We start from the raw sequence: 261,233 nt of genomic DNA on the forward strand, positions 1-261,233 counted from the left end.
CCTTTCGGTTAGTCCTGACGAAGGGTCTCGGCCCGAAACGTCAACTGTGCTTCTCCTTATAGATGCTGCCTGGCCTGCTGTGTTCCACCAGCATTTTGTGTGTTGTTATTAAGGACAGCCTCTGATTAGTGCTGCCATTTGGGCAGCAGTTGCCTATTGATGTTATCCTGAGAGCTTTGCTTGACTGCCAGTCTAGTTGGATCTTCCTGAACCATCCACATCCAAAAAGTGCTGGCCCTCCACTTCTCAATACGTAAAACTAACTGTTGTGTTTGGCCTCCAAATGTCACATAAACACACTCTCGCTGTTTCATCCCGTAACTGTTGGTGCAGTTCGTGATATTTTCTGACATTCAGGTTTGTACTTGCTGCCAACTTGTGTCTTGCGCAACTACATATCAATTAAACAAAAGCTCACACTTGGGGTGTGGCTTTAACTTGTGTATTCACATTGCAGCAAGAAAGAGAGAGAGAACAATGTGCATGCATAGGCAACAACACAAACACAGACACCATACCTAGTGCTGGGGGGGCGGGGGTGGGTCATTGCTTTAAAAGAAATAGATTTGTACTTTATACCTCTGGTCTAAGTGACTTATCTACCTTCAGATATTTCAGCTTGCCAAGCACCTTTTCCTTAGTAATATCAGCTACACTCACTTTTGCCCCCTGACACTCTTGACTTTCTAACATACTGCTGATGTCTTACTTAATGAAGACTGACACAAAATACTTATATAACCATATAACAATCACAGCACAGAAAAAGGCCATCTTGTTCCTCCTAGTCCATGCCGAACTCTTAATCTCACCTGGTCCCACCTACCCGCACTCAGCCCATAACCCTCCACTCCTTTCCTGTCCATATACCTATCCAATTTTACCTTAAATTGTAGCGGTGTGCTACACGCAGCGCTAAAATTACGACACGGAGTCGGTAACTGCAGTCGAAGGAAAAAACTTTATTCAAAATCTTCAGCCTCACTTTTAAGCCTCCCTCAACCTGCCCCCCATGGCGCAGAGGCTCCAAAGCTCTGTGCTCGCAAACCCCCGTAGGCTATCTAATTGTGAGTCAGTTCGGATGTGCCAGGAAATGGGTCGCCACAAAATGACACAACTGAACTGGCCTCTACTACTTCTACAGAAAGCTCATTCCACACAGCTATCACTCTCTGAGTAAAGAAATACCCCCTCGTGTTTCCCTTAAACTTCTGCCCCCTAACTCTCAAATCATGTCCTCTCGTTTGAATCTCCCCTACTCTCAATGGAAACAGCCTATCCACGTCAACTCTATCTATCCCTCTCAAAATTTTAAATACCTCGATCAAATCCCCCCTTAACCTTCTACGCTCCAATGAATAGAGACCTAACTTGTTCAACCTTTATTAAGTTTACTTATTAAGTTTGTCTGCCATTTTGGCCCCCCATTACTCTTTTACTCTTTATATATCTGAAAAAAAACTTTTGGGATCCTCCTTGATATTTTTGACTAGCTTACCTTCATATTTCATCTTTTCTCTCAATTTTTTTTAGTTGCTTTCTGTTGGTTTTTAAAACTTCCCGATCCTCTTACTTCCCACTATCTTTTGCTTTATTCTATGCCCTCCCTGTTGCTTTTATGTTATCTTTGTTGCCCACAATTGCCTCATCCTCTAGGATAGTTCTTCATCATTGGGATGTATCAAACCTGAGCCTTCTGAATTTCCCCCAGCAACTCCAACCTTTGTTATTCTGCTATTACCCATTTTCCTTTCAACTTTAGCTAGCTCTTCTCTCATGCCTCTGTAATTCCCTTTACTTCACTGTAATACTGATACACTTGATTTTATGTTCTCCCTCTGAAACTGCAGGGTAATTCAACCAAATTATGATCACCGCTCCCAAAACTTCCTTTACCTTAAGCTTCCTAATCAAAAATGGTTCAGTACACAATTCCTAATTTTGATTTTGCCCTCATGTTACACTTCACCTCATCCCACTGATGCAATTTTTGCCCTCTTGTCTACCTGTCTACCCTCGTTGTTTCACTGAACATGGCATCGACTTGTACAACAACAGCCCCATCCTCTGCCCTATCAGTCCAGTTCCCATGCCCCTGCCAACATAGTTTAAACCCTTCCAACAGTTCTAGCAGGCCTGTCCACAAAGGATTTAGTCCCTCTCGGGTTCAGATGTAACCCATCCTTTTTGTACAGATCATACCTTCACCAGAAGAGATTCCAATGACCCAGAAATCTAAAACCTTGCCCCCCCCCCCATACCACTTCCACAGCCACTCATTCATCTGTGCAATCATCCTATTCCTGTCCTGTCTAGCACTGGGAGTAATCCATAAATTATTACCTGGAGGTCCTGTTCTTCAGCCTTTTACCTAACACTCTCTACTCACTACCCAGGACCTCTTCTTCCTTCCTACCTATGTGCACCATGACTACTGGCCACTCACCTTCCTTTTTCAGAATCTTCTGCAGACACTCTGAGATACCCTGGAGCCCGGCACCTGGGGAGCAACAAACCATTCTGGCTTATCTTTCATGGCCACAGAATCTCCTGTCCGTTCCCTATCGAGTTTCTTATCTGCCTGTCTTTACCCTTACCTTCTGAGACTCAGAGCCTGGCTGTTGCTGCTGTGCCCTGACAGGTTACCACCCCTCCACCTCCCCCTCAGCAGTATCCAAAGAGGTATACTTGCTGTTGAGGGGAATGGACATAGGGGTACCCTGCACTGACTATTTCTAACCCTTACTTCTTCTGGTGGTAAGCTGTCTACTATCAGTAGTTGGCACTCTGAGTATGACGACATCAGTAGAAGACTCATTCATAATGTTTTCAGCCTCCTGGATAGTTCTGAGTGCATCCAGTTCCTTGAACTTGCCAGTCAGAAGCTGAAGTTCGGTGCACTTCCTGCAGATATAGTCATCAAGGAGACTGTTAGGTACCCTGATAATCTCACATCTCACAGAAGGAGCACTCCACTGCCTGAAATTAAAATCCTCCCTATACTTGTTATGCCTCTAACTTCTAAAACCTAAGTACTAGCCTGTACTTTAAGTAAAAGCTTATAATTTTCTCTGATAAGCATAGTATCAACTTATTGAATGAAAAATTAAGTCTAAAAAAGATTGAAAAGTGAATGGTATTGGTAAATAAGCCACACTTCATCTATTCCTTCATTGCTGAAAAAAACAATTAAGATGAAAATGCTACATTGAAAATGAGGGATTTCCTGCAAAAAAACAAAAATTCAAGTCTCTTGGATTTTCAGAGAGGTTTTGCAATAGTCAATATTTTTCACTTCTTTTAGTTATGTTTTTATAGTCTCTTTTCTCCAAATTCTTCTCTGTTCAAGTTAAATATTCTACATTGCATTAAACCTGTAACAAAATTTAATTGTTGTAATTAATTTATTATCACTTTTTGCTCTCTCTTAACAGCTTCTAGAATGGATGTCCTGAACACTTTTATGATTCATTGACAGCTAATTAATTTCCAGAATTACTGATGTTAATAAATGTTTTAAATGGATTGGATTTCATTCCAACAGCCTCTTTGTGTAAAAAATGAAGACAGTGAATCAATTTTTATTTATAACAGTTCCTTGTACTGGAAATGCTGGGCTTTTGCTTTAGTCTTTCAAGCTTTTATTTAAAAACATAATAAATAGCATAATGGTTTAAATATGCTTGTTTATATAAATGAAAACTCATCTACACAGGTCATTAGAATTCAATAATCAGTGCTAGGAACTGTAGCTATTTGTCAGTCTAAATCTTCACATTCTCACACAAAAGATCATTTCCCCTTGCTGCAGCATGCGATTTATAAAATAGAAATGTTATTTTTTATTTTATAATCATATACAGTATGTCACATTTTATTCTTTGGCAATAAATTTATTCCAATAACTTGGAGACAAAAAGATAAAATTGCTGTCTGCCTTTGACAATAAATATTAATTTAGAAGTTATGTTGAGAATCTTTGGATGGATCTGTGGTATTAAACTGTGCATTGTGACATAGGATTACTGACTTCAAACTAATCTTAAAATTGTACTGGAATTTTTCTTCTCAAAATTTACCATTCTTCTCTGGAGAATTTTGATATTAATGTCTATTCCTTGTAGCCCAGTAAAGGGACATATTCTCGGAGATCAGGTGTCATTTCAAACCAAGTGATTAAGTCACAAAGTATTAGTTAAGTGTGTTAACTGATACTCAGGAAATTGTCAGTGACCTTAGGACATCTTGACGCCGCAGAAATCTCACAGATGATTCTGTCTCCAAGATTGTTCAAGGTCTTACTTCAGTTTATTTTAGATGTGCCATTGAAAATTCACTTGGTACTTCATAGCTTCAATCACGTGCAGAAAAACTATTCATAAAATTTTCTTCATGACCAGATTTCTTATCGTTCAGTGGAAGGATGATCATTTCTCATGTTCACTAATGCTTGGTGTTTCAACTGATGAAAACCTTCTGACTTTCTACCTCCTAAGAGATGGTGCTTGAGTAGATAAAGACAAAAAGATAAGGCAGCCGTTAGTTTCTAGTATGGAAGAAGTCTTGATCTTCTTTCCTCCAGGGAATCCATACAAAGTAAAAATCAGAAGAGTCTGTTACTAGTGCATACACAATGATTGCCCTTGAAGAAATATCAGCTGAAAGTACTTTAAGAATGGAAGGCTACACTACTTATGCAGTAATTTCCTATATTAACCAATTCACTTTCCGATTTTCTCATAACCACGTACCTTCTCATTTGAAATACTCCGAATCTGACTAGTGATGACCTTGGTCATCTCTCTACATACAGAACTTGAGTATTGGAAGCATGACACTTCTTCCCTTATAGAATTTATACATTCCGTAGTTATCTTACTTGAAGATGTATGAGCATTTAAACCAATTGTTTGTCAGAATTGATAAGGGCAAATTGAACCAAAAGAATGCTCGTGAATTAGGCCTGTGCTTGAATTTTGCTGTAGTTTCCTGATGTTTAGGTGATTACATAAAAAAGACTCAAAGCGAAGGAGTTGATAGACACCTTTATCATTAGTAGAGAAGGTGAATTAGGAGTAATAGAGCACTTGAGTTGTACACCATAGAAACAATCCCTTTGCCCCACTGCATCTACAACAACCATCATGCCTATCTATGAATCCCATTTACCTGGATTAATTCCATGTCTGTCTATGCTTTGTTCATTCAAATGCTTTTCTAAATGACTATTACATTTTGTTCCTGCACCTGCCTCCACCAGATATGAACTACTTTTTATGTGAAAACTTTGCACCTCAAACCCACTTTAAACCTCGTCCTCTGTTACATCTTAAACCTACAGTACACCCTCTAATTCTCTCCATTTGACCTGATTTTTTTATAGTATCATTTTCTCACCATCCCAAACATTTACACTCTATCAATTTAGCCAGATATTATCTAACTACATATTGGGAAGACATAGCGATAGTTTACACTCTCAATCTTCCCCTCCATCTCCTTCCATGAGAAGTAGGAGCCTGAGACTTACCACAACTTTTGCTTCAATTTCCTAACATTATTTAACTCTATTCTTGCCATTTCTCATCTGCTGCTGAAACCCTCGGCTATACTTTTGTCACCTCCACATATGATAATTCCACGCACTCATACCAAGCATTTCTCTTACTGTTCTCCATAAACTTAAAGTCATTACAACTCTACTACATAAATGTTAACTCACAGCCATTATTCCTGGTTTCTCTGTCTTGTGATGGCTTGTAATGAAACAGTGTCAAAACTTTAACACTTTCATCTTCATTTTAAAATCTCTCCATTGCCTCCCTTCTCAGTCCTATATGCCTGAGATTCTGAAATCCTTTCTGTTATTTTGGGTCTTCTACCCTATTACCACTTTATACAGTCACAAATTTGATTTTGTGAAGTGCCACAAGATGGTTCATGTTGAAGAAAGTGGGGTAGAAATTCATCCACAGTCACTTGTGCTATGTTGGTAAAAACTGCAGTAGCTGCGCATGAAATTCACTCTTGCAGTTAAATCCAATTTAAGTTGGAGACAAGTTTTAGAAACTGTAAAATTTGTCATTGCTATTAAGTCATACACCATATTTAGAGTATGTTACTAAGAATTATTTTCTACTTTGTACATGTTGTGTTGTTATTTTCAGACCCAACTTCAGCCCTGTAAAACTTCCGAGATTTAAATAGGAAGCTTTACTGTTTTTTCAACATTTCATTATCTCAGTTATTGAGGGTCCACTTCTCCCCAAAAACATATAATTGGTTACATTATCAATATCATTTTAAATGCCATCACCCACTACATTGTTCCTTACTGTAAACCAACATGAAGCAGTGTTTGTGACTCTTCAGATAGTGAAGCACTTCATATCCAAATGCAGCTAGACCTGGATAATATCCAGGCTTGGGCTGACAAGTGGCAAGTAACATATGAGCCACACAAGTGCCAGGCAATGACCAACTCCAACAAGAGAGGCTCTAACCATCAGAGGCATCACAATCACTGAGTCCCCTACTATCGACATCCTGGGGGTTATCATTGACAGGAATCTGAACTGGTCTGGCCATATAAACACTGCAGGTACCAGAACAGGTTGAAGGCTAGGAATCCTGTGACATTTAACTCACCTCCTGACTCCCCAAAGCCTGTCCACCATCTACAAAGCTCAGGTCAGGAATGTAATGGAATATTCACCACTTGCCTGGATGAGTACAGCTCCATTAACACTCAAGAAGCTTGATGCCATCCAGTCCAAGGCAGCCCACTTGATTGGTAGCCTTTCCACAAGCATCCATTCCCTCCACCAATGAACAGTTGCAGCAGTGTGTACTATCTACAAGACGAACTGCAACAACACACAGAAGTTTTTAAGGAAGCCCCTTCCAAACCCACAACCACTATGTTCTAGAAGGATGAGAACAGCAGATATCTGGGAACACCACCACTTGGAAATCCCCCTCCACATCACCTTCTTGACTTGGAAACATATTGCCATTCCTTCATTGTCACTGGGTCAAAATCTTAGAATTCCTTTCCTAACAGCACTGTGGGTGTACCTATACCTCAGGGACTGCAGCGGTTCAAAGAGGCAGCTCAACACCACCTTCTCAAGGGCAACTAGGGATGAGCAATAAATGCTGGCTTAACTGGCAACACCCACATCCTGTAAATAAATTAAAAAATTATTATTAGACCTCATCTGCCAACAATCTTAAATATAAATATTTGAATCCTATTGATGGGCAAAGGATTCACTCATGAATCCAAGAAAAAACATGATTTTTTTCCTTTAAAAGGCACACCAGTCTAGATTATTACTTGAGCATTAAGCAGTATTCTTCATTTCTCTCTTGAATTGGTTCGTCATTCATATACTGCAGGCAGGCTCATTTTGACCTTGATCGTATTGATATAAGGCCAATTAATCAATGGTAATATTAAAACATTTCATGACAAATACTGGCTCTCAGAGTTCAAATGAATCATTTTTCTTTATCATAGTATCATTTATGTTCATTCAGGAGGGTAGACAGTACTTAGTCTAATGTTTTATCTGAATAACTGCAGCATTCAGTAATGCATAAGACTTTAGATGGGACAAAACAACAACGTTCTCTCTCATGAGTGCTTTCAACTGAGCTATGTATGACATCTAAGACAAATCTTTCCCACCCAATTTGGTTACCAAATACCACATCCATAAGACCATATGACATAGGAGCAAAATTAGGCCATTCAACCCATTGAGTGTGCCCCACCATTTGATCATGGCTCTTTATTTCCCCTTTCAACCTCATTCTCCTGCCTTTTCCCATAACCTTTGACACCCTTATTAATCAGGAACCCATCAACCTTTGCTTTAATGACAGCCACCACAGCCATGTATGGCAATGAATTTCACAGATTCACCATGCGCTGGCTAAAGAAATTCCTCCTCATCTCTGTTCCAGTGGGATGGTCCTTCTGTTCTGAGGTTGTGCCTTCTGGCTCTGGACTCTCCCCTATTGGAAGCATTCTATTCACGTTTACTCAATCTAGGTCTTTTAATATTCAGTGAGGCTCCCTCATCCCTCTACAGTCCAATACAAACAGGCCCAAAGCCATCAAGTGCCTCACACACATTAACCCTTTCATTCCCAGAATAATTCTCTTAAACCTCTTCTGCATTCTCTCCAACACCTGCACATCATTGCTTAAACATTGGGACAAAATTATTCACAATATTCCAAACGCAGTCTGAACACTGCCTTATAAAGCACCATCATTATATCCTTGCTTTTATAGTCTAGTATTCTAGAAATGAATGCTAACATTGCATTTGCCTTCCATCCTACCAACTCAACCTGCAAGTTAACTTTTAGGGAATCCTACACTTGAACGCCCAAGTCTCTCTCCACCTGTCATTTCAGAATTTGCTCCCCACTTAGAAAATAGTCTATGCCTTTATTCCTTCTAAGTGCATAATCATATACTTCCCTAAACTATATTCTATCTGCTATTTTTGTCCATTCTGCAAGTTCCTCTGCAGATTCCCCACATCCTCAACACTATTGTCCCTCCACCTATCTTTGCATTATCCACAAACTTAGTCACAAAGTCATTGATTCCATTGTCCAGATCATTAACATGCAACATGAAAAAGAGTGGTTCCAAAACTGACACGTGCAGAACTTAACTAGTCACTGGCAGCCAATCAGGAAAGGCCCTCTTTATTCCTACTGTACTCTCTACCAGTCTTCTCTCCATGCTAGTATCTTTCCTGTAAAACCATTGGTTCTTATCTTGTTTAGCAGCCTCATGTGCAGTACCTTGTCACCTTGTACAGCACCCAAGAGAAGAGTTGCTCACCAGATTATCAGGAAGGAAACCTGTGTCTTGAATTGATCCTGCATCATTGACAATAAATACCACTGATTTTTTTTTTAGAATTCTGTTCTGAAGTGATTCTTTACAACTGAATTATTGCCTAGGAACAGACACATTTTACAGAACTACTGTTTTATATAAACTGGATAGATTAGGGATGTTAGATTCTCTTCCCTGAAGGTAGTAATGAGCTAGCAGTATTTTAATCACAGTTTGGTAGCTTCAATGATTAATTTACCAGACATATTGAATTCAAATTCAGAACATGACATGGAGAAATTTAGAGCCAAGTTTTCTGTTACTGCCCTTTTAGTCCCATAAACATGATACTATGACATCCAAATTGTTGCAGGTGTAGGAGAACAAAACAATATGATAACTGAAAGCAAATCTGTATTGTCACTGCCTTGTGCCTTCACACTGATTTCAGCTGTCTTGTGATTTATTCATAGTCCAAATCATTGTGAATAGTTGCTATTTTTATTTATTTTTTTCTTCTATTAAGTAGTGATCATTGCTTCAAATTTCAAAGTAAGTTTATTATCAAAGTACAGATATGTCACCATATACAACTTTGAGATTCATTTTCTTGCAGACATTCAATGAGTCCAGTAGTAGAATAATAACCATACTATAATCAATGGAATGCCACACTAACTGGGCATTCAACCAGTGTGCAAAAGATAAACTGTGCATATACAAAAAATAATAAATGAATAATAAATATTGAGAACATGACATATGGGTCCTTGAAAGTGAGTCTATAGTTGTGGGAACATTTCAGTGATGGGTCAGTGGAAGTTGAGTGAAGTTATCCCCTTTAATTCAAAAGCCTGATGGTTGAGGGGCAATAACTGTTCCTGAACATAGTAGTGTGAGTCATGAGGCTCTTGTACCTTCCTCCCAAGGACAGCAGTGAGAAAAGAGCATCATCTTATCCAGGTGATACCATACTCACTACTATTTATTTCAAATAGTAAGCTTTCATTCTGTTCCTCTCCACAAACACTTACCATACTAAGTTTACATTCAAAATATACAAAATCCATCATATAGTATAATGTACATATTGTTAGAAGGCAGGATATCCTTGAGAACAATTTAAAGCAACATAAAAACACAAACAGGAAAGATTGAGAGTGGTTTATGTATAAAAAAAGTATGGTAATTGATGACTTAAAGTACAAATTTTAAGCAATAGTGAAATCCAAATTCTATGTAATAGAACACTAAACAAGAACTCAGATGCAAATTATGTAATAACACAACAGGCAACTAATTTTTTTCCAGAATAAATATTCTTTAATCCATCTTGATTTACTTTTCTTATAAAGTGACCTATTGGTTCATGTCCATATTTTTCCTGTAATATATTCAGAATTAAAATGTTCATTCCATAGTTAAGAAAAGTTTAACATCAGTTCAGATATGTGATGTGAATTTCTGCTTTTGAACAATCATCCTGCAAGTCCTTGGCTTTAACTGCCTTTCATGTGAGACTCAAGGACAGTAAGCAGCCAGTCAGGCCACCAATACTGAAGTGATCAAGTTACAAATCATGGACTGCAGCACATCATGCTGACCTCAGGATTTTAAATAGCATTATGTTCATTTCAGCTGAATGCTGATAACCACATTAACTTACAAAGGCATTTGTAGGTCAGGATTTCTAAAAACTGGTCCACAACCATATATTAGAATTTAAAAAATTCTATTTAATTTATTTCTTTTGAATGAATACAATAAATTGGTATAATTAATGGAAATAGATATTGTAAAATAAAATGTGAACTGCAGCTATTATAAAATATTGAAAAAAGCAGAATTCATTAAAGTGATCAGATAGTTTTGCCTCACTTACAGTCCTACTTTGAAATGTATTGAGGAGAAAGCAAAAGGCCAACTTACCCTTGGCTGCAATTCTTGAACATACCTTGATTTAGATAGCTGTTGCTCCTACCTAATATATACGTTTCACTACGAGTCAAGCAATGTTTTAGTAATGCCCAACATTCTTTTCGTTTCTAATTATGTTATTACCTGATCTTTATCCCCCCAGAAAAAATATGTAGAAAGCAGCTGTAACCTTGGATTTTCAAATCACTTTCATGATAGAATATGAAAGTAGGCAGCCAAGAAACTAGTTTCTTATGGAGACATTGAAAAGTAATGACTAGCAAAGTCAAATGTAAGTACCTTGCAGACAAAGAAAGGATAATTTATAATGGGTAATAATAGAATGGTGGAGGAATTAAACAGTTACTCCATGTCATGAAAGAAAACATACAAAACCTACCAGGGAACTGATTGAAAACGAGGAACTGAGGAGCTAAGCACTGGTCAAAAAGAAAATAGTACAAGTGAGTATAGTGAGCCTGAAAGCTAATCACTGCCAAAAACTTAATGATCTTGCACTCCAGAGTTTTGAAAGAACTGGTTTTAGTCAGTGGATTCCATAGAATTGTTCCTGATGGTGACAAATGTTATCCACTACATAAGAATGAGTGTAGGATAGTGATTGTTATGGGGGGGAGGTACTGGGAGCAGACCCAAATGCAAAGCACAGACACCAAAGTACCAGGAACTGGACTGGACTAGAGTTAGACACAGGACAGGACACTAACTAGGAGCTGGGATAGGAACATAGACTTGGGCTAGGAAAGAGGGACCAGAACAAGGAACTGGGAACTAGGAGCTTGGGCTTGGACTTACCATACTAAGTTTACATTCAAAATACATTATACAAAATCTATGGAAATCTATTAATTTCCATAGATGCTCTGACCTGAGTTCCTCCCGCATTTTGTGTCTGTAGCTTTGAATTTCCAGCATCTGCAGACTTCCATATGTTTTTGACTACAAGAGGATGGAAGTTGTATTGCAATTGTATAGAGCTTTGTTAAGACCATTTTTTCTTATTGAATTTTGGTCTCCTTAGTTAAGAAATGGTATATTTGCCTTGAAGGGCGTGCAACAAAGATTCAATTGAAATTATTCCAATTGATGGTGGCTTTGCTATGTAACAAGAGATCAAGTAGACCAGAATTATTATACCATAACTAGGAATGCCTACTGTTCCATCCCTGGATTGTATTTCGGGAAATCTGATCATCTGACTCCTCCTTCCTGCATGCAGGCAGAGGCTAAAGAATAAGGCTGAAGAGGCAAGGATAACAAAGAGGTGGTCATAGAAAACAGAACAGTGACTATGGGATTGCTTTGAGTCTGTGAACCGGGCCATGTTCAAGGACGCCTCAGAGGACTTGAATGAATATGCCATGTCTATCACAAACTTTATAAAGATAGTTGTGGATGAGCGTGTCTCCTAACATTTATTCAGAGTCTATCCCAACCAAAAGCCCTGGATGAAACAAGAGATCCTTAATCTGCTGAGGGCCAGATCAGTTATGTTCAGGTTTAGCAATCAAATAGAATACAAGAGATCCAGAAACAACTTCTGGAAAGCCATCTTACATGCGAAGAGGTAATTCTGAACCAATCCGGAATCACAGAAAGATGTTCAACGGCTTTGACATGGCTTGAATGCTATCACCTCCTACACAATAAAACAAATGGCATATGTGACAAAGTTCCGCTTCCAAATTAGTCTTTTATGTTCACTTTGACCACCAAAAATGGAGACACCTTCACAAATTCCCACAGCCCCTGTTGACCCTGGGATTTCAGTCTCTGATGTCGACAGAAGAGCATTCTCCATGAGGGTGAATCCACAGAAAGCATCTGGCCAAGATGGAGTACCTGGATGAATACTGAAGGCCTATGCTACCAACTAGTAGGAATGTTCACTGATATCTTTAACCTCTTTCTTTGGCAGTTTTCAAGCAGGCTTCAATTATACTGGTGCCCACGAAGAAAATGGTAACCTGCCACAATGACTATCATCCAGTAACACTTATATCCACTGTGATAAGTGCTTTGAGAGGTTGGTGATGAAGTATCTCAACTCCTGCCTGAGGAGCAGCTTGGATCTGCTCCAATTTGCCTAACTTCTCAACAGGTCGATGGGAGATGCCATTTTATTGGCAGTTAATTCATCCCTGGAACATCTGGTCAGTGAAGATGCCTACATCAGGATGCCCTTCATTGACTACAACTCTGCATTCAGTACTGCCATCCCCTCAAAACAAATTAATAATCTCCAAGACCTAGTCCTCAATACCTCTTTTTGCAACTGGACCCTTATTTTACTCACTTGCAGACCCAGTCATTTCAGATTGGCAACGACATCTCCTCCACAATCTCCATCAGCACAGGTGAACCAAAAGGCTGTGTGTTTAGCTCCCTACTCTACTCGCTTTATACTGTGAGGCTAGGCTCAGTTCAAATGCCAATTTTAAGTTTGCTGATGAAACCACTTTCGTTGCCCAAACCAAAGGTGGTGACGAATCAGCATATAGGAGGGAGACTGAAAATCTGGCTGAGTGGTGCCACAGCAACAACCTTTCATTCCATGTCAGAAAGACCAAGGAGCTGATTGTTGACTACAGGAAGGGTTGACCAGAAGCCCATGGGCCAGTTCTCATCAGGGGATGAAGTGAAAATGGTCAGCAACTTTAAATTTCTCAGCATTATCATTTCTGAGGATCTGTCTGGGTCCAGCATATAGTGTAAGTGCCATGGCAAAAAAAGGCACAGCACCATCTCTACTTTCTTGTAAATTTGTGCAGATTCAGCATGCCATCTAAAACTAGCATGCTGGAAGGTGTACTGACTGGTTGCATCATGATGTAGGAGAGTCTACAAAAAGTAGTCACAATCAAGGGAGAATCTGCAGATGTTGTAAATGCAAGCAATGCACACAAAATGCTGGAGGGACTCAGCAAGCATCTATGGAAAAGAGTACAGTTGACATTTTGGGCCAAGGTCTTCATCAAGACTGGAAGAAAAAGATGAGGACTCAGAGTAAGAAGGTGAGGGGAGGAGAGGAAGAACCAAAAGGTGATAGGTAAAACTGGGAGGGGGGAGTGATGAAGTGAAGAACTGGGAAGTTGATCAGTGAAAGAGATACAGGACTGAAGAAGGGGGAATCAAATAGAAGAGGACAGAAGCCCATGGAAGAAAGAAAAGTGGAAGGAACACCAGAGGAAGGAGATAAGGAGATGAGAGAAGGAAAGGGGGGTAAGGAATGGAGCGGGGAAGGGGGCATTACTGAAGGTTTAAGAAATTGACATTCATGCCATCTGGTTGGAGGCTACCCAGATGGTATTTGAGGTGTTGCTCCTCCAACCTGAGCGTGGCCTCGTCACAACAGTAGAGGAGGCCACAGACTGACATGTCAGAATGGGAATGGAAAGTAGAATTAAAATGGATAGCCACTGCCACTTTTTGTGGCAGATGGAGTATAGGTGCTCCCAATCCCACCGATATACAGGAGGCCACACTGGGAGCACTGGACACAGAATGGGACCCCAACAGACTCTCAGGTGAAGTGTCACCTCACCCAGAAAGATAGTTTGGGGCCCTGAATGGTGTTGAGGAAGAAGGTGTTGGCTCAGGTGTAGCACTTTCTCCACTTGCAAGGATAAATGCCAGTTGAGAGGTCAGTGGGGAAGGATGAATGGGCAAGGGAGTCACATAGTGAGCAATCCCTGTGGAAAACAGAAAGTGGGGGTGGAGGGAAAGATGTGTTTGGTGTTGAGATCCTGCTGGAGATGGCGGAAGTTATGGAGAATTATGTGCTGGATGCAGAGGCTGGTGAAGTGGTAGGTGAGAATAAGAAGTGTCCTCACCCCTATCACTGGTGAGGTGGTGAGAGGATGTGGTGAGGGCAGACATGCGTAGGATGGAAGGGAGGCAGTTGAGGGCAGCATTGATAGTGGAGGTAGGGAAGCTCCTTTCTTTGAAGAAGGCGGACATCTCCTTTGTTCTGGAATGAAAAGCCTCATCCTGAGAGCAGATGTGGCAGAGACTGAGGAAGTGAGAGAAGGTGATGGCGGTTTTACAAGTAACAAGGCAGAAGAGGTATAGTCCAGGTAGCTGTGAGAGTCTATGGGTTTATAATAGACATCAGTAGGTAGGCTGTCTCCAGGGATAGAGACAGAGAGATTGAGAAAGGGGAGGGAGCCTTCGGAAATGGACCAGGTAATTTTGAGGGCAAGGTAGTGTGGTGAATTATGTGCCTGTCTGGAAACGCCCCCTTCTGACTGCTCCTGTGGCTCCTCCCACAGGCCCCTGTATAAAGGCAATCGAGGTCTGATTCTCTGCCTCAGTCTCCAGGACATAGTATGATGGTCACTCACTGCTGGTTCCTTCTTCAGTCAATAAAAGCCGATATCTCGCCTTACGTCTCAGAGTGAGTTATTGATGGTGCATCAATTTTATTGACTGAAAGTTTTAAAACATGGAAACCGTTTTATGTCCGGAAAGGTTGGATTTGGACCCTCAAGACCCTGAAGCAGCTCTTGCTTTTGAACACTGGCTTGCATGCTTCCAATCATACTTGGCGGAGCTTCGTGCGACTGACCCTGCCGTTATGCACAGAATTCTCCTCTCGAGGGTCACCCCAAAAGTTTATTCCATTATCCGGGACCTGCCGACCTACGAAGGGGCACTGGACGCCCTCAAAAGACAGTACCTGCGGCCGGTGAACACCGTCTACGCAAGACATCGTTTAGCTACCCGGTGACAGCGGCCTGGGGAATCGAGCACCGAGTTTCTCCGAGCACTACAGACACTTGTCCGAACTTGTGACTGCAAGACGCTCACGGCAGAACAGCATGCAGAGCTGCTAGTACGAGACGCCTTTGTGATGGGACTGAGGTCAGTGTACGTGCGCCAGCGACTGCTGGAACACTCCGATCTTACCTTATGCTCAGCGATCGAGACGGCCAACGCTCTGGAAGCTGCTCTGCACTACGCCGACGCTGTCCAGTCGCACGATTCCCCGCTGGTTCCGTGGACGCCTCAGACCCCACCACCGCCGGCTCCCGCGAGCGAAATCGCCACTGCCAGTCGCGATTCCACGAGCTCCCCGAACCCGACCACGGCGGTGGCCCGTCAGAAGCCTGTGCTTTGTTATTTCTGCGGCCTTAAAAAGCACCCCCGAAAACGCTGTCCAGCGCGAGAAGCGACCTGCTCCAGCTGCGGAAAGCGGGGCCATTTCGCCAAGGTCTGTAAGTCTAAACTGCGAGTGGAGTGCAGCGCTGCGGGTGAGACGTGGGGGCCGCCATCTTGCATGCCCGGATGTGGGCAGCCATCTTTGTCGGCATCAGCATGCCCTGCCCCCGACCCTCCGATGCTTACCGGGTACCCTGACCGCTCATCTCTGGCCACTGTGACCCTCGACCAAGGCGCCCCACACTAGCTTGCAAGGTCCATGATGGACATCTGGGTGGAGGGGCACAGGACTAGATGCCTGTTTGACACGGGCAGCACTGAGAGTTTTATTCACCCGGACACAGTGCAACACTGCGGACTCGCAACACGGCCAGTAAGTCAGAAGATCCATTTGGTTTCTGGGTCACATTCCACAGACATCCGGGGGGGTTGTGTAGCGACATCGGTGGTGCAAGGCACAGAATATCGGAACTTTGCGCTACTGGTCATGCCTAATCTGTGCGCACCTGTGCTATTGGGGCTGGACTTCCAGAGCCATCTCGAAAGTGTGACTATGGTATATGACGGGCCCCTCCCTCCACTCACTGTCCGGAATCCTCAGTTCTGTGGGACGTCATCACTACTGACCACACACACACAGCGACACACACATCCCATCCAGCACGACAGCTGCGCTACCGACACCACTTGCAGTCTCTCCGCTCTCAAGGTCCCTCCCCCGCTGCGGTTCGCCAACCTGACTCCGACTGTAAACCTGTGGCGACTAAAAGCAGGCGGTACAGTGCGGGGGACAGGGCCTTCATTCAGTCAGAGGTGCAGCGGCTGCTCAGGGAGGGGATCACTGAGCCAGGCACAAGCCCTTGCAGGGCCCAGGTGGTCGGATGGCGGCCCCACCCCCCTCACGAACTCCTATTCTCTTTTCCCAGGAAGTCTGTCACTGGGACCACTCTACCAGTTTGGCTGACGTCCTCGGGGCCACTGCTGCTCCGGAAACATGTGAGGAGTAATAAATACTCCCCGCTGGTCGAGAGGGTTCACCTTCTGCATGCGAACCCCCAGTATGCCTACGTGGTCTTACCTGATGGGTGGGAGGACACGGTCTCCATCCACAACCTGGCGCCCGCAGGAGCAGCAGACCACTACCCTGAACACTCTCCAGTAACTATGAACCCTGTACCCGAGGTGACACCGCGCTCACCAGGCCCTACATGGACTCCTCATGACACATATATACCAGGTGCCTCGCACATGCATGAGCTGGAACCAGCACAACCTCCGTCTCCTGTGCAATCACCAATGTCGCCGGCATCGGTGCAATCACAGCCGGTGCTACATAGATCGCAGCGACAGATTCAACCACCTGATAGACTTGACCTGTAAGAAACTTCGCCACATGGGGACTCTTTTAAACAAAGGGGGGGGGGGGGTGAATGTAGTGAACTATGTGCCTGTCTGGACATGCCCCCTTCTGACTGCTCCTGTGGCTCCTCCCACAGGCCCCTGTATAAAGGCAATCAAGGCCTGAGCCCGGCCTCTCAGACTCCAGGATGTAGTATGATGGTCACTCACTACTGGTTCCTTCTTCAGTCAATAAAAGCCGATATCTCGCCTTACATCTCAGAGTGAGTTATTGATGGTGCATCAGGTAGAAGTTGGAGGTAAAGTTAAAGAAGTTGACAAGCTCTGCGTGGGTGCAGGAAGCAGCATTAATGCAGTTGATGATGTAGCATGGGAAAAGTTGGGGAGTGATGCCAGTGTAGGCTTGGAACATAGATTGCTCCATGTAGCTGCCAAGCAGATAGGCATAGCTGGGACCCATGCGTGTCCATGGCTACACTTTTTGTTTGAAGGAAGTGGGAAGAGCCAAAGGAGAAATTATTAAGAATGAGGGCATGTTCCACTGAACAGAGGAGAGAGGTGGTGTAGGGAAGGAAACTGGTTGGATCTGGTGTCCAGAAAGAAACGGAGATCTTTGTGGCCTTCCTGATGGGGGATGGAGGAACAGAGTGATTGGACATCCATAGTGCGCTCTCCCCACCACTGAGCACGTTTACAAGGAGTGCGGTCACAGGAAGACAGCATTCATCATTAAGAACATCCAGGCCATCCTCTCCTCTCACTGCTGCCATCAAGAAGGAGGCACAGGAACCCCAAGTCCCACACCACCAGATTCAGGAACAAGTACTAACCCTCAACTAACAGGCTATTGAACTAGAGAGGATAACGTCTCTCAGCCCAAAACTTAACAGATTCCACAACTTATGGATTCACCTTGGACTTGTAGAACTCTACAACTCATGTTCTCAATTTTTATTGCTTATTATTTGTATTTATTTTTTTGCAGCTCAAGCTGATAAAACCTGAGCTGTGGGCATAACCAAGCACACTCATGTCTTAATTGCTAGGAAATTTCGGACTATTCTAGTGGTGTTTAGAATTGTAGCTTTCTGAAGATTTACAGAGATATTACTGTGCAGCCCAAATTATTTAATGCTATTGTGCAGTGCCTTTGGGATGACACCAGTTGTGGATGTTACTATCTGAACAATGTATACCCTGTTCATGTTCCAAAGTCTTTCAATTTCCTATTTTAATTCAGCATATTTCGTGTGTTTTTCACTTACCGATTTCTGTAAGTTATGTATGTCTGGAATGGCTATATCTATTAAGTAAGTTGTTCTTGTTTGTTTATCCTGTATTATTATTATGGTTATTATTGATTGTCCTATCTGTAATAACAGATTATTATTATTATTACTCTTTTCTCTTTTTTTGTATTTGTACAGTTTGTTGTCTTTTACACATTGATTAGTTGCTTGTACATGTTTCTCGAAGCTATGGTGTTTCTTTGTATTTACTATGATCGCTTGCAACAAAATGGATCTCAGAAATGTACAACTTTTAGAGGGCTTTATTGGAGGATGCAAAGAGAATGTTTCCTCCGGCTGAGAATTCTTGAACACCCAGACAAATGTCAGAATAAGGTGAACACTGTTTAGTGCTGAGAGGAGGAGAAATGACTGAGTTATAGAGTTGTAGGAAAGCACAACACAGAAACAAGCCCTTTGGTCTATCAAGTCTGTGCCGAACCAATTAATTGACCTGCACTGGGACTGTAGGGTAAAGTAACTGGGAGAAATGTACATAATTCACAACCGTCAACATTGAGCAGGGTTTCAGTTTAAGAGGCTGGTCTGACATGATGACGTTATTACAAAATACTTTTAGCACGTTTTTGTGCATATGTTGTGCCAGGGTTGTCTACTGTTCATTATGGACATTCTTTCAAGTGACACTTCTTCTGTGACACAGGTGCTCAAACAAGTGCGCTGCTGGCATCACCTCTATTGAGCCTTCTTTACCTGCTGCCCCACCCCCACCCCAACCGTTCATTACCTAGCTCCACACTTGCAAGAATTTTCAATACTTTTAGCTGAAAAGTGAATTTTTTCCGAAGTCAGTCAAGTTAAGGACTACATACAGCTGCCTGTGTGCTCAGAGGACATTCCCAGACAATTATAATAACCCCATTTGGCCTTTTTGAGCTTCTGTGCATCCCATTTGGACTGAAAATTGCAGCACCAACTTTCAAACAGCCAATGGACTCTGTATTAAAAGACTTAGATTTTCTTTTTGTTTACCTGGATGACATACTTGTTGCCAGTGCATCCAAATCCAAACAAGTTTCTCATCTCCACACACTTTTCGAGTGCTTAACCTGACACGGGTTCATTATAAATGCCAGTTTGGGTTGTCAACCATTGACTTTCTCAGCCATTGCATATTCACAGAGGTGCAGAGCCCCTCCCATTAAAAATAGCCACCATTATGAATTTTCCACTGCCCAGCAGTACAAAAAAGCTATAGGAGTTTTTAGGCATGGTAAAATACTGCAAGCTGCTGAACTTTTGCTCCCTATGTATAGTGCGCTTAAAGGCAATGTCCCTAATCACGTGATTCATTGGTCAGTGGATATAACCAGGGCAGTTGATGATACAAAACAAGCTCTTTCTAATGTGACCCTACTGACACACATGCTCCCCAGTCTGACAATGGGTGCTGTGCATGAGCAGTTGATCAGAGGAGTGTGGCAGCCACTCTCCTTTCTCAGCCAGCAGCTCTATCCCTTTGAAAGGAAATACAGCACATTTGACAATGAGCTTCTCAGTCTCTGTCTGGCTGTCCACCATTTTGTTTTCTTCTAGCCATTCCTCACATCATTTCACAGCATTCATTGACCTCAAATCCCTTGTGAACGCATTGGCCAAAATTTCAGACCTTTGGTCTGCACGGCGGCAACACCACCTGGTCTACATATCTGAGTTATCAAAAGGAAAAAAATAATGCTGTGGCTGATGGCCTCTCATGGCCAGCCATCGAGGCCGTATATATAGGGATTGATTATGCACAAGCCAGCCGACCAACTTACTGACCCCAAGGTCCAGGCTTGCTGAACAGCAGCCATGGGCCTGTGGTTGGCTGACATTAAGTTCAGGGTTTCTCTCCTGTGCTATGTCTCAACCGGTTGCCCTTGCCCCATCGTGGCAACCAAGCTGCAGGTAGACTGTTTTTGACTCCATGAGTGATTCTCATGAGTGATTGAACTGCAGCCTGTGTGGAGTGCCAGTGGGCAAAAATTAATGATCACATTCAGGTGCCATTGTCACCTTTTGATGTTCCTGAGCGACAGTTTGACCATGTCTATGTGGACCTTGTTGGTCCTCCTCTCCCTTCGACAGTTCCACGCACCTTCTTACCGTGGTGGACTGTACCACCAGGTCCTCACCTCCTGGGCTGCTTAGTTTGTCACCCGAATTGATATTTCCTCTGAGCGCAGTCCGCAATTTATTTCAGACCTCTGGGCTACAACAGCCCAGAACCTCCCTCAGTGTTAGGCTACATCACACATCAAGGTGTATCACCCGCAGGCCAATGGCCTGTACGAACGGTTTCACTGCTCCTTAAAGGCTGCTCTGAGGGCTTCCTTGACAGACAAATGTTGACATGCTTGTCTCCCATGGGTCTGATGTGATGATGTTATTACAAAAAGTCTTTAGCACACTTTTGTGTGTAGGTTTTGGAGTTCAATAAAATGTGTTGCAGTTTTCATAAAATGTCTCTCTTCATTTTATTTGCGAAAACCTACAGAAACATAGCCCTCCATACCACTATCATCTATGTACCTATCCAAATTTCTCTTCAATGTAGAAATCGAACTTACTTGCACCACATGTGCTGGCAGCTTGTTCAACACTCTCACGACCTCTGAGTGAAAAAGTTTCCACTCATGTTCCCGTTAAACTTTTTACCTTAATTCTTAACATCCACATCCACTCTAATGAAGCCTTTGAAATGAATGTTGAAAGGCCTCGATAGAGTGGATGTTTCCTATAGCAGGGGAGTCTAAGACTAGCCTCTGAAGACTAGCAGGGTGTCCTTTTAGAATGGGGATGAGGGGGGGAAATTCTTCAGCCAGAGAGTGGTGAATATGTTTTATTTCTTGCCACAAGCAGCCAAGAAGGCTAAGTTGTTGGGTATGTTTAAGGCAGAGGTTGATAGATTCTTGATGAGTCAGGGCATGAAGGGATACGGGAGAAGGCTGGATATTGGGAGAAAATGGTAGAACAGACTCGATGAGCCAAATAACCTAATTCTGCTCCTAAATGTTGTGGTCTAACTGACCTCTGGTTGTAGTCAGTGGAAAAAGTCTTTTTGCATTTAGCTTCATAATGCATAATTTTGTATTCCTCTAGCAACTCTCAATCTTCTACATTCTGAGGAATAAAGTCCTAACCTGTTCAATCTTTTCCTTATAACTCAGGTCATCCAGAAGTTGGGGAACTTTTGGAATTCCCAAAGGGCTGTGATTTACTCATCATGTTAATCAAAATCAGAATTTGATGGATTTCTGGCATGAAAAAATCATGCTGTATGGGAAATTGCACAGCAATTAAGTAATCAGCCATGATCTTTAGGCTGAACTTCAGAAGCACTTTGAAAGAAGTCCAGTTTTTCTGGTATGGAAGTTCATGCAGAAACTTCTTCAGAGTACTCGCAGGCCAAGTCATGAGGCAGGATATGATGGTTTTGATTGCAGTGCACTGCAGTGCAAGCTCAGCTTGCTGATATGCTAATCTGGAGGGCACGTTGTGGTTGCCTGTTTGCAAAAGGGCATGCTGGATCTTGCAACAGCCCCAGATATCACATCCACTGTCTTATTTCAGAAATGCAGCATTTGTGATCCTCTGCAAGAGACGTTGCTGTTGCATGCAAGCCAGTCAACCCAATTGCTGCCATTTATGCTCGGAAGCCTCTGTGTGAAGCTTTAAGTCAGTTAGGGAAATGTAGTCAAGCAGACAGATTCTGTACGATAACAGGAGTGAAGGAGCAGACAATTTTAATTTTCACTTCATACATCAGTGTGTAAAATACTGTGCATCAAAGAATCCAATCCAGTCCAAGTGTTCCCCCATTGGAAGTCATGAAACCATGGATGCAGCAAGAGATCCAGAGCTGACTGAAGTTTAGGTCAAGTGACCTAAATCTACATAGACAAGAACTCTAGGTACAACCCTCGCAAAGCTATCAGGGATGCTAAGAGACACTGCCGGTCCAAGGTGGAGTTCCAGACAATCCATTGATTGTGGCAAGGTTTGATACTAATGTCCACAAACCAAAGTCTGGCAGCATCTCTGGCAACAAAGCATCCTTCTCCGATTAACTCAATTCATTCTGTGCATGTTTGGAACAGAAGGTCAGTGAAATGATGCCACCTGCCCCAACAACCTTTGATACACCTGTACCCACAGTCAGCATCATAGATGTCAGGTCTGCCATCTTGAGGGTGAACTTGTAGAAAGGAACTGGCCTGGATGGAGTGCCCATTTGTGTTGTCAGATCCTGTGCCAACAAGCTGGCAGGAGTATTCACTCACTCATATCTTTAGCCTCCCTCTACTCCAATCTAATATTTCCATCTACTCTAAGAAGACCAATATTATCCTGATGCCAGTGAAAAATAAGGTCCTATTCCTTAATTATGCCTATATCTGGACAACAAGATATTTGACTCCTACTTGTTGACTAGTTCTGTCTTCAACACCATAATAATCGCAAACAAACTAAACTCCTAGACCTATAACTCTGCATCAGCCCACTCTATGCAACTGGATCCTTCCTCACCAATAAACCCCAGTCAGTTTAGATAGATAACAACACCTCCTCCACAATGACCCTTAAACTGTTGTGCAAGGCTGTGTTCTCAACCCTTTACTGTATTCCTTATAAGGATCTCAAAGAATAACAAGGCGGAGTATAGGAAAGAGATAGTGTATAGTGACATGGTGTCAGGACAACAATATTTCCTTCAATGTCAGCAAAACAAAAGAGCTTGTAATTGATTTGGAAGATACAGTGGAACCAGTCCTTTAGCTTCTGATGTTGTGCCAATTTAATTAAGCTAATGAAACCTTATCCCTTCCACCTGCACAAGGCCCATATCTTTCTGTTCTCTGCATATTCATGTACCTATCTTAAAAGCTCTTAAATGTTTCTATATGTGCCTCCACCATTACAACTGATAGCACATTCCAGTTACCCACCACATACTCCTCTGAAATGTAATAAATTTGCCCCACATATCTCCTTTGAACTTTTGGCTTCTCACCATAAATGCACGTCCTGTAGTATTAGACATTTTGACCCTGGGAAAAAGATACAGGCTGTCTACTCTGTCTATGGCTCTGATAACTTTGTAAACTTCTATCAGGTCTCCTCTCAGTCTCTGCTACTCTGGAGAAAACACCCCTAGTTTGTCCAGCCTCTCTTTTTTTGCACTTACTCTCCAATCTAGGCAGCATCCTGATAAACCTGTTCTGCACCCTCTCTGTAACATTCACGCCCTTCCTATAATAGGACGACCAGAAGTGAATGTAATACTCCAGATGCAGTCTAACCAGAGTATTATAAGTACATTAAATCCCAAAGTTAAGACCATAGACCATAAGATATAGGAGCAGAATTAGGCCATTCAGTCCATCGAGTCTGCTCCTCCATTTCAGCATGGTTGATCCAAAATTTCCTCTCAGCCCCCAATCTCCTGCCTTCTCCCCATAGCTCTTCCTACACAGACCAATCAAGAATCTATCAATCACTGCCTTAAATATATGTAAAGAATTGGCCTCCACAGATGCCTGTGGCAAAGAATTCCACAATTCACAACTCTCTGGCTAAAGAAATTTCTCCTCATCTCTGTTCTAAAAGGATGCCCCTCTATTCTGAGGCTGTGTCCTCTGGTCTTAGACTCTCCCACCATAGGAAACATCCTTTCCACATCCATTCAATCAAGCCCTTTCATATTCAATAAGTTTCAATGAGGCTACCCCTTATTTTTCTGAATTCCAGTGAATACAGGCCCAGAGCCATCAAACACTCTTCATATGACAAGCTATTCAATCCTGGAATCATTTTCGTGAACCTCCTTTGAACCCTCAACAGGTTCAGTACATTCTTTCTAAAATAAGGGGCCCAAACTTGCTCACAATATTCCAAGTGAGGCCTCAAAAGTGCTTTCTAAAGTCTCAATATTACATCCTTGCTTTTATATTCTAGTTCACTTGTAATGAATGCTAAGTAACGTTTAGGGAATCCTACACAAGGATGCCCAAGTCCCTTTGCACCTCAGCTTTTTGTATTTTCTCTCCATTTAGAAAACAGTCAATCCTTTTCTTTCTTCTACCAAAGTGCATGATCATACACTTTCCAACTCTTTATTCCATCTGCCATTTCTTTGCCCACTTTCCTAATCTGTCTAAGTCCTTCTGTATCCTTTTAACTTCCTCAAAACTACCTGCCCCTCCACCTATCTTCATATCGTCTGCAAACTTGGCAACAAAGCCATCAATTCCATCATCCAAATCATTAATATTTAACATTAGAATATAGCATCCTGACTTGTGAACTCAGTGCCTCACCTAACAAAAGCAAGCATGCCATATGCTATCTTCACCACTCTAGTGACTTGTACATCCACTTTAAGGGAGCTATGGATTTTGTCCCCAAGATCATCTACATATCAGTTATATAATGGATGCTGTCATTAACTGTGTACTTTCCCTTCACAGTTGGTCTCCCAAAGCTCAGCACTTTGTGTTACAGAACGAAGAAATCATAGCTGATCCCAAGGCATTGATTTGCATGCTGCAAAATCACTGGACATTGACAGTACAGAAATATTTCTGGTCAGGATGCATATATATTAAATGGGATGGCTACAAGTGGAATAAAATCAAACAGTGGGAAAACTCCACCATGGGGATGCCCACAATCTGTACAAAAACTGGGTTCTTGCTTTGTCTACTGCCTTCTGACAAGGGCAAATAATATGTTTTCACCTCAATTAGATTATATATGGTGCCTGTAACTTCCTTCATGAAACAGTGAACGATAGACAGTGACAATTTTGGATATCTCCAGTTCCATCCAAAAATCAGCCCAATGAACAGATGTTGATAGCCACTGATAAACATTATATCCCCTCCTCTTTTGTTTAATTATTTATTTCACTCTGCTGTGCTGTGCTATGAGGAATGGCTGCTGAAAACCCTGTACCTGGAACGAATGATGATCATAAAACCCTTAGCAATTTATGCAATCCTTTAAAATCACACAGGTGGAGGTATTTCCTGCATGTTGTTAGCTGCATCACTGAATATCCAACAAGACAAAGTTGGCATTATGACAACATTGCACACTGTTGCCATGTTTTTATTATTCTGCACATCTCTAGTGGGCAATTTTTCCCAATATGGTAGCTGGCATATCTCCTGCCATAAGTGTGTACACACCAGATGCCTGATTGCAATTAGATAACCATAAAATGCTTACCTAATAGGTGCTAGGCTTTCAAATATTATAGCCTTGAAATGCAAGCATTTCCTGACTCAGCTTCTGCCAAAATGACAGCAATAATTATTTTTGATAAAATCTATGTATAGTTTTTCGGTAACATGTAGGGTCCACATAATGTCTGACCTCAATTGATGTTCAATTTGAATACTTGGATGAAGCATGAAAGTAAAATTACTTCATGACACCTTTGTAGTGTCCCAAGGTAGGTGAGGCCTAATTTGGACTATTCTCTGCAGTTTTGATCACCTACCTACAGGAAAGATGTCAATGAGATAGAGAGAGTGCAGAGAAAATTTACAAATATATTGCCAGGACTTGAGGATCTGAGTTTCCAATAGGGAAAAGTTGAAAAGGTTAGAACTTTAGCATAGGAGAATGAGAGGGAATTTGATAGAGGGACACAAAATCATGAGGGGTACAGACAGGATAAAATCAAGCAAGCTTTTTCCATTGAGGTTGGGTGAGGCTAGAACTAAAGGTCATGGGTTAGAAAGGGTGAAATGTTTAAGGAGAACATGAGGGAAATATCTGCACTCAGAGAGTTGTGAGACTGTAGAATGAACTGCCACCAGATGTGGGTTCGATTTGACATTTAAGAGAAATTTGGATAGGTTTATAAGTAGCTGGGAGGCTTATGGAGGGCTGGGTGCAAGTCAATGGGTCTAGACAGATTAATAGTTTGGCATGGACTAAATGGGCCAAAGGGCCCAATTCTGTGCTGTAGTGTCTACGACTCTATGACTCTAAGGTGAATAGACTGATAACATATTTTGTGTTACTCAAATTAAATACATTCTGGTTTGACTGCCACTTCCAAATCATATTTAATCCAGGAACATCATCAGGACCACTTCAAAAGGTCTAAATACCAACAATGATTATGTAAGGAAGTTCCATTTATAACTGATTATTACTGTGCTGGTTCTAGTCTAATCAAATGGTTGCAATAATGCTGAGTTTAATTCCTATTGTGTGGTACAACAGAAAAGCAGGAACCAGAGCAGGGTAACTTGTAGGACAGGTTTTGGGGTTTTACGAAGAATAAGTAACTCCACCTGGGGCCTTTTTGCAAACAGAAGATCCATATTTGCAACCCAAGCAGTTCCAAGTAACATGTAGCAACACATAAGTGCTGGAGGAACTCAGCAGATCAGGCAGCTTCTATAAAGTTGGTTTTAGGCCAAGAATTTTCATCGGGATGTGAAAGAAAAAGCCTGAATAAAGATATACTATGAGGAGTTGTTCCTCTAATCATCATCTGGCCTCAACTGAGCAATGGAGAAGCCATGGACAGACATGGCAGTGAGGGAATGGGAAGTGGAATTAACATTGCTGGTTACTGGGAGACCCTTGCAAAGTGAAAACGCTCGATGATGCAACCCCCCAATCTGTGCCTTGCCTCACCGATGTGGAGGAAACTGCACCAGGAGCAGTGGATTCACATATGAAGTGCTGCCTCACCCGGAAGGAGTTACTAGATCCCTGAATGGTGATGAGGAGGAGGTATAAAAACAGGTGTAACAGAGGTTAGTCACTGGAGTGGGGATTGACTGCAGAGGGATGGGCAGACGAAGAGAGTAATCCCTAGCAAATGTGAAGAGGGGAGAGGAGGGGAAGATGTGCCTGGTTTTAGGATCCATTGTAAAGTGTGGAGAATAATATGTTAATATGTTGGCTGCAGAGGCTTATGCATGGTAGGTGAGGGGAACCTGTTATTATGGGAGGTAAAGGGATGAGGACAGATGTGTGATAAATGAAGGAGATAAGGGTGACAGCTGCATTGGCAACAGAGGACCATAAGACACAGGAGCAGAATTAGGCTTTTCAGTCCATCGAGTCTGCTCCAGAATTCCAACATGACTGACAACAACAGTCCTATCAAAGGGTCTCAGTCCAAAATGTTAACTGTACTTTTTCCACAGATGCTGCTTGGTCTGCTGAGTTCCTCCAACATTTTGTGGTGTTGCTTGGATTTTCAGCATCTGCAGACTTTCTCTTGGTTGTGATTTATTATCCCTCTTATTCCTATTCTCCTGCCTCCTCGCCATAATGTTTGACACTCCAATTAATCAAGAACTTAGCAACCTTGACTTTATATATCCCTGATGACTTGGGCCTCCATAGGCAACCGTGGCAATGAATTCCACAGATTTTCTACTATCTGTTTAAAAAATTTCTCCTCATCTCTGTTCCAACTGGACATCCCTCTATTCTGAGGCTGTTCCCCTGCTCCTAAATTCCCCCACTATAGAAAATATCCTCTCTGCAGCCACTTTTACTGGCCTTTCAATATTTGATTGGTTCCAATGAAATCCCTCCTCATTCTTCTAAACACCAGTGAGTACAGCCCCAGAACCATCAAATGCTCCTCACACATCAGCCCTCTCTTTCCTGGAATCACTCTCGGGAACCTCCCCTGGATTCTCTCTAATGCCAGCTCATCTTTTCTAAGATAAGGGGCCCAAAACTCCTCACAATACTCTAAATGCAATTTGACAAATTTCTTATAAAGCATTAGCAGTGGCGGGAAAACCTGTTTTCTGTTAAACATCTTGGAATGGAAAGTCACATCATGAGAACAAAAGTGGTGGAGACAGAGGAACTGAAGGAGGAAATTGTATCTTTGCAAGTGACAGAATGGGAAAATGTGTGGTTAAAGTAATGGTGGGCATCAGTGTGTTTGTAAAAGATGCTGGTAGATAATCTGTCTCTGGTGTTATGTTTGGTCTTTGTAAAGACAAATACCATGGGTAAAAACACTAGAACTTTTTTATATACAGGTTTACTGTAATGACTTTTGCTCCAGCCCAAGCACATGTGATGAGCTCACCCCCACGTAGCTTCTGGTTCCTGGTGAAGCACCTGCATTGCCCACTAGGAACTGAAGTTCTTTGTTATGTACACACAAAATAACATATCTTTCCTCTTTAAAGAAAAACAAACACAATATTATGTCCCTATAAACATGCAAGAAACAATACTTTCCAACAAAGATATTTAAGTTTGCTTCAATTGTAATAAGCAAATCCAGTCCCTTATTCCTTTAACTCCTTTCAATCCATCTCTGTGGTTTAATGATCCCATTTAGTCTGCTATTTGTTTCAACGGATGACTTGATGTCATTTGCTGCATTAATATTAGTGTCTTTTTGAGAATTCTGAACAACGTTCCTTTCTTTCGCATCCGTCTGCCAATATCCTATCTGTTTTTTTCTGTTCTTGTACCTGCTGTGTGACCACAATTCACTCTGTATGCCCCATAATGGGACCCTAAAATACATCCATGAGACCAATGAGTTCCTTCCACAAGTTCCAAATGATTCTGTCTCAGTTCACAGAACTCCTTCTACTGGCTGCATATCATAGATAAAAACTCCTCCTGTTGGTTTGTGTTGAACTTTTGCTGTTCTGAACTTTGGGTCTGTGTGGTCTCACCATCTTCCTTTTTATTTTTCATCTTCAACTTCAGAGAGGATCTAGTCTTCTTTGATTTCTAGTCTTCAACTGGAAGTCAATAAGAGACGGATTTTGAACCAAAGCTGCAAGAATGGTGACTTGCTCATCCTGATCACTCTGTTTAGCACTGACATCCTGACTGTCATGTGTAGTTCCTACAGATGTGTATTGAAGGTGGATCTCTAGTGCTTCTCTTGCACAACTTCCCTGGAGGTATCATGGAAGCTGTTATGGATTTCTTGACTTAGCTCATGTAAACATCTGAGACCCTCAAAGGTATCTACATACTCTTTCATGAATGTTGTATGGTCATCTTTGATTTGTGAATCCACTACAGAAACTCTTTCCACTAGGATAAGCTTTTCACATGCACTCTGATCTAATATTGGCTATAGTCTCTTTTCTACAATCAGTAGCCGTGCCTTTAGGTGCTGTCCATTGTGCTTGGAGGTCACTCATACAGCCTTATTTTTACTTGAACATTCTCTCCAGTATAGCCAGTATAACTTCACTGGGTATATCTTACTCTTTACTTTGAGAGTCTTGTAGCCATCCATGGATAACAGATTTACCTGGGCTCCAGTGTCAAGCTTGAATGGAATTACTGTCTCATTCAGAGTCACTGGAAGGATCCATTTTGTTTTACCAGCACCAGCAGTCTGCAGAGAATCTACAAAGACTTCCTCCATTTCCTCAGCAACCCTGTGCATCTTTCTCTTGGTAGCCCCAGATTTGCATCACTTTGCAAAATGATTCTTCTTCCCACAATGATTGCAGAACTTCCCATAAGCAGAACATGGCTTTGAGATGTGCCTAACACCAGGTTTGCTGCATTTGCTCTTTGAGCCTACCTCTTTGCTGAGCTGTTGCTTTGGGAAATGCCTTGTGCTCTGCCCCTCTGTTTTCACAGCCTACACTGTTGTTTCTGCTCTGTACAGTTCCTTAGCTTGTGCTCGTGTGGTCTGCTGCCCTATACATATTCAAAGCCTTTTCTAGTGTCAAATCTTTTTCAGAGAGCAGCTTTCTCTGAGCCTATTATCTGGGATTCCACAAACTATTTTGTCTCTGACTAGTGAGTCTCTGAAATCTCAAACTCACAGGAATTTATCAGTGTGAGAAGTTCAGCTAAGTTTTGGTCAAAGCTATCACCTTGTCATAGGCAAAGAAATTGTATCTCTCCAATGTGACATTTTTACCTGGAACAACATATTCCTCAAATTTTGTCATCAGAGTGTCCAATGTAAAGGCTGTCTCATAAATTTGAAAGCTGTTGGAGATGTCCAAAGCTTCTTCGGCAATTACACGTAGGAAGATAGATGCTTTCAATGTTTCCTCCACCCCTCAGCTCTGCTCGGGTGCTAAATGTAGATTAAATTGCTGTTTGATGTGTTTTCAGTTACCTGTTAAATTGCCAGTGAACTGCATTGGTGCAATAGGACTTAGGTTATCCATTATGGGGATTTTCGGCATCCCTCGCCTTAATCTGTTGGTGATCTTCTGGTGCAATGTACTGTGTCACCATGCTGGCCTCTGACCTCCCTTGCTTCTAGCGCAGTCTTTCTTTTCCCTATCAGAACTAGTGTTTTTTTTCCCAGATGCTTACAGTATTCAGTTACGCTCCATGCTTAGACCTCAGGATGACTTCTGACAACATGTATGGTTATTCTTTATAAAGACAAACAGCGTGGGTAAAAATGCTAGAACTAGTTTATTTGCAAATTTACAGCAACAGCTTTTGCTCCAGCCTGAACATGTACAATGAGCTCACCCCCATGTCACTTTAAGTTCCAGATGAACCACCCACATTGCCCACTGGGAACTTAATTTCTTCATTATGTACACACATAATAACATATCTGGAGATGGATGCAAAGATCAAGTAAGTGTAAAGATGTGTCAGAGATGGACCAAGTGAAAATTGGTGGCAACATTCTTGAAATTGATGAGCCTCATATGGGTTCAGGAACCAGCGTTTATGCAGCCACCAATGTAACAGAGAAAGTTGAGCAATGTATCCAGCGTAAATAAGTCTGCCCGTTTATTTCTTCCACCAAAGTGTATGACCATACATTTTCAACATTGTATTTCATTTGCCACTACTTTGTTCATTCCCCTAAACTATCCAAGTCTCTCTGCAGGCTCTTTGTCTCCTCAACATTTACCTGATCCTCCACCTATCTTTGTATCATTGGCAAATTTAGCCACAAATCTATTAACTTCATAGTCCAAGTCATTGACATACCTCGTAAAAAGCTACTGTTCCTCAGCCATCTCTACGTCTCTCATTCCAATATCTCCAGCATCATTTTCTATCAGTCCTATATCTACCCTCAACTCTCTTTTACCCTTTAAAAAGCTTTTAGTATCTTCTTTGATAATAGTCACTAGCTTCCTTTCATAGTTCATCTTTTCCTTGCTAATGCCCTTCTTGGTTTCCTTCTGCACGTTTTTAAAAGCTTCACAATCTTCCCACTAGCTTTGGCTTCCTTGTGTGTCCTCTCTTTAGCTTTTTCTTTGGCTCTTGACTTCACTAACCAGCTATGGTAGTGTCCTTCTTCCATTCAAACATTTCTTCTTATTTGGAATATATCTGTCTTGCATTTCCCTCATTTTTTGCAGAAACTCCAGCCATTGCTGCTCTGCTGTCCTTCCACTTTCCAGTCAACTTTGGCCAGTTCCCCTCTCATGCCATTGTAATTTCCTTTATTCCACTGAAATATCAACACATTGAAAATTAGTTTCTCCTTCTCAAATTTCAAAGTGAACTTGATCATATTGTGATCACTGTTCCCTAAGGGCTCCTTAACCTTAAGCTCTCTTATCATCTCCAGATCATTGTACAACACCCAGTCCAGCACAGCCAATCCCCTAGTGGGTTCAACAAAAAGCTGTTCTAAAAAGCTGTCCCTTAGATATTCTACAAATTCTCTCCCTTGAGGTCCAGTACTGGCCTGGTTTTCCAAATCCACTTTCATGTTAAAATCCCTAATGATTATCATGATATTGCCCTTCAAACATGCATGTTCTATCTCCTGCTGTAATTTGTAATCCACATCCCAGCTGCTGTTTGGAGGCACTGTGTACAACTGCCATCAGGGTCCTTTTACTCTTGCCATTTCTTAACTCAACCCATAGAGACTCCAACTCCGATCCTGTGTCATCCCTTTCTGATGACCTAATATTATTTCTTATAAGCAGGGCCACACCACCCCCTCTGCCTACTAACCTATCTTTCCGATACACTGTGTATTCTTGGATGTTCAGCTCCCAATGGCAGCCATCCTTTAGCCAAGTTTCAGAGATGGCCATAACATCATACTTGCCAAACTGTAGCCGAATTTCAAGATCATCCATTTTATTTCTTATGCTGTGTGCATTCAAGTGTAACGTCTTCAGTCCAGTATTTGTTGTTTTCTGTTGTAAATCATCCGACATCTCCTGCCTGTCCTTCCCATCATCTCTGTTGCATGCTACCTTTGATTTATTTCTGTTATTAGTAGCATTTTTCTGGCATCTTCTGAATATATGTACAATAACCTCTTACTCAATGTCATCAAGACAAGAGAGATGATTATTGACTGCAGGAGAAGGAAACCAAAGTCCATGAGCCATCTTCATCAGAGGTAGAAAGGGTTAGCAACTTTAAATTCATTTTGGAGGATCTGCCCTGGGCCCAGCATGTAAGTAAGTGCAATTACAAAGAAAGCACGGCAGCACCTCTACTTCCTTCGGATTTTGTGGAGTTTCAGTCTAGCATCTAAAACTTTGATAAACTTCTATAGATGTTGCCTGGCTGCATCACAGCATGGTATGGAAGCACCAATGCTCCTGAATGAAAAATCCTACAACAGGTAGTGGATTCAGCCTAGTACATCATAGGCAAAGCCCTCCCAACCACTGAGCACAATGAAGTTGATGGGCATCTGCTTTGTCTTGTTGACACTGAGGAAGAGGCTATTTGCCTGGCACCAGATCTCAAGTGTACAGCACTAAGGTCAGCATACAGCCCTGGAGTTGTTAGTTAGGAAGTCCAAAACCCTGTTGACAGTGGTGTATTTAGACCAATGAGGAGAAGGTTGTTCACCAAAGTCTGTGGAACAATGCCAAACTGTAACCCAGAAAGAGCATTCTGACATAAAAATCCTTGTCTCCTAGGTGTGTCAGGGCCAGGTGCATGATATGAAGCATTTGAGACAGTAGCCTGGATGAGTGCAGTTAATAAATTAAAGCCAAACCAATTCAGTCTCTCTTCATAGGCAAGTTCTGTTATCCCAATATCAGATTGGTTGAGCTTTAGCTGAACTCCCTCCAAAGCAGAAAAGGATACCAAACTTGCCACAGATCACAGATCTGCAGCAAGACTTCCTTGCTCCTGCACCTAAATCCTCTCAAAATACCATTTGCCTTCCTTATTACTTATTTCACATGCATGCTTCATCCATCAGCTGGAGAACAAGAATACCTGGCTTATGTTGCCTTTTTATTGCTTAGATAATAATCTGTTTTTTTTTCAAGATAAGTAACCTCATGTGTATGCACGTTATAGTATGCATGCCATGTATTGCCAATCAATTAGCTAGCCCAAATCACACTGGAGCTTTCCTGCATCCTCCTCATCAGGAAAACTTCAATCGAGCTTTGTGTCACCTGCAAACTTGGAGATACTACATTTAGTTCCCTCATCTAAATTGTTACTTTATATTATGAGTAGCTGGAGTCCACTAAAAATGATTGTGATGCCCTACTAATCACTGTCTGCCACAAGGACAAAAGGCAATTTTTTCAATTCCTTTTTTCCTGCTAGCCAACCAGAATCCATTCATGTCAATACCTTACCTCCAATTTTTTCATTTTACTCAATGTCATCAAGACAAGAGAGATGATTATTGACTGCAGGAGAAGGAAACCAAAGTCCATGAGCCATCTTCATCAGAGGTAGAAAGGGTTAGCAACTTTAAATTCATTTTTTCATTTACTTTACTTCATTTTTCATTTTACTTTAATTTTTCATGTGGTTCTTTTACATGATCAAAAGCTTTCTGGAAGTCCAAGTATACCACCACATCTACCAGTATTCCCTTATCTGTTCTGTTTGTTACATCCTCCAAAATTGTATGTCAAATTCTATAACCTAAGTTATACACAATCATACTATATTTTTATTAATTATGGTATTTTCTTTTACTTTGATGGTCTTTACGAGGTTCTAAATGATCAATAACTTAAAGAAAAAGGTGGTTCAACCTCATTAAAAATTCTCCACAACATTCTTCTAATTATTTTGTTATGCCTGCAGCCCCCTCCTTTTTGAGAATCGCAGGATCGCTATTGATTTGGGTCAGGGGACCCAGGAAATGAGAGAGAGAGACGTTCGGAATGTCTTGACCCTCCCCCCCCCACCCCCCCGGCGATATAAAGCTACAGGAAACGGCCATTGTCTCTTGGAGACAGAATTGTGTATTAAAATGCTGTGCTTTGTGGAAGCCCTCAGGCAAACTGGGCTGGTTGGTGGAGAGATTGCATCATCCCCAACCTGATTGACATCTGCGACCCTGTGAGTCAGGATGAAAGAGGGTCTGTGGGAACAGCCCCTCAGACGCACCAGAAGAAACGTTAGCGATCCCGTAATAGCGGAAGCCAATGGGGAGGCCATGTGTGTTCGGTTCCATTTGCCCCGGAACCAGTGTCCTTTACCACGGAAGAACGGCTTTTAGCTAACAACGGGGAAACCAACTCCCAACGACTCTCGAAGGACTGACATCATAAAAGGACTGGGCAAGTTTTAAACCGTCTTTCTCTCAAACCAAAACGCTGCAGCTTGAATGAACTAACAGTGACTTTAATATTTCCAACGGACAATACATTATCCCCTAGACAACGATAGAGCTATTTCTTACATTATTATTATACCCGCGCTTTTAGATTTAGTATTGACGACGTATATTATCTGTATGTCTGCATTGATATTATTTTGTGTATTTTTATCAATAAGTATTGTTAAAATAGTACCATCAGACTTCAACGGACCTCTCTATCTTTGTTGGTAAGTGACCCAGTTACGGGGTTCGTAACAACTTGCAATAGTGTTGGGTTCACCTCAGTCCATCCAGCCTAGTCAGCAAAGTGTCAGCTCAAAAAAGGCACTACAATGGACTATTTATTTGTTGTCCTTCTTGCAAAACTTGTGTGTAATATATGTTTAATGTATGATTTTCATGTGAATGCTAATTGTACAATGCTATGTGTTTGTGATACCTGTGTAAGTTTTTCATTTATCTGTGCAAAAAGGTACCTGTATATTTTACAATAAACTGACTTTGACTTTGATTTTGAGTAGGGACAATACTTAGACTGATTTGGTGGCTCCTAGAATTACTGAAATGATATGACAATTAGTCAAAGTCTCTGCTTATTTTAAGCTGATTGACACCATTAATGCAAAACTCAAAATCTTAACATGAGCACAGAATTCCGATTGAAAATTTCAGCCTGTACTTGGCTGAGTATGCACCTTAAATCAATACTCAACCAATCTGTACAAGATTTAGAGGCACAAGAAACTGCAGATGCTGGAAACGGGATCAACAAACAATCTACTGGAGGAACTCAGTGAGTTAAGCAAATGTGATATTCATTGAAATTGGCTTAGTCGTTATGAATGCATTGTTGCACATCTTTTGGGAATAGCACAAGTATGATTCTGTCATTCCTGCTTTTTGAGAGATTCGTCTGCATCCTTGCTGTTGAATTGTTTCTGATGACAAACCCAGTGTCCACCTTCACAGTGTTTCACCTTGGCACTGCAGAATAAGGTGTACCTGGTTCTTTTATTTGCATGTAGAATCTTGGTATTCTTTACCAGCTAGATCTATCCTTCTCTTTACTCTATTGACAATTGTGCAGTCAACAAATGTTCACATATTTCTGGTATCGATTGCAAGTGGAGATGCCTTTAGGTATTTTTTGTCCTTTAGAGAGTTTTAACTGCTCTTTCGGGATCTTCATTAGCGGCAGTGCACTTATCATGAGGACACTATATTTAGCAATAGCCCCTTTCTCATACTGCAGAGGTGGGCAGGGTGATGCTAAGTGTGTGTAGGATCTAGTAGAACTTGTGGTCCACAAATTACAAAGGGAGGTAGAAAATGCATGCTAAAAGGGCAATGTTACAGTAGTCATGGGGGATTTCAGTATGGAGGTAGATTTGGGAAAACCAACTAGGTGCTGAATTCCAGGAGGGAGAATTTCTAGAGTGCCTCAAGGTGACTTTTTTAGAGCAGAACGTGGTTGAGCCCATTAGGGGATCAGATATTCTTGATTGGGTATGGTGCAATGAATTGCAAGTGATTAGAGAGCTGAAGGTAAAAGAACCCTTCTCAAGTAGTTGAGAAGATGTTGATGTCAATTATTAAAGGTGAGGTCTCAGGATACTTGGAGGCACACGATAAAATAGACAATAGTCAGCATCATTTCCTCAAGGGAAAATCATACGTGACAAATCTGTTGGAATACTTTGAAGAAATAACAAGCAGGATAGACAAAGGAGAATCAGTTGATGTTGTGTACTTGGATTTTCAGAAGGTCTTTGACAAGGTCCAAAAACACATCATCAAAATGTAACTCACAGGTTCCAATTGCATGAAGCTTAATAGTAGAGTCATATTTGAAAGCAGGAGATGTAGAAATAGTCATATTGTGAACAGTCTGTAAGACATCACCATTGGTGGCATTGTTCACTGACACCATCTTGTTCTCCACATCCTTACCACTCCTGAGTTAAGAATATTTCCTCCAAAGCATCTATAAATTCCTTCCCCTTTACCTACGTCTATGTTTTCCAGTTGTATCTACCTCTGAAATAGGGAATATACGATCTAAGCTTTCTGCATCCTTCAAAACTTTATATATTTCAGTCATGTCCCATCTTGACTTAGCCATTGGAGGGAGAAAGGACCCAGCTTTTCTAGTCTCACCTTGTTACTGCTCCATCTTGCTGAATTTGGATATTTGCATATCTGTGCACTTGTAATACTACTGTGACACTGTAATTTCCTTTGGGATCAATAAAGTGTCTATCTTTATTCAGATACATGACTTTCCAGTGTGACTTAACCAAAATCTTTTACAGCTGCAACATGACTTGTGTAAGCAGAAAGAAGATCCAATAAAGGCAAGAGTTGGACCTCGTTAATTTTCCTTCTGCCCGCATAATCACAACCTAAGCCTAACTCTAATGCCCGCACACCTCCAACATCTCCAAATGAGGAGGCATGTCTTTGTGTGCAATTCTGGCTGCCACATTACAGGTCAGCCTGGAGCCTTTAGAGAGGGTGCAAATGATGTTGCCCGGATTAGAGAGCATTAGCTATAAAAAGAGGTCAGACACAACAGGATTGTTTTCTCTGGAGTGTTGAAAGCTGAGGAATGGCCTAATAGAAATATCTAAATTTATGAGAAGCCTATCTACGGTACCTAAGGTCCTTTTTTTCCAAAGCAGAAATGCCAAATACTATAGAGCTCAGCTTTAGGGTGAGAAAGAACAATTTAAAAAGATGTGTGGAGCAATTTTATTTTACACAATGATGGTAGGTGTCTGAAACAGAGTTTTAAGGGTAGTGATGGAAGCAGACATAATTGTGCTGCTAAAGGGACTTTCAGAACAGCACGTGAACAGGCAGGGAATGGAGGGATTTGGATCATGTACAGACAGATGGGATTAGATTAATTTGACATCATGATTGGCATGGATACCATCAGCTGAAGGGCCTGTTCTCATGCTGCACTATTCTATGTTATCCGCATGGGGATGCTCCCAATCTTCTTTGCCAAGCCTTCTCTTATGCTAATGTAATTTGGTCTACCTACATACTTCATCAAGAGTAGGCAGAGGAAAGTGAGAAAGATCAGAATGAGGAACAGAGTTAGTAGAGAAAGTGTATGTCCACAGCCACCAAAGATTGTTCATCTCTGGACACTTTGTCAGGGCAGTCCTCTTGGGATTCTCCAGAAGACCCCATTGCATCCAGGCAGAGCGGTAAAAGTGGGAAAATGGCAAGCTACCTTCTCAGTTCCTGGCTATGTGTTCACCAGCCAACAACTCATGGCAAAAGGTTGCTGTTGTTTGGACTCTTCATTTATTTTTTGTAGATTTCATTACAGTTATTTCTGCAGCTGAAGCAGCAGTATTAGAGGTGTGCAAATTCTACCAAAGGACAGAATATTCCTTGGAATGCCACAGCCACGATTAGCTATGGAACATTGACCAAGCTACAGAGAAGCCATCACTTTCTTGCCTTGCAAAGGATTCATTGCCTTAAGCAGTAAACATTCTCCATGGTTGACTTCATCAAAGGCAGCAAAGATAGCTTTATCATCAGCAGCTTTATTTTTATTAAGCAGCCGCTGTGCTCATGAGGACTACTCTGCATTCAGAGGAATTATTCAGTGGCTTACCAATATAATGCTGAAATACAATGTGGGAAAGTGCGTAGTCATGCACTTTGGTAGAAGAAATAAATGTGCGGACTATTTTCTAAGCGTGGAGGTTGAGTCAGTGGTGAGGAAGGCAAATGCCATGTTAGCATTCATTTCAAGAGGTCTAGAATATAAGAGCAGGAATATGATGCTGAGGCTTTATAAGGCACCGGTGAGGCCTCACTTTGAGTACCGTGAACAATTTTTTGGCTCCTTATCTAAGAAAAGATGTGCTGGCATAGGAGTGGGTTCAGAGGAGATTCAGGGATGATTCTGGGAATGAAAGGGTTATCATACAAGGACCATTTGGTGGCTCTGTGTCTGTAGTTGCTGGAATTCAGAAGGATGAGGGGATATCTTATTGAAACCTTTTGAACGTTGAAAGGCCTAGATAGAGTAGGTGAGCAAGACTAGGACAAGAAGGCACAATCTCAGAATAGAGGGGCATCCATTTAAAAAAGAGATGCAGATCAATTCCTTTCGCCAGTGAGTGGTGAATTTGTGGAATTTGCTATCGCAGGCAGCTGTGGAGGGTAGGTCGTTAGGTGTATTTAAGGCAGAGGTTGCTGGGTTCTTGATTGACCAAGGCATCAAAGGTTATGGGGTGAAGGCCAGGGGGTGGGGCTGAGTAGGGAAAAAAGATCAGCAATGATTGAATGGCGGAGCAGATTTGATGGGCCAATTGGCCTAATTCTGCTCCTACGTCTTATGGTCTAAAAGACTATAATCTTGATACTCAGCTACCATTAATAAATATTTATCTTCATACTGGTCAGGCTAGGAAGGCTTTATGAATATAATTCACAGCCACATTCTTAGCAGTTGTGTCACTATGCTGTCTCCCCAGTTATACACGTAGAGCATGGTGTTCAAAGAAACTCTCTGTTTGAAAGATCAGTGAAGTATCATACATACCAAACTCTAATCAGTTTTCCACACTGCACAAATCCTTGACCTTTACAAGCACAAAGGGTAAATATATCGTTAAGTATAAGCTGGTGGGACTTGAAACCTACATAACATGTAATGCAGTTATAGAACTTGTCCGTGTCTACATCTTCATACATTATAGATTCAAGGACAGAGCCAACAAGAGAAGTTGACTGCACGATTAAAGAACTCTGGCTCTTAACTAAGGAATTAGTAACAGTGAAATCACAAAAATGATGAAAACGAACAGCTACTTTTTGTGAGAAGAGCCTGAAGAATATTATCCTTAACACCTAGTGGCTTCAACTCTCTGCTCTAGGTATGGCTGTTTTTCAAGCCATCACTTATCTTCACATCAAGAAACCCATTCCATTGTTGACTAGTTCTTTGCATGAAAGCTTCACTAATGGTTGAAATCTAAGAGAAGGTTCATAGCATAAGGGGAGATTATGGATTCTGCTAATAAAATATTAAAGGAGCATCTTTATAACTATATAAAGCAGAAGAGGGTGGCTAATGAATATGGGTCTGGTGGACAAGAAGGTGGAATTGATATTGGGTAATAAGAAAATGGCAGAAGCTTTGAATGACTATTTTGTGTCGGTCTTCAGGGTGGAGGACACATCTAACATGCCAAAGAGAGATGTCATGGGTGTGATTGGAGGTGAGAACCTTGATACAAAAGCCAACCACTAACGAGGTAGTGTTGAGCAAATTTGTGGGTCTGAAGTGGATAACTCTTGGGTCCTGATGGAATGCATCCCAGGGTACTAAAAGGAATGACAGGCGTTATGGTAGAGGCTTTGGTGATAATTTACTAAAATTCTATGGATTCTGGGCAGGTCCTGGTGGATTGGAAGACAGTGAATGTCATGCTACTGTTCAAAAAAGCATGAAGGCAAAAGGCAGGTAACCAATTAGTTTAACATCTGTAGTTGGGAAAATGATTGAAGTTATTATTAAAGAAGAAATAGCGACACAACTGGAAAGAAATGGATCCATCAGGCTGACACAGCATGGATTTAGCAAAAGCAGATCCTGTTTGACACACTTACTGCAGTTATTTGATATAACTAGCGCAGTGGATAGAGGGGAACAGATGGACGTTATTTACTTGGATTTCCAGCAGGCATTCGATAAAGTGCCGCATAAAAGACTTATCCATTAAAGACTAGTGACTTAATATGGGGGTGATAACCCCGGCCCGTCCAAACTCGTTTGGGTGGATGCTGCGCAATGTGTCCCCGTTACAAATCAGTACCCCAAAATAACAAACAGTACACAATATGCAATTAAACAATTAAGCTTTATAATTCTTACTTTGACTATATGGCTAGTAGAGAAATGAAATAAGAGACAACAAGGGCCCAATCTTATTAAACAGTCTGTTGTGCAAATTGCAGCTCACTGATAAGCCGATCGCTCACCATCGACCTCCTCTGATCGTCACTGTCCTTCGGACTCTCTCTCCGAGTCCACCCTATCCAGCGGTCTACCAAATCTCTCCATTTGCATCTTCTCTCCTCATATCTCTCTTCCTGGCAAGAGTCCACAAAAAAAACTCCTTCCAGATTCACAAGACAGGGCAACAAAATCCTGATTGGCTAACGTTCATCCACAGTTCTGTTATCTCCAGCCATAACCCAAACATTGCTGCTACAGAGAAACTGTTGCCTCAGCAGTGAAACATTACAGAGAAGCCATTTCATTAGCCTTAGCAGTGAAACATTACAGAGAAGCTATTACAGCACATTACATAAGGATGCATAGAGTTGGGGGTGATGTATTAACATGGATAAAGGATTGGTTAACTAACAGAAAGCAGAGAATTGGGATACATGGGTGTTACTCTGGTTGGCAATCAGTGGAGAGCGGTGTGCCACAGGGGTCGGTGCTGGGCCCGCAACTATTCACGATATACATTAACAATCTGGAAGAGGGGACCGAGTGCAGTGTATCTGCTATCTTCTCATTAGTACCTCATTTTGGTCACATTAATTTTTAATTGGTTCACATGGGTGCCATTGGGTGGTGCAGGCTCAATGGGCCAGAAGGGCCTTTTACTTTACTGTATCTCTAAATAAACTAAATAAAATACTAAATTAAAAAGTACCATCAAGTAGGAGGTACTGGAGCCTGAAAAACCAAATTCAAGTTTGAGGAACAGCTTCTTCCCCTCTACCATCAGACGGCCGAACGGTCCTTAAACCCTGAAACTATTCCTCTTTTGCATTATTTATTTTTCATTTTTATTCTAGCTTATGGTAATGTGTTATCTTGCACAGTACTACTGCCACAAAACAACAAATTTTATGACATGACAGTGACAATAAAACTAATTCTGATTCTGATTCTGAATTGGATTTTGATTTTGATTGCTTAAAGCTCATTGGTCAAGGAACAGGGCTCTTGATTGCACTATTCATGAATTCACATTAACAGGAAGTTTTAACAATTTGTTTTCCAGTTTCCAGTAGTAAAACCAATTTCAATAACTATTGTAAAATCTTGTGATACATAAAAAGATTATTTGGCTCATCATGATTGTGCCACTTTAGCAGACTCACCCTGCATTACTTCCATTGATATCAATATTGTTGGGTCAATCTTCGGAATTTAGTGTTTCTTTATCATCACTAAATTTTCTACCAGATTTCCTCATTAATAATGACATGCGTTACAAATACAATCTCTTGGCAGAATGTTTTCATGATAGTTATAATCAGTTTACAGTTCCTTTAGTAAGCCACTAGGTGGCAGCCAAGGTATTTGTCTAACTTTAAAGTAACGATTAGACCGTTGTCTTTGCACTCAAATTGATTGATGCTTTTACCATGCTTTTCCAGGCAACTGCAGGCCCCAAAACGCTTCTTCTTTGACTTCTCTTCCAGGTGAACGAGTGGTTCACTTGCACTTCTTCCAAGCACTACACCTTATTCAGTGCTCAAAACGTGATCTCTCCGATAAGGGAGAAAACAAAGAGACGGTGACCACAGCTGCATCGAACGCAACACCTGCATTCAGTCTGCAGGGGGCAGCCCTTAGCTTCCCATTGCTTGCCACTTCAATTTTTCGTCCCATTCTCATTCTGACCTATGGTTTTGTGGCCTCCTGCAATGTTACAATGAGCCCATGCAAGTTTGAGGAAAAGAACTCAGGGCAATTTGCAGCCTTCTGGACCTGGTGTTAAAGTCTAAACTACAGGCAGCTTAAATTCTTTTAGTATATTAATTGTCCATCTGTGAGATTAGTTCAGTTTGTTTGTATTCTCCCCCTTTTTTCTGCTTTGTTCTGGGAGTGGAGCAGATGCCCTGCCTGAGCTGCTGAGTATATCTTCCTGCTCTGCATTTTGCACAAGTGTTTTGTTTATAAGCACAAGAAGTTTTGCAGAGGCAGGAAATCCAGAGCAACAAGCACAAAATACTGGAGGAACTCAGCAGATCAGGCAATACCTATAGAGAGGAACAAGCAAATGACGTTTCTGGCTGAGACCCTTCAGAAGGATCCTTCATCAGGGTCCCTTGCAGTGAAATAATTTGGAGTTGGTAGAAACTGCAGATATGATCTGCTGAGTACAATGGCTGATGGTGCAGAAGGTGAAGACCAGGAGATGGAAGAGCACTTGCAGGACAGCTTTAAAAGGGAGAATTGTACCATATTTGGGGGTACAACTTTGGATGAATGTGTGCCTTCAAAAACATAGAGTATTCCCAAACCAGGAGCAGAGGTTGACCCAGGAAGTTTACACTCTGCTGAAGTCCATCTCTGAGGTGTTCAAGAATGGCAATCCAAAATCTGACAAGACATCCAGAAATGGCATACAGAAGGTCATTGTGAGAGACTCTGTGTTTAAAGACAGCTCAAATGTCCTCTATAAATTTACAGATGAAACCACTGGTGTTGGTAAACTCTTAAAAATGGTGATAAGGAGGCATATAGAGCTGAAATAGATCATCTTGTTGGGTGGTGTTGCAACAGCAACCTTGCACTCAACATCAGCAAGACCAAGGAATTGATTGTGGAGTTTAAGGGGAAGTTGGAGAAAGCACACCAGCACTCACTCAGTGGCCAACAATGGAAAGAGTAAGCGGCTTCATGTACTTTAGTATCAATATCTTGGAGGTTCTATCCTTGGCCCAACACATTGATGCAATGCTGAAGAAGGCACACCAGGAAAAATCTGAAGAGAGTTAGTATGTCATCAAAGACTCTTTCAGATTTCTATGGATGTATGGTAGAGAGCATCACAGCCTGGTCTGGAGGCTCCTGTGCAAAGGATCTGAAGAGGCTGAAAAGGATTGTAGACTCAACCATTTCCATCATGAGCACCCCTCTCCACTGTCGAATACATCTTCAAGAGGCAATACCTCAAGAAGGCCACATCCATCATGAAAGATCCTTACTATCTGGACATTCCCTCCTGTAGTCACTGGAGGTACAAGACCCTGAAGACCCATTCTCAATGATTAAGAAACAGCTTCTTCCTCTCCACTATCAGAGTTTGAAATGGTGCATGAAACCATGAACATTACCTCATATTCTTTTGTCATAGTACTGTTTATTTATTTTGTAATTTATAGTAATTTTATATTTTTGCACTGTATCGCTGACAAAAACAACAAATTTTGCATCAATATATGTAAAGCTAATTCTGATGACCTGGAAAAATCAGAGTCCTTGGTTGGGTGGCTTTGGAAAACTGGAAAGGTTGCTTCTGGGATAACTTGTTCTCTCCACTACACCAGAGGAATGGTATCAGCATGTGCATGGCGATTGCAGAATTTATTTCAATAGCACACAGGTAATCCTGGAGCAATGGAGATGATCCGGATTTGGCCTTTACTAGTATTCATTTTTGGAAAGGTCCCGTGTCAAATATGTAATGTTTAAAAAAGTGTAGCTGAATGTACAGTATAGGTAAGTAAATGTATGCAGTAATAAAAAACCAGAATAAATGCTTTCTACTTAAACTCAAAAACCAAAGAGTGAGCATAAGTCTCCATGCCTCCTTTCTACTGACCCAATATGTCTAATTGCTGCTCACTGACTGAAGTGCATGGGGACATGAAATTGGCCTTGGGCAGTAAAAATTACGTTGTGACATTGTAGAATGGAACTGGTAGATTAGACAAAGTGTATAATTCCCACTTTGTACAACTGCTTAAAACTAATTTCAGCCATCACTTGTCTCATGCCCAACTCTGTTTCAAAACGCTGCAGGGACTGAAGAGGTCAGCAGCATCCATGGAGGGAAAGGGACAGTCAATGTTGCAGGCCGAGATGCTTCATCTGCATGTAGTGTTTTGTATGTTGCTTTGATTAAGAATGGTTTAATGCAGCCAAATCCTCAGTTTCTGCTGTTAATTATATTCATTACTTAGCTGAACAAGTTTGGGAATTCACTCCTTTCCCAATACCATCATGGACAGGATACAGAGAAGATTGGCTATAATAATTCTGATGAGGACAGCAAAAAGCAAGATTCAGGACAGTGGAATGGTGAACATTATTAAATTGAGGAAACAGCGTGGCACAAAACCAGTGGTCTTATTGGAATCTCTCACCTACAGCCATTCCTCAAAGTCCAATTGGAAATGATTCCTGGCTCTAACAAACGTCCACCACAACCTTAGAAACAGAATATATTGGAAATACTCTGCAGCATCTGTAGGAAAAGAAACAGAAATGGTATTTCAGATCCTCGATCTTTCATCAGAACTGAAGACCAAGTGTCTACACCTCTGTTTCTTTTCCCACACATACAGTCTGAAATGCTGAATATTTCCAGCATTCTCTCTTTTTATTTTAAATTTCCAGCACTTGAAGATTTTTGACTTTTGCAGCCTTAGAATTTTGGCCCAGAACTGTGGAGAGGAGAGGCTCCTGCGAACGTTTCAGCAGGGAGCATCTGCTTTGAATGTAAGTATGGGGAGGCAGATTGCAGGCTTTACAGTTACAAAATGAAATGTGCCATTTTAAAGAAATATTTAATCTCATTACATTTAGTGAGTTGGAATGGAGTGAGTACTGCAAGCTGCCCACATCCTGGGGTGGGCAAAACTGACAAATATTTTAGAGATAGGATATACAGATATACAGCACATACATACTGTGAGTTTAACATTTACTCCACAAAAAATAAATTCCTACAGCGTGATTTTTTTCATACCTCTATTTTTTCAAGGCATGGACTTAAATGATCTAAAAATTGGAAGGATATCAATAATAAATAAACAATATACAAAAAATATGTGGAGCAGTGCAGTAAATTATTTATGTTAGTGTGTAGATGTTTGGATCATTAAAAATAACAAGGATCACACAGTCAACATATTGGAGGATGAAAAGTTGACAATGCAACCATTATTTCAAAATGTAGAATACCTCATATAAGAGGCCAATCCTAGAAACACGAGTGAAATAAAACTTGGTTCAAGAGTCAACCCGACGCCAAAATGTCTTAGAATAAGCACACCATCTTGAATCTGAAGGGGAAACGCATTCTCATACCTGATGTGGTGGTGCAGGTCCCAAGTGAGTTGGACATTCAGGAGAGTAGAAGCATCTCCTGATGACACTGAACAGTGAGCATCTTTGGTAATAGTTGCAATCTGTGACTCATTAGATCTTTGTGCGATTCTCCACTTGATAGCATTGCAGCTCTCTGGCACAGTGCTGATAGCTGCCAGGGGTATGGGGAAACAGTCTGCTGTAGTAAGTGGTGCATCTGTGCACAGCTGATGAGTTAACGCTACTAGCCTAGAAATCGTAATCGCAGAATAGTTGCGGCACAAAAGATGACTGTGTGGTCTGATTGCCTAAGAAGGGGAAATGAATGCTGCTCCATCAACCTGAATGCACCCCAAGAGGGTGAGGCAGCTTTCATTTTCTTCTTCCTTGGCACTTCCCTTAGAACTGAGGGTAATTTGTTTCTACTCTGGTTTTGTGGTCTGAAATGGCTGATGAGGAACTACCGACTCTTCCATAGAGGGCAGGAGATGGATGGGGTGATTCGGCAGCCTGTGAGGTAATGATTTCCTTTTGCCACACACCAATTCTCTGTATGCCACTGATGCTTAATCTAAAGCTTCTTGATATCATCCTGAGTGATACTTCGCCACTTTGAATAGTCGCTGACTCCTATCCAGGAGTTATTTGGGATGTTGCACTTCTTAAAGGTACCTTCGAGCACAGCCTTGAATCCTTTTCACTATCCACTTGGTAATTTTGTCCTATGACAGAGTTTGGAATAGAGGAAGCAGTGATTCAGTTGAACCTCTGCTGATTTAGAGTACCTGCCTTTGATGTTCACAATGTGGTGTCTCGTGCACTGGAGAAGCCAGAGTAGATTGGGTGAGTACTTTGCGGAACACCAACCCTGTCTTCAGAGACCACCTTGTGCTTCCTTTGCTTTAATTCTCCATCCACTTCCATTCTGACTGATCTGTCAATGTCTGCATGCCTTAGCTACACATTTCTGCTTTCATCTGGGTACTTCACAGCTCTCCAGAGTTCCCCCAACTTTCAAAAAACTTGCTTTCTCTCTCTCTGCAAGATGGTCCATCAGAATGAGCCATTTTTGTTGTGAGTCAATTGTCTGTCAAATTGGTCAGGTAGCTGCTTCTTCCTACTTCTTTTTCCCCCTCTTCTCTGTTTATACACTCTGACTGGCTAATTCTATTATAGCACACTATTTTGTTCATGTGTTGGGTTGAGACCCTGCAACAGAACTGAAATGGAAAAGGGAAGATTGCCAGTATCTAGAAGTATGAAGTGGATGGAGGTGAGGTGGGACAGAGGTGAGTAGCTAGTAGGTGGAACCAGACAGGGAGTGTGGAGAGGTGGACCAGCTGGGGGAAAAGGATGGGTAAAGTGAATAAGGGGAGAAGAAAATTACATGACTGGGAGAACATATGTAGGAGGAGAATGATAGGGGTGTGGATTATCTGAAACTGGTAAATTTAATGTTGATATCAAACTACCCAGGTGAAACATAAGCATTTGTAGACTGACGTTTCTGTAGAGATGAGAATGGTCAGTAAATCAGACTTACAGGGTTATTTGGAGGTTAAATGGATTCATCCATCCTTGCCACCTTGGTGTGAACTGAAGAGAACTGCAGATGGATTAGAAGTTTGTTCAACAAATTATGGAGCCAACTGAGAATGATGTCCTCAAAATAAACATCATCTTAACACAACAGATGTGTGCAAGGGGTATGCTAGGCAAATTAATCAGCGCTAGAGAAAGTGTAACACCTCATTTCAGAGGGCGATAATGTATCTCATTGAAAGATGAGCTGATTTTTCTGCTTAAGGTCTGTTGAAACAGTGTAGGAGGCCAAAGGCAAGCCGAGTGGGAGTAGGATCCAGAATTGAAGTGATCGGATTGTCATGCTCACCACAATTTCTCCTATTTTTTTCTTCCCAATGTACCAGCGTTTCTCTCTTGATCCTCTCTTCTTCATTATTCATATGCCTCCCTTTGGCACAGCATCCTAAAATATAGTGCAAGTACCATCTGGATGGCTTTGGCAACCAGCCTTTCCTTTTTGCCCTCTCTATGATTTCATATTTGTTACTCAACTTTCAAAGGCCAATTTTAGAAAAGTCAATAATTTCTTCAGCTTTCCAAGGCCCTTTTTAGTTTCTTTGATTTCCAAACCTTCCTGAGACCGGGCCAAATTTCATTCCCTTTAGTATCATCCACAACTGCACTCTTCAGCCACTAGGTCACTGGATTATATTATTTCTTCCTAAAATACTTGCTCCGTACCTCTTCTCTTCTTTAAACTGTAGTCCAAAATATTCTTAGCAGATCACTATTTTATATTTTAATTAATTCTCCACACGCACTACCTCCCCGACCCCATGACCCTTAGCTTATGTGACACTCATGTGACTGTACAGTCTGGGGGACACTCATTGACTTGTTTACGAAGCTGGTGAATTTTCAGTGTATTTTTTATTACATTGTCATTCAAATTGTTTTTTTCAGTTGTAAATATTGAAGTAAATTGCTTACTATGAGGAGCTGATAAACCTAATATTATAATAGCTTTATTTACCAGTAAACCCTGCTTCTCATAATGTATTCTGCAAAAAAAACCTATATCGAATTGTCAATTGATAGTCACTTGATCTTAAATGGCATTTAAACAATAATTGAGTAATAATCATAAATCACTTGCCAGACAAATTGTATATTGGTTCAGGACTGTGCATAGAACAGATCTTTACATATTGCTTATGTGAGAATGTCTTTCTAGTCATATTTGTATAATCATTTATTTAATCACTCACATCGGAACTGATACAAATTAATACAATTTATTATCCAAATGAAGTCTTTTACAAGAAGTTGATTGTGTGTGAAGGATGAGTTACATCTGCTAAAATGGCAGTATTCAGTAATTAGAGAAGTCTAAATGTACTCAGATGCTGATACCATTGAATTTCATTCACAATGATGCCCAAAGTTGAAGCAGTGAGACCCTGCTGATGGAATGAGCTTAACTTTTGTCCACTCCTCCATTTTCTAATGAAGGCTGGTGTGCAAGGTGAGTCGAGTTATCCTTTATATTCTCATTGTAATACTAGCAACCCATGTAAGTACTGCCTGCAGGAACTTCTGAAAGAACCATTGAAAGGGAGAGTTGAAAAGGATTAGGCCAGCACTTATCACTGATCCTGACTTACCCTAAACTGGATAGCTTGTTAACATACTTAAACAGGTAGCTAGGAATCAACCACATTTCTTTCAGTCTGAGCTCAATAAAAGGCCAGATCAGGTAAGGATAGTAGATTTCCTTCCTGAATATCATGTGGATCTTGCAAGTTTTACAAAACTCCAATAGTTGTAAAGAATACTAACATTTTATTTTAGATTTCTTAAATGAAGTTCCACTGATTCAATTATGCGATTTAAACTTGTATAGTATTCTATTATTTTGGATTAGCTCATTTGCAATATTCAGCAGAACACCATCACATTTCTGTTGTATGTGTCATAAAATTACAAATCCATTTTTGACTATAACAAGTAGCGGACTATTCTCTGCCATGTTGATAGAAGAAGGAAGAATATGTGACCTTTAATGGTGGACTGTTTTAAACACTTCAAAGCAAAACTACTATACTAGCATCGATGGTTATTTTCCCCTCTTGCTTCTACTAATGTGGTAAATATTGCAATGGATCTAATAATTGTCCATACATTCTTCAAAGCGGTTGTGCTCCTTATAACTGTGGCCAGTCCTCCTAGAACGCTGAGATTTCTTCACTGGCCCTTTGTTGTAAACTCTCTTTGCAAGGTTAAGTATTGGTTTAAGACAGGCCTACTGCTGCACTAAAGCCACCAAGAGTAAAATCCAATCACATATGTCTGACAATATTAGTCCATCACTACCAAGAGGGTTACATAAAGGACAGTACATGAAAGTTAGACGCTAGTAGCAATATTTCACTGGACTAAACACAAATGAATCACGCCTCATTACACCAAAATTCAGGCATCTGTTTGAATGAACATACACAGATTTCTGTATTTCTTCACTCCACAGCAATGGGGCCTGTAACATAATCAGTTCTTTGTTAAAATGTTAATGGTCTTGGAGATAGGATGAGAAACCATACCATTCTTAAGGCCAGTGAGAAGATGCAGAGGAAATCCAACAGAATGTTGCTTTCAATTTGAGAAAAGCTAATTTTAGAACACAATGAGAAATAAACCTTAAATGAAGCACTAGGACGACAGGCAAAGTTCATGCAGTTCATCTTCTCAAACATGCAGTCACGGTAACAATAATAACAGCTTTACATATTGTGAGAAAGGGAATTATTATATTTCATTTTTAAATCTCACTATTCAAAAAAATGGAGTAACAGCTGACTAATGTGATTTTTCTAAAAGACATTGCCTTGTTAAATCTCTAAATAAATAAAGATGGATCCACAAATCATAGGAACAGAAACAAATATTGATAGTCTTTACTACATCACGTTTCACAGGATGCACCAATACAATGATGCGTTGAATTCCCAGTTGTTAATTACGTAAGCTCTGTAGAAATGCAGGACTACATACTTGGCAGGCACTCCATTAACACTCAATGCCTTGTAGTTGTTGGTAGACTGATCAACAAGTTTTAAATTGGCCTTTCCTCTGTCCATACTCGACAGTGAGCAAATGATCAATAATATATCGCATTCCCTCCCTTGGTTGCAGAATGCAAAAGTAAAATATGTTCCTACTATATGTGAGAATTAATTTGTCACATCTAAATTGAAACATTGAATATTTCTACAATTTGCAGAGCATATATTTTGTTGGCAGTCATGCTAATGGTCTTGGGACAAGAGAATTGTAGAATACCACAGCATAGAAAGATGCTGCATGTGGAAGTTATCTCCATTTCTCAATGTCTTTCCAGCATTTTCTATTTTTAATTCAGATTTACAACAGCTGCAGTTTTGTTTAGATTTTCACTGAAAGAAACCATTAGGGCAATGCCAGCAGTATTATACAACTATCTAATGATTCCACTCCCCTTTTTTTCTTAAAAAGGCCCTCTCAAAATGTATTTAATAAGCTCTTTTCTCGATGTGTTTTCGCCATCTTTTTAGATAGTGCATTCTTGATTATGTTTCCTCATTTTAATCTTAAATTCAGCTTTAGCTACTGTACAGGGACATAGCTTGTAATATCAGCATTTCTAATCATCTCTGATTACTCCTGAGACATAGTAGTAAGCTCCTTTCTTTAACCATTGCAATTTTTCTACTACAGATACGTTTAGTGATCTTATGTGAGGAATTCTAAAGTATGGGTGTAGAATCTAGCAAGACTTTTCCTAATCAAGATGGTTGCATGGCTCTGAAGTGAAACTGTCAGGGTGCTGATGTTCCTATGTGCCTGCTGCCCCTTCTCTTTCTTGGTGGAAGAGGGTGGGGTTTTGGGATATGCCATCAGAGAAGTCCTGGCAAATAACTTTAGTATATTTTGTAGGCAGCGCACACTACAACCATTGTGCACAAGTGATAGATGCAATGAATACATTGATGTGTTCCAACTTTCTTCTCAATGACATGGAATTTCTTAAGTGTTGATGGAGTTGTACTCAGTTGGAGAAGTCTCATCATTCTCCTGCCCCTGGGCTGAGAATTGGTGAATGACACACTGTGGGATACTCAGGCTTTAAATAGCTCTTACAGCTGTTGTATATACTTGGCCTGTTCAGTTGAGTTTCTTGTCAATTGCAACCCCAGGATGTTGATGATGGGATAGTCAGCAATGGTAACGTCATTGAAAGGCATATATTGGTAATTGAACAATAGAGATGGCTATTGCCTGATATTTTCGTGTCACAAATGTTACTTGCACTAGTCAGCCCTTGCCTGAATATTGTTTATATCCTTCTGCATGCAGGTATGGATTGCTTCATTTGCTGAGGAGCTGCAAGTGAAATATCTCTGCTTCTGACCTTACAATGGAAGAAAGGCGTTGGTGCAGCAGATGAAGATAGCTGGAACAAGCACAATGCTCTGAGAACTTGCACCAATGTCCTACAGCTGAAACTGATGGATTCCCAACAATGAAGATTCTTTTATTTTAGGCATGATTCCAGTCATTGGAGTATTTTTTCCCCTTTGATAACCTTTGACCTCAGTTCAATTAGGATTTTTAATGCCACACTCAGTCAAATGGTGCATTGATGCCGAAGACAGATACTCCTTATTAGTGGAATTTAGCTCTCTGCTTTATGCTTGCTCATGGCGATGATAAGGTGTGGTTCTGAGTTGTCTTATTGAAAACAAATTGGGAATCAATAAGGAAAGCATAATGGATACATGATTGAACTGAAAAGCAGTGACAACTGATGTCCAAAATAAACCTGTGCAGAGGCCTCACTATACTTACTAATGATCCTCTGTCTGTGTCCTTCTGCATCCTGTTCCAATGACCGTCATGCAGGTCAAAGTCCAAGTGCATTTATTATCAAAGTATGTGTACTCTGTGCAACCTGGAGATTTGTTTCTTTATAGACAACCACAAAAGATAGAAACCAAGTAGAACCCACTGAAACAAGAGATGGCCATCAAACAGCCAGTGTGCAGAGAAAAAAAGAGAAAGACAAAAAAAGGGCAAAAAGTAAACAAATAACATTCAGAACTGAAGTTCACAAAAGTGAGTTCACACTGTGATTGTTGCAGGTCACAGCCACAATTCAGTGCAGAGATGAGTAAACCGCGTGGAGCAGTGATTTGAACTGGCCCGTGCCTCACCTCTGGCCCTGACACCCGGTTTTTTTCAATCCGGCCCAGCGCTGAAATTGTTCAGACTTTGCTCTCAGACCCAGACCCTGCCACTTCAATACACTTCTGAGACATGCTCCGTCATCCCAACGTGGTCTGCACCCAACTTTTCCAATTTGGCTCAGCGCTTAAATCAATGAAACCTTGAGTCTTTCCTCACTCTCAGGCCCGGGTCCAGGCCACGACGACTCAAATCTACTTTGCCTCTGCTTGCCACACCCTGCCTTGCTGAATCGATGTTGCCTCCAAGTTTGCCCCAGGAATTGCCAAACACTGGCTCATTTCCTGCTTTCCTGCCCGACTCCACCACCTTGATTCAACATGCACACACCATGCGGCAGCCATCCTCCCCCTTTGAGATTTCAGTTCCCAATGCAAAAATGCCAGGTTGTATAGGCAGTTCTGAAGTTCTACTCTGACAGGGAAGTTACAGTCTATTGCAGTGATCAGTTAGTAGAAAAAATGTAACTAATGAAGTATTTAGCTGTTTTCTTTGTTTTTTATTTACCACCAGTGAGCAGTTGCTGAGCGTCACCAATGCCATCTTAAATCATGCCAGTAATACAACAACACTGGAAAGGTTTACAGAGGGCTTACCAGACTCACATTTAGTTTAAAGTTTATAATTTACCATGAACTTAGGAATAAGATGGTTTTGTTTGCTCCGGAAAAGTGGTTACTTTAGACTGAGGTCTTTAAAATAAATAAAGGAAATATTATTATACTCGTTACATTGGTTAGAGAGCACCAAGAATATAAATAAAAGTTATGGAAGCATGTATCAAGGATAAATATCAGGTGATGGAGTTATGACTCATGAAGAAAATTGCCATCTTCCATTTTAAGTATGGAAGATTGAGAATATTTACAAGAAAGGTGGATGAAATCCTGAATTTGGTAAATATAATGCCGATTGTTCATCTTTTAGTTCAGCTGATAAACTTTTAATCTTTTTTTACTTTGACTAAGTCTAGCCCATTGCTTTACTAAGTAAGACCAGAAGAAGGAAAAGGAATGAAAAAAGAGAAAAATATTCAGAAAAATGATTGCAATGAGCCTTCAGCTATAACTGCCTTTCCAGTAATCCTGGATCTGGACCCTGGACAAATATCACTGATGAAAAACTATAATTTGGAATTCATCTTTTAAATGACCTTGTCCCCTGAATCAATTTTTAGCCACTCAGCTTTGTTAGTGGCTTGAACTATTTTAAGGACTGGCCTCATTAAAATATGCATGACCACCCTGCTTGTTTGCAGCACATATAAATGACCCTGATGAATGGTTCTGCACCTGAAATAGTAACTGTTTCTCCTTCCATAGATGATGCCTGTCCTAAGAAGCACTCCCACCTTTTTTTCTGTTTTATCTCAGTATTTATAGTTTATTTTTGTGTCTCTGATCACCTGGAGAACTCCAAGGGTTCATTCATGGAGGTAATCCAGTACATTCTTCTTACTATGAAAGGCCCACTCTAGAGTTCCTGCGGAAAGGAAACATCTCTTGCTCCAGGAAAAGCAGTAACAAGAACAAATGTTTTTTGTTTCAATATTTATTTTCACTTGGTGGAGCCATCACACTGTACACAATTCCCATTGCAGCATTTTAAAGTGTATCAGGATCTAAGGAGCATATTGATTGATTGGGTAGTGACAGGAATGATACCTTGCACAATATACTCTGGTCATATCTCCATATCTAACCATTTTGGGTAGCAGTATTGCAGATCGTAATGGAGAAGATTGACTTTGATTTTGCTAAACTATGCAAAAACCAATCCTTACAAAGAAGAAAATCTCCAATTTGGAGTCCAGTGTAAGTGCTGCTAACTGCATACAGTTAAAGCCCCTGCCTTCCCAGAACACACCACTGGCTTAAATGCATAACACATATGGAGAATCTAATGAAGACTTAGTCCAGATGAAGAAAGGAATCAATAGCTAACTTATTTCATTCTTACAAATAGCGTGTAATCCAGTAGATGTAAATATGCTAATCTATACACAGTGGACATTAGTTCATAAAATACACTGGTTGTTTCATAACACCATTAAAAAGTAAGTTCACAAAATAAACACATGACAGAAGATAAATTCAAACGGTGATTATTTCCAGCCATGCAATGAGGAGAAAACACTTAGCATTTTAAAGTTTTTATTTAAGTATGTTTTCCAACAAACAAGCTTCATTTACACTTTCTCATCCTGTACAAAATTTACATTTTGTTATATTCTACTACATCAGTTATTTTATTCGGTCATGCCTTTCTTCTGAAAGATACAAAGATTTACATAACATTATTTTCATAGTCATAAATTACCATAGTAAAAAAGCACATTTCAAACATTAAATGTGTTTGGGAGTAAGAATTCAGTACTTTGCACTTGATATCATTTAAATAAATTGTCTGAGTGTTTATATTAATGTTGTGAATTGACAGAATGTTTTATTTATTGTACGGCACACAGGCTGGCAATGTAACAGTTACACAGGCTGGGCCAGCGAGTGGCTCAGCAACTTCTCCTTCCAGTTCTGTCCAAGTTGCTTGTTCAGGGCTGTAGCAAATTGTGGAAGATTTGTAGGCCCCCTGCAATATCAAACACAGCATTGAAAACATTGCATTGGCTTTGAACCTTGCACAAAAAAAGCCATTTACTAGACTTTCCCCTACATTTACTCGCTATGATTTTGTTCATACGTGGCAAAATCGGGAGACTACAGGAATCAAATATGGACTTCCATACTCCATGAATGGTGCATTCAGTTTATGACAGGCAATGTCCATGTCAAGTGAATAGGATTAGGTACAAAACCTGCAGACAAAGGACACAATCCCTGCTCCACAGCTGCTGAAGTAGAGATCTTGCAGAAAGAGCTTGTGGGGCAGCTTATTAAGTGTCACTCCATCGTGTCAGTTACCCTTTCACAGTATCACTCCATTGAACATCAATTGTAGCATTACTATACACTTCTCTGTGCTGTTAGCTTCCCCATTTACCACTCCATTTACAGGCCCACACAACACTCTGAGGTATCAGTCAGCTCAGTATCAATAACTCAGTCCATAGTTCAAATAGCCCAAGTGATCTCCATACCATAAATTATACCATAGACCCTTCCATATCATTAATTACTCCCTGTTCTCACATCTATCCATGCATAATTCCATGTTATCAGATTATCCCATATGTACCGTACCTTGTTTTTGTTCATTATCCAGGCACCTCTTAATGGTATCAATTACTCCACAAATTCCTCCATGGCATTAATTACCCCAGGCATCCTCCTTGGTATCAGTCACCCCATGTATACCTCAGTAATATCAATGATCCCACACAATTCCATGCCATCAACTATTCGGTTCTTGAATCAGCCGGTGAAACCTTAATCACTACAGTTTAGCACAATGATACCACTTTGACCTCCTTGCCCTAAAGCAGGGGTTCCAAATCTTTTTATGCCAAGGACCTCCACCGTTAACTGAGGGGCACATGGACACCAGGTTGGGAACCACTGCTCTAAAGTGAACTTCCTTTGTGTTCTAATTACGGTTTCTTACAAAGATTGTGTAAAATTTCTGTCTAATTTATGCTTTTTTTCCCTCTTGTGAATGCTGTTTGCGTGATACAATGTGCCTGTGATGTTGTTGCAAGTAAGTTTTTCATTGCACCTGTACATACATGCACTAGTACCTATAACGATAAATCAGCTTTGAATCTAATTACTCTGGGCACCACTCCATGGTATCAATGTCCCCATGCACCTTAACGCTCCCACTTTCCCCAGGCACACTTCCCTGGCATCCAATTACGTGCAGCGTGGGTGCATGTTATCAATAACCCTTCGCACCTCTCCATGTTGTTAATTAGAAGCATATGCAGTAGGTCAGATAGAAAGTTGATAGATGGAATTCAATCCCAAAACATGTGAGGTGATGCATATTGGGAAATCAAATACGGGTAGAGCATATGCTGTAAATGGAAGGGCCCTAAAGAATGTAGATGAACATAATAGAGGCATATAAAACAGGTTTAAGGTGAATGGAAGAAGGTTAAGTTTGTTTTTACACGGAGTGGATAATTTCGCTACCAGAGAATGTGCTGGAATTAAATACAATTGCTACATTGAAGAAGCACATTGCCTGTATCTATGTGTGTGTGTGATGCTGCTGTAAGCAGGTTGTTTCATTGTACATGGACCTCACTGTAGTTCTGCACATGACAGAAGTCTGACTTGACTTACACAGGCAAGTCGATGAAGGATGCATGCAAATAGGATTCGAGGAGGTGGCAAACACAAGAGATCCTGCAGATGCTGGAAATCCAGAGGAGCACACACAAAATGCTGGAGGAACTCTGCAGGCCAAGCGGCATCTATGGAAGTGAATAGACACTCGATGTTTCGGGCTGAGAGCCTGCACCAGGGGTTGAGTAGATGGTACAGAGGTGGTGGTTTGCAGGGTCATATCCATGTGTACAACTTGCTTCTATGACCCCACCTTGAGACTTTTTCACAATATAAACTATCTAATGCACCACATATTGGCAACCGTTAATCTATGCACAACTCAGTGGTATCAATTAATATAAGCTTTGTTTCATGACAGTAATTCCCAATGCTCTCATTCATGATGTTTTAACTCCATGCACTTTTCCATAATATTAATCATTCTGTGTGCCTCAGTATGCTATCAGATACTCCATGTGTCATGCTATGCTGACTGAGATGGGTTTACAGTCATGAAGAACAGTGAGATTTCAGGTAATCTTCTGTACTGCATAAAGTCTATGCTGCAAGCTAAAGCAGGCTTCTGTCGATTATAAGAAGACAGAATTGTGTATAATTCCCAAGTAAAGGCAAGAGACTTACTGTAAGTATAAACAATGAAGTCTAGGTGAGTGTATCAGTCAGACAATGCTGCGTCTCAATCATTTGACTGTGCTTTACTTCTCGGAAATGTTACCCAAATCGTAATACATTATGATTGCCATCTTTTTGAAAAATGATGAAGCAACTGGAATGCTATACTTCTGGCTTTTCTGTCAGGTTAGTCCGAGTTTTGTTGTCAATTGTTTCTAAAAGAGCAACTACGGGGATCCTTTTCACAGCTGACGTGATACAGCTTTTTGAACAATTATTATGCCATAAAAATTCAAAAGTAATGCTGGGCATTTGTTCAGAGCATTTCTGATACACCTTTGTAGGAACACGTCAGATCACGATGCTATGCAAAATACAATGAAGTATTGTTAGGCATCATAATAGAATCTTGAAAAGAATTTTTAAAGAAAATGTAAAATAATATGAAAAAAATCATTGTAAAGATATTTGTCAAAATGGTGTGTAAGTAAAAGCTTTAGATGTACACTCACATATTAACTAAGATGCTTTACATTGCTTTTCTTGTCATAAAATTGTTGTTTATTGTTTATCTGCTTATAAGTGACATCAGTATTTCAGCCCAGACAGTATCCTTTGGTGTATTAGTTACATTCCGAGTTATTTGACAATACCTATTAAATGACACTAGGTGGCACATCATCTACAGTTTAAAAACAATTTTAAAAGGGTTTCTTATTATAATTACATGTAATTGTATATCCAAAATCATTTTAAGCCTTTTATTTTTGTTTGACAACATTAAAATGGGAAACAACAAACTACCCTCTGAGCCTGTTCAATGCCGGTAAATTGTCTCTTTTTCTCGTGGGGGTGGGATTGACTACCTTCATTTCCACTATAATCACAAATCAAAACAAAGGTCCAGGTTACCAATCTAATCCTGTATTTGACATTGTAAAGTAATATCTCATGTAGAATCAACATGTTCAATTAGACTTCTTATACTTCTATTAACCTCAAAGAATATAAATCCATTGGACTCCATCCTTCCTCCAAGGAAAGTTTTCATCCCTTGGATCACTCTGTAAACAACTGTTTCACCCAATTTAAGGTAAGGATATTCTTCATTTAATAAAAATCCAGAAAATGTTATTTTTAAGCAATAATGCTTTTTAAACTATTTGCAGATTAAATATATATTTAAACTAGTCATTGCCTACATATGATCCATCTGTTTCAATCATATGCTGTATTCCTTGCTGTATTTTCATCAAAACCTGATTTAATTGCAATAAAACTCTATTTGTTGTGCAGTATAGGCTAGTGATCATGTCACTAACTTTCAAAGTAGTGATAGTAAAGGACAATGGCAGTCCACAAATTCTGCCCGTTTAATAAGAGGAGACTGATTTCAACTGGACAGGATTGAGTAAACGTAGGCTGGGAGCAGCTACATGTAGGTAAATCTGAATTTACGAAATTGAAACCTTAAAACTGAAGGAGTTCAAGGGGCAACTGATTCTAGTAAGAGTGAGAGGTGAGGATTGAAAATCTAGAGAACTTTGCATGTCATAGATAGGATAAATAGTAAGAAACTTTTAGCATAGCTGAAGTATTTAAGAGTAGAGGGCATAGATTTAAGGTGAGGAGTAGAGTTTTGGAGTTTTGGAAACAAAATCAGCCAGAGCATCACCAAAATCTGGTAGACGATGCCTGAGAAGGTACTGGAGGCAGAAAATGCTCAGCATTTCAAGGGAACATTCTGATAAAGGATCTCAGAATTGAAACACTAATTGACTCTCTTTCCACAGATGCTGCCTGACCATGAGAGTATTTCCAGCATTTTCTGATATGATGCAATTCTATTTGCTTGGAACATCTGTATGTTCTCCTTCTGTGATTCATGAGCAAGGATGCTGTAATTCTAGAGAACAACATTCAATGGTCTCTCTCATAAGAAAAATAATTCTACTTTTCAATTTTTCTTTCCAAAGTAGATACTTTCAAAACTATTTACATTAGAGTCCACACATGCTTCTCTTTGTCTAATCACTTGACTGATCTACTGTATATTCATCTGCAGCAACTTAATGTTCTGCTCAGGCATTTACTTTTCCAGTTTGCTTTGTATCATCCAGTAATGTTATGTTTTCCACTTTCATCTAGGAATCATCTAGATATGATTGCAAATTGCTGAAGCTCAAGAACTGATCCTTGAAGCACTCCACTAGATTCATCTGCTAATCTGAAAATTAATTAGTTATATACGAGTTTATTCCACACTTCACTAATTTATGGAAAACCATCTTCTAATCTTAAATCATACTTGTTAATTATATATTCTTACTTCACTATTTTTTGTTATCAGTTCAATACAATATTCCTTCCTTGTCACGTTGTAACAATATTTTTTGTTATTTATCAATATTTTCTAATGAGAACAAATTGACTTCTGCACAGCCCTTTTTCCATAATTTATCATCTATTAATATTCTCCTCCCATTTTCAATGCAACACATTTCAAAAATATTCCTTTGATAGCTGCTTTCAATTCACAAGCAAATCAATTTAAAGAGAAATCTGGTTTAAACTACTTTAATTGTGCCCAAGTTAAAACATCCTCACCAGAAGATTCATGCATCAGAAGCTCATAACATCAACATGATGCTTGGTCCAGTATTACTACACCTAGTAATAACTGTTCATTATCTGGTGTGTGTCATTGAATGGTGAAATAACTTTTCCTATGTTTGCTAATGGCAACTTTTCAATACCTATTCCAAAAGTTATTATATTTATTCCTATATACAAACCCTTTGGCCATCCTTTACCCAAGTCATATAAGTATATTGATCTTGTATCATTCTGAAAATGTTTTAAGGTTTTGAATCACATCTAACTTTTTATCTTAAAATTAATATTAATCATTCAAATTCTTTGGTAATTTAAGTATGTGATTTTTAGACTTTAATAGTAGCTTAGCATGCAGAAAAATTCCACAATTCATTTATTGTAATTAGACTAATAAAAACTACAAATCTTCTTAACTAATTAAGGAACAGTCATTCTGGATTAAGACCATTCGATTACGGTTATTGGATTCATTGAGTATGCCTGCAAGAAAGTTAATCTCAAGGTTGTATATGGTGACATGCATTTACGTGGATAATAAACTTATTTTGAACTTTATTCAAAGAATATTTCAGTTGTGTATTCAAAGGGAACTTTTTCAGACTTTCAACTTCAGACCTCCATAGGTAACAACTCAATGTCCAGGAAACATAGATTCCTTGATGGAAGAGACTTAAATCCGGTTATTATCAAACTCGCTTTATTTTCTATTCTCTGTGGTATTTTGTATTCCTGCAGCAATAAATTAACAAAACCATATGAAAAACTAATAACTAAACCACATATGTAAAGCAATATGAAACTCTATGGTAGAGATAATCTGATTTTAGTGAGATACTGGCTCAGTACTGTTGAATTTTTTAATGTCCTCCCTCTACCTTTCTTTGCGGAGTTTAACCACAGCAACAAGAAAGCATTTCTTCAATAATCATAAACTATATATAGCTGTAGTTAATTGATTTCTCCTGGCTGTTATTGTGGGTCTGATGTTTTATAGATGGGGTTCATATGGAAAAGGGTTAAAGGGAGAGTATGGAAGGATGATCTCTAGCTTCAAGCTTCTTGCAAACCAATTGCACAAGTTTGCAATCCACTGGAATAAGCACAATGAGAAGAGGGCACATAGAAAGCATTAAGATGCTGGAAGAGGAAGAAGGAGAAGGAAGCACAAGTGGAAACTTAGCAGAGGCTATATCTGCATAGGGTGTTCAGGGAGAGAAGCCTTTGCTACTATATGGATGTCTGATCAAAATATGTTACCTTGCAGGAACCAAAATCTGGAACCTCAGAGAAGAACAATTATGGGGCTTCCAGCTTCCCTCTTCTCACTACCATCTCCACTTCCAGAGCTACCAGCGCAGCATCAGGAAACTTCCCTGCTCCTTTCTCCATGTTAAACCATTCTCCACAGTGTCTGCCAGCACCTTCCCCTTGCGAGGCTTTTAGTAGTGCAATTCCCTACTCAAGTTTCCAATCAACAACCATGTGGCTAATGGTTGTGGGATGACACAATCATTGAAATGCTGCCTAAATTCCCTTTTGGCAGGTATGACACTGTGGGCATCTCTGTGTTGTGGTTGAAAGAAGGTCATAATTGAGAGCTTAACATCCAAGGATACATATTGTATCACAAGGTCAGGCAGAGGAGATGGGGTGGCTCTATTGACAAAAAAATTAAATCAAATCCTTAGAAAGAGCTGACATAGTATTGGAAGATGTAGAATCCTTATGGGTAGAGTTGAGAAACTGCAAGAATAAAAAAAAATCCTAATGGAAGTTATATACAGGCCTCCGAACAGTAGCCAGGATGTGAGCTATAAATTACAGAGGGAGATAGAAAAGGCATGTAAAACAGACAATGTTGTGATAATCACAGGAAATTCAATATGCAGGTAGATTGGGAAAATCAGGTTGGAGCTGAATCCCAAGAGAAGAATTTGTAGAATACCCACAAGATAACTTATTAGAACAGGTTGTGATTGAGGCAACTAAGGGAATAACAATTCTGGATTGGGTGTTACATAATGACCCAGATTTGATTAGGAGGCTTAAGATAAAGGAACCCTTAGGAGGGAATGATGATAATATGATAGAATTCACACTGCATGCAGGATTGGCTAAAAGTTAACTTGCAGGATGAGTTGGTAGGAAGACATTGGTTAGACTGCACTTGGAGTATTGTGAGCAATTTGAGGAGAGTTTGATGGCTCTGAGCCCACATTAGGAGAATGAAACCTATTGAATATTGAAAGGTCTAGATAGAGTGGATGTGGAGAGGTCTTTTTTACTGTAGAGGCAGACCAGAAGACATAGCCTGAGAATTGAGGCACCTTAATTTTGAACCAAGATAAGGAAAAATTCCTTTAGCTGGGGAATCTGTGGAATTCTTTTCCACAAGTGGCTGTGCAGCCAAGTCATTGGGTGTACTTAAGGTGGAGGTCAACAGGTTCTTGTTTAATCAGGGCATCCAGGGTTACAGGGAGAAGGCAGGAAATGGGGTTGAGAGGATAATAAATTAGCTGTGATGGAATGGCAGTACAGGTTCAATGGGCTTAATTCTGCTCCTAGTTCTTAAGGTGTTTTTGTGGCCTATCAAAGTTACTCTCCCTTTGGTGCAGAAACACTGTTTGATCTGAAGCAGTCCATTGAAGCCCAAATCAAAGGTAGTGGTTAAAATTATGATTATTAACCAAAAACTGTCTCCTCAGTCAAAGAAAATATCAGCAAACATTCAATTTCAACTTAAAGAGACATTTCATTGGGTTCCAGTCAGTGCATTGACTGTGTGTTCTCATAATGTGTGAGTTAATACATCCACATACCACAATGCTCAGATAACGATCTACCCATATTGATTTTTCCATTAAAAAAACTGAAAACATCATAGGGTGACAGGTGTTAGCCAGAAATCCAATTGAATCTAGGTGAATTGCCATCTAATAACGGAAAAAAATAAAGGGTATTGTATTCTGTCATGAAACACTATTTTGACTTAGAAGTGTGAAATGGTAGGCATTGGCAACAGAATAATGAGAAAAGACTTGCTATTGTTCATTCAGCTATAGTTGTATATACAATTTTATATTTACCATCAAAATAATCATTGAAATATTACAAAAATATTGTATCAAATCCACCTCACCATGCTCCAGCTGTATCCACCAACAAGATAAATATTATCATCTAGCACTGCGCATCCTGGACCACTGCGACCCTCTAAGATAGGAGTTTGGAGAATGTTCCACTGATCACCTTTGGGGTCATAACATTCAACGAGCATAACATCAAGATGTGAGAAACCTAGACCAAAAAGAAGCATTTTCAATCAAATTATTGAGTTGAGAACAGTTGTTCTTGAGTCAACTATTGACATCTCTGCTTATTTCAGTGCAGCTCTTGACAGTAAATAAAGCTGGCTTACAGCTGTCTGCCTAATTTAGATACTTAGCCACATAGCAATTAAAACAGATAATGAAAGTAGTTCCAGTTTTAAAAGAGAAATTAAACTTACTGATGTTCTGTATCACTGTAACTCCTAACTATTTTATTAATCAACAATTTCATTTTATATGACACAAAGTAACTTTATCTATCTCTTTGTTTTTTATGGTGATATTTTCAAATTGATGGTTAGACTGCAGAAATAAACCACATCAATTTGCAAGAGCAGTTCAATCATTCAGTAAATAAAACAAGCAAGCAAGATGGTATTAACCTTATGGAAGGAAGCAATGATTTTCAAATAAGTTAATAGCCATTGCTATTATGTGCCACATTGATTCCAAACCATAATGGAGACTGACTATGGACATTAAAATGCTTACTAATCACAATATCATTCAAAATATCTATTGAATTTAGTTTCATGAGATCATTTTTGTCATTCTTCTTAAAATATAATTACAGAGAATTTCTGTAAGATTTTTCAAAGCAGTTATAGCACATGGGCCTCACTAGCAAGGCTCGTGCTTATTATCTATCTCTAGTAGCTCTTGAGAAGACTAATGTGTTAAGTTCATTTGTACTGTTGAATTCACCACATCCATAAAAGGTTAGGGATTATTTTTCAATAAAGCTCTCCTGCAATCTTCTTTGTTCCAAAACAAACATGCCAATCTCCTTTACAAAAGGGAGATGGCGCCCATGAGTGGCGGGTCTTTGGGTGCAGCACCGATAGGAATTATCATTTCCCATTTAGGACTACAACAGTTCAAATCGACAGTCACAGCCATGGGTACTTCAATAAGCAACATTGATTTAAGATGTCTATCGATATTCAAAATCAGCATGTCTTGGACTGCAGATTTGGGTCATGAGTGCAGTTCCACTTTAAGAAAACAGAATTGGGGTCAGCGTGCTGGTTTCCAGCTACAATTGAAGTTCAGAGGCCTTAGAGCCCAACTCCTGACGACCTGACGATGCTGCTGGTGAATGTACAGTCTCTGGAGAGTAAAAGTGAAGACTTCAGAGCAAGATTGCAGCAGCAGAGGGGCTCAGGGACTGCAGTGTACTTTGTTTCACAGAACCGTACATGGCTAACATTCGTCATTTTGGATGTAGCACCTCAGGCTGATGGATTCACCATTCCACAAAGGCAGGACAGCTCAAATGGACATGTTGTCATCTTAACTTCTTTCCCCCATCATTCTGGTAGTGGTGTACATTCCACCTCAGTTCATTGTCAGGCTGCGCATCATGATTAGTTTTCACGAAACAGCGTACCAGGTTGCTTTCCCTATCATTGCAGGGGATTTCAACCAGGCCAGTTTGAAGAAGTCTCTGAATAACTACCACCAACATATCACCTGTGGAACCAGAGGAGCCAACACACTGGACCACTGTTACACCACCATCAAGAACGCTAACCATGCCATCTCACGGCCACACTTTGTAAAGTCCAATCACCTTGCTATACTTCCACTCCTGATATATAGGAAGAGACTAAAGGCCGCAGCACCAGTGGTGCTGGTGGTGGAGGAACATTTACAGGACTGCTTTAAGTTGGTGGAATGGACAATATTCAGGAATTCATCTTTGAATCTGAATGAATATGCCACCATTCATCAAGACCTGTGTGGATGGGTGTGTCCCTTTGAGAACATACCATTCATACCGAAACCAAAAGCAGTAGTTGAACTTGGAGATGTGCAGTCTGCTGAGAGCCAGGTCTGCTGCTTTGAAGGACAGTGATTGTGGTGAACTACATATACGTGTCTGGACACGCCCCTCTGCTGACTGCTCCTGTGGCTCCTCCCACAGACCCCTGTATAAAGGCGATTGGAGGCACTGCTCCTCCCTCAGTCTCCAGGATGTTGTGTGGTGGCTACTTGCAGCTAATAAAAGCCTTTCGTTTGCCTCCCATCTCCGAGAGTTATTGATGGTGCATCAGTGATCCAGAACTCTACAAGAAGTCCAGGTATGAGCTACAGAAGCCTATTATAAAAGCAAAATAACCCAATTCCAATCAAAGGCAGAAAGGGAATCAGATTTCTGTCAGATCTGGGAGCATTTGCGGGCCATTACTTCCTGCGAAGTGAAACCAAACATCATGAATGGCTGTGATGCTTCACTCCCAGATGAGCTCAACACCTTTTTTTGCACACTTTGAAAGGGAGAATAAAACTACCACTGTGCAAATCTCTTCAGTATCTTGGAATCTTGTCAGAACATCTATCAAGAGGATGAACCCTGGCAAGGCATCACTCCCTGATGGTGTACCTGGTAAGGCACTGAAAACCTGTGCAAACCAACTAGTGTGACTGTTCACGGATATCTTCAATCTCTCACTGCTGCATTTGGAGGTTCCCACCTACTTCGAAAGCAAAACTATTGTTCCAGTGGCCAAGAAGAGCAAGGTGAGCTGCCTTGATGACTACCACTCATGTTGTCTATGATGAAGTGCTTTGAGAGGTTGGTCATGGCCAGAATCAACTCATGCCTAAGGAAGGACCTGGACCCACTGAAATTTGCCTTTCACTACGATAGGTTTATAGCAGATGCAATCTCACTGGTTCTCCACTCAGCCTTGGATCACCTAGACAATAGCAATACTTCAGTAAGGCTGCTGTTTAGTGATTGCAGCTCAGTGTTCAAGACAATAATACCCTCAATTCTAATCAAAAAGTTTAAAAACCTGGGCCTCTGTACCTCCCTCTGGAACTGGATTCTTGATTTCTTTATCAGGAGACCACAGTCAGTGCAAATTGGAAATAACATCTACGCCTCACTGACAATCAACAATTGGTGCGCCTCAAGGATGCATGCTTAACCCACTGCTCTACTCTCTCGGATCCCATGACTGTGTGGCCAGGCACAGCTCAAGCACCATCTATAGATGTGACACTGACACAAGTATTGTTGGCACAATTTCAGAAGATGACTAGGAGGCGTTTAGGAGTGAGACAGATCAGCTGTTTGAGTGGTCTCGCAACAACAACCTTGCACTAGGGTGAGCAGTTTCAAGTTCCTGGGTGTCAATATTTCTGAAGATCTGGGCCCAACATATTGATGCAATTACAAAGAAGCCATGGCAGTGGCTATATTTCATTAGGATTTTGAGGAGAATTGGTATATCACCAAAGACTCTCACAAATTTTAACTGGTTGCATCACCATCTGGTATGGAGGGGCCACTGCACAGGATTGGAAAAGTTGCAGGAAGTGGTAAACTCAGCCAGTGCCATCATGGGCATTGACTTTCCCAGCATCCAGGATACCTTCAAAAGGTAATGCTTCAAAAAGGAAGCATGTATCATCAAGGACTCCCATTACCTAGGACATGTCCACTTCTCATTGCTACCATCGAGCAGGAGCCACAGGTGCTTGAAGACGCACACTCAACTTTTCAGGAAGAGCTACTTCCCTTCTGGCATCTGATTTCTGAATGGACAATAAATCCATGAACACTACCTCACTATTTTTTATTTTTCTTTTTGCATGACTTATTTAATTTTATTTTTAATATAAATTTCTTATTGTAATTTATATTTTTATTATGTATTGGGAAGTACCGCTGCCTGAAAACAAAAAATACACCACCTACTTGTATGCCAGTGATATTAAACTTTATTCAGATTTCTACATTTTCAATCCTGGCAAGATCATTGTAAATTTCTTGTAATATTTACTATTTCTTTAAGACGTACTGACCAGAAATATGAAAATGCCGCGTCCTTTCCAGTGTGGTATATAGTTCTAGCATGCTTTCTCTGCTCTTAGAATCTAAGCATTAGCTTATAAAGGGAAGCATCCCTTTTGCCTTTTTAATCACCCTATCAACCTTCCTGCTATCTTTATGTATCTACGGACCTACACACCGAAGTCTCTTTGTTCCTCTGCACTTTTCAGTATTCAACCATTCCCTTACTTTGTTACAGCTTCCCAGATCGATTATTTCCTATTTATCTAGGCTGAGTTCCATTAGCCATTTTACTTCTTAAGTAACAAAATAGTCTCCATCCACCTGTAGTTTGAAGCTTTCTTCTTCCCTATCAATTATACAGTATGACCAATATTTCTACCGTTGCTTTTTTTTAAGTCTGTGATATATAGTATTTCATCCTGGCCTTTAGATTCGTCCACTTTCAAAGATGTAAAACCCCATTAGAATTCCTCCTCTATTTTCTTCTCTGCCTGTATTTGTCCTTTCAAATATTTCACATTCTTCCTCTTTAACTATGATGTTCCCTTCTTCTGTGTAAAAAGCCACAATGAATTCATTGAGATCCTTAATCACCACTTCTGCCTCCACACATGGTGTCCTTTAATTCCTTGATTAGCTCTCTTCTTTCCTCAAAATATTGCGTTGTTCATTATATAATTATAAAACATGTTTAGATTCTCTACAACTTTTTCATAATATTTAAAAATTTTCCTTCTACTATATTAATGTTATTACTATATTAATTACTATATTAATGTTCCAGATGTTGAGAGAGTCCAGTACCAGAGGGCATGGATTGAGAATAAGAGGTCAGTATTTAAAACAGAGTTGAGGAAAAACTTCTTCTCCCAGAGAGTTGTGGAGGTGTGGAATGCACTGCCTCGGAAGACGATGGAGGCCAATTCTCTGGATGCTTTCAAGAAGGAGCTAGAAAGATATCCGATGGATAGGGGAATCAAGGGATATGGGGACAAGGCAGGGACTGGGTATTGATAGTGAATGATCAACCATGATCTCAGAATAGTGGTGCAGACTCGAGGGGCCGAATGGTCTACTTCTGCACCTATTGTCTATTGTCTATTAAGCTCATAGTAATGCCATCTGTATCCAATCCTTTGACCTATTTGGCCAGGCTGCCAAGGACTCTTATTCAAAGAACAACACTAGGGATCCTCAGAAGGTCCAAATTGAAGCTCTGCAGATTTCCTCGTGTTTACTCTTATTCAAAGGTTTGCTTTTCCTACAATGGAAAAATTACCCTTATTGACCAGAATTTTCCCACGTTTGCTATTCTCTCTCCATCTAAATATTTGGATGTCTGTTGTGTTCTTCTGCAGTGTGATTGCTCAATTGATACAGCTAAATTGGTGTCCTTTTCAACATGTCATCACTTCTCACTCCTATAATTGTTCCTTCAACCAGTACCATCATACAATATACATTTTCCATCTCATTTTGTAATCAGAATCATTCCTTTCTTATATGTTATTATTTAATAAAATAAAATATATTACTCCTCTGGTTCACATACCTCCGCCATGCGGTTCCAGCTGCTCCTCATTCCCTCCCCACTGGATTCCACCTATCTCACCCCCACTCATACTACTGCCAAACTTTCCTTTTCCCTCTCAGTCCCAATGTAGGGTCTTGACCTGAAATGTTGACTTGCACCTTTTGCTCTTCAGATGATGCTTGATCCATTTGAGGTCTTCCAGTGTAATATTCTTTTTCTAGATCCGAGCAACTACACTTTTTTTGTCTCCAGATGCCCACCTGTGCCTTCAGCTCATATTCATTGCATTTAAACATTGCATTAAGCCAGATCAGACTCCTTTTTGTTTAATTTCCAATTGCTCTTTGCTCTGACTTCCAAACACTCTCATTAGTTTCTGCCTTCTATTTCGAGCATTGCTTCTCTCCTTTCTGAATCTTGTCTCACCTTTGCTGTGGGTCTGGAGTCATATTAATTAACCGATCCCTTCCACCAGCTCAAATTACCAATCTGCTGTCCCAATTTTACATGAACAATATACAAATTTATCATGAGTGTGCTTTTGCAATATACTGGTTAGAAGATGGCAAATCAGCTGAGCTATAAACAAGAACATTTATTATACAAATTAAATACCATTTACTGCAGTGGTCTTCCCTACAAATTTATAAATTAAATGAAAATCTGACTATTTAATATAAACGGCAGTTGCAAGATTTATTGATTACATAAAAGCAGCTGCTCTTTTAATAACAGGGCCAATATTTAATCAAGTGGTTTTTGAAATTTAGAAATAACACAAGCAATCAGAACAGAACAATATATCAAAGACATTAAATAATACGAGGAGAATGACCTCAAAAACTATAATTTAATAGAAATAAAACGTAAAAAAATGAAAAATACGTGACAAATGAATGTTCTTAAATAATGTCAGTAAATTAAATAGGGCTGGCATAATGAAGTGATTTAAAGCAGAGAGTGAATAAACTCTAAACTATGCAGATTAACTTCACTATAAAATAATTAATCTGAAATACAGCAGCAGAGTAGGTGGGTATAGCTGTTTGACTGAAGCCCAGTGCTTGGCAAAAAATAGCAGAGATGACTTCAGACCAGTCCTTCCCATTCTTTAGCCATTTTGAGCATCAAGTGGACATCCATGTTTCATGCTCAATTTTGTGGTGTGCACCATGTCCATTTGCAATGTGCTAGGTAGGCAGGTCAGGACATCAGTCATTGTGAACATTGATCTAACCTCAGGATTGCTGTTTTGCAACTCATCGCTACACTACACTCCTTCGTCTGAGAATGGTGCAACAGGGTGAGCGCCATCCCTCATAAAAAGAATCATTCATTACTTCTACATTAGTTGTTGAATGATTCTTGCTGCTACTGTGTTTTCTGCTGTTTTAAGCATTATGCGTTGCACTTAAGTCCATCAGGAGTTATACAGAAGGCTCTGAAGAACTTTTTATTGCATTCAGGCTTCTATGCAGACTACTTACACCCAGAAATGCATACAAAAAGAAGGATTTTATGACAGTGGAACCTGAAAAAGTAGTGTGTTTATATTTTCAGAAGGCATGTGATATATAAAATTTTGGTGAACGGGAATAGTATTATGGGAAATGTGTTTGCAATGAGTAAGTGGGTCTTTCTCAAGCTGGAAGGATATGACCAGTGGAGTGCCCTAAGGTTTAGTTCTTGGCCATCATTTATTTATCATTAATAGTAATGATCTGCAGAATTTAAGATAACCAAATAAGAAGCATGAATGAGGCATTCAGCTTAAACATACAGTACGTCTCAGAGGTGGAACACCTGTGGCATTTCAGAATCAGGTTTTCAAGGGCTATCAAATTTGGACACTTAATCTTTTTAATCTGCAGTTAATGGAGACTCTGGGGTTGGCGGGTGAGATATTTTAACAGCTGAGAGTACTCAGCTTTGCATACAATAGTGGTTTAAATTCACAAAAGTACTTGGCAAAGAAAAACAATATGCAAACTCCTTGGTTCCCAAGTTCAAGCCGAGCATGGCAGGCAGGGATTGAGGAGGTCACATGAGACACAGATTGGTCATTAGGATATATTTTAGCAGCAGCATCATGGTTTAACCTAGGGTGTGTGGGCTTCCTGAGCTTGCAGAAACTAAAGCTTACTGAAAGCAGAGGAGCAGTGGATGAAAGCTGAACAGCTTAAAATGTAATCTCCCCACAAGCTCTGCAAGCTCCCAGCTGTTCTCCCAAGTGACAGTATTGATTCATTTCTTGACAAGCTTGGAGAAGTTTTTAAGAGAACGAGTGTTAACCTTATTCTCTATCTTCCTGCTTTTAGATATTTTCACTTGCCTACTGCAGCTCGTAGGTTCTTCACTGACAGTTAAAAAAAAATGCAGGTGACGCAACAACACGGTGGGACCAGAGGAACAGCTGACCAGGTGTACCACAGGACCAACTAACACGACAGAAGAGAGATCTGCATAATCTGCTCACAGCAGGCTCAGTTTGCTCACCTTGTCAGATCAGGTCTGGGCTCAGGAGGCTCAAACTATCACACTCAGTGGCGACTGAACTTGATCCAGACTTACTACTGGAACTTGGTGAGCATGTTTTGTCGGTGGCTGTCAAACTGATGTAGCGCTCAACCTCTACAAATAAGGATTATTTCAAAGTTCTTCATGAGAAACACCTTAGTCTGCACATATTGTTGTGTTTGCATTATTTTAGAGACAGGCCCTTCTTGCCCAGTGAGCCCGAGCTGCACAGTTACACCCATGTGACCGACTAACCTCTGAACCCGCATGTCTTTGAATTGTAGAAGGAAACCCATGTGGTCATGAGGAGTACATGCAAACTCCAAACTGAACCCAGATTCAAACAACTTCTCTGTCAATGTTGCAAAAACAAAGGAGCTGGTTGTGGACTACAGGAGGAATGGAGATAGGCTAACCCATATTGACATCAATGGATCTGGGGTTGAGAGGGTGAACAGCTTTAAGTTCCTTGGCATAAACATCACTGAGGACCTCACGTGGCCTGTACATACCAGCTGTGTGGTGATAAAAGCACAACAGCGCCTCTTTCACCTCAGACAGTCGAAGAGTTTGCTGAGGGCCCCCAAATCCTAAGAACTTTCTATAGGGGCACAATTGAGAGCATCCTGACTGGCTGCATCACTCTCTGGTATGGGAACTGTATTTCCCTCAATCGCAGGACTCTGCAGAGAGTGGTGTGGACAACCCAGCACATCTGTAGTTGTTAATTTCCCACTATACAGGACAGTTACAAAGACAGGTGATTAAAAAGGGCCCAAAGGATCAATGGGGACCCAAGTAGCCCCAACCACAAAGTGTTCCAGCTGCTACCATCTGGGAAATGATACCGCAGCATAAAAGCCAGAACCAACAGGCTCCGGGACAGCTTCTTCCACCAGGCCATCAGACTGATTAATTCAAGCTGATACAATTGTATTTCTATGTTATGTTGACTATCCTCTTGTACATAATATTTATTATAAATTACTATAAATTGCACATTGCACATTTAGACAGATATAACGTAAAGGTTTTTACTCCTCATGTATATGAAGGATGTAAATAATAAAGTCAATTCAACTCAACTCTGATACTGTAATAGCATTACTCCATCCACAAGGCTACTGGGTTGCCTGGGTTACACTGTATTAGGTAGATAACTAATATCTCGTTTGTGAACTCTGCTGCATGCACTAAATTTACCATGGATGATGCAAGCCCGAATGAGAGGAGGTTTGGCCTTGCTCTCTGGAGGGATAGTGCAGGGACATTATTTCAACACGTTCATCTCTTCACTACCACAGAGCTTGCATCCAAACATTCCTTCAGGCAGCACCTGAGATTCCAGTTGATTAATTGCCGCAGAGATAGGGCAGAACTGAAAATTTCCAGTGATGCTTCTGCTTCTGTACACATGATATCTAAGGCACGGTGTATAAACCCACGGATTTATCGAGCGTGTACCGGATGTGGGTGGAAAGCCTTTATTTTCTGATATCACATTCACAGAGCAACCTCTTCTGCTCCTGTTTACCTCATGCTGCCGCCTCGAGAGATGAGTGAAGGCCTTTTGGGAGAGTGACAGTATGAATTGCAATCTTGAAGCTAGGAATTTTTATGACTTTGGTTACACACATGATCAGTTTTCATCCTTACTAATATCCATTTCAGATGAATGCACATACTTACACCTCAAGATAGGCAGCATTTCAAGAAGGCAGCTCACTACTACTTTCTTAAGGGCAATTGGGATGAGCGATTCAATGCTGGCTCAGCCTGTGAGCCCACGATTATTATAATATTATAAAGTATAATAATCTCTGATGGCTCAATGACATAAGATTCTATCACAAAATAGGTAAGATCCCCATCTCTCCTTCAGAGGGTGTGTATTCTAATTTCCCAGCTATCTCTATAGCTTCCTTTTAAGTCAGTATTAATGGCTGATGGCTGGAGGACCACCTCAACCCCTCTGCTCCTCTCCAGTTTTCTGGAAGAAAGGAAAGGAAAGACTGGAGAATGAGAAGAATGCTGTAAGAGACAGGTGGATGGAAGAAGTGTGTATGTTCAAGCCAAGTATTAACGAAAGTCATGATCTTGAAAAAAGATGAGACTGCTGTCATAAAAGTTGCCCAGTCCTGATGAAGGGTCTCGGTCTGAAATATTGACCTTTTATTCTTTTCCACAGATACTGCCTGACCTGTTGAGTTAGTCAAGAATTTCATGTGTTACTCTGGATTTCCACCATCTGCAGGATCTCTTGTGTTTACACTCCACTGATGAAGATGTGATTAAGCTCCTATACAGAGACGGATATGTCCACATGCAAGATAATGTGGTGTGAGATCTGATGTGTTATAATAGAATTAAAAGGGCAGAGTAAGGAAATTAGATTTGCCTACATACGTGGGTACTTGTGCTGTTGCGCCCAGCTTCACTGATCTGGAGCACGGAATTGCGTTCTTGTTGCTGACTTTACAAGTACCTCTAGGCAAGCCTTCGCCATGTCAGATACAGGATTCTTTCTCCTATCGGTAGGGAATATGAGACCCCTGTATCCCATTGCTGCCTTCAATACAACATCTGGCAAAGCTTCAGTGAACCTAGGCGGGGGGCGGGGCAACTCACTTGTCCACTGTCCGTATATCCAGAACTCATCAAACGTAATGCTTGAACTGTACTTTTAAAAAACCAAAGTTGAAATTGATGCATGCCTGTTGTCATCGTGTCTGTTCTGCCTAATTGGTCAGAAAACCAGAACTAATGTAAATGGAGCAGCTGAGAAATGCTGCCTAGGATTAAAAAAAACAGGTGTCCTACCCACAAGAAAGACTCCTCAAACTATTCTCAATGCATTGCGAGATTAAAATCCACTCTCACAGCAATGCAGTTTCAAAACCAAAACATTCATTGAGCATGTAGTGTCCCCAGTACCACGGTCATGGACCTGGAATCATTGGAAAGCAGGTGAAAAAAATTGTTTCAGCAGCAAGTTCAATTAGGAAGTTATGTTGCAGCTTTATAAAAGTCTGCTTAGACTACAAGACCATAAGATATAGGAGCAGAATTAGGCCATGTAGCCCAATGAGTCGGTTCCGCTGTTTCATCATGATTATTCCATTTTCCCTCTCAGCCTCAATCTCCTGCCTGGTCCCTGACCAATCAAGAATCTATCAACCTCTGCCTCAATGTGGTTAGGCTACATCTGGAGTATTGCATTCAGTTCTGGTCACTCCATTATGGGAAGGGTATGGAGGCTCAGAATCTCTCTGGATTAGCCACATGCCATAAGGATCAGAAAACCAGAGTTGTTTTATCTGGAGTGAGTGAGGCCAAGAGGCGGTGATAGAGTACTTAGCTGGTTTCTATTTCCAGGGGTCAAAGTGTCTAATATGCATTTAAGGCGAGAACAGAGTGATCTAGGAATAATGGTGCATGGTTCCCTGAAGGTGGAATCTCATGTGGATAGGGTGGTGAAGAAAGCTTTTGGTATGCTGGCCATTATAAATCAGACCATTGAGTATAGGAGTTGGGATGTAATGTTAAAATTGTACAAGGCATTGGTAAGGCCGAATTTGGAGTATTGTGTACAGTTCTGGTCACCAAATTATAGGAAAGATATCAACAAAATAGAGAGAGTACAGAGAAGATTTACTAGAATGTTACCTGGGTTTCAGCACCTAAGTTACAGAGAAAGGTTGAACAAGTTAGGTCTTTATTCTTTGGAGCGTAGAAGGTTGAGGGGGGACTTGATAGAGGTATTTAAAATAATGAGGAGGATAGATCAAGTTGATGTGGATAGGCTTTTTCCATTGAGAGTAGGGGAGATTCAAACAAGAGGACATGACTTGAGAGTTAGGGGTCAAAAGTTTAAGGGTAACACAAGGGGGAATTTCTGTACTTAGAGAGTGGTAGCGGTGTGGAATGAGCTTCCAGTAGAAGTGGTAGAGGCAGGTTCGGTACTGTCATTTAAATTAAAATTGGATAGGTATATGGACAGGCAAGGAATAGAGGGTTATGGGCTGAGTGCGGGCCAGTGGGACTAGGTGAGTGTAAGCGTAGGCACGGACTAGAAGGGCCAAGATGGCTTGTTTCCGTGCTGTAATTGTTTAATGGTTATATGGAGAGGTGGAAAGTTCAAAGAAGATGTGTGGGACAAGATTTTTTTTATATACAGAGAGTGATGAGTGCCTGGAATGAGTTCCCAGGGCTGCGGGCAGAGGCAGGTACAACCAAAGCATTTGAGGGGCTCTTAGATAGACACATGTGTATACAGAGAATAGATGCATAGGGGCCATGTACAGGCAGAAGGAACAAGTTTAATTAGGCATCCTTAGTTGAGCACAACATGGGCTGAAGTGCCTGTTCCTGTGCTGTACTGTTCTATGCTCAATGTTTTAATGCATAAGTTGACAGGGAAATCATTACCTGGTAAAATCATGTTATTAAGCAGATGTTGATAATTGGCAAGTTATCCATGCAGTTTTTATATTTTAATGATCTAGTCAGAGCGAAACCCGATGAACGTATCCTGGCTTCATCCAATGGACAAGGGCAAATCTACAGCAAATCCATTGTAATGTAAATGCACTGATAGCAGCTTCAGGCTTAACACCTCCCTGTTTTTCTCCTAAACACAATATATAGTTGGGCTTCCAATAATGTGGCCCATCTCATATATAAAATCTTTATAATCCAGTACCTTCATCATCAGTAAAGCACACCTTTTAAATGGTTTCCCCCAATAGCGTACAGACGATCATTCACCACTGCCAGAACATGAATGGCCCGTTTGGTGTTCATGTCTTGTTTCCTGGCCCATACGTCCATGATTGGATCATAGCAGTACAGCCATGACACATATTCACCATTGTGAACGCCTCCTGCAAGCAATAATCAATCATCAATATTGGACAATATTTCACTTTACATATGATGTTTCCATTTTATTAAGAGACTGTACTTTGTCATTGAATACTAGAAATATGGAACATAGGTGTACAGTGATAGATAACCTGGAAATTATTGCAACTGATATTATATGAATGGCAAATGCTCACATCAAATTTCTTCCTCTGCTAATTTACCACAAGTGTTTTGTCAATTAAGAATGACAAGTTAATGTCTTGGTTAAGATAGTGGAGACAGTAATTTAATACAAGCTTTATGTGAGAGCACTGGGATTGATACTCTGACAAGAATATTCATTAAGGACAAAAGATAAATCTTTAACCACTTCATCATAATCTTTCATCAAGGAATTGCATAGGGTTTACCATCTAGTCTATGCTTTGGAGTTAATAATGTCTAAATTTGGCTCACCAAACAGTTCTGTACAAACCAGTTTAATTATTTCTGCAACCTCCTTTCAGCAAATGAAATAGTCATTGAGTGAGTGAATTATCTTATTTTTTCTAACATTCAAATGTCAGTTAACAAAAAATTAATTATTAACAAAAATGTTTATGATCATTATAATTCTAGTTAACAGCTTTTAAATTTGTGTAAGAAAATAATTAAAATAAGTACATGAATGTGTATGAACTTAATAGATTGAATTGACTGACTAAATAAATAATGAACGTAGAAGGACAGTTCTGTATTTTAGCTTTTGATTATAAATTTGCTGATTATAAATTTACAACTCGGATCAGTGCCTGAGATTGTTATGAATTAGATAGGTTGAAGATTATACCTCCTTGATTGCTTACAAGAAAATACCATAGCATAATTGGTTCACTGAATTGATTAAATATTAAATGTATATGCTTCTCATTTCCAATGTATTCAGATCTGATATAAGTTCAGTTTATGACCTGGCACTTTGGTGTTGGGTAGCACAATGACCTGACTCAAACAAGGTGAAGAATATTCAGAAATCAAATAGAAAATAAAAGATAGATGGCAGTATTAAATAAAAATATTTCATGGCTTTGCATAGAAAGGCATGTTTGAGGATTCAAAACAGAATCTTTTTGATTGTTGTGTGGAAATTAAATTACTAGAGTAGTAATTCAGGAACTGAGTTCAAATCATAGTAGCCATGGAATCTAAATCCAGGTTAATAATCTTTAAGTTAAAAAAAATCAATAGTAATGATGATCTCAGAACTACAAGACTGTTGCAAACTCCATTCAGTTCATTAATGTCCCTCAGAGAAGGAAATATGCCATCTTTACCTAATCTAGCCTAAGTATGAATCTAGACTAATACAAATATGATTAAATACCCTCTGAGTTGATCCAGTAATCTATATATTTCAAGTATAATTAAAAAACAGAATAAGTACTGGCCTTGGCAGTGACACCCAGACTCTGGAAAAGTGGATAAATAGAAAATAATGAAGAAACAGTAGAGGAGTTTGAGGTGCTCATTATACAACATTAGGCATCAAATGGAAAGCATGCCTATGCCACCAAATGAACCATCAAGTTTACAGACAACACCACAGTGATTGGATTAATTACAAAAGCAATGAAAGAGCAGACAGAGGTACAGAAACATCTTCTGCTAGATGGTAGGAGATTGAACATGATGAGTCCATTACGATTTTGTGAGCCCGCCATAGATATCGTGTAGATGGTTTCCATATCTGGTAGTTGTTGTCCCAATGATGTTTTGTGCTGTCACAATTACTCACTGAAGCGCTTTTTGGTCAATGTTGTTGCAGCTAGTGTACCATACTGTCATGTAGTAGACCACCTGTTCAATCTTGGACTATCCGGCAGGACATACAAAAACATCTCTGCATGGTTATCCAGACTGAAAAACAGAATTTTCCCCAGGGCTGTTGTGTAACTGAACATGGCCCCATTTTAGAGCTGTTTGTTTTTAATTCAGTTGTAACTTAGTTGTAAATCAGACATTATTTTTAAATTTAGTCATTATGTTTTTAGTAATTGAATCGCCAGAGTGCTGGTTTGCCCTGAATGGAGAAGCACTGTAATCTTGTTGTCCTCAGCAATGACGATAAACCTCTAATGAAGTAACTAGTTCTAGGCAAACAGGAGAAAAATGCATGAACTCATATCAGAGACTTGGGAACTCCTGTTATAAGTTGGGAAAATTGTCCTGTGGGTACTTTGGGTTCATAGTTCAGAGAAAAACCAAATTCCAAACACAAAAGTACTGAGGAGAAATTATGGGCAAGGAGAGTGTTCAGACACAAATTAAAGGGCAGTATAAAAGTAGATCCCAAATTAATGCATCTAAAGTAAAATCATGGAAGTCAAAGGCATAGCTGAAATGTTGTGTTTCTGTGATGCTTCAGCAATGCTTTTCATTACACTTGTGCTCAGATGTACTTGTGCAGATTCTCGAGCAATAAAACGATAATGTTCTTGTGAGAGTAAGTGTAGGAGATAAAGTATAAATGATAAAAATAGATGAAAAAAACACCATTAAAATGATTTTCCTTTTTCTCTTTGCCCTTAATGCTAATACTTATAGGATTTTCTTTTCAGCTATTTCATTCTGTAAAACATTTAATCACATGTTGTTTTCACACTGTCTCCACTATTCCTTCATTCCTTAAAAAGCACTAAGTTATATATTGATTCTATATTGCCTTAAGTAAAGTGGGGTAGTATTTTACCTCCACACAAAATTGGTCAGGTAAAACAATTATCACGTCACAGAACAAATTGCTGGAAAACTCAGTGGGTCAAACAGCATTTGTGGAGGCAGAGGGATGGTTAATATTTCAGGTTGAGACCCTGCTGCGGGATCTCCTACAAGATCTCTTCCCAAACTATTAATTATCCCTTCTCCTCCACTCATGTTGCTTAAGTTGCAAGGTTTCATCAGTTTGTTTTCGTCTCCATATCCCCCCACCTGCAGCCTCCCTTGTGTCTCCAATTCTCATATTACATGGCCAAAACTATTTTTGGGAGGGCAAAACTAACTATGTTTGGTGTGTGTTTCATTTCGATGCCACTGGGAAGTTTTGTGTTTCATATTAACAACAGTGGCATAGCAACCCTATTGCAGGTCGAAGGTCAGAGTTCAACTCCGATGCCCTCTGTAAGAAGTTGTACGTCCTTCCCGTGAGCATTGAGTTTCCTCCGGGTGCTCCAGTTTCCTCCCTTGTTCCAAAGACATACTGGTTAGTAGGTTAAATAATCAGTGTAAATTGTCCTCTGATTAGGCAAGGGTTAATGAGGTGGTTTGCTGGGTGGAGCAGTTCACACAGTTCCATAGTGCATCTCTAAATAAATCAAACAATCAAAAACAGCTGCAGCCTATTGGCAGAATATTCAAGTCCCCTGCCAAGCACAATAGCCAAGTGCGCCTGTGAGTGACAAATGATCTCAATGGGGTGAAGTTCTGTCTTACTATGGCTATTAATGCTTTGCTTGGTTATTATTGACCACTGAACAATAGATGGTATAAATGGATAACTTTTAGTTGCAGAACATCTATTTTTAGCTGAGAAAATAGTGGTCTGGCCGACAGTTGATTATTTCATTCAGAATCATATCCTCCTGCTGAGCACATTACAGTCCTAATTACACTATATAGTAGTATGTAATATGGGAGGGTTGTATCAATGTCAAGAAGCAGAAGGTCATTAGTATCTGGTTTAGAATCCTTGATCAGAGTAGATAGCTAGCAGGGTTGTGAGCCCATTTTGTGAACCCGGTTCTTCTTTGGCACGTTCATGAAGCTTTGATTGCATTTTATGTTTTAATTGAACATGCATAGTGATTTTTTAAAAAGTCAGTCAAAAACTGTCTTTCTTTTAATGGATGTTCCTTGAGCTGCTCTGTAATTTCAGAATTTTGGTTTGATTTCCTATTCTAACAATTTCTGTTAATCCCTTTTTTTCAACTAAATACTGGAAACAAAATCAATTGCGAAAGAGCAAGAGAATGATTCCAACTGGGTTGCCCTTGTAACGTGCCAGCATGGCTGAAGGCCTCCTGCTGCACTCTAACAAATGTACGATTGCATGATTTTTTGTGATTGATGGGTTTCTTTTTGCAGTGCCAAGTCTGAATTGCTCATTTACTGTTGCCCAGGCAAAAGGGAATGCAATTTACTATAACATTCAAAACATTGGTCTGTCCAGTATATGAGAACTCTGATTTTCATCCCTGCTGACAGTGAGGTATTCTGCCCCTTTCCAATAGCTTTCTCCCACAAAATGCAGTAGGGAACATTTGAGTAGCTGCAACATTAATCTATATCTTATCTTCTAGAAATCAACCGTTCTCAGATTTAAACTGCTCCACCAACAGTTATTACACCTTCAGCTGTTAATGCTCAAAGCTCAAAATTTCCTTCCTAAACCATGTAGCTTTTGGTTCCATTTCCTTCAAGATGACAACATCAAATAAGATAATGAAAGGGAAACTTCATTTGATTAACTTATTGGAGTTTATTGAAGAGGTAATATATGTTGTAGATGAAGGGAAACATTAGCCACAGGGTGGCTGATGTGTGGAATTTGTTGCAGGCAGTCATTTAAGGCAGAGACTGGCAGATTCTTGATTTGTAAGGGAGTTAAGGTTTACAGGGAGTTGTGAGAATGGCAGTCAGAAGGAAAATCAGCTACAATGGAATGCAAGTTCAGGTTTGATGGGCTGAATGGCCTAATTCTGCAGCTATGTCTTATGGGCTTATGGTAAGGAGAGAAGTTTAGCTGATGAACAGGAAACTAATGGCTGTCATGAATGGGTATTTTTCTAGTTGGCAAGAGAAATGAGCAGATGCTGAAAAGCGAAACAGCAAATGACTGAAGAGCCGAGTGAATGGTTGTGAAATATGCTGTTGACTAAAGAGCAAGTAGGAAAGTAAGTTTTCAAGAAGCTATAGGGAAGCAGCAAAGGGTTAAGGGAGCACACGAGGATATGGGAAATGGAGTCTAAAGCAGGAAAATGTGAAACTGTTCATTTGGCAGGAAAAATAAGAAAAGGCACATTATCTAAATGATAAGAGATTGCAGAGATCTGAGCTGCAGAGGATGTTCCAGTTTATGATTCACAAAAAATCTGCCGAGCTCTTCTGGCAAATAAGGAGGAAAGATAATAGAATGTTATTGTTTACTGACTGGAGAATTGAGTTCAAAAATAGGGAGATTATGCTTTAGATATAATGGGTGTTGGTGAGACCTGGTGAGATCTGGGGTGCTTTGGATAGCACTGGTCTCCTTTGTTGAAAGCAGTTCAGCAAGTGTTTATTAGGCTACCAAATGGCATACGTGAGTTGTCTGTGAAGGAGATGTTTGAGATGATTCCTTCTATCTGTTGGAGTTTAAAATACTGAGTGGTGATTTAACCGAAACATGTAAGATCCTGAGGAGTCTTAACAAACTAGATGTGGAGATCCACAGAGGTTTCTCGCATCGACACCCCAACTTTTCTTCCCCAATAATATGATGGTGAAGTCTTCAGCAGCTTTTTGATGACCCTTTCATATCCTCTATGTTAATTAATCCCATCAATTGCTTCAGAACCCACTTTCCTTAATTTTTAAGTTCTTCTTCTACCTTGCTCTAATCACCTCCCACCACTACCAACTCCTTCCCAGTTCAAACTACTCCCCTCCCAATCTCAACTCCAGCCCTTTTCAACCCTTGAATTCTGTCCCTGCACCATGCCATCTGAGTTTGCCTTACCTGGAGGAGAAGTGGTCAAGGGAGAGGGTGGACGAAAGAGAGGTAAATAAAACAATGAAGGGTGTGGGTAAGGTAGACTGCAGGAAACCCTTTCCCTTAGCAGGAGTAGAAAAAAAAAACTGGAGGACATAGAATCAGGGTAAGGGTTTAGAGGTTTAGAAGGTGTCTTGGAGGGACCTTGTTGACACAGATTGAGGTAAGTACCTGAAATATTCTGCCTGAGAGAGTTATGTAAGTAGGCACCATTTAAAAAGAGTCTAGATAAGCACTTGAATCACACAGGCATAGAAGACTATGAGCCAAATGTTAGAAGGTAGGGATAACTCAAATGAGTGTTCACTGGTTGGTGTGGACACGGTGGGCCAGGTGTCCTTTTCAATGCTGCATGGCCCATTTCCATGCTATATGATGCTATGATTCAGCTCCTGCCTATGTTTCTTCCCGACTCCCAGTGCTTTTTTTCTACAGCTCTGCCTCACCCAACACATCTCCTACTGCACGGCTTCCAAAGTTGCTGATTCTAATGCAAATAATTTATAACATGTTGAGCATTTTAGAACATCATACAACCTCACACTAAACTGTCCTGTACCCCCTCATGCAATAGATTTAAAGATTTGAAGTGTTAACTATATTTGTCTTTCCAGAGCCTGATTTGCTGTGTATTTTCATCACCTTGTGTTTTATTTCAGATTTCCAACTTCCGTAGTGTTTACCTTTTATATTCTTCCCCATTTTATTTTTCCCTTTGTGTTTTATGTTTTACTGTTTGATTGAACTTCTCGTTACTTGGTGTGTTATTAATTGATTTTAAATAAATTTATTTTACTGGATGAATGAGCTATACTAGTTCAGCCCATACCAAAAATATTTCTTGCAATTCAGCTTGATTGTACTGTAATCTTGCTTATGGAATTTGCTTATGGAATAGTGAAATTCACTATCAGTTGTACTCTCTTGATTACTCCAAATTCCTTTGAACTGGAATGGTAGAAGTATTTAAGGCATCACAATCAAAGTTCAGAAGTTCAAAGTAAATGTATTATCAATGTACATGTATGTCACCATATATAAGCCTGAGATTTATTTTATTGTGGTGATCATAGTAAGAACAGGAAACACAATAGAATCAGTGAAAGACCACACCTATCAGGGTGGACAACCAACAAAACAAAAACTATCTGTGCAAACGCAAAGAGAAAGAGAAAAAAGAAATAATAATACTAACAATAAATAAATAAGCAATAAATTTAGAGAAGTTGAGATGAATAGTGCTTAAATCTGAGCTCAGTTCTGTGGGAATAGTTCAGTGATGGAATGAGTGAAGTTGAGTGAAATTATCTCTCTGATTCAAGGCCCTGATTGTTGTGGGGTAATACTGGAACTGTTCCTGAACCTGGCGGTGTGGGTCCTGAGGCTACTGTATCTTCTTTCTGATAGCTGCAGTGAGAAGAGAGCCTGGCCTGGATGGTGGAGTCCTTGATGATGCATGCTACTGTCCTACAACAGTGCTCCTTATAGATATGCTTAATGGTGAGGTGGGCTTATACCCATATCCACTATTTTTTGTAGGCTTTTCTGTACAAGGGCGTTGGTGTTTCTATACCAAGCTGTGATGCAGCCAGTCAGTACACTCTCCACCACACATCTATAGAAGATTGTCAAAAGTTTTAGATGACATGTTGAATCTTCATAAACTTCTAGGAAGGTAGAAACATTGCAGTACTTTCTTTGTAATGGCATTCACATGCTGGACCCAGCACAGATCCTCTGAAATTATAAAACTGAGAAATTTAAAGTTCCACCACTGATCCCCCGATGAGGACTGGCTCATGGACCACTGGTTTCATCCTCCTGAAGTCAATAATCAGCTCCTGGGTCTTGCTGACACTGAGTGAGAGGTTCTTGTTGTGGCACCACTCAACCAGATTTTCAACCTCCTTCCTAAATCCACATTTGTCACCACTCTTGGCAATAGTGTCATCAGTGAACTTGAATATGGCATTGGAGCAGTGTTCAGCCTCCCTCACAGTCTTAAGTATTAAGTGAGTAGAACAGGGGGCTGAGCACTGAGGAGATATTGCTGCCAATCTGAAGTGACTGGGGAAGGAACGGACAAACTTGCTTTCAGAGATCGTCAGAATTGAACTCTGTACTCTGATGCCCAAACTGTAATAGCATCGCGCTAAATGCTAAGCTACTACATGTTACACACTGTAAGGTTTCACTGCTAACATAATGGCCTCTCTGTAATGTTTCACTGCTAATGTAATGGTTTCTCTGTAGCAGCAGTGTTTGGGTTATGACTAGAGATAACTGAGCATGTTAGCAATGAGTGGGATGTTGCCCTTTCTTGTGTGTCTGGGAGCACGGATTTTGCGGTCTTTTGTCAGGGAAAGATGAAGAGAGAGGACGCAAATAGAGAGAGTTGGTAGACCACTGGATGGAGTGGTCTGAGGAGTGAGGGTAAAAGGGTCCGAGGGTCGGCTACACTCAGAGAAGGACAATGGAAACAAACAGCCGACACTGTGAGCTCCAATGTTTGCACATTTAGATTGTTCCATGAGAATGGTCACTTTTCTTCTTTTTGTTTCTTTACTAACCATATAGTCAAACAAAGAATTATAAAGCTCAATCATTCAATCGCATATTGTGTACTGTTTGTTATTTCATGGTATTGATTTGTAATGGGGAAAACATCGCACAGCATCCACACAAACGAGATTTCTTAAGTTCGGCCGGACTGGGGTGGGCTATCATCCCCTAGGTTAAGCCACTAGCCAAACCGAAGGTTACATACAGATGGATGTTCAGTAGAGATGACCGCACCTAAAGATATGACTTAGTGGTACTTCTGAAAGGCAGAGCCAAAATGTCTAATAGTACTTCACCCTGCTAACATACCTCACCATCATAATAATACTGCTATTGACTGATTCACCAACAAATGATAAATTTGCAGAAGCTGTCCAGGATTCTGGATTAAATTGTTAGTGGTAACTGTTATGTACATATAGTAACAGTAACAGGCTTAGTGATGGAAATGTTCTTTTAAGTTGATTTTTCTTTAGAATATGACCATAAGACCATAAAACATAGAAGCAAAATTATGCCATTTGGCCCATCAAGTCTTTTCCAGCATTTCATCATGGCTGATCCATTTTCCCTCTCAACCCCATTCTCCTGTCTTCTCCCTGTAACCTTTCATGCCCTGACTAATCAATAACATATCACCTTAAATGACCTGGCCTCCACAGCCTATGGCAACAAATTCCACAGATTCACTACTCTCTGACTAAAGAAATTCCTCCTCATCTCCTTTCTAAGTGGACGTCCCTCTATTCTCAGGCTGTGCTCTCTGGTCCTCACTCTTCTATGTCCAAATTATGTGTTCAGTTCAATGCCAGATGATCCATTCACAAGCAAAACAAAACCTGCAGATGCTGGAAATCCAAGTAACACACACAGAATGCTGGAGGAATACCGAAGGCCAGGCAGCATTGTAGAAAAGAGTATAGTTGATATTTCAAGCTGAGACCTTTCATCAGGACTAGAGAAAGAAGGATGACAAGTCAGAGAGGAAATAGAAACACAAGGTGAAAGGTGAAGCTGGGAGAGGGAGGGGTGAAGTAAAGAGCTGGGAAATTGATTGGTGAAAGAGATACAGGGATGAAGAAGGGAAAATCTAATAGGAGAGGACAGAAAGAAAAGGAGGAGGAGCTCCAGAGGGAGGTGATGGGCCAATAAGGAGATAAGATGAGAGAAAGAAAAAGGAATAAGGAATGGTGAAGGGGGGGGGGTTATTACTGAAAGTTCAAGAAATTGATTTTCATACCATCAGGTTGGAGGCTACCCAGATGGAGTATAAGGTATTGCTCCTCCAACCTGAGTGTGTCGTCATCATGACAGTAGATCCATTCTAGTCTGATTCTTCCACGATTTCAGTATCACATTTATATTCAATTATATTGATACGCCTGGAGTCAGATATAAACCTGTGTTGATAAGGATGGCAGATTTCTTTCCTTAAAGGGCATAATGGATAGGTATTTACAGGAGCCCAATTATTCTGTTGTTATCATCACTATTGTGGGCATCATCACTAATATGTGCCTTCTTTTAATCTCGGGTTATTAATTGTATTTAAATTGCACAAATGCCATGATGGAATTTGAATTTGGTGCTGTAAATCCAGTCACGGTGTAACCAATGTCTTACTATCGTTTGTTGTAGTGCTTACCAGAAATCGGGCAGACAAGCTTTCTCATTGTTTATGAGGAACAATGATGAGCACAGTGACTATCACAGCACAACAGCAGAAGAGATTCTTGTGAAAGAATGTCACATCAAATCAGTATACTTAGTGCAAAAATAAACAGAAAATATGAAGAATATTCAAGTGTCTATATAGAGAAAATGAGGGCTAACATCTCGGGCCCATTGCATTCCAACAGTTCTGCTGAGCATTACCAGCTCTTTCTGCTTTCATTTCAGCTTTTTGGCCATTGCAGCTTTTTTTGTTTTTCACTTCAAATCTTATCTTTATTGGCGGATGAAGGAACTACTTCATTTTTACTGATTCTTGAAGTTTGCTTTCCTGATCAGGTATTTCATAGTTAGGATTGAAGGTCATAGGGTGTGTAGCTTGGGGGAAAATGTTTTTCCAGGCATTTATGACTCACTAATGATCCCTAACATATGTGTCTGATAGGAGATTCTCTCAAGATAAAGCATGGATTTACACTATGGAGCCAAGCTATCTGGAACCGGCTCTAGGAAAAAGTTCCTTTTAATAACTTTCTCAACTTTTGTAGTGGGTAAGTGTAATTGCAATTGTCTTTTTTAGGCACAAAGTAAAGTTAAATTATTTATAGGATGGATTTGAAGAAAAAAAGAACTTAAATATAACATAAGCAATCTTTGAAAATGCAAAGCCACACTGGTGAAACTAAATGAAGCAGTCTTTTTAACAGATTATGTTAGATTGCACCAATTTTGTTCTCAGAAAAAGTAAAATAAAATGAAGCAAATCAATATTGTAATACAATTCTTTTCATTTAAACACCAATCAGAAGGAAGCACATTACTTTATTGATAATTGCAGTGATATATTATGAAGGTACCTGAAATGTAAATCTTCCCATTGTGCACTGCACCAGCGTGAGCTGCCAGAGGCTGGGGCAGGGAGGACAGGTAGCACCATTCATTGGTTTCCAGATTGTAACATTCAACACTTGACAAATAACCAGTCTCATTCCTTCCACCAATTACATACAGATGTTTATCCAGAAGGCAGGCGTAGAAGCTGGCTCGCCTGCAATAGAATTAGACGTTAGATTACAAGAAGAGTTTATACGAATAGACGTTACAAAGACCACTTTTTGACAGCACATCACAAATTTGCACATTTTGCTGCCAAATTCACGTACTGCTCATTTGCAATGGTACGCATAGATAATGTATTTGAAAAACCTGACGAGTGGGCCAGTTACATGCCAATTACAGGATCGTTACCGACTGAAGACCTGAATGGCATTTAAGAGTATTCATTAATTGTCCACAAGAATTTAGATCAACGCAATATTGGATAGGAAACCAAGAATTCAATGTTTTATATTAACATTGTGCAGTAAAAGAGTAATTTATTTACCTTCTAGCTGAACAAAAATAACTTGACATTTACTATTTTGACAATTCTGTATTGCCGGTAATCTGCTTAGGGGATGTACAATGCATGATGCAACTAGAATTCTAAATATTCCAATACATTAGTGGGGATTTGATGGATTGGGGATCATCTCTCAAGATAGCCAGTCACTCCTTGTAGTGTTCACCAAAATCTTTATTCTCTCACTTTGGCAATCTGAGATCACTGCCTGTTTCAAGCAGGCTTCAATTATACCAGTGCCTAAGAAGAAGGTGGTAACCTGTCTCAGTGACTATCGTCCAGTAGCACTAACATCCACAATGATAAAGTGCTTTGAAAGTTTGGTGATGAAACATATCAACTGCCTGGGAAGTGACTTGGATCCGCTCCAATCTGCCTACCAGCACAACACGTCCATAGCAGATGCCAGTTCATTGGCTCTTCACTCATCCCTGAAACATCTGGACAGTGAAGATGCATACATTAGGATGCATTTTATCAACCACAGCTTGGCATTCTATACTATCATCCCCTCAAAACTAATCAATAAGCTTCAAGACCTTGGCCTCAATACCTCCTTGTGCAACTGGATCCTCGATTTCCTCACTTACAGACCCCAGTCAGTTCAAATTGGCAAAAATGTTTCCTCCATATCTGCATTAGCACAGGTACACTACAAGGCCATGTACTTAGCCCCGTTTACACTTGTAACTGTGAGGTAAAGCACAGCTCCAATGCCATATTTAGGTTTGCTGTTTTGGGCTGAATCAAATGTGGGATGAATCAGCATATAGGATGGAGATTGAAAACCTGGGTAAGGGGTGCCACAATAACCTCTTACTCAATGTCAGATGGAGGAAACCAGAGGTCCATGAGCCCTTTCTCATCAGAGGATCAGAGGTGGAGAGGGCCAACAACTTCAAGTTTTTTGGTGTTATAATTTCAGAGGACCTGTCCTGGGCCTGGCAAGTAAGTACAATTATGAAGAAAGAACAACAGTCTCTTTACTTCCTGAGGGGTTTGCAATGATACGGCATGAAGCTTTGACAAACTTCTATAGATGTGTGGTGGAAAGAATATTGACTGATTGCATCATGGCCTGGTTTGGCAACACCAACGCCCTTAAACGAAAAATGAAGCAAAAAGTAGTGGTAGGGGATATGACCCAGTTCATCACAGGAAATCCCTCCCCACCACTGAGCACATCTAAATGGAGCATTGCCGGGGGAAAGCAGCATCCATCATTAGGGTCCCCCACCAACCAGCCGTACTCTCTTCTTGCTGCTGCCATCAGGAACAAGATACAGGAGCCTCATGACTTACACTACCAGGTTTAGAAACAGTTCTTACCCTCAACCATCAGGCTCTGAACTAGTAAAGTAACTTCACACAACTTCACTTGCCCCATCACTTAAATATCTCCGCAACCTGTGGACTCACTTTCAAGGACTCTTCATCTCATGTTCTTGATACTTATATTTATATTTAGATTATATTTATACATCTTATTATTATTATTTCTTTTTTCTTTCTTTTTATATGTGCACAGCTGGTTGCCTTTGAACCCTGGTTGTCTGCCTGTTGATGTGGTCTTTCATTGATTCTATTATAGTTATTGGATTTAACGAGTATGCCTGCAAGAAAATAAATCCCAGGGTTGTATGTAGTGACAAATATGTACTTAGATAACAACTTTATTTTGAATTTTGACCTTTGAGCTTTATGATTGTGACAGTTGGACTGGCAGAATTACTGTACGGTAGATTTTATTGATTTATTTATTTACGGATAAAACATGCACCCTTCCAGCCCTTCTCGTTGTACTGCCAAGTACCCATTGATTTAACCTTAGCCTATTCATGTGACAATTTACAATGACTTATTAACCTACTAACCGGTACATCTTAGGACCATGGGAAGAAACCGGAATACCTGGAGGAAATCTATTCATTCCTCGAGGTGGATGCACAAACTCCTTAGAGAGTATGCTGGGATTGAACGCCATAAGTTGATGCCTCGAGGTGTAATGGTGTCACACCTAATGCTATGCTATCATGGCACCCAGCTGCCCCACTTTATTTTTGGTCACCCGTGTTAAAAGTTTATCCTGCTATACCACAGAGATATACAATAATCATGTGAGAAGCTTAACAAGATGTAACTCAGTTCTTCAGAGAAAAAAATCCTGAAGGATGACCATTTTAAGGTTTTTAAGATAATGAAAGGGACTGAAAGGGTAACTCTATGGTAAATGTTTCCATTAATGTGATAGGCCAAAACAAGAGGACTTAAATATGGATTAGCTACTAATTCCATTTAGGAATTTCCACCCACTGGTTTAATTAGGCAATTATGTTACAGGGAGAAGGCAGGAGAATGAGATTGAGGTGGATAATAAATCAGCCATATTGGAATGGCAGAGCAGATTCAATGAACCAAATGGCCAAATTCTGCTCCTGCCGAAGGGTTTCAGCCCGAAACACCGACTGTACTTTTGTCCATAGATACTGCTTGGCCTGCTCAGTTTCTCCAGCATTTTGTGTGTGTTGCTCGGATTTCTGGCAGCTGCAGATTTTCTCTTGTTTGTCAATGAGCTAAATGGCCTAATTCTCTCCCTATACCTTATGGTCTTATGTTTTACCTAGCAAGTAACAAAGGGAGTAACAAAGTAAAAAAGGGAGCATGCTAATGTAAGTATCTTAGGTACATTGGATATGCTGAAGGAAAAACTAGATATGCATGCCTACAGGATTAAATGAAGGAAGGAAGCTTGTGTAGCTGTTAAATGCTGGCACTGACCATTAGGGATGAATGGCCTGTTATGCTGCAGATTAATGAAGTATTGTCGTTGCTATCGTCCATCAAATGGGTACTCCTTTAAGTAGATTTCAGGTCTTTTAAAACATTAACTTCTCCATGCTGAGATTTGTTGGGATAAAATATATATTCCCTGGTAACAGAGTTGTGATGTGTGATTAAAACTTGGCCATTATAGTGGTGATAGGATTTGAATTTTTTAATATGATTTTTGTATATAGCCCACATTATTTAATTGCATTGATCTGCAGAGAGCACGATAGCAGCAGCAACCTATGGCATCTAAATGACCTGCAACTCTTAACTCAGGAGGTAAAAAAAATACTATGACCTGTCAGAGTGAAAACGTGCTGATCATGAAGGAGAACAGGCCTCTAGATTTAGAAAGCTGTACTGAGGGTCTCAGAGGAACTGATGTAAAGAGCAGAGCTGGTCTCTCCTCATACAAATCTACTGGAGTTCCTCGAAGAAGTATCAAGCAGGGCAGACAAAGGAGAGGTGGTGAATGTCATTTACTTGAATTTTCAGAAGGCATTTGATAAGGTGCCACACATGCGGCTGCTTAACAAGATAAAATCCCACAGTGTTACAGGAAAGCTGCTGGTATGGATAGAGGAATGGCTGACAGGCAGACGGCAGAAAGTGGGAATGAAAAGGGCCTTTTCTAGTTGGCTGCCAGTGACTAGTGGTTTTCCTCAGGGTTCAGTATTAAGACCACTACTTTTTACATAGTTTGTCAGTGATTTGGATAATGGACTTAATGGCTTTCTGGCAAAGTTTGCAGATGATACGATGTTAGGTGGAGGGGTAGGTAATGCTGAGGAAGCAATGCGATTGCAGCAGGACTTAGACAAATTGGAAGAATAGGCAGAAAATGGCAGATGGAATACAGTGTTGGGAAATGTATGAGAATGCATTTTGGTAAAAGGAACAATAGTGCGGACTATTATTTAAGTGGGGAGAAGGCTCAAGCAGCAGAGTTGCAGAGGGACTTAGGAGTCCTCATGCAAGACTCTCGGGTTAATTTACAGGTTGAGCCTGTGGTAGAGAAGGCAAATGCAATGTTGGCATTTATTTCAAGGGAAAAGCAAGGAGATAATGTTGAGCCTTTATAAGACACTAGTCAGGCCACACCTGGAGTATTTTCAACCATTTGGGCCCCAAGTCACAGAAATGATGTGTTGTCAATGCAGAGTCCATTGGAGTTTCATGAGGATCATTCTGGGAATGAAAGGGTTAACATATGAAGAGTATTTGGCAGCTTTGAGCCTGAACTCACAGAATTTAGAAGGATCTGTGGGGATCTCATTGAAACCTATCAGATGTTGAAAGGACTAGATGGGGTGGATGTGGAGAGGATGTTTCCTCTGATATCCAGAACTAGAGGGCACAGCCTCAAAATTGAGGGGCAACCTTTTAGAACAGAGATAAGGAAGAACTTTTTTAGCCATAGGGTAGTGAAACTGTGGAATGCTCTGCCAGACTGCAGTGGAGGCCAACTCCATGGGTATATTTATGGCAGAAGTTGATAGTTTCCTGATTGGTCAGGACAGTAAAATATATGGTGAGAAGGGAGGTGTATGGGGGTTGAGTGGGATCCAGGATCAGCCATGACAGAATGACAGAGTACACTTGATGGGCTGAATGGCCTAATTCTACTTTTATGTCTTATGGTCTTATGATAAGAAGTTTTTTGTGGCAGAAGAGCTCTCATTTTGTGAATACATGCACATTCTGCAATCAAAAGTCATAAACTATGTTATCAACAGTAGCTGCTATCATCTGATAGCCATCCATGACTGTCTATGATTGTGTAACTTCATACAGCCACAAATGAAGGTGTAATGTCTGCTGTTTGGCCACCAGGTATTGACCCACATGCTGTACTAAGACCACAGTCTGCCTGCAAAGCGAGAGAATCATTTCTTTTCCAGTTCACTTATATAGCAATTTTTATTTAGCCTTTATAACAACTGCAGACATCCTCATGGACTTGGACCTTATATTAGAGAATGTGATATGATTAGGTCATGTTAATTTGATAAGTGTTGGAATAGGCTGGTAATTTTTCTATGATTATATAATTCTATATACATTTCAGTGGCCATCTACTGATAAACTAATGATTCACTCCATTGAATGACTGTGGAGATAGCATGGTCTTCTCTAAGGGATGAATTACTTCCAATATCATGTACCTGCCATTGGAACTAAGTAACCAATGTACTCAAGCTAGGTATTCTTCAATCACTGGTGAGAATATTCTACCTCTTAAATGGAACCCGAATAGACAATTCAATATTAATGTCTGAGATTCCTTCAACTCCATTTTACACAACCATGCAGGAAAAGAATTTGGTCAAAAATAAGGTGGTTGCCAAGATAAGTGTTCTTAGAAAGAAGGGCTTGCATTCCTGGAAAATATTTCATTGAGCAAAAATTTCATGAATTGGAAAGGCAGAGTGAAATACCATATGTTAGAGTGAAAACAAAGTGGGGGGATACAATAATTCTGTGCTTATGACCTTCAGGTGAAAAATATGCACCTTAACAGTCAACAATGTGATAGGATTTCATATACTTAAGATTTTTTTTTAATAATGAACAATGTGCAGATATTAAAACTCTAAAATTAAAAAAACAGAAGATGTTGGAAATGAGGCAATTGCTATGGAAAACACAGTACTTACCTGTAACAAAACTGGCCATTTCTAATATTGACTCATATTTTCTCCTTTTATTCTTTCCTGGCCTATTAAGCAATGTCTTGCAGGCCTGTTATCAGCGACACATAATGCAAGCAAAGCATAATCTGCCCTTATCTGCCACTGACTGCCACATTAATTCATTTGTTCTTCACAACCATACACCTACACCTGGTTCCAGCATTGTCTGCTGTTTTATATGAATTTTTATTTATTTTAAAGATTCAGAATATGGGAGTAGAACCTTCCATGCAGCCTTATAAGTCACTGTGGAGGCTGCTCAGAGAGTTCTGTGAACAGTTTTGGTCTCTGAATGTAAGGAAGGATACAGCTGCACTAAAGGCAATTCTGATTAGCCTCAGTAGGTTGATTCCTGACATGAAGGGTTTGATAAATACAGAGACTGAGTAGGGTGGGCCTACATTCTTTGGAGTTTAGAAGAATGGTAAGGGGGCTTGATAGGATGAGTGCTGAGTGGATGTTTTTCTTTCCCCTATAGGGAGTATCTAAAACCATTGAGCAAAGGCTTGAAATTAAGATTGAAGATGAAGATGAAGATGCATTTCTTCTATAGCCTATGATGTCAATGAGGAAGAAATTGGGCATTCTGTGACTTGGGACAATGTTAGGAATAATGTCAGGCTTGCAAAATAACCAGAGCTTGAAGTGTCCATTCCAGCTTCATGATGGGCATAATTTTACTGGAAATAATCACTAGTAGGATTGGCTATGGTTTACATTTATTTAGAGTTAAAGTTGTAGAAAAATACACTATTATAGACCCTTTGCTCTTCAGTGCCCTACCGTTCACTGTGTAACACCTACCCTGGATAGTCCCACCGAAATGCAACAACTCTCATTGACTGCATTAAATTCCATCTGCTATTTTCCAGCTGGTCCAGATCCCAGTGCTAGCTTTGATAGTCTTCCTCACTGTTCACTACACCCCCAGTCTTGGTGTCATCCACAAATTTGCTCATCGAGTTAACCACATTATCATCCAGATCATTGATATAGATGACAAACAACAATGGACCCAGCACTGATCCCTGTGGCACTCCACTAGTCAGTGGAGTGACTCCAGTCAGAGAGACCACTCTCTGGCTTCTCCTGCAAAACCAATGTCTAATCTAATTTACTAACTCATCTTCATTGCCAAGGGACCGGGCGTTCTTGACCAATCTCCCATTCAGGTCCTTACTGAAGTCCGTGTAGACACCATCTATTGCCTTTACATGTAATTTGTTCATAGAAAAATACTGATACAAATGAATCTAATTTCTAGCCTCTAGCACTATGTTAAAGAATTAAATGTAAAATTTTACCTTTCTTGCATAGGGGGAAGTTGTATCCAGCTGTTAAATCTAGGATCATATCGGCTGACGAAATTAGTACTATGTTTCCCTGTTTTAAAGAAAGAAATCAGTGATTTAAATATGTTCCAAAACTAAATACTGTTTTCCTAAAGTTCTCACAGAAATGTAAATGGAATAAAGTTTATTTTTTGTAATATGCATATCAAAGGCTCATTGGTTTCCCGGAAATTAGTAAAAAGGTCAAAAATGCTCTAAGTGTTCCAGATATGACAGAATGATTTGGAGCCATAGAGTCATAAAGCAATACAGCAAGGATACAGGCCCTTCAGCCCACTATGTCCATGCTGACCACCTAGTTAGTACCTATTTTGTATGTTCGACCTATATTCCTCTAGGCCCCTCCACTCCATGCACCTATCCAAGTGCTTCTTAAATTACCCTATCCTGCCTGCTTCAACCATTTCATCTGACAGCTCATTCCATATACTCACCACTGTGAACAAGTTGACTCTCAGGTCCCTTTTAAGTCTTTCACTTCTCATATTAAATCTATGCCCCCGATTTGGACTTCCCTAGACTATGGAAAAGACTGTTACTATCCATCTTACCTATGCTGCATAATTTCAAACATTTCCACACGATACCCCTCATTCTCCTACGGACCTAGCTTGGTCAACCTTGCCCTGTAACTGAGGCCCACTAGACTTACGTCCTTATAAATCTGTTCTGCACTCTTCTCATTTTAACCACATCTTTCCGATCTATGATAGGGTGAAATCCAGAAGTACTCCGTGCCAAAACTGTACAGCGTACTTCTTGATTTTAAAAGCAATTTTGTGCAATACGTTACATTAACATTAATGTCCATTCTTAAGAAAAATCTAAATTGCGAGCAACAATAATGACTCAGATTTATAAATCCATAATTAATTCATAGACACATGCTTTTACTTACTGAACAAACAGCAGTCCAAAGCTGATTGTTTCCATTCTATGTCACAATTGATTAAAGATGTAGTTTGTTGTCAGATGAATGCAAGGTCAGTGTAACCATTTCACCTTTGAGTCCTTATGATTGACAACCAATCTTCTTTGCCTCTGCTGGGTAGTTCTCTATCCAAGTACTGCAAGTTTAAAAATCCTTTGACTTTTAAACCAGCAAGCACTCAGGACATGATTTATTCTAACCTGAATAGCCTGAAGATTTCAACCTGTGAAGTAAAGTTTCTGGAATGTTCATATCTACATTTATATTGTACACCTGGAGGCTTTAAGAAGCAGTGCTGTCTTCCCTCCTGCAACATGCCCAATAAGGAATGTTGCAGGAGGGAGGAAAGCACAGCTTTTAATTGTAAAGACTGCTCTTATATAAACATTGAACTAGAGACTTCAAAGTGAACACAGATCGGCGAGAGAATGAGACTGGAGAAATAATTCTGTTAAACCAGAAATGACATGGGAGTTAATTTCTTTTTACATTAATCTTTATGATGGAAGATACCATGAACACATTAATAGTAAAAAATACAGGTGATGAAGCAAATCCCATCAGGGTCACTGGAGCATTACTATTATGCAAACTAACAGGGATTCAGGTTGGTTGGTGTCTTGGACTTGAAGGTTTGCATCAAAAGTTCCTGAAAGCAATGGTTACCAAGGTAATCGATGCATTGGATGCTATTTGGGTTTTCCATATTTCTTTTGGCTCTAGAGAGGATTCAAAAATTCACAAGAGTGGAAGGCAGAATGTGGGTAACTGTAAACTGGAAAACCTCACATCTATTATTGGAAAAATGTTAGAATCAGCTCTTGGGAGATAAAACCAGAATGCATGATAAAGCATCATCAGCATAATTTCATGAAGGGGAGATCATGTCTGACACATTTGACGAAATATTAGCCAGAGTGGTTAGGGGTAAACCATGCAGTGGTTAAGTACTTATTTACCAAGAGCTCATGATACTGGAAATAACATACTTGCAAAGATATGGGATTATCTAATTAACAGGGTGTAACAAGTAGGGACAGTAACTGTCACTTTCAGCTTCATAACTAGTGAGATGCTGCAGGGATCAGTGCTGAGACTGTTCTCCTGTTAAAATTATATATATTAGTTATTTAGAGGAAGGAAACAAATATGCTGTGGGCATATTTGCCTGATGCTGAGGGTGTGGAAGAGCAGAGAGATTATAATCTATAAGGAATCTACAATGAATACAGAGGCTGTGAAAGGTTGAGTGAATAAGCAAGAAGTTGAGAAATGGAAATCAATGGCAGAAAATATCAATTTATTCACTTTGGAGGAAAGAATGTTATTTACCTGAAAGCATTCAGCAGAAAGCTATAGTAGGAAGGGAATGTAGGTCCTCATCCATGAAACCCAGAGAGTTAGCAAGCTGGCTTTTTATATTAGGAAGGGAAATGGTGATTGGAGAGTAAAAGTAGGGAAGGTTTTCACAACCTTAAAAGGCTTTGGTGAAACCCAATCTATAACCAACAGTTGGGTCTCCTTACTTAAGGAAGTGGTCGGACAGTCAGAGTTGTATCGGTGATGCACCATCAATAACTCACTCTGAGACGTGAAGGCGAGATATCAGCTTTTATTGACTGGTAGAAGGAACAAGCAGTGAGTGACCACCATACTGCATCCTGGAGACTGATAGGCCGGGCTCTGGCCTTGATCGCCTTTATACAGGGGTCTGTGGGAGGAGCCACAGGAGCAGTCAGCTTTGGGTGTGTCCAGACAGGTCTATGTAGTTCACCACAATTGGCCGATATGAGCCCTTTGGTCCACCACATCAATGTCTGCCTTTTGTCCATATGCCTTGCTACACCACTGCTATGCTTCCCACCTCCTGCTACATTAGTTTAAACTCTAAATTAGCAAAAGCAAACCTCCCTGAATGAACATTCGCCTTCAGTTTAAGTGAAACCTACTTTTCTTGTCCCACCTGCTCCAGATGTGATCCAGACGATCCAGGTTTCTAAAGTTGTCTATCCTGCAACAGTTCTCTAGCCACGAGTCCTACTCTTCTATTTCTACCCTTACTAGCATGTGGCACAGGGAATAATCCAGAGATTATGACCCAAGTTGTAATTCCTGCATGACTCTCTAAACACACTCTTTTTCCTCCTTCTTTTATGTCATTGGTACCAATACCTACAATAACCTTGGCTATTCTCCCTTCCCCTTCCAAATATCTTGAACTGAGACATTAATGACCTTGACATTAAGGAGGTAACATACCATTTTCAAGTCTTGATCTCACCGACAGTAGTGCTGCTTTATTTCCCTCCTTAACAAATCGCTGACCACCACAGCTTAGCAAGACATTTCCCTCTCCTGCTGTGTGTCAGAGTCAACTATGGCACTGCAAACTTGGCTGCTGCTGTTGCTTTCTTCTGAGGGGCAATGCCCCCCCATAACAAATGGTACGAGAGAGGAATGGCCAGAGAGTCTCCTGAACTTACCATCCTTCTCAGTAGCCCCTTATCTCCTTACTTCTGTACCTGCAGTGTGACCAACTCACTAAATTTTCTGTCTATGACACTGTACACTGTACAGAGACACCACATGTATTTCGGAGAGGGAATTCAAACATAATCTTGACTATGGAGGAATTGTCTTATGAGGAGAGACTGAATAGACCAGGTCTATAATCACTGGATTTAAAATAATGGGATGTGATCTTATTGAAACATGCAGGATATTTAATGAGCCTGACAGGACAGAATCTAAGAGGTTGTTTCTTTTTTGAGGGGCAAAGAACCAGAAATGTCATTATAAAGAATTTCTTTGGAATTCCTAGTCCCAGTAACAGTGGAGTCTAAATCCTTGAATGTATTCAAATATGAGGCAGATATTTAGTCAACACGGTAATGGATGGAGAGTTTTGTGGTTGGGGAAACTTATTGAATGGCAGAGCAGGCTGAAGGCATTGAATATCCTACTCCTGAATCTATGTCTTATAGTCTTATATAATCCTTTACCCAATTCCTGCTACATTAGTTTAATCTCTCTAAATTAGCAAAAGCAAACCTCCCTAAATGAACATTAGTCCTCAGTTGAAATGATAGCGAAACAGTACTGGTGAAGTTACCGAAAAAAGGAATTAATGACCATTTGCAACAACTGGGAACTTGCTTCTTGTTAAGTCAAGTGGAGAGAAACAGGATTGTAGTGCTTTCAATTCTGTTATAATGATAAAGTTATGATGAGAAGGGAAATTAACTTGGAGTTTAAGTAACACCATAAATACCTGAATTTTAACAAGTTTTCCCCTACTTGCCCCACAGTTGTTACACTTACTGGGTTTATTGACGTTTAACAGATAAATGAATGCAACTTTCATTATTTCTGTTCCCAAAAAATATTGATGCATCCTTTTGACGTGAAGTATGAAGAACCATGCAGTTTGTTATTACCATTTGGGTTCCATTGGTCTTCTCCTCCTAGTACAAACAGGAAGTTTTCTACTTCCACAACACAGTGATGGGCACTGTTATAAGGCATTACTGAAATAGAAAAAAACAAAAAGCAACTTTACTAAATGGTCATGTTACAGGATCAGAATGGCTTCTTATCCTTTTCAGTGATCAGTTAGCTAAAGTTACTGGAGGCATTTCATTATCACATTGATTTTCAAAGCATAATGGAAAATACATCAAATGTCTGGTTAACTCTTGGAAATTTACTACCCCAGTTTCACCATAAGAGGATGTTTGAATGGTTGAGAATCCTTTGTACTAAAAAAAAGAAATGAAAAATAATTTGCAAAGGCTATAAAAGTATAGATCTCCCCGTCTGCAGAGGGATTAATTCAAAATTCAAGATTGTTTAATATTATTTCCAATACACAAGTGTAAAGGAGAATGGAATAATTGTTACTTTGGATCCAATGCAGCACTAAAAGAACAATAAGATAAAGGACACAATAATTTTAAACACCCAATAAATAATAATAAATACATACAATAGCTTATATACATAGATCAGTTGTTCTTCTATAAAGTGATGCTAGGCACAGGAGTGTCTGTACATAAGGTGAATCAGAGGAAATGATGAAGTAAAGGTGGTGGGGGTGTGGAGGGGCGGATTTGTGGGTAGTGATGTTCATCAGCCTTACTACTTGGGGAAAGTAACTGGTTTTGAGTCTGATGGTCCAAGCATGGATGCTACCTAGCCTCCTCCCTGAGGGGATTGGGATGAACAGTCCATGAGCAGGATGGGTGGGATCCTTCATGATATTACTGGCCCTTTTCAGCACCTTTCTGTATCCATTTAGTAGTGTTTCCATACCATGCAAAGGTGCAGCTTGTTAGGATGTTCTCTGCTGCACACTGTAAAACTACATGAGTTTAGATGTGCATAATGCAGTTTTCTTCAGCCTCCTCAGAAAACAGAGAAACGTTGAGCTTTCCTAATTCTGTAGGATGTGTTCTGAGACCATGAAAGGTTACGTGAGACGTGCAGTCCTAGAGGTATGAAACTGCCCTGCCGTCAATGAAAAGCTGGGTGTGAAGTCAATTATCATATCCATTGTCTTGCTGACATTATTCAAGAGGTTATTTGCCTGGCACCAGGCCTCAAACTCTTCCATCTCCTCTCTGTAGGCCGTCTCATCATTGTTGATGATGAGCCCCACCATTGTGATGTCATCGGTGAAAATGACGATATGATTACTCGAGTGTTTGGCATGCAGTCATATGTGACCAGAGTGTACAGGAATGGGCCTAGGGGTCTGCGTTGGGAGCTTTGTAGTTCATAATTTATACACATGATTTGGATGCAAATGCACAAGGCCTGAACCATATGTTTGCAGATGACATGAATTTAGGTGGCGATAGTGAAGAAAGTTATTGGAGATTACTGGGGTGCTTGATCAATTAGGATGTGGGCCAAGGAATGGAAAGTAGATTTCAATACAGATAGGAGTCCAGTGATGCATAGGTAAGTGTCTAGTGATCCCATACAACTTTACTGTGAATGTTAGGGCACTAGGGAGTGTAATGGTGCAGAAGTGCAAATGCATAGTTCATTAAAAGCAGCATCACAGATAAGCAAGCTGGTGGCAAAGGCATTTAGTACACTGGCCTTCATCAATCAGGGCAATAATTATAACAATTGGGCACTATGTTGCAGTTATATGAGCCATTGTTGAGGTGGCACTTAGAACCCTGTGCACAGTTTTGGTTTCCCTATTGTAGGAAAGATGTGGTTAAACTGAAACGAGTGCAGCAAAGATCTACAAGGATGGTACTAGTATTGGAAGAGTATACACAGTTGGAAAGGGAGAACAGACTGGATTTATGTTCTGTTGAGAAAAAGAAATGGCCAAAGGCTAACTTAATCGAGGTCATTAAAATGATATGAGGTTTTGGTGGCATCGATACAGAGTAAATGATTCTTTTTATGAGGAGAACAAAACTATGATTATTAAAATAAAAATGTAACAAAGAAATCTATTAGAAATTCAAAACAAATTTCTTTGCCAAAAGAGCAGTGAGAATGTGAAACTCTCTACCTTAAAACAAATGCCACGAATGCATTTAAGGGAAGCATATTGGGGGACAGTTTAATCAATAAATTAAAATGAAGACTATAGTGAAGAAGTTTGAATGGATCATGGATGGAGCAGATTGGTTGAATGACTTGTTGCAGTCCCATATGTGTTATATAATCTTATGGGTTTTCTCCTCCAGGAGAGAGATTTACTATCCAATGAAGCAATGTTGCAAGAAATGCCATGAGTTAGCAAGGCATGTCAAGTTGAGCTGTAGACTGGAAAAAATGTTATTTTGTCATAAAGACATACAAAACAAATGGTTCAAATCCATATTCCCCTTAAATTTCACTTTTTTTCAACACCAAGCCTTATACTCTCACCTCACTTTTGATATTCAGTGTCTTCCATTCCACACACAGAGGCTGTGAGGCCACCAAGTGTAGGAAAACAAATGAGTTGTTTGACATTTATCTTGATTTAGGACAAGATACCAAGTGACAGGGTGAAAGGGCCATCCACTAGAACAGAAATGTCCTTCACCAGGCAATGGGCAGAGAGAACAAAAAGGAACAACCCTCCTACTGAGCAAACAAATCTTATTGGTTATTGGTTGTGATTACTGCATCCCCTTTGCTTTAATCAAAGATATACAGCTTCAATGCCATCAGTTTCAGATGTAGCTTATATGTGACAAGAGTTCAGTGATGGCCCAAGTGCAGAAGGAGAGACACGGATACAGTGTTCACTGTGTTTTAACAAAAACTGTTCAGAACAAAGGAAAATAAGAAATGCTGGGCAATAGGGCTGCAAACTAAAACCCCTCAAACTAACTAAAACTAATGTCACTGATGCTCAAAAGCAGTAGCCTAACCCTAAATAATACCACACCCTTAACAGTGTCTATCTAAATCCCTAATCTTTAAAATATGCTGCAGAAAATTGCAAATTCAGTCAACTCCATCATGGGCACTAGCCTTCCCAGCATTAATGTCATCTTCAAGGAGTGATGTCTCAAAAGGGTGGCATTAAGGACACCCACCACCCAGGAATAAGGGGTAGGCCATTTAGCACAGAGTTGAGGAAAAACTTTTTCACCCAGAGAGTTGTGGATCTATGGAATGCTCTGCCTCAGAAGGCAGTGGAGGCCAGTTCTCTGGATGCTTTCAAGAAAGAGTTAGATAGATAGTGTAGTCAAGGGATATGGGGAGAAGGCAGGAATGGGGTTCTGATTGTGGATGATCAGCCATGATCACATTGAATGGCGGTGCTGGCTCGAAGGGCCAAACGGCCTACTCCTGCACCTATTGTCTATTGTCTATTGACATGCCCGCTTCTTATTGCTAGAGAGGAGAAAATGCAGCAGAATGAAGGCATACACTCAATGATTCAAGAACAGCTTCTTCCCCTCTGCCATCAGATTTCTGAATGGACATTGAACCCATGAACACTGCTTCACTACTTTATCTTTTTTTTCACTTTTTGCATTACTTATTTAATTTAACATTTTAATATAGATATACTTCTTACAGAAATTTATATTTTTTTATTTTTATGCATTGCAATGTACTGCTGCAGCATAACAACAAATTCACAGCATATGCCAGTAATATTAAACCTGATTCTGAAAGTGGACTGCAGTAAGCAAGGAGCATTGTCATCACTGTGCTTTTATCAAGACTTTACAAGATTGAAACAGTTAGGGTTTCACTGTAATTGTATTTCACACAGAAAGAGAGAGAAACCCTAATTGCCTGGAATTCTCACATGTGTGATTGCCATCTCCTTTCAGCTGCCTGCCTGCGAGAGCACCCCGACTCTGTGGCAGTGTATATAAGCAGTTCTGTTCTGCTTTGCCCTGTAGGTTGTGAGGAAAGTTCTTCTGTTTACTACTCACCAAAACCAGCAGTGGGAGGGCGATGCAACCGATGGAGGAGCAGGAATGAAGAGGGATTGGAGGAGGAGGAGGTTGATATTGACAATTAAGATCACAATGGCTCCTAACTCTAATGACAAAATTAATGCAAGAACATAACCTCAAGTCGAGCTCTGAAGGCACAGTTATACCACTTGAAAACAGCTTAGTGGAGAGGTGCCAATCATCAGCCCAAGGACCTGGGGATGTCACCCACAGACAACTCACTGTACTGTAAGACCACTCACATTTCCCCATGAGCTAGTCAGCAAGTTTCTCTCTGTATGAGCACAGGTAATGCTGCAAGAGAACAGACCTAAACAGAAATATGCCACACCAAACTCCTCATTCTTGAGCAGAGATAAGCTCCCTAATGCACACTCCCCTCCTTCGCGATCAGTGTCCTGCTCAGCTTAAACCAAAAACTAACTTCAATTAGAGAAGAAATGCACTAGGGCCAAGACTGCTATGACTGAAGGACAGTTTCTGTCTTAATTCAGCTCTGGAGATTGATTTGACTGTGATGTGTTCTGGGGGCCAGGATATCAATGTACCTTTGTCATTGATATCCAGTCTCCGGGGGTGTGTGTCGGCTTGAGACATTGTTGGTCTTCTTCTCAGAGTCACCAAATCACTTCCTACTATGGCCTCCTAGGATGCTTTCTTACATATTGTCTACAAGCAGCCACCTGTGATTGGTCTTAAGTATCAGTCAGAGCTATAGAACCACTGTAAACAAAATCAAGAGCCAAACACTTTGCCCTTTGAACTATTTCCACCATTCAGCACAATCATGGCTGATCATCCACTTCAGTGCCTGTCTACAGCTTCTCCCCCTTTCTCCTCAAATCACTTAATCCCTTCAGATTTAAGAAATATATCTACTTCATTCTTCAATATACTTAATGATTTAACGACCAGTGTCTTCTGTGGTAGAGAATTCTGCAGGGTCAGTACCTTCTAGGTGAAGAAATATCTCCTGATCTATGTGGCATACCCCATATCCTGTTGGGACATCTGGCTTTAGACTCTTTATTGGGACCATCCTCCCTTAATCGACCAATGAACACCCTCACCCACTTCTATCCTTCAGTGCACTTCAGTGCACCTCAACAATCTCTCCTCACGCATCAATCTAGCTATCCCAAGAATAAATCCAGTAACTGTTTATTACATCCCCTCTATGGGAAGAACATCCTTTCTCAGAGAAGGAGACAAAACTGTGCACAAAATTCTACATGGGATCTCAGCAAGGCATCCTTGCTCCTGTATACTCAACTCACGCTCTTTGCCCTGAACTGGTTGATGCACCTGAGTGCTTGCTTATGGTAATTTATGTATCCATGTAAAAAGAAATCAACTCTCACTGTTCCCGTGTAAACAGCAAATAGTAAACCTGCCTTCCCTGTGTCTTTTCTTCACTTTCGTACTTAGAAAAAAATCAATAAATTATTTCTAATCTAAACTCACAATCAGAGACCAGGTTGATTTTGTATTTTAAAATTCTCGATCTGGCAGCTTCTTTGAATGCCAGTGGGAAGTTACTTTGAAAATGTCACATCATTGGAGTTATTCCAGACTTACTGATCTCACACAGCAGCTATTATTATAATACTCATATTGTCATGTGATATGTGAAAATCAACTTAACGTATCGCAATTCAGACTTTATGAATTCACCCTTTCTACCATTAACTAGGCTGCAGTCATGAGACTTACTCCTGATAATATAAGGCAGGTGGTAATAATGAGGCTTTGCGGTTACACATATCTGTTTTTCACCACCCCTCCTGAGCAAAGAAATCACAATATTTTGGAACCTCTAAAATAACCAAAGGCATCTTTATAACGAGTTGGATCTTCAGAAAGGCAAACTGCAAATAACTTGCAGTAAAATCAGAGCTAAGAAAGGCTATTGAATATATGTTGTCTCACTTCCTTGCCTTTTAGTATGATGATTTTCTGCAGCATTGGGCAATGAACTATTCACAGATGCCTAGAACAAATGCCTGGCACAGCAGTCAGCATTTCATTTCCTGCACTATTGACAAGTGTTAGAAGCATTACTTGGTTGTGCAATTTCCCCATTCTGTGGCAGGAGGGTGACTGGTTAGAAGGACAAAATGGTGCTGGTGGCATTTTGCGGGCAGCTCACAAAACAGCTAGATACTCTTCTAAATATACTTCCTCTGAACTACAATCATTGTAATCTGCCACCTGTAATTTCCTTTTAAGGAATGTACTTTTATATTTATTTATTAGCACACAGCATGGAGTCCTCCCTTCTGGCCCTTTGAGCCACACTGCCCAGCAATCCCCCAATTTAACCCTCGCCTAATCACAGGGCAATTTACAAAGACCGATTAACCTACCAACTGGTACGTCTTTGGAATGTGGGAGGAAACTGGAGCACCTAGAGGAAACCCATACGGTCACGGGGAAAACATACAAACTTCTTAGAGGCAATGTCGCGAATTGAACCTGGATTACTGGCACTGTAAAGCGTTGTGCTAACCTCTACACCACTGTGCCACTTTTGAAGCATCTAAACAAGCCACCAATTTTATGATCCCCTGAAGGATTTGGAGAATTTGACTCTTGAACATGGAAATACGACTATCTCCGGGGTGGCCATCGCTGGTGGTAGATGCTACATCCAGGCCCAAGAGTGGAAAATGAACCTGTGCTCAACTCAGTTGCTGTGTACCAATTAAAGTGATGAGCCAGGTTAAAGCAGAGGCCTGAGAGTGGAAAATGAACCAATGTTTGGTGACATTTGCTTCAGTTTCACTGTCTCCCTCTCTTCTCGCAACTACTATCAGGCGGGAGATGCAGGAGTCTTGGGTCCCACTTCGCTAGGTTGAGGAGCAGTTGTTGCCCAGCAGCCATCGAGCTACACTCAACTCAGAGCTGACTTGGCAGCTGTGGCTGCAATTTTGGGGTCTTTGCAGCTAATGTGCTCTGTATTATTTGTTTATTTTTTACTATTTGCAAGATTTGTCCTCTTTAGTACATTTGATGTTTGTCAGTCTTTGTTGTGTGTGGTTTTGTAGATTCTATTGTGTTTCTTTGCTTTGTGCGCGTCTGTAAGAAGATAAATTTCAAGGTTATATATGGTATACATGCTTCGATAATGAATTTGAACTTTGGGCTGCATTTCAACACTTTATTAATCTTCTGCTTTATCTCTCTTCTCCAGGATAGAAAAAGGTCGGAGTTCTCCACCTCCCCCTTACCAACTGTCACATACCACATTTCCTGTAATCTTCAACAAGATCACATCTTTTTTCCCCTCCCCATTCAGCATTTTGAAGGGACTGTTCACTTTGAGATATCCCAGTCTTTTCTTCTGCCTTCAGCAATCACTCACTTTCTTATGTCCTTGTCCTTTCCCATCATCAAAGGACCCAAATAGTTCTTCGAAGGGAAATAGCAATTCATTGGGTGAACAGCTTCATCCAATGTAGTGTATTATATGTGATGTTCACAGAGCAGTCTCCTGTACATTGGAGAAAGCAGCTAAGACTGGGTGTTGACTTTGAGAAACACCTGACCTCAAGCCACAAGGATGTCCTCGACTTCCCGTTGCTGATTACTTTAACTCCAACTTTATCTATACAATGTTCTCATGAGGCCCAGTGCTAGCTTGAAGTGCACCATCTGCCCAAGCACATTGCAATCATTAAGAGCAAATTGTGGCGACCCATTTCCTGGCACATCCGAACCGGCTCACAATTAGCCAGCTTTCCGGCTAAGGGAGATAGCCTACGGGGGGTTTGCGAGCACAGAGCTTTGGAGCCTCTGCGCCACGGGGGGGGGGGGGGGGCAGGTTGAGGGAGGCTTAAAAGTGAGGCTGAGGATTTCGAATAAAGTTTTTCCTTCGACTGCAGCTACCGACTCTGTGTCGTAATTTTAGCGCTGCATGTAGCACACCGCTACAATTGGTGACCCCGACAGTCCAAAAGATTTTTGGACCAGAAATGACTGACGCCGCCTCTGTTCATGCAGTTTCGTTGAAACTGCCGGGTTTCTGGACACAGCGACCGAACCTATGGTTCCAGCAAGCCGAAGCACAATTCCACGTTCACCAGATCACCTCAGAAGACACCCGCTACTACTACGTGGTGAGCTCCCTCGACCAGGACACAGCGGCCCAGGTCGCGGAGTTTGTACAGTCGCCCCCGGCAGACAGCAAGTACACGGAATTCAAAGCCCTGCTCCTCAGGACTTTCGGACTCTCACGGCGTGAGCGGGCTGCCTGTTTACTGCACCTGGATGGCTTGGGCGACAGACCTCCTTCGGCTTTAATGAATGAGATGTTGTCTCTGGCCGACGGACACACACCCTGCCTCATGTTTGAGCAGGCATTCCTGGAGCAGCTGCCTGAGGACATACGCCTGCTGCTGTCCGACGCGGATTTCAGTGACCCCCGGAAGGTGGCAGCCCGGGCGGACTTGCTGTGGAACGCCAAAAAGGTGAGCGGGGCGTCCATCGCACAGATCTCCCAGCCACGCTCCCGGCAGCAAACCAGTCCAGGCCTGGCCACAGAGCCCGCCAACCCCCGGCCCAATGAACACTGGTGCTTCTACCACCAGCAGTGGGGTGCAGAAGCCCGCAGTTGTCGCCCGCCCTGCAAGTTCCCGGGAAACGCCAGGGCCAGCCGCCGCTGATGGCTACAGCGGCTGGCCATCGGGATAGCCTCCTGTATGTGTGGGACAGAAGGTCGGGACGCCGGTTTTTGGTCGACACTGGTGCCGAGATCAGCGTTTTACCTCCGACGAGTTACGACACCCGCAGCAGGGCACCGGGGCCCCCCCTGAGGGCCGTGAACGGCAGCACAGTAAGGACCTATGGCACCCGTCAGGTGCAGCTACAGTTCGGCTCCAGCCAGTTCACGTGGGACTTTACACTGGCCGCTGTAGCCCAACCGCTTTTGGGTGCGGATTTTTTGCGGGCTCACAGCCTACTGGTCGACCTGCCCAGGAAGAGACTGGTACACGCCGAGACCTTTCAGACGTTCTCCCTGGGTGCAGCCCAGTTGCCAGCCCCTCACCTCGGCTCCATCACGCTGTCCGACAACGACTTCACCAGGGTCCTGGCGGATTTCCCATCAGTTCTGGCACCACAGCGGCCATGCCTCGACACGGCGTACAGCACCACATCCCGACCCAGGGACCACCCCTCCATGCCCGCGCTCGGCGGCTTCCCCCGGACAAGCTCTGACTGGCAAAGGAGGAGTTCCAGAGGATGGAGGAATTGGGGATCATCCGGCGGTCCGACAGCCCATGGGCCTCCCCCCTGCACATGGTGCCCAAAGCGACGGGAGGCTGGAGACCATGCGGCGACTACCGCAGGCTGAACGAGGCTACCACACTGGACCGCTACCCTGTGCTGCACATTCAGGACTTTGCAGCAAACCTGCACGGCGCACGGATCTTCTCCAAGGCAGACCTCGTCCGAGGGTACCATGAAATCCCGATGCATCCAGACGATGTCCCCAAAACGGCTCTCATCACCCCGTTTGGCCTTTTCGAGTTCCTCCGCATGCCGTTCGGTCTGAAGAATGCCGCACAGACGTTCCAGCGGTTAATGGACGCGGTGGGACGGGACCTGGACTTTGCGTTCATCTATTTGGACGAAATCCTCATAGCCAGCAGCAGTCGTCAGGAGCATCTGTCCCACCTCCATCAGCTCTGCGCCCGACTGAGTCTTACAATCAACCCCGCCAAATGCCAGTTCGGACTCGATACCATTGACTTCCTAGGCCACAGGATTACTAAAGATGGGGTAATCCCTCTGCCTGCTAAGGTAGATGCGGTCTGCCACTTCCCCCGACCCACCACGATCAAAGGCCTTCAGGAATTCATAGGTATGGTCAATTTCTACCACCGCTTCCTCCCTTCAGCTGCCCGGATCATGCGCCCCCTGTTCGCCCTGATGTCGGGTCCGAGCAAGGACATTACCTGGGACGAGCAGTCCGCCGCCGCTTTCGTTCAAACGAAGGAAGCTTTGGCGAACGCCGCAATGCTAGTACATCCCAGAATGGACGCCCCTACCGCCCTCACAGTGGACGCATCTAACACGGCAGTCGGTGGGGTGCTGGAGCAACTCATCGCAGGTCGCTGGCAACCCCTGGTGTTTTTCAGCAAACACCTGCGGCCACCCGAGCTCAAGTACAGTGCTTTCGACCGGGAACTTTTGGCGCTCTACCTGGCAATCCGGCATATCAGGTACTTCCTAGAAGGTCGGCCCTTCACCACATTCATGGACCACAAACCGCTTACCTTTGCGTTTACGAAAGCGTCCGACCCCTGGTCGTCCCGCCAGCAACGCCACCTGTCCTACATCTCTGAATACACGACGGATGTCCGGCATGTCTCGGGTAAGGACAATGTCGTGGCGGATGCGCTCTCTCGCCCTACCGTTCATGCCCTTTCCCAAGGGGTAGACTTTGAGGCACTGGCAGAGGCGCAGCAGGCGGATGAGGAGATTCCGAGTTACAGAACCGCAGTCTCCGGTTTGCAGCTCCAGGACCTCCCCATAGTCCCGGGTGAGAGGACCCTACTCTGTGACGTCGCCACCGGCCAGCCCCGTCCCGTCGTCCCGACAGCCAGGCGGCGCCGTGTTTTCAACTCCATTCATAATTTGGCGCATCCCTCCATCCGGACGACTGTGTGGATGGTTTCCAGCAGGTTCGTTTGGCACGGACTCCACAAACAGGTCAGTGAATGGGCCAAAACGTGCATGCACTGCCAGACGGCCAAGGTGCAGCGGCACACCAAAGCCCCACCGCAGCAGTTCCATCCCACCCACTGGCGTTTCGACCACATTCATGTGGATATCGAGGGCCCCCTGCCAGTGACCTCCTGACTATCGTGGACCGGTTCACAAGATGGCCAGAGGCGGTCCCGCTCACCGACACCACCTCCAAATCTTGTGCCCGAATCCTGATCACCACCTGGATATCTCGCTTTGGTGTACCGGCCCACATTACCTCTGACAGAGGCGCCCAGTTCACCTCCAGCCTGTGGTCAGCTATGGCCAGCCTTTTGGGGACTCAGCTGCACCACACAACTGCCTGCCACCCACAGTCGAACGGGCTAGTGGAGCGTTTCCACCGTCACCTGAAGTCGGCCCTCATGGCCCGCCTGCGAGGAGCCAACTGGGCGGACGAGCTTCCCTGGGTCCTACTTGGCATCCGCACGGCGCCTAAAGATGACCTGCACGCCTCGTCGGCCAAGTTGGTATACGGCGCGCCCCTGGTCATCCCCAGGGAGTTCCTACCAGCCTCACGGGGGCAAGAGGAAGATCCCGCAGCAGTCCTGGGCAGACTACACGAGAAGCTCGGTAACCTGGCCCCCAAACCGGCCCATGTGGACCTGGCACAACTGGTCGAGTTTCCGGCACCTCGGCGCAGAGGCCGACCTCCCAAGCAGGTTTTGGCCCAGACTGTGGACATTGGGGGGGTGTATCGCCGGTTCTGGCGGGGGGGGGGGTTATGTGGCGACCCATTTCCTGGCACATCCGAACCGGCTCACAATTAGCCAGCTTTCCGGATAAGGGAGATAGCCTATGGGGGTTTGCGAGCACAGAGCTTTGGAGCCTCTGCGCCACGTGGGGTAGGTTGAGGGAGGCTTAAAAGTGAGGCTGAGGATTTCGAATAAAGTTTTTCCTTCGACTGCAGTTACCGACTCCGTGTCGTAATTTTAGCACTGCATGTAGCACACCGCTACAAAATATCAAATTCTACAAATTCAGATAATTTAATTTAATTGCCTGCACCAGAACTGGTGATATTGACTCACTTTTTATCTCTCCGTTGGTACAGCTTGACCCATCAACCATGTCCCAAAGCGTGTATTTGACACATTTTACATTTTTTTTCTGCATTCTTCCTCTTAATATCTGACCTAATTTCATGGGTCTTATGTTCCTTTGTTCAGATTCTGTCTAAATGCCACATTAATCCATTGACTGGACGACATTGTTTTGTGACTTACTACCTCAGCAATTATGGCTTCACCTTCTCAGAGTGATATCCTTCATCTTGTCCATCCCTGCCTCACCGTCTCTTCCACTAAAAACCACTTGTTTTTTCCTTTTCCCCAATTCTTTGACTGAATGTCTTTTTAATCACATATTCTGTCTGGCTTGCTGAACGTTTCCAGCATTTTCTGTTTTTATTTTTGAGTTCTCATATTTGCAGATATTTCTTTTTGATTAGCATATAATTAACCTTTATTGTACCTTTGTAATTAGGTTGCAAGAGTATCAAACAGAGCAGTCATCACCATCCATTTGATATGGTACAATATCTACCAAGGCAACTATTAAGTACTACAATGTTTAAAGGTAGACTCAGTTTTATAAAATATTTTCCACACAGTTTGTTTTGACAAGGTTTTACAACAGCCAGTCTTTTTCATTTGTTGCAGACTATGGAAACACCTGAAAAAAAATCTGTTCATTATAAAGATATGATGTTAATGATGTTAATTTTCTGTTTCTATCTTTACTGAGAAAACTGAATCTGAATCAGAATCAGCTTTAATATCAAAGCAAATGTCATGAAATTTGTTGTTTTATAGCAGCAGTACATTACAATACATAATAAAATACAAAAATTACAAAAGTAAATATATATATAAAATTAAATTAATGAACTAGGGCAAAAAGACAGCAAAAAATAGTAAGGTAGGGTATATGGATTCTTTGTCCATTCGGAAATCTGTTTGCAGAGGGGAAGAAGCTGTTCCTGAAATGTTGGGTGTGTGCCTCCAGGCTTATATACCCCCTCCTTGATGGTAGCAATGAGAAGAGGACATATTTTGTATGATGGGGTCCTTAATAATGGACGCCATCTTGTTGAGGCATCCACTTTTGATGCTGGGGAGGCTAGTGCCCATGATGGAGCTGGCTGAGTACACAAATTTCTGCAGCTTTTTTCCAATCTTGTGCAGAGGCCCCTCTAGATGGTGATGCAGCCAGTCAAAACCCTCTCTGTGGTACATCTGTAGAAATTTGCGAGAGTCTTTGATGACATCTAAGATCTCCTCAAACTCCTGATGAGGTATAGCCGCTATAGCGCCTTCTTTGTAATTGCATCAATATGTTGGGCCCAGGATAGATCTTCAGAGATGTTGAAAACCAGGAACTTGAACCTGCTCACCCTTTCCACTCCTAATCTGTCAAAGAGGACTGGTTTGTGTTGCTACAGCTTCCCCTTCCTGAAGGCCGCAATCAATTCCCTGATGTTGCTGATGTTGAGAGCAAGGCTATTGTTGTGGTCTTTCATTTATTCTGTTGATTCTTTTTTGGATTTACTGCGAATGCCTGCAAGAAAATTAATCTCAGGGTTGTATATGGAAACATATATGTACTTCCATTGTATCCTGAGTAATGGACTACCTGACTGGCAGACCACAATTTGTGTGGCTGCAGTTGTGTGTCAGACATGGCTATAAGCAGCACTGGGGCCACACAGGGGACTTTACTGGCCCAGTTCCTGTATACCTCAGACCTTAGATACAACAATGAGTCATGTCATTTACAATCTGATATCTCAGCAATAGATGGGTGTAAAAGGGTGAATGGGAGGATGAATACAGGGCCCTGGTGGAGAGCTTTGTCAAATGGTGCAAGCTGAATCATCTGCCGCTCAACATCAGTAAGACAAAGGATGGTGATGGAGTTTAGGAAGACCAATCCTGCACTGTTTCCTCTTAGTATTGATGGTGAGGACATGGATGTGATGAGGACCTACAGGTACCTGGGGGTGCACCTGGATGACAGATTTGAGTGCAACAGTACCACAGAGGCTGTGTACAAGAAAGGCTGGAGTTGCCTCTACTTCCTGAGGAGACACAGGTCCTTTGGAGTATGTTGGCCTCTTCTTTACCTATGTAACCCCCTAGGAAAGGTTTCACTGCTAATGTTATGGTTTTTCTGTAGCAGCAGTGTTTGGGTTATGACTAGAGATAATGGGGGCTTTCGAATGTGCACCATCCAATGAAGTGGGTGTTTTTTTTTTGTTGTGTGCTTCAGAACAAGGTAATCTGAATCTTTTGTTTGGTGGAAGATGAGTTGCCGGAAAGGAGAGGTTGTAGACAGCAGGACGGAGTGGACTTGCAGTGGGGCCAGGAGTCGACGAAGCCCAGGGGAAATCAGTGGAGGACCAGTGAAGCTGAAACCCTGAACTCCAACGTGTATATTAGACTGTTTCATTAAAATTGGCCGTCTATTTTTGTTTTTCTTCTACTAACCCTTTAGTCAAATTAAGAATTATAAAGCAAAATCGTTTAACTGCGTATGGTGTACTGCCTGTTATTTCGTGGTACTGATTTGTAGCAGGGTAATGCATCATGCAGCAACTACACAAACAAGAAGTTTTGTGCCTCAGATTTCACACGTTTGGGGGGGCCAGAGACTGTCTTCCCCAGACTAAGGCCACTGGCCAAACCTGGAGGTTACACATGTTCTACCAGTCTGTTGTTACCAGTATAATCTTCTATGCAGTGGTGTGCTGGGGCAATGGCATCAACATGGGTGATGCCAATAGGCTCAATAAAATATTAGAAAGGCTGGCTCTGTTATAAGAGTCAAACTGGACACAATAGAGGCCATGGTTGAACAAAGGACTCTCAGGGAAATCTCAACAATTCTAGGCAATGTTTCTCACCCTCTGCATGCCACCTTGGCTGAACAGAGGAGCACTTTTAGTAATAGACTAAGACAACTGCGCTGCTCCAACGAGCACTAAATGAGGTCATTCTTATCCTCAGCCATTAGGTTCTGTAATGAATTGACCTACAGATGGGGAAGTGATGACCACTCCCCTCCTGTGAGACTATTTGAGATTACTTAATTTTTATTCTTTCTTACTTCTGTTCTAATATCTTGATATCTGGGCACTTGTAATGCTGCTGTGACACTAGAAGTTCCTTTGGGATCACTGAAGTATCTATCTATCTTTGATAATAAATGTACTTTTAACTTTGAAATTTGAACTCAACCAGCTGATCTAAACCACTCCTGTATGTCTCCTTGTCACCATCTGAAATTCTGCTAACGCTAGATGTTAAATTGGCACAGTTGTGTGCATGGAGAGGGTAGAGCAGTGGTCGAAGCATGCATCTTTGAGGTGTACCAGTGTTGACTGTCAATCAGGAGGAGATATTATTTCCTCTGGTCTCCCAGTGAGGAAGTCAAGTATCCAGTTGCAGAGGGAGGTACAGCAGCCCAGGTTTTGTAGCTTGTTGATAGAAATAAGGGCATGGCTGTGTTGAATGCTGAGCTGCAATCAATAAACAGCAGCCTGACTTTGTTATTGTTATTGTCCAACTGATCCAAGGCCGAGTGGAGAGCCAGTGAAATTGCATCTGCTGTAGACCTATTGCGATGATAGACATATTGCATCGGGTCCAGGTCCCTGCTTAGGCAGGAGTTAATTCTGGCCATGACCAACCTCTCAAAGCATTTCATCACTGTAGTTGTGAATGTGATTGGGTGATAATCATGAAGGCAGCTCACCCTGCTCTTCTTGGACACTGGTATGATTGTTGCCCTTTTGAAGCAGGTGGGAACCTCCGACTGCAACAGTAAGAGATTGAAGTTGTCCTTGAATACTCCCGCCAGTTGGTTAGCACAGGTTTCAGTGCCCTATCAGGTACACCATCAGCCCTGATGCCTTGTGAAAGCTCACCCTCTGGAAGGATGTTCTGGCATCGGCTTCTGAGACACAGGACCATCAGATGATGCAGTGTAGTTTTATTCTCCCTTCAAAGCATTGCGCTCATTTGGGAGTGAAGCATCACAGCCATTCATGATCTTACGTTTCACCTTTTAGGAAGCAATAGCCTGCAAACCCTGCCAGAGGTGACATGCACCCGATTCCGTCTCAATCTGAATTGTTCCTTCACTATTAAAATAGCCTTCTGTAGATCATAGATGTTAACATTTCACTTGAATTAAGTGGTTGCATTGGAGTCTGTACAAAAATACAAAAATCACTGGTATTATAGAGAGAAAAATAGAAAAGATCATTGATCTGAAACATTTACTCTTGTTTCCATCTCCAGCAGTTTCTGCTCTTGTTTCAGAGTTTCAGCATCTGCAGTTTTTTTCTTTCTTGCTTTTTCTCCATTGATATTTAATTCAGGATGCAAAATAAAATTCTTATGATTTTGTATGTTTCTGTGAGCGTTGCCTCATTTTCACATTCTCCTTTCAATTTGCACAAATTTGTGCTCCACAGTAATGTAGTGGTTAGCGTGATGCTGTTACAGTTTGGTTATCGGAAATCAGAGTTGATTTCTGGCATCCTCTGGAGCCATTTGGTACTTTTCTTCCCGTGTGCATGTCGTTTTCCTTTCCTGCAGTCCAAAGATTGAGGTAATAGGTTAGACCATAAGATATATATGATATAGGAGCAGAACCAGGTCATTCAGCCCATCAAGTCTGCTCCACCATTCAATCATGTGTTAATTGATCATTGTAAATCCTGTGATTTGGCTGAAGTTAAATTGATGGGTTGCTGGGCAACGTGGTTCAGTGGGCCAAGAGGGCCTGTTCCACACTATATGTCTAAATAATTACATAAATTTAGTTCAGTTCTTGAGGTTATGCAACACGAGGCATTCACTGAACACCGACCGGTGATAGCCACTAGGAGGTGCAGGAAATGGCATCGAAAAAATTAGTTTATTATTCTCACATACATTAAGATGCAGAGAAAAGCTTGTCTTGCTTACTGTTCGTACCGATCAAATCATTACACAGTGCATTGTGGGAGAATGATATAAGACAATCCCAATACAGAATAAACTGTAACTGTTACAGAGAAAGTGCAGTGCAGAGAGGTAGTAAGGTGCTAGATCATAATGAGGTAATTCTGAAGTCAACAGTCCATCTTATTGTATTAGGAAACCATTCAATAGTCTTATAACAGCAGGGTAGAGCTGTCCTTAACCTTGTTGGTACATAATTTCTGGCTTTCGTACCTTCTGCCCAATGGGAAGGGAAAGAGGAGAGATGTCCAGAGTGGGTGGTTCTTTGATTATACTGGCTCTTTTACTAAGATACTGCAAAGTATAGACAGAGTCCAGGGAGGGGAGGCTGGTTTCTGTGACGTGCTGATCTGTGTCCATAACTCTCTGCTGCTTCTTGGGGTAACAGCTGGAGCAGCTGCCATATGAAGCTGTCATGTATCCAAGTAGGATGGAACTTGGGGCAAACTTTCACCTTCTGAGAAAGACTGTATTTTGCCCAACACTGTTAATGTTGGACAGTCAGACCTTGAGGAAATAAATACCATCTTGTTTTTTCTCCATTGCATTGCACACCAAGACCATATAATTCCTTGTTTTAGATTGATTATATTTATGCAATAAATATGCCAATGTGTTTTAGATAATATCGCAGAAAGGTTGTAAGATGTGTAAAGCTTTATTGCATTTTATAGTTTGCTGAAAATGTAAGTTTATTATTTAGCTGAAAGACATTCAAGTAACAAAGGAATGAGTACTCAAATAATTAGAGGCTTAGGCTCCCAAAGCATCTATTGTACATGTGCAAGGTAGCCATAATCATTAAGAATTTTGTTCATTAACTTAAAAATAATGCTATTGTACTCCATTCTTAATCTATTTTGGTCTTTTGAGAAGACCCTCCATTTTTTGCTGTAACTGGGTCAGTTATCATTAAGGCTTTGGCTCTATTTATCACACAAAATGAGGTAAATGTTGGCACCTTGTCCAGCTTTTAAAATATTTCACAGTCACTTTTCAAAAATTACAGTCTGCTCAGAAAACAGCAGGGAACTCGCACCAGTTCATTAGTAACAAAGCATGGTAATGTGCCACGGACCACTGCTCCAACAGAAACGTCACCGCTTTCTAATGCTAAACCCTAGGGTACTGTGTCTTGCTATTCAGTACATAAGCTGAGGGCAAATAAATCCTAAATCTCAGTGACATGCAGTTTTCCACTGCTGTTATGATATCAGATTCTTTATCATCTATCTTTCCTTTTTGATCAAATGCTCTCCTCATAAATTATAAATAAATGCTGAATTATTTTTCTTCTCTTCCCAATGTTTTTTATTCCCATTTGAGATTTTTTTTCCAAAAATTACCATGTTATAGAATTTGGCTCTTCAATAATTTAAAATACTCAGTGAGATCCATTGTCTAACTACTCTGTTCATAGATAATCAACTTTGCAAATGCTGTCAGACACTGCTCGGTTAAGTCTTTTGCCTGTTTGCACACTCCCTTTCTCTCTTCCAGACCTTCCTGGCTTCAATAAAGGGGTTAACTGAATTTTAAACTCCAAGATGTTAAACAAGATAATGTTCCTTTATTGAGGCCATTATACCACAGAACATAGGAGCAGAATTATGCCATTTCTCCCATTGAATCAGCTTTGCCATTTAGCTGGTTGATTAGGCATCTCAACCCTATTCTCCTGCCTTCTCCCTGAAACCTTTATTAATCAAGAACCTATCATTTTCTGCCTTCAATATACCCGATGACTTGGACTGCCGGCCATCTGTGGCAATGAATTCCACAGAATCACCACCCCTGGCTGAAGAAATTTTTCCTAAATGGGTCTTCCTTTATTCTGAGGCTTTGCCCTCTGGTCCTAGACTCCCCCATTGTAAGAAACATCCTCTCCACATCCAACAACTCAAGGCCTTTCATTATTCAATGTGTTTCCATGCAAACACCCCTCATTCTTCTAAACTCCAGTACAGGCCGAAAGCTATCAAAGGCTCCTCATAAGTTGATCCTTTCATTGGTGGGATCATCCTTATGAATGTTGTTTGGACCCTCTCCAATGCCAGCACATCTTTTCTTTGATAAGGGGCCCAGAACTGCTCACAATACTCCAAGTGCCGTCTAAACTTCCAGAAGGAGGTGGTAACCAAGGGCCACATCTCTTGAGTCACAGTTCATGGTTCACAAAACTACTCACTTCACTTCTTTTACACCTTTGTTTTGGCACAATTGTGGTTCTGCAACTGTCAGTGGCATGAGCTACATTTTGGTGGTGTGCTTGTAGTCTGAACGAGCGGTCTGGCGCTTTGTTGTCTCCGAAGGTGATCAGTGAGGCCAAGGTGCTTGGAGACAGGGTGCGAGCCCAAGATTGATTCCATTCCTTTTGCCCGCTGCTGCCGGAGAAAGGTGCTGCGTGTAATGGTATCTCTCTCCCCCTTGCATGCTGTTCCTGGAGGAAGGTCCTTGCATTCAAACAATCTCCCTCTCCCTCAGATGAATTGACGTGGTTTGTGGGCTGGACTCTGTAGTTCACATTGTGATATGTTTCTGATTTCAGCTTGCTCCTTTTTGTTGTTGCTATTTGGTGTGATTTTGAGAGGGGTGGCCTGCAGGTAATGGGTGGCACAGAGCGAGGTTGAACCAAATTGAGCTAAACTGAATATGCCTGGGCTCTTTCGATTGCTTTGTGGTCTGGTGTTTTGTACTCTGCGTCTTATGCTCATTTCTTGCCATTTGCATGATTCGTGTTTTTTTTTTGTGCATGAGGGGGAGTGTTTCATGGTTTTCTTTGAACAGGTCCGTGGTTTTCTTTGTTTCACGGCTGTGTGTAGGAAGGTGAATCTCCTTGTTGTGTATTGCAAACATACATCGATCATAAATGTACTTTGACTTTGAATCTTGAGCAATGCCTTACAAAGTCTCAGCATTATATCCTTGCTTTTATAACCATATAACCATACAACAATCACAGCACGAAAACAGGCCATCTCGGCCCTCCTAGTCCGTGCCGAACTCTTAATCTCACCTAGTCCCACCTACCCGCACTCAGCCCATAACCCTCCACTCCTTTCCTGTCCATATACCTATCCAATTTTATCTTAAATGACACAACTGAACTGGCCTCTACTACTTCTACAGGAAGCTCATTCCACACAGCTATCTCTCTTTGAGTAAAGAAATACCCCCTCGTGTTTCCCTTAAACTTCTGCCCCCTAACTCTCAAATCATGTCCTCTAGTTTGAATCTCCCCTACTCTCAATGGAAACAGCCTGTTCACGTCAACTCTATCTATCCCTCTCAAAATTTTAAATACCTCGATCAAATCCCCCCTCAACCTTCTACGCTCCTTTATATATTCTAGTCCTCTTGAAATAAAAGCGGAAATTGCATTTGCCTTCCTTGCCAATGACTCAACCTGCATGTTAACCCTTAGAGAATTCTGAATGAGGACTCACAAGTCCCTTTGCACCTTTGATTTTTTAAACATTCTCTCCATTTAGAAAATAATCTATGCCTTTATTGCTTCTGCCAAAGTGCATGACAATGTGCTTCCTGACATTATATTCCAACAGCCACTTCTTTGCCCATTCTCCCTTCTGCAGACACCCAGCTTCCTCAACACTACCTGTCCCTCCACCTACCTTTGTATCTTTCAAAAACTTGGTCACAAAACTATTAATTCCATCATCCAAATCATTGACATATAACGTGAAAAAAAGAAATCCCGCAAAACACCTGACTGCCAAACAAAAAGGCAACAAAAAAAAATACTGCAGGCATGAGAAAATTTTCTCATGATTGAACCAAAAAGTCACCCTTTATTCCCACTCTTTACTCTTCCCACTCTTCCCAGTCAGTCAATCTTGTATTCATCCAGTAATGTCATGGGCTCTTATCTTGTTAAACAGCCTCATGTGTGGCACCTTGTCAAAGGCCTTGTGAAAATTCAGATAAACAACATCTACTGACTCTCCTTGTTACTTCTGCAAAGAATTCCAAGACAAGATTTCTCCTTAAGGAAAACATGCTGACTTTTGCCTTGAAGTACCCTGAAACCTCATCCTTAATAATAGACTCCAAAATCTTACAAACCACTGAAATCAGGCTATCTACCCTATAAGTTCTTATGCTTTCCTCCCTTCTTAAAGAGTGTAGTGTTACACGGACATGGCAGGAGAAACGAACCCAAGTGCAGTACTCTGACACGGAGGCAGGACCAGGAGGCAGAACCTCCGTAGCGAGCGCAGAATTGAGACCAGGCTGAGTCAGGACTAGGGAGGCTTGATTCACAAAGAGATACAGGGTTGAAGACTTGAAGCAAGGTTACTCTCTTTCTGAGAGTCGACCAACAAGCTGGCAAGGGCTGATCGGAGCTGTCGGGGTCTTATCCTCCGGTGGCTAATGGAAACCAGGTACTGGTGATTGAGAGGAATTGGGAAAGATTGGGAATCAAGTGTGGGGATTAAGGAATAATTAAGGAGGAAAGGGAAAAGGTGGGAAATGCCAGCCAGGACCATGATATTTGCAATTTTCCACTCCTCCAGTGCCATTTCAGAATCTAGTGATTGTCAAATGTTCATCACTAATGCCCCCCCAATCTCTTTAGCTACCTTGTTTGGAACCCTGGGGCATTATCCATCTGATTCAGATGATGTATCTACCTTCTGAACTTTCAGCTTCCCAAGGACCTTCTCCTTTGTTACAGCAATTACACTCACTTCTGCCCCCGACCCTCTCGCTTTTCCAGAATACCGCTAGCGTCTTCCGAAGTGAAGACTGACACAAAATACTTATTGTTCACCCTCCATATCTTTGTTCAACATTACTACCTCTCCAACATCATTTTCCAGTGGTTTGATATCCTATCTCATTTCTCTTTTTCCTCTTTATATATCTGAAAAAATATCTTAGAAAAAACTTAGGAAAAAAAAACATAGAAAACCTAGAGCACAATACAGGCTCTTTGGCCCACAAAGTTATGCCGAACATGTCCCTACCTTAGAAACTACTAGGCTTACCTATAGCTCTCTATTTTACTAAGCTCCATGTACCTATCTAAAAGTCTCTTAAAAGACCCTATCGTATCCACCTCCACCACTGTTGCTGGCAGCCCATTTTATGCACTCACCACTCCCTGAGTAAAAAACTCACCCCTGACATCTCCTCTGTACCTACTCCCCAGCACCTTAAACCTGTGTCCTCTTGTGGCAACCATTTCAGCCCTGGGAAAAAGCCTCTGACTCTCCACACAATCAATGCCGCTCATCATCTTATGCACCTCTATCAGGTCACCTCTCATCTTCTGTCGCTCCAAGGAGAAAAGACCGAGTTCACTCAACCTGTTCTTATAAGGTATGCTCCCCAATCCAGGCAACATCCTTGTAAATCTCCTCTGCACCCTTTCTATGGCTTCAACAACCTTCCTGTAGTGAGGCGACCCGAACTGAGCACAGTATTCCAAGTGGGGTCTGACCAGGGTCCTATACAGCTGCAACATTACCTCCCAGCTCCTAAATTCAATTTGACAATTGATGAAGGCCAATACACCATACACCTTCTTAACCACAGAGTCAACCTATGCAGCTGCTTTGAGTGTCCTATGGACTCGGACCTCAAGATCCCTCTGATCCTCCACACTGCCAAGAGTCTTACCATTAATACTATATTCTGTCATTATATTGGACCTACCAAAATTAACCACCTCACACTTATCTAGGTTGAACTCCATCTGCCACTTCTCAGCTCAGTTTTGCATCCTATCAATGTCCCACTGTAACCTCTGGCAGCCCTCCACACTATCTACAACACCTCCAACCTTGGTGTCATCAGTAAACTTACTAACCCATCCCTCCACTTCCTCATCCAGGTCATTTATCAAATCACAAAGTGTAAGGGTCCCAGAACAGATCCCTGAGGCACTCCATTGGTGACCGACCTTCATGAAGAATATAACCCGTCTACAACTACTCTTTGCCTTCTGTGGGCAAGCCAGTTCTGGATCCACAAAGCAATGCCCCCTTGGATCCCATGCCTCCTTACTTTCTCAATAAGCCTTGCATGGGATACCTTGTCAAATGCCTTGCTGAAATCCATATACACTACATCTACTGCTCGTCCTTCATCAATGTGTTCAGTCACATCCTCAAAAAATTCAATCAGGCTCGTAAGGAATGACCTGCCCTTTACAAAGCCATGCTGACTGCTCCTAATCATATTAGACCTCTCCAAATGTTCAGAAATCCTGCCTCTCGGGATCTTCTCCATCAAATTACCAACCACTGAGGAAGGACTCACTGGTCTATAATTTCCTGGGCTAGCTCTATTCCCTTTCTTGAATAAAGGAACAGCATCCGTAACCCTTCAATCCTCTGGAACCGCTCCCGTCCCCATTGATGTTGCAAAATCATTGCCAGAGGCTCAGCAATCTCCTACAATCATCACTACAATCACCAAGATCCTTTTCCATAGTGAATACTGAATTACAGTATTCATTAAGTACCTCTGCTATTTCCTCCAGTTCCATACACACTTTCCCACTGTCACACTTGATAGGTAATATTCTTTCATGTCTTATCTGCTTGCTCGTCACATACTTGTAGAATGTCTTGAGGTTTTCCTTAATTTTACCTGCCAAGGCCTTCTCATGGCCCCTTCTGGCTCTCCTAATTTCCTTCTTAAGCTCCTTCCTAGTAGCCTTATAATTTTCTAGATCTCTAACATTACCTAGCCCTCTGAACCTTTTGTAAGCTTTTCTTTTTTTCTTGACTAGATTTATTACAGCCTTTGTACACCATGGTTCTTGTACTCTATCATAACTTCCCTGTCTCATTGGAACATACCTATACAGAACTCTACATAAATATCCCCTGAATATTTGCCACATTTCTTCCGTACTTTTCCCTGAGAATATCTGTTTCCAATTTAAGCCTCCAATTTCCTGCCTCATAATTCCCCTTACTCCAATTAAACACTTTTTTTGCACAATCTTTTACATTATTGGCTAGCTTACATTCATATTTCATCTTTTCTCTCTTTTGTAGCATTTTTAATTGCCTCCTTTTGGTTTTTAAAAGCTTCCTATTCTTTCAGCTTCCCACTAATTATGCTCTATAATATGCCCTCTCCTTTGCATTTATGCTGCCTTTGAATTCCCTTGTCAGCCACAGTTGCCTCATCCTCCCTTTAGAATACTTATTCAACCTAGGAATTATCTATCCTGCACCTCTGAATTGTTCCCCAGAAACTTTAGCCATGGCTGTTCTGCCGTCATCCCTGCTCATGTCTCCTTCCAATCAACTTTAGCCAGCTCCTCTGTCATGGCTCTGTAATGTTTTTTACTCCACTGTAATACAGATACATCCAATTTTAGCTTCTTCTTCTCAAATTGCAGGGTGAATTCTATCGTATTATGATCACTATCTGCTAAGGGTTCCTCAGCTCCCTTAAGCTCCCTAGTCAAATCTGGGTCATATCATAACACCCACTCCAGAATTGTCATTCCCCTAGTGGACTCAATCACTGTAAAAAGCTAATGAAGTCCCCCCATAACTATCGCAACATTACTCTTTTTTACATGGCTTTTCTATCTCCTGTTGTAATTTGTAGCCCACATCCTCTCTACTGTTCAGGGGCTTATATATAACTCCCATCAGGGTCCTTCTACTCTTGCAGTTTCTTAATCCTACCTACAAGGATCCTACATCTTCCAACCCCATGTAACCTCTTTCTAAAGATTTGATTGCACATTTTACCAACAGAGCCTCCCCACCCCCTCTCTCTACCTGCCTGTCCTTTTGATACAATGGGTATCCTTGGATGTTAAGCTCCCAACTATGATCTTCCTTCAGCTACAACTCTGAGAAGCCCACAAAATCATGCCTACCAATCTCCAACTGCGCCACAAGATCTTATTCCTTACATTCATGCATTCAAATATAACACCTTCAGTCCTGTATTTATCACCCTTTTGGATTCCGTCCCAGGGTAATACTTTAACTGCAATTTTGTCCTATCATCCCTGTCCTCCCTCACAGTCTCACTACGCACTGCATCTAGTTGTATACCAATTGCCCCATCCTCAGCCCTGTCACTCTGGTTCCTATCTCCCTGCAAATCTGTTTAAACCCTCCCCAACAGCTCCAGCAAACCTTCCCACGAGGTTATTGATCCCCCTCAGGTTCAGTTGTAACCTGTGCTTTTGGTAGAGGTCATATTTTCCCCAGAAATGATCCCAATGATCCAGCATTCTGAGTCCCTGGCCCCTGCAACAGCTCTTCATTTATCTTTCAAATCGTCCAATTCTTACCCTCACCGGTACAGGCAGCAATCCAGAGAGTACTACCCTGGACTTCTTGTTTTCAGCTTCCTACCTGACTCTCTCTTTAGTATCTCCTCTTTTCCTACCTATGTCATTGGTACCAATATGTACCATGACTTCCAGCTGCTCACCCTGAGATTGTTAATGAAATTTTGAGGGAAGGTAATAAGTTGCAAGCCATTTCAAAATAAACATCATAACTTATCATTGGCTCTAATGCTTTAATATTCTTGTGTTTAACTTAGAGGGCCTCTATCAGTACAAGGTAAGTTGAAAAATTAACTGAATACTTAAAAACTGAACGGTGCACCAGTGGATACAAATTTAGCAATCCATACATGTAATGACATATTAAAACAAAAACAGTATCAGGAGTAAGTCAATCAGCTGCTAGTGGGTACTTTGCCATTCAACATAACCTTTCACCTGAATATCATTTTACTCTATGAAATCAGTAACCCTTGAATTCACTAATATCTGAAAATTATCACCTTGCAAATAATCAGTGAAGTCTTTTGAGAAGAGAATTCCAAAGACCATTACCTTCCTGCTGAAGAAATTTCTTCCAATTTCAGTCCAGAATCACCAACCCCATATTCTGCTATGTCTAAATCTACATTATAAAACAATCACGGCTGGGTGTAAATTCAAGGAAGTAATAGTCAGGAGTTTCCAACAACTGTTTTAAACCAGCCAAGCTTTCTTTTACATTAATAGAATATCATGTGAAACCTTTGAGTCAAATTTTCATTGGGCGTTACATTGCTGCCATGTTTAATGATAAGATTGCTTGGTTTCTGTCCTCGAGGTCAGTTTACAGTGAGCTGTCAAAATGGACTGTAGTGCCTTGTGCAGTGGAATGCTATGAACCATCTGTGTTATATAAATTATTGCACTCATTTCTAGGACCATCTATTAGCTAATCATGTTTTAAAGAGAAAACATGGGACATGCTGTTTGCTTTTTGATGTGGTTATGAGTGGATATGGTACTCCAAGGTACTCCCACAGCGAAAACTGTGGCATTTGACAAGCCATGATTCAGCTAAGGTGATGCTCTTCAACAACAGAATAAATGTCAGCATGCACTGGGATGGCATAGAAGGAGTGGAATATCAATTGTTAATCCAAGTGCATTTTGTCAGGGAAAATGACCCTCTTCTTTTTTTAAATGAACTATCGACACTTTCTTTGCAAACAAACTCATGCCATTTTTGCGAAGAACTTACAAGATCATGCAAACTTTGAGGAAACCATACATCTCTTTCTAATGTGAACCCTTTATCTGAGGGAAAACAAGATGGTTAGAAATGCACCTAATGACCCCTACTGGCATTTTAAGAAAATTTTCTAAATGAGGAAGAATCTCTGTGGAATTTTGTCTTATTCCATTTTCCATGTTCACTGAACTCTTTCCAACCTTGGAATTTTATGACCCCCGTTTATAATTTGTCATCATCATCATCATGTCCTTCAAGGAAGAACAAATCAGAATACTGGAACTCCAAATCAGTAATTCTGATAGCAAACAAAAGCCTTAGCCAACTGCATCAACACTTGAGTATTATATCCCATGTTCTGTTTAACATTGTACCCTCCATGCCCAAAAATTGTTGTGACATGGAAAGTTAAATGTAGAGTGCAAAGATCTGTATGTCATGGGATGGCATTTTTTGAAAGCCAATTGATTTTGAGCTCTCATACTGCATCCTGCTCAGGTTGAAATTGAATTGAGGCAGCCAGGTACACACAGTTTTGTCGATGCATTCATTGTCTACATTGGCAAGGCTAGCATTTATTGCCTATTCCCTATTGCCCTTGAAAAGATGGTAGACAGGTGCCTTCTTGAACTACTGCAGTGCTTCTGGTAAAAATCCTCCCAGCTGGTGTTCGATGATAATGAACATACAGTGATATATTTCCAAATGAGCGTGATGTGAGACTGGAGGGCAACACATGCACTGGGAGTGAATGCCTACACATTCTACACTTATTCTGAAGAGGTCGCAGGCTTGGGAGGTGCTGTCAGAATAAGTTTTGAAAGTGGCATTCACTGTAGCCACTGTGCATCTGTGGTGGAGTAAATTAACATTTCCGCTGACTGACAGGACACCAGTCAAATAGGTTGCTTTCAATTAGACAGCATTCAACTTTTTGAGAGAGATTAGAGTTATAGGGCATCCCTGGGTAACAAATGGGTTCCATTTTCACAGATGTCCATAAATCCATTTTGTCCATAAATCAAAAAATACACAAAGGTTACTTGATATGGTAACTAAACCTTCATGGTATTATAATGAATAATTGCAAAAGCATATATAACTGATAAGAAAAAATAATTACTAAATGTGGAGAGAGAGAAAACTAGTTCTGCCATTTGTAGAAAAAATGTTATGTACATATTGCAGGTCACATTTTTGAATTTCATTTGTATCTTTGTCCATAAAATTGTAACTCACGGATGGCCTGAACTCATATCCAGGCAACTAGAGAGATCTCATAATTTGTACTTTGTGCATGATGGACAACTTGATTCTTCGGGAGGTGAGCCACTTGCCATGGAATTCCTAGTCTTGGTCATACTCTTATAGTCATGGTATTTGTGTTTCCAGTCATGCTGTCAGAGTTGTACTGCATGGAAACAGGCAAATTGGCTGACCGTGACTATGCCAACTGTTGAGTAGCCTTCTGTATTTATCCCATCTGCCAGCACTTAGCCTATAGCCCTCAAACAATTCAAGTGTTTGTCCAGTTCCACCACAATTTTTTGTCTATGTTGATAGAGAGGAATTTCATGGTGGTAATGCCATTGAATGCGGAGAAGTAATTGAATTCTCTATTATAGTAGATAGTCATCAGTTGGCACTTTTTTTGCTATGGGTGCCAATTGCTGCTGACTAACCCATGGTTGAAGTTGTCTAGGCCTGTTGCATGCATGAATTGGGTTGTTCATTTGCATGGAGCTGCAAATGAAATTGAACCCTGTATAATTATCAATGAACAATCCCACCTTTGACCTTATGAAGAAAAGAAAATTATTGATGAGGCAGTTGAAGATGATTGGGCCAAGGAACTCCTATGTTGATGTCCTGGGGTGCAGATGACAAAACTCCAACAACCACAACCCTTTTTTCCCTATGAAGTTTGACTCTAACCATTCCTTTTGACGTTCATTGATTGTAATTTTATGAAGGTGCCTTTATGCTACACATGATCAGTCATATGATAACATGAAGAGTCATTCTCACCTCATCTTTATAATTCATCACTTTGCTCTGTGTTTGGACCAAAGCTATGTTGAAGATTGGAGCTGAATTTTCTCAGCAAAACCCAAAATGGACATTAAGAAGCAGGTTATTATAAAGTAAGTGTTACTTGATAACACTTATGATTGAGAACAATTGTGCAGTAATTAAGCCAGATTTGATTTGCCTTGCATTTTTATGAACAGGGCATTTCTGGGCAATTTCTCACATTAAAGGGTAAATGTCAGTGTTGTAACTTTACTGGAATAGCTTGCCTGGAGGCATTGTTAATTCTGGAGTGCAGCTCTTCAGTACTATAGCAGTCATGTTTGTCTGGTCCCATGGCCTTTGCTGTATCCAGTGCTTCCAGCCACTTCTTGATATCACAGAGAGTTAATCGAATTGGCTGGAGGCTGGCTTCTGTGATGGTTGAGATCTCCAGAGGAAGCCAAACTGGATCATTTATTCTGCACTCCTGGTTTAACATGGTTGTGAATGCTTCAGCCTTGTTGATAGCACTCACACGCTGGGCCTGCCATCAAAGAGGATGGGGATGTTTTTGGATCCTCCTCCTCCTGTTGGCAGTTTAATTGTGCTCCACTTTCACATATAACTATGATATGACTCCAGAGCTTTGCTTGTAAGATGGTTTAGCAACATATTGCTTGCTATTTTCCTGCTTAGCCCAAACATACTCCTGAGTCGTAGTTACACTTGATTGATACCTTAACAATTTTAGGCATGCTTGTGCTACTCTCATTGGTAATGTCAAATTGTAGGTAGCATATGTTTTGGTATAATTTGTACAAAGTTATCTAGTACATCTGAAAATAGCACTGGTAAACTAGAGAGCTGGAGCCTACTTCAGCATTGGTTAAAGGAGGTCTAGTCCATTACCAGGAGTTTGAGGCACTAATCTATTTTTTGGTTGTGTTTTCCTTTAATTTGTATTGCTGCTGTTAGCTCCCAATCCCCTCCTACTGTTGCTTTGATTGAAGACAATATCCAAAGGCATTTCAATCACCCCTCCATCACTTCCCTGCTTTTCTCCTCAATCGCATCATTCTGTTTTTGTCATCCTGTCTTCCACTCCCCCACTCCTCATTCTATCTCTGTCACTGCTTGTGCTTCAAATGTTGACTCTATTCCTTTCCAACTCTCCTACCACTTTATTACAGCACAACTCAATTTCTGCGATAGTTCATTAATGACAGCACCTCAAAATAACTTTCTGTGCACTATAAGATCAATGTTTGTTTAATTTTGCACAATCCTTAGACCTGTGCTAATACAATTTGCTGCTTATGAGAATATTACCTGATACAAATAAAAATGCTAGTATTAGAGAGAGGGTGCAGAAGAAATGTGTGAAATGTTGTCCAGGCTGAAAAATTCAAGTAGTGAGGAGAGTGTGACTAGGTTTTAGATTTTGTCACTGGAACAAGGTAAACGAAGGAGGGATTTATAAAATTACAAGAGTCTTAGCCAAGGGTGAACAGAGAGAAATATAGTCAGAAAGTGTTGAAAATACTCATTAGGTCAAGCAACATCTGTGGAGGCAGAAACGGAACTGATATTTCAAATAAGTGATCTTTCATCAGAACCAGTCAAAGTTATAAACGTGCTTAAATTGCAGAGAACGGGAGCAGGTGGAGAAAACCAACAGGATATTAATGTCAGGGTGGAGGCTAACAGAGATTTAATGATATGAAAAGTGGTAATGCCAGCTGAAGAAGAATAGTGAAGACCTGTTAATCGCAGATGATCTGCCTGGAGGAGGTGTAAGTAGAAGGAGGGAAATTAGGACAGATGAGAGAGAAAATAAGCAGCACTGGAACGGTAAACTATCCAATACTACAGTTGAAGGAAATGTCACAAGTTAATAGTTCTTTTTTTTTTCAGAACAGTTCAGTTCTGTCACAAACTGCTCCTTTGAAATTGTTGATTTCAATGTTGATTCCCAACGGCTGTGATGTACCTCATCAGAAGATGGGACATAGAGTTTACATTTGGCTTCATTGGAACAATGTAAGAGGTCAAAGGCAGAAAGGTCAAAGTGGGACTGCGACAGTTAATTAAAGTGACGGGGTCATTCTTGCAGACTGAATTAAGGTAATCTGAACAGTAGTCACTCAGTCTATGTTTGTTTTCTGCAGTGTACTGAAACACACTGAATTGGTAGGAATTCAAGTGCTTCTTGCTTCACCTGGAAGGAGTCCATGGGTTCCTGGATAATGAGACAGAAAGAAGGTGTTGCAGCTTCCATGGTGGTGCTGCATGGAGAATGAATGGTGTTAGAGTGAGCCAGAGGTTGCAGAGGAAATAGTCCCTTCAGAATGCAGAAAGGGTGGGGAGGGGAAGATGTGTCCAATGGTGGAGGCTGAAATTCCAAAAGATGATCTAATAAATATGGAGACTGGTGAAATGCAAGGAAGCTATATCCTTGCTCTGCATAAAATAGGTTTGGTTGATAGAAATGCAGGAAAAGAAACAGACACAGAAGGAATCCCATTTAAACATGAGGGAAAACAAGTCATGACCAAAAATAAAAGCTGGCAACTTAGAAGAACAAGTCACACAAACCTCTATATTCATTGGCAATTCTCTGTAACTTCCATTTCCAGCAGATCCATCCTTCCTTCAAATGCCCCACGACCGTTCCCTCAGCGATTCCTTCATTCACCCTTCCACCACCAACAAATCCATTCCCATTTCTATACCATTACAGAAGAAGCAACATATTCGATCTGAGGTGTTGCACTTTGAGAGGTCAAATGGGATAGTATCCAATTGATGGCAGGATCCTTAATGCAAGTAGATAGAGTGGTAAAGCAGATATATGGCATGTTCCCATCATCACAATGGGCATGGAGGAAAATAGATAGGAAGTCATGATTCAGTTGTGCAGTGCACTTTAGAAGAGGGATGTGGGGACTTTGGAGCAGCCGCAGAAGAGATTTACCAAGATGCTGCCTGGGCTGGAGGGTATTAGCTATAAAGGAAGCGTAGAAAAACTTGGAATGACTTCACAGGAACACCAGAGGCTGAAGATAACCTGATGGAAGTTTATAAAATCCTGAGAGGCAGAGACATGGTAGAAAGCAGGTAATGTGAATACTGGAGAGTTTAGCTGTGAGGTGAGAGGGGAAAGTGCAAAGGGGATGCTCGCGGCTGAGAGTGGTAGGTTCCTGGAATGCGATAGTAGTGTCAGCAGGGAGGATAGTATCATTCAAGAGACTTTTAGACAGGCACATGAATTTGCAGGAATGGAGGGATATGGATTATGTGCACTCTGAAGTGTTTAATTTAGCATCATGCTTGGCATGGACATTGTGGGCTGAAGGGCCTTCTGCTGTGCTGTACTATTGTACGTTCAATGTTCTTTTTTATTTTCTATGTACCTCTTCCTTTAATGTTCTTTTTCTTTAAGTATCGTGGTTTCCCTTCTGCCATCATCAATGATGCCCTCACCTGCATCTCCTCCATTTCCCACACTTCAGCCCTCACCCCATCCTCCCGTCACCACAACGGGGATTGAGTTCCCCTTGTCCTCACCTACCACCGCATCAGCCTCAGGATCCAGCATATCATCCTCCACAACTTCCGCCAGCTTCAACAGGACCCTACCACTAAGCTTATCTTTCCCTCTCTAACCCTCTCTGCTTTTCGCAGAGATCGTTCCCTCCGCGACTGCCTGGTCCACACGTTCCTCCCCACAGATCTCCCACCTGGTACTTATCTCTGCAAGTTTAAGTGCTACATCTCTCCCTACACCTCCTCTCTTACCACCATTTAGGGCCTCAAACAGTCCTTCCAGGTGAGGCAACAATTCACTTGTGAGTCTGTTGGGGTCATCTATTGCATCTGGTGCTCCCGGTGTGGCCTCCTCTACATCGGCAAGACCCGATGCAGATTGGGGGACCGCTTCATCGAGCACCTCTGCTCCGTCCGCCACAACAGACAGGATCTCCTGGTTGCCACCCATTTCAACTCTCCTTCACATTCCCATTCGGATATGTCCATACATGGCCTCCTCTACTGCCATGATGAGGCCAAACTCAGGTTGGAGGAGCAACACCTCATATACCGTCTGGGTAGTCTCCAGCACCTTGGTATGAACATCGAATTCTCCAACTTCCAGTAATTCCCTCCCTCTCCCTTCCACCATCCCACTTTCACTCTGCCTCCTCTTCTAGCTGCCTATCACCTCTCTCATGATTCTGCCTTCTTCTACTACCCACAGTGCTTTCCCCTTACATTCCTTCACCTTTCCTGCCTATCCCCTCCCTGCTTCCCGTCCCCCACTCCACGATTTTTCCTCTGATTGGTTTTTCACTTGCACCTTCCCCCTCCCCCCACCTTCTTAATAGGGCTCCTCCTGACGAAGGGTCTTGGCCCAAAACATTGACAGCTCCTTTCAGCGGATGCTGCCCAAACTGCTGAGTTCATCCAGCTGTTTTGTACATGGTGATTTGACCACAGCATCTGCAGTGTACCTTGTGTTTACTAAGGATAATAGTAGGATTCTTGGCAGTATGGAGGAACAGAGGGATCTTTGGATATAATTCCATAGATCCCACAAAGTTGCTGTGCAAGTTGATAGGACTGTTAAGAAGGAGTATGGTTTGTTGGACTTCATTATTCAGGGAACCACATTTAAGAACGCAAGATAATCTTGCCGTTCTTTAAAACCCTGGTTAGATCACACTTGGAGTATTGTGTTCGTTTCTGTTTGTTAGTTTATATAAAGGATGTGGAAGCTATAGGGAGGGTGCAGATGAGATTTACCAGGGCGCTGCCTGTTCAGACAGCATGTCATGTGAGAAAGGGGTGAGTGAGACTGGACTTTTCTCTTTGGAGAGCAGGAGGATGAGAGATGATTTGATAGGGGTGTAAAAGATTATAAGAGGAATAAGATATAGCGGACAGCTGGAACCAGGGCAACAATGGCTAATACCAGAGGATATCCTTTTAAGGTGAGTGGAGGAAAGTTTAGAGGAGATGTCAGAGGTAGGTACTTTACACAGAGAGTGGTAAATGCCTGGACTACACAGCTTGTGCTGGTGGTAGTAGAGGTTAATGCATTAAGAACATTTAAAAGACACAAGAACACAGATGAAAGAAAAATGTAAAGTTATGAGCTATGTAGAAGGGAAGAGTTAGATTGACCTTGGAGTAGGTTAATAGGTTGGCATAACACTGTAGTCCAAAGAGCCTGTACTGTTCTATGCTCAGAATCAGGTTTATTATCATCCACAAGGGTAGTGAAATTTGTTAACTTAGCAGCAACAGTTCAATGCACTATATAACAATTAAGCAGAAGAAAAAAATAATAAAATCAATTACAGTATAAGTATACTGAATAGATTAAGAATCATGCACAAAACAGAAATAATATGTACCTAAAAAGTGAGGTAGTGTTCACGGGTTCAAAGTCCATTTAGGAATCGGACGGCAGAGGGGAAGAAGCTGTTCCTGAATCACTGAATGTGTGCCTTCAGGCTTCTGTACCTCCTACCCAATGGTAACAATGAGAAAAGGACATTCCCTGGGGTGCTGGGGGTCATTAATAATGGACGCTGCCTTTTGGAGACACCACTCCTTGAAGATGTCCTGGATACCTTGTAGACTAATACCCAAGATGGTGCCGACTAAATTTACAACCCTCTGCAGCTTCTTTTGGTCCTGTGCAGTAGCCCCTCCATACCAGACAGTGATGCAGCCTGTCAGAATGCTCTCCATGGTACATCTTTATTCTATATTTGAATAAGAACATTTCCAGTTGCATATCCCTTTCATTTGCTACCCCACTCCCATTCTGACATCTCTGTTTTTTGCTCTGTTCCAATAAGTTCAATGTAAGCTTAAGGAACAGTGCCTCCTTTTCTGATGAGGCATGACACAGCACACAGTTTCCAATGACCAGCCTTCTCAATTCTGAAGAAAGGTCACCAATTCGTAATGTTAATTGCAATGTCTTTTCTTCACAGATGCTGCCTGTCCTGGGAGGGCCTATTACCCTTGGCACAGATGAAAATAACCAGTGAGATTTAAGATAACTAAGAGGAGATTAGAAAGACGAGTTGAGGAAAAACATTTCAGGCAAAGAGCAATGGGTATCTGCCTGAAAAACTGGTGAAGGCAGAGACAGTCACATTTTAAAATTACCTGGATGAGCATGATTAGCCAGAACCCAGAAAGCTGCAGAGCAAGAACGACAATGGGAACAAATAATGGTTACTTTTGAACAGCACAGACACAGTGCAGTGAATGGCCTCCTTCAGTGCCATAAATTTCTGCTTCTTTTGTTCTGTGATAAGCTGGTAGGAAGCATCTACTTTACAAACCCAGGCATATACTGTGTAATACTTTAAAATGGATTCCAAATCAGTAACTCTGTTTGTTACCCTTTGCAATACTACATCAAATTTTATAACATGGGAAGAGCAACCTATGCAGGGATGTTGCTATCTATTTTTGTAGAGAAAATTTTTTGCTAAGTGTCAACTGTTTTGCTTATAAACAAGGTTCTCTTTGCGCTCCAGTGTACCCCGATGACCCTAGGTAACATTGCACTCTCTTCTCTTGTAATCCACCCCATTAATCACTAAGTAATAAGACATACAAGTGGAGCGTTGCTCTGTGTTAATAGTCTTTTAATATCCAATCCGCTGCATGTTTCCCATATTCCGTGGTGATAACAGGTGACACTGGGCACAGCAAACAGAGGTTTTTAGTAGTTAAGTTATTATCATCATTATTTGTCTGCCTGTTACATCACACACTCCTACCTGCACTTTTGTTACAGAATATCGGTGGAACTTAGACAAAATAAGACTAGTCATTTAAAATAAAAGCCCAATGGAGTGGACCATTTATTATATAAAAATAGACATCACATGTCTGCCATTGAACTGAAAACAATAATTCACTCAGATAACCGTTGATCAGACCCAGTTTTGCTCTGGGGTCAGCCGACAAGTGTCGTCATGCTGCCGGTGCCAACATAGCGTGACCACAGCTCACCAGCCCTAACCCCAAGAGTACATCTTCGGAATGTGGGAGGAAACCTGTGCACCCAGAGGAAACACACACACAGAGCATACAAACTCTCACAGGCAGCTGTGGACATTGAACCCCGATTGATGATTACTAGTGCTGTAAACCACTGCAGTAACTGCTGCACCACTGTGGTCACCCTGCATTTCACTGGCCAATAAATTTTACTCTGTGAGAATATACCTATCTAACAGTCAATCAATATATGAACCTCTTCCACACATTTCAGCGTGATACGATACCATATAATTGAGGCTTTGTACTTGAATGGTATATTTTGTTGCACTCGTCTGCTCTCAAATAACCTGCTTTATATCTCAATCCACAACTTTGCACCATGCTTTTTTGGTTTGTCTTAATAAAGCAATAATCTACATGGAGCTCCCAACCCCCAACTGTAAAGTTAGAGGGTTAACAATAAAATTCCTGAGGAAAAGGTGTGAAAATCTTTTTTTAATCAATATCTATTACTGTTTACCTGGCTTTTCCTTAAATCAGTGCGCAGGTTTTCCCTGTAAATTCTATGTGATAGTGACTTGTATTCTCCTGTGTTAAAGAATCCAGGAAAAATGAATGGTATAGTAATAAGATTGTATCATTTTATTTTCACCTGGGAATAAAACGATACGATATTTTTCTTATTCTGTGTGCAACAGTTCCTGAGGAGACATTGGATTGCATAGTGAGAGAAAGAGTTCAAAGGAAGCAAGCTGGGTCAGTTGGAACATTTTGCACACCACAGTTCCTGAGGAGACATTGGATTGTGCATAATTAGGCACTTGGCAAGGGGTAATAAAAATATTTTGGTTTAAGAAGAGTGGCCATTTTAGGAGCAACCGTTGTGTGAGGCTTTGACGTGGAGCGATGAAAGTTATAGGCATATTTTTTCATGTAAATTTTCTTTCTTTCTTTCTTATTGCACAGTTAGAGCATTGGGGATGCCAGGCAGGAGACCGGAATGCTACTCTCGCCAAATGTGGGAAGGCAGGGAGACCTCCACTGCCCCAAACAACTACAACTGCAAGAATTGCATCCAGGTGCAGCTCCTTTCAGACACTGTTAAGGAATTGGAGCTGGAGCGGAATGAATTTTGAATCATTTGAAAGGCTGATAGACAGGATTTACAGGAATGGTAGTTATGACCAATGTGCAGGTAGCTGGTTGACTGTTAGAAAGAGGAAAGGGGATAGGCAGCCAGTGCAGAGTACCACAGTGGTTGCTCCCCTCAACAAAAGGTACATCACTGTTGGGAGGATGACCTAGCACAGGAAAGCCACAGCGATCAAGTCTCTGGTTCTGTGGCTCAGTAGGGGAGGAGGGGAAGTGGACTGTGGTAGTAATAGTGGATTCCAAGTTTAGAGAAACAGAAAGGAGGTTCTGTGGATGTGAAAGAGAATCCCACAGGGTATGTTGCCTCCCAAGTGCGAGGGTCAGGGACGTCTTGGATCAAGTCCTCAGCATTCTAAAGGGGGAGAGTGAGCAGCAGATGTTTTGGTACATGTTGGTCCCAAAGACATGGATAGGGAAAGGGAGGGGGACCTGAGAGAATGTAGGGAGTTAGGTAGAAAGCTGAAAAGAAGAACCTCCTTGCATTGCTGCCTTTACCATGCACCAGTGAGGGGAAAAGTAATTTGGAAGATAAATGTGTGGCTGAGGAATTGGTGTAGGGGGCAGGGTTTCAGATTTATGAAACATTGGACTCTCTTCTGCCAATATCTTCATGGCAGGCTTGCTAGAGCCTGCCTGTTGGGGAGGTTTTAACTAATTTGGCGGGGGGCGGGGGCGGGAACCATAGTGATAGGGCTGAGGATAGGGCAGGTGGAACACAAGTAACTGCAGTGTGTGGTGAGACTGCGAGGAAAGACAAGCAGACGATAGGGCAAAATGTAGTCAGTAGGATGTTGAAGTGTAACATGGGGAAAAATAGAAAAAAGTGATGACTACAGGACTGAAGGAGACATATTTAAATGCACGTAGTATACAGAATAAGGGAAATGATCTTGTGCAATTAAAGATTGGCAGGTATGATGCTGTTGCATCTCTGAGTCTTGGCTGAAAGAAGATGACTTGGGAGCTTAAAATGTATCAGAAGGACAAGCAAATAGTGTGGCCATGATGGCAAAGAATAAAATCAAATCCTTAGAAAGCGGATAAGAAGATGTAAAATCATCGTGGGCATGAGAAAGGAACTGGCCAAAGTTGTTTGGAAGGAGACACTAGCAGGAGTGAAGGCAGTTGAGCAATGGCTGGATTTTCTGCGAGCAATTCAGAAAGCACAGGATAGATACATCCCAAAGATGAAGTATTCCAAAGGAGAAATTATGCAACCGAGGCTGAAAAGGGAAGTCAAAGACAGCATAAATGTTTACCAGGTTCGGATATGGCCCAAGTGCAGAGTGAGAGAACCTGAAGCAGGTCAATAGTTCACAGACTTTAATGTGAACAGTGTTAAAGGGAAAATAAAACAATAAACACTAGGCCAAATAGGGCTGTTAACTAAAACTCTCAAAAGGAAAACAAAGCCTACACTGCGGCTGAAAAGAACATCCAAACATTAAACGAATACTGCTAGTCTTCAGAGTCAGTTGATTGGAAAGTCCAATATCTCAGGGAAGGCTAAAAGTAAACCAGCAGCGAAGTGTTGCTGTCCAAGTCTGTCCAAGTCTCGACAAACACTGTGACGACAAGTATGGAGTTAAATACTATCACTATGAAATAATAATTAGCTGACATGTGCAAATTCACAAGTGCAATTGCTGTATCTACTGTGCTGCCGAATCTGTGGTTGTGACAATAAAAGCAAAACCAGCAGAAGGCACTAAAAAAGCCATAAAGAGAGAAAAGATTAAATGTGAAGGTAACCTAGCTAATAATATAAACAGGATATCGAAAGGTTTTTCAGATATATAAAGAGTAAATGAAAGGTGAGAGTAGCTATCGGACCACTGGAAAGTGATGCTGGAGAAGTAGTAATAGTAGACAAAGAAATTTCAGGCAAACTTGATAGTATTTTTCATCAGTCTTCACTGAGGAAGACACTAGCAGTATGCCATATATTCGAGAGTGTTGAGGGCAGATGTAAGTGTTGTTGGTATTACTAAGGAAAAGGTGCTTGGGAAGCTGAAAGCTCTGGAAGTAGATATATCACATGGACAAGATGGTGTACACCCCAGTGTTCGGGAAGAGGTAGCTAAGAGATTAAAGGGGCAATAATAATAATCTTTCAAGTATCACTGGATTCTGGAATGGTTCCAGAGGACTGGAAAATTGTAAATATCATTCCTCGGTTTAAGAAATGGGTGGTGGTGGGGAGCGGGTGGTGCAGAAGAATGGAAATTATAGGCCACCTAGTCTGACCTCAGAGGTTGAGAAGATGAGGGAGTCCATTATTAAGGATAAGGTTTGGAGTACTTGGAAGCAGATGATAAAAGAGGTTATAGTCAGAATGGTTTCCTTAAGGGGAAACCTTGCCTGATAAATCTGTTGAAATTCTTTGAGGAAATAGCAAGCAGGATAGACAAATTAGAGTCAGTGGATGTAATATTCCTGGATTTTCAGAAGGCCTTTGACAATGTTCCATATACGAGATTGCTTATCAACATAAGAGCCCATTCTATTACTGGAAAAATACTAACATATATCAAAGTTTGGCTGACTGGCGGGAGGCAAAGAATGGAAATAAATGGGACCTCTCCTGGTTGGCTGCTGGTGACTAGTGGTGTTTCACAGAGGTCAATGTTGGGATCACTTCTTTTTATGGTTTATGTCAATATACAATTTATATTATTTGGTTGATGAAATTGATGGCTGTATGGCCAAGTATGTGGGCGATATGAAGGAAAGTTGAGAGGTAGTGTTGAGGAAGGAGGGAGTCTGCAGAAGGAGTTAGGCATATCGGGAGAATGGACAAAGAAGTGGTAGATGGAATATAACATAGGACAGTGTGTAGTCATGCATTTTAGGAGAAGAAATAAAGGCGAGGACTATTTTCCAGACAGGGAGAAAATTGAAAAATCAGTGATGCAAAGGGACTTGGAAGCTATTGTGCAGGATTCCATAAAGGTTAACTAGCAGGTTACGTCTGTGGTGAGGAAAGCAAATGTAATGTTGGCATTCATTTCAAGAGGACATGAATATTAAAGTAATGATGCAATGCTGAACTTGTATAAGTCACTGGTCAGACTACATTTGGATTATTGTGAGTAGTTTTGGGCCCCTTATCTCAGAAAAGATATGCTGGCCTTGGAGAGGGTCCACTGAGAATGAAAGAGTTAATGTATGATAGACATTTGATGGCTCTGGGCCTGGACTCACAGTTGTTTAGAAGAATGAGTGACCTATCACATATTGAAAGGCTGGATAGAATGGATGTGGGGTGTCTAGCACCAGAGGCACAGCCTCAGGATAGAGGGATGTCCATTTGTAACAGAGAATCTGTAGAATCTGTGGAATGGCTCTGGGTGCCAAGTCATTGGGTACATTTAAAGTGGAAATTGAAAGGTTCTTTATTAAGTTGAAAGGGTGTCAAAGAAATTGGGGAGAAGACAGGAGAATGGGGTTGTCAGGGTTAATAAATCAACCTTGATGGAATGGCAGAGTAGACTTGATAGGCTGAATGGCCTAATTCAGCTCCTATACCTTCTGGTGTTTAAAGATGAAGAGTGGCCATGGGTCGACCAACTTAATTTTCCTTCCCAGTGACTTCACGGCATAAAATGCAAAGATGAATGCAAGTGCCCATTTTCTTTTATTTTCACACCATACCTATTTTACATCATGCCTGATTTTCTTTTTCATGGAAGCCAACATCAGTTTGATATGTCACTCCTATCACTCCTTTCTCAGTGTTAGTCTAGGTCAGGAAAAAACATGACAATCACGTTTAAGTAAGTTGCATGGCAGTTTACACAATTGAAGCCCTGGCAGCTCTTGACCGGAACATTCACACCAAGCTGCGTTCCTTGTTTCCAAAACTGAGGTAATCACAAATTTCCCTTTTCCTGCAATAACATTCGTTCAGAGGAAGTTCACAGTCCACATCTGCGATAAATCAAACAAATTGAGAACGTGAAGTTTGGCTAGTAGAAATTTTAGTGAAGAATATATTTTCTTCATGGAACTAACAGCAAACATCCATATTAGCAAGCCTTACTCAGAAATGGCTATTAAAAATGATGTTGGCTTTTAACTGTTCAATTGATTGAATCCTCCAACTTCCAGGTTGACTGACAAAAGCTGAGTATTTATCCTGGACAAGGCTCTGTGTCTGAATTTAATATATTTACCCTAATAAGATGTGTACTGTGCTTTGGCAATGTTTTAATGTTCTGCTTTTAAAGGACAATTTCACTCTTGTAGTTCGAAGATGCTGAATGGAGACATACAACAGATAAATTTAATCAAATAAATAAGGGAAAAGAAAGCTGTTGCGAAATATCAGGCCATTATTTAGACCAATCATAAACAAAGTATAAAGTACGATTTATTATCAAAGTAAATATACGTCACCATATACAACCCTGAGATGCATTTTCTTGTAGGCATACTCAATAAATCTATAGAATAATAACCATAACAGGATCAATGGAAGACTGCACCAGCTTGGGCGTTCAACAATTGTGCAAAAGAGAACAAATTGTGGAAATACAAAAATAAATAAATTATCATAAATAAATAAGCAATAAATAACGAGAACATGACAGCCCTTGAAAGTGAATCCTTCGGTTCCAGGAACAGTCCAACGATGGGGTGAGTGAAGTTATCCCCTTTCGTTCAAGAGCCTGATGGTTGAGGGAAAATAATTATCCCCGAAGCTGCTGGCATGAGTCCTGAGGCTTTTGTATCTTCTCCTGATAGCAGCAGCCAGAAGGGAGCATGTCCTGGGCGCTGGGGGGCCCTGATGACGGTTACTGCTTTCCTGCAGCAATATTTCAAGTAGATGTGCTTGGTGGAGGAGATGTCTTTTCCCGTGACGGACTGGGCTGTGTCTACAATGTTTTGTAGACTTTTCTATTCTTGGACATCAGTGTCTTCATACCAGACTCTGATGCAGCCAGTCAATATGCTCTCCACTATAGAAGTTTGTCACAGTTTTAGACGTCATGCCAAATCTTTGCAAACTCCTAAGGAGGTAGAGGTGCTCCTGTGGTGAGTAAAATGAACTTGAATTTTAACCATGACCTTACCGATTGGCAGAGGCGCCCTGGGCGACTGAACAGCCCACTTATCATCCTGTTGTCCAAGACCAATTGAATTTTCAAAGGTGGCATTGGATGTAGTACAATACTCTGCAGCTCATGCAATTTGCCAAGTGCTAAATAGTTTAGTGTAAATACAGGAGCAATGACTGGCATAAGTGAATGGAGGGCAGGGGAGAAACAGTCTATGATTTACTGAGTACCCTTGTTTCTGTAGCCCATGCCTGTCCTTTCTCTAACAAGAAAAGATTGTGCCAGTATCTTGTCTGATAGCAGACAGCAGGCTGATTGTGTCTGAGATTCTCAGTTCAGACAGCTTATGATTGCTGCCAGCTTGTCAAGATGAGCTGCTAAACGAAGACAAGGATAAAAATGACATCAGGTGTGTGACCTGAGCATAAGGTGGAAGGTTGCATCTCACTCATAGGTGCTATCCCATGATTGGTTTAACTGAAGCCTTGTCACTTCCCAAAGGTGGGTACTGTAACTAAAGTTCACAGCCTTCTTCTGGAGGTCAGGGGAGTTCTCACCAGAGCTCTAAGCACCATTTATTCTTCAAAAATTAATTATCAGGTTATTTACGGGACCGTGTCGAACACAAATCAGCCAGTGTGTTCTTTATATTACAAAAGTAAGTGTATTTTGTTGGTAGCACAGTGCTCTGCAAAGTTCTGGGCTGAATGATTCTCTATAATGCATCTTCCTTTTGTTGGTGAATGCTGGTCCCAAAACAACAGCCATACAGCACTACAGCCCAGAAATAGGCCCTTCAGCCCATCTAGTTCATGCTGAACTATTGTTCTGCTTAGTCCAATGGACTGGCACCCAGACCAAAGCCCTCCATCCAGGTACTTATTAAAACTTCTCTTAAATCTTAACCTCAAACCTGGATTCACCACTTACACAGTGGAACAAACAGAGGCTCATTCTCTATACAACTCTAAAGCTCTGAAGTGAATGAATTACAAACTAAACAAGTAAACTGAATTGGAGGTGGACAATAGCCTGGCACTCCATCTATTTTTTTTCTTTTAAAAATGAAATAATATTTTGAGACCTTGAATTATTTTGGTGTCTGGAAAGCTACGTTAAATTAACTGAGTACAGGGAGATAACAAAAATTATTTTCAAGGATCTGCTGCATCACAATTCTTCTGCATATGATTCTTGTGAATATACTACATTAGGCCTAATTCACCTAATTTACTCACAGGCAATGACCAAGCACATAGAGCGAGCAGAGAGAAGAGTTGGGAAGAGACTGGGACTGGGGGTGAGGGACAGTGGTGGTGGGCAATGTAGGGAGGAAGAGAGAGTTGAATCAGGTGTTTTAATGTGTTGGAGAACTGAACTTGCGACATGTGCTCTTGGGTCATGGAGGATTAGTTATTCCCATGGTTATCGACATGGAAATCAGCACCTTGGCTCTTTGACGCCTCCAACCTCACATTAGCTGTAACGGCCTGCTTCTGCATGAACACCCTGTGCTGTCCATAGCCACACGTCACAACAAGGTTCCGCACTACTGAATGCTACTGCACTTGTTCAAGCACATCCTGTACCCAATGCAGGAAGACAGGGAAGGAATGACAGATTTCATTATTGACGGGCAAGTCCCTGATTTTCTTTACCATTTTGTTACAGGAATTCAAATTCAACTGAGTGGCACATTTATATTTTGTGCTACACACTCAAATTTCCAAGCCTGTAGACAATAGCCTGTGACTCTATTTTTTTTTTCTTTTAACAATGAAATAATATTTTGATACCTTGAATGCTTTTGGTGTCTGGAAAGCTAAGTTAAATTAACTGAGTGCAGGTAGATAACAAGATAAACTACATCTTGTAAAAATAATCCATAAAAAAGTTGTTTTAAAAAACTAACATGGGGCTTGATAATTGCTGGTTATTTAAAATCCAGTGGACAAAACATTAAACAATAAATTTTATAGTATCATTAAATTTAAATGGGCCTTATTATCTATTTAAGAAACTTTCGTGTAAACCTGGAACCCTTTCCAAATAAAGCGCTCCTGCAGATACCATGTTAGGTGCTGAGTTGCATCAAACACAATGTTAGAAAATCCCTAGAATATGGAGTTAGCTGATAGTTTATTTTAATTTTATTTGCAAACATGACAACAATGCATTGATAGTATCATAATAGAAATTGCATCATTACACTTATGTTGTTCATGAGAAAAAAGTTAGTGTCCCTTTAAGTAACAATAATTTAATGTAGGTTTTAGTACTATTGTTGTTTCACATGGCTCAAATGTTGATTATCTATCATCACAAAACAGTAATAGCAAATGTTTCTACATTTTCTTTATGATAGCATTATTATCTGATTGGAGATGATTTCTGAATATGTGTTATAAAGACATAAGCTCTTTTTTATATTATTAGTTCTTTAAGACTCGGAAGTGAATAAAACCAACCAATAATTTCAAGAAAAAGTCACAATGAGTAAGGAAGTTTCTGCAAGGAATCAGAATTTTCTGCAATCTGATCTGTCACTGAGTCTTTTCTCACTGATTATTTAATGGTACAATTCTAAACCTTGCGGCAATCCTTGTTCACATAAAGCATACTGAGTCCTCGGCGTGTCAGTCAGTGAGTTAGAGGTAAAGGGTAGAGAAAGGCTAATCAGGATGAAATGAGATTAAAGGCTGTCTAATTTTACAGCAACTGTGATCCATCAGGCACTACGAATTTGACAGTGGAAATGAATGATGGAGAAAGACAGGTGGGGCTGTACATTTCACTGATTTATCCTGAAACGTGCTGGGCTTTATTTTATTGAGTGAACATGACCATGTTCATCATAACTGTCATCTAAAACCACTTCGGCAGATTCAAAAAAAAGGGTCGCATCAGCACAAAAGTGAGCTCGGGATAACAGCAGCTATCAGAAGGAACTGACATGCACTGCAGTTTCCATGCATGATTAAAAAATGTATTTTGTGTTTTGCCATGTACTTAACACTGCAATAAGTGATGGAGTAAACAGCAGCACAAACACTTGTGCCTGGAGCTGCCACAAGGCAACTCGTGTATTTTCCTCATCACACAACCCTCACGCACTGGCCAGGACTGTGTGGCAGAGGGACATCATGATGAGGGTCTCAAGCAGGCATAAAAAGTTGGAAAATTCAGAATTAGATTAAAGTACGCACTTTGTTGAAGCTATGAATGTCACTGATGAGTATATCTGAACTGGATGTCGTGTGGGTGTCACAGAGGGATTTGTGGAAAGGAAAGATCTCCAGTATCATCTCAATCTCAATAACTTAAAATGAAATCGAAACTCAAAATCAAAAATCCATTGGCCAACAAGAGATATGAGATACAGATTGAATGAAAATGGCTGACTATCACAAGGTACTAGAAGACGTTATGATAATTTTATAAACTTCCGGTGCATTAAAATTCAACTTAATGCTTCTGAATTAATTAACAGTGCCTTTTGAAAGTTTGAGACTTAATAAGTGGGGTTCCTTTCTCCAGAAAAGTGACTGGACAAAAGATTACCATTTAGTAGACACAGATGCTATTTTTGCATTATATTACCTAATTGCTGGGTCCTGCAATGCACAGTTTATCAATCTTAGGTATGGTTTATTTGTCCAAAGACATCCTTAAGAAAATGAGGCATCGCAATAAGAAACCAAGAAAATGAGCTCTTATTGAAGCTGAAATGGCTAACATAAATTATTTGGCATTAATAATATTAAGAATTTTTTGTCAGTCTTTAATCACCCCATCAAAATTATGGATGAAATAGTATCAACTGTTTCTCCGGCCAGCTCATTTGGAGTTTCACATGTCCAATGCATACAGTATATCGTGTCTTGATTTCCTCTGTTACCCTGTAAATGTTTGGCTCAGAAGCTCACAGTAGCTGTAATTGGGAATTCATTTCATAACAAGTAATCTTGCATCTCACAGCAGTGCATATATTGTGTAGCATGACACTAAGCTCATTCACTACCCCTCTGGACCACAGTAAACAAGCATTTTTGATATGTTAAATAAATAGTTGATTTTCAGACTTCTGAAGGTATTTTAGACAGTCAACATGAAAATACGAAATAATAACTTTTCAATGTAAATGCCAGCTGTGTATTTCTGACTCAGTCGTACACATTCATCTCAGCAAGAACACGGTTATGAGAATGTTCGATTTGTAACAGAGTATTAGAAAACGCTCACCATTACATTCACGCATTATTTCAGCTAAAAGTGAACCGCAAAAAGGCTTTGTGAATCTGAGAACAACTAATTGAAAACGGTGCTGTCAAAAGCACCGGTGTTTGTGACAAAATCTCCGCTCTTGCCTGCATTTATGCTGCTGTGCATGGAATCCTACCAGTGCTGTTGCTGCACTGGTCACCAAAGTACCAGTGCCATCTTTATCTCATTAAGCAATACTACAGATGGCATAAGGACAGCATTCACACAGCAATCCAACAAACTCCAGTTAATATGTGCTGTAATGGAAATAGTCAAAGAAACATCTGTTCACATATAATATGTTTGTTATATGGTGCAATAAAAAAAACAGTTCAGCTGATGGTCACAGTGCTGAAGACAAGACCTGCACTTTGGAATACATGGGATAACACAGGCTTCATTTGCATGTGCTACATGCTCAGATTTGTTGCTGTGTTCTCTAAGTTTTAATGTGCCCATCACACTCTGAACTCTACCTCACATATTACACCATAATAATACTCTATGGAGTGGTCATGACAAGCAACTTACGAATAAGCTGGTTCAATATCCAAAGGTATCCATGTTAGAAATTCATGCTAAATTATGTTATATCATAATTCAAGCATGCTGATCCAATTCAGTAGCCTTCACTTCATTCTTAATTAAGTGCAGTATATATGCAGTCAATAAACTAATTGCTTATTTCTGAATCAGAATATTTGAATACATGGCAGGTTGGTTACAATTTCATCAGAATCAGGTTTATTATCATCGGCATGGTCATGAAATTTGTTAAACTTAGCAGCAGCAGTTCAATGCAATACATAATAGAGAAAAAGAAAAAAAGGAAAAACAAATAAATAAATTACAGTATATGTATAATGAATAGATTAAAATCATGCAAAAATAATATATTTTGAAAAAATGTGAGGTAGTGTTCAGGGGTTCAATGTCCATTTAGGAATTGGGTGGCAGAGGAGAAGAAGCTGTTCCTGAATCACTGAGTGCTTGCCTTCAGGCTTCTATACCTCCTACCTGATGGTAACAGTGAGAAAAGGGCATGGCCTGGGTGCTGGAGGTCCTTAATAATGGATGCTGTCTTTCTGAGCCGCCATTCCTTGAAGAACTCTCAATATAATAACCAACCTTGCACTCAACACAGCAAGACCAAAGAACTGCCTGAGGACTTAAGGAAGGGAAAGTCAGGAGAACACACACCAGTCCTCTTTGGAAATAGTGAGTAGCTTCAAATTCCTGGGTGTTAACATCTTACACACTGTGTATGTCACCATATACAACCCTGAGATTCATTTTCTTGCGGGCATACACAGTAAATCCAAGAAACACAATAGAATCAATGAAAGCCTGCTCCCAAAATGATGGACAAACAACCAAAATGCAAAAGACAACAAAGTGCGCAAATATTAAAGAGAAAAGTAAGTAAATAAGTAAATGAGCACACAAGCAAGCAATAAATATCAAGTACATGAGACAAGGGGCCCTTGAAAGTGAGTCTGCAGAGTAATGTAATGGGTGACAGATGACACATATTCTTCATTATAGAAACTGTTCTACATAATTCATAAATATCATCCTTGAGTTGGGTTCAATTTAAGATACAGTTTCTGACATAACGATGTCAGTCTGAGGCGAATGTCTTTGGTTTGTTCGTAACGGAAGCAAATGTTGCGGCTTTCTTAAGCACATAAAACAACTCTTGCATGCTATATTCACCAATCTTATGTTTGTGAATTTGACGTTCTTGGACGATTCCAGAGTTATTCAACAACAAGTTGCTTTGGAGCTGCTGGGGTTTTGGGAGCAGCACACTATTGCGTGGTTTGCACAGACGGAAGCCCAATTGTACAGCAAGAAATCACTGTGGACAATACTAAATTTTACAATGGCGTAGCATCACTAAGTAGTTCCACTACTTCCAGAGTGATGAGTCTACTAGAAGACCTGCCTGCATGTGATAAATATGTTACTCTGAAAACTCACCTGTTATGGACTTCCGGACTGTCTGAGTCTGGGTGCACCAAACGGTTGCTCTCTTTGCCAGCCTGGGTGATGCTAGACCTCCAGAATTAATGGACCACATGCTATCGCCCCTGGACAATCACTTTCTTGTTTTATTTTTAAAGAACTTTTTATGCAACAATGGTCAAGTTCACACAGCCCTCGCTAAAAACACCTGTGAAGGACTATAGGAAGCTTGTTAAAATGGCTGACAGTCTACGCTCATCCAGGCGGAAGTGTATCATTCCTCCTCTGTTCCCTGTCTCAATAAACTCTGTCAGCAGAGCCTCGAGCAGACTGACACCCGTGGATCTGATCCAGACAATGCCAGATCCATGTTTTAACCATGCGCACTTCAACACAAATGCCAAGGAGTGCCAATCGCCATGCAACTTGCACAGTGCCAGGACATCAGGACATTGGAGGTCTGTGAACACCATGGGTTCCAGCTGCCAGGGCCACCTATTGTTCATTATGGTCACCCTTTCAGGGCAATGCATGCTGTGTGATATGGGGAGTCAAGTGAGTGTGCTGCCAGCATCACCTATTGATTATAAGGCAGAGAACAGCGGAATGGAGGAGGCCACTATGGCTGAAAGGTCTGGGCTTATGGCACATGGCGCATGATGCTCTGCTTCAGTGAACAACACAACACATGGGACTTTGTCTGGCTAAAGTTGCTAGACCTCTGCTTGACGCAGATTCCATGTGCACCAAAGAACTAGTAGCAGATCTTAACAACTGCTAGTTTGTGGATGCAAAGGACTTTAGGTCGTTACCCTGTACCCCCAGTAAGTTCCCCACGATGACTCTGTCTTGCGCACCTCTACATGTGAATTCACCTGCCCGCTAACCTCACCTGCCCACATTTTCCACTACAGTCACAAAGCATATGGTCAAATACTCCATTTCCACAACTAGTTCACCTGTCCACACCTTTGCCTATCAACTGGACTCAGAAAAGTTGGCCAGCGTGAAGGCTGACTTTGTTAACATAGAAATGCTTGGCATTGTATGCAGGTCAAATAGCCCTTGGGCTTCACCCCACCTCCACAGGGTCGCTGAGCCACCTTAATGATGCCAGCTCCTCCAATCATTACCCAGCCCATATACTCAGCACATCGAGCTGGAAAGATGATCTTTTTCTGAAGTGGAATTAGGCAGAGGCTACAATCAGGTACCTGTGTGCACTGGTGGCATTCCCAAAACCATTTGGCCTGTTGGAGGTTGGGCTGAAAAATGCAGCCCAGACTTTCTAGTGACTAACTGACTTTGTGTTAAAGAATTTAGATTTTCTTTTTTGTTTACCTGGACGACATACTTGGACAGCATCCAAAACCCAGCACATGTAAAACTTTGCACACTTTTCAAGTGCTTCAACCAACGGGGGCTCATTATTAATGCCATTAAATGCCACTTCGGGTTGTCTGCTATTGACTTCCTTGGCCACCACATCTCTGCAGAAGGTGTGAAACCCCCACCATCAAAAGGCACCACTATTATGGGCCTTTCACTATCCTGCTCTACCGAAGTATTACAAATTTTTAAGTACAGTGAATTACCCTTTCATTATGCGAGCTGCTGAACTTGTGCTCCCCTTGTATAGTGCCCTTAAAGTCAATGCCAATAATTGCATTTTGAGTGGTCAGTAGACATGACCAGAGGATTTGATGACATGACGTGAGCTCTTCTGATTGGAAATCTACTGGCATACCCGTTCCCCAGTGTACCTATAGCCATCACTACAGACACTTCACATTAGGCTGTGAGTGCTGAGCATTAATGTTGGTTGAAGGCATGTGGCGCCCGCTCGTCTTCTTCAGCAACACACCACGGCATATCACCTGCAGTCCAATGGCCTGAGCGAGCGTTTCCACTATTCTTTAAACACAGCTCTGTGAACCTTGCTGATGGGTGAGTGTTGGCATGATCGTTTCCCAGGGTCATACTTGGGCTAAGAACATCTCCAAAAAGAGAACCTGTTGTTCTCCTCAGCTGAATTGGTGTAAGGGTAGCTGCCACTGGTGCCAGGTGCCATGACCACCTGATCGGCCCTTCTCTTGAAACTCAAGACTTTTACACCTATTCCCACCTCCCATCAAGGCATACAGCACACTTGGGATCCAGTTGACCTACATTCTACCCCATTCATTTTGTCTACTATGAAGCACATCAACACCCCCTTAAGCTCCCTTACAGCGGTCAGTTTCATGTTTTGGAACAGGGAGAAAAATCTTTTATTGTAGATGGAAAGGGTAAACCTTGAATATATTATTGTAAATCAGCTTAAACCAGCCCACCACGACCTGGGTCGTTCCACTATCATACACCCTGCGTCACAATATGATTATGTGCATGTCAGCACTGCTGGACAAAGCAGAGGCACCTACAGTTACTCCAACTAAGGAACATAGGTCCTGAGTTGGGCAATTCGTAAGAGCTCCACACGGACCGATAGTGCCGGTTTTGGTGAATTCTTTGGGGTAATGTAATGGGTGACAGATGACACATATTATTCATAATAGAAACTGTTCTACATAATTCACAAGTTAAGTTGTTCTGTTCACTTTAAGAGATAGTGTCTGATGTAATGATATCAGAGTAAGGCGAGTGTTTTTGGTTTGTTCATAATGGAAGTAAAGGGCCTCAGCTTTTGTTAAGCACATAAAATGATTGCATGTTTTATTCACAAATCCTGCAAGTCCATATTGTGGGAAAAGTTCAATGATGGGGCGAGTAAAGTTGAGTGAAGTTACCCTTCTAATACAAGAGCCTGATGATTGAGGGGTAATAACTGCTTCTGAACGTCGTGGTGTGGGTCCTGAAGCTTCTGTACCTTCTCCTTGACAGCAGCAGCAAGGAGAGGATGGGCCGGGAGGTGGGGATCTTTGATGATGGATGCTGCTTTGCTGTGACAGTGCTCTGTGTAGATGTGTTCAGTGGGGTGAGGACTGGGCCATATCCACTACTTTTTGTAAGGGTTTCCATTCAAGGGCATTGGTGTTTCAATACCAGGCAGTGTTGCAACAAGTCACTATACTCTTCACCAATCATTTATATAAGCTTGTCAAAGTTTGAAATGTCATTCCGAATCTTCACCAACTTCTAAGGAAGGAGAGGTTCTGCTATGCTTTCTTCATAGTTACACTTAGATGCTAGGCCCAGGGCAGATCCTCTGAAATGATAACACTGAGGAATTTAAAGTTGCTAACCCTCACCACCTCTGATCACATCTCATTGACTCATTGACCTCCGGTTTTCTCCTTCTGAAGTCAATAATCAGTTCCATGGTCTTGATGACATTGAGTGAGAGGTGGTTGTTGCGGCAGATTTTTAAATGCCCTCCTATATGCTGATTTGGCACCACCTTTGTTTCGGCCAACAACAGTGGTGTCATCAGCAAATCTGAGTATGGCATTGGAGCTGTGCATAGCCTCACAGACTTAAGTATAAAGTGAGTCAAATAGGGGATAAGCACACATGCTAGTGGAGCACCTGTGCCAATTGATTAGTTTTAAGGGGATGATAGTAGGGAATACTGAGCTATAGTCGATAAACAGCATCCTGAAGTATGCATCTTCGCTGTTCAGATGTTTCAGAGTTGAGTGAAGAGCCAAAGATATGACATATGCTGTCGACCTTTTGTGACAGTACGTAAATTAGAGCAGATCTTCTCAGGCAGATGTTTCATCACAGGCTGCAGATTGCAGTGGGAGTAATTCAGGAGCATATTGAGAAGTTTTACAACCAGACAGCAACACATTGTTGTGGTTCAGCAGCATCATCTTGGTCCCTTGATGGTACATCTTGGTGAGTTGTATTCTGACTGGAAGTTCCAATGCACAGGATCGAAAGAGGCTGCAGATGGTTGTAGCCGCAGACTTCTCCATCATGGGCACAAAGCTCCCCATCAGTGAGGACATCTTAAAAGGGGGCATCCATCATTAAGGACCCTCACCATACAGGACATGCACCCTTCTCATTACTACCCTCAGAGACAAGGTACAAAAGCCTGAACTTACAGTCTCTGCATTTTAGAAATAGCTACTTTCCCTCTGAATGGTCCATAAACCCATGAATACTTCCTTACTATTCCACTTTTGCACAATGTATTTATTTTTATTGTAACTTCTAGTAATTTTTTATATCTTGCACTGTACTGCTTCCAGAAAACAACAAACTCCATGACATATGTCAATATTAAACATGATTCTGATTTCGATATCAAACAGATATTTATATCATCCAGGTTCAAAGTATATTTGTGCACTTTTTATATATTGCTTAAGCTAAACTATCAGCACCAAATAAGAGACTCTCACGCAATCACCTAGGAAAATGGGGTCTAGCTCGGTGGGCAATATTGTCGGTGTGGAATTGTTGAGCCAAAGGGTCTGTATCCATACTGTATTGCTCTATGATTCTGTGACTCTATAATGGTTAAAATTGCATTAAGAATAAACAAAACCAACCAGTCTTGTGTTGTACCATCTGCCCACTTACCTCCTCTCTCTCCTCCATTCAAAGTTCTAAACAATTCTTCCAGGTGAGGCAACACTTCACATGAGTATCTGTTGGAGTCACCTATTATACATGGTGCTCCCGATGTGGCCTCCTCGATGTTGATGGGACCTGAGAGAGATTGGGGGACCGTTTTGTTGATCACCTTCACTCCATCTGCAAAAAGCAGGATTTCCAGGTGCCAAACCATTTTTATCCCAATCCTCATTCCCATTCTGACATGTTGGTCTATGACCTCCTCTACTGTTATGATGAGTCCACTCTCAGGTTAGAGGAGTAATACCTCATATTCCATCTGAGTAACCTCCAACCTGATGGCATGAACATTGATTTCTCTAATTTCTGGTAATTTCCCCTTCCCTCTTCTACCATTCTCCATACCAGCTCTCCTCTTTTCTCTTTTCTTCTCCTCATCAGTCTATCACCTCCTTATGATTCATCACCTCCTTCCCTTTCTCCCATGGTCCAATGTCCTCTCTTATCAGAACAATTCTTCCCCCGCCCCTTTTCCATCTATCAAGTCCCAATTTCTTACTTCATACCCCTTCCCACCACCTGGCCTCAACTTTCACCTTCTAGCTTGTACTTCTTCCCCACCCCACCCCCACCTTCTTATTCTGGCTGCCTGCCCCTCCCAATACAGTCCTGATGATGAGTCTCAGCTTGAAACATCAACTGTTAATTCCTTCCATATGTGCTGCCCGACCTGCTCAGTTCCTTCAGCATTTTGTATGTCTTACTCTTGTGTTGTACTAAGATACTTATGGCTAACTGGTCAAGTGATGAAGTCAACCTGTGCAAAATCTTCAAATATCTTCCTCTCCTAATGCCTGCTATAATATGGAACTCACAAGCAGTCATTTAAAATGTGACCTAAAACATATGCTCATTCACACATTCCTCTGAGTCAGATCTAAACCCTGTTCCAGATATCCAAACTGAATTTGTGCAGCACCAGGGTGCTGACTTTTGGAGAAAATATTCAGAAACAGAATCAAAATCAAAATCCTTTAAATGTTAAGCAGGAATCGTTTTCATTGCAAGTGGGTATACAAGGTCCTTTGTCTCTATTTTAAAAAAGGGAATTTCTTCTGGTATCCAGGTTTTATTTATTTCTCAAATGCAATGTAAAAGATCAATGCTGAGCAGAGGTTTTTGCTGTCACAAATTCACCATTGTGGAGCAAATCTTGCAAGGGGATATGTTTGAATTTATGAAGAATAGCCCTCCGCTCAGCTCGGTGCCATCATGACACACCTACACCTATGCTGCACCTGTGGAGTCCAATGAGCTGTGCCAAACTGTAGATTTCACAGCTCTCATTGAAATAAGCTGAAGAAAACACCAGGTACGTGCAACAGGGTACGTGAATAAAGGGTCTTCAACCCGAAGCATTCGTCAATTGCTGCATGAGCAGCCAAGTGTTTTCAGCATTTAGGTATAAATTGAATCTTTTTAAAATGTTTAATTAAAACATTTTGATACTTCACATTGTATTTAAGCACGTATATGCATTTTAAAACTTAATTTTTAAAAATCATTCTAATAATCTTGTCAAGAAATGTAAATGTAAGGATTGACACAAACACAAAACAGCAAAGACAATTTAGTGGTGAGTCATCACTTTAATAATAAAATGCAAAATAACAAGCCACCAGGAGCCACAAAACAAGAGAGAACGGACACTTAAGGCACTTAGATTCCCCTCAGCAATGAGGGCTGTACAGTATTGAAGGCACTTGAGAAATCAAAACCCATGATTTTGGTGAATGCAGCTGCTAAAACACAAATGAAGATCCAAACAATCCAAGACAAAGCAGCCTGATTAATTGGCACCCTTTCCACCAACTCATTCCCTCCATACCCGTTGCATCTTAACAGCAATATGGGACAAAATGCATTGCAGTTCCTCATTTGGGCAACTTTCCCAGTATGTTCCAAATCTGCAACTTCCATAATCAAGAAAGAATAGGACAGCAGCTGCATCTGAAGCCAAACACCTTCAGGTTTTGCTCCATGTTGCACATCATCGTGACTTGGAAATAAACTACCATTACTTCCTCACTGCTGAAGTTAAATGGTGGAACATTCTCCCTGGAAGCCTTGTGGAAGCACCTTCACCACGTGGAAATTGCTGAAGGTCAGGATTAAGTCTCGGTCACTGGAACTGAGGAGGTGACCCTACTAGTGGCATCATTGTGTCAATCAACAATGAGCATTGGGTTTAAATATTTCCTTAGGTTCAACAGTTACGCCTTGTCTTAGATGTGTAAAATTTTCTCATTTTTTGGACAAGGGAAAATGCAAGTTTGCAATTAAATTATTTTATGAAAGCATATTCATCTGGCTGCATAGGAGAAGAAATTATGGTTTATAATCGTAAAGAGGGAAATTTCTTTTTACAGTAATCTAAACCATGCCGACATAATTTATTAACACATTATCACTAGTGGCATCAGAATTATATCTTAAAAGAAATCTCGTTATAAAGTTAGATCAAGCCCAAGAATGCACTGATCTGACTTGTACAGGCAATCTTAAATGAGTACCATTCATTAATTGTCTTCCATTCAATAATATTCTTCAGGTTTCCTAAAGATAGATCTTATGGTTTTTGAGTTCATGGAGAAAGCCAATTTCCTAATGAACCTATTGGGCGTATGCATATTAGGTCTGATTACCATAATAACTAAGATGCTGTCTCTATTAGCATAATGATTCCCCTCTATTTCACAGTTTTGGTACTCGGGGTTTGGAGTTAATGGAAAATGTGAAAACGTTTACACTGACTGTCTTTCTTGCCCCATTTATTCTTTGCCCCATTACACCAGCAAGTAATAGAGAAAAATCAATGCTTATGAAAGATATGTTCTGATCATTACCTAAACACACGACACTTAAATAATAAAAATAAAAATAATTCAGAAAAGATGATTGCAACAGATTATCTTGTAATGCAACAACAGCATTTTTAGAAAATTACTATTAAGCACGTCTGGCACCTTGCTGCCATATTTTTTTGTACTGTCAAAGTTGTCTTGTTTTTAACCACAAACTTTTTTTCAGGAATTAGCATGATGAAAAACATTTTTCTGATTCTCTTCTTTAATGGACACTTAACTCTGAAACTTTTGCCAATGCTTTTGCAATATGTTTTACTTTCAGCAGACTATGAAAACTCAAATGTTTTCATGTAATATTTTCAATCATTATCCTTGTCTTCTCATTTAGGGCCCCAAGCAGTGCTTCCAGGTGAGACAACACTTCATCTCTGAGTCTGTAGGGGTCATCTACTGTATATGGTGCTCCTGTTGTGGCCTCCTGTATATCAGTGAGTTCCACCGCAGATTGGGAGATCGCTTCGCCAAGTTCCTACGCTCCGTCCTCCAGGAAAAGCAGGATCTCCCACTGGCCACCCATTTTAATTCCACTTCCTAGTCCCATTCCAATATATCAGTCCATGGCCTGCTCTACTGTCATGATGAGGTAACACTCAGGTTGGAGGAGCAACACTTCATATTCCGCCTGGGTAGCCTCCAAACTGATGGCAAGAACAACGATTTCTTGAACTCCAGTACTGCCCCCCCCCCCTTTACCATTCACCATTCCCACTTCCCTCTCTCACCTTATCTCCTTACGTGCCTAGCAACTCTCCCTGGTGCTCCTCCCCCTTTTCATTCTTCCATGACCTTCTGTCCTCTCCTATCAGATTCTTCCTTCTCCAGCCCTTTATCTCTTTCACTAATCAACCTCCCAGCTCTTTACTTAACCCCCTCCCCCTCCCCCTCCTGGTTTCACCTGTCATCTTTGGTTCTTCCCTCCCTCCCACCACTTTCTTACTCTGACTCCTCATCTTTTTTTTCAGCTCTGATGAATGGTCTCAGCACTCCCATAGATGCTGCCTGGCCTGCTGAGTTCCTCCAGCACTTTGTGCGTGTAGCTTGAATTTCCAGCATCTGCAGATTTTCTCTTTTTTGTGATTGAAGCATATATTCTGCTATTTTTGTAATAATTTATTAGAGAACCTCCTCACTTTTCTTGTTTAGCCTTATACACATAGAACAAAATAATCTTGAACTCTATCAAACTATCTTTAAATGTAGCATTGGATAGTGTCCTTTGGTGCTTGCCCTTTCATTGCACTAGCGTCAAGGGTGTATGTTTCTCGAATAATCACATACAACCATAGAGAAAGGATTTGGAGGCAGTCCTTTCTCAGGTGGGGCAGAACTGCACTGCTGATTGCTTCTGATCTAGAACCCTTCAAGCACTTATAACAGGAAAATATGTTCCCCAATTGAAGGCAGCTTCTTGCATAATTAGTTGTTGCACTCAGATACAAAAAAACAGTTCATTTTGGTATGTGTGGCACAAATGTTGGAAATAAGTAAATTAGGCATTTTCCTAAAGTCTATGTGAGACCGATGGAAAGTAAACTGACTTTGGTTAGAAGTATAACTATTTCTCACGATAAGGTTTTGTAAGTGAGAAATATTATGAAGATAAGATTCACAGTTCTTTCAGTTACTTAGAACATCGAACTGTACAGTGCAGGAACAGGCCCTCTGGCCCACAAAGTTGTGCTGAATCAATTAAATTAATAATCAAACAGCCTACTAAAGTAATCCCTTCTGCCCACACAATGTCCATAGCTGTCCATTTCCCTCACATTCATGTGCCTATCTAAACATCCCTTTAAAGTTCCTAATGTATCTGCCTGTACCACCTTCCCCGGCAGCGCATTCCATGCACCCCCACTCTCTGTGTAAAAAACTCGCTCCTCATATCTCCTTTGAAGGTACTACCTCTCACCTTAAAAGCACGTATGAAACATTTCAACCCTGGGAAAAAGATATTGTCTGTCTACTCTATGCCTCTCCTAGACCAATAAACCTCTATCAGATCTCACCTCAGCCTCCACCGCCCCAGAGAAAACTACTCAAGTTTGTCCATCCTCTCCTTACAGCACATGCCCTCTAATCCAGGCAGCATCCTGGTAAATCTTTTCTGTACTCCCTCCAAAGCCTCGACCAGAACTGCATGCAATACTCCAGATGCCACCTAACTATAGTTTTATAAAGCTGCAAATTAGCTTCCTGACTTTTGAACTTAATGCCTTGACTAATAAAGGGAAGCAAGCATTATGCCTTCTTAACCACCCTATCAACCTGTATGCCCACTTTCAGGAAGCTATGAGTTTGGACCCTCATGATCCCTCTGCTTATCAGCACTAAAAGATTTTGCCTTTAAATGCCTTTTTACATTGGACCTATCAAGATGCTACACTTCACATTTGTCCGGGTTAAACTCCATCTATCATTTCTCAGTCCATATCCACAACTGATCTATATCCTGCTGTATTCTTCGTCAGTCTTCTATGCTATCCCCAACGCCAACAATCTTCACATTATCTGCAAACTTACTAACTGACCCATCTATGTTTTCATCCAGGCCACTTATAAACATCACAGACAGCAGAGCACCCAGTACAGATTCCTGCAGAACACCACTAATTACAGATTTCAGGCTAGAACAAAACCACTACCTTCTGTCTTCTATGGGCAAACCAGTTCTGAATTCAAATAGCCAATTCATCATAGATCCTATGCATTTTAATCTATCGGACAGCCTCCCATGAGGGGCCTTGTCAAATGCCTTACTAAAATCTATGTGGACAATATCCACAGTTACCTTCATCAATCACCATTGTCACCCCATCAAAAAATTCAGATAAATTAGTAAAACACAAACTGCCCAGCACAAAGCCATGCTGGCACTCACTAAGTAGGCCATTGAGTTCTAAATGCTCATAATCCCTATTCCTAAGAATTATCTCTGCTAATTCCCCTACAACTGACGTGATACTCACCAGCCTATAGATTTCAGGATTATCCCTGGATCCCATCTTGAATAATAGAAGATAAGCTAACTTGCCAAATCTCTGGGATCTTGCCTGTGTCTAGAGAGGACTCAAAGATATTGGTCAAGACCCCAGCAATCTCAACTCTTGCCTCTCTCAATAAGCTGCAGTACATCCCAACAGGTCCTGGGGACTAATGCACCTTCATGGCCTTTAAGAGACCCAATATTACCTCCTCCTTTACCTGAAATGCCAAAACATATTGAAATATTCGGCATTGATCTCCCTATCCTCCACGTCCTATTCCTTGGTAAATACTGATGTTAAGGACCTTATCCATATCCTCCACATTCAAGGAAATGTCCACCCTTTATCCTTCAATGGTCCTACCCTCCCCCTAGTTATCCTTTTGCTCTTGATGTACAATATGTACAGGATGTCTTAAATTCTCTTTAATCCTACTTGCCAAAGATTTTTCATGGCCCCTCCTGACTTTCCTAATTCCCTTCTTGATTTCTTTTCTGACTTCTTTATAATCTTCAAATGCACTGTTTGATTCTAGCTTCCAATGCTTTACATATTTTTTGATTTTCCTTTTGACTAACTTCATCACCTCTCTCGACATCCAAGGTTTCCTTACCATGACTTCCTTGTCTTTCCTTCTGACTGGAACGTATCTGTCAAGTACTCAGTGCAATTTGTATTTAAATAGCCTCTACATGTCAGATGTGGGTTTGCCCACAAATAGCTGTTCCCAGTTAATTCCCTAGTTCCTTCCTAATGCTTGCATAATTTGTCCTGCTCCAGTATAATACTCTCCCGCGAGGTCCATACTTACACTTTCCTACAGCTTTCTTAAAACTTATGGAGTTGTGGTCACTGTTCCCTAACTGTTCACCCACTGAACGGTCGGTCACCTGGCCAGGCTCATTACCCAACATCAGGTCTGTAGTCAAAGAATCTGAATGCCATCGGATATCACCAGCTGCACCAACAGTTAAAAGATTAAAGTGCTTGCAGGAAGAGAGAGAAACAAGGAGAGGAAAGAATGAACCAGTACAGAGGAGGCAGTCCCAGATGCTAGCACAGGAATACCTGAATGACAGTGCACAGTACACAGTGAGGGATGCACTAACAGCAAAGCTAAAGTGAAAATATAGTTATGTTGTGTTTAGTCATGGAAGTCAATGAATTTGATTGAGCTAAGGAAGACTGGGAATCGTGTATTGAGAGCATTGAACTGTATTGTACTACTAACAACATGGATGAGGAAAAGAAAGTCTCCACACATCTTAGCTTAATTGGTGCTAAAATGTACCAATTGTAATACAGGGTCTTACAAAACTTAGTGACTCCTGAAAAGCCAGCAAGACATTCATGAAATTGTTGAAATTTTACAAGTCACTGATCCCAGAACTGCTAGTAATAGCTGAGTGATTTAGACTTCACAAAAGGAACCAATCAAAGGATGAAAGCATTTCTGAATACATTGCAGAAATGCACAAACTTTCTCAATACTGTGACATTGGAGATGAACTTTCTTCTGCATTAAGGAACAGGCTTGTATGTAGCATGCATAATCAAAGCACTCAGAAGAGGCTAGTGTCAGAAAGAGACCCAACCTTAGAACAGGCATTGACTATTATGATATCAAAGGACACAGTGGCAAAGGATGCATCAGAGCTACAGAAAAGGAGTTTAGCATGTGAAATTCACAAAATGTCCCTGAATGATGCAAAAAAACAAAAATGTTCTTGATGTGGCAAATCCTCCCATGATGCTGCAAATCATTGTTGGTTCAAAGAAAAAGTTTGCAGCAAGTGTCACAGCCAAGGCCACATAGAGGGTGTACAAGTCAGACAAAAAGCACAACCAAAGAGAAAAACCACAGAGTGAAACATTTCAAACACAAAACTAAACAAATGCATAAAGTGACTGAACGTGAAACGGAATCAGACAACATAGAGTCTGACAAAGCTGAGCTGTTATGCCTAGAACTGCCTAGCATTACTGAAGCAGATCGCAAAATCATATGAATCACAACAAATGTGCCTGGTGTAAAACTGAAAATGGAATTGCAAACAGGGTCAGCTTTATCTATAATTTCAAAGGCCGACTCCAACAGAGCATTTTCTAAACTACCATTTGAAAATATCTTAATGATGCTAAAGGCCTACACACTCAAAATAGTGTCTCCCAAGGGCAAACTGAAAGTGAATGTGACATATGGAGTCAAAACATAGCAGTTAGAGCTTTATACGTTGAAAAGCGGTAGGCCACCAGTTCCTCCCAAATCTTGCTACGGTGCTGCACCCATTGAATGCACTTTTGCACACAGGAGCAAATTGGGAGTGGGCAGAAAGATGTGAAAGATCATTCAAGAAAACAAAGTCTTCCACTGTTGACAACTGAAGAAGCAAAGTCTTCATTCTGTGACCCAGCTGAGGTGTTCCACACAGCATTGTAACAAATTCTAAAATACAAAGGGAAACAAAGGATGATCCGAAATTGTCAAAAGTCTATGAAATCACCTGCAATGATGACTAGCTCATGATAATCCCATTTCCAGAGTTCTATGTGAGACAAGACCAACTGTCTGTAAGTCAAAGAACCCTGATGTGTGGATCTCAAGTTGTGTTTCCCTCTAAACTGCACACCAGACTGTTAGAGATTCTACATGAAGTACACCAGTGTACAGCCAAGATGAGGAATCTCATCCAGAGGTCTGTGTGGTGACCAGGAATAGATAAAGAGATTGTAATAGATCAAAAGCTGTTCGGGTTGCCACCAAGTCCAAAATGCACCCACACAGGCACCTTTACACCTGTGGGAATGGCTGCCTTCACCATTGCAAAGAGTGCATATTGACTTTGCTGGGTCATTCATGATTGCTGTGGATGCTCATTAAAAGTGGCCGAAGGTCATACCAATGAAGTCAAGCACATCAGAAAAGACTGTTTCCACTTTGAAGACTACCTTCTCCAGAAATGACTTAACCTGAATAAACTGTGAGTGACAACGGACCACAATACATGTCATATGAGTTCTTACTAAATTCATGAAGAAAAATTGTATCAAATATTTGAAGTCAGCTCCTCACCACCCAGCAATGGAAGGGTTATCTGAAAGGTTTGTCCAAACCTTCAAGTAGTCCATTAAAGCTCGGGACAAGGAGGACATTTCTCTTCAGCACAAGGTGGACTACTTCCTTTTTGCGTATTGGAACTCTATTCATCAAACACTTGTAATGATGTTTATGAAGAGGAATCTGAGATCTTGCAAAGACCTCCTGAAACCAGATCTACGCAGAGAAGTGCAGAATAAACAGTTCAGTCAGTTGCCTAGTAAATCAGCAAGGAGCTTTGAAGTTGGATGAAGTCCTAGCGTGTGCTTACTGAGAAGACAAGTGGACACCCAGTAGGAGAGCTACAAGGACTGGACCTCTGATGCACACAGTGGATGTTGGAGATCAGGCATGGAGACTTCATGTGACCAGATACTGGATGTTGAGCTGAAGAACACACCTGAGTTGTCTGTGTCCAACAAGTTGGACACATTGTATCCACTGGACTTACCTCTCAGTGATGACCATGTCACTGACAGCAACGTGACACCTGCAACAGAGAAAGTTGTCTTTGACAAGACCACTGCCAAACCTGATGCCACTCCACAGGCCCAGAGACCCTATCCTGAAAGAAACAGAACATCACCCAAAAGACTGAATCTTCAATATAGTGAAGGAAGTTATAGACTGTTATTAAAAATATCAAGCAAACACTGTTATTGTAAAAGCATGTTTATTTGAACATGGTCTGTTAAAGGGAAATTGAATGTTCTATTACATATACAGTTTTATGTTACGTTAATCTAAAGGGGGAGGAAGTGTTGTGTGCAGACACAACAAGGTCCAGTACAGCACCTCCTCTTGTTGAACTTTCTGCATATTGATTTAAGAAACCCTCCTGAATTCTGCTCAATCTGATCCTCTTGCACTCAGAAGGTCCCAGTTTATATTAGGGATCTTCAAGTCCCCCAATGCACCAATCCTATTGTTTTTACACCTTTCCTTAATCTGCCTTCTAAGACCCCGGCTATTTTATTACCTATTGTCCAATCCTCAAAGAAGATGGCCTCAATGTCCTGGTGGTACAATCCCATCAGAGTGATTGCATCCATCCAATTTTTTGAATTCTACCCATATAGGGTCAGTGTACAAGCCCTTCTTTATGTCCCCAGCTGTGATATTGTCCTGATTAGCAGTGTCACTACCACCCACCAATAACAGTGTTTGCTTGATATTTTTAATAACAGTCTATAACTTCCTTCACTATATTGAAGATTCAGTCTTTTGGGTGATGTTCTGTTTCTTTCAGGATAGGGTCTCTGGGCCTGTGGAGTGGCATCAGGTTTGGCAGTGGTCTTGTCAAAGACAACTTTCTCTGTTGCAGGTGTCACGTTGCTGTCAGTGACATGGTCTTTTACCTCCCTCTCTATCTTTTCTAAAACATAAATACCTTGGGACATTAAGCACTTATTCACGTCCCTCTCTCAGCCAAGTCTTGACCACAACAAACTGTCAACTTATTCTCTTTAAGAACATCGTCCACTGGAGTGGAATTGTGAACTAATGAAACATAAGCAGGCATAATAATTATTATGATTCATTTTAAATATATATTTGATATAATTCATAGCAATTTGACCTCATTCATCGGAAGCCAAGGCTTTTGCTGCATCATTGGTACACTGGAGGGGTGACAGCCTGTGCAGCAATACAAGGCGAGATTTTGGTGATCAGATCATGCATCGTTGACTCAGCGTTCAGATAGAACTGGAAGTTATGGTGTCAAGCTTTGTGCATAAATCTGTGTAGGGTTGCAGCCGGACTGCCCCAAACCTCTTGAAAACTTGTGCAAGCTTCTTCAGCAGCCTTGGCATTGCTACAAGCATCTCTGCCCAAAAGTCTTCCCCATTGTAGCCTTCCAGGGCAGAATAGTTTCCTACCATGCACGTATCGTGCAGAAGTATAAAAGCTTCAGGAATTCAGGAGTTAATTAAATCACTGCAGTGTATTTTTGTAAATGCAGCATTAATGTAACTGATCCAATTATATTTCTGATCAATGATGACCCAGTGCAGTGAGTGGCCCAGTAATGATAATGTCTTTAGTGTCAATGGGAGGCGAATTACACTCTGCACTAAGATGGCACTTCTAAGGATCTTTTGCAACTTAGCAATGCTTTTCAGGTTTAGCTGTCTGCAGACCCGGGATACTTTAATTACCTACTGTCCAATTCCCAGGGGAAGATAGCAGGGCAGAAGGGACCACCCTGAGGAACTCCTGCAGTAGTATCCTCAGCCTGAAATAGGTGTAGAGTTTCAGTGAAGCCACTCTTCATGAAACATGGAATCTCAAACACTGTTGCTTGTTGACATTCAGAAAGGAGACCTTCACCCTGAACTTACTAATGTATCTCTGCCTGGGTGCAACAGCTGTGTCAAAGCCTTCAAGTTTAAGCTTATTATCATCTGCCTGTACATACATGCAACCAAACAAAACAACATTCCTCCAGACCATGGTGCACCCACAATACATACAGTATATCACATAGAGCACATGTTAATAAAATATAATTCAAAATGCATGCAAAGTGTACAGCACAGGTAAACAGTAAACAGTGCAGTATATAGTAAACAGCTCGCTGTCCTAGTGATGAGACCTTGGTGGTGGCAGGGTATTCATTAGCTCACAGCCTGTTACACAGGAAGCCGTTATCCTGTCTGGCATTCCTAGTCCTGTTGCTCCTGTACCTCCTTCCTGACAGTAGTGGGACAAAGAGATTGCGGGCATGGGTGGTAGGGATCCTCAACCAGATTTGGCCCCTTTGTTTACAACGTATACTTCGTATCCTTGAAGCAGGACAAAGTCCTCTTGCCCCTGACAAGTCACTTTTCAGTCTTAAAGAACCCTGAAAACCACTGACCACTTGAGCAATCACCACAGCAAGTAGAAATGAATCAGCAGCTGATCTGAAGATAGCTCATGGGTTCTTTAAATACCACTGGTGTAAAGGGTGTGTCCGTCGAGCAGCTGATCATGGTTTCTTGTGTGACGTTCAGAGTGGTTGCTAACCAGAAGGTTGAACTCCAAATTGGAAGCACTGGTGTCATCTCAGCAATGTGTAATGATTAGCACTGCTCACTGGCTGGTATCATATCATCTATGCTGCTTACTTCCTACAGACACCTTCACCATTCGGTGGCCCACATGGCTCGCACCATTGTATCCAAAGCCTATCAAAAACTACACTGGGACCAAGTTAGAGCTACAAAGTTGAATTTTGTGCCCTATGGACTTTTCCCTCTGAGAATAAATCAGCTTGTTTAAGTTCCCTATTGCTATGTTCTAAATTTTCTTCAAGTGACCTTTAGTACTCTTGCCTTACGACAACAATGTCTTCCTGATTGTATTACTCATTAAAGTCACTAAGAGTGCCAAAAGGCCTAGTTCTAGGCATCTCAGATGACTATAGATTCCAAGCCTCCAGTATTGCCTAAGAACATTATTGGACTAATTATTGGAAAGGAAATCATAGGAGATCACCAGCACACAATACTTGGTCTGTTGGTACTGCTGATGGCTGCATAATTGTGCTCAGCCTACAAACGAAACATTTAAAATATTTATATTTGTTATTTACATCAATATAAAATTTTCAGAACAATCTGTGGGTCAATTAACTGTATTTCTTATTTCGGTCAGAAAGTATAAACAGCATTTCAACCAAAAAAAAGTCACAAAACACTTTCTCTTTTTTGAAGAAATATGCATCACAAAGGCCCTTACGCTAAGCCAGACAGCACAATGCTTGTCACTTCAAGTCATCATGCTGATGTCATGGATGAGTGATTCCTTTTTCTCTGTTTTATTTAACTCTTTCTTTTCTCCTCTCCCAAATGAGATTTAGGAGATCTTTTTTTCTAAAAGGTACAGATTTGAAATTCTGGTTTGATAACTGAAGAGTGCACTGGCATCTCACAGCTGTTCCAGAGGTAGCTCACATGTCTGTCATGCTTTTTTTACAAAGAGTAGTGATTGGGTCAAATGACATCAGTATTGTCTGCATGGCCAGTTTTCACTTGATTCCTAGTTTTTGTTCCCTGGCTTTCATGTTTAGATTTTCCATTCTGTTTTATTTTCACCACATTTCACATTTTCCATTGTTTGAATTTTGCATTTACTAAGGTACATAATTATTTCTATATATATATCGAAGGATGTATATCTTTGATAAATAGTAAAAGTGCAAAGCATAAATTAGACATACTATCTCCATCTAGTTTGAATAAGTTAATACTCTTGAAACCAACAATTTTAAAGGAATCTTTAGATGGACTTTCAGTGCAACCAACTCTTTTTCTCCTTCGAACCATGGGAAGAAAATTAACTCAGAGAATGACTGCTCATTTTTGAAAAAAATGGCCATGTCACAGAAAAGGGCAGGGAGTTAGACCACAGTTGATAATTCTTTTTATAGAATTCAAAAAGCTTGAAATTTCTTGGAGATTGATCCTCCCAACAGCATGCAGCAAATAGCAAACAACGTGCACATCATGTCAAAGGGATTACATGCTGAAAATTAAACTTGTAATCTTATGAATGTGGACATGTGGCATGGTTTCATTCAGTAGAATGCATATGAAAATCAATTTATTTTCTCCGTGCAACATGATTTTGATCATTTCCAGGCGTAACTGTGTCATTTTAGAAATGCATACAGCCACTTTTTTTTCGCAAACTGCTCTCACACTGATGATGCAGTCCTGTACCAGCTACACCCCTAATAACAACCTTCCCAATACAGCACCTTTAACAACACAGGACTACAAATAATCTGCCAGAGATCTCAGTAGGACAAGCAGCATCTGTGAGAGGAAAAAAAATATCGATGTTTCAGGTTGAAACCTTGAGTGGCCTACTGTGTTCCTCCAGCAGATTGTTTGTTGATCCAGACTCCTGCATCTGTCATCTCTTGTGTTACCTCTTAGACAATTGCCAGGAAAATATATCCACCCACATGGTTCTGAGGCAGATTTGTCATTGGCCCTTATCAAAAAATCTCCCTGCAGCAGCATGAAATGAAGGGAGCTTCCCCAAATCAATTTTAACCCTACAAAGGGACCCTGACCCAGGCATATGTTATCCTGAGAATATCTTAGAAATCCTCAATCAAGCACAGAAAACCATGATAGCTTTTGAATGCACTTGCAACTTCTCCACTGATTATGCTGTGCTTTAGGATGTTTAAGAGAGCACTTCAGATCCTGTGATGCAGCCCCTGTTATCAGTCAGAATGATCACCACCACTCATTCCAAAATTTAACGCTTTGCTGCATCCTCCAACATTACCATTGAAGGTTTTAAAAAGGGCAGTAACGTAGATAAATTCACATTACTCTTATTTTGTATGATGTTTCTACAACAAAGGGATTGCATTGATCTCATCTATATATTTTTAAAAATGCAGGAAGTTCACATAAAACTATCAACATGCACTATAAAAGTACTCTCTAAAAACAAATCAGTTTTGTTTTAAAATATTGTATTTGGATCACTGGCTCACCGTTTCTGTACACTAATGACACAAAAGGTCAAATCAGGCAGCATTTGACCTGTTGACATTCCCCATTAACCTTGAATGGTGCTGATCTTTCTGTAAGGCTGCAGTCTACTCTCAACTAAAATAGCCAGGTAAGCAATCAGAACTCTCATCGGTGGCTCAAAGAGATGGCTAAACTCACATGGGAAGATATGGGTGAGCAGGCATTTATGACTGAGCGAAATGGGAGGTAAAAAGGAGTTTGAGGAATAGAGGAGGTAACTCAAACAGACCAAATGTGACAGGGCTATCAGTGACCAAATGTACAGTTCGACACCGCCAACAGTTCACACTTTATGATCAGAAGAGCTCAGTTTCATGATCTGCTAACTCCATTTCAAGTTTTGTACTCAAACTTGGTCTCCAGTCTCAAGTTCGACTGTTGACCATTAAAGCGCACCTTAGTCACAATGCCAAAACTACAGCATAACAAATCTAAACGGAGTTTATAAACCAAGCCATGTGCGGTGCCATGCAAAAATCAATCAATCACCATTCCTCATGCTGCTAGACCACTGGACCATGAGACATCACAGCAAAACCGGGCCATTCAACCCATCAAGTTTACTCCATTCCATCTCAACACTATTCTCCTGCCTTCTCCCCATTAGTGTTGGTCTTTCGAGTGTATCTGCCCGTCTTATTGCTGCTATATAGTGTGACTCCACAAGTTAGTGGTTCCCGGCTTGCAGTGGTGGAGAAAGTCAACTGCCTTCTTGGGACATCTTAAGCTGTTCTTCAAAGTACACATAATTATGTATAACCAACAATTATTTTGATAAGAATGATACATCCACCATAGCTAAATAACTGATAGTGTGTGCAGGCTGTGAGAGATGGAGGTGAAGTCCATAATGTGTATTGTGTAAGGGTGCAGTGGAGCGTTTTTTCGTTAGATGCAACTCCTGAGTGAGTGATTTTTAATGGGTGAGTGGGGGGGGCATGGTGCATTAAGCAGAGACTGAGGTCAGTAATGCAATTGGCAGGGTAAGGAATTTTACGATGCAGCCAATTGCTTTGCCCTGAATGCATAGTCTGTGAATTTCCTACGGCACTCCATCTCTGAGGCTTGATTTGTGGCACTGAAAGCATCAGCTTTGTCTTCCTGCTCATTCCATCTGCTTCTGGAGGCTTTCCTTGTTCCTCAGGATTAAGGAGCCTGCTTGAATTTTGCATCCTTTCCACAGAGGATGAAAAATCATGGAGCCCATACTCTCCACGTGTCCATGGTAGACTGCTATAAACGCTCCCCCACCCCCAACCCCTAACATTATGCATCATCTGCCAAGATAGTGATTGATCCTTTAGGAGGTACTGTCTGATTCAGGCAAGCTCGGGCTGGTATTAGCCATTCATGAAATCAGACTCCCCGCTGATAGAATAAAACACTTGGTTAATATTGATGGAACAGGCAGCACACTTTCTGAGCACTACCTTCACCTGTTCCATGGTTACAGATTAATCTTACATCATGCCCTTTCAACATTGCTGTCCAATTCAGGCCTTAATTTGTTAAATGCATTGTTAGCTCACAATTGTTTGGTATGCCCTTGTGGTCTGCCTGGTTGCAGTAAATGTCCCTTTTCAGTTTACCATTCCTCAGATTTTACTGTCTTTTTCCTAGATATGTTTGTATATATACAGCACCTATAAAAAGTATTCACTGCCCCCCTTGGAAGTTTTCATGTTTTATTGTTTTGCAACATTGAATCACAGTGGATTTCACTTGGCTTTTTTTAAGATGAACGACAGAAAAAGACTTTTGTGTCAAAGTAAAAGCAGATCTCTACCAAGTGATCTAGTATAAAAAGCAAAATAATTGATTGCATCAGTATTCACTCCCTTTAATATGACACACCAACTGGTGCAGTCAACTGGTTTTATAAGTCACATAATTAGTTAAACAGAGATCACCACATGCAGTCAAGAAGTTTCAATTGATCGTAGTAAAAATACACCTTTATCGGGAAGGTGAAACTGCTGGTGAGTCAGTATCCTGGCAAACCTACGCTACAAACATCTCCATGAAAATGTTATTGAAAAGCAAAAGTTAGGAGATGGATACAAGAACATTTCCAAGTCACTGAATATCTCTTGGAGCACTGTTTAGTCAATCATCGAGAATTGGAAAGAATATGGCAACAGCTATAAATCTGCCTAGAGCAGGCTGTCCTCAAAAACTGAGTGACCATGCAAGAAGGGGACTAGTGAGAGAGGCCACCAAAAGATCGAGAACAACTCGGGAGAAATTACAAATTTTAGTGGCTGAGATGGGAGAGATGTGCTACAACAATTGTTGCCCAGGTGCTTCACAAGTCACAGCTTAATGGGAGAGTGGCAAAGAGAAAGCCACTTTTGAAAAAACTCACATGGAAATTTCGGCTAGAGTTTGCCAGAAGGCATGTGGGAGACTCTGAAGTCAGCTGGAAAAATGCTCTATCATCTTATGAAACAAAAAAATGAAATTTTTGGGTATCAGACTGAACAGACATCACCAAAAACACACTATCCCTACTGTGAAGCACGGTGGTGGCTGTATCATGCTGTGGGGATGCTTCACTGCAGCAGGCCCTGGGAGGCTTGTGAAGGTAGAGGGTAAAATGAATGCAGCAAAATACAGGGAAATCCTGGAGAAAAACCTGATGTAGTCTGCAAGAAAAACTGCAACTTGTGAGAAGATTTGTGTTCCAGCAAGACAATGACCTCACACATAAAGCCAAAGCTACACAGGATGGCTTGGAGTGGTCAAATCAAGAGTCCAGACCTCAATCCAATTGAGAATTTGTGGCTGGGCTTGAAATGGGCTGTTCATTCACAGTCCCTATACAATCTGACAGAGTTTGAGCAGTTTGGTAAAGAAGAATGGGGAAGAATTGTAGCCACCACATGTTCAAAAATGACAGAGACCTCTCCGTGCAGACTCTAGGCTGTAATTGTTGCTAGAGGTCCATCTTTCTTTTTTTTCAAATTTTTTTATTTTTATCATTATCCAAAATACAAGAGTACATCAAGGTAAGTAACACATTGTCTCAAAAGAGAAAAAAAAACAATATTCAGGATTGAAAAAATGGTGACAGAAAAAAGAGAAGAAAAAAAACCCGACTAAAGCAAGAAAAAGGTGAGAAAAAAAAACCCATTGGGTGTTCAAGCCCGGAGCTGTGCGTCATACGAAAAGCTTCTCAGGATAAAAATCAAACTGCCAGCAAAAAAAATTATACCAAAATTTACAATTAGATCGTGGAGAAAATCTATGAATTAACTCAAATGGTAATAATGAGCAAATGAACCCCATCTTTTCTCAAAATCAAACATAGGTTCAAAGGTTCGACTTCTAATTTTCTCCAAACTATGACATAACATCAGTTGAGAGACACTATTGTGACAGAGTGGGAGCCGACGTATCCTTCCACTTCAACAAAATGGCCCTCCTAGCTGTCAATGCAACAAACGCAATAACATGTTGGTCAGACAAAGAAATACCACAGATATTTTGAGGTATTATTCCAAAGAGCACAGTTAATTTGTTAGGATGTAAATTAATTTTATGTGCTTTATAAATTGTAGAAAAAGCTGACTTCCAAAACTGTTCCAGTATAGAACAAGACCAAAACATATGTGTCAGTGTAGCTGCCTCAGTTTTACATCTATCACAATAACTATTAACATCAGGAAAGATTGTAGACAATCTCTCCTTCCTCAAATAATAACAATGTACAATTTTAAATTGAATCAATGAATGGCTAGCACAAATCGAGGAAGAGTTAACCAACTTCAAGATCCGCATCCAGTCATCCGTTATAAAAGTCAAATTAAGTTCCTTTTCCCAAGCTTGTTTAATCTTAAAGAAAGGGCGCTTATCCCATTGAGGTGCATCTACTAAATACTGACCTGAAGGGGCTGAATACTTATACAATCAATTATTTTGTGTTTTATGTTTGTAATTAATTTAGGTCCCTTTGTAGAGATATGTTTTCACTTTGACACAAAAGTGTCTTTTGCTGTTGATCAGTGTCAAAAAAGCCAAACTAAATCCACTGTGATTCAATGTTGTAAAACAATAGAACATGAAAATTTCTATGGTGGTGAATACTTTTTATAGGCACTATATACATATATATATATATATATATATATATATATATATATATATATATAGTAGTGGACCAAGTTCTGGAAAATGGGATTAGTATAGATGGGTACCAGGTGGCTGATGTGGCGACATGGTCAGGGTTGGCAAAGAGCTCTATTTCTGTGCTGTGCTCTTCTTTCACTCTGTAAGGGAAGTGCTCTATGTGCTTTGCCACTCGCAGTAAATCAGGCATATTGTCCTCATATTCACACTCCAGGTGTGTGAAGCTGGCAGGCAAAGCCCTGGACTGAAATGTTCCTATTAATGATTTTTTTAGAGGAAGCAATAGTCAAGGTCAGATGTGTTATTGATAGCTAATTAAGTATACAAAGTACAACACAGAGAATATTTTAAAATTTCATGGGCCACCTGAGACAAATCACTTACTGAGCCTGTGTTCCCATGACAATCTATACATGGATTTTGTTTTACTGTATGCGCCACAGTAACAGTCACTTGAGTAACTGTACTATAGGCTGAAAATTACTGTTGTCGATATTGGTGGATGAATTCTTAATGCTTTCAAATGACTATTTCTGCCACAATTTTAAAGCAGACACTAACCTGTTTATATTAAATGTTTTAAGTGTTCATTTGCTAATATTGCTAGCAGGCTAATATCACTTTCCTGGAGTGCTGCTGATTACTATAAGGTATCAGTTCATCAACACAAATATTGAGTGCATAATTTTTCACAGACTATTTTTGTTCATGACCAAACTAATAGAACATTTTTGGTGATGCTTTTCAGAAAATACCGGCTGTGCCTCTGTCTTGACCCAGTTTTAGTTTATTCTTATCCCTCCATGACAGAGCTTCAGGGTGACTTTCCTCATAATATATGCTTGAAGAAGATATAAAATAGCTATAATTTGTTGAATTCTCCCCTTGGTAACATGGCTGAACATGGGAATTCAGACCAAAGGGCACTGTGCTGCCTCTTCTCACTTCCTCTGAAGATAAAGAAGCCTAATGTCTTTCAATATAATAAATTATTTGTGTGACTGGGAATAGGAAATGGGGTAGAAATGTAATTTACACCCCTCCGGTGAATCCCTACTTATAGACAGTACAACGGTCTTAAACAATGCAGGCAACCAAGTCATGAACACATGGCACCCAGGAGCTCAGCTTTACTTTGTAACCGCGATAACTTGTGTGGCTTTGCAACTTACCCAAAGTTGACATTGGGAAACCCAAGCAAACAAAAGGCACAATACTGCTAGGGATCAACCTTTCCTGGCCCAAGCCAAATGATATCAGCAGCTCAAATCTGTGAGCAGTAGAAACAAGAAGGTGAAAAGGGAAATACAGAGGCTGGACTTGCCTGGGTTAACGGCTCAATTACATGTGTTGCTGAAGACTTTTGTCCTGATCCTCAGTAGGCTTATGAATTGGTGTCAGAGGCATGAATTATTTTTCTGTTCATTTGCAATTCCCATCCAAAGCTGCAAGTTATTTCTATGGGACCTGGAGAATCACTTTTGATGTTCCTGATGCCACAACATGTACAAATATCCTAGGTCAGCCAAAGAACAGTGCCCGTGTTCGGCACAAGAACTCAGCAAATGGGATCATGCAAACATATTGAAACGCACATTCCACAAGTTCAAAGACACAAAGGCACAAGTGGGAAGCTGTTCACCCAAGAATTTGTTGTCAAGCTGCATTAAGCAGGTGGCGCTTGTGTTTGCGCACACACAGAAGTGAATCTTCAAGCCATCATCAATGCTTTGTGAGTCATATGTAAAGATATGCCTTACACTCATTATGGGTAAGATACAGTATATATCAAACAGCTCTGCTGTATCAAATTTCCTATCAGCAGTAAAGATTCCAATATAACGCTGGAAAAAAATATTAACAACTTCCAATGTCTATGAAGGTTCATCTTCATAGACATTGGAACAACGATGAAATTCAATCACCATCAGCAGAGATACCAGATGACTGAAGAAAAGCATTTTAGAAAATTAAGATCCGCACATGATACAAAATTCATGATATACTGAGTGGCAGTGATCCCTGCCCTCCTGTATGCCACAGAAATATGAACTACCTACAGCAGGAATCTCAACACCTGCCCTCAGGCCAACATTACAAGATTGAGACTTTGGTTTTGTTCAGTTAGCTATGTTGGGCTCGTCACATTGTCCACCAAAACAGCATCTGTTCCAAATGCTGAGAAGGGAAAAGATTACTGGGTTTACAGTGGAAAAAATCATTTAATTTTCTCAAAGCTTCTTTGTAAAAGCATAGCATCCCCACTGACTCCTGGGAATCTTTGGCCCATGATCACTCAGTATAGAGAAGGTGCATTTGCAGTAAGTTTGGGAGGTCAGCAGTGGGAGAACAATAAACTTTGCATAAATTATTGATCAGAATCTACCCATTCACCACCCTGTCAACCACACCTACTCTGTCAGTGTAAGAGACTGCATTTCCCACATTGATCTCATTAGTCACTTCGCGACCTACAGATCCAGTGCACAAATCTCCTTCATACCGGCTAAGGATAGTATTTTATCCTATAAATCCTATCATTGGATATCCATGTGACTAACTCTGAGCCTCTAAAGTGCTCCATGCACTAAGTATGATCAAAGATTTTTTTGAAGGCATGCTGCGTCAATAAGCATCCAATTCATGGAGCAACTTCATAAAACATAATTAATTTTAAAAATGACTTGTGGATGCTAGACCAAATAAATGAAACGGTATTCCAAATAGCAATGTAATCAGTAGATTATTTAAAATGATTCACTGCAGATAAAACTTTTGAACAGATGTTTTCCATGCAAGTTCTGAACATTAAGTGTCATTCAGTTTGCTTAAAGAACAGGCTGGGAGGGGTGAAAAAGATCCTAAATTAATTGGCTGTACATCAGCATAATTGGGACCATCATAATCTTAAACTGGAATGCCTGCAAAGTGAATATATTTTCCATCCTCCTCAATCTTTTATCTAAAATCTTCTTTTCCTGTAGAAAATTAAAGATCAAAATCAGAGCAAAATCAACCATGCAAAGTGGTCTTTTATCTTCTAGCTCATCAGTGATGTGATAGAACCATCACATAGCCATTGCACATGTTGGAAATCTCCTCAGAAATGGGAAAAATAATGTGAAATTTCAGTATCATACTTTGCATAGTTCATAACTACTTAAGTATCCTGTCACCAATCTACTGTAATTGTTTCCTTAATCACATCATAATATAAATTATGCTTTATGAGTTACTTTTAAGCCAATGTTTCAATCAATTAGATTTTTACAGCTAGCTACTGATTCCTTTTCTGCCTGAATTAAGACATCATCATGGAAATTAAACACCAAAAGAACATGACATCACCATCTGTATGTGTCTATTTTAATGTTTATGGACACTGCAACAAATTGAGTGTACCTACAGTATCTTGGTTTGGTTTAGTAAATAAGGTTCGTGAGATTCCTTATTGTTTGGTAATATGTTGCCTTTTCTGCGTTTCTGTTTAAATTTAATGGGGTTTTTATTTATTAAAAATCCAGATATTTTAAATGATCCTTATCCATCCTGCCGATTTTGTCAATGAACTATATACTATCATTATCTCCCATTGAGAGCTGAGCATATTTTATCTCAACATTGCAATGTAGTGCCCTCAGTGCAGCTCAAGCACTGTCATAGATGCCCAGCCTGCAGTCCAGGAGGATACATGAACTCCATCAGCCTGGTGCTTTCTCCCAAGGGAGAATAAGATGAATTCTCTTCTCCTGGAGCAAAAAGCATCTAAGACATCCTGACTGCAGCTGTGAGCTGTATCCAATGGTGTCTTGCTTGCTCCAGTCTCCAACTAAATAAATTGGTGGGGTGGCCAAAGTGTCTGTTTCATCCGTTGGCAAAATGTTTCTGGCCAGAGGTGAGAGTAATTTGATCCAGCTCACTGGTAATTGAGTGGTCACACTTTTCTTTTTGAAGCAACAATTCTTGGTAAACAATTTAATACACGTTCATTACTGGCTCTGGCCTTACTGCAACTGCAGCATGTGTCATGTCATCATCAGTACTACTTTAATGCATTACTGAAGTATTAATAAGAAGAGGCCATTTGACCCTTTCATGTCCATGATGGCTCCTATTATAGCGATCTGCTCAGTCTCATTCTTACCCTGCAACTTGTTCTTCCCTCTATATCCATCAACTCCCCTTTGATTCTTCCATCATTTCCTTATACTTGAGTTGTGATTCACAGAAATAAATGAGAAATAAACTACAGAAGTCCGCACGGTCCATTTGGTGTCATAATTTCAGAGGATCTATCCTGGGACCATCACGTAAGAGCCATTACAAAGAAAGCATGGCAGTGCCTCATTTTTCTTCGATGTTTGCACAGATTTGGCATTTCATATGAAACTCTGACAAACATCTATAGATGCAAGGTGAGAGGATCCTGACTGGTTGCATCATGGCCTGGTATTGATACCCCTGTAGCCCTCTCACCGGGCTCGTATACAAACCTGGCTCGATAGCTAACTCTGCTAACAGCCACTTGACACAGCAGTGAGAAGGTCACCTTTCATAAGCAAGATACAGTACATCTAGGGTCAGAATCATTTAAGTGCAACCAAGCAGGAAAACTGGAATGTTCTGATTAAGGAATTTTGATTGTAGTGAATGCTGTGTAAATACTATCCCATAACCAGTTATCTTTCGCTAGGAAATGTCAGATCATACACCAGCAAAAAATTATGAAGGAAGTATGTTTACCAAATTTTCAACTTTAACAAATAGCTACAGAAAAATAAAGGGCTGATTGTAGTTAAACCAGCCCAATGTGCACATTGGAGCTCATTGCTGAAGAAGAAGTCGTGTGTATCACCGTACTCACGCGCTGAACCCATGTTCTGCATGATGGACACCAGGCACGGATTGAATTCCATCAAAGACCATCTTGAACGAAGAGGCTCTCTCAGAAGTATTGGCACTTCCTCCTTGGAGCCATTCAGCACGTACCAAAACAACCCTGACTGGCTGACAAAACATTCCTGAGTTGAACAACATGGCTCCTTACCTTTAGCCAAAGCCAAACCACCCTTACTAGAAGAGCACACTGCTTTTGCAGAAAATAGAAACACTTTACGGGATAACAATTGAAATCATAACTATGGCAATGCACACCAGTGTGCAAGAACAGAAAAAGGTGGTGGATACAGCCCATTTCATCACAAGAAAAGCCCTCCCCACCATTGAGCGCATCTACAAAGAATGCTGCCCACAAGAACCCAACATCCATCCTCGAAGGCCCCCACCATCCAGGCCATATTCTTTTCTTGCTGCTGCCAACAGGAAGGAGGTTCCCACATCACCAGGTTCAGAACAGTTATTACCTTTCAACCATCAGGCACCTGAGCCAGCATGGATAAATGCATTCACCTCACCTCTGAAACAATTCCACAATATATGGACATATGGACTCACTTTCAGATTCTAAAACTCATGTTCTGAGTATTATTTATGTACTTACGTATGTATTATTATTGTTTCTTTTTGTGTTTGCACGGTTTGTCTTCTCTTGTTTGCCGGTCTTTGTGTTAGTTTTACTTTGATTCTGTTGTATTTCTTTGTTCCGCTGTGAATGCCTGCAAGAAAGCTGAATCTCGAGCTAGAATCTAGTGAGGTGTACTTGCTGTGATAATAGATCTACTGTGCTTTGAACTTTGTTCATAAAAGAACATGCAAATTTTCACACATACCACCAGAGATCAAGATCAGAGGTCACACAGGCAGTGGGGTGGGGGTGGAATTGAACCTGGGTCACTTGTACTATAAAGTGTTGTGCTAACCACCTCACTACCATGCTGTCATGGTATATGTGGTATACTTAAACTTGGCTTTTGACAAGGTTCCATATGGTAGGTTGGTCCAAAAGAATAAAGCACTTGAGATCCCAGGTGTGCTAGCAGATTACATCCAAAATTAACATGGTGATAGGAGGCAGAGGGTAGCGGTGGAGAGATGTTTTTCCAGCTGATAGCCTATAACCAGTGGTGGCCTGAAGGGGTCACTGCTGAGACCTTAGTTGTCTGCTATATCAATATAAGTGACTTGGTTGAGAATGTAAGTGGACTGATGATGAAAATGCTGTTGATGACATGTAAATTGACAACAAAGAAGGTTGCCCAAGTAGCATGTTAGCAGTATGTTTACAGTAAATAGCAATAACAGTGTGGGGGCTGAGCCTGAAGATGGAGACTAAAGTAGACAAGGCTGTGCAGGAGGTAAGCTTGCCTGCATAGGCTGAGGTATTGAGTATAGGTGCTGGGGTGTCAAGTTGCAGCCATACAAAGATTGGTTAAAATGCACTTTAAGTGTTGTTTACAGATCTGGTCACTACATTACAGGAAGGCTATGAGTCCACAGAGGTTCACCAGGATGTCGTCTGGAGTAGAGGGCTTCACTTATAAGAAGAGATTGTGCACTTCAGGAAGTGTAAGACGAGGGAACATACACCTGTCCTCATAAAGGCATCTTAAGTGGAAAGAGTTAGCAATTTCAAGTTCCTGGGCATTTAATATCTTTGAAGATCTATCCTGGACCCAACATATTGATACAGCAACAAAGAAAGCACAACAGCATCTATATTTCATTAAGGGTTTGAGGAGATTTGGTACGACTCCAAACACAACTCACAAATTTTTATAGCTGAACCATGGAAAGCATTCTAACTGGCCGCATCACCATCTGGTATGGGTGGGGTGGAGAGTGTTACTACACAAGACCGAAATAAGCCGCAGAAAGTTGTAAACTCAGTCAGCTCCATCATGGGCATTTTCTTCTGTAGTATCCAGGACTTCTTCAAGGAGCAATGCCTCAAATGGGCAGCATCCTGGCATCCATCATTAAGGACCTTTATCACTCAGGTCATGCCCTTCTCTCACTGTTACCATCAGGTAGGAGATACAGAAGCCTGAAGGCACACACTCAGCGATTCAGAAACAGCTTCTTCCCATCTGCCATTCAATTTCTGAATGGATATTGAACCCTACCTCACTACTTTTTTATTCGTATTTTTGCAAATACAAATTTTACTAATCTAATGTAATTTTATTGTAATTCACATCGTTTCTATTATTTATTGCATTCTACTACTGCCACAATATCAACAAATTTCACAACATATGCCAGTGATATTAAACCTGACTCTGATTCTGAGATTGCAACAGGCTGGATTTATTCACACTAGAAGGTAGAAGGCCGTGGAGTGACGATATTGAGCAGGGATCCCCAGACTTTTTTATGCCATGGACACCTACCATTAACTGAGAGTTCTGTGAACCCCAGGTTGGAACCCCTATTATAGAGCTTTATAAAATTTTGAATGATGAAATAGATTTTTTAGCTAAAAATAGATAGGAAGTATGGTTGCTGTTTTCCCCAGAGCAGGGGAGTCTAGAATTAGGCAGCACAGGTTTTAGGAGAGGGGTGAGAAATTTAAAGAGTTCTGTGGGTCAGGTTTCTCACATAGTATGTGGTGGTTTCTAGAACGAGCTGCCAGAGTGATGATAGAAGCAGCAATAGCTCTGCCATGATTATACTCACACTGGTGATCCACTAGTTTCTGTGCCCTCAGCCCCCTACTTTACTTTCCATACACTCACAACAGTGTGTCCAGATTCTGTTCCACCTCCATCTACCAGTCTGCGGATGACGCCACCGGGGTGGGTTAGATCTCAAATAATGAAGAGGCGGAGCACAGGAAGGAGGTAGGGAGCCCTGTGACATGGGGTCAAGACATCAACCTTTCCCTCAGTGTCAGCAGAATAAGAGATGGTCATTGACTTCAAGAGCAGGGAGAAGTACCTGCTCATGTATGCATCAGTGTTGCTGAGGTGATGAAGGCTGAGCAATCTAAACAAGAGCAATAGCTTTTCCTGGTCCGACCACTAGGTGCTACTGCCAAGAAAGCTCACAATGGTTTCCACTTCCTGAGAAAACTACGGAAATTTGACATTTCCCCATTGACCCACACCAACTTTTATAGATGCACCATCAGAAGCGTTCTATCTGCTCTATCAAAGACCACAAGAAATTGGAGATGGTTATGGGCACAGTTCAGTCCATCACAAAAGCCAGCCTCCCCTCGCTGGATCTGTCAACACCAACAGATGATGACAGGAAGTTGTGGCCTGTAGCAGCAAAGCTGTGGGTTCAAATATCATAGCCATTATTTCCCAGTACAGCACAGTTATTGTTTACATATATTGATAGAGCACTCATTAAATTTTGCAGCTAAGCACCCTTTCAGAAGATCTGCTGGCAATCACTGTATCTTCAGGCGCAGGAATAGTAATCAGTTCAATACTAGAACCTTCAAAATGTTGTCTCTTTCAAGAAAGACTTAGAAGAAAGTCGGAAGAAATTCTCATGTTTTCCCATTGTATAAATTATAAAGTAAATTATGGACCATATACAGCCAATGACACCACTGCCATTGGCAGAACCGCAGATGCCAATAAGGAAGCTTGCAGGAGTGAGCTAATTTAGCTGGTTGAGTGGCACCATACCAACAACCTTGTACTCAACATCAGCAAGACCAGGGACTTGATTGTAGGCTTCAGGAAGGGGAAGTCAGAAGTACATACACCCGTTCTCATTGAGGAGTCAACAGCATCAATTTCCTGGCTGTCAATATCTCAGAGATCTATGCTGGATCCAATGTATTGATGCAATCACGAAGAAGGCATAGCAGTGGCTTTACATTAATAAAAGTTAGAGGAAATTTGATACATTCCCAAAGACTCGGCAAATCTCTGCTGATGCACTGTGGAGTGCATTCTCATTGGATGCATTGCCATCCAGTATAGAAGCTCCAATGCACATGATTGAAAGAGGCTGAAGACTCAGCCTACTGAAGCCTCCCCACCATTTTCAAAAGGCCGTGCTTCAAGAAAGTGTCATCCATCACTAAGGACCCGCACCATCCAGAATATGCCCTCTTCCTATTAGTACCATCAGGGGATGGTACAGGTATCTGAAGATGCACATTAGGAACAATTCTTCCCCACTGCCATCCAATTTCTGAATGGTCTTTGTAAATTCCTCTTCTGCACTCTTTCTTCTTATTATTTTTATTGTAACTTACAGTAATTTTTAGGTCTTGCACTGTACTGCTGCCACAAAAACAACAAACTTCAGGACATATGCCAGAGATAATAACACCAGTTCTGATTCTGATTCATTGTATTTAGGTACTGTAAATGCTTCTGTTACTTGCAGTTTCACTTCCATTTCAAATCATTTAATTCTCCTCATGTTCTCATCTGCCTACATTAACTGATTTAGCAACAGAAGTAACCATTTCCAAACTGCATGGGGACCACAAGAAGGACCCAATAACATCCGTCTACTCAAGTTTTCTCTGATTAAACAACTCCTTCAAATGGAACGCAGAAGTAATAATATAACCTCTCAGAATGCCATTGATGAAAACAAAATCCAGGAAAAATGAAACCACATGCATAATTTTCTAGGAAGACAGGAAACGAATGGAGGATTATGGGCTGAATGCAGGTCAGTGGTACTAGGTGAGAGTAAGTGTTCAGCATGGACTAGAAGGGCCGAGATGGCCTGTTTCTGTGCTGTAATTGTTATATGGTTTTATGGAAGCCTTCAAAAAGCCCAGAAAAGATTAAGGTATTTTGTTTCTGGAAAGCAAACTTCCAGTACTTTTAGAAAGCAAATGACTCCTGATATAGAGTCTTGGACCAAAACATCAACTGTTTTTTCCCTTCCATAGATGCTGCCTGACTTGCTGAGTTACTCTAGCATTTTGAGTGTGTTGATTTAATATGCATTTGCAGTTTTGATGATAATTAATATTAATTTTGATTTTATTCTTATGTTTGTGTTTATACTCTTCCTTAACCAAATTCACCCCCTCTGAGGTATCTGCAATACTCCAGAGCTAGCTTCTTGACTGTAAGAGAATCAAGAATTGTGATTGTCATAGAGCATGGAAACAAATGCCTCAGCCTGGCTTGTCCAAGTTGACCAAATTATCCACCTGAATTAGTCCCATCTGCCAGCACTTAGCCCATATTCTTCTCAGCCTTTGACTATCCCCATATTCGATCATTTCACTATTAATTGTGTTCCCTACTGCTATCAAGTCCGCATTCTCTCCCTACACTTCTCCACCATTTCTTATCTTTAAGGTGCTCTTCAACAATGTCTGTCCGTGTCAAATTTTGAACCACAACAGGGTACTTATTAAATTACATTTACAAATACAAGGTGCTATTGCATATTCTGCATTTTAAAATGAATATATTAGTGTATATTTTCTTAACAGAACAGCAAGTAAGATTAGAGCTCAGAAAATTGGAATGCTTTCTTAGGTGTGTAGTGAATAGAGAAGATGGTGCTACTATGATGCTTTTACAGTTTGGGCACAGCGAGATAATATTTAAAACACTTGGTAAAAGATATGTCCCTTAGAATAAACGATTGAAGATAACTGCCATTAAAGTGTGTTATCTCATTTAAAGTCTCCCGCTGTGCTATATTTCAGACAAAATCAATCAGTTATGAGCAACACGTGATTGATAAAAGAACAATAAATTGAATCTGTTTCAAAATGAAATGATTCAGAGAAGCATTTTGTTGGGAAAAAATATGCACTCACTGTTAAAAAGGGAGTAATTAGACAATTGCATTCTAAGTCATTTGTGGAAAGGATGAGTGAAATGGATGAAAGGAAGTCAATCCTTGCACCAATATCAGAGCCCTTCCTCAACAATATGAGTCAATTTCCATCAGCCACACTCAGAAAATAATGGGGGTGATTCTGGGGACCACACCTACTTGTAAGTATTTTCCATGTCTTCTTTTCTTCATCATAATACTGAACGAGGTTGCTTGGAAGTCGATCTGGACCAGGAGGCAATCCACCGACCAATAACAGGAGTTTCTTACTGGAGCGAATTCTGGAAAAAAGTATTCAAAGAAAATTGAGAGTTTCATTATGCAAAATGTGTATGACTCATGTTATGAGTGTTGGAATGGATTCTGTCAAATCGTTACTTCCTTACTAAAAGTCTCAGTCTGGTTTAGAATTGCTACCTATATAACTTGGAAGTGGATCATAGGGTTTTTGAAGTATCTGTCTTATAAAATTTTAAAACTGTGAACAAACATCCAACGTTTTTTTTTTCTCTGGAATTTTTTGTTATGATTCTTAACTTTGACAATGAATAAAGAAACATCATCAACTGTGGAGCTTCAGAGTTGAATGCTATTACCAAATATGTTATTTCCAAATAACATCTACACACACACACACACACACACACACACACACACACACACACACTTCAGGGAGAGGTCACTGTACACTTCAGGAGCAGAAATCCTAGATTGACCTCTAAATGTTATTGGTGCTAATTGTATCTCTGCCATCATAGGATGTTAACGCAGCCCAGGGCCATCTGTTCTGTTTAGGCCAACGAACCAGAATGTTCATGAGATAAACCATCAGGGATTGTCAAAATCATATTCTTAAAGTAATTTTTTCATTAAATGTACACATTTAATGCTAAATTTCCAAATAAATTTTCACAAACAGCAAAACCACTTGAAGTACAATTTTTCCAACTACCCTGCATTGATTTTGGTTTTTATGATGCTGGCAGACTTGTTTGTTACCCAAAAGATCCAAGCATAATCATAAACAAATCTCAGATTCAGGAGAGTTGTGTCAGACTCATTGGATAATATTGTCTTAATCAATGCCATTTGTCTCCAGTCACCGTGAGAATGCCAGCAAGAGGGCATCAAAAGGAGCAACAGGAGGTAATGCATCCCCTGGAGCTTATTCTTCCATTTTTTGAGATCATGGTTAATTTAGCTTTTGACTTCAACTCCATTTCATTGTCTTCATTTTCTCCAATGACGCTTCTGCAATTCACAAATCAACCTGAACATGAGATGTATTCAATGACTTAGGTCAACCCTTTATCTTAAACATCTGGAAGCATCTACCCTGTCAAGCCCTCGAACATGGGAGCACTCTGTTCAACTTGTCCTCACAAGACATACTCATCATCCCAGGGACCAGTTAAATGAACCTTTGCTGAAGATGTTATCTCAATTGCATATGTATTCAATTCAACCCACGGGAGAATTCAAATTATTGAAGTTATTTCTTTATAAAAATACCCATGTACCTCATTGTCTGTAAATGACAACACCACAGAATGAATTCCACAGATTTAAACTGAACCAGTTAGTACTGATTTGGTCTGGATGCAGAACACTATCAAGCTGACTCTATGTACTCAGAAGTCTCTAGCAATGTACTACACAGGCCCTGCACCCAAAATACCCCAACGGTCTCTGACAGCAGGCAAAACTGAGCTCACAGCTTTGCCTCCTGTCATAGCCAGACAGGCTGAAAGTTAAAAGCTTTTCAATGTCTCTAATATTCAAATATACTTAAAAGCTGTCACAATGGATAAATTATAATAATATATAAATATCTTAAAAAAAGGAATAAAATGTCATTGAACCACTAATAAGCACATCAAGTATAAATAAAAAGTAAACAAGAATTAATGCATCACGTACATTTTACTTCTAATTTACAGGTCAGGGATTCTATTCAAATCACTGTGGATTCCAGTCATTTGGTAGAAGCATTGTAGGAAAAGATTCCTCAAACCATGCTGAGAATCCAATAAGACAACGCTCCATTGTTAGATTTCATGTCTTCGGAATTTCTTTGTGAGGAATTAGCTGAATGTTGGTCATTCCCTTCAAAGGCACTGACCAGAACCAAAAATGGTTTTCTTCCTCCACTATAAAATATGATTAATTTCTAACTTTTTCTCACTCCAAAGAAAGATACTTCCTGACCTATCACCATCACCTCCGTTTTTATTTCAGGTTCCCAGTACCTACAGCTTGCTATTAACTTGTGCATTTCCTAATGCTTAGAGAGTGAAGAGCAAAGACCAGATATGTGAAAGGGAAAGATACAATGAAGTCCACTGTGATATGAGGTTACAATCTGAAACATCTTTCAAAATAGAATTATTATTAACTCTTTAGGTAACTAATCAAAATCACTATCATCTGCTTAACTATATAATAATGCAAGAGACAGCCAACAATTTTACAAAGATTTAAAACGTACTGTATGCAGGGCAGAAAGAGAGAACTTTTGAAACTTCTGAGGCTCATTTTATGTGTTTAAAGCTTGTGCAAAGTTACATCATCTAAAAGTGAGTGGTAAGGCTGCAGCTGATGATGCAGACAAAGCCAAGTAATGTACAAAAGGTTGGCTGAAATCATTCATGGGGGGAGGGGAGTTATTTGCCTGAGTAAGGGTATAATTATGATAAGACTGGCTTATTTTGGAAGCACCTGCTAGATTTTACTTTCATTGCAAAGGGAAAAAATTGAATGCCTGAATATGAAGCGGTGAAGTACCATCAAACTTCGTTGCCCGGCCAACGATGCAGTTAGAATCTGCAGACTGAGACCTCTTCAGGTGTACCATGAAGAAAACCTTAGGCTCTGAAGTGCTCTCTCTCCTGAAATAGATATCTAACCAGAAGCCACAAATTGTTATCGTAATATCTGAGACTGTATTTTACTTGAATGGGACTGAAAGGATCTCTGTTTCAGCTGGCACAGATTCAAAGGTCTGACTGAACTCATTCTGCATTGAAAGGGGACATGAAATATAAAATTATAACCCAGCTGACCTACAATCAGTAGTAAGAAAAAGAGTGGGATCTATTAAATAAGTGGTAACACAGTATTTAGAAAATAAGCACAGAATTGGATGTCAACATGGATTTATGAAAAGAGACTACAGATGCAGTAATCTGAGGCAAAGTATGAAATGCTGGATTAACTCAGCAAATCACGTTCTGATGCAGGGTCTCAACCTGAATGGGCAACCACCACTTTCCCCCCAAAGATGCTTAACTTTCTGTGTTTTTCTTGCAGTTCATTTTTTGTTTCATGAAAGGAAAATTATGCCTAGCAAATTTCTTAACACTTTCTAAGTTTGTAACTAGCAGGATAAATAAGAAGGAACCAGAGATAGGAAAAAACAACCAGAAATAAATGAGTTCGTTATTAGGAGATACCATAGGGAACGGTGTTAGGGTTCAAGCATTTTGAAGCCTAAAAAGAGATGATGCAAACTAATCGTAAATTTCCTTCATTTTATAAGAATCTGTGGTGAACTCGTTGTATCTACAAAAGCTTTACATAGCTTGAGTGGTAGATCCATAGCTTTGTTTAAAAAAGGAGTCATCGTAAGGCACATAAGGTCTGCCTTACAGGATTGAGATGATAAGAAATTTCTTCATCCGAATGGTAGTGAACCTTTGGTATTCTCTGTCCAAGACAACTGCGGAGGCTCAATCACAAAAATGTATGCACTACAGAGATTAATTGATTGATATCCAGATATGCTGATATACTCTTTGAAAGATTGGCCATGATCTTATTTATATGACAGAACGGTTACAAGTATCTGACACCTGTTTCGATTTCTTATCTTCCTGACCAGTAAAACTTTATTAAAATTTTCAAGTTTATGCTTTTGACAATAAATTTGTAATTGCACTTAAAGCAAACAATTATTCTAATTTGCCTTTTCAGTCTGTGGAGAAGCATCTCTACGCAAAATTCAGTAAAGTCATGATTAACACTGGCAACGTAAGGGCTGGCAATTAATACTTGCAGGACTTTAAGTCTAATATTCAGTTTAGGTGAGCAGTGAGAAATGCATTCAATCATAGTTGACTTAAATCACAATTTGACTTTGATTTATTATTATTCAAGCCAAGGTGGTTCTGCAAATGTTTGCAATTTACTAACAGAATCAAGAGAACGATCAACTTTAATACAGAATGTCATCAAGACAGTATCACTGTTGCTATATTAAAGTATTTCTTAGTTTGCTTTTGGAGACAAGAAGAGAGGAATTAAAGTGGGTACCCTTTGCAAAATTGTCTGACAATCAACTTGTCTGATTTGTGAATAAATTTATTTCTCCATGTTGGCGTAATGTTTAGTAAGTTAGAGTAAACTTGATCACACATATGAAACAACAAAGGTGTTTATCGACTGCTCGACTGCTTTGTTAACTGTTATATCCAGACATGAACATATTTAAGTCAGGAATAAAGAATAGTTTTTATAGTTAAATCCCGTTTCACATGTAAAAAAAAGTGCTAAAAAAAATCTCAGCAGGTCAGACAGCATCTATGGAAAGAGAAACAATTAATACCTCAGTTCTGAGAACATCAAACGTACAACTGTTGACATGTATTTCATTCAGATCTTTAGGAAGTTTGCTTTCAGATTTGACTTTTCACAGAAAACTGAACCTATCAGGCTTATTTCAGTGCCTGTAAAGATCATCAGTTGAAAACTTCACTGTGTATCATTGTGCTCAATGTAATTCCATACAGCCAATAAATACCAATAAATCATAATAACTTTAATGTATACATTAATGCATATTAAAATTACCTCAAATGTATTAAGAAAAACAATCAAAGCTTTGAGATGAGATATGCATTATGTGCTGAAAAACATCTAGATTCAGAAATAAAATGCAGTGCATCACAAAATCTTTCTGTTCTTTGGTATGTTAATGTCTGTGCTACTAGGCCTATTGGCACTTCCATCCATACAATGGATCTTGTTTTATTAAGATTATTGCAACTGCTGTGCAGTAAATAAAAAAAAATCAAGATAGTTTCACACCTTACATAAGGATATGCACTCTGCCAACTCTACATGAAATGGCTCTATCTTTTACTACCGTCATCAGCAGAACATACTCCATGAAAACAAAAGGGAAAATAATTAATTTTATGAGCACTCCTTCAAAGGCTGGAATTTATTTTGGATCAGTGCTCATTATGAAGCGATCAACAAGAATGAGTGCAAATGGTATAAAGAAGTTAAGCATAATGATTGGTATCAATAATATGATCACAAATAATACTGAAAAATCTAGTCTGCATTAAACTTAACTGTTGTACACATCAAGGTGCTTCGGAATGAAGAATGAGGAAATGAAAAATAAATTAAATCCACAAAGATCAGTGAAAAGGTCAATCTGCTTATCAAATATTCCATCTTTCAAGTTTCAAGCAAGTCCTTGCCCATTCCCTTTGTCTCTACTCAATTAGAAATCCTTTTGTGAATATAGTCATGCCATATCTTTTCCCAAAGTCAACAAATACACTTTAGATTAAACAAATTTATGGGTAATTGTGCAGTAACATTTCCAAGCAAATGGTAAGGGCTTTCCTAGGAAATCATGGGCAGACTGTGATCTTCCTTTCAGTAAATCACAGGCTGCAGAGGTTCTGAAATGCAATGACTGCGAGAGGTGAATGCCACTGGGAGCTCCAAAGGACAGATCATTTCTTTAACTTCCTGACTATAAAACACACTGTCACATTACTCCATACTGGTTTTATGCAAAATATCTCTTTAGACCTATCTTACCCAGCATTTTAAAAGCAAGGAGACAACCTTTTTAATCTTTCCTGTTCTAATGACATTTGATTGATCTTTTGCAAGCTATGAAATGACCTTGTGACCTTTGTATTCAGAGCAACTGAATTATTGCTGAATCTTGTGGATCATTTTAATCCAGTTCTTCCTCATTTGTCGCCCTTAGCAAATTTTGACACGCCGTGAGAATTACATTAGAAATACAAGACATCTTTAAATGTGAAATACCCTTAGAAAGTAAGACCATATATTTTGGGTATATACCTCAAGAATGGTTGAAAAGACATAAATATTTAATGAATATACGGTTGGTGGCTGGTAAAAAGACTCTTACCAGGAAATGGTTATCACAGGAGAGCCCAACTTTAAATGCATGGATGGAGATTACAATGGACATTTACAAAATGGAGAAGATAACAGCATCTGTTGATCATAAGTTGGAACAATTTTTTTAGTAACAAAAAATAAAACTTCAGAGAATCATAGAAAAAAAGGCCCATTTCCATAAAGAAGTTTTAACTGCGCTTTCTAACTATTGGTCCATATCTTTGTAGGCTGCAGTGCTTCAACTGCATAGCCAAGTACATTTTAAATAATACCTCATAGGCCTGATTTTATTCTCACAAATCAATGAATATGTTGTGAAAAAAGATCACTCCCTACTTGTACAGTTTTCTCCTTTTGCTTGTTCCATCTTTCCTCTCTTTTCTATGTGTATACCTCAGATAAATATTAAGTGGAGATTTGTGGCAAATATGACTATATGATATACAATATATGTGTAGTATCTGAAATGCATCTTATGGAAATGTTTGTTTGATGATTAACTTCAATAAAAAATAAATTACAACGAAAAGACATGACAAAATGTATAAAACTGTTGTAAACAATCGAATCTATAGTTTAGAAGACTCCTGTTCATTTTGGCAATGATGCTGAGATGGCCAACGATCTCCCTTCATGACACAGGGAATGAGTCAGAAAAGAAAGTGGAGCTGAAGGCTGACATCTGGAGCACCTGCATCTGGAGAAGTCATAATCAAACAGAAACGTGAATAGATATGAAAAGAGAAACAAAGAGGAAAAGTGAATAACTGGAGAAATAATGAGGATAGGCAGAGGAGGAGTAGTACAAAGGCAAATAATTTTATTTCTCCCGTTCATCAGGGTTTGTTTTTCTTCCCTGTAGCTTCTCACTGTCTTTGGACATTTGAGGATCCTCCCAACGATGCTTTCAAATTCCTCTTAATGATTACCACGTAGAGGCCAACCTTGTGTTCTTTTACACCTTGCTGAAAAACACTTGATCTGTATTCGGTGATATTCCATCTGGTCCTTAGCATCTGATTTCATAAACAGGAATAATTTACTTTCTCTGAACTCTGTGATGGTGTGCAGACCATTTGTGAAATGGCCACTCTTGCACTCTTTACAATCAAGATACTTGCACAGTTACTGAATATTATTAAGACAAAGTTACCCAAAATATTTCCCAGTTTCAATTTAGTAGCAAAAAATAAAACTTCAGAGAATCATAGAAAAAAAAAGGCCCATTTCCATAAAGAAGTTTTAATCGCGCTTTCTAATTATTGGTCCATATCTTTGAAGGCTGCAGTGCTTTGACTGCATAGCCAAGTACATTTTAAATTCTTTCTACACCCCTTCAGTAAGTGAGCTGCAGAGCTTTTGACCTAATGTTGGTATGCTAAAGGGAATAAATCCTTCCTGTCCCTCTATTCAGGCATATCAATGTGAAAATTACATTTCAACATAGCTTGCTCTATTCTAGAAAAATCCAACTCCAGCCTATCCAATCACTCCTCATTGTTATAATTTTCTTGTCACAGATATATTCACTTACATTTCTTTGTATCGATGAAGGGTCTCGGCCTGAAATGTCGACTGTGTATTCGTTTCCACAGATTCTGTCTGACCTGCTGAGTTCCTCCAGAATTTTGTGTTACTCTCAATTCCCAGCATCCACAAAATCTCGTGTTTATTGTTTCTAATGCTGTATTATGATGATCAGAGTTGTGCTCAGCATTCTAGCTGTGGCTGAGGTATTCTAAGCAAGGGGAAAATATGCCTACTTAAGCACCTTAATTCCCTTCAGACTACCCAAGCTCATACTTCTCAACATCCTCTATTTCCTTGCAGTATCTGTCTTCCACAAATATATTATTTTGTATTCTGCTGGACTGGATTTTATTTGCCACTTTTTGCTCAACTGTTCAGATCTTAGTCCTATGGTATCTTCCAGAAGGCTGCAACTTTGGTGAATGACAATAAACTTGACCTTCAAGTTGAACTTGAACATACATTTTTATCAGAGTAATGTGAGCTGAAAAAGCTACACTGTAGAACTAAAAGAAAGCTATAGCTCATTAAAAAGATCTTTATGGCTAAATTTTAAAAAGGACTGCGATATGTAATGAAAAACTTGCATTTATATAGCACCTTTCATATCCATTTATGGATATAACAAAGACACTTTACAGTAATACGTAGTGGATTTCCTGTTATAAAGTTGGAAGCACTGATAATGACTTGCTCTAAATAAGCTTCTCCTGGGAAGCAACAAGACATATCCAGATATTATGTTTCAGTGGTGTTGATTGAAGGATAGCCAGGAAATAAACTCATGTAAAGAAAAAGGCTGGTTACTCATCAAAATTTAAGATTTGTTCATCTTGGGACAGTTGACCTGGGAGCTGTGTAGCCTCAGTTGCAGCAAAAACTAGGTCCCAAGCCTTGGACTTGCCTGCTGCTGCATGCCAGGTAAGAGATGCGGAAGAGCCCATCAGTACTGGCCTCCCGTGTTCCAGCGGTGGAATGACAGGCTGGATTGTGTTCATCCGTACACAACCGGGAGATTGTACCATCGATTGCTGGACATTGTCACTCAGGGTTGCGGACTATATATGTTGCTTTATTCCCAGTGGATATGCTTCTTTGCTCAATATTTTGAAATATGTTACCAGCTATTTTTGAATTTTTGCTTGCTGTTTTGAATGTTTTGCACCTTGGCTCCAGAGGAATGTCTCGTTCTGCTGTACCTATGTATGGTTTGAGTGGTAACTAAACTTGGATTTTAGAAATTTGTGCAATCTTCTTAAAAAATACCGTAAGTATTAAGAACACCCGTAGATGGTACACAAATCCATACTTTTCAAACACTTAGTGCTCTTTCTTTGACACAAGGAAACAAAATATTGCAGACTAACTATGACATAATATGTCACATATACAATGCCTGTAAAAAGCATTTAACCCCTTAGAAGCTTTCATGTTTTACTGTTTTACAACACTGAACTACAGTGGATCTAATTTGGCTTTTCTTGATCAATAGAAAAAGACTCTTTGTGTTAAAGCGAAAACAGATCTCTACAAAGTGATCTAAATTAATTAAACATAAAGCACAAAACAATTGATTGCATAAGTATTCACTCCCTTTAATATGACTCACCAAATAATCACTGGGGCAGCCCATTGGTTTTATAAGTTACATAACTAGTTAAATAGAGATCACCATGTGCAGTCAAAGCTTTTCAATTAATTGTAGTAAAATTACACCTGTATCTGGAAGGTCCAACTGCTGGTGAGTCAGTATCCTGGCAAAAACTACACCATGAAGACAAAAGAACACTCCAAGAAACTCTGCAAAAAGGTTATTGAAAAGCACAAGTCAGGAGACGGTTACAAGAAAATTTCCAAGTCACTGAATATCCCTTGCAGTACAGTTAAGTCAATCATCAAGAAATGGAAAGAATATGGCACAGCTGTAAATCTGCCTCCAGTAGGCCGTCCTCAAAAACTGAGTAACTGTGCAAGAAGGGGACTAGTGAGGGAGGCCACCAGGACACATATGACTACCCTAGAGGAGTTATAAGCTTCAGTGGCTGAGATAGGAAAGACTACGCATACAACTATTGCCCAGGTGCTTCAACAGTCACATGAAATCTTGGCTAGAGTTTGCAAGAAGGCCTGTTGGAGACTCTGAAGTCAACTGAAAGAAGGTTCTATGGTCTGATGAAACCAAAATTGAGCTTTTTGGCCGTCAGATTTAACCCTACACTGCACATCATCAAAAACACACCATGCCTACCATGAAGCATGGTGGTGGCTGCATCATGCTGTGGGGATGCTTCTCTGCAGCAGGCCCTGGAAAGCTTGTGAAAGTAGACGGTAAAATGAATGCAGCAAAATACAGGGAAACCTGATGCAGTCTGCAAAAGGATTGCAACTTGAGAGAAGATTTGTTTTCCAGCAAGACAATGACAAGTTGGATCCAAGATTACCCCAAGCATAAAGCCAAAGCTACACAAGAATGGCTTTAAAACAACAAAGTTAATGTCCTGGAGTGGTCAAGTCTGAGTGCAGACCTCAATCCAATTAAGAATTTGTAGCTGGACTTGAAGAGACCTATTTCCTCATGATCCCAATGCAATCTGACAAAGCCTGAGCAATTTTGTGAAGAATAATGGGGAAAATTTGCAGTGTCCAGATGTGCAAAGCTGATGGAGACCTATCCAAACAGACTTAAGACTGTAGTTGCTGCCAAAGGTGCATCTACTAAACATTGACTTGAAGATGATGAATACTTATGCAATCAATTCTTTTGTGTTTTATAGTCATATCACTTTGTAGAGATCTGTTTTCACTTTGACACAGAAGAGTCTTTTTCTGTTGATCAGTGTCAAAAAAGCCACATTAAATCCACTGTGATTCAATGTTGTAAAACAATAAAACATGAAAACTTCCAAGGGGTGCAAATGCTTTTTATAGGCAGTGTGTGTGTGTATAAATATATATTCTTTTGAAGTAGCAAAAAAGAAGTTTGCTGTACACTGCCATTGTTATGTATTTTCCTATTTGCCAAATATTACTTTTTTTTTATTAAGTGCAATCGCGAACAATAGCCAGATCAGACTACATCACTGACTATAATAAAGACTACCAGGATTTTAGCACCATGCTCAAAATCAACTGGGAATTACATAAAGTATAACTTCCACAGAAGTAGGAAGTACAGGATTTTGCTAAGTGGGGGGGGGGTTTAATGTAGGGAGAGGATATTATTCTAGTACTTAGTTTCTGCATTGTGAGTTTATCTTATAAATATAGGCATGACAGGACTTTCCATGCCCATGGATGATGGCTGAGGACACAAGCCCATCTTGTGATGGCTGAGGACACAAGGCTGCTTCTTGTATTTGCAACAACCAAATGTAGAGGAGGCCTGGTTGGCAAGAATCTGAGCAACAACCAATCAGCATTGGTCCACTTATGGGGAGTCATCCTGCAGTTTAAAAAAAAATTCTTAGACAGAAAGGAAGGCTGGTGACTGGCAGACAGGCAAAAAATAAAGCAAGCAGATATTTCAGGACGCCTGCAACTCCATTCTCAATACTCTGTCTCTGCACACTGATGAGGAAGGGAACCTTCTGGGTTACGTAACCACAGTCAAATCCACAACATGACGGCTGTCTCAGCAACAGAGGGAGGGCTGGAGAATGAGTGCAACAGGTTTGAAGGATTCTGTGTTTAGGGGAGCAAAGTTTGGGGTTTTGCCTCTCTGCTGTGAGAGTCAAGGGTACTGTTGAATAAAGCAGTGTGGGAAGGGAAGGACTGGCAGCCAGAGGATGTGGTCCGTCTTTCTGTCACAGGTAACAGACTGAGTATATGTGGTGTCATTAGAGAGCTGCTTTCCAGTCATAATCACAGATTAACACCGGCAATGGTTTATGAGAATTATTAGACATTTTTACGGAATGGAGCATATGTACATTTCTCTGTCAAATTCACCTTTTGGGGGGATTAGCTGATTATCATGCAAAATTACACTGATTTTACAAGATTAACAATGGATAAGTACCTAAAACCTATGGACTGTGGAACTGAACCTTAAGTTATTAAATGTAGTTTAAGTGCACATATTTTTGATGATGCTTTCTTATCACCCATTACAGGAAAGATGTAATTGCACTGGAGAAGCTGAGAAAATTTTACAAGAATGTTGCCAAGGCTGGAAATTTGTAAATATGATGAAAGACTGCATAAACCTAAACTGAAGAAACTGAGGATGACTTAACTGAGGTGCATAAAATTATGAAGTAGTTAGATAAACAAGATCCTCCAAAATTTATAGATCCTGATTTTTGCAGAAACACAGTCAATATATTTAAGGTTTTTTTTCTGAAGGATTAGGAGTAAAATAAGGGAAGCAAATTTCACCCAGAGGGTCTGGAATGCACAGCCTTAAAGGGTGATAGAAATGCTTTTCACAGTTAAGCATATATAGAAGTACACTTGAAGACCAATGACCTGCTGGGATATTAGAATCTGGAATTAAATTAGGTGGATCCTTTTTAATGAAATCATGAATGGACTCTGGTGTTGTATTTGAATTTATGATATCTATGATTTTAATCCCTATCTTTCTAAAAACTTTGACTTTGAGTGACAGAAGTACACATAATCTTCTGAGCACAGCAAGAATTAAGCAACTTTTCTTAACATTATTATTAAAAGTTAATTTAACTCAGTTTGAATATATGATCTCAGCAATGTGCGCCTAAGTGGCTTTTAACTTTACATTAAGTCTTGGTTAGATCAGTCCGAGTTTGCATGATAACAAGCTAATTCCACAAAAAAGGCTATGTTCAAGTGCACCTATCTGTAATGTTCCAATGGTGAATAATTAATACCACAAATCTGACAAAATTTACTGATAGGAATGTGAAAAGGAAACATCTCACCAAATGGAACTAAACAATTTAATTTTGAGGCATTCTAAAAAAATTAAACCAAAATATGTAGCTTCCGTTAGGTGATATTCATAATACTACATCATCATTATTTTAGTTTACTTCCATAGTATATGTCAATTTTAGAAATATGTAGTACAATATACAAAACTGCTAACAATAAAGTATGACTGTTAGGAAATGCTCTGCAATGTGTCATGCAATGCTGAAGAGTTTTGCAATAACTACCTGTGGGAAAATTGTGTCTTATCATCTCTGCGGGTAGTTATCACAGTTTTGAGACTACTGAACATAACACTATTGCCCATGTGATTTTGTAATAATGAACCAGAAGACACGTGTGCACTTGGGAAACGAAGAGTTACCATAGTGATTATTGTTATTAGATTGCTTTTCTTTTAAGGATCTGTAAAATATCTCCCTCCTTGTTGATTCTTCTGATTTCCCTGTGATATATACTGTCTGGGGTTCACAGCACAACTGTAGGCGTGATCCCATGTCTGTAAGATTGGTATTCATGGGGAACTTCATGACAATAGTCTGGAAATGACTTTTACCCTGACTTTTCCTCCTTCCCTGCGTATCTATCCTTCATACAACAGCCTAGACTGTGCCATGGCCCAGGATGTGCAAAACTATATCCTGCAGAATCTTACCCTTTATATTCCAACGTTCTCATTCTACACTTCCATGTCTTCTGCTTCTTCTCCAATTCCCCTTTCTTCAGATGCATCACCATGGCAATATCTCAATGGACTCATTGCCATTTAAAGTACTTAAAATTCTCTGATTCTCAAAAAGTTAGGATGTCAAATACTGTACAATAAGCTAGACTGAGGTGAAAGTAAACATTTCTTCTTTTTACGACAACTCATTAATTCATCGTACTGCCAAGTTTGACTTTAGCATGATTTGATAATTCATAATCACTGAGATGACAAAATGAAGAAAATGGTAACTTATGTTTCAAGTCAAAATATTTTAAAACAAATTGCTATTTAATAGGATACTGCATGCCAAGAGTCTGAAGGCTACATTCAAAACAGAATTGTGTCAGGTAATTCTCCTATCACTTGCCATTTTACTATGCTCTAGTCAGTTGCATGGACCTTTTTGTAATAATTATCTGAATGAAACTATATGGTAAGGATAAAATTATGAGATATTTATATTACGTGATAATGTTAACATAGAAATTACTACAAGACACAAGTAATTGACGAATATTTACAAAAAGTCTACTGTCAGACACATTATTCTTTTATCTTACTTCTAGTGCTTCAAATTATGTTCATAAGTATGAATTCATCCAGTGTAGTAACAGAAGAATGCTGCAGGTAAAAGGCGAATATTCACAGCACCACATGATGCTGTGTGCTTTTACTGGAATGCCACGTTACACTGCTATCAGTCTTCTTGGGCAATACACTTCATGCCACCCAGATAGATTACGATTGAACTTCATAACCCTTCGCTATTCTGCATCTAGTCAAATGTTTTGATGCTGAGTCACAGAAAACACTGCACATAAAATCAATAATGAAATGCAAACTACCACTGATTGAGTACTAAAAATTAATGTAAAGTATGTGCTGATCTATATCTGGGGACAGTAGCATGCATTTCAGCAATTGATACAGCACATGTTGTGGAAATTAATAAGGCTATAAGATAAATGAACATAATTAGGCCATTCGGCCCATTGAGTCTGCTCCACCATTCGATCACAGCTGATTTATGTTTCCCTCTCACCTTACTATCTTGTAGTAAGTACGCTCAATGACTTGGCCTCCACAACCATTTGTGGCAATGAATTCCACAGATTCACCACACTCTGGCTAAAGAAATTCCCCTGTTCTAAAACAACACTCTTTTTTTCTGAGACTCTCCCCTCTGGTCCTACACTCTCCCACTACTGGAAGCATCCTCCCCACATCTACTCTATCCAGGCCTTTCCATATTTGATAGTTTTCAGTGAGATCCCCCGCATCATAAACTCTTGTGAATACAGGCCCAGAGTCATCAAATGCTCTTCAAACATTCCCAGGATTAGTCTCACAAAGTTCCCCCAAATCCTCTCCAATGCTAGCACCTGCTTCCCTAGAATCCTGTTCACAATCCTTCAAATGTAATCTGCTTTATAAGCTATCAGCATTGCATCCATGTTTTTATATTCTAGTCCTTAAAAAGGAATGATAAATTTGCATTTGTCTTCCTTCAATCAGCAAGTTAACCTTTAGGGAATTCTGCACTAGGATGCCCAAGTCCCTTTACACCTCTATTTTTTGTTAATTCTCTCTTCATGTAGAAAATAGACTATGTCTTTATTCTTTCCTCCAAAATGCATGAGCATATACTTCCCTACACAGGTTTCCATCTGTCACTTCTTTGTGCATTCTCTCAACCTGTTTAAGGCCTCTGCAGATTCACTGCTTTCTCAACATGACCTCCTCCTCCACCTATCTTTGAAACCTCCGCAAACTTGGTCAGAAAGCCATCAATTCCATCATCCAGATCAATAATATTTAGCGCAAAATAGAGCAGACCAAACGCCAAACCCTGCAGAACACCTCTACTCTCTGGCAGCCAACTAGAAAGGCCCCCTTTATTCCCATTATCTGCCTTCTCCTAGTCAGTAAATCTTCTATCTATACTAGTACCTTTCCTGGAATAGCATAAGCTCCCATCTTGTTTAGCAACCTCACATTTAGAACCTTGTCAAAGGTCTTCTGAAAATCTAAGTACAGCATGCACCATACACCGACTCTCATTTGTCTATCCTGCTTGTTACCTCCTCAAAGAATTCAAACAGATTTATCAAGCAAGATCTCCCCTTAAGGAAACCATGCCTATTTTATCACGTGCTTCCATATACTCCAAAAGTTCATCCTTAATAATGCACTCCTAACATCTGTTGACCACTGAAATCTTCCTATAATTTGCTGTCTTTTGCCTCCTCTCTCCTTAAAGAGCGAAGTGGCATCTCTGATGTTACAGTTCTCTGGAACCATTCCTTACTCTAGTGATTGTTGAAATATCATTACAATACCTCCCCAATCTCTTCAGAACTCTGTAATGTAGTCTATTCCAGTCCAGGGAACTTATCCAACTTAGAGCTTAAGATCATAAAATACAGGAACAGAATAAGGACATTTAGCCCATTGAGACTGCTTTGCCATTCCATCATGGCTGATCCTGGATCCCACTCAACCCTTTACACCTGCCTTCTCACCATATCCTTTGATGCCATGAATAATCAGGAAACTATCAACTTCCACTGTAAATCTACCCACGGACTGAGCCTTCACCACAGTCTGTGGCAGAGCATTTGACAAATTTACTACTCTCTGAATAAAGAAATTTATCCTTGCCTCTGTTCTAAAAGGTCACCCCTCAATTTTGAGGCTGTTCCCTCTAGTTCTGGATACCCCAGCCATATGAAACACCCTCTCCACATCTTCCTTATCTTGTCCTTTCAACATTTGATAGGTTTCAATGAGAATCCCACCCCTGCATTCTTCTAAATTCCAGTGAGTACAGGCCCAAATGCTCCTTATATGTTAACCCCTTCATTCCTGGAATCATCTTCATGAACTTCCTGTGTACTCTCTCCAATGACAACACATCCTTTCTGAGATATGTGTCCCAAAACTACTGATAATACTTTAAGTGCGACTTGACTAGTGTCTTATAAAGCCTCAGCATTATCTCCTTCCTTTTATATTTTATTCCCCTTGAAGTAAATGCCAACATTGCATTTGCCTTCTTTAGCACAGACTCAACCTGTAAATTAACTTTCTGGGAGTCTTGCACGAAGTCTCCTAAGTCCCTCTGCACCTCTGAAGTTTGAATTTTCTCCCCATTTAGATAATAGTCTGCACTATTGTTCCTTTTACCAAAATGCATTGTCATACGTTTCCCAACACTGTATTCCATCTGCCACTTATTTGCAAATTCTTCCAATTTGTTTAAGTTCTGCTGCAATTGCATTGCTTCCTCAGCACTACCTTACCCTCCACCTATCTTTGAATCATCTGCAAATTTAGTTACAAAGTCATTGATTCCATTATCTAGATCACTGGTAAACAATGAGAAAAGTAGTAGTTCCAATACTGACCCCTGAGGAACAGCACTAGTCACCAGCAGCCAACCAGAAAACCCCCCTTTTATTCCCACTCACTGCCTCTTCCCTGTCAGCCATTCTCTTTAGACCTTCCAGCTTCCCAAGCACCTTCCCTTTAGTAGTAGTGTCTGCACTCACGTCTACCCACTAAAACTCACAAATTTATGGCATGTTGATGATGTCATCCATAGTAAGGACTGACATAAAGTACTTTAGTTCATTTGTCATTTCTTTGTTCCCCACTACCACTTTTCCAACATCATTTTAGACTGTTCAATGTTCATTCTTAGCTCTCTTTTACTCTCTACATCTAGATATGTCCATACATGTCCTCCTCTACAGCCATAATGAGGCCAAACTCAGGTTGGAAGAGCAACACCTCATCTGTCGTCTGGGTAGCCTCCAGCCTGGTGGTATGAACACTGAATTCTCCAATTTCCAGTAATTCCCTCCCCCTCCCCCTTCCCCTATCCTAGGTCCCTCTCTGCCTCTCTCTGCTTTCAACTTTCTGCTTCTTTATCTCTACAGTTCTTTCATGCTTATCCCCTCCCCCCTTTATCTTTCCTCTGATTGGTTTTCCACCTGGTGCCTCTAGGCCCTACCCCCTCCCCTATCTCTATTACTGGGCTTTGGCCCTCTCTTCCCCCCCCCCCCATTCCTGATGAAGGGTCTTGTTCCAAAGCGTTGGTTACTCTTTTCTCACGGATGCTGCCTGACCTGCTGAGTTCCTGCAGCGTTGTGTACGTATTCTTTGATCCACAGCATCTGCAGTTGTATTTTTTGTGTTTAGTATCCTCTTTTATATTAAAGCCAAAAGCTGAAAGAGATGGGGGAGATCTTAAATGGATTTTTTGCATCTGCATTTACTCAGCAGATGGACACTTGATCTATAGGAGTGGGGCAAAGCAGCAGCAAGGTCATGGACCAATTAGGGTGCATAAATCCCCAGGGCCTGACAAGACATTCCCTCAGACCCCATGGAAGGCAAGTGCAAAAGCCATAGCAGGATATTTAAAATATCCTTAGCCACAGGTGAGGAGCTGGAAAGTTGGAGGATAGCTAATGTTGTTCCGTTGTTTAGGAAAAGCTTTAAGAATAAGCCAGAATATTCTAGGCTGGTGAGCCTGACATCAGTAGTGTAAAAGTTATTGGAAGGTATTCTAAGGAACTAAATATATAAATATTTAGATAGAAAGGGACTGATTAAAGATATTCAACATGGCTTTGTGTGTTGTAAGTCACAACTAATCAATCTTACAGACTTTTTCAAGGAAGTTATCAGCAAAGTTAATGAAGGCAGGACAGTGGACATTGTCTACATGGACTTCCACAAGGCCATTGATAAGGTCCCACATGGAAGGTTGGTCAAGAAGGTTCAATTGCTTGGCATTCAAGTTGGGATAATAATTTGGATTAGACATTAGCTTTGTGGGAGAAGCCAGAGAGTGGAGAGACTGGAGGCCTGAGACTTGAGGTATGCCACAGAGATTGGTTCCAAATCCATTGTTATTTGTTATCTGCAGTATATCAATAATCTGGATGACAATGTAGTAAACTAGATCAGAAAATCTGCAGATTTGCATATTGTCATTTAAAAAAAAATTGGATAGATATATGGACAGGAAAGGAATGGAGGGTTATAGGCTGAGTGCAGGTCAGTGGGGCTAGGTGAGAGTAAACATTCGGCTCGGACTAGAAGGTCCAAGATGGCCTGTTTCCGTGCTGTAATTGTCATATGGTTATATGGTTATGACACCAAGATTTGGGGTAAAATGGACAGCGAGGAGGATTATCAAAGCTTGCAGTAGGATCTGGACCAACTGGAAAAATGGGTTAAAAAATGGCCAATGGAATTTAATGCAACAAGTGTGAGGTGTTGCACTTTGGGAGGACCAACCAGGGTAGGTCTTACATGATGGGCAGTAGGGCACTGAGGAGTGCAGTACAACAGAGGAATCTGGAGTTGGGATGTTATACTGAAATTTTATAAGACATTGGTGAGGCTTAATTTGGAGTATTGTGCAAAGTTTTGGTGACCTACCTGCAGGAAAGATGTAAATAAATTTGAGTGAGTACAGGAAAAATTTACAAGGATGTTGGCAGGTCTGGAGGACCTGAGTTATAAGGAAATTTGAATAGGTTAGGAATTTATTCCTTGGAACATCGATGATTGAAAGGAGATTTAATAGGGGTATACAAAATTATGAGGAGTATAGATGAGGTAAATGCAAGCAGGATTTTTCCATTGAGGTTGGATGAGACTACAACAAGAGGTCATTGCTTAAGGCTGAAAGGTGAATTGGTGGTGAGAGTGTGGAACAAGCTGTCAGTGCAAACGGTGGATGTGAAGTCAATTTCAACATTTAAGAGAAATTTGGGTAGGTACGTGGATGGGAGGGATATGGAGGGCCATGTTCCAGGTGCAAGTCAATGGGTTTAGCCAGATTAATGTTTTGGCATGGACTTGATGGGCTGAAAGGCCTGTTTCTGTGCTGTAGTTTTCTGTGACTCTGTTGACTAGCTTATCTTCATATTTCATCTTCTCTTCCCTTTCTTAACTTTTTTGCTTTCTGCTGGTTTTAAAAGCTTCCGAATCCTGTATGTTCCCATTCATTTTTGCAATATTTTATGCTCATTCTTTTGTTTTTATGCTGTCTTTGACTTCCCTTATCAGCTACCGTTGCCTCATCCTCCCTTTATAATACTTCATTGAGACAATCCTCATCTTCTGAATTACTCTCAGAAGCTCCTGCCATTGCTGCTGTAATGTTATACCTTGCAATGAACTTTGGCCAGCTTCTCTCTCCTACCAATGTAGCCCCCTTTCCTCAAGTGTAATGATTATGAATCCAACATTAACTGCTTACTCTCAAACTGCAGGATCAATTCTATCATATTATGGTCACTGTCTCCTCAGTGTTCTTTCACCTTAAGCTCCCTTATCAAATCTGTGTAATTGCACAATGCAAAATCCAGAAATACCTTTTGACCATGTTGCTGTAAAAAGCTATCTTGTAGGCATGCTACAAATTTCTTCCCTTGGGATCCAGTACCGACTTAATTTTCCCAGTCTACCTACAGACTGAAGTCCTCCAAGGCCACTGTAAGCCTCCCTTCTTTTATGTTTTTCCCATTGCATTATAATTTGTGCCCACATCTTAACTACTGCTCACAGATCTGTACATAACTTCCCTCAGGGTCTTTTTACCCTTGTAGCTTCTTAACTCTACTCACAGGGATTCTACACCATCTGATCCTATACCACCTCTTGCTAAAGAGCTGATTTGACTTCTTTACCAACAGATCCACAATGCCCACTCTGCCCACTTGCCTGTCTTTTCAATAGGATGTATTTCATTGATCCCATTGTAATTATTTGCTCTACCATGAATGCCTGCAAGAATATGTACTCCTTGTAGATATACACACAGTTTGATAATGAATTTACTTTGAACTTTGAACTATGAACTATCCTTGGATGTTTAGCTCCCAGTTTTGATCTTCTTTCAGCCATAACCCTGTAATCCCTAAACATCACACCTGCCAAATTCCAACTGCTCATCTACCTTGTTTCATAATTTAAATACAATACCTCCACTTCAGTATTCACCTTTTCCCTAATCAAATTTGTCTCTATCTAGCCTGAAGTTAAATTCTTATCCCTTTCAAAACCTTCTGTCTTACTTTTATTATTCTGGAGACTTAAATAACCTCAACTATTGGCATCATCACAGAAGATCTAATACTCAGTAAAGGTACCAGTCTCCCTGAAGCCACATGGGGCAGGGTGGAGCTTATGCTACACAGCCAGACCAAACACACCATAATATTTCGATTGGAAACCCATAAATGTTGGTTAATCCAGGCCCTGATAACAGTCCAGCAAAAACTTGCAGAATGGAAGTGAGCTCATAGAATGGGTCATTTCAGGAAAGGATAAATGGTGCAAGTGCCTCCGGGTTTAGATGTGTGTGGCATTCGGGTTAAACATCTCCCAGCTATCTGTTTTGTTGGGAGGAGAGTATTTTGGGGAGAAAAGGAGGGGGTGGGAGACACCCAATCCACGCAGGGCCCAATCTACCACAAACGTGCCACAGCTACCACCTCTCTCCTACTAGGTGAGGGTTGCTATAGAAATGGATTGCTTAATGAAAACATTCAACAGTCACTTCTACCCGCGCTGAAGGCGCGGATTGACCTGCTGTAAGAAGAAAGTAGGTTAACCGTGTTGAGGATTTCTTCAATGCCAATTTATGGGCGTGATTAATGACGTTATTCGTGTCTAACAGTATTGCCCCTAAACTATATATTTTTTGTTTTAAAATATTAACAACAGCTTATTTTTTATTATTCTAAAGACTTCGGGTTACACTGAGATGAGGGTAACGAAAATCCAACAGGAAGGCAGAGCCAGCCCTGTCTGAGCCCTCGCACCGAGGATAGAAAGGCATGCAGTCTCACCTGCTGGCCACGCTCTGCCGGCAGTGTTGTCTGAAGGGCATGAGGTGGTAGTTCATAGCGTCCAGCAGGAGTTTCTGGCAGACCGGGTCGCTCCGCATGAAATCGACCGACTGCACCCTCTCGACCAGCTCGGTGGCGGGGATGAGGGCGAAGCGGAGCCGCTTCATCAGGTCCGGGGCGTACTGCATGCGAGTCTCCCGGTCGTGTTCGAGCCAGAGCACGGACATCTGGAAGAGAGCAAGCTCCGACTCCACAGGTGGCGGCATTGAGTCCATCATGGCGCAAACCTCCTCGAAATTCAACAGCAGGATGTCCTCCACGAAGTACTTGTTGGCCAGCTTCTTGGTCTCGTCCAGCCCGTGGATGGCAGCGATCTGACAGATCTGCTTGTAGTTTTGCATCGATATCTGGTCGTTGAGGAACTGGACGCAGAGTTTGGTGACAGGGGGGATGTGCAGGATCTTGCTGACCGAGAGCACGTCCTCCACCGTATCGAGAGACAGTGTCATGTTGGCTGTGTAGATGTACTCCAAGACCAGGCAAACCCCCGTGGCCGAGCAGCCCTGCAGGACGATGTTATTGATAGACCTGCTGATGTCCTCGGCCGGGGATGAAGGGGTCCGGCTCCCCGATTCGTTCGTGCTCTCTTTGCACTGGCTATTAGAGAAAAGCGATCGGAAATACTGGGAACAGGAAGCCAGCACTGCTTTGTGGCAATGGAACTGCTGGCTCTGGGCTGTCAGAGTCACATCACAGAAAAGCTGCTTCCTCCACAGTAGGTTGAGGCCGTGAAGGAGGTTATCACTATGAGATGGGTCGAAGGTGGACGTTCTGTCACCAGATCTTGACATGGTATCTAACTTTGAACACCTCCTGAAAAAGGGCACACATTTCACACAGTCATTTCATAGGCATTCTTTATTCCCGTGACAAACACTGCGATGTAAGTAAAGCGAGGTTTCTTGGACCAGAGCTTCATTAAAGGGGAAAGAAAATGTTTTATTATTGTTACAAAAGAAGCGTGTTGTGTGCGAAATCTCTCTGGGTTTAAGCCCTTGCACTAACGTCTCCTTTTTCTTTCCTCGGTTTTAAGCGGCACACTGTGCGAACGGAAGTCACCCTGCATGTTTGCCCTAATAAACATTAAAGAAACACATCAGGTACAAATCGCGGGGCCTTTTGCGTTCAAGGTTTGTTTTTTTTTGCCTAAGCAGACCGCAAATGAAATAGTTAAAGTTGCATGTTTAAAGCAAAAACGACCGATAAATGCAAAAAGACCCGTGTAGTTGTTTGCTATAAGTGGGTGTAATAACAGACGTCAGGGGTCAGATTCTTAACAGAAATAAACTTCAAAAATCGGAAGCAGCGCCTTACTAAGTAAAGCCGCCGAGCTTCCATGGTGCATATTACATGCACGGATCTCCTCTTTAAATTTAGCAGTGGCCCCTTGTCTAAGCAAGCTCCTGTCCATGGATCCTCACATTCCTGTTTTTTCACCAAGGCACCTGTCACAGCCTCATCTCCCCAGTGTTTCCCACTCGTCACCAACGCAGAGGCCACAAACTTACCTGTATACACTGGGCTGCAAACTAGCGTCCACTTCGATCGGATCCTCACTTTTATATTATTTTTTCTCCTTTTTTCTTTGCTTCGATCCCCCAGTAAAATCCGGATCCGATCAAGCTCCACGCGTTGCAACTTCAGCAGTTACGCTTGCGAGGTTTTTTTGTCGTTCATCATTTGATATACTGTCTCCAGAATTAGCAACAGCAAGAAGTCTGAGAGCAGCTTTCGCAAAAAAAATGTACGTGTGACAAATTATGCTACCAAGAAACAACACATCATTATCCTTGGGCCTGGGATTCAGTGAGTCGTAACAAGAGTAATAGGAAATCCACGGTTGGGGAGAGAAACGGTCGTGCATCGCCAGTGAAGAGTGACCATGGAGGGGCTGGATGCTGGAGAGAGTTTTAAAATTATGGCTCAAGGCTATTGTAAAATTGTCGTGCGTAAATGACTGCGCAGTCAAACATCTTAGAAAAGCAGTCCCCTTTATAAAGAACCGTCAAGTTTTAGTGCGCATTGCTAATTAGTCAATTTCTCTTTCCTTCACAGCCTAGCGACTTCAGCTGAGCTGAAACTGCTAATTCTGTGACCACGCTTCTCTCTCTGGGTGAATGAATATCTCACAGGGAAAAAAAAAGACTCTGTCCCACAAAATATTTTTCTCCTCATCTTTCACATGCATGGATTTATGAAGGTGGATGAACAATGCAATCTTCAGATGATGGCACAAACTTTCTTACCATTTTATTGCCTATGCAGTTGCATAAGATGACAAACCAGCACTGTACTGCCTGCAATAATGAATTGCACGGATTCTATCCCATTAATACTGTTGATGCATTGAAACAAAGAAATGATTATCCACTTGATATTACGATCGCTGGAAATTATCAGATTGTCTTGTTAATGTCTTGGTAATACTGACATTTTGTTATTAAGACTTTCTCTTTCAATTGCATCAGATGACATACATTGTCAGACTAACACTGCTATAATGAATTAGTCTAGTTTATATTACACTAACACCATTGCGGCATAAAAGCAAAGTTATTATCCCACTCCTATCATATTAATTTAATATAAAACAGATTGTCTTTATAGTGTATCCAAGTACAGGGGGGGAAACACAAAGAGCACGTCTCATCGTTGCTGAACTGAATAAAACAAAATGTATGGGACATTAATATAGCACATGTGTGTTAAATTGATGGTTCACTGCTTTAAAGACACCAGTTGTAATGTTTACATCCCCAGAATAAAGAAAGCAGTTTTAGGATGTGCAATTACATTCCTTTCAGTGTGTTCAACCAAATTCACTTAGTTTCGGTGTATTGCCATTGATGAAGTATTTAGCATATGCCTAATGCTGAATACTTAAAGACGCAAAAGAGAAACTTTAAAAAAAATCCACTGCAGTTCCAATATAGATGGATTGGAGATTTGAAACCTGGAGTCCCAATAAGATGAGACCTATATTTTGTGCCAAAACATGCAAAATGCTTTTTTTCTCATTTAACACACGTAAATATTGTGCTATTTTGCATAAAATATAGGATAACTAGTCAACGCGGCTGATCTTTATTGATCCAGAGTCCTTAACTAAAAACGGTCCCTATTTTGCCCAGTAAACGTCTGAAGCCAGACAACTATGTCCGTTTCTGATTTATAGGATTAACGGCTTCCTGAGGTTCTGATTCCTGCAGGAGGTCCATAGGCATGTAAACGCCTTGCAAAGATGTTTGTTAACACCACTTCAAGCCGATAGAAATTTAATAAAATAATCCGGGAACCATGATAATATTAAACAGTCATAAAAACTCAAGCAAATTAGCAATTCAGCAACACTTTATCCAAGGTGATTATATGTGGATCTGCGTGAAGTGTCGTTATATCTCGATTTTTCTAAATCAGCATAAGAAACATGCAGCCGAACAATGAATTGGGGTTGGGGCTGGATCAACAGTTGTAGACCAGAGATCTCCCAGACACAGTTTTACCTATTGGGTTTAGCACGGAACGTATGCTGCAGGCAAAGTATTATTTTTCTAAATCGAAGATGTCAGATGGTCACGGAAATGTGACTGCCTGTTCTAGACCACTGCCTAGATTCTTCAATTTGTGGCTTGTGACGAATCGTTCTAAATGTTCCAACTGTAAATTCTGGGTCTTGTGCCTGTAAAAGAATGTTATCGGTGGTTTAAACACAGATCTGTCTTATTTAATAGTTTTGGCAATTTCAAATTATTCGTACGTTAAAGGCTCACTGCCATTAACGATAGAGAGCTTAATTTGATTTTTTTTCTTTTTAATAATTTTGCAACCATGCATTTTTACTTTCTGCATTCAACTCGAAGGCTCTGTGCCAACTAATTGGAATGGTGTATTTTTCTCTGAGTGACACCAGGATAATAGAAATTATTTTTCAGTGACGTTCAAAACACCAGGCAAAATCAAAATTCAGTGGAGGAGAGTCTGCCGTTGATATTTTTTTTCTTCCAAAACCTGTCAGTGACCAGTGCACCCTCTCCACTCCTCATCTGGGGAGTTGTGTAAAACTGGAAGTTCTTTGCTGGGTCCAACATTTCTCCCTTTTGATCTTTTCATGTGCTTGGCTCTGATACCCTTGTCAACCACCCCCACTACAATTTCTCCAGGTTGTCAGGCCACGGGACAAACACAATACTTTCTATTGTTTAAAGGTGACTGTTAGTGCATTTTCTTTTTGCAGCCCACAAAAGTTTTAGAGGATCATCCTCATAGACAAAGTTTGATTAGTTCAATGCACTACTAAATCATATGTTGAACCTAGTGTGTCACATTTTATAAACACTCTATAGAATATATATAATATTTTGGTTAAGTTCTATTGGGGCAGAGATTTCAGAAATCTAATTCTGTGAAGTCAGTTTCTCTTAGAGGCAATGATTAAACACAATTTACAGTAGAGGGAAATGAATTTAAGAACCAAAGGCAACCATTACAAGTAGCTTAAGTGCACAACTGACTTTTAAAATGCTCCCCATACTTTGGCACCAGAAAACTTGTGACCAAAAGGTTCATCAGAATCACATTTGATATGAATGAGTTGCATGTTCACTGCTTCCAGTCATTAAATACCAAATGCTACATTTGTTTCAGGTTGATGAAATCTAAGTCCTTACATGCTATGCAACCAAGATCATGATAAGGGGAATGTGATTTTATTATTAAGAAGCTAAGAGGTGACAGAACTTCAGAAATGCAAATGTTACTACACAATATTATCACTCCATACTATGAAAAGCATAGCTCACACATTGAACAACTGCAGTTGCAAATGATGATTTAAGAGCCCACCCAGTCTTAAATAATTCATTTTCTACCCTTCTGTTTTGGGTTCATGTAAGAAAGTAATCTTTATAAGAAAACCAAAATTCTCCTTTTAAGGATATTTGTACCCTTATATAGAATTTTTAAACAATCATTCCCCATTTGTGGGTTGGCTAATGGAAATCAAGGACGATGCCCACATAATTTTCCAAAGACATGGCAGATCACATTGTCAGACAAGGCAGCGAATTTTAAACCAACAACCTGATGCACTGACACTGTATTATATACTGAAGTAGCAAATCATGGCAAGGTGAGTGAGTGGACAAACTCAAAAATAATTTTAAAAAATCAAATAGGCATTTTAAAAAGTATATTTTTGGTGATTTATTTCTCAACTGCATGATATGGTGATGTTATATTTGCATGTGATACTGCTCCTAAACCTTCCTATGTGAAGTTGTATCCAAATGACATAAAGTTTGCATACTACATTCAGTACTCTTGTCAGATCTAAAGATTGGGAAGGTCGTGGTATTTGAACAGCCATAATTAGAGGTGAAGTGGTGAGAGAAACGGCAAATCACCAGCTTGCCTCTTACCCAAGCCTCATAATCCTATCTAATTCCTTGCTCACATATAATCTTATTGTTATTTAAAAGAAAGAATCCTATTTTGTAAACTTCTAGACTCTCAATTGATCTAATCAAAATTCAGAGTAGAAATATTTGGCTACTTTAATTTCTAGCTATTTTAATTTTTCAATTACTGCATTTTAAATAATTTTAACATTAAAAATAGAATTTTATATATAGGATTATAGAACCATTGAATTGCTACGGTGCTGAAGGAAACCATCAGTCCATAAGGTCTCATGTAGAGCATTTCACTCGATCCTTTACTTCATTATTTCCCAGTTATTTTTTTCACTTCAAATATTAAATTGATTTCCTTTTGAAAATTACACTTAAATCTGAATCCACCACACATTCTGCATTAACTCCAAACTTCTTGCCAATGCTCTTTAATCTATGTCCCCTTGTCCTTAAACCCTCTATCAATGGGATACTTTTTCTCTAATTTATCATCACCATGATGTGCTGTGTCGTATGTCATAGGCTATCATGGTCTTGGCAAATTTTTCTACAGAAGTGTTTTGCCTGCAAAGTGTCTTTACAAGGTGGGTGACCCCATCTGTTCTCAATATTCTTCAGAGATTGTCTGCCTGGCAAAATTCTTGCATTACAGGACTTTTGATATGCACCAATTGCTCATATGACTATCCACCAACTGATCCCATGGCTTTGTGTGACCCTGATCAGGCAACTAATCAGGTACTACACCTTGCCCAAGAGTGAACTGCAGTCAAGCGGAAGGAAGGAGTGACTTGCACCTCTTTTGGTAGAAACGTATTTCCACCCTAACAAACATCCTCTCTGACTATGATTATGCCATCATAATCTTGGACCTCTCTCCATTGTCTTCTCCACTGAAAAGAGAAAGGCTCCAGGTTCTCCAGTTTGTCCTGGTAACTGAAATCCCTTACCACTGGAACCATTCTGATAAACATCTCATGTCAGAGACCCAAAGTGATATGATCATGGTGGTGCCTGTTATTCTAGTGTTTCATGAAAGTTTTGCCAATTATCTTAAATCTGTGCTCTTTGATTACTGACCATTCTTCCACTGGTAAAAGATTTTCCTGCTTTACTGTATCAAACACCTTTTTGATTTTGAACAGATCCTTTCCTTAATCTTCTGTGCACCAAGTAGCTCTATATATAGAATAAAATCATTCTGTAATATCTCCAGCTGATGTATAATATCACCAACTAGAGATTCTATCTATGAAGATCTAACTAATCTTTGCTAAACCTGCCAAATTCAGAGCTATGTTGGGAGAATCCACCCATTCCAAAACTCATCTTCACAATGATACTTAGTTGATAGAATTCAGCATTGAGAAGACAGACATACTACTGATATTGCTTTCATTCAGATTCTTTCTCTTTATGTTTCACTGGAATGAAGGAAACATAAGTTCTACAAGGTCATATAAAAGGGAAATGAGGGAAAACACCATTAACAGGGCTGTGAATCTTAACTGAAAATGCAAATTATCCTTTGGAAATATTGAGAAGACTGGAATCTGAGTGATGTTGGGGTAAAGTTGTCGAGATTTGGTTAAGGTACCTGTGTACTACTGGTCTACTTGTAATTCTATAAGCACTGGTACTTAGCAGCCAGCTTTAGGTCCCTTTGTCCATCATGCGTAACAAATCGCAAGCAGCGTTGGTACAAATTCTACCACTTGCATTGTCTTTTGAAATGGTTGAAGCGTCACGTTGGTTTTCAGCACAAGTTACTGACCCATTTAGAGAGGGTCATATCTCTTCAGACTTTGAAGTCTATGGCTTAGAAATTATTTTTAGTAGCATTAGCGGCCAAAGGCTTAACATATTCATGTGACATTTATTTGCCTGCTACTTTAGCAATAATGTACCATATAAAAAAATTAATGGAGTTCATTGCTGCATTAAAATAATGGATGGTAGAATGTCATACAAACATGTAAAATGTTTATTAGCTAATATCACTACCAGTAATCTCTTGGTTTACAAGATTATTTTTCATCCTTTTAATGCCTTACTGTGGGTTGCACATAGTTTCTGAGGAGCTTGATGAACCCATCCTAAGAAATGGATCTTTATGCTCATTAGTTCCAGCAGAGAAAATTTCCACAATGGACTGTTTTTGTCATCTTGGCTATGCATGGATTAAGTTCCAAAGTTGAATGGCCAGTCTCTGAAATGTAATTTTTCCCAATAGCAAGGAAGTCAAAGAAAGCACGGACCTTACTTTACATTTTATGAAAAGAAATTAAGATCATGACCGATTAGAATAATTTCACATTTTTTGTGTGTTACAAATAACTGGCAATTTAGTGAACTTATCTTTAGGATGATGCTTTCTTCCAGAAGTGACATTAAATCACTTTAATAAAAAAATTATCATTACACTATTCTGAAAAACAGGAGAGTTCCCATATTGTCTGGTCAATATTAATTCTCAGTGAACATGACTACAACTGATTATCAGGTCAATATCTCATTTTGTTGTGTAAACTGGCAAATTAGCAGCATTGCTGGGAATCAGTAGTCACCAGTGAAATGCCGACTACATTTCTATAGCACCTCACTGGCTTCACGGCAGACTGAGGTCATGAAAATCATTTTAGGTGTGTTGGCCTGCAGTTAAGAGAATAAACTTACAGAGTTCTCTTAGGATAATGCTACGAGGCTGTGGGAATGTTCATTTTTTTTCTTTTTTTTTCTTTCCTTATGCCGATAGGACATTTGTGCAGCACATTCATAGTAGTTTGCAAATGCAATTCAAATGAATGGAGCTCAGTGAAATGACAACAAAATTTCTTCACCAATTGTGTTAATTTTATTTGTGTGAAAATGGATTTGATTTGCCCAAACTTATTTTAAGTAGGAAATCTTGTACTTTATTTGTGTGGAGTGAAACCCAGGTCCCTCTGATACCAAAGGTAACTCTACATTCTATTTGTCATTTCATCCCATTGTTTCTGTATTCCATTGCCATCTTGAAAAGATTACATCATTATCCTCTGGAATTTTTTGCTTAAATTTTAACATTAGGAAGGAGCTTAATCACTTATTCAGAGTTAATCTGCCATAATTAGATAAAGTAATATTTTAAAAACAAATCAATTACTAAAATGAAATATATTTCTTCCATTTGTTTAATATGCATTATCCATTCTAATACTGCAAGATTCTAACTGCTATTATTATGAAAACATATAAACTAACCCTTGCTGAAAACCTACATCCACCGTTCATTGTATTTAGACAAAATTACTAGTGCAGGCTTAGATATTGAAGAAAAGTTATTTTTCTAATTATTATTAAGTCCTGATAGAAATATTAAGCATACTTCATCCTTAATAACTTATAAATAAAAGTAATTTTGCAACAATTTGTTGTAAATCGATGTTTGCATACAATGTCCACTCCTACTGTGTATCAGAGTTACTGTTGTGTCAGAATTAGGCAACAGCAATTTTTTGAAGAGCAGTAAATGCAAACATTTACTGTGACAGAAAAAAGGTGGGTTGAGATTACAAACCTTACTTTTAATTCTAACCTTGTGACTTTGGTTAGATTTTAAATTTCAATGTTTTATTCATGTCATGTTATATAAATATTTCAGAGTTTATGTCCATGAATAAGTTTGTCCTAACAACCTCATCTAATAAGACTTTAACCTGCACTGTTTGGAAATACAAGCCTTGTTTGCCAACCGTGATTGTCAATTACACAAGGCCACCAACAGCTTGTGCTTCCATTTCCTGCTGTTCAACAACATTCATCGTTGTATCACCTAGAATTTGTGTTTCACATTCCTGCACTACGTCATTTCCATATTGTCTATTTTTTTCATTAAAATAAAGAATGTTTGAGTATAATTCTTGCCAACAAAAGCCTCTAAGGACCAAAGGCTTCTTTATAGTTATTAACAAGTTCCTGTGCAGCACAATTCAGTAATTTAAATTTTGAAGCTTCTCTGTGTACAAATATTGACTGATGGAGTCAAACAAAAACATATCTAATTGCTACAATTAGATTTGACACCACTGATTGTTAGGACATTCAAAATTCACTTTAACTGATGATCTTTGCTTTACCCTCAAAATAATTTGTTAGTTAATTCTGTGGAATCGTGAGACTTTCCTTCTGGAGAGATGACCACCATTATTTTACATTCTTTGAATTATTTTTCTCATGCACAGCTTTACTGTTTCCTGTTAATCCATTTTGAATCGTTTTCCTACATCCTTTTAAACTTACTATAAAGTTGTGGCTTGTTTTACGCAAGCTGTTTATCCTCTTGTTTTAGTCTATTCATTCTCATAACCACTGTGGTTCACAATTCAGTATATTGGGGCAAAAATAAGCAAAGTCATTCATCAGTAAGGGTCAGAAAACTGAAGACAAATAATACATTATCAGTGATTAAGGAACAAAGAGAAAGAAAGGTAACATGCAAGATTATGTGAAGATTTCAAAAAGAAATTGGTACAAAAAAAACACAATGAGAAATAAAATTGATTAATCTAATAGGCATTGTGGAGTAATGGTTGGGTGCTAAATATTTCAGGATATTTGGCTTTTATTAGTTAAATTGGAAGGGAGCAGTGTCACCTCTGTTAATATTACATGAAAGATGGGAGTGAGAAATAAGTTAAAAATATCTAAGTAACTGATAAATATTGATGGAGCTAAGGAGAAACAATAAGCAGAAAATATTGGGGAGACTAATTCATGGGTCACTTATGTGCAACTTCAGTGAGGGGCAGAAGATTTATGAAGGCATTAAAAGTGCATGAAGCAAGAGTAATTCTGAAAAGATCTAAAAGTTTTAAGTTGACCAGCCAAACCAAATTATCCTCATGAAGGATGATTTTATTTTAATGCATCCAAGGTAGTTTGCCAGGTATGTCTTTTGAGGAACCAATTATAGAACAGACTGTTTTAAATCTAGTATTATGCAACAGGACACAGTTAATTAATAACCTTTAACTGGGGAGTCCTTGGGGAAGAATGCTTCTAATTTGATAAAATTATGTATTGAGTTTCAGAGTAAATTATTTAATTAACAGCTAAGGTCTCGTATCTGAACAAAGTTAACTATAAAGGGGAAAATTGGCTAAAGTTGATTTGGAAAACTAAATTAAAAGATGATCACAGATAAACAACAGAATAAAAAATAATTTATAATTATAATGAATTTCCTTAGAAAATAAAAAAAAGAGAAACTTATTCATCAACGTTTGTAAGATAATTTGTTAAAAGAAAGGGTTTATAAAATGGCCAAAATGAGAATTAAGATTGTGGAATGAAAGAATAATGCAGAATTAGTCTAAGTATCTGTTTGATATTGGTACCGAATCTGTGGGCTAACCTGTTTCCATACTGTATGACTTAATGAAATTGTTAAAATCAAGAATGAAGAACAAATTTAATATCCTTATTTGATTCAATAAGCACTACCCTTAAAGCTGAAATCATTGAGCATTATAATCAGAAGTGAAAAACTCATTCATATTATCTGAATGAATTTGCACCAAAGTGATACTGAAAGCAAAATACACACTCAGTGACCACTTTATGAGGTACAGTGCTTAATGAAGTGGCCACTAAGCATATGCTCATGATCTTCTGCTGCTGTAGTCCACTCATGTCAAAGTTCAACATATTGTGCATTCAGAGATGCTCTTCTGCACACAGCTGTTGTAACACGTGGTTATTTGCGTTACTGTTGCTTTCCTGTCAGCTTGAACCAATCTGGCTATTCTCTCTGACCTCTCTCATTAACAAGGTGTTTTGACACTGTCGTTCACTTTTTTTTTGCTTTCTGCATCATTCTCTAAACTCTAGAAACAAAAATCCCAGGAGATTGGCAGTTTCTGAGATACTCAAACCACCCCATCTGGCATCAACAAACATTCCACAATCAAAATCACCTAGATTAGATTTTTCTCCATTCTGATGTTTAATTTGAACAACAACTAAACCTCTTGACAATGTCAGCATGCTTTTATGCATTGAGTTGCTGCTATGTGACTGGTTCATTAGATATTTACATTAATGAACTGGTGTACAGGTGTACCTGATAAAGTGTCCACTGAGTGTAGGTTTGAAAGATATCAGAATCTTTCTCTTAGTTTACAAAGGGAAGGATGTACTGCTGGTATATTTCAATGCCATTCATGGAATATACTATTGCATTTTCATTTTTACAGCACTACTGCCAAAAGATTTGATTTCTCCCATTTGGGGTGCAACTAAGCATAATTGTGTTTTCCTCAAAAATTAAAAAACTGGTTTAAAAAGCCTTGAAATACCTATGGTGGTTTCCATGCAGAAAGTATCCCTGAAACAGGATTGGTGCTGTCGCAGGTAAGGCCAAGCTCACTGACAATTTGTTACATACCAGTCATAGAAGGGGATCAGCCCTTAGAGATAGCTTTCCCCATGCAGCCATACAATAACATTACCTTATGACTGTTGAATTGATCCATTCAACAAAATCATATCTTCAGGTGACCCCCAGCATTTTTCATTTGAGTTTTGGTGTTTATGTGGCTCACCTTGTATCTGCACTCAGCTGGCTTCATTGCAGAGTGTGTTGGTATTGAAGATCATAGAGGCAGAGAATGGTCCTTGTGTTTCAGGATCCATCCCAACAGACAGTGCTGGCTTCTTAAAATTAATTTAGTGCAATTTCCTCCCAGATGAATGTCATATGCATTTCCCAGAAACATGTTATTCACAATGTGAGAGTTCTTCCCTTGATTTACCACTATCTGTACAATCAAGAGCTGGAAAACTTTCATGTTAATAAAAGCATCTGGAATATTAAATTGAACCCTTCTAGGAAATTGAATCCAAACAATGCAGTTATGGGAAGCCAGAAACGTTGGCATTTTCCAATACCTAAGACATAGGCCTTTGACAAGGTTCTGCAAGGAAGGTTAGTTAGGGAGGTTCAATCGTTAGGTATTAATATTGAAGTAGTAAAATGGATTCAACAGTGGCTGGATGGGAGATGCCAGAGAGTAGTGGTGGATAACTGTTTGTCAGGCTGGAGGCCGGTGCCTGGTGGTGTGCCTCAGGGATCTGTACTGGGTCCAATGTTGTTCGTCATGTACATTAATGATCTAGATGATGGGGTGGTAAATTGGATTAGTAAGTATGCAGTTGATACTAAGATGGTGGTGTTGTGGATAATGAAGTAGGGTTTCAAAGTTTGCAGGGAGATTTAGGCCAGTTAGAAGAGTGGGCTGAACGATGGCAGATGGAGTTTAATGCTGATAAGTGTGAGGTGCTACATTTTGGTAGGAATAATCCAAATAGGACATACATGGTAAATGCTAGGGCATTGAGGAATGCAATAGAACAGAGTGATCTAGGAATAATGGTGCATAGTTCCCTGAAGGTGGAATCTCATTTGGATAGGGTAGTGAAGAAAGCTTTTGGTATGTTGGCCTTTATAAATCAGAGCATTGAGTATAGGAGTTGGGATGTAATGTTGAAATTGTACAAGGCATTGGTAAGGCCAAAGTTGGAGTATTGCGTACAGTTCTGGTCACCAAATTATAGGAAAGATGTCAACAAAATAGAGAGAGTACAGAGAAGATTTACTAGAATGTTACCTGGGTTTCAGCACCTAAGCTACAGGGAAAGGTTGAACAAGTTAGGTCTTTATTCTTTGGAGTGTAGAAGGTTGAGGGGAGACTTGATAGAGGTATTTAAAATAATGAGGGGGATAGATAGAGTTGACGTGGATAGGCTTTTTCCATTGAGAGTAGGGGAGATTCAAACAAGAGGACATGAGTTGAGAGTTAGGGGCAAAAGTTTAAGGGTAACACGAGGGGGAAACTTCTTTACTCAGAGAGTGGTAGCTGTGTGGAACGGGCTTCCAGTAGAAGTGGTAGAGGCAGGTTCGGTATTGTCATTTAAAGTAAAATTGGATAGGTATATGGACAGGAAAGGAATGGAGGATTATGGGCTGAGTGCAGGTCAGTGGGACTAGGTGAGAGTAAGCATTCGGCATGGACTAGAAGGGCCAAGATGGCCTGTTTCTGTGCTGTAATTGTTATATGGTTATATGGTTAAATGGTGGGGATATCTTTCACTCAAAGGTTTGTGAATATTTGTAATTCATTAGTCCAGATATGCAGTATAACAACGGTACATTTTTCCTCCTTTTGATAGGTTGCTACATATACTTTTGGATAGTGTTTGATAGATCTGCATCAAAGGTTCAAAAAATGAAGAGATTGTAAAGGAAGTTAGAACTGAAGTAAGATTATCAGCCAGGATCTCAATGAATTGTGAAGCAGACCGAAGAGATTGACTGGCCCCTTTCCCATAGAGCTTCCCAAGATTTGTTTCCTTTCAAAATTGTGACTATCTAAAGGCCAGCCATCAGACTAATTAGCTCTTAAGTCAGGAATTCAAGTATTGAGACTGTCTGTTAAATTATGAATCCTTTAATTAGCATAAACTTTTCTCCTAAATCATCAAGCTTTCTTTGTTCATTATCTTCATCCTCTGGGTATAACTTTTGCTGGAGAGAAAAAAAAAGAATGTCTTCTCCCACCCTTATAATTTCTACTGATTTATGCTTCAATTCTAAAACAGCAGTTAGCTTCAAGCATTAATGACATTGGATACTGAGCTGACTAAATTCACGTGGCCAAATCAAGAATTCAAGCTTCGGTAAAAGTGAAGTTTGAGAATCTTCATGTTGGATTTTTCACACCAGGCCAGAGCACGGACATTGTATAAGAAGCAGAGGAGATGTGACGTTGAGATTAAAAAGCTGACAGCACACACAAGCTTTAAGATGGGTGTGGAGGTACATACATCTGTGACGGAGATGTGTAGTGCACCAATTGGTTTGGATTGATCAAGATAATGGGTAGGTGAGGGGCAATATACAATAAAATGAATAATGTCAGATGCTAATGGTGAATATTTATTCAATGGCCTTTTAAGTCCAAGTCCAATTGTATACTGAAGGTCCCACATCTATTTTCATGACATTCTGATCAGAGTGACTGCTGTGAGAGTCTGTAAAGCACAAGAAGCAATAAAAGGGATTTGTAGGAAAGTGTAGAACTTATTTTTTGAGAGGGTGAGAATGGGAGCCTTATGAAGAAGGTTGGGCTGCTGTCAGCTGTGTTCCACTCCAGTTTCAAAGCCCCTGCAGCACCCATGTCACTGTAACTTCAGCCAGAAAATAGAGCAGCACAACTCAGGCAATATGGGTTGTATTTTCTACGAGCTGGACGTTTGAACCCCTAGTTCACTACCTAGTTTACTAATTTCACTTGTGTGTACATATGTGAGAATGGGTGTGTGACTTTGGCATTTTTTTTTTCTCTAGGAGAAACAGCATAGACAGCATTGAGTGGCCCCAAGGATTCTGGAGCTGTCTTTCCATAAATAAGAGATAGCAATCAACTTATTGTCACGATTATCTGCAGTTGACTTTAACAGGAACTTTGTAAATACATAAACCACATGTTTCACTGCCATTTCTGCATTTTTAAGGACATTTACAGGAAGAAAATGAAGAAACACTTTAGAAATTCCTTCTAACAGGATTGTTCCTATTTTGTTTTTCAGCTGCTGGCCATGTCCTTTGCAGGTTTACAATCCTTAGTTTGTTAACGTTGGGATACTATTTCTGTATGAAAATTCGAAGTCTCATGATCTACATTTCATTACTCCCTCTGGAATCTTTCTGTGTTGGTAGCCACATCTGTAATTTCTAGTTGTTTTCAGCTTGTTCACAGAGGTTAGAGATAACCGCACGTCTTCGGTCTCTATTGCCTCGCCAGGCTAAATCTTATTAGATTTTGGATCAAATCTGTGCTTGCTGGTGCAGATATTGATGTCTGTACTTCATTCATTTAATGCCTTATCAAGCTTGAAATTGATTACCACTCCATCCTAGCAGCTCTTGGATGTTCTGACTCTCATACCTTTCAAAAGTTCTACCAAAGATCAGAGGAGAAGCTTTGACTTGTTGAAGTCTCTGTCAGGTTTATTGAGAGTAGAAAACCCCTGAATTTAAACTAATTTTTACTTGATTCATCTGCTGTTAACTTTGCAGTATTTATTTACCATTTTCATCTTCCCAAACCCTCAAGCAAAAAGAAATTATTATTTAATTGTGTTTACCCTTGTGTTTGATCACTGATACCTATTTTACTTTGTTTTACCATCAGGAAAGTCAATTTGTTACTTCATGCATTCATTGACTAAAATAATCCTGAAGAAGGCTGAGCTAATTTGATGTCATTTGTTGAATTTTGTTTTCATTTAACACTCCTTGTTGAAGACCCATTCTCATTTATGATAATTTTATTAAAATACATTGGATTTCCAGCTTATACCATGCACCTCAGTATACTCCTCGGCCAGTATATTTGTGGCTAAAACAAAGCAACTAATTCTCTTTTCCACTCTTTACATTTACCTGTGATTCAATACATGCACCTAAACATAAGTGGGGTTATAAACAGAATGTAAATTTATATATATTGATGCTAATTTAGCATGATGAGATTCAGTTTTCTAAAGCACAATGTGTAGTTTTGACTAATACTAAAGGAAGCCTCTTATTCCAATTTGTCAATATGTTTCAAACAATTTTCATTCATAGAGGCATTTATAGTATAAATATTTCCTCTCTGCAGGCATACACAGGCCGTTTCATGTAATCCTTAAGTATAATTATAAAATTATAATGTTTATGTGAATATCCAACACATACATTGATAGAGTCATCGAGTCATAGAGCACAACAGCACAGAAATAGGTCCCTTGGCTCATCGAGTCCATGCCAAACAATTATTCTGGCGTGTTTCATGGACCCGCGCCCCCATACCCCACCCATCCATTCACTTATCCTAAAACAATGAAATTGAACTCGCATCCAGAACTTCTGCTGGCAGCTCATTCCGCACTTACATCACTCTCTGAGCGAGAAAGCTCCCTCTTATGCTCCTTTTAAATATTTCACCTTTCACTGTTAATCCATGACCTCTAGTTCTCATCTCTCCTAACCTGGTGTTGATAAATTCCTTACAATCTCCATTGATGTCTCCTAACACAACGCTGTCCCAACTTAACTGTGTCAAAGTTGCTAAACTGTTCATTTAGTATCCATTATTAGACATGTAAATATTGAAGCTATTAGTCTAAGGTCTTGTTATGATCCTCTAGCTGCTGACTCCATACTTCACCATAGTAACAATGATGAACTATGCTTAATTATATTTGCTCCATGCTATCACTAATAAAAGCTAATTTCACCTCTGAGATATTCACTGACTTTGCCTTGCTTTGACTGCTCTGAGCTAAAACTCTCAGCCAGCCTTTCTGAGCTAACCCACCTCCAAGATGAGGCTACACCTGTCTTGGGTCTTCCCCGTTCTGTCCATCAGGAATGTGTGGTCATTTAGATCTCTGTTGCTCCCCTGCCAACTTAGTTCTGTTCACTCACCATTGTGAATGACCCTGAATGGGAGGGCATAAGTTATAAAGTGAGATTAGATAGGCTGCGTCTGTTTTCCCTGGAGTGAAGGATGCTGAGAGAACATGATAGAGGCATAGTAATTAGAATCACTATCAGGTTCATTATCGCATCTTATATGACATAAAATCTGAGGCAGTGCAAAACATAAAATTAACTATGAATCAGGGGTTCCCAACCTGGGGTTCATAAACCCCTGACTTAATAGTAGGGATTATAGGGTCATAGAGAAGTACAGCAGAGAAACAGGCCCTTCAGTCCATCTAGTCCATGCTGCTTACTCTGCTTACTCCCATGGAACTGCACCCAGACCGTAGCCCTCAATATCCATATTATCCATGTACCTATCCAAACTTCTCTTAAACATTGAAATTGAGCTCACATGCACCAGCTGTGCTGGCATGAGTCCATGGCATAAAAAAAGTTGGGTACCCCTGCTATAGAGTAGTGCAAATAAAGAGGCCGTTTTCATGAGCTGTTAGACCGTCCAGAAACTGATGGCAGAAGGGAGGAAACTGTTCCTGAATTGTTAACTGTGGCTCCTTATGCTCCTGTAACTCAACTATGATGATAATAATAAAAGGGCATGTCCAGGATGGTGACAGTCTTTAGTGATACCTGAAGATGTCCTTGATGATGGCGTGTGCTGTGGCTATGATGTTGAATGGATCTCCAACTTTCTGCAGCCTCTTGCAATCCTGTGCAATGGAGCCTCCAGTCAGAATGCTCTCCACCGTACATTCATAGAAATTTGAGAGTCTTTGGTGACATATCAAATTTCCTCAAACTCCTAACAAAGTGGAGCCCCTGCATGTCTTCTTTATTACTGCATTAATATGTTGAGCCTAGGATAGATCCTCTGTGATGTTGACACACAGGAATTTGAAGCAGCTCATCCTTTCCACCACTCGGTGTACACTGGAGTAAGTTCTCCTGACTTCCCCATCCTGAAGTCCATAACCAATACCTTTGTCTAGCTCAAGTTTGTGAGCATCGTTCTCAACCAGTTGAACTACTTCACTCCTGTACACTTTGTCGCTATTTGAGATTTTACTAACAACAAGGGTGTCATCTGTGAAGCTGTGAGAGACGTACATAGATTGGACAAAAAGTTTTCTATATCATAGATGTTGCCTGACCTGCTGAGTTCTTCCAGCATTTTGTATGTGTTACTTAAACAAAAAGGGTTTGTTTTTCATTGTAGTGGTGTCTGAAACCAGAGGCCTTAGGCAATAGATTCATAGTCAGGGAGTTCTACAGCATGGAAACAGGCACTTTGGCTGCACTCAATGATGACGATCAAGATGGGAGGGCATAAGTGTATTTTTACCCATATCCCTTGAGGTTTAAAAGGATGTACAAGTATATTGCAAACACTGTAATTATGTTCACTTCTACTATCTCCTCCTGCAGCATGTTCTACAGACCTACCACCCTCGGGTGTGATAAAACTGGAACCTCAGATTCCTTTCCTATGACCTCTAGTTTTATATTTCGCTCTCCAGGAAGAAGAACTGTATGGCTACCCTTCAACTATCCTGGTTTCGGGGATAACAGGCCCAGCATGTCCAATCTCTCCCTATAATACAAGCCCTCCAATCCCAGCAATATTCTTGTGAAACTTTTCTGCACCCTCACAATCTTAATTACATCCTTCCGACGGAATGGTAACCAGACTGTACACAATACTGTGAGTGTGGTCTGAGCAATGTTTAAGATGAGAAGAGGTTTGAAGGGGATATAAGGAGTACCATTTTTCTTTCAAAGAATATCTAATATCTAGAAAGAGCTGACAGAGAAGGAGACAGGACCAGTAACAACATTTATTAGAAATTTGGACAGGTACTTGAACAAGCTATGAATAGAGGTACTGAGAATTAATACATGAAAGTGGGACCGGTGCAGATTGGCATGAAGGTTAGCCCTGAAGCAGTGCACTAAAAGACAATACAATACTATGCCTCTATGACTCCATGATAGACCAAAAGACCATGAGACAGAGGAGCAGAATTAGGCCACTCCACCATTTCATCACAGCTAACTTATTTCCCTCTCAACCCCATTCTCATGCCTTCTCCCCATAACCTTTCACGCCCAGACTAATCAAGAAACTACCAACCACTGCCTTGAATACACCCAAAGGCCTGGCCTTCACAGCCGCCCGTGGTAATGAATCCTGCAGATTCACCAACTTCTAGCTATAGAAATTCCTCCTCATCTTCATTCCAAAGCGACATCCCTCTATTCTGAGGTTGTGCCTTTGGGTGCTAGACTTACCCACAATAGGAAACATTCCCTCCATACCCACTACTCTAGAGCTTCCAACATCTGATAAGCTTCAATGAGATTCCTCCCTCATCCTTCTAAATTCCGGCAAGTAAAAGGCCAAGAGTCATCAATCGCTCCTCATACGGTAACCCTTTCATTCCTGGAATCATTCTCACGATGCTCCTCTGAACCCTCTCCAATATCAGCACATCCTTTCTTCAATAAACGGCCCAAAACACCTCACAATACTCCAAGTGAGACCTCACCAGTGCATAATAAAGCCACACTATTACTGTCTTGCTTTTATATTCTAGTCCTCTGAAAATGAATGCTAACATTGCATTTGCCTTCCTCACCACTGATTCAACCTGCAAATTAACCTATGGGGAAATCTGTAAGGGGACTGCTAAATCCCTTTGCCCCTCAAATTTTCAAATCTTTTCCCCATTTAGAAAATAGTTTACACTTTATTTCCTGCTATCAGAGTGCATGACCACACAAGTTTTGACAAGCATTCCATTTGCCACTTCTTTGCCCATTCCTCTAATCTGCTCAATTCCTTCTGCAGACTCTATGTCTCCTCAACACTACCTGTCCCTCCACCTATCTTTGTATCACCTGTAAACTTGGCCACAACGCCATCAATTCTCTCATCCAAATCACTGACATGAAACAAGAAAAGAAATGGTTTCAACACTGACCCCTGCGGAATGCCACTAGTCATGGGCAATCAATCAGAAAAGTCTCCATTTATTCCCACTCTTTTGCCTCCTGTCAAACAGCCAATACTGTATCCATGCTCATATCTTTCCTGTAATACCATGGGCTCTTATCTCGTTAAGCAGCCTCATGAGTAGTTCCTTATTAACGGCATTCTGAAGATCCAAGTACCCAACATCCAGCAATTCTCCTTTGTCTAGCTTGCTTGTTATTTCCTGAAAGAATTCTAACAGATTTGTCAGGCAAGATTTTCCCTCAAGGACACTATGCAAATTTTGGCCTGTTTTCCCATGTGCCTCCAAGTACCCCAAAATCACATTCTTAACAATTGTCTCAACATCTTTCCAACCACTAAAGTCAGGCCTATGGTCTATAATTTCCTTTCTTCTGCCTTCCTTCCTTCTTGAATAATAGAGTGACATTTACAATTTTCCAGTCCTCTGGAACCATTCCAGAATCAAGGGATTCTTGAATATCATTACTAATGCCACCAGCAGCTCTTCAGCTACCTCTTTCAGAACCCTAGGGTGTAGTCCATCTGGTCCAGTTGAGTTATCTACCTTCAGACCTTTCTGCTTCCCAAGCACTTTCTCCCTAGTATTATCAACTGCACTCACTTCTACCTCCTGACACTTTTGAAGATCCAGCATACCGCTGCTGTGTTCCACAGTGAAGACAGATGCAAAATACTTATTCAGTTTGTCCACAAATTCCTGGTTTCCCATACTACCTCTCCAACATCATTTTCAGTGGCCCAATATCCACTATTACCTCTCTTTTCCTCTAAATAATTCTGAAAAAAAACCTTTGGTATTTTCTTTGATATTGTTGTCTAACTTACCTTTATATTTCATCTTTCCCTCCCCCCCCCCCATGGCTGTTTTATTGCCTTCTGTTGGTTTTTAACAGTTTTCTGTCCTCTAGCTTCCCCCTGTTTTTTGCTCTATTATATGCCCTTCCTTTTGCTTTTATGTTGGCTTTGAATTCTCTTGTCAGCCATGATTGCATCATCCTGCCTGTAGCGTACTTCTTCTTCTATAGGATGTGTCCATTCTGCATCTTCCAAATTGCTTACAGAGATTTCAGCTATTGCTGCTCTGCTGTCATCCCCACTGGTGCCCCCTTCCAATCAACTTCGGACAGCTCTTTTCTCATGCCTCTTTAATTCCCTTTACTCCACTGCAATACTTGACTTTAACTTCTCCCTCTCAAATTTTCAAGTGAATTCTATGATATTATGATCACTGTTTCCTAAGGGTTCCTTTACCACAGACTTCTGAATCTAATCCAGTTCATTAAGCAACCCCCAATCCAGCATTGCCTTTTTCCTTGTGGGCTCAACCACATGTATGCCAAAAAAAACCTTGTAGACATTCTTCAAATTCTCTCTCTCTTGGGATCCAACACCAACATGATTTCCCCAATCACCTGCATATTAAAATCCCCGACGACTGTTGTAACATTGTCCTTTTGACAAGCCATTTCTATCTCCCATTGTAAGTTATAGCTCACACCTTGGCTACTGTTCGGAGGCTGTATACCTCCTATCAGGATCTTTTTATCCTTGCACTTTCTTAACTCTACCCATAGGAATTCCACATCTTCTGATTCTATATCACCTCATTCCAAAGATTTACTTCCATTTTTACCAAGAGAGTCACACCACCCCCTTTGCCTACCTGCCCGTCCTTTCAATACAAGGTGTATCCTTGGATATTAAGCTCCCAACTATAATCTTCTTTCAGTCATGACTCACTGATGCCCACAACATCATACCTGCCAATCTCTAACTGCGCTACAAGATCATCTACTTTATTCCATATACTGTGTACATTCAAATATAAAACCTTTAATGCTATGTCAAATCATGTCCCCCTTCTACACTGCAACTCATTCCAGTGACTGCAGTTTTGCCCGATTACCAGCCTGTCACAGTTCACAGCTGGCTTCCAGTTAATGATTCTCTAGATTTTAGAATTCTAATTCCAGTGTTTTAAATCAGGCATGAATTCATGCTCTTCCATTTTTGCCGTCACCACCATTGTAGAAGACTTCAAAATATTTATATTGCTCCATTTCTAGTTTCCTGGGAATCCCTGGAATGGAATCCATAGCCTTAGCTGCCAAGACCTTTTACTTATAAATCACTTCCCTAAACTCTCTCTGCCTCTCCCTGACTCATTTTTGCTTTTACCTTCAAAACATTTAAAAAACTTTTAGCTCCTTGACTGTACTCTTGATTACCTGCTTTTGTAACATGTAATGGGGCTTGGTGTCAAATATTGTTTTGGAACATTCCTGCTAAGATAAAGTGTTATTTAAATGCAAATTGACATTGTTGTGGTATATTTCAATGAAGTATTTTCATCAAAGAGACATTTATTTATTCCCTTCTAGTATATGTATTTATTTATATTGTTTTTTGTGCTCAACTACAATCAATTTTTAAATTTTTCTGTAGAGATTATTTTGCGGAACTTGCCTAAACCTGAGATACACATTTGCCGACATTAATTTTAGTAATGCATTCTGTTTGGGTTGGGATGATTTACATATCTTAACTTCATCATTAAAAATTACGTTTTGCCTTTCCAGCTTCTTTTTACAGTCATCAACAGTTCCATATTTCAAGATATTGTAATATTGTTGAGCTATCAAAGTCAAAACTGTATCCTCCTAGTTACGGTTAGAGCATACTCCTCTCATTTTTCTGTTTAGCTTTGACAACTTGCTTACAAATGACTTTATATTCCCTCCATTTAACTTTACCTGAGTCAACTCCCACTTAATTGTTTGTCTGCATCCCCTTTGCTTTTGTCTTGAGACGTTCCTATTTTAGAATGCCGAAAGTTTACCATGATTTTATTTGGAGGTAGAAGTTTGTCCTCAGTTGCTCATTCTAAATGCACAATATAGTAATGGCTGCATATTGTACTCTGCTTCTGAAAGTCTGTTCCATTGATTTCAGTCCACTGATTTGACTACAACGTGTAGCAGCTACTATATTGCAAGTTTAGTGCAGGCAGTGAAGGACAAATTTTTAAACTGTATTTTTAAGGATTTGCAGCTATTCAAGCAGTAGATTCATGTTACTCTTATCAATTCACATGATGTTAAATTCATGTAATTATGTGGTGGGACTTCCTTATAAAAATGTTAGGACATGAAAAGAAGCTCAATGAAACTTCTGGAAGAAAATACAAATTTTGAAGCCTTTTTAGCAATTTTCAGACCAAAATAATGTAAAAAAAATGGGAATAAAGATATATGCATTCCTTTTTTTTGATTTTGACACAACATCTTATTCATGTGAGCAACAAAGTCTTATGGATAGTATGCTTGAAAACAGTCATTAAGATTGTTATTAGGTGGCAATCCCATTAATTTATGCAAGTCTGCAATTTCCGATACGTCAAACTGCATTATAGGTACATTTTACACTAGTGGAGTATAATTGAAGGCAGTCACCCATCTCCCTCTGTTAGCTGTGCTCCATGGTGTTGGAAAGCCAAGCTTCTAGGAGCTGATATGATTTCAGGTTCACAAAAGTGTGAGTCTAAAATGTTTCATCTGGTGAATTTAGCTAGGGAAATAAGCTCAGTCAGTCAGTCTTGGATTTTCACTTGTGTGCAGATCAGTGTAGCTTAGATATTTTCCCAGTTGAATTATGTGTCCAAGTACATTTTGCAAATATAACATTGTCTTTAAGCTATTAATGGAAGTTTGACTGTCATTAATTGCTAAATACTTCTCATCCTGCTTAATACTTGTGGTGAACTACATATACCTGTCTGGACACGCCCCTCTGCTGACTGCTCCTGTGGCTCCTCCCACAGACCCCTGTATAAAGGCAGTTGGAGGCACTGCTACCCCACCCCACCCCCACCAGTCTCCAGGATGTTGTGTGGTCATTTCTTGCAGCTAATAAAAGCCTATCTTTTGCCTCCCGTCTCTAAGAGTTATTGATGGTGCATCAATACTACCATTTCTACAGTGTGATATCAGGGCTCTGTCCTGAAAGGGTACACCCTCACAATGCCACTGCTGGAGGCGCGTCCTCCCACTTCTGCAAGAGAGGTTCTGCATAGAAATAGGTACTTTTAGGACACTCTTCCTAACTACCTCAACTGTCCAAAGTCTTTAAGACTCAGATCCTGATATCCAGGTGTATGGAACAACTGATAGGAATGATGTCCCATGCACGAAAGGTGCTACATTTAAGAAGAAAAGCAAAGTGGCAGAAGGTGATTACTGAGGCCATCTCCCAAAATGATCACTACTGACATGGGTGCAATGTTGCAAGGAAGTCAGTTAGCTTATAAGGTATGTCTAGACTACTGCTCTGACCCCTGAAAGCACATCGGTCACACCCTTCAGAATTCAACATCTGCATGTAGCTACTGACTCCTCAACACTGCTCCCTGTCTTTGCTCAGCATCTCACGCAGCTCAAAGTGCTCACCTACAAAGTCAATCCCAACAAACAAACTGACAATAATTGACATAGCTAGGGTACTTTAAATGGCGAAGTATCTTACAACTGATGCCTGACAGAACAGACGGGAGTGAATCACTTCTGGTTTCAAAGGTTTACCTGGCTCAAGAAGAAGATCCTTCATTTTATAGTCAAATGGAGTACAGCTGGAATGGTACGCGAGGTTTCCAAATGTTTGATAGAGCTCTGCATGTTTCCTTTCCTCAAGTCAATGAATTTTCTGCCTACATGTATCTGCATCTGCCTTGGCCAGTCTGCCAAGCAGTACTGTACACTCACCATCACTACACACTTTATGGTTTTAGCTTTGCGGAGTCCAAGGAATTATTATCTGCCCAGATTGCTCCCTTCCAGCTCCTGTGAAATCCAATAATCTGCAGACGTACAGAAGAAGGCAAAGGAAGGCGTGCCATCACTGCCATCATGTTGTACCAGCTGAGACAATCAGATACTCATATCCTGAGGTTTGAATAGGCTTTCAAGATGAGAGGCATCTGGGTCGATTTGACCTCTGTCAGGCAGAGACACAGCGAGATTTGTGTGCCCGATTTCTGTAGATGGCACGTATCTGCATTCCATTGTGGGATTCAGATGAGGACCACTAAAAGCAAATGTGTGGGAAATACTGCTGCAAAGATATTTGGAAATGCTTGTTGCAATGTTTGATCTCTCAGAAAGATTTAAAAGACGTCACAAAGCAAGAGGTTACCATTCTCCAACAGCTTACACGTTTTTGAGTGTCATTTCCACTTAGGGCCAGGCCTACAACCATTGCTTTGTAGGTCACTGTTGTTGGCACTTAGTGTGAATGGAAAAGCCTACAAAAAGTGTTGAACACAGCCCAGGTGTCTCCGCAAGGAGCACTGCAACACGAAAACAGGATCCATTGTCAAGGGCCCCCACCACGCATGCCAGGCTCTCTTCTCATTGCTGCCATCAGGAAGGAGGTAAGCTGAGGACCCATATCACCAGGTTCAGGAACAATTAGTACCCTTCAGCTATGAGGCTACTGATCCAATGCAGATAACTTCATTCACTTCAACTCTGAACTGATTCCATAACCTTTGGCCTCACTTTCAAAGACTCTACAGCTCACGTTCTCTGTATTATTTACTTATTTATTTTTCTAACTATCTACCTACCTACTTACTTACTAATGCATAGTTTTTATTCTTCTGCACATTGTTTGTCAGCCTTTGTGTAGTCTTTCATTGATTCTGCAGCATTTCTCTGTTTTACTGTGAATGCCTGCAAGAAAATGGGTCTGAAGGTAGTATATCAGGATTTATACTCCACATTCTTTGATAATAAATTCACTTTGAAATTTGACACTCAATCAGGGGAGTAGCTGATGCTGCAATGTTCATCTCTCATTCAGGCAAATCCAGAGGTTATCCAAACTCTGTAGTAGAATTTCCTTCGGCTTTATTCTCCTTATTTTCACTTAGGATCAGAGTGCAGTATTTATATTTGTTCATGGGTTGTGACATTGCTGGCATTGCCAGTGTTTGATGCACATGAACTAATAAAGAAGACAAGAATCAATCACATGGATATAACTGGAGTTACATAAGAAGTCCTACTACTGGGTAAGTATAGCAGAATTCCTTCCCGGCCTCTCTTTTCTTTACATATATGGCTGTCCAGTGATTTCAGAGACTGGCAATTTTTATTAATTAAAATTGCAGATGTGTTTCGTTACTTGAATTTAAATTCCCTGCCTTTCATAACGCAACTCGTGTCCATGCATCAATAGTCCAAAATTAAAGCTTCTGGTATGATAACCTAATCACCACACTTCCATTCCCCTCTACAAGGATAGGAGCTGATTTCTGCCACTCTCTGCAAGAGCAGAGAGCTGACAATTGTTGCCATGCACAAGTTGTTCTTCTCTGCTGATATGTTGCTGGAGGTTTGGGTAATAGCTGGATGATCTGGCTCACACGAGGCATTTTGCCAGCCCTGCAAAAATTCCAGTGGCAACTGAAAGAGGCTTGTTATAGCCACGGGGAAAAGGAATAGACAGAACATTGATGCAGCAGGACCAGCAGACATAGTTGGAGGGCTGTCACTAGGCTAACTTGTAAGCTGGAGGTTTAACATGATCAAATATCTTGTGGCTTTGTTTTAACATCATTGCTGTGTGGTTAATAACCACCAAAAAGAATCTTATTTTGATCACTGTAACATAAATTACTGCAAATAAAATTGTAGGTAGATTTCCTGGTGTAGCTTCAGAAAGGTAGATCACTGCACATTGTAATGAGTCTTGTCTGATGTATATTTTTATCCATAGCTAAATTATAGCCTGCATTTGAACACTGATATGTTGTGGCGATAACACTAAGTAAAAGTTCCAGAGACATCTCGGCAATCCCCTTCAACTAGAAGCTGGAACACATATGTATAATGTGCCTTGTGCAAGGCCATTTGATTTAAGTAACTCACACCAGTTACTCAAGTTGCATCATTTCTTGAGTCAATGTAATTCCCTTCTGTCATTTATTTCTTCAGTGGCAGCTACTCCCGTTTCTGTTGGTGGAAGCTCATGCTGAAAGATTTTCCCTGGTCGTTATTTCTTTTCCTGGAAGATAATTGTACAGATATCTAGAGATGAAGCATATTATGAAGGTGTAACTAGTAATTGTAAAAACAATTGTTGGTAGGGAATGTCTACCCAGTTATGCTAAGTATCTATTTTGCGACATTCTTCCCAGTTATTTCTTATTCTACAACACAAATTGCCGGAGGAACCCAACAATCAGGCAGCATCTATGGAGGGAATGAATTGTCAACATTTCAGGCCATTTTAACTAAGAGAGCTACATATGGGTAAGATTTCCATTTTAAGCACCTTTAATCAGAACACTTATGCATAAAATTCTTAATAAAAGCATTTGTCTAAATTGGATTATTCTGAAAAATCCTTGAATGCAGTTACTGACAATGAAATAATCTTGGTGTACCTTTCAGAAACTCTGAATTACAGGGATTGACCGACAGTTTGAGACAGAGGGTTAAGAAAATTAGTCATTATTTCTCCATAGCTTTGTTACTGTTGTTCAGGTACCTGGGAAAAGCTCAGTTCTTCAGTAGAAGCTTATTTCTGACAGTCTGTACAAGTTTGTTGCAAATTAGACAGGGGCTAAGGTTTCTGCAGTTGAAATGAGTTAGACAGTAAACTCCCAACATGACAGCTTGATCATTAAATAGCAAAAGAAAGAAGTGTGATAGTAGTGAAACAGATCCTCATCTGATCACCCTGTCTGGGTAAAGAGTCTGCAGAGAAGGGATTTTATGGCAATGGAATTGACCTTGACATATATGACAAAAGCTGCAGATGCTGGAAATCCAAGTAACACACACAAAATGCAGGAGGAACTCAGCAGGCCAAGCAGCATCTATGGAAAAGAGTAAACAGTTGATATCTTAGTCCAAAATGTTGACTGTTTACTCTTTCCAATAGATGTTACCTGGCCTGCTGAGTTTCTCCAGCATTTTGTGTGTGACCTTGACTTATCTCCAGAGAGCACCTCACTTTATCATCATCTACTGATATTGTTTTTATAATAATATAAGTAAGTCATTCACAGTTTTAGAAGGATGGTGACTTTACCCTAAAACATATTCGATGTGCGATAAATCATTCTGTTTGATTCAGGCCTCAGTGTGAGCAGGATTAGATATTGCATTGTTTCAGATTCCCCACCATCTGAATACCCAAAACACTAATAATTGGGTCTTTTGTATATTGACAGGAGCTGCTTGCTATTTTGACAAGTTCGATAAAAGGGTCAGTTAACGGTGAATGAGACATCGGGTGCAAAAAGGTTCTCATGTTATTTCACACCGTTACACAAGTTTTCATGAAAACTTAATTTGCATGTTTATTTTGATTTAACATAAATTAGTATACTGTTAAGTCATCTGACCTTTTATTTAAGATAAAACTCAGTTTATAATTACAAAACACGATGCTGAAGAACTGGAAAAGCTGGAGAACGTGCATCATGAAGATCGAATGCAGCTTCCATGAATACTGAATGTATGATCTTTGGGTCTGTAGATTCAATGGTCATTCCATGGATCAGCTAAGCAAGATTGTGAGTGTGGCATTCAGCTTAACAGAATGATTGATCTCAAGCTTGTTTGCAGTTGAAATTATCAGAAAGCTATTTGAGAAGAATATATAAATGATATTATACAAAGCATGCATGATGGAATTGCTGTAGATCCAGGCAGTTATATGTATACACAGGTTTACATCATTTCTAAGAGCTGAACAATATGGTGGTGACATTGACAGTGAGATGGGGAGAATCTTGGGTAAGTCAAATATAACCAGAGAACCCAGAAAAAGTGGAAGCATGGAACGTCTGCTGAACCAAATGGATCTGGACAATTGCCAGCCTGATCATCACCTGGGAGGGAAAGCCTGAGTGATGAGTTCACAAAGGCCTGTCAAGATTGTCTGTCAGGAGGGGGGAGGATTGGATATTAATTTTAGGGGAGCTAGACATTGGAACAGGGCAGTCAGTCATTGGAGTGGAGGTTGAAGGGTATGGCCAATAGTAAATAGGACAGTGAGAGGTCAGCACCAGTAGATTTCATAGGACAGTGGGCAAGTTCCTGCTTCCCATGTACTGCAGTATTTAGGAAAATATTTCTCTCTAGTGAAAGCAATAACTCCTGCTTCCAAATAAGTCCGAGGTTACTCCATCTATACACATACTGACAAAATTTAAATACAGATCTTGAAACTTCTGGGACTGGAGGAGGTTGACAGCTAAAAAGCAGGAGTGGGATTTAGATCCCAGATACAGCTGAAGAAAGTTCATTCTGGAACCCCAAAATATCCTAACATATTTATATCAACATTCTTCCCTGAGCCTCTATATCCAGCTTTCCAGTAATTACCAATTTGATACGTTATATAAAAATATCAAGCCATGAAGTAACTGCAGCCACATGCTAACTCAATTATGATCCGATACACATTCTGACCTGTTCAGTGCAGCAAGATGTTTGATTGCAATGTATCTCACATACAATGTGACCGATTAGCGCTGGACTTTCACCGCTTGTTTGTTCTCCAGATCCTTACTTACTTCTAAGGCCATTTGAGGGTCAGGGTCATAAGGGTAGATGCCTATATTATTTTGTCTGAACTTCTTCACATTGTTCTAGAAAACTCTGCAATAGACCAGAAAACCCCTATCATGAAAACCAGTTAGTTCTGAGATATGATGCAAGTTTTGTTTTGTTTTCCTAGGATTCGTTGTAAGTTACTTCAAAATTTCCCCACCTTATTCTTATGTCATAAGGAGCTGATTGGGATGTTTCAAATCATACACACCACAATTGCGGTAATTCTCGGTCAATAATTTAACTCCTGTGAAGCTGACTTTTTCCATTTTCACCTGGCAGCAACATCAGTTTTAAAACAAGATTATGTACAAAGTCACAAGAGATTTTGAACCAAAATGCAAATTCAAAGGAGTGGTTGGCAAAGAGCAACTGCTGACACTTCAGACACTTCATAATGAGTTTGTGGCTTGAGTGAATGTGAGTGTGAGTGTGTGAGGAGGTACAGTACCTTGAAATAATTGAGCACTAGATGGCTTTGTTAAGAATACCTGTTAAAAAGATTATGCGATTAAGAGCTGTGCACTTGCAGTTTATCATTCTACCGATTTACTGATACCAGAAGGTCACAGTATGGTACATAAATCTATTACTTCATTCTCCTAACTTATTGCCACTGGGCTTTCCTCACAGCCCATAACTTATGATTCTTTCCCTCCAAGAATGAAGACAAGCAAGCAGCTTTCCCTCTCTGGGAGTTTAGCACACAATGCGTTTCAGGAGAGTGAAATGAGCACTTCTAGTTTTTTTCCCCTGAAATGAGATACTCTTCATGATTAAAAAAGCTCATTACACATATGGTTAATGTACTGGATTGTTAGTCTTCTAAAGATTCCATGTCCACAGCAGCGTGAAGTGAGAACCATAAATACTGTGCTTCCAGACTAACCCAGCTGCAAGTGCATTATACAGTTGCTCAGTACTATTTAGCCAAACTTATGGCTGTCAGGAATAGTAATTTACTGAAGTTGTTGATTCAACATGTTGTTTGAAAACTGATTATTTGGCCTGCAAGAAAATAACTTAGGGGAACAGGATAATTTTAAGCTGATGGAAATTTTGCACTTGCTGGTTGCGAAGGATCTGTGCAGTGCTGCTCCTCACTGACTTCATGCAAATTTTCCTGGGTTATTAGGCACACATCTGGGCATTCTGCACATACGTGCCTGAATGCTCAACTGTGGGGAATCAGAATAGGTTATTTTAATTGTTGCCGATTAGTCGACTGTTCAGATATGTGCTGACAACAATAACCCTGCAATCTACACTTGGCTTCTATTTCTTGGTACTACCAGTGACGCACTGAGCAAATTGGGGTTCAAAAACAAAGCACACTTTCATGTGTTCTCTCCAAGGGCAATATATTATTGCATGCTGCTGTGGAACTACAATAATGGCTAAAATATGGCTGGTGGAGCAATGGCATCAGCGCCGGACTCTGGAGCAGAGGTTCCCGAGTTTGAACCCAGTCGGGCCACCCCCAAGCACGCTTTCCATCCGTGCCAAGTTGAGCGTCAAGCTAGCCACTCGGCCTCATAAAAAATACAAGGGTCGAGTCAGGAACATTCATATCGGGACCCAGTTAATCCGAAAGGAGACCAATCCTGACACCATGTGCCAGACAAGAACGGATGACTATCTGGTGCAACACACCGAAAAAATCCCTAAAATATGAAGAAGTTACATTTTGAAGAAAAATATATAGTCACAAAGACCACTGGAAATCATTTGACTGGGTGATAAACAAACAACATTGAAAGAGGGTCCAGTGCGTTGTTTCCCAAACCTTTTTAGCCCAACGACCCCCCAGAGCACCTTCATAGTTGCTAATGCCCTTCTTCAGCACAATATACTTTCTGGCACCCCCATTGTGTAAAAACATGTCTACCGTATGCTAACACAAGAAAAATGATTCTGCTTTAAATTTTTATTTATCTTTAAAACTAGCTTACACTGTATGTGTGCACTGTACAGCAGCTTTGATATCAATGTCATCCTTGAACTTGATGGTTTTTAGCAAGAGTTAAAATGATTGGTTCAAGTTGTGACAACAAAAGCATTAAGTCCCCATGCGTAACAATGTCCAAGCAGTTTCTGTCTTGTTGTGAGTATGTGGTTCACTGCACTGAAGTCTCTTTCAACAAGGTAGGAGGAGGGAAATGCAATGAAGAGCAGTTTGGCTCTTTTCTAAAGACCAGGAAATTTCGTATGACAGTGAAGCCACATACCACAAAAGCCGACATTTTACAAAAAGCATTTTTGCTTGTTCATCACTCTGAATTTCTATACTTTCTTCTTACAAGCTCTCTTCCTGTTCTTCCACCTTGCAAAGGAATAGGTTAATTATCCAGTTCAGAATTTCCAGATCGTTCAATCCTTCTTCAGTGACTGCAGGTATAAGCAGTACTCTTGCAAATCCCAGTCTGTGAAAGAGAGTGCCATACTTCCCCTGCAGGGCAACTGTGAGAACATTCTTCTCCCAATGTTTATTTATATATTTTCAATATTCCAAAAATGTAGACTCTGCACTTTTTGCCTGTATTAAATTAAAATTCTCACCTTGTAGTTTCATATTTAGAATGGTAATTTTGTCGTACAGATTAGCTAGGTATGCCATATCTGCACGTAAAAGTTCTATCTTGTTTCCCAACTCTTGTCGACTTTGAGCAAAAATTCAACCACAGTGTCAAAGAGATCAAAGAAATGTTTTAAACAGCAGCCTTTTGACAGCTAACACAATTCAGTGTGAAGAAGTAAGTGTTAAAACTCTTCATCATTATCTTGGCAGAAAAGGCAAAATATTCTGCTATTTAATGGATGAGCTTTAATTTTGTTGATAGCAGATATTACAAGAGTCATGTTTGAAAAAAGTCATTGGATGAGGTTTCAGGCTGAGAGATGTTGACGATGAATTACACAATAGATTACAAACAGACTTGGAAGTTCTTTTTTGCCACTAAACCAGCATGGTGACCTGTCATATATGATGCTCCATCTGTTGCACAAGAAATCATGTTCCTAATCAGAATATTTCTATCCTCAATATACATTTTGAGCTCACTGCAGATTGATTTTCCATTGATATTTGTTTTTAACTTTTTACAAAAGAGAATGTCTTCATAAACTTTTTCCACTTTTGATAAAACCATACATATCCCATTAACAATGCTTCATTGTCTCACACAGTTGACTCATCCACTTGTAACCCAAATTCTGTTTTTGTTGCTCTGTGCATTGTTGATACTCAATGTCGTCACTCATTTTGTCAATGTGAGCTTCGGAGTTATTATTCAGAGGATTTAATTGGTATCCATTTTGAGAGCAGTGATGAGCACTTCTGATACAGCAGGCATTATTAATCTTTCACCAATTGTATGAGATTTTCCATACTTTGCTATTATTTTGGAAATGTTATAAAAAAACAATGAGACCACTATCAAGGTCATTTTGCACTTGGCAAATGACTCGAGTGAGCAATGCTTTTCAACTGCTTCTTTCATCTTCTGGAACTGAGTAATACCATAAGTAGCAAACACGAGGAAATCTGCAGATGCTGGAAATTCAAACAACACACACAAAATGCTGGTGGAACACAGCAGGCCGGGCAGCACCTATAGGGAGAAGCACTGTTGATGTTTCGGTCTGAGACCCTTCATCAGGACTAACTGAAAGGAAAGATACTAAGAGATTTGAAAGTAGTGGGGGGAGGGGGAAATGCAAAATGATAGGAGAAGACCGGAGGGGGTGGGATGAAGCCAAGAGCTAGAAAGGTGATTGGCGAAAGTGATACAGAGCTGGAGAAGGGAAAGGATCATGGGACGGGAGGCCTTTGAAGAAAGAAAGGGTGGGGAAGCACCAGAGGGAGATGGAGAACAGGCAAACAACTAAATATGTCAGGGATGGGGTAAGAAGGGGAGGAGGGGCATTACCGGAAGTTAGAGAAGTCAATGTTAATGCCATCATGTTGGAGGCTACTCAGCCGGTATATAAGGTGTTGTTCCTCCAACCTGAGTGTGGCTTCATCTTGACAGTAGAGGAGGCCATGGATAGACAAATCTGAATGGGAATGGGACGTGGAATTAAAATGTGTGGCCACTGGGAGATTCTGCTTTCTCTGGCGGACCGAGCGTAGGTGTTCAGCGAAACGGTCTCCCAGTCTGCGTCGGGTCTCACCAATATATAAAAGGCCACACTGGGAGCACCGGACGCAGTATACCACACCAGCCAACCCACAGGTGAAGTGTCGCCTCTCCTGGAAGGACTGTCTTGGGCCCTGAATAGTGGTGAGGGAGGAAGTGTAAGGGCAGGTGTAGCACTTGTTCCGCTTCTAAGGATAAATGCCAAGAGGGAGATCGGTGGGGGGGACGAATGGACAAGGGAGTCATGTAGGGAGCGATCCCTGCGGAAAGCAGAAAAAGTGGGTGAGGGAAAGATGTGCTTTTGTAGTGGGATCCCTTTGGAGGTGGCTGAAGTTACGGAGAATTATACTTTGGACCTGGAGGCTGTTGGGGTGGTAGGTGAGGACAAGGGGAACCCTATCCCAAGTGGGGTGGTGGGTGGATGGGGTGAGGGCTGATGTGTGGGAAATAGGAGAGATGTGTTTGAGAGCAGAGTTGATGGTGGAAGAAGGGATGCCCCTTTGTTTAAAAAAGGAAGATACCTCCTTCGTCCTGAAATGAAAAGCCTCATCCTGAGAGCAGATGCGGTGGAGATGGAGGAATTGTGAGAAGGGGATAGCATTTTTGCAAGAGACAGGGTGGGAAGAGGAATAGTCTAGGTAGCTGTGAGAGTCTGTAGGCTTATAGTAGATATCAGTAGATAAGCCGTCTTCAGAGGTGGAGACAGAAGGATCAAGAAAGGGGAGGGAGGTGTCGGAAACGGACCAGGTAAATTTGAGGGCAGGGTGAAAGTTGAAGGCAAAGTTAATGAAGTCAATGAGCTCAGCATGCGTGCAGGAGGCAGCGTCAATGCAGTCGTTGATGTAGTGAAGGAAAAGAGGGGGACAGATTCCCGTATAGACTTGGAACATGGACTGTTCTACAAAGCCAACAAAAAGGCAGGCATAACTGGGACCCATACGGGTGCCCATGGCTACACACTTGGTTTGGAGGAGCCAAAGGAGAAATTATTGAGAGTAACAACTAACTCCGCTAGATGGAGGAGAGTGGTGTTAGAGGGGAATTGGTTAGGTCTGGAATCCAAAAAGAAGTGAAGAGCTTCGAGACCATAAGTAGCCTTTTCAGGATGTCTTTTACTAAAGTGTTCCTGCAATCTTGGTGCTTTCATGGCTTCATTAGACAGTATAGCATTACAAATAAGACACATGGGGTGTCAGTGATCTGATAGGACTGGAATAAAATCATACACCAGCTAAGTAACATTGTATTGACACACTTTCTGTAGTTTCTGTTTCTCAGCAGGATTAGAATTCAAGGCTTCAGCACCTTCAGACTCATAAAGATCATGCCGTATGTAGTTATCCATCATTAATGGGGTTAAATTTAGATAAAAAATCAAGGCAAGCTGGGAATGCCTTTCAGATGTCGATGATGGCAATGAGTTGACATGGATGGAATGATGGTAGTGGCACGGAAAGGAACAACAAGGCAAAGATGAAGATGATCGCAACAGCAAAAATTATGTTGACAAGGATTCAAATTGGAATTTGAATGTTAGTCAGGATAGAGCTGGTGTTCATCAAGCTGCCTTTATACTATTCCAGTTAGTGTGATTGACCAATCACATAAGGTTTTATAACCCCTGAAGATGGTTCTTGACTGCACATATGAAGCCCAGGTCACTTTGAACATCCTTGGGATTGGCAGGTTCAATGATTGGCTCTAATTCACTGTTCAGCTCAGGCCAGCTCTGCATTGTTGTGCAACCAGATTCCCATAGATTTGTAGAGGAAGTTGAGAGAGTGTACAGTATTTGACTTACCAACTGTTAAACTGCATGAACTCGTTCCATGCCACAAGTCAAGGGGAACTGTTGGGCACCCCACTTAGTAATTTATGCATCACCAATAATGTCTATTTGGTTGGTAAGATTAGATAAGATTGCCGAGTTTCAGATGTGTTGTGACGACGAGTGCTCACTGCCTACTGAGCTATGGTTCTTCCTGTGTTCCACTGCCTCATCCTTTTTTTTGGAAGTGCCTGGTCTACCAATGGTCGGTCAGGTCTCATGCCTCAAGTTAGGGTGCTGCCTACTGACTCCTCCACCCCCAAGAATCTAGAAAGCCCCCTAATAGCCTCTTTCCCTAAACACACACTTAGGACATATAACAATACTGCCCCTGTTGGGAATCACTGATTTAGTACTTCCCCAGCATATTGTAAATGATGCATGAACTTTTCTTGGGCTTCCAGCTGTATCCAAACATTGATTTTAACTGTCATTTTGATGATTATCTCCACCATCTTCATCCAGGATGATACCTAGGCATGTCTAGTCCGGTGGTATTTATACTCGACTACTAACCAATCAGGAAGGACACTCGGATCGGAGTTGAGCATATACCACCAGATTAAGCATACCTAGGCATCATCCCCGATGAAGATGGCACTGTTTGTCCTTGAAACGTCAATTAAAATCGACACTTAGACCTGGCTGGAAGCCCAATAAGAGTTTATGTGAAACAATATCGATTCAACTGTTTGTCTCTCCCAGACTTAATTTTCATTAAAGATGGCTGAATCATTATTATCTGTTTTATCCGGTGCTCCCAGTACATTACTGAATTCTGCTGTAGCTTTAGTTTGGTTGTAAAATAAAATAGCAACATAACAATATTGGAGCAGAAGTAAGCCATTTAACACCTCAACCTGCTCTGCTATTCAGTACAAATCTGGCTAATCTCTTTCCACATGCCTTGATGCCTTTTGTATACCAAAATCTCTCTATCATCTTCTTAAATATGTTCAGTGACTTGGCCTCCATTTGGTGAAGTATTCCATATACAAACATAGAAATAAGGAGCACACCATTTGATCCCCCAATCTGTTCCACAATTCAGTACAAACTCTAGAGAATGCAAGCCTGGGTGAACCAATATTTCATAATAGGACAATCATGCCATCCCAGGAATCAGCCTGATGAACCTTCACTGCACTCCTTTCAGAAGAATTATATCCTTGCTTAGGTAAAGAAACAAATCTAATGGTTTGCTCACCATTTTAAACTAAGCATGATTTCCCTTTGAAAAAGATAAATGCTTAATTGAGTTGTTGTTCACAAACACGGAAGCAAATAGAATAAATACTCTATAAACGTTAAACATGGTGAGGTTTGTTCCTAAAATTTCAACAGTAGTTATGATTGCAGGATGTTCAGTTTCTCAGACAGAGGTAAGAAACCTTTGCTGATTGAGCCTTTATCTCACAAAAGTCATTTTATTTACAAATACTTTTCACATCCTCAGAAACCCAAAGCATTTCAATGGCATAAAATACTTTTGAAGTATGATGCTTAGCTGAATACATCATAATCTGGTGTAATGGTCAAACAGTCTATTGTTGGTTCTGCTGTTTCAGGGATAAATGTTGATCAAGACAGGAGAGAATTTACCATGCCTTTCAAGACAGTTTCATGGGAATCTTTATGCCAATCTAAAAGGCAGACAATTCAATCATTTAACTTCCCACTGTGAAGGTACAATGCTAACACCCTCTTAATAATGCAATTATGTTTGGTCAATTTTTGAATGTATTTAGAAACATAGAAAAACCTACAGCACAATACAGGCCCTTTGGCCCACAATGCTGTGCCAAATAAGTAATACTTTAGAAATTACCTAGGGTTAACCCATAGCCCTCTAATTTTCTAAGCACCATGTACCTATCCAGCAGTCTCTTAAAAGACCCTATCATATCCGCTTCCACTACCATCAGTGTCAGCCAATTCCATGCACTCACCACTCTCTGTGTAAGAAACTTTCCCCTGACATCTCCTCTATACCTACTTCCAAGCAACTTAAAACTGTGCCCTCTTGTGCCCTGTAGCCACTTCAGCCCTGGGAAAAAGCCTCTGACTATCCACATGATCAATGCCTCTTATCATCTTAATTTCTGGAATAAGGTTTGTCCTTTAGACAGTGGCGAGTGACAAATCAAACGGCAGCTTAAATTTGGTCATATTGAACATAGACCATTAACAGAGTGAGCCTTCCTTTTTCAATCAATAAAGAATAAGGCATGTCCCAAATGATTGTCCCCATCAATTTTGTCATTCTGCAATACAATGCAAACCTTGCTGCAGATCAAGAATAACTTCAACCAGTGCTACAATGACCTTTGATACATAGGTTCCTTTGAAGCTGGATTTTAGGATGTTATCAAAATCTTAAAACAGCTTGTACAATGGCAGCGAGAAGGCACTAAACTTAAGGAAGGTGACTATGTCTAATTTTCCCTTACCTGAAAAGGAAGGTTTTGTTGTGGGAAAGAGTAGAAGTTAAAGGATGCCTGTAATGCAGAATTGATTGCGGGATAAGGACAAGGCGGAAAGGGGGATTTGGTTGAGAACGATGTTTACTTTCATTTTATGCATCCTTGTTGTTCCTCATGGCTGTGGCCATGTCTGCTCCAATAAACAGCTGCACCACTTCCTTCCTAGAGGTTAGGACATGTTTGAACATCCTTGCTAGTTGTGGTCAGCAGCTGTTACTTCTTGATGCATGGACCTTATTCTGCAACTAAAAGGAGTAAAGCATTGAATGCTGTGCAATCCTTTTCAATGATATGTGTGAATTGAATAAGTAGCTGGCAGTTGCATAAAGTGTGAAATGTTGATAAGACATTTACTTACCTGCAGCGCAGTGTAGTCGAAATTTGAATGTTAGATTTGAATCCTGATTGATATTGATCATCTTTACGTAAGTGATGGAGGTGTACTTGTTAGGATGTGGCATTTAAAGACGTGTTTACAGAACATGGTCTTATGTTAGGAAGATACTGGATTTTTGTGGAACTGCATCCATATCTTTGGGGCCTTCCACTGATCCGTATTGCTATTTGCTCCAACTCCCTTTCAAGTGTGCGTTCAGAAAACCTGCTGATGTAGGACATCTCTCCTACTTACTACCTTAGACCATAAGACATAGGAGGAGAATTAAGCCATTCAGCCCATTGAGTCTGCTCTGCCATTTCATCATGGTTCATTTATTATGCCTCTTAATCCCACTCTCCTGATTTCTCTGTGCCTTTGCCATCCTTACTAAGCAAGAGTGTATCAACCTCAGCTTTAAATATATCCAGTGACTTGGCCTGCTCATCCATTTGTGGCAACGAATTCTACAGATTAACCACCCTCTGGCATCAAAAATTCCTTGTTACTTCTGTTCTAAAGGGACATCATTCTATTCTGGGACTGTGACCTCTGGTCCTGGACTCTCCCACCACAGGAAACATCTTCTCCACATCCACTCTGTCTAGGCCTTTTGATATTCGATAGGTTTCAGTGAGATACCCATCCCCCCCCCACCCCACATTCTCCCATTCTTCTAATCTCCAGTGAGTATAGGTCCAGAAGGTCTAGAGCCATCAAGTCCTCCTCCTATGTTAACCCTTTCATTCCTGGGATCATTTTAGTCAGCCTCTTCTGGACCTTCCCCAATGCCAGCACGTCCTTTCATAGACAAGGAGCCCAAAACTACTCATAATACTCCATGTGCAGTCTGATCAAAATTTTATAAAGCCTTAGGACTACATCCTTGCCTTTATACTCTGGTCCTCTCAAAATAAATGCTAACCTTGCATTTGACTTCCTTACCACTGACTCAACCTGCAAATAAACCTTTAGGGAACCTTGCTTGAGGACTCCCGAGTCCCTTCGCACCTTTGATTTATAAATTTACCCCATGTTTAGAAAATACTCCACCTCTTCTTCCCTTGCAATATTGAAGTACCTCAGAGCTGAGCCAGTCTGATTGAATTGAGGTCTTCATTGTTTCCCAGATCAAAGTATCTTCTTGCACGATACTCAAACTCTTCTCCAGCAATATAAACCACTCTTTTGAGATGCACCCTAAAGCTTAAGATAGAAAAGTTGCATCAGGAAATTCAGACCTTATGTCTCCTGATAAAGTGCATAGCGCATAAACAATACAGTCAGAATTGGCTATATGGAGAAATAAAGTTACTAAGTACATAATTCAAAGTTAGTACACTGCAGGCATTTCAGATAACTACGAATTTCTGTCCCTTCATCTTTCTCCCATGTCATCCCAACTTATCGTATGAGATCTCTAAACAGCACCTTACCTGGTCAGTTTTTTCTTATTCATTGTGTCTTTCCAACAGCACAACAGGGATTACTCTATGAAGCACTTTATTGGCTGTAACTGACTTTGAATTTTTGACGATTAGGAAAAGTATCATCAAAATACAATGTCTTTTTCTGTAAATTCATGAAACTTGTCATTTGTGATACTTCTGTCTAATCTAGCATAATTGATCATGTGACCATGATACAGATCATATTGAGAAAAAATCAGATCAGAATCTATGCTGAATTTGAAACTATTTCTGTGCTACTAATTGTATTTGGAGTGATGGGTGGTTCTGATGTCAGGGGATCGAAATCTCACTGCAAGTTATTATTGTTTCCGGTAAGTGGCTGAAGTCAGAGATATCAGTGCTGTGTGCAGATAACCATATAGTTATACAGAGTTCTTACTTCCTCACTGATGAATGCATTTGTGAATTTGCTTAATTGAAACTACAATAAATATTCATACATAATGAAACACAGTGTTCAATAATACATCATTTTACTGGGAACCTAATACATTTACTACAACAATTTCATTATTAAGCATAACAAACTTGCTTTGATCTCTGTGTAAATGCCAAATGATACCACTGTTAAGTGTATCAAGCATCAAGTGTTAAACCACCCACATATGTGGGTAAAGGAAGTCTCCGATTGGATGGAAAGTAGTTATTACCTTCTCATAACCTCATAACACAATTTCAACTCACCAGGGGCCTTTCTCCTTTCCCCCAATTTCAGGCTAGAGAACACTTTCATTGGCATGAAACACAATGGAGAACTGTAAAACTGACTTAGCCCATAAGGGATTTGGAATTCTCTGCTGGCTCAAATTTGGATCAAAAATCCAGAGTGATATTTTGATTTGGCTGTTGCAACAAATTTGCTTAGTTCATTAAATTTTATTTGCTGGAAGTTTATCCCCATCTATTTGATGCCATACTTACACTAAAGCCATCCAGCCTACCCTTCTCCCTTTTTCAAATGCAGTGAAGAAACTAGAGTTGGCTGCTGTTTTCAGAATGAGTATTTAGCTGAATATATCACCTCGGTACAAAAGAAGAATACTTCAAGAATAGTAGAAATTAAGGTAAATAAAGTTCAATGTTGTAGAAAGTATTTTTCACGTAAGCAACCAAAGAGGAGTTGGCCAGAACTGATTGGAAAAGAACACTACCAGGGATGATGGCAGAGCAGCAATGGCTGTAATTTCTGAAAGCAATTTGGAAGGTACAGGATATATACATCCCAAAGCGGAAAAAGTATTCTAAAGAAAAGATGACACACCATGGCTAACAAGGGAAGTCAAAACCAACATAAAAGCCAAAGAGAAGATATATAAAGAGCGAAGATTAATGGGAAGTTAGAGGACTGGGAAGCTTTTAAAGGACTGGGAAACTTTTAAATCCAACAGAAGATAACTGAAAAAGTAATTAAGAAGGCAAAGAGGGAATATAAAAGTAAGCTAGCCAATAATATTAAAGGGGATACCAAATGTTTTTCAGATACATAAAGTTTTAAAGAGAGGGGAGAGTGGATTCAGACTCTCTGGAAAATGAGGGTGGAGAGGTAGTAATGGAGGACAAGAAAATGGAAGTTTTAGTGGAAGTTCCAGGTGTCGGGGGCATGAAAGTGTTTGAAGTTACCATAATTAGAGAGAAGGTTCTTGGGAAACTGAAAGGTCTGAAAGCAGATAAGTGACCTGGACCAAATGATGTACAACCCAAAGAGGTGGCTGAAGTGATTGTGGGGGCATTAATAATGATCTTCCAAGAACACTAGATTCTGGGATGGTTCCAGAAGACTAGAAAATTGCAAATATTATTCCACTCTTCAAGAAGGGAGAGAGGCAGAAGAAAAAGTATTGGTAAAAGGCCTTGATAGAGTGAATGTGGAGAGGATGTTTCTTATGGTAGGAGAGTGTAAGACCAGAGGACATAACCCCAGAATAGAGGTGCATCCTTTTAGAATGGATATGCTGAGGAATTTCTTTAGCCAGAGAATGGTAAATCTGTGGAATTCTTTGCCACAGGCAGCTGTAGAGGCCAAGTCTTTATGCATATTTAAGGCAGAGATTGATAGATTTTTGATTGGTCAGGGCATGAAGGGATATGGGAATAAGGCAGGAGATTGGAGCTGAGAGGAAAATGGGATCAGCCATGTTGAAATGGCAGGGCAGACTCAATGGGCCAAATGTCCTAATTCTGGTCCTGTATCTTATGGTCTTTTGATTTTACCTGCCTGACAAAGCAAGAACAGTTCCCATGACTTTTTAGGAGCCACAATCAGAAGGGTCCAGCCATTCTGTGATGAAGGCTGGCAAAGTAACTGGTTCAAAAGTGGGTTTTTCATGCATTCTAAGAACGTAGATAATGCTGAAGCAACCATCTTACATTGATCTCTAACACCTTGTAACTTTTCCAGTGAGCTGAACCTGAGGTCCTTTATGCTGCAGATTCTGGGATCCAGTTGGCTCCTGCCTTGGTCAACCTCTTGTATGTGTATCAATCAGAGACTGAATGACACAATTTGGGATGTTCATACACTTGGCTGAGGCAGTTCTCACAGAAAGTCTGAAGTCATGTGCACACATACAGCTTTGGGAATGTCTTTTAGGCAGGTACCTGGAATTCTCTCCCATGTTCCTAGCACCACAAGTTCTGAGGTCAAATTTGAAACTTTAAGCACAATACCCTCAAGAGAAATGGAAAGAAATGGGAAACATTAGTTTATTGTACAGCATTGAAAATTCAGGCTTTGTTGCATGCACTAAATGTCATGTGTGTGTGTTTAATATTGGTTCTGAAGTTTTGTTCCTTTAGTGGCAGTGGAACTAATTTAGGACATGAAATACAGTGAACGTAGACAATTGCTTTGTCTGTGAATTTTTCTGTTCCTTTCAATTGAATTAAAAGGTTGGGATTAATATGGCATCCTTTCACATTTGTCAAAGACAATGTAGTAGCTTCTAAGAAATTACAACTCTTTAGAATTTAAATTTTCTTCCAACCAGCTCTCAGTTCCTTTGGAAAATAGTGTAATATTAACAACTGATCACATACCTATTCTCAAGTACTGAATAATAACAAACTTTTATGGATTTTTAGTATACTTGATAAATCACTTCTTCCTGTTTTATTTTAAAATTGACTCCTCAAAAGCTGCATACACTCTCAGTTTGTTAGCATTTATATCAGCAACAGAGAATGGATTGTATTTTTGTTTCAATCACACTTGATGTAATTTCCTTTTACCAGACTTTTAAAATATATTACAGACTATCACACAAGAAATTAAGTGGATTAAACCTGAGTACACTTAACTGAAAAATTCCTCATAGTAAGTCCAGTTGAATAATTTCAAAAACTTTTGGATTAGGACTGGAAATAGTTTATTGTTGATAGCAGCAGATTTTTACCAGCTAATGGTCACAAATATATCACTGGGACACATAATACAGTGAGATTCTGTTTGTCATAAATGATGCAAGTATGTTCTCCCCATAGAAGCCCTTAAATAACTTCAGGTGATGATTAAGGGTTAATGTGTCTAGCAATTCTGCTTGACTTTAATAAGGTAGACAACCAGTAGAGTGTACTGGTGAAATTCCTGCTGTTTGTTCTGACAGGATCTCTTGAACAACTAAAGCTCTGACATGGAGGATTATCAAAAGCTGTTGAAAACGATCCCAGACTCCAGGCAGTTTCCCCCTGCAGATCCCAATAATGACCCAGCCTGCTGTATTGCAAAATACAGGGCTCATGTAATAGAAACTGAGCCAGTTGCGCAAAGTTGACTCAGCTCTAACTCTGAAAGAATTTTAGGTGAAGGTGCAAAATGCATCCACCCATTAAGACTTCAATGGATATAAAAAATGAAAAATTTGAATATTGGAGAAACAAATTGATATTGCACACTTTATAATAAAATTACCCATTATATGTGTCACTGTGAACTAATGCAACACCAAAGAGGTCACAAGGGGGAAATCACTAAATGGTGTTGCATTAATTAGTGACTGTAGACTTCTGCCTTTGCTCAAAGGCATATAGTGAGCAGCTTACCCTATCATAAAAATGAAGAATTTGCCACCATGCTCCGAAAGCAAAATGGAACAAGACTGTATCCCATTCAATGGTTCCAGTGGTTTGACCTGATATAATGGAGACTTTGTCATCTTTATCATCTAAACAATGGAAATTAACATGGTTAGCTTCTAAAAAGAGCTTAAGTCTTGGTATCCATCAGGTGTGATGCATCATCAGCAGCAAAAGACTTGTATTTCACCATAACCTGTGAACTCTTAATCCAGCATATGCCTCAATCAGCCATCTGTACTAGCAGCGAATCAGGGCAGACTCAAAGAGAAATAGAGGAAGGCTTGCAGCACGCAGCACCAGGCCCTATGAATGGGGTGGAGCTACAACACAGACAACATTTCTGTTAAATTGTAATAGCAGAATCTACAGCTAATGTATTAAATCAAATAAACAGTTACAAGGAAGAGGAGGCTCCATGAACATTTCCATTATCTACTATTCCAGAGTACAGAAAGTGTCAAAATAACAAGGCATTAGTAAACATCTGCACAGTCAGAAGCACCGCACAAATAACCCAAGTTGCATCCTCCTGAGATCCCACTACCTCAGAAGTCAATCTTTGCCCAACCTAATTCACTGCATGTGATGTCAGCAACTTGATTTTGTCTACTTTCTGAGGGAAATAAACACTGAAGACTTTGCCACTATGTCGCCCAGTGATAAAGTAGGCAAAGGCTGCGTCACATTAAATAGCTCCACAATGTGGAGCTGATATGGTTTAACTTGGGAAAAGCACCACTTATCAGATGAGCCTCTCCAGAAACAGCTCTAGCCAAGCAGTTCCAAAAGGGTAGCAGCACTGATATTCAATCCACAATGTGGAAAATTGCACATATATACCCAGCCACAAAACAGGAGATTCAGTTAATTATATCATTATCTCTTTCTTTAGGAAAGTGATGGAAATAGTTATCAGCTGTGCTATCAAGTGACATTTCCTCACCAATAATCTGATTGCTTTTTCAGAATGGCTTAGCTGCAAACCTCATTACTGCCTTGATCCAAATGTAGACAAAATAGCTGGATTTCAGGGGTGAGGTGAGAGTGATTGCCCTTGATATCAAGGCAGTATTTGACCAGATGTAGCATCTACAGGCTCCAATAGGTCAAAGTCAATGGATATCAGGGAAAATCACACCTCTTAAAGAAGATGTCTGTGGTTGTTAAAGGGCAATGATCTGAGTCACAGGAATTCTTTAGGGCAATGTTTCTGCTCCACCACCTTTACTCGTCAATACCCTTCCAGCACAAGAAAAAAAGCTGGACTCTTTATTGTCCAATGTTCAATTACGTCTCAGAAAATGAAATTATTCGTGCCTGCATGCAGCAGGCCGTAGCTGACATTTAAGAATAGGCTGAAAAGTGGCAAGCAAAATGTATTCCACAGGTGCCACAAAGCGCCAGACAATAACTATCTCCAACAAAAACAAATCAAACTGTCTTCTTGTGACATTCAATATTATTACCATCACTGAGCGCCTCGCTCCTAATCATCAATAACTTGGATCATGCCAGATGTAACCTCATCTCTTGAGAATTTCCAACATTTACTGATTTTGTTTTAAATTTTCAGTGTCTACAATTTCTCTTTTTTTTCATTAACTTCCTGAGAATTAGCAATCACCAAAATCGTAAATGTACCAGTCACATACACATACTCCACTGCAAGGTCAGGCCCGAAGGACAAGTTGGGAGAGTAATGGTGTACTCTCCCCATGACTGAATGAGGAGAAATGCAACAACAACCAAGAACATGACTGCAGTCTGGACAATGGCCTAATCCCGAATATCTTTTCTCCCCTAGCAACACATTGTGACTATAGTAGGTACTATCTACAAATTCTCCACTATTATTCACCAAAACTACTTTCTTGACGCCACTTAAAACACCTGACCCAGAACTCTTTCCATAAAGCTATAGTAGAATTGTGTCATGAAAATGCAAGAGAGAAGACATTTCTCCACCATTGCCTCAAGGGCAATTGGGATTGTGTTATAAATGTTGGACTTTAAAGCAGATAAAACCACGATAATGGTACGGACTTGCAACCATTAGATCCAGATAAGACAATGGGGATGTGAGTGTATGATGATTTTCAGTAGGGGTATTGACTGTACTTGCAGGCTAGGAGGGAAATCCCTTCATGAAGAAACATTCCTAAACATGGCCCTTAGCTGTACAGATAATTAAATGAAGGAGTGCAAGCATCACATTTTCACTCACAGGCCTTCATTTAATTGTCTTAATTGTACTGATTGGTTAAATTGGTCTCCTGCATTTTAACAGATGATTGACATGATCCTTTTAATATAATACCACAGTTTAAAAATTATTAGAATAATCACAATTTCTAATGAAAAAGGTAGATCAACTTTCACACAGTTGGATGTATTAACTAATATATTGGGTACTTTTAACTCAGTTTTTCAGGTTGTAAGACTATTTCTTTGGATAGTTCATTCATTTTATCAAGTTATAAGATCAATAATTGCTTCAACTACTTTCCAGTTTTGCTTATTGCATTCAGATTGTTAAAAATAAATAATTAGCCAGAAGATTCATGCCATGGATCAGTGGCTTAAGGAAAAACAACCATTAAGTGGAACCAGCTACATAACTCATGAGCATTGAAGGTGTAAGTCATGCTGCCCTTGACATGGATTTATACAGGGGTGAAATTGAAGTTCATTGCTTCCATCTTCTTACAGGAAAATGAGTGCAAAGAAATCCACTTTAGCAAGATAATTTCCCTCAAACAAATATGATTGTCAGAAACACCTGTTCAGGTGATCATATTGCTTATAGTTTTGTAGCAGCATCCCATAACACTGCCTAAAGTATCTGTTAGAACCATTGAATGTGCTAAGTAGGATGAATACCTGTTTTACAAACTAAAACAGAGATAGTTTTATACTCAACACAGCAGGTTTTGAACCTAGACTGTTGTATTCAGGATTCCAAGAGCTCTCTTTGGATGCCTAGTTCACTAACTGTATAATTGAAACCCCAAGCACCACAACTGAATGGGCCTTGGTTCTACCTGTTCTCACAGAGATACTATAGTTGGTGCCAGAAATTCTCTGTATTCCAGTGTCTGAGCACAATCATTTACCAATATGATATAACTGAAGTTTCATATATAACCATATAACAATTACAACACAGAAACAGGCCATCTCAGCCCTTCTAGTCCATGCTGAGTGTTTACTCTCACCTAGTCCCACCTACCTGCACTCAGTCCATAACCCTCGATTCCTTTCCTGTCTATATACCTATCCAATTTTTTCTTAAATGACAAAATTGAACCTGCCTCTACTACTTCTAGTGGAAGCTCCTTCCACACAGTTACCACTCTCTGAGTAAAGAAGTTACTCCTCATATTACCCCTAAACTTTTGCCCCTTAACTCTCAACTCATGTCCTCTTGTTTGAATCTCCCCTACTCTCAATGGAAAAAGCCTATCCATGTCAACTCTATCTATCCCCCTCATAATTTTAAATACCTCTATCAAGTTCCCCTTCAACCTTCTATGCTCCAAAGAATAAAGACCTAGAAAACTTACTAAATATAAATTTAGTAATGCCTTCCAATGTTGGTATTATGAAAATTATCAACAGTTTTGTTTATTTAGTGTTAAGTGGGGGGTAATTTATCATAAATCACCAGTCCCCGAGTTCCATCCTTGTTTATTAGATTTCTGCATAGTTTAACTCAGAGGGATGTTTAATAAAAGCTGTCAAACTTCTGAAACTCAGAAAGAAAATTGTTTAGTAAATTGCCTCTATCTTGGAGCCACTTTACGACAGAACAAAAATGAAGAGTACAATGGGGTAAGAAGCAACCCACAAACCAAGCACTTCTATTTATTGTGCAGTCTTGCCATCCATGCTCAGGGAATATGCAAAAATGTGCAGGACAGAAATGACAAAATATCATAAGCCTCTTGGAAATGCCAGTAATCATGGGTATCCCTCAACTTCTTTCTTCTATGTTATTGAATACAATGAAAATAAGGCAAACTGCTTTAGGACCAATCACTTGTCAAGACTTTTGCATACGAAAAGAATTTGAAAGAGATTATTTATTGCCACTACGCAAATGATGTCAATAATTCTGCCTTTACCTGTTTTGTACATGTAACATAAGGTTTATTTTGACAGTTATCATTATAAACCTGTGAAAGTTTAATTCAGTTTTTATATTCCATTATGCAGTGCTTCATTTACTTTTATTCATGGGGATAAAATAAGTTTACATTAATTTTCAGGTATAATAAAAAAAGTGAATAGAAGGACCAGAACAGAGAGTTAAACATAGCCTCAGCAATTACATCATGTGATGCAAGGAACTTACTCACTTTATGGCTTTCTTAGTGGTTGAAACAGATATTTTCTACAAAAAAAGGTATATTGTTTAATTAATTTGACTTACTGTATACCAAATACAAGATAATATTTAAAAAAAATAATTCACAAAAATAATTGGAGAAGAATTCATTTGAATGCCAATTGCTAGCTTGCCAATATCAATGTATTATAAAATTTTATTTAGACCATTTTTAGTGAGTATATCCAAAATAGGTCATAATTGCAAAAATTGAATGTGGCATTTTCATTTTAATTCTCTGCAATAAAAACAAAATTACAGAGATTAAATGGTCAGGAAAAGTTAAATTAATGTTTGAAAACTTTTTTATAAAAGTAGCCCACAACATCTCAATATTGAAGCTATCAAAAATCAGAGGACTTCTCAGTCCACGCATAGGCAAAAAGTGTTAAATACAGCCAGCTTGGTTTGGTTGTAATACCCAGCTTACCAAGATTTAGATCTATGCCCGACAGATGTTATGAACATTTTATGTGACCTGTCGGAGCGAACCACACTAACTTAACCACTTATTGACTCAGCTATGGATCCAGTTCTGTGAATGGTTATCACTTGTTAAGGCCAAACTCCTTTTAAGTCAACATACAAATCTTAAAGGGAGGTTTGTTATGGGTGTCGGATGCCCTGTCAAGCATTTTACCATAAACCTGACTTATAGAGTGTTCGTGAATGACAAGGCATGAGAAAGATGACAGGACTTAAAATGCAGCTGTTACTTGGTTTGCAAGAAATGGAAAGGAGGAGAGATGCTCAGTTTCTAAATTGGATCATCTTACAGTTTGGGAATCACAAACAATGTGGCTACGTTTAAATTGCTCAGGCTTCACAATATCTGCCTCAGGCAACTTGATTCATGCCCTTGTCATGACAATCTCTGCTCTAATGTTTGAGGTGACTGTATCTACATATTTTTACACCTGAATACAAAGTGAGTGCTGGAAAAAGGACAAGCATATCAAACTCACAAGTGGTGTACAATAATTTGTGAAAGTTTAATCGCATGCTATTCCATAATGTTCTATCATTTTAGTTCATGTTTGTTTGTCATTTAGGTTAAATTGTATCAACTATAAATTTTTCATTCATATTACAACACAAGCAAATGTTAAATCCATTATTTGTATTTGTTATAAATGGAGATATGTGTAAAAATGACTGTGTAGAGGTGATCAGAAACTTTAAATCAAACCATTAGTGAAGATAGGTGACCTATGCCATCAATTCCATTATTTTGTAAATTATTTTCTTCTGCTTCATTAACTTCGCTATGCTACACATCAACCTCTAACTGATAGAACAGTTAAGAAATCTCTTCCTCCAATGACACTCTTCAACCAGCTACTAAAAGGTCACTGGTTGGCTCTTCCTATAGTTTCTTCTTCATCATATGAAGTGTACCTCACCTGGCCAGATCTCTCCCAGTTTAGATTAATATTTTAATGCAGAAAGTAACCATGTTGATGTACTCTGAGGTGCAATAAGTATGTACTGCACCAATGGACCGCCTAACTTGCTTCTAGCTTTAAGAGATATTAATGTTTAGTAAAGCAATTCTACTTAGTGATGGTATCATTAGCCCATGTACACAGAGCATGCTGGTTGGCTGAGTCTGAATTTATGAAATTGACAAGTTGGCTTTTTATAAAGGGAAATTGCAGCTTCAAGTGCTAATTATCAATAAACAGCAGTAATTACTAGGCTTGAAAGCTTGTGTGCATTTTATGAGTAATACATTCCCTAATACCCAAATGCCTTCAAAGAATCATATTTGAATAATTATAAAGCATTAATTAAGAGCAAAAGCTATAGCATTTCCTTTTAGAATTATCTGTCTTCATACTTCAGGTGTAGTCTGGCAGACTCTGCATACTACACATAAATGGGCCATTTATAAATAGATTGTTCCAGAATGACTTTTGAAAGGAAAGTGACAATATGACCATGATAACATTCAAATGAGAGACTTGCAACAAAAATTCAGAGGACGAAGTACTTTTACACCTGGGGATTCAATACAGTCAGTCGAAAGCTTAGAAGTGAGGTACTGTAAGTTCCAATTAATAATCTGACATTTTTGATATAATTTTCAACTTCTCCACAAATTGGAAGGTATTTTTTCATAATGTTTTGTGGTAAAAAGATTTAACTTTCAGTGGCTTTGGAAAGCTTGAAGAAAGCCTAAAGATTGGGATTGGTGCAAAAAGAAACAAATTCTCCCAGAATCAAGAATTGAACTTAACAGCCAACCTTCAAATCTCTTTGATCGTAATGCACAAAAGTTGACTATACAAATAGCTATTGTTCTTCAGGAGGAAAATATCATCCCAGGATTTGAATCATGCTAATCATCAGAAATGTATTCTTCTTATTAATAGAGCTGTCAGCCATCTCATGCTTTTTGTTCATACATCTTTGCATTCTGATTTGGGGATCTCATGAAAATATTCATGAACATAAATGCTCAGTGCAAGAGACACTGTGAAAGTACTTGTTATGAAATAATATATGGATTTTTATGGATAAATAAAACATACATGGTAAATAAGCAGGAAACATAATGAAACACCTTGATTCCGACAAGTGACCCAAAGTAGAGGTATACAAATGAACTCCCACTTTTACAGTGAGAACACAGACACAAAATACTCTTTCAGCTGATACTAATAATCTCATCAGAATGCAAAAGCACCAACTGTGTTATAAAACCAATGATCTGTTATATTCTACGAGAATTTACTAAAGCATAATGTCATTTCCTATAGATTGAAGACCTTCAAAGAAAACAGGACTAAAAAAATGTTTACATCAGCTAAACATAAAGAGGTTTAGTCAAACACTTCTCTAAAAGGATCACACATTTTAGTTAATAGCTACTGTAATCATACATATTACATTCACTTTGTTGGATAATGTAAGACAGACATAAATACATTGCAGAGCAGACACAATTATAATAATTTAAAATAAGGTTATCAGTTCAGCTACAATAAGTTCTAGAGTGTGCTGAAATTTATTGTACTTTGTGTAAATTGTCAGCTGATAATATCCTTTTGGTTTGTATAATAGCGGATAAGGACTCTGATAATAAGAATTATATACTTTAGCCAATTCAACTACAAATTCAGTTTTCGGAGATAAACTGCCTTTTTTGCTGATTTTGACCTCATAATGATTCAATATTCTGCTGCAGATAATTGAGATTAAGTATGACAACCAAGAAATAATAATTTAATAGGTACAGTATAAATTTAAAAAATAACAAAACACAGAACAATAATGGCACACATCGAGAGGATTCTTTCCTGACAGTTGTCTTAGACATTCACACAGAAGTAAGATTTAACATCAGAATTTAAATGCAAGTATGAAAAGAACTTCTTAAAAAAACTTACTTTTCAGTTCTGTTCGACAAAATTTTGTAAAGGATTTAGTGTCCAATAAATTCAACAATTTTGCACAACTTTAATTTGGGATCATGATGTGATAATACACATGGAAAGTGAGAAGCATCAATTAAAATGCAAATTTATCAAATTTAGAAAATTGTGACTAATTTAATAATGTTAGGACAAGACATTAATGAGTCATAGAGCATCGTAGCACAGAAACAGGCCCTTTGGTCCATCTAGTCCATACTGAACTGTTATTCTGCCTAGTCCTATCTGTCAATCCGCACCTAGACCACTGATCTCCATATTGCTCCAATTCATGTACTTATCCAAACTTCTCTTAAGTATTGCAATCTAACCCACATCCATCACTTCCGCTGGGAGCTCAATTCACACTTGCATCAAACTCTGAGCTCTAAGTGAAGAAGTTCCCCCTCAGGTTCCCCTTAAATATTTCATCTTTTACCCTTAACCTATAACCTCTATTTCTTGTCTCACCCAACCTCAGTGGAAAAAGCCTACTTGCATTTACACTAACTATGCTCCTCATAATTTTGTATAAAATGTCCCTTCATTTCCTATGCTCCAGGAAAGTGCATATTAATCTCTTCAACCTTTCCCAGTAACTATAAATTCAAAGCTGAAACTACAATTATTATCACAGTATGTATACTCTATACAACTTTGAGATTTATTTTCATACAGGCAGCCACAAAACAAGGAAACCCAAAAGAACTGATTTAAAAAAGACCCAATGTACAGAGAAACAAACTGTGCAAACAATAATGGTATGTAAATAGCTTCTGTGAAGTTCACAGAAGTGAGTCCACACCGTGATAGTTGCAGTGCATAGCTATTGTTTGGTGCAGAGATGAGTAAACCTCACGGAGCAACGAGCTGAAGTTCAGTGTAGAGTTGAGTAAAAATCGTGGAGCAGCAATTGAACTGGCCCATCCCTTGCCTCCTGGCCTGACACCCTGACCTTTTCAATCTGGGCTGGTGCTTAAATCATTCAAAACCTCAGATCTTTCCTCACTCTCAGGCCTGAGTCCAGATCCTGCCACCTTGACTTTGGGTTGCCTCCAATCTCCTCACCTTCATTCTGACAAATGGAATTGCCTGCAAGTTGAGTACAGCCAAACATTGGCTCATTGCCCGCTCTCCGGCCTGGACTTCAATTCAGCTGGTACACACCACGCCGCAATGGTGCTGCACAACCTGGCATTTTTGCGGTGGGATCTGAAGTCTCGAAAGTGCAGGATGTTGCAGTCTATTGTTTGCAGTGGTCATTTACAAGAAAAAGTGTGATTAATAAAATATTTAGTTCATTTCTGTTTTATTTATCTCCAGCAAGTAGTCATTGAGTTCAGGTTCTCAAGTCCCTTCAACATCCTTTAAATTTTCTCTATACTCTTTCAATCTTTTATAATATCTTTCCTGACCATAACTGCACACAATACTCCATAATTGCTATCATCACTAATATCTTACACAACTTGAACATAACGTCCTACCTTTTGTACAAATAATTTATAAAAGCCAAGGTGCCATAAACTCTCTTCATGACTTTATCGACTTGCGACACCACTTTCAAGGAATTATGAATCTGTATTTGCAGATTCTTTTGTCTGCTGCATTCCTCAGTGCCCTACTGTTTACCGTGCAAGTCCAATCCTGTTTTGTCCTCTCCAGGTGCTACATCTAACACTTGTCTACATTAAATTCTATCTGCCATATGTTAGCCCATTTTTCGAGCCGGTGCAGATCCTGTTGCAAACTTTGGTAGCCTTCCTCGCTGTGCTCTATGCACCAATCTTGGTGTCATCCACAGATTTGCTGATCCTGCTTACCATATTATCACCCGGATTGTTGACATAGATGACAAACCTCAACAGACACGGCACTGACTGCTGCCACACACCACTAGTCACAGGCCTCCAGTTAGAGAGGCAACCATTTACTTTCACTCTCTGAGTTCTCCTGTAAAGCCAGTGTGGATACCTCATCCTGAATGCCAATCAATTGAACTTTCTTGACCAGCCTCCTATGGTGGGACTTTGTCAAAGCTCTTTCTAAAGTCCATGTAGACAGCATCCATTGCCTATCATTCATCAATTTTCTGGGTAACTTCCTCGAAAAAAGTAAAAGGTTGGTTAAACATGACCTACCATGCACAAGGCCATGTTGACTATCCCTCATCAGGCCCTGTCTATCCAAGTGCTTATCTATACTGTCCCTTAGAATACTTTCTAATAAATTACTCACTACTGACATCATGCTCACTGGCCTTTAATTCCCTGTCTTATTCTCAGAGCCATTCTTGAACAACGGTAGAACATTAGTTTCCTTCCAGTCCTTCCAGCACTTGATTCATGGTTAAGAATGTTTTAAATACCTCTGCAAGGGCCCTTGAAAATTATGCATTAGCCTCTCACAAGGATAGAGGAGACACATTGTCAGGTCCTGGCACTAATTACCCTAATTTGTCCCAGGGCAATAAGCACCTCCTCTTCTGTAAGACATATATGGTTCATGGCCCTACTGCTGTTGTGCCTATAGACTATATGTCTATCTCCGAAGTAAATACCGATGCAAAAAATTGTTCAAGATCTTTCCCATCTCTTTTGTCTCCATGCATAGATGGCCACGTTGATCTTCAAGTGGACCATTCGTGCCCCGTTATCCTTCTCATCACAATATATCAACAGAACCCCTTGCGATTCTCTTTCACCTTGTCTGCCAGAGCAACTTCATGTCTTTTAGCCCTCCTGATTTCCCTCTTAATTGATGGCCCCCCACTTACCAAACATCCCTTTGCCAAAAATCAACATATCCAAATCCACACATTTCTATTTCCATCAAATTTGGCCTTCCTCAAATTTAAAATCTCAGCTGAGGACCAATCCTATCCTTCTCCATAATTATCTTGTAACTAATGCAATGACGATCATTAGATGCAAAGTGTTCCGCTAAACACATTTCTAACACCTACCCTGTCTCATTCTCTAATAGGAGATCCAGCATCATACTCTCTCTAGTTAGGACCTCTGTGTATTGATTAAGGAAACCTTCCTAAGCATATTTGACAAACTCTATCCCATCTAGTTCTTTCACCGTATGGGAGTCCCAGTTAATATGTGGAAAGTTAAAATCTCTGATTATCATAACCTTATTTTTCCTGCAACTGTCTGCTATCTCTACAAATTTGCTCCTCTAAATCATGTTAATTTTTGGGTGGTCTATAATATAATCCCATTAACCTAGTCATCCCTTTCTTATTCCTCAGCTTTACTCATATAGCTTCTAGTAAATGAGCTCTCCAGTCTGACCTGTCTGTCTTGCTTGAGCATTGTCATGACAAGTAATATCACTCTTCACCCTTTAATACCCCCCACCATCTTTCATGCCTAAAACAACAGAACCCTGGAATGCTGAGCTGCCAGTCAATATTTAATAATCATTTCAGCCAACTCATACAACTGAGGAACAGCAACATTTTGAATACTGTAGTGTACTCAGATCTATACTTCTGAGAGTCTGTGACCCCTCGAATGTTCTCCTGCTGTAATTCCAATGAAAGCACTGGATGCCAGCTTTGTGCTGCCATTTGTTCGGTGCTTTCCATTTGTTCCAAATGGAGCCATCGGTATAGTGACGTGAGGGCAAAGCAAAGTACCAGGGTCTCTGTAACAAAGCCTCCTGTAAAACATGGTTGTGCAGCACCCAGAGAGAAACATGACTGACACTGTTTCCAGGTCACATCACACCACTCTGGAAAAAATTTGAATATCACTTCGTAATATGCCCTTGCTGTAATAGCACACTTTCTGTGTGGGATGCTTATAGAATCATAGAATGATGTCAGTCAGTGCAGTGAAATTAATAGCATCAGTGTGGGTCATTCAGCAAGAAGACCATGCATGGCATACCCTTGCATTGTCTGCTGTGACTGCTGACATCAAGGTTACTGTGACTGAGCATCCTAGCTATCAGATTGCTCCAGGTATGTGTTTCGGATCTATGCCAGTGCCTTTCACTGCAGCTCTTGGTTTGTTACCATTAAACAGTGGGATAGATTTCAGAGTCTGATGAAGCCCCTGAGAGAACAGCACATCCCCACTGAATCTTGAGGATGTCTGGTCAACAACCACTCAAAGTGGAGAAGGAGCATTTGAAATGGTGGTGAGAACCTACAATCTATGCATCAGGTTCACAGAGAGGTCCAAAATATTTGACGGAAGGAGTATATCACCTCACATATTATCTGCCCACCCCACTCAGCGCTTCATCTTCCTTCCATCTTTGTAAGAACCTACATTTCTCATATTGGATTCATTAGTACAAGTTTATTGCCATTCAGCCATACACACATAGAATGTGAAATGAAATAATGTTCCTCGGATCAGGATGCACAACACAATACATATAATTCACACAAATAACACATAAAGTAATATTACTATGGATAAAATAACCAATAGTAAGGTGCATTTACCACACAGTTTAAAAAGGTAAACCGTATAATGCTACTGGCTCCTCTTACGTGATGAGATTGAGTGGTGGCATGGTCTTCAGTTGTCCTACAGCCTGGGGGAGGAAGCTGGTTCCCACTCTAACAGTTCTTGTCTTAAATCTACAGTGCCTCCTACCTGATGGTAAGGCGTCAAAGATATTGTTGGACAGATGGGAGGGATCATTGACAATGCTAAGGGCCCTGTGTATAAGTATCTCTGACGAGTGGGAGAGAGACCGCCGATGATTCTCTCAGCAGTCCTCACAACTCCTTGTATCTTTGTATGGATGTGTGATCAGATACGTTACAGTTCCTGTAACAGACAGTGATGCAGCTGGCTGGGACACATGTGATGGTGCTCATGTAAAAAATGGTTAACTGGGGGGTGGGGAGCAGAGGGTGAGCCTCACTTGCCTCAGTCTCCTCAGGAGCTGTACTGTTTTGACCAAAAAGACAGTGTTGAGTGATCAGGTAAGATTGTCTGTTGTGCGTACTCCTAGAAACTTGGTGCTCCTAACTCTTTCCATTTACGTGCAGTGAGAAGTGGTCAGCCTGCAGCTTCCTGAGGTCTACAATCATCTACTTGATATTGTTCACATTGAGACTCAAGTTATTGTGCTTGCACCATTGGACTAGCATCTCCACCTCCTCTCTGTATGTGCCTTGTTGTTGTTGTTGATGAGGCCAACCACTGTGGTGTCATCAGCGAACTTGATGATTTGGTTTAAACTGGATCTACCAATGCAGTCATGCATCAGCCATGAGAACAGCTGCAGGCTGAGCAGCGAGATATGTTATTGCCAACACACTCTGACTGGGGCCTTTTTGTCTAGAAGTCTAAGGTCAAGTTACAGAGAGAGACATTGAGACCAAACAAGGACAGCTACCCACCAGCTTCTGAAGCATGATCGTATCAAATACCAAGCTGAAGTCAGTAAACAGTATCCTGGCATATGAGGCATCGTTTTCCAAGTGGGACAGGGCAGAGTGGAGCGTAAAGGCTATGGCATCATCAAAATCAGAATCAGGTTTATTATCACTGGCATGTGCCATGAAATTTGTTAACTTAGCAGCAGCAGTTCAATGCAATACACGATAATATATAAAGTAAAAAAAAGTAAATCAATTAATGTAAGTATATATACGTATATTAAATAGTTTGACTAAAAATAGTACTAAACAAAAATAATATTTAAAAAAAGTGAGGTAGTGTTCTTGGGTTCAATGCGCATTTAGGTAGTGGATGTCAGAGGAGAAGAAGCTGCCCCGAATCGCTGAGCGTGTGCCTTCTGGCTTCTGTACCTCATTCCTGATGGTAACAGTGAGAAGACGGCATGTTTGGGGTGATGAGGGTCCTTAATAATGGACAATGCCTTTTTGAGGCACTGCTCCTTGAAGACATCTTGGATATTACAGAGGCTAGTACCCCAGATGGGGCTGACTAATTTTACAACATTCTGTAATTTCTTTCAGTTCTGTGCAGAGGCCCTCACATACCAGACTTTCAGAATGCTCACCACTGTACATTTATAGAAGTTTTTGAGTGTTTTACATGACAAACCAAGTCTCATCAAACACCTAATGAAATATAGCTGCTGTCTTGCCTTCTTTATAGCTTCATTGATTTATTGGGACCAGGTTAGATCCTCAGAAATCTCGACACTCAGCAACTTGAAATTGTTCACTCTCTCCACTTCTGATCAGTATACTGATTTGAGTGATAAACAATATGGAAAGTGTCCACTGTAGCAGGAAGATGAGATTTAATGTGATTCATAACAAGCCACTCGAAGCACTTCATTATTGTTGAGTTCAGTGCCACTGGACGGTAGTCATTGAGGCAGGTTAATGTCGACCTCTGGGGCACCAGGATGATGGCAGCCACGTTCAAGCCTGTAGGGACAGCAGACTGTTCCAGAGACATGTTCAAGATGTCTGTTAGAACCTCAGTTAACTGGGCTGCATAGTCTTAGAGCACCTGGCCTGTTATGTCATCAGGGCATGTAGCTTTACATGGGTTGACCCAGGCTTAGCGTCTTCCTCACGTAAACTTTGGCCAGGCTGAGTGCCTGCCCCTCAGGGGGAAGGGGGGCCTTCTTCACGGGTACAATGTGATATGAAATGTCCAGCTTCCTCCCGTGGCTCTGCTCCTGCCTGTGCTTCACAAAACATTGCAGAATACCACTACAATGAAAGTCATGGTGAGGAAATTACACGGCATCTATATAGTTTGCTAGTTGTCAGCCCTAAAGGTCAGCTCAGCTGCCAACGTTTCCCAGCCTAATGAGCTTGGTCAGCTCCTCTCACCCTTCATTCATCAATACCTTACTTCAGGGGTAGATTTTGTCAAGATTTCTAGGTCATGATTTGTTAAACTTGCGTTCTGCCTCCCTTTTGTCTATTGATGGCATTGCTCCATCATTGCAATGATGTTTTACCATGAAGAGTGTCTCTTTAAGGGCTAGAGACCCATATGCTTGCAGTGAAGCTAAGTGTTGGCAGCTGCATGAAATTCAATTAGGAAAAATTTGAACTCATGCTGCTTTCCTTGTGTGGAAGCATTGCCAGAGAGAAAAAAAATCATGTCCTGTGCTGTTGCACTTGGATTGCAAGCTGAGTTAGAGATGGTGCACCAATGCAAGAAAGTAGAGTTAGCATTCTGAAAGTAGAGTTAATCATTTGAATTTTGTTGGTAAATTCCAGCACCTAAGATTATGTACGGTACATGTCTAGCCAAACACAGAAATCTTAAATTTACCCCACACTAATTAACGCCATTTGTTACGATCTGTATGATCACTAGATTTCACAATGTGAAA

The 261,233-nt window shown here is 40.3% G+C and overlaps 1 protein-coding gene and 1 long non-coding RNA gene across 3 annotated transcripts; one reads left to right on the forward strand and one right to left on the reverse strand.

Annotated features, from left to right (window-relative positions):
- Positions 1-54,603: 54,603 nt before the first annotated feature.
- On the reverse strand, positions 54,604-204,975 carry klhl14 (kelch-like family member 14). Of its 2 annotated transcripts, XM_059980148.1 has the most exons (9): positions 203,679-204,975; positions 202,111-202,983; positions 181,072-181,193; positions 99,237-99,326; positions 94,821-94,899; positions 87,450-87,640; positions 76,433-76,591; positions 63,660-63,817; positions 54,604-55,631 (listed from the first exon to the last, which is right to left on the reverse strand). In XM_059980148.1, the coding sequence occupies exons 2-9, from the start codon at positions 202,959-202,961 to the stop codon at positions 55,491-55,493; spliced, it is 1,791 nt and encodes a 596-aa protein (XP_059836131.1). In that variant the 5' UTR covers positions 202,962-202,983; positions 203,679-204,975; the 3' UTR covers positions 54,604-55,490. The 2 variants fall into 2 exon arrangements, with proteins under 2 accessions (XP_059836131.1, XP_059836139.1); XM_059980156.1 differs by lacking the exons at positions 54,604-55,631; positions 203,679-204,975 and having other exon boundaries at positions 63,687-63,817; positions 76,411-76,591; positions 202,111-203,210.
- Positions 202,915-204,854, forward strand: LOC132399615 (uncharacterized). Its single transcript, XR_009514027.1, has 2 exons — positions 202,915-203,053; positions 203,204-204,854. It is a non-coding gene; the product is annotated as an uncharacterized LOC132399615 (long non-coding RNA).
- Positions 204,976-261,233: the final 56,258 nt, after the last annotated feature.

The sequence above is a fragment of the Hypanus sabinus genome, chromosome 1, assembly GCF_030144855.1.
Source record: "Hypanus sabinus isolate sHypSab1 chromosome 1, sHypSab1.hap1, whole genome shotgun sequence".
Classification (NCBI taxonomy): Eukaryota; Metazoa; Chordata; class Chondrichthyes; order Myliobatiformes; family Dasyatidae; genus Hypanus; species Hypanus sabinus.

Excerpts from the sequence above, each read along its gene's own strand:
- klhl14 (XM_059980148.1), bottom strand. The coding sequence starts at position 202,961 with ATGTCAAGATCTGGTGACAGAACGTCCACCTTCGACCCATCTCATAGT. Across the intron at positions 181,194-202,110 it reads CGGCAGAGCGTGGCCAGCAG|AATTCGCTCCAGTAAGAAAC; the intron begins GTGAGACTGCAT and ends ACTTTTTTCCAG. Across the intron at positions 76,592-87,449 it reads TGGGAAGATTTACATTTCAG|GAGGCGTTCACAATGGTGAA; the intron begins GTACCTTCATAA and ends TATTGCTTGCAG.